Here is a 288,358-nt window from a genome sequence, read left to right as displayed (position 1 = left end):
GGACGAGAACCACTGTGGATACCGGAGAGACTGACACGGGCAACAAAGCCCTCGACTGAAGATCAGACCTGCCCTACTGGAGATCCATCACAGACCAACCAATAAGATGAATAGAAATAGCGGTAGCCCGAAATGGACAAGAAGATCCTCAGGCATATGCATGGCCTGCACAATTGGCCCACGACCGAGTCTAGATATGGCGGGCATCCCTCATTCTCCTCCATAAGGTGACAATACACAGCAGGGTAGGTGAGTCAATGACGGGTAAGAGCGTGCCTCCCCAGCACGACTCGACCTAAGCCAGGCCCTACCCCATCCTGCACGTAAGCCGCTGGACTGTTAGATGCTGCCCAGGTCTAAATTTCTCTCCGAGGGGATTTCTTTACGGAGAGAAAATGAGTGCAAGCTTGTGTGCATCCAGGTTCCGTCCAGTTTGTGCCTGGCCCTAGAAAAAGGACGAGGGCCTCAGGGCCTTGGCAGACCATGGGACGGCCGACCAGGGTCTAAGCCAAGGACCTACGGTGGGCCTACGCATAGGGCATAAGCCTCTGCACCCAGTCCAGGAAGGGCTACGATGAGCACATTCATAAAAAATAAAAAAGGGGGAGATGTTGGGAGCCGCAGCCCCGAGCCCGGTCGCCTCACTTGGCGGACGTGAGGCCTGTAGTAAAGAGTGAGGCCTGAGGTAGATTACCCCTCCCATCGAATATGTTAGTTTCCTGCTTACTGCGTAAACAACCCGCTCAACAATATAGTCTGCCTGGCAACTGATGATGTTAGCCAATCAGCTTGCCTTGCTTACTTTAACATGATTGGACACTGTACCCGTATATATACCGGTGCCACCCCTGGGCGGAAGAAGAAGCCAGATAGAAGCCCGGAAGTAGAAGCCCAAAAGGAGCCGCGGAGAGCGGACCGGTAGAGGCTTTGGGGCAGACTGAAGCACAAAAGGAGCCACGGGGAGCGGACCAGAGGAGGCTTCAGCTGGGAGAACCCAGGGCAGGCTGTACGGAGAAGGAAAATAAAAAGAAAAGGTTGTCCACTACCAGACTTTGTCGTGTGTCCTTCCTGCCGGCCGGGAGCGGACATCGACATTGATCTTTTTTTGTTATAAGATGTGACCATAACCTTGGCAATGGATGAGGAAAAGCTATCGATTTTTGCACCTCTACACTCCTCCTTGACAATTTTCTCCCACTGATTTCTTCAAAAGTCAATTCAAATCCTCCTATTCTATCTTGTTTTTGCTGGATTTCCTTTCACCCTCACGCCTGAATTGCTTATTTAACTTGACTCCTAATTAGATATTGAATAAGTAAAATATAAAACATGCTAGATGGTTATGTAAACTGAAGAGAGAAGTCAAGCAGGAAAGGGTAATATGAATATTCAGAAAGCAGAAATGAAATTTTAAAGGAGTTAGTTTGGGCCAGGGGTTTAGCTCAGCAAAGTGTCTGCCTAGCAAGTGCAAGGTCTTGAGTTCAAACCCTGGTACCAAACATAAAAATAAAAATAAAAATAAAGAAGGTAGCTTGTGAAACACTAAAAATCAGAATTAAGCAAAAAGTGAACCATGAGACTTATTTGAGGGAAGTGACCTTGCAAACAAAAGGCACAGGTAACATAACTGTGAGGTACACCTGTGTCCAGTGTCAGGGGAACAGGAAAAAGATCATCATGGTCCTAACAGAGCAAAAAAAAAGGGGGGCGGAAGCTGGGAAATCGAGTCCGAGAGGTATGGAGCTAGGTTTTGCAGGGCCTGTAGATTTTACCAAGAACTTTGTCTTTTTAGCTCCGAATGGGATGGAAGTGCCACTGAAAAGCTTAAGCTAAAAAGTAAAGGGTGACCTAATTTATTTAGCTCTTCTTAGCCTATTTTTAATAGACTTTTTGCCCTCTGTGCTGGTGACAGACTGTGGGATAGAGGCAATGGTAGTTGCAAAAAGACCATACAGAAGACATAGTAATAATTTAGTCAATACATAATGATGCCTTAGACCCAGTGGTGGCAGTGAGGGTAGGGAAAAGTCATTGAATTTAGAATATATTCAGGAATAAATTAGAATTTGCTGATGGGACAGGTGTGAGACATGAAAGAAAGAATGTCAAGATCAACGCCAGGACAACAAAAAGGACAGAGGTGACATCAGCTGAAACAGGAAAACGAGCTGGTGCAGGATTTGAGACAGCTGTTCGAGCCCAGTTTTATACATGACAAGTTTCAGATGAGCACTAAACATGAGAGGAGATGTTGACTGGCAGCCGAACATAAGAACCTGTGTTTCAGAAGACACATCCAAGGAAAAGTGGAAAGTGGGTATTAAAAGCCATGATAGAGGGTGAAATCAACTATACAGAGAAAATGCAGGTAGAAAAGAGAAAAGATCCAAGGACTGAGTGGCAGTCACTGTTATCTTCATGGTAGTGGAACACTCCAGGAAGATGTGCTGCCCAAGGCTTCATGAGCCTTAACACTGAGACTGGACAGGAAATCTTTTGGTGGAAACTACAAACATTAACTAGCTATTTTTGCCATGAGGGAGAAAACGAAAAAGAAAGAGCTTTGGAGATAAATTAGGATGCCCACTAAACTTTCTCAGAAACCTGTAAGCTGCTCCAGCCTGTCTGTTGGGTAAGTACTTTATTTTCTAAATTTCCTTCAAAGACAAGTGAGAATAATAAGAATATAAAAACAAAACTAGTAGCTGAAGAAGAACCTACATCACAGGGTGTGGGTGTTCTGATGCCGATTCTGAAGCTCCAACAGGAGGTTCTGAAATTCAATTTGACATTGCCAGAGTTAGTAAAATCTCCAGGTGAGGGGCTGGACCTCCACAAGGTTGTCCACATGTCATACACCAGTCAAAAGCGGGGTCACTAGGTTACCTGTACTTCTGAAGAGCCAGTTAAAACCCAAGAGTTCCTATGATATTCTCAGGGCTGATAATTTTCTACAATGATTGACAGAATTCAGCTAAGTGCTATATACATGATCACAAGTTTATCATAAAACATACAGATTAAAAACAGCTCAGTGAACTGATGCCAAGCAAACTTCTAAGAGAAGTGTGACATGGAGCTCCTCTGAGTCTCCTTGTGGAGTCCAGGTATATTACCTTCCCACTGTGTCATGCCTATGCCAACTGGAAAACACCACCAAACCTCAATCACCCCAGTTCTTATTGAGACTTCATTACTGGCGAGAAATTAAATCATTATCATGTAGCTGAATGTGGGGTTACAGGATTATAACCCCAACTACTCAGAAGGTTGAGGTAGGGAGATGGGTTGAGCATAGGAGTTCAAGGCCAAGCTGGGGCATACATCAAGACCTAGTCTCTAAACAAATAAATTGTTGAACTTGAATTTCCTGCCATTCACCGCTCCCTAGAAGTCTCGTTGCTCTGAAGTTTCGAATTCCTAACACGGAACCTTTCTGGCTCCAGCTCCAGTTTTGACACAAAGACCCTTCCAACAGTTGCCTTATCAGTATCATAAAGAAAGAGAAAATTCCCAGGATTTTTGAAGCTGTGTCAGAAGTTAGAGACAGAGACCACAGTGGCAGACTGTGTATCCCCAGATGCCAGGAGTACTACCTCCTATTCTGTGTTCTCTCCTCCCCGCCTTCCCATGGAGGCTGTGTGCCTTATCCCTAAATCTGGGTATGCTGTGATTACAGTGACAATGACAATTGAGGTAGAGTTGTAAAAGGTGATGGGGTTTCTGGCTGATTTCTGTCATTTGTTCTTGAAACCCTGACCCCATGCTGTGATGAAGCCCAGGTCAGGTAGAGAAGCTACACCTGTCCCCCTGCAGTCACAGAGGACAGTGGCATCAATCATAATCATGGAGGTGGGGAGGGTTTCAGGGGACTCTGGGCCCAGCTGCCAATGACTTTGAGCCAGTAAATGTCCACCATGAGGGACAATCACAAAAATACTGATTGCCAGGCCCCATCCCCTGACTCTCAACTGCTGTCCTTTATGACACCAATTCAAGCCAGTCAGTTTTGCATCAATGGGATCATTCACATATAGAGATTTCCCATGATTGCAGTTTTGCCCCCTGGTGCCAGCAGTATGCTATCTTCTCTTCAGAATGGAAGCTGGATGAACTCACATAACAAAACTGATATGTTGGAGACAAACTGCAGGCCTGGACTCTGCTCCCAGCTTTCTCATGAGCTCCCTACAGGCTTGTGAACAAATCCTGCTGTGGTTTTGACCTTTGGTTTATCATCCAGGCAGGCCAGAGCTGTTCTAGGTGGTTGGCAGTTCCTGGAAGTCCAGTCAAGTTTCTTGGCTTTTCCTTTTGTATTTATGAAGCTTCAGTGGCTTATCTCCCTTTTCCACAAAGACAGTATTATGGTTTGGATCTGAAATGACTCCCGAAGGCCCCGTGTATCCAGAGATTTGACTTTTGGAAGGTATTTGAATCATGGGAAAGTTATAGCCGACTTGCTGTCAGGAGGCGGGGACAGGTTGCGGGACGTAGGTCACCAGGAGTGTGGCTTTGCAGGTGCCTCTCCCTCTCCAGCTCCTCCCTCCTCCCTGTCCTCTCTTTGCTGACTGAGCAGCTTTTCTCCACCCAGGCTTTTGTATTGCACTGCCATTTGTGCTTTGGAGCCAGCAGGCCGCAGGCTGAAATGGTAAGCTAAACTCAGCCTCTCCTTCTGAAAGTTGTAGGTGTCAGGTGTTTTGTCCTGGTGACTGAGAAAGATAGTGACTGAGACACATAGCAATGACATATTGGTTCATTTGACATTTCATATTGGAACTAAAGAAAAAAATGATAGCCCACGGGGTGATAAATCTTCATCCATTTTGAAGAAGGAAGAGGACAATTGTCAGCAGTTAAACTACAAGCTAAGATTTGAGCAAATGGATTTAAAATATTCTAACCTGGTGAGGAAGCACCGTTCACTCAGGAAATGTCAACCCTCTCCTAAATTCCTAAATGGTCTGTTTTAGACAATTACCTTTCACAGATGATTTTTCTTCTGCTGCATTTTTTTTTTTTTTGAGGCTGAGGATGATTTAAACCAAGCCCTGCAATTTCTAAGCAGAGGCTTTTAGAATAAGAAACTGAATAAATTCTCACACTTTAACCTCATCAAGCTCCTCCCGTGCTTTCACTCGGACTGATGGTAGCTGATACCTCTGCCTGCTATTCCTCTGGGTAGACTAAGGCAAGAGAAACTGAGAAATAATGCAGACAGGGAGAGGCAGGAGAATTCTGTTTTACTGCCGACAATGATTTATGTTGGCTGTTAATCATAGTGGATATTTCTTTCTTGTAGTTCCCTAAATGATAGGCATTTTACAGCTTTTGCTTAACTTATTGTTGCTGGATGTTTTCAACTGATGTTTTTTTACACTGTGTCTCTTTTTCTTTCTTTCTTTTTTTTTTTTTTTTTTTTAGTCTTTTTCATTTTTATCAGTACCAGGGATCGAACTCACGACCACCTGCTTGCAAGGCAGGTGCTTATGCCGCTGAGCTAAATCCCCCGCCCCTACTGCGTCTCTTTTTCTATGATATGGTGGTTTTTATAATTTTTCTAACCAATGCAACAAAAGGAGGCATTTGCACCAGGAGGGGGATGAAAATTTTTTAATTCATGTATCATTTTGTTCATGAACACCTAGTGCAATGAAAGAAACAATGGGATATAGTCAGGAAGCATGCACTGTGAAATATTTTGAAGTGTGAGATCACAAATGCCTTCCTACCATCCCCTTCTCCACCAAATGCATTCCCATCAATACTGGCTGCACACATCTATGATTACCAGGTCTACAACAAGAGTGGCCGTGCAAGGCAGTAGAAAACAGATGGTATTTTCAATAAGTGGGCCTTGGCCAGCTGATACCATTATTAGATCTGTCTCTCTCTCTCTCTATCTACCTATCTATACCATTATACAAAATCTTACAGAAAAATTGCTTCCTAAAAAATTACAGATAAAAATATGAAAGGAAAAAGTTTAAGAAATAGGGAACAATATTGTCATGACCTCAGATAGGGAAAAGACTTTGGTTGTTGTTGTCACTGTTTTGGCAGTTTTAGAGGGACTCATGCAACATTTTTAAAACCATAACTTAAAAAAAATTTTCACTGTAATGAAAACAATTGATGAGACTATAATTAAAATTACAGGTGTACATTCCCAAAGTATTCAACAAAATACTTTTATCCTAAATATATAAAGAATTTTACAGGTCAATTAGTCAAAATAAAAAGATAAGGCAGTCTGATAGAAAACAGGCAAAAAATTTTGAATAGACAATATCTTGTACAAGAGAGAACGTGGGGCTGACGGTGTGGCTCAGTGGTATATCACTTCTCTAACATGTGCAAGGCCCTAGGTTCAATCACCAGCACTACCAAAAAAAAAAAAAAAAAAAAAAGGCCAATACAAATTTGAGAAGGTATTCAACTTCACTAGTCATGAATGAAATGTAAATTTAAAAGGGCATATTCAAATTAGAGTCTAGTGGTTAAAGACAGAAAAGACCAATGTCAAGCTGGACTTGAGCCCAATGGATTCTCACATGCTGGTAGCTGTAACTTTGGCAATACTAGGTTATGCTGACTGCCAGCAATTCCACTCCTAGTCATGTACTCAACAGAAATATACAATGTATATGTTCACTAAATGACATTAAAAGAATATTTTCAGCAGTGATATTCAAAGTAGCCCCAAACTAGAAACAACCTAAATGTTCAGCAATGCAAACACGGATAGATGCATAATCTTTGGTCTGTTTAGACAGAAAATAGAAAACAGCACAGAGACTAAAACATCTACAGTAGCACAGAGTAGCATGGATGAATCTTACAAGCAGAATGGCGAGTGAAAGAAGCCGACACCAAGAATACTTCCTGACTATCTTTGTACGGTGTAGCAAACATGTTAGAGGTCAGGAGTCTCTTGGGAGAGGATGGTACCTAGAAGGGCAGAAAAGAAAAGGCTGCTCTGCTTCTTCATCTGGGTGCTGTCCATGTGAGTTTGGCTAATGTGTATTTATGTGAACTTTTATATGTAAATTAGAGATTGAGAAAGTACAAAACATACAATAAGAATATGGTTAGCTTTCCCTCACTATGAAACATTTCTGATAATCAATTTTTAGGGAAAAAAAGTTGATTGGGGCTCACAGTTTTATAAGCTTCAGTCTGTAGTTGCTTGGCCCTTCTGCCTTTGGACATGAGGCAAGGCAGCATATCACGGTTAGAGTACATGGCAGACAGAAGCTGTTCACCGCCTAGTAGTCAGGAAGTATGTGTGTGTATGTGTGTGTGTGTGTGTGTGTGTGTGAGGTCCTAATACTCTATTTTTCAAAGACATGTGCCATTAATCTTCCACTAGGACCTGTTTCTAAAGGTTCCACCACTTCCCAGTAGCTCCACAGGTCAGGGATCAAGCCCTCAACATACAGGTGTCTGGTAGCCAGTACAAATTCAAACTCAGCAAACACATTCCAATATTTTGGAAGATTCCAGATAGAACATAATTGTAGTCACTCGTTGCATAAAGATATTTTAGTCAGTGAAAAAGTACATATCCAATGGTGGTCCCATAGGATTTTATGACCTGTGACATCAAACACAACGTAGTTTTTGCAAGCATACTTTATCATGCTTACACAGTGATAAAATTGTTTAACAGTGTATTTCTCAGAACATAGTCCTATCATTAAATGATGCTTGCTGTATGGATATTCCATAACAATGCATTTTTCAAAATGTATCCCCACTGTTAAGTGATATATGATACAAAGATTTTTCTGTCTAATAGATGTGTCCTTGAAAATGATAAGTTTAATCAAATTTGGGTAATTTATTTTAAGTGCTCAAATGGAAGTAGCTCTTAAAGGAAACTTCAGGTAAATCCTTTGATGAAGTGAATAATTATTGTTGATGGCATTTCAGAGTTCAAATGTTCTCAAAGTGATCTGCTTCTAAAATCTCTCACATATTGCTCTCCAATCAATACATGCAAAATAAAGTAAATTAAATTCTGTTCACTTGGAGCCTAACCATATTCAGATCTTTTGAAGGTTTCTCAATCACAATTCTACTTTGCAATGTTTTTTACACCTGCATCAAGCGATGGTACCCAAAAATGTTTTTTTTAATTTTACAAACTATACAAACACTTAAGAGACAGAAGGTGAAATGTATGCTCTGTCAATATTTTCACGTCAAAGATACTATGAAAAGGTGAGAGCATTAATGTAGTAATTGATAATTTAAAGGAAAAAAGGTTTTTCCAGTAATAGGATTTATATAAATGACTAGTGCTTTCTTGGGGTAACAAAATACTTTGCACTTTCCCAGCATGTACAAAAATAGAGGATGTAGTCTAATGAGTCACCAGGTACATGTCACATAGAAGCCATTATGGCTGATCCTGTTTCATCCATACCTCACATATATCCTCTGTTCCCTTGCCAAGTGACTTTAAAGCACATCTCTATAAAGATTTCATTGTATGCATGCTTATGCAAACATGCACACATACACATACAAATACACACACATATACACATGTCTTTTAGACAAAGATTTTAAGAACTTGATATTGTCATTGTTACTAAAATGAGTAAGCAAAAATTCTTTAACACCATCAAATTGGTTCTATAATTTTCTACATTATTTAGTGATTTTTGTCAGTTTTTTTAAAACTCAGAATCCAACAAAAGCCTATAGATTGCATTTGATTCTTGTATTTCTTAAGTCTCTCTGCCTTTCTCCCCTATACCTGGATCCCACTCAGGACCTCACACACACTAAGCAAATTCTCTACCACTGCGGTACATCCCCAGTCCTTTAAGTCTGTTTTGATTTGTATGTCCCCCTTCCCCTCCATTCCTTCCTTCTACACTATTTATTGAAATGGAAAATAAAGTAAAAATTTAACAAGCTGCATTTTGTACTATGATTCTATCAGGGCTTCTATTTACTGTTATTTAAGCATAGTTTCTTTGTAGAAGTGGAAAAAGTAGTGTTTGTATTAAGGATGATGACAATTATATTACAGTTCACTTTGAAATGCAATTATATTTCAATCCCATTAATAGCACTATCAGCAAATGTTTACTGAGTCCTTAATATGTTATACATTGTGTTTAGCATGTCACATGCATCATCTCTCACAATCCTCATACCACTGCCATTGGGTAGCTATTATTATTCCCACTGTAAAGAGAGAGAGGGAAAGGCAGAGACAGAGAAAGACAGAGAGACCTCAGACAGAAAAAGTTAAGAAATCTGTCCAGTGTCACTCACTAGGATTAAGAGAGTTCAGACTAACATAAAATTTAACATCAAATCCATGGTTTTAATGATAATCTTGTCCTGTGAGTTTAAGCTTTTGGAAAATACCCCAGGATTAGAGATCAAAGCCACTATCCAGACTTAACTTCCATTTTTCCACTAATGTTTCTTTATATACTTATTCTTCAAAATGTGGTCCATGGGCCACCAGGAGAAGTACAGGATCTCAGGGTCTCCCTCAGATCTTCTGCATCAGAATCTTTGAAGACCAGGAAACCTGTAATGATTCTCCAGGGGATTCCTCAGCCAGCTAAATTTGAAGACCAGTACATTAGACTTGACCAGCCACACCATCATCTACTACTCTGAGGCCAGTTTAAAAGCATACAAAGGAGAATTACAACGCTGAATTGTGTCTCTGGATTGTTTTTTAATCATGAAAAACAATAAAAATAAATGGTCATTTTTACTTTCCTGAGCCTTTCCTGTTTCATCTTCCTCTGTCAGTTTTTCATATATGCTTCCTTCCTATCACCGTCCCTACTCTGGGCAGCTGCTGTGCTAGTTTGGAACTCCCAGTTACTGAGAAACAGACACCCAAAGTGACAAGTGTAGCAGAAGAATCCCCTCCCCTGCACATTCTGCCTCACAGACAACGAGCTGTTCACCTCCATGGCTAGGCGCAAAGCCATTTCCTGGTGATTCTACCCTGCCTCCCCTATTTCTCAGAAAGTGTTGAAATTTCTTTTCCTTCTTCTTAGTAGCTTGGATTATACATACCCCAAACCGCCACCAAAGCATTCACCACAGGGCTTTGTACTGCCTGGGTCCCCAGCAGGCCAATCACTCTAGTGAAAGCTGTCATTAACTTGTTGGTACTTTTACCATCCAATCCTGATGTCTAGCATACAGTTGGTACTAAACAGTTATTGAATGAAGGTAATGAATGCAAGAAGTCTTTGCTTTAGCATTCATGTCATGAGCTTAACCTCCAAGATACTGTAGTAAGAAGTGTGTATGGGTGGGTATGAGGGAGGGTTTGGCGAGGTGAATAAACCTAGGTCCCTACTTTTGAGGCAGAATAATGGAAGAAACTTCAGCCTCACTTTTTCTATCAAAAGATGCTAACAGCAATGCCTCCATCTTGGACCAGAGTCTAACCTAGGCTGGCGACCCCTTATGGGAAACACCCTGCATTTTGGGACCATAGTTGCAGACCAAAGAGAGCTTATCAGCAGCCAAGGGCACTTTCTGTTCCCCGCCCTCTCTCCCCTCCAGCTCCTTCTTTCCCTCAGCAATTCTTCAGATCCTCCCTTGGACTGCTTAAACCAGCCAACTGCTATAGACCATAAGCCTTAGAATTCAGCCAATGAAGTTAGAGGGTAACTGGCTGTTTTCCTGGTGTTAGGAAAAGCCTCTCTTCCCTGGAGCCCAGCAGATCTGCTGTCTCATGTCTGAGGGCACCCATGCCCTTCTGCAGTAAGTAAATTTTAAACTCTGCCTTATGCAATCATCTTGCTTGCTGTCTGAGTGTATTCTTTCTGGCACTGACAATTTGAGTCTGGGAGCTTATTTCCAACAACAGTCGCAGCAAACTAACCAAATGCAGGTGGACATGGAGGATGAGTATGTGCACCTACAGCTGATCAGAAAATAAAGTGGTACAACCACTTTGGCAGTACCTGGTAAAGACTCTGGAGTTGGTCTGAACACACACAGATATAAATTTCTTAAATAACAAAGCACTCAAATTGTTTTTCAGAAAGTGCCCCAGAATCCATTCAAGGACGAATTGAAACTGGCTTTTCAAGAATGGGCATGCGTAGAAGCCAGCTTCTGTGGTAAATGACCGCTTTATATCAAGAGCCCCAAATACTCCACACACAGCTTGGCAACTACCTCCAAGGTGAAACCTGCCACATGTGTAAAGCCTGATGACTGCCAGGCTTGGCAGAAGAACCAGGAAGAACAATCCTTTCCCAGCAGCCAGTCAACAAATGGCTTCTCCTTCCTCACCTCCTCCATGCGTCTCCCCAACAGACTTACGGGAAGGCAAATCCAAGCTTTATGCTCCTGAGCTCCTTGCTTGTCGACCTCAAATAAGACTTTCTTTTTGCAAAACCTGCTGCCACATTACTGGTTTTGGCAGCAAGGCTTTGCTTGGCATCAGTTCACCCAATGAATTATTCTGTGAGTTCTCTTGTCTGGTAGTCATCTAGGTTTGTTTTGAGAAAATTCCCAAGCTCTACCAAACCAAAATGAACTGAAAGGAAGACTCTGCACTGAGGAGATAAGAAGGCAACATTTAATTCTTACTCCAGTGGACTACTGGGTCTTCACACCAGTGGACTGTTGTGGGATAGCTTTTCAAAGGCAACAGTGCTGAATTTAGGGAGAATTTAGTTTATATAGAATTTAAAAGTGGGAGGTACAAAGCAAGTGATAAAATGTTACATAATTAGTTACATACACTGAGTTATGTATTGACAGGCAAGCTAGTCTTCAAACAAAAAAATATTTATCATAATATTGAAACACTCCCGGAACAAGGGGAGCGGGCCCTTACTGAATGAGCATAGTTAAAGGCATTACCACAGTACTGAAACATTCCAGAGTGGTGTCCCTCTCAGGTACCTTAAGGTACAGACAATTACTCTGACTCAGTGCTCATTAGAGGTGTGCAGCTGGGCTGTAGATAACTCCAAGGTCAGGCGAATTCAGCAGAAACAGCAGAACAGAAACTTGGTCAGGGACTTCTAATTGATCGTGAAATACCTATAAATTTTCTAGCTTATAAATGTGTTTCTGCATTATAATTGTGCTCCAACGGTTTCATCCTGAAAAGAGAGCAAGCAGATGGAAGGTGCTGATCTGAGGAGCACAGATTTCTAGTTCAGAAGTTTCTACCCTTGCAAAGATTTACTCTAGTATACAAAGTTCCGTTGGCTTGAATTAATTTCTAAAAAGAAGCACTCCCAACACTGAGGACTGAACCCAGGTCCTTTGCGTTGGGCTACACACCCAACTCTTTATCATTTTATAAGCAGCAGTATTATGATTGAGACAGGGTCTAGCTAAATTACTAAACTGCCCAAGCTAGCCTTCAAGTGGTGATCCTCCTAATTTAGCATCCCAGAATGTTGGGATTGGGTTTTCCTTTCTCATTATGTAATAGGTGCCCACTGTAATTTTTGAAATACAGAAAACAGATTAATATTTGTTCAGTAACTTTTTCTTTGAGGTTGGGAATAAAACTATATAATGATTTAACCTGAAATATCTATAACCTAAAGTTTTTAGACATCTATTTAAAATACATAAGGTAATTATAGGATTGTTCTATGTTGCATTTAATTTCTAAAATTCTTGGTAACAAAGCTTTATAACTGAAGAAAATGAAAGCTGTAGAGAAAAAAAATCTCAATTTCATAATTTGAAGATTGATAGGCATCTTGGCTAAAAATATCGTAAAGTTACTATTTAATCTAAACATTTTCCTTTTTACAAAGTGTTTCTTTCTAGAAATAAATAATTCATTTTTATCTAGACAATGGGTATGCCAAAGTCATCATAGTTTTATTCATTCGGACATTAAATTCTATAAAATTATGCACTCTCATAGGCAAGTCTGACAGTCCTAGACCAGCTGAATATTTTGAAGATTAATAATGATATTCACCTATCAATCTGATTGACCATACCTGGAATTCAGAGCTGCACAAGGGCTATCTGACATACTTTTAGGCAGATTGTTTTCATAGCAACTGGAAATATAAAAGCAAGATAAAGTCAATAGTTTCCGCTTCACCGAAAAGTAAAGCAATGTTTAAGAGTAGCACTTATTAAACTTTTCTTTGCTCTATTTAGATATCCAGCTGTTATTAACAGGAAGAAAAATATTATCTGAAGCACATTATAGGGTCTTTATTACCAGTGCCCAACTCTCATTTTTACAACGTTTCAGACATACACTTCAATGTGGCTCCATTATTTCTTTCTTAAATTCATTTGATATATTTTGGGATATGAATTTCAAACAGGAAAACAAAAAAAGATTTTTCTTGTTAGGGATGGCCAAGTCCACATTATGTCAATGGTTTTTCCAGATAATCCCATTTGAAAATTAAAAGTTAATGTTTTTGAAATTTTATAATAGAGCCTATAAAATGTATTATTTTATATATTACTCATTTTCTTATAAATTCAAGCATATGGGAATATTACTGACTACATTTCTTGGTTCTATACTTCCCAAAACTGTATTTCTGAGCCAAATCTGTAGAAGTTGGAAAGTCACAAAAGAAAATAAAAAGAAGTTCAAATTGTCCTCTTACTATTCAAATTAACAAATTATACTGGCAGTGCTAGTCAAAGAATCCTCCTCCCTGAAAAGGAAAAGACAAAACTATGATTATTTGCCAAGGATATGGTTGTTTATTTCCAAAGGTCAAGAGATTTAACTGAATTACTAGAATTAGGGAGGGAAACTAACATTTAAAAAATGATGCTTTTTTCCATAGGTCACTTACAACCAATTGGAAAATGTGGCATAAAGATTTCATTAACAAAAAAGAAAAGATTAAGAAAATTAAGAGTAATTTCAATAAAAATATGCAATATAATACATAATAAAACAACTTACTATGAAATGTTAAATAACCCAAGTAGAGAAATATACCATTTTTCAACTTGAAAAGCATGTATTTTGCAAAGGTGTCGACTATATGCACATAAAGCTATTCAAGTTAAAATCTCAGAAGATTTCATGGAACTTGTCAAATTGATTCTAAAATGTGTCTGCATCCCCAGGACCTACAAATAGGAGAGTAAGACGGATATGCATTGATTGAATAAATCAGTAAATGACCTGCTGCAAAACCACGTGTCTGGAAATGACTCATGCACAGGATTATTTAGCCAGATTCATCCTCTGAGCTCCCTGGGCTGTGCATCTTGCTTGTTAATCTCTTCACTTGATTAGCAAGAGAACAATCCAGACTCTTTTGTTCACGATGAAACCCCTGTGGAGTTCCAACAGGCACCAAGCTAAGAAAGCTAAAAACAGGGAGTCATCTCTCCTACCCACTGTCCGTGTGTGGTCATGTAAGTCATCACGACTCCTGTTGAACTATCTCCTGCAGAGTCCTTGAGTCCTTCCATACCCTTTTTCTGCACTGACACAAACACCTATCATAATTTCCTCCTTATCCTGGTGAACAATTCCCTTCCTAGGCTGTCTTTTCCCTGCTGTTCTCCTATGTCCAAGTAAAACAATGTCAGTATTTTCATTGCTCTTGAGAGTAATGCCAAAACGTTCATCATAGTTTATAACATTTGACCTGGCTTCATCCCAGTCTGCATGCAAGAACCACCTTTCACAGTGTTTACCTGCAGTATGTAATCTTCAGCCATAAAGATCTAATTAATTCTTCAAAAATTCTCTCCTGTCACGGGATCTCTGAACATGTCGCTTATGTCTAGAATTGTCTATCTGCCTTATTTGAATTAACTCTTATTCTCCTTAGATAAGATAAGCTTGATTCCCATTATTTGCTGTTATAAAAAGCATATTATTGCTTCATGACTCAGCTGCAAACTTATCTTTATCTGGCTGATTATTAGACTTTACACTCAATCAGAACAGGGACCATGTATTTTAGTACTAACACAGTATTCCCAGTTATTGTGCTCAATGCTGAATGAGTCAATGAAGAAATGAATCTGGACAGGAAATAATTTGTACACAGTGACCTGATATAGCAGCAGGCAATAGGTCTCCAGTGAACACATGAGGAGAAACTAAATCTGTTCCAAGGAAACACGAGTCACGGGCCAAAGCATGGACTGCAAATTGTTCTACATCTAATTTGATATTATAAACATGTTTCCATGGCAGAATGTCAGTACTTACATCAGTGCATTCATTACCATGAAAATAAAATAAGAAAGGATTCAGATATAAGAAAGATGATTATCTGTGAAACAATCAGGAATTTATGGTAGAAAATGGTGGCAGAAGATAATGATGATATTTCTTATAATGCTCAATAAGGGGCAAAAAAAGAATGTTTAAACAAGTTCATCTGTGTTTTAAAGACCTTAGTATCATATATTATAAATATTAAGATAAAATTTCTCACTGTACTTTATCAAGAAAGATTAGCCTAATTTAATAAAATGTTCATGCATAGAAAATTCCTAAGGAAACTAAGAGTCACCAATCATTTCCTTGAGAAATTGACAGAAAGTTTTGTTTAAGTTTTGAAACACTGTTAACTCCTATAGATAACTCAAGAATCTCCATGCTGTTTATATAAGCATAAAATAGATTCAAACTTATTTCATGTATATTTAGGAAATCACAAATAAAAAGGAGTTGTAAAATAAGTTTTGATAATATTTCAAGCATCACTGAGAACAAATGTTAATAATTTGTTGACAAAAATTCAATTCACTTTCTGAAATCCAGGGAATATTAAATTCTTTTGTATGAAGTTACGTACTCAATATTCATAGAGATATCTGAGGCACTAATAAAAATTCAGGTGTAACACATCAATCTTTGTCTTGTAGACCAAAACCACCAGAGAAATTTAATAAAACTGCCTTTCTGTGCAGTTCCTCACATAACTTGAGAGAATGATAAGATCATGCCCAGTTAACTTACTATACCTGCAAGAGAACTTCAGCATTAAGCAGATAATTGAATATCTTTATAATGAGTTCATACGACTTAGAAAGTTGTAGTTTTGCCTTATCTCAGTTAAATATTTAAAGGTTCTTATTTTTTAATTTATAAAAATAAAATGGAACTGTCAGCCTGTTAGAACTTACCAGTAGATTTTGCCTACCTCCTGTTTATTGAGTGCTATTCATGGCAAGACTTCTGTTATTTCAATTATTCTTCCAAACCAGCACAGATCATGAGAGAGCTCACAAAAGTTAAAAATTTATTCAACTATTTAAACCAAACACTACGTTCAGGACACCAGAACTCACAAACATCTAAACTGTACCTCTTTTCACCTAGATGAATTCAACCTCAATCTGTAAGTGTCTGTGAAACACATCATCAACTTTAATAATTTTTTGTGAACAGAAAAACCAAATCATGTACAGTTTGATTTGAAGACACATCCTGATTTTAGAAAATTAAATGTGAGCCAAAGCTACCTCACAGATCTTTAGAAAAATGTATGATTTTATTATCCCCACTAGTGGTGAACAGTATTCACTGTCATTCCAAAATACAGAAATAGTGTTGGGCATTGAGTAGTAGAAAATTATACTGTTTGAAATAGTAACAAAACAATGAGATGTGAATAGTTGGTTCAGTTGGGTGAAACTCAAGAATAGGAGAGATATAACTCCTTCAGAGTTAACAGCTCTGCGATTTGAGTGCCAGAGGCTCTCAGCTCTCCGTGTTGGCCCTCTTTGCTGCTCTCCTGCCTGCTGGAGCTGGCAGCTATGGTAACTCTCTGCAGCTTTGGTAGCTGTCTGCAGCTTTGCAGAGGCTGGGTCAGCGCCTCTTCTTGGTCTCCATCAATGGCCGGCACCACCCACTCTCAGTGTTGTGAGTCCCAGCAAAGGCTGCTGGTGTTTACTGTTACCAGCTCCTAGTAGAAACAGATCAGCTTGCTCTGCTTGTGACAAATAACACGAATAAGCAAAAATACACCACTCAAAAAAGACTTGATTAGGACAGTGGGGCATGCTGTGGGATACAGAGAAACATGTTCTATTAAGGGGATGGGGAGACCTGCTTACACACGGAAAATCAGGCTCATACATGCACAGTGTTGCTGGTTAACAGTAAACCTTCTGAATAGTCATGGGTAGGGGAAGAATGCCTCCAAAACTGGAATGCAGATGGCTAGAGAGGGGTGGAGTCACCCAGGATGCGCCTGTGAACGAAGCTTGCCATGCCAAAGCAAAGGTCCCTCAGAGCATCTGATGTGGCTGCAGTGAGCTGCGAAGTACTTGGGGAAGCCAGCCATGGCTGTCAAACAGAGAAGAAAATAATACTTCCCGTGGAGTGCTGGGGCCTCTGTCCTGTCTCAGAAATACTTATAGTAATATAAAACATGCTAAGACTTGCATAAAAAGAAATTTAAAATTTTACTGAAGACCGTGAAATGAGATCTGAGTGGGGGTTATGGGTAGAGCTCAACAGCATAGCAAATGCTTACTGTGTGCAAGGTTCTGGATTCAATTCTCCAGCATCCTCAAAACAAAACTGGAATGAAAGGAATAATTATCACATTCTGAGTAGAAAAACCTAACAATCAAAAAATATTAAATTTTACACAAATTAATATATAAATCTAAATTGAGTTATATTTCTTTTGGAGGGGGGGATGGGACTTGAACTCAGGACCTCACACTTGCCAAGCAGATGCCATTCCACCTAACTATACTTTTGGCCCTCCAATTATAATTTATGCTAGAATTGCATAAACTAAGTATATATGAAAGAAAAACTCTTACAAATAGCAAAAAGGGACATTAAATAGCAAAACAGTAAAACAGGAGCTTCCTTTACCAGACATAAACATTTTATGAAGCTGTTATAATCAATAGGTATGGTAAAAAAAAAAAATGGGATCAGAAGATGAAAAAAGTCTACAACTAGATCTCCACCTAAATGCAAATTTAATATATGACAAAGGTGGTATTTCAATCCATTGGGAAAATAATAATTTATTTTTAAAATTAATGATGTCACACCACTGGTTCTCTATCTACTAGAAATTAACTTGGACTTCTGCCTCATATTATACATAAAAATAAATTATAAATGGATTAAAAGTTAAATGTAGCCCAGAGAGAGGGGGATTTACATCCTGGCACTTCTTTAACCACTTGTAATAAGTTGAATGATGTCCTCCCCAAAAATATGTCTAAATCCTAACTCCTGGAACCCGTGAATGTGGTCTTATTTGGAACTAAAGTCTGAAAATGTAATTAAATTAAGGATCTAAGAATGACACCATCTCAGATTTAGGATAGGGACTAAATTCAATCACTGTAAGGAGAGAGAGGAACATTTAAGAGTCAGAAGTAGGAGGAAGACATATGAAGGTGGCAGCAAAGATTGTCACTATACACCTGTGAGTGAAGCATTGCCGAGGATGGCCTACAGTTGGTTAGAGACCAGAAAAGGCCAGGACCGTGGCCTGCCAGTTCCTCAATTTTGAACTTCTAGCTTCCAAAACTGTGAGAGAATAAATTTCTATTGTTTTAAGACCCCATGCTTGGGGTATTTTGCTCAGTAGCCCCCAGAAACTAATGCAAGATACCATTTTGCAGGTACTTAAAGAGTTGTAAGGTATATATGAGATGAACCTCAGTGGTAAAACAGTTTCGTAGTACGTGTGAGACCCTGGGTTTCAGCCCCAGCATTGATACTGGAAAAAAAAAAAAGAAAAGATACTCAAAACTTAAGAAGGATAGTGTATTTACTATTTTATATTCATTATACGATGTAGGTGTTTTGCTGCTGCATGCAAGTGAAAAACCAATAGAAAAGTACAAACCACATTATCTTGAATGCACGCAGCAGGTTAGAACATTGAGACCATGGAAACAGGCTATGTATACATTTGCTTTAAAAAAATCTACCTAGTATTTCTATCTTTAATGAAGGACATGAGAAAAGAAATCTAAAAATATAAATGAATATTACTAGAACAGTGAACTTACTGACAATGTAGGCCTGTGTTATGGTTTAGGTCAGCAAAAGTTCACATTTTGAAGGCTTGATCTCCAATGTAGTGTTCAGAGATAAGAGGTGACTGGATCACGAGGTCTCTGACATCATGGATGGATTCATCCTTCGGCTCACTCAGAGTGTAATAGGCTTTTGGAAGGTGGTGAAAACTTTAAGAGGTATGGCCTAATTGGAGGAAGTAGGTTGCCGGGGGCTTGACTTCTAAGTGGATATTCTGCCCCCATCCTTTTAGTCCCTCTCCCTTGCCCTGTCCCTCTCTCCTTGCCCCTCTTCCTCCCTTTCCCTCTCCATCCCTCTGTTTCTCCCTCGCTGTCTCTCCTGGATGTCACAGGTTGAGCAGCTTCCTGCCACATGCTTTTCCTCCATGCTACTTCTGTCTTGGAGCCAGCCAGCTATGGACTGAGCTTTCTGAAACCCTGAGCCAAATAAATCTCTCCTTTTTCAACTTCCAGGTATCAGGTATTTATTTCAACAATGAGATCAATAATGAAGTCTGAAGGACAATTTTAAAACAATGCATTAAAATGAATAAAAATGAAAATACCATATACCAAAATTTATAAATTAAATCTCAAGCCCAGAGGGTACAGGACAGAAACAATAAGGGAGTGAGATAGCCAAAAAAGGGAAGGGGAGAAATATTCATATCTTTTCTCAACATAGGTGGAGATCATCCAGGAACTTGGGTACCATCTTTTTTTAACTTTTACTGGTGTTTCCAGTCATGGGATCTGGAAGGGGAAGGAGAGAAATAAGGCAAGTAACTCAAGGCAACCTCTGTTATAGTCCTGGATAAAACATTTATCAAATGATCAATGTTTATCCTTATCAAATGATCAACATTCATCAAATGATCAAGCTGAGTAGAATCTGACCCCAAAGTTAAGACAGCTCCAGTCACACTATGGACTTATTTAAGTCCCAGTGAAGAGTCAGTGTTTCTGACAAAAGCAGCCTCCAGGTCCCTGAAATGCAGCCAAGGAAACCATTATCATCTGATCCCACACATCAGAGATAGTATCCATAGCAAAACTAATGGAAAACTAATAATATATTGCCCAGTTGTATAGCCTCCAGTATTAGTGATTTGTGTGTGTGTGCATGTGTGCGCACGTGCCTAACACTGGGAATTGAACCCAGGGCTTTGCACATGATAGGTAAGTCTTCTACCACTGAGCTGCACATACAGTCCTTAAATGAGTGACTTTTAAAGCAACTAGAAGCAACTGAAGCTAGTAGAAATTATTTAGCTTTTTTCTTGGTAAAAAGCTCGGAAGGGACTGGGAACAAACCTTTTGACTATTGACTAAAGATTACTCTGAATGGCACCCTCACACCCCAAAAAACTCAATATTTCTCCAAATGAAATCACAGTACTTTAAACAAAAGTTTAGGATAAAATAGGATACTTACTATAAATATTTCCTCAGGTGTGTTTTGATTCTGAGGCAGCACCCTGTTGCTATGTAGATCAGGTAGACTTTGAACTGCCTCTTGGGTGCTGGGATTACAGCTGTGAACAAGGGCCTCAGTATGGATTAATAATGGGAGATTATTTTATTTTTTCCTAAATTTTCTACTACAGATTAGTAGAATAGTCAACTTATCATCTCTCCAATAAAAGACTTGATCTCATTTAGGAATAGTTTGCAGGGATGACATTGTCTTTTATGAGTATTACTGTATTCTTAATAAAAAAATATTAAGTATACTTGAAGATACATGCTAATACTGGAGTCAGAGGCATTATGTTTGAATTTTATAGAAGAGTGACAAAAATTTCTAAGGATTATAGGATACCATCACTACTAAATTTAAACACTTAAATTACATGAAAAAAGATTACAAAGATATCAGATATTCAAAATTGCCTTTTCCTTCAGAGTGTGAGATAGACTTATTTAGACAGCTGAAACAGAATCCTGCAAGATTTGTTAGTCTCCTTGATCCTTCCCCAAAGATTATTAGAAAGGGAATAAGAGCCTGATTTGATTATGTGAATCGCTTTTGTACAGGATGCTGTTAAATAGTCACCTTCAAGATTTATGTGACTGTGGTACTATTTTATTTTAATGTTGTCCAAAGAACTGCTCAGCAATATAAAACTATGGAATATGATCTGGTTGTACCAGCCAGCTTTTTGTAGTTTTGACAAAACACCCAAGTAAAGCAACATAAACAAGGAAAGATTTTTTGGGCTCATGGTTTTCCTCCATGGTTGGCTGATTCCACTGCTTTGGAGCTGATGTGGGACAAAGCATCACACAGAAGAGCACAGCACAGCCAAGCTGCTCACCTTGTGGCTGACAAGAAGCAGAGAAAAGTGGAGACCACGTGCTGATGGGCTTCCTCTTTCTGCTTTTGTTTCACCCATGCCCCACCCTTTAGATGGTGATACCTCGGTTAGTGCGGGTCTTTCTCCTGTAGTTCATTGATTCAAATGACAATCACCCTGGATACACCCTCAAAGACAAACCAACACACATCCAGAATTATGCTTTATAATTTCCTAGGTGTCTCTCAACATTGACAATCAAGATCATATTACACTGGTACAGAAGCACTTAACATTTCTCTTCTATCATGTGAATACCAAGGTAGCTTTTATTTTAGAAACTAATGATACCTTTTACAACAAAAGATAATAACATAACTTAAATATTGTGTGAAAAATATTTTACTCAGTTTAAAATGTCTAATACATAAAGGTTCTCTAATATGATATAAATAGAGGAATTAAGGAGTAGAATATCTCTAAGATCAAATAAATGTTTGGATTTATAAGGCTCTTTTGGTTTTCTTTCGTTTTCCACTTGTTTCCTCACTGTCAAACTCCTAACCTCTTTTGATTAATGAGATGCTAATTCTATTAGACTCCACGGTTCAACAAACTTTAATGCTCCATGCTTGTGACTTCCAAAACTCCTGAGCAGCTGTCACTAACTCCACACTGTATCGCTTTGCCTTTCCCCTTCTATAGCTATCGGGGGGGTTTTTACTGAGGTATCTCAAAGGGCAATATTTAGACTCCAGTCTTAAGTCACAAAACAGTGTCCAGGGCTTTTCCCTCATCATGTATATCTGCCATTAGGAGCTTGTTTAAAAATATTTTCCAAAGTTTCTTTTCATGTTTTAATCATCACCTCCCAGGGGTTTAACCTTTGGGTATAGGTGAGGCCTACTGACCAGCTTCTAATGCAAAGAACATAGCACAAGTGATGAGATGTGATTTTTGGTGCTTTGTCCCAAAATGAAACAATGGACAGATACAGAACAACTGCCATAGACATTCCTATTCACAAAAGAGAGGATGAGAGACCCAAAGATGCTACTAAGTCCAACCTGAAAACAAGGAGACAGAAATCCGAGGGGGCATTTTAGGGGCAGCTCACCTCATGGTCTTTCCAGTTGATTCTAATAAACAAAGGAGTATCACTTTAGGGCACTATTCATTTCAGCCGTAATTCATATACAGCTTTGCTGTGAGTTTGTATTGCAATTTTTTCTTTGGCTCAGAGTAAAAAAAACTGCCAATTACAAGACTACTGGAAGAAATTGCTTAAAATTCTATTTCTTTTTCCCATAAGTATAGATTTGGTCACTAGCTTTTGGATTAACTTTTCAAAGACTTTCAAAATGTTTTCCTAATATTTAATATAACACCTATTGTAGCTACATATTTATTGCTCTAACTATATTCTATATTTTTTCTTTAACTTTATCAATTTACCTGGAATTTGCATAAAATTTAATTACAGTCTTGAAACATCAGATCCTCTACTTTGAATACGGAAGTTAGTCTAGTGTTTTTTTTTTTGTTTTTTTTTTTTTTTAGTTTTTTTTGCAGTCTTGACAGAACTAAAGGAATACTTTTCACTGCCTTTCTCTGCCTTTCTCTCTGCTGCTTCTGAAGTCATGGTGGAAAACTCTACTTTCCTTTCTTTTCTATCAGTTTATACAACTTCTCAACCAAAGATGGTTTTGTTCCCCAGAAGACATTAGGTAGTATTTGGAGATATTTTTGTTTTATAACTTGGATATGCTACTAGCACTCAGTGGGTGGAAGTCTGAGGTGCTGCTAAACCTCCTAAAATAAACAGGAGACTCCTGCACGTACAGAATTAGCTGGCTGAGAATATCAACAGTGCCAAGGCTGAAAACGCTGGTCTGAAAACCAAGCACTAGCCCCAGCTTAAATATGATGACATATTGTTGTTTCAGTTGTTTCAGTCCTAGTTATTATTTAAATTGATTTCTCTGCTAATCCTACCTCTCCTCAAAGTAACAACAATGTGGAACTGATAAAAACTAATAATTGCAAGCAAACCAGGATCTACATCAGTTACTGAACCACTGACTAACGTAGTCTGAGGTAAGTAGCACTGAAAAGGTGAGATTTCATTAACAACATAGCTGTGGCACTTCTTTTGATTGAGCAATGTACACTGGAGACTTGGTGACAATTTGGAATCTAATGTTATACTTTATGTAGTTGGTAATTAGAAAATGTCTCTAATTAGTATATTCAAATGAGAGCATGGATTAGGGGATTTAAAAACTTTCTGTATCTTCTTAGAACGATAACAAATAATAACAAAATTAAGGACAACATAAAGCAGGATCATGGAATCTTTAAGATGATAACAATATATTAAGTAACAATGCTGCAAATTTTTATTATTCTATGACATTCCCATTTAAAGATTTATGTCTTCAGGCTGGGGATTTAGTTCAGCAACATAAGCGCCTGTCTTGCAAGTGTGCAGTCACGAGTTCAATCCTAGGCACAAGAAAAAAAAAAAAAGATTTATGTCTTCATCTAAATAAGTGTGTCCATAATGTTATGAATCATCTGTCTGTATCTGCAGAACAGGCCTTGGGAGAGGAATATACACTATTTTTCTTAAGTCAACTGACTAGTCTATTCATAATATAAACATGCTATTCTTGTATATCAGTTTTTATCTTCAATGACATACGCAAGATCTAATATCAAATTGGCTGTCTCTACAGCCACCTGTAGACCACTGAGCTTAGCAGTCAAACAGTCCACGATCAGGCCACGAGCTGGTTGTTGGTTGATTTCCAGAGCTTCATGTGGAATGCAGGTCTGGGGTGCAAAAGGATGACATGTGTTTCTTAGGACAGACCAGCTGAGTTCTTCCTGGCTGCTGTACACTCCACAGCCACACTGAGAAAGCAAATCTGGCCAGTTAACAACAGAGGGAAGACCTGCCTGCATGGACCAAAAGTGGCCATGCTTCATGTCAGTCAGAATTTCGCCTCCATCATGTTCCAAAGAGCCAGCGAGAGATTCCAGAGCACTGCAAAAAGCTTCAGCAATTAGCTGAAGTTCCGCTTGAGTACATCCTTCACCTTGGAGAATATTTCCTGGCTCCTTGTGAGTCTAAAGAGTAATAAAACCAACACGTAGTGAGTGATTAACACGAAAGTCTCAGAAGAGTAAGGTATTCAATCAGAACCTTATTCAAAAAATTCCTACCCACCTTGATTTACTTTGGGGTTTGGTGACAATGGTCATGGGCTTGTATGGGCCAGGCTGCAAGCCCTAACCTGATTGCTTATAGTAAAATTATGTGTTCCCAGTCCTGCTACCAGAATGACTGAATCAAAGGAAATCATGTTTCAGTGTTTTCCAAGGGACTTCCTGGTCCTCCTGAGCAGATGAGGGCAAGACATGGTACATGTAATGCACATAGGGCAGTTCCTGAACACTAATGCTCCATGGAAGACCACCAAACTGCTCTCTCCGGAGAAACAAAGCCCCTTGCCTCTATGTCTTGCTGACCTCTCTTTCAACTCTGTTCATGGAGATATACAGAGCTGGCTATACTGAAATAGGTGTACCCTTAATTGGCTAAAAGAATGTGATTGAGTCAAGCTGGCTGAGAAGTCAACTTGACCAATGGCAACATGCGGGTGAGAATTTTTCCTCTTGCTGATGGCTGGAATAGGGGCTCAAGTAGGAACTGTGAGATTCCAGGCCTAAGATATGAGACAACAGTTCAGCTGAGGTCATGGGACTCAGAAAGAATTATGCTTTCCTGGCAGTAAAGGTGCCAGCCTTTCATACATCAGACTACTAGTTGCATCGCTACTTGGAGATCCTTTGTGCCTGGTATAAAGTTTATGTTTCTCTTTACAGCCAATGCCTGCAAAGTTTCTTTTCCCTAGCAACTCTGCTGTGCTTCCTATTTACCTCCCTGATTGATACCAATAAAAGTAATGGCTTTTGGACTCATGGCCTTTTCTTCCACAGGGAACATTAGACATCCCAGAGATCCTCATCTGCAGAACTTTCTCTTTGTCTTTATTTTGCATCTGTGTGCTATATTGCCAGATGGGAGACCTAAACCCTCTGCAAGACTTTTAGTAATGCTCCAAATGAAGTAATTATTATTTATATCAGCAAAATATAATTCAGGTTTATTTAAAATGAAAATGCACACGTTACTATGAAGACATAATTGGTGGATGTGTAACATTTCCACACCCATATTTTATGGATAATACACTTTAAATATTTTTGGTTCTAGAAAAAAAAAAGAAACAAAGAAAAAAACTAATATATCAGCAAACTACTGAGTAAAAGTTAAAGAAATTTATATCCTATTTAAAAACAGCAACCATTTATTTTTGTGGTTTGAACCAGATGAGATCTTCTACACTGCATATCTTTTCCCATAACCTCCATGCTGTATTATTTTTTCAAAATCTAATAAAGATATCACCTTCTGTCAAAGCACTTTCTCTAGTTTATTCAGTTTCATTTACAGATTACATCATTGTCCATTCAGACTCATTACATTGGCAGGGATTTTGCTTTTCACTGTGTATATTTTGATAATTTCTCTTGAATGTGTGTTATCTTAAAATAGATTTTAAATTATTTGGTGAAGCAGGGAGGGGCTTGGTTGTAAAAATGTTTATTTTGTCTCTAGTCCTAGTTACTTCCTGAAGCTCTGCAGAGCTCCCCTGTAAGTCTATAGCCTGAGCAAAGGGTACATTGTGAAAATATGGAAAATATGGATGCCTGTTTGTGTCCATTCTCAAATACAATAGACTAGGACTTACATGAAATAATTTATCAGAATTATAACACACTAAAGTTATCTGATAACTATCAGGAATACATGCTCCCTGGACTAGTAAAAAATTCTATCTAGAAGAACTAACATATACCACATATAGATATCAATTTAAAGTTGCAATAGAATTTGCTACTTGGAATGCTAATAATAAATGAAGTTTTTCCTTGACACTCAGAAAGTATTAAAGTACTCTGTAGAGCCTTGGCCCTTTTTTGAACATCAATTATGGTTGAATTTCAGGAGTTGAGATTTCTGGGAATTCTCAATACCAGAATGCTAGTTTTAATAAGCACTGTATGCAGACAGTACTCAAAGAATCGTATCATTTTCTAAATGATTAGATTTGTAGTAACTTAAAATAAAGACCTCATTTTTATAAGAATTATTTTCCTCACATACTTTCAAGTACAATATCTGAGTTATTGACTAATTAAGCATTAAAAGTGCTAGCATATTATAATTTGGTTTATCTCACAAAAAAAAAAAAAAAAAAAAGCTGCTGAGAACTGAGGTCGTCTGCAGAGGCTTCTCCAACTTACCGTGTGTCTAATACATGCAGCCAAGTGAGTTTCAGTGCAGCCACCTCCCAACAAAACCCATGGCTCCTTGACTGTTAATTGCAGGACATGCAGTGCTGTTTGACAAGCGAGCTGAGAAAGAAGTAAGTCAGATCTGAGTGTTCACATCTGGGAGAGCCTACTCTCAAAACAACATAAGCTAGCAGACTCAGAGGACCTGACTTGGGTTTTTTGTTTTGGACTGGGAATTCAACTCAGGGCCTGGCACTAGCCAGGCAGGTGCTGTGCTGCTGAGCTACATCCCCAGCCTTCCAAGAGTCTGATTTATAACAGACATAAACAAATTCTGTTTTGTCAAGTTTATAATATGATCAATATATTTTGAATAATAAAGATTAGAAATCAAAGATATTTTAGCCAAAAGTCTGTTTCATGGGAAATGCGATTAATATTTTCTTTCATATGCATTGTAGCTCTTCAAATTCTGATTCACAAATGTACCATCAACAAGATTTGCTAGTACTTCTAAAAAAATATTTTGATCTAAATATAGTTGTACAAACATTATACAATTTATTTCAAACTTTTTGAAGTAATAGCTAAAATCCTAATCATAGAAAAACATAGATTTTTGATGCAGCAAGGATATATCCTTGAGCATACGTGAAGCTTTAACTTGTTATCAATATCATAGAATATCAGTTCCCTTGTATAAAAGTTGCGTGTGTTACTGTTGGTAGAGAATGATAAACTATACTACGGCGGGTAATGTATACTGATAGAGAACTTGTTTTCTAAGTGAATTATTCATATACACAAGCATTTACAGAGTACACAATTCAAATTAACTTCTTATACAAAGTTCACATCAAGGATCGTATTACATCAAGGCTTCTTCTGAGTGGCATATCTACTGTAGTGTCACAAAGTAGCTTGTGTTTTGCTTCTCACCTTTTCTTGCTTTGGTGTAGGGATTGAACCCAGGACTGCCTCCACTCTGAGCACAAGCTCTAGCACTGAACTACGTCCCGAGCTATTTTTAGATTTTTAAAAATGTATGATCGTAAATTACATTGTCACTAATTTCCCTCAAAATACTCCTCCTTGCTTCAAACACACCTATCCTGTTATTTTCATTTTCTGAAGCAGTTTTGGAAATCCTTTCACGTCTTATGTGATAAAAAGCACAGCAAATGCTGCTGCCAACTACCATCCAACAGAAGGAGGTTTGAAAAATATTACCGTGTGTCCTCACCCACCTTACTCACTGGATCTTACACTGCATGACTTATAGCTCAGAGTCAAAATGATCAGGAAATGTAAAGGTTTTGAACCAATTTGGGACACTGATACAGCTATAATAGCACAACTAAAGATCCTCAGGAAAGAGTTCTTCCAGAAGTGCTTCAGAAAGTAGCAAGAACAATGGGAAACGGGTTCAAAGTAAGAGGGAGGATTTTGAGGGGGGCTAATGACAGGACGTCTTTTATTATAACTTTTTAAAAATTTAACCATCCATTGTTATTTTTCAAAACTGCATATATAGTACCTGTTGAGTGACAATTCCATCCCTGCCTCAGGCCATGGGTGTGGGATTCAAAGTTCCCTCCTTACCTTCAGCTCATCTGCAACAGTGTCGTTTCGGTTGCAGAGAAGCAAGGTGCAGACAGGAGCTTCATTAGGTATAAGATGAAAAAAGTGTTTGCAGCCAAATTGAGCAGAGTGCCAATCTTTCACGCTTCCATAACTACTGGGAGAGACGGGGCCCAGGGATCCGATGGGCTGTGCTCCTATTTTTGTAAAGTACAGAAAACATAAGATGTATGAACAAAGGTGGAGCAAATGACCATTCAGAGTTAGCATTATTTCTAGGTAATATAGAAGTTTCACAAAAGCTTTTGTAAAAAATATGGAATGTAGAATAAAAAAACAAAATTCAGGTGGGCACAGTGGCTACGCTACAGGAGGCTAAGGCAGGAGGATCTCAAATTGCAGCTCCAGCTAAGGTAGCTTATGTATTTAGTAGTAAGGCCCTATCTCAAAATAAAATATAAGAAGATCAAAATTTTAAAAAGGCAAGGATATGCAGTCCAGTGTGAAGCCTCTGAGTTCAATCTCCAATAACACAAACAAATAACAAATCTCCAATAACAAAATCTCCAATAACAAAAAAATAACAAAAACAAAGGCATCTTCTTAAATCTCTTAAGTTAGTATTCAGCTATTAAAATCATTTACAAATAGTAAAGCAGAGGGGTTTTTTTAATCTTTTGTTTGAAGACCTCTTTAAACATGTGTGAGAAGCTATTTTGTACTCTTTCCAGAAAAAGACATGAAATTTTGCATACGCTTTTAGGAAGTTCAGAAACTGTGAATTCCCAGACATAAAAGACCCCAAATGAACAACTTCATTATTCTGGGGTAAACGGATGTGACGTGAAAGCCTCTTTTTTTCCAAGGCATTAGTACTTTGATTTAAAATAAATGAAACGGTCCAAATAGAACCTTTGGGGTTCTATTTAGGAAACACACAGGAATTAACATTTTTGTTTAACAACTGTTTTTGTATAAACAGCTACTTAAGTTATACCTAAACAAACTATGTGGCATACTTATTCATTTTTTCATCCTTTGATCTAGCAAATGTTTTATTTTCTCGCCCTATACAGGTAAAATTGAACCAATCACCGGTTAGTGAAACTACAAATCAACTAGGTTGGCCTAAATTCTTGCAAACATCTGTAAACATGGTGAAAGTTACATAGAAAGGTATGTACAGCTTCCAAAAGAAGTAGTATTAGTGTAGAGTCTGAACATTAAAACTGCAATCCACAGCAATTCATCCCTCTGGTACAAGCTTCTTATGCTTTTAAATAGATGGGTAAAGTACACATTGAGTGAAGTAACTACTGTGGGTTGGTGTAGGAAACCAGTACCCACTTACAGTGTTGTTTCTACGGGAAAATGTTTCATACTTTAAACACCAATTAAATAATCTGGAATATCCAATATTTATTGGCTGAAATTGTGAGATTCATGGATAGAACTTTAAGGATAGAACTCTGACTTAAATTAGCAATGAGCTTCTAAGATTTCTATTTTTTAATAATTTTCACTTTGACATTCATGTACCCTAAAAAAGGTACTGAGAAATATTATGCATTTTTCATCCATACCACTGCTCTTTGATGATTTATAAGACTATATAACAGTGCTCGAATAATCAAAATTGCAGTCAGAACACAACTAAACCCTTATCTTTCTGATAGGTTGCCAATGCATTTGAAGAGGCACTGAGGACCAGCAATTCTAGTTTTCTTTGGCTCTAACTGGTATGAATCTCAGATGTGATTTTAACTGGCCGAGTTTGTGAAATACGGATTTCTTGTCTATTGTGATTCTTCAGGTTACAAAATATATCGTTTTCAACTGAGCAAACATGTTAGACACTGTGTTCCACACCTGTTACAGGTGTGGAAAGTGAACAGCAGCCTTGGTTCTGTAGGAGCTCAGGTGGGAATATTTTTTACATTTAAACAGATCCCTCTCTCCCACTTTAGGAACTACCATTTGAGCAGAAGTACAGCATATCACTGGCATTAGGAAAAAAAGGATGGGTATTCCAGCTATAAAATTACCTTCTGAATATGACATAACTTAGAGGTTTTGCAAACTTGAGTGGAACAGTTGAGTAGGGTGTGAAAGACATAATAGGAATGTTAGGCTTCTCAGTTACCTGGGATTATGATTATAATCTACTAGCATGTTTCAGGGCTGAAAAAGAGGAAATGGCCATAATCACTGCTTTTGTCTTTTTCATTTTTATCGGTATCGGGGATCAAACTCGCGACCGCCTGCTTGCAAGGCAGGTGCTTATGCCGCTGAGCTAAATCCCCAGCCCCAACCACTGCATTCTTAATAAGTGAATAGAGGATCTTTTTAAGAAACCTTTGCTGCCAGACATGATACACATGGTGTGACGTTGGCAAGTTCTAAAATTATCTAAAATTTTAACAGTGACACAAACCAAGTCTCAGCTCCAAAGGAGTTTGATGTATTAACTGTAAGGGGTGAAAGCCTAGTGCTTTACCTGTCGCCTTGCTGAGGGGCTCAATCGGCGTGACTCCCACTCTGTCTATGGCAATAATGTGGTGAGTACGAAGGAAGCGTTTCAAAGATGGGTGCATGACTTTTTGGCATAGAACCAGATCCACATGGTCACTAACAAGTTGCCTTCCTAGGTTAATCAACTGGTCCAGGACTGCATTCTCAAGAGACACTCTGTAGCTGACCACCACACTTCCTTCTCCTGGGTCAGAAAAGTCTCCTGATAAAGATGTAGAGAAGAGCGCCACCTTGAGGGCACTTGATTTTCGGACAGGTAAAGTCTTCATTAACTGAATTTCTGGTATTTCAATGAGTACTCCAGGTAACACAGTAGAATCTGTAACTCTTGGACCCTTTAAAGATATAATTATACTCTTTCCTAAAATTATAGGGTTTTTTGTGCTTTCTGGAATTGTAAACAAAAAAGCTCTAAGAATCAAAGTACTGATATGATCTACTTCCTTCCTGGTGAGCATACAGGCAGGTTTACTTGTTAAAACACTGCGCACCAAACACAGGAGGATCTGGGTACTACTGAAGTCCACTGGGATTCGGCAACCACAGCTCTCTGACCTGAGATAATTGGTGCAGAAATTCAAAAGACGTTTATTAAGTTTAATAGCGGTGGCGGTGGCCAAATTTGTTTTCTGAACATTTTCAATCAGGTTGCAGCAAAGAATGGCTGTGAATAAGCCACAGTCACTGAAGCAGGACACATGGTTTTGCACCGATGCTATCAGGACCTTTAATACGGGGTGGGTGACTGAGAGGTTCCTAAGCAGCACTGCCGACTGAGAGGTCGTGCACACGGAGCCCCCCACCCCATTGTGCAGCTGCTTCAGCCGCCCAAAAGGGCCATAGCAAGAGGTGAGGACCCCTTTCAAGACAGCCAGTGTGGTCCTGACTTTCTCAGCTGTGAGTGGCTCCCTGTGACACAGCGATGGCTTCTTAGCTTCTAAACAAGACATCATACTTTGGGTCTGACTCGTGAAATCGGCTTGTATTTTGTTAACTGTATTTTCCACTTACTACCACGTGTTTTAGTATTTCACAAAATATTCAAGAATGAAGGACTGAACTTAGTGTAGTGGCTGTATAGTTACATGGTTGTTTCTGAAATTAATCAGCAATAATGATTTAATAACATATCAGTAATTCCAAGTATTTATTTCATTTCATTCTTTGATACTCTTCTGTTTGCCTTCCGCCTGAGACTTCACAGACTGTTTGGCAGCCCTCTGTATGACATATGTTCCCAAGTGGACACCTATGAAAGACACCCCAGCAACAAGCAGCCAGTTCTTTCTAATCCAACTGGTTTTCATTTCTTCTTTTAATATAAAGCTCAGTTTCAAAGCTGCTTCTGTCTGGAAGAAATAAAAATAAAACACTTTAGAGGAATAATTTCAAACCAATTTATGTTTATTTTCATGTCCTCTATTTTTACAAAAAGAAACTCCAAATGGCAGAAGCCTCAAGAAAATGAGAAAGGTAAATCAACTTAGATTTAATATTCCTTTATTCTTCAATACAGAAATACACCCCAATACAGAAAAAGTGCTTATATTCCAATGATTTTGGAATATACAATCTAGCTAGAAAGCTATGTACAGCTGTTAGAACACTATCTTCTGGGAGAGGAAACAGTATGTTATAAACTAAAAATCTGGTCTCTTAGTCTCAAATGTTTTTCTTTTTTTTTTTTTTTTTGTGGTACCAGGGATCAAACTCAGGACCTTGCACTTGCCAGGCAGGCGCTTACACCCCTGAGCTAAATCCCCGGCCCTAAATGTTTTTATTCTTATACAGTAAGGTTTAATGTCATGATTTGTTCAATAACTTTGTTTTGCTTAGAAACTAGGCTTGAACAGAAAGGTGCATTTATATCAAATCTTACTCATAATTATGAACAACTGCTAGATTCCTGGAGAAATTCATCAATCACTTAGTTGAATAAATCTAAATAACACATTTGTATCAATACACAAGCTATGTTTTATATACTTGGCTAGTGCCAGAGTTAATCTTCTTTCACTTTAGACTACCGATCAATAACTTTCAATTTTCTTTTTTAAAAATTTTATTTAGAGAAAAAAAATGAAAACAGAAAAAAAGGGTAAATAGTACAAAATTTCAAAAAATTAAACAGTAAGAAATCACTAGTTGATAGATTACATATTGTCATCTTGAAATAGTTGTTCAAGTTACAAAATTAAAGCATACAAAGTGGACGTTCAAATAGTGAAACTGCAAACATTTCTGTTCAACAATCCAACAAAAACTTAGTAATATGGAATAACTTTCAATTTTCAAAGTGCTAACCAACCAACCGCCTCCCCCAAATGTTGGTTAATGACAATAAATACAAAAACCAAGGAATGTGCTAGCTGTCAAAGAAAAAAGCAGAACAGAATCTGATTTGTAATTCCATCTCAGAGTCTAAGTCTCATAAAATAATATAGATCAAGCGGGCAAACATAAATACAATAACAGTTCCCTTAAAAAGGCGGCAGTTAAAAAAAAAAAAAAAAAAAAAAACAGTAAGCCTTGAGACTTAAAATTCCCTGTACTTCTTAAAGTAGACTGTGGGACAGTATAGTGATATAGACCAAAATGGTGACTTGAAGGTATGCAAAGAAGGGGTAAAAAAAAAAGGAGATGTTATGCAAGGTGTTATTTTGGTTACTGCTTCCAATTTAGTAAAAAGGCTGTAACTATGGTAACGAGGCTCAACCAAAGTGAAAGCAACCTGGCCAGCTTTCCCTCTTCAAAGATAAAGCTACAGGAACCTCTGCTTATAGCATGAATGAAAAAACAACTACAACAACAAACAAACATGCAAAAAACCACCTGTTTATCCTACGCCAGAAACAGTCAAGATACTTAAATATTATTTCAATGGTTATTTCAGATTCAGTAAAATCTGAGAAACACTTACATGAAACCCTAGCAAAGTTACTTCCATGTGATAATTTGACATTAGATTTCATACCTAAAATTCACAACACAGAGTATGATTAATAAATGATTTGTCTAGCTTTCCTTGTTCATATCCATTAAAACTCCTTTATAAATTTTAGACAAATATATCACTTGGTCTAAATCTGAAGCTTCTTTTTAAATGAGGAAAATCTTACTGAGTTCTCCTGGAAGGAAGAAAACCTTAAGTGACCTGCTTTTCATAAATTTAGAGCACAGTACTTACATTTATCTCAAGGCCACAAAGGTTTATTAGAACAGACGGCCACAGTTCTTAACCTAGAATCCTTAGGGCCAGATGAGTTTGATACTTCAGAGTTTCTTAGACTTTATAGTATCTAACTTTCATAATCGAAATAAATTAATCTGAATCAGTTATACGCTATTCATAATCAAATACAACATTTCAGCAGTATACTAAATTTTCATAGCAAGTGGAAAAAGTACTTCAAATTGCCTTATATTATTTAAGATCAACTTTTGCTGCAAAAAAGTTATAAAAAACATTTTGGATTTTAGAATTTCTTGGATTGTGGAGTTACAGATGAAGGACTATAGACTCAAGTTATATAGCCATATCTTCTTTATTTCACTGACTCTCAAAAGTAATACTGTTTTGAAGTTAAGATATTAGATTCTAATGCATGAATACAACTAGTTTTATCTCAGAAAACATGAAAAAGGTTGATCATAGTAAAAATAGCAGGTATCTTGTCAGTTTAGGGTTTTTCTTGCCAGAGCTCTGTAAAATCAAATTTCCCCTCATTGGACATTACTCGAAAGCTGACTTAAATGAACTCACCTGAAGATGCAAGCCTGCTATTTTCCTGGGATTTGGCTCTTCGGTGGACTTGCAAGCCCCAGACTATCGGGTTTAGGAATGTTGTCCTTTGGTATTTGAAAAACAGGGCTGCTTTTGATTCTGTGCCACCCTAAGTGTATGAGCCCGATTAAGGGCACCATAACAAGTATAACTTTGTAGTCTCGCCAGAAGCTCTGAAAGCTCATAGTCCTTTGGCATCAGGGGACCTAAGGAAAGATTACAGTGAAAGGAAAAGGTCATATATACAAACTCCCTCAAGTTATTTTCATAACACACTGCACTCCAATAAAAACAGAAGTTAAATATTTTACAGTGTTAATAAATAATAGGAGATATTTTGTAGAAAGTAAGGGACAGTAGGATCTCAGACTGGAGAAACTTACAAAGCAATACTTCACTCTTAGTCACCTACTATAAAGGAAACATTATTATCTGCAGGCAAAGCCACACAAAACCTCTGGAAATATGCATGCACTCTTTATATTTGTTTCTAATGTCTCTCTCCTCTTCCCTCCCACCCTCCTTTCCTTTCTTCCTCTCCTCCTTCCTTTCTCTCCACAGTGGGGATATTAACCTCACAGATAACATTCTACTGGCTACATCCTCAATCCTAATTAATTTATTTATTTATTCTTTTATTTTTATTTTTTGCAGTAAAGAGGACTGAACCCAGGGCCTCCACACCAAGCTACATCCACCATTCATTTTTTATTCTGAGACAAGATCTCAGCAAATTGCTAAGTTGCCTAGATTAGCCTCGAACTTGGGATTCCCCTGCCTCAGTCTCCCAGTGTGAGCTACCATACCAACCTCTTACTTTTATGTTTTATAATTACATTTAATCATAATTTTAACAGGAGAATCAAATGATAATCCGCAAACATACAGCGAGAATTTGGGTTTCCTATTTTGACAAAATGTAAGTGACAGTGTTTTAACTAAGAGACTGGAATAGTAAGTACAGATTCCAACTGTAGCAAAAGACATTGGCACAGGAGCTAGGAATCCGAATGAGTCAGTGGTATTTCCATGCAATGCACTATAGTTTTTGCTCTGGACACCAGCAGTACTACCCAGGCTACTCTCAACCCAAGGTACAGGAAGATACTGGTGCCAAAATAGTGCCTAAAGTGAGAGCTCACTGGTGATGCAGACACATTTTCTGTCTTGTCTTTCATCTGACAAGCATGGCATAGAGTCCAGGAAAGCTGTGCTCAGAGTACCCATTAGGATTGAAAACTTAAGTCTAGAAACAATTTAAAGCCTACTTATACTTTTATATTTAAAAGAAACTCATTAGTGATTAACTGACAGATAGTGATGACTGATATTCCATCATTTATAAAATATACTAAAGGTGTTTCAACTATAGCTATATTTTAGTATCATGAAATCTCCTATTTTGTATAAATGCAATTAGATTGGCAAACAGAATTTCCACCTATCCATTAACATTTAAATCAGCATTAAAACATGGTAGCAATGAGCTAAATAACTTGAACTGTATATAGATCTGATGTGTATTACAAATAAAAGCTGTGGGAATTACGCTTATGTACATATATTATTTCCAGCACTAGAAACCATTTCCCCGCTAGATCTTAAGCCACACATGAAGACTTTTCCACTAAGTTTAAATTACTGGATGGAGAAATCATGACCCACTTTGTCACTGAAAGAATCCTAATGGCCTTTTCTGCTTTCCTATATACTTTGCACCATCTTTCAGATCATACTTTTTTTTTGCCTTCAGCTCACTTCATAGCCCAGGCTGATCTGGAACTCACTATGATCCTCCTCCTGCCCGAGCCTCCCAAATACTGGGATTATAGGCATGAGCCACCTCACCTGGCTCCTTTAAAACATTTTTAAAATGTCATGTAACAAAAAGATATTTGTGTCTAAGTTTCTCTAGTTATTGAGTAGCTTTTAAAAAATAATCTCAACAGTATATAAATACATGCATACACATATCCATAACATATACATTTATGCCTACACAATGAGACAAAGACCTAAAGTTATAATTTTTTAGCTTTTTAAAAATTATATTATTTTCATGATATTTAATAGTCTCAAGCAATATTTATTTATTTATGTGGTACTGGGGATCGAACTCATGACCTGGTGGTTGCCAGGTAGGCACTTAGGGTGCTGAGCAAAATCCCCGGCCCATCAAGCAATACTTAATATTGGAGACAGGATTGTGGTTGTAATGAAGTTGGAAATATATCTTTTAACAGGCAATTGCTTACCTGGTTAAACTGAATTTGAATTTTATGAAGCTTTTATTTTTTGCCTTAACATTCATTTTTTGTGCTGAAATTTACATATAGATGATCACAAATCTGTCTCATTTACTATGAAAATAAACCAGTTTAAAAACAATATTTTCACTAAGTTAAAAAAAAAAAAAGGCAGAACACTGATGTCTTACCCAATCTTATTTTAATGCATTTAAGGACAGCCCTACAAAATCAGAGTGTGCTTTCAGTTATATCGGCCACAGTGTATCACAATAAAATACCCCTTTTAAGTCCCAGGTAACTAAAACTTTATTAGGGAGCTTCAAAATAGCATGAACACTTTCATTTCTGAGCAGTTCATAACACAGCTTTTTAAACACACCTGCAGTTTTTAAAAGCTTTTTAAAAATTTAAAAACTTTTTCCTGGGCCAAGGATAATGCAAGATCCTGAGTTCGATTTCTGGTATTTAAATTAAAAACAAACAAACAAACAAACATTTTTCTTACTGACAAATGGTTCAAGAACTGGGAACTCAGTATTAACTCACAAAGCAGCTTCTAACTTGAAACTCATGTGATTTGTTTAATTTTATTGGTGCACTGCTACAATGTAGAAATGCGTTTATGAGATGGTAAACTTTAATAGATATTTCTAGAGGACTCTGACCAAATTGCTGCTCTGTTGTCTCTGGTAAATTCAGTTGACCTTGACAACCTCACAACAATTGCCTATAGCTTAAGGCACCTTGGGCTGACCTATGTGCATTCAGTAAAAAAAAAAAAAAAAAAGTCCCCTCCCCTGGTTCCTGGAATGTTTCTATTGTTTCAAGACTAGCCTATCTGTCAATATATGATTCAATGTACATAACCAATCACGTAACATTTGGCCCTTGTGATACAGGGGAATGAAACTCCCGACCTACTGTATTTCTGGAAGGAGGTCATAGTTTCTAAAATTGAAGAATCAATTTTAGGAACAATGAAGGTTAAGCGTAGGAATATTTATTGAGAGAAAGAAAGCTTCTGCCCGAGAGAGAGACAAGGAGTCCCGGGTGGGTTGCCCTCAAATTGTACTTTTTATTACATGCTTATGTTCTGTTTTTGGTAGAAATCAATCATAAATGTGGTAACTCGGCTTCTGGTATAAAATCCAAGGAAGCAAGAAATTAAAATTTGGGAAGCAAAGGCTTTATTTCCAGGCCTGGTGACGAGTCTCCGGGAGCCAATTTGGAGACTGCTACCTGACAGCTAAAAGCCAGGTCTTTTATCTTGTAAATCCACAAACAGCTGCTGGTCACACAATGTAAGGAAGGGGATGGAGGTGTGAAGCACTACAAAGCAGAAACAGCAATTGCAAGTTTCCCTGCACACAAGCAAGTTTAGATAAGAAGAAATCTTGTTTTTCTTAGCAAAGAACAGAGAAGTCTAACAGCAATTAACAACCTTAGTTACCTTACTTTAGCACCTTTTACAACTGTTATTTGTAGAGGGCAACAATGTTAAAATATCAATTAGGTAAGATTTTACAATTCTTTACAGAGGAGAACATTGATTAACATATCAATCCTTTACCCAGAGGGAAAAGGAACACACAGGTATTGCTATGATACAAATGAAGCTATTACAATCTAACCTAGTTAGATGTAAAGGGAGAAGGGGAGGGTTAGGGTTAGGGTTAGCAGCAGGTGGGCTTATACAGAACAGACTTGTCACGATAGTTAGGGGGCCTTAGATTATAACAATAAATAACTGCAACATGATTAAATTTCCTGTTCAAATAGCTTTAGAGCTCTAGAGATTTTAGGGTACAGTAACATAAATGGGGAAAATAGTGGACTTTTTCTTGGATGTCGTGAGGTAAACAATGTCCTCTGCTATGAGCTCCCACCATGCTGCCACAGGCAAAAGCAACAGGTCACCAATGGACAGAATCCTCCAAACTATCAGCCAGTGTAAACCTTTCCTCCTTACAAATTGATTTATCTCAGGTATTTTGTCACTGTCATGTTGTCATGCAAAGTTACCCAACAACGCAGATCTTAAAACCACAACCTACACCAGCAAATCTAGGAAAGTGGTGTACTGGCTCTGTATGTAGTTCACAGCACGCAAGGCAGCATGCTCTGAGTCTTGAGAGAGTAAAAATGGGGTCTTAGAACAGCGCTAACTGTATATTTAATGAATTTTCTGAATTGTGGGAGTTAAAGAGAGACCTTCTATTTTATGTAATAACAATCTACTCTTCACTAAGGTAACTTTAAGATCTGTGCATCTTTTCTAGATTTAGTTAAACCTAGATTCATTTTGGCTCAAAACTCATTATTTGCCAAACATCACTGCGGCCCAGTACAGTACTTTCTGGTTAGCGAAATGGACTATTAATTGCTTTAATATTTACTATAGACCTTTATGTTTCAGATTCCTCAGTTTCTCCATATCTCATATATTGATTTGGCAAGTGGAGGCCAGAGAGCAAGTGACTATTTTGTGACAGATTATTCCGTTGTTCTCTGAGGGGCTTGGAAAATGATTAGGATCAGGATGATAGGGCTTTTTATTTTACAAAGTATTTTTTGAGCCTTCCCATTTAATCTCCATAAAAACAGTATCACATTGCACACAAAATAGGCCTTTTCCATGCAGCAGGTGAAGCTTGCACTTTTAAGATGTCATTGGCCTTAACTTTAACCTACTCTGCTTCTATTTAAAAGCTTTCTAGTTGTATGTTCTGTTGCTCACATAGATCAATTGTGCAGGGACAGGCACATTGGACTTTCTAAGTAAGGTTCAATGCTCGGATTTTAAAATTTCCTATTTGACACACTAGACAGGTAATCTATTACTGACTTTGTAGATGCATTCTCGTGGAGCTTTCAAACCTATACAATAAAGCATACTTGGGACATAAAATTTTAATACTTTCTCAATTTTCCTGAGTTTTAAATGGCACAGTAATGAACAGCTGCTATATCTCTACCTCATTAGAAAGGCAATCTTTTTCAATAGCTATAAGCATAAAGGTTAAAGACGGAAAACATGAAGATTCTCTAGATCACAAATTCTTTAAACTTAACTCATGTCTGTGTCTAGGACAACTTACTGACTTCCCAACTTGCATTAGAGATTACTCTCCCCAATCTCCACCATAGTCCTGGGACAGGCTTTCAGGAATTCGTTATATTCCAAGTTAATTGAAGGCTTCTTAGTGGCAGTACTGAGATGGAGATGGGCAAAAAGGCAAATTATGCTTCGAGAAAAGCCCAAACAGCTAAGCACTAGACATCAGGGCTATTCTTTTTTTTTTTTTTTTTTCTTTTTTCCGGTACTGGGGATTGAACTCACGACTGCCTGCTTGCAAGGCAGGTACTTATGCCGCTGAGCTAAATCCCCAGCCCCCTTCCTTTTATATCATACAATGTCATGTAGAATTCATGTAGTTTTATATTCCTTAATACAAAATTAGGCTTACCACCACCAAGATGCAGGCACTATTCCATACATAATTGATCTTGCTTACTGGATGCCATCTGCTAGTTTTTTGGGCAAAATATTTGAATCTGAAAAATTAGTTGTGTTTTTAAAACTTCCACAAAATGTTTGTGAGAGGAGTTTTAAAAATACAGTGAATTTTGGAAGAAAACTATTGCAATGAAAGACATATTACCATTTATTTCCCTCAAAATATCCCACCACCACCCCCATCTCATCCTTCTTGCACTTCCTTGGAGTTCTGGCCGTATTCTTTTGTGTCTTCAGTTGCACTGTCATGGCTGCCCAGATGTCCAGAATCAATTCAAAATATTTACCTATCATTGTCACTTAAGACTTCGGGGAAGAGCCAGAAGCCACCCAGTGCCACATATCTGGTCAATGAGGTGGATGAGCACAGACCATAATTTTAATTGAACAGAAACTGCTGTAAACATTTTGAATCAATTTGGGACATGAAAGCAGCCACAAAAAGACACATATGAAAGTGAATTGCAAGAACTGTTTCAGAAATTAGAACAAGCTGGGGATTTAGCTCAGTGGTGTAAGTGCCTGCTTGGCAAGTATGAGGTCGAGTTTGATACCCAGTATAAAAAAAAATTAGAACAATGATGTAAATGTGTCTGTGTCCGAAGGGAGGGTATATTCAGGAAGATTAACGTGTCTTTAACACTAATACATTTATTTTTATGCATTCACTGTATATTTGATTATGCTGTGCTAATGCAACTATGAAGAATCCTTTATGTGAACTTGATTTTGATTATGATATTTGATAAAGTTTACTGAAATGTTTTTGTTCTTTTTCTTCTTTGATAGCAGGGATCATACCAGGGATTTCATGTTTGCTAGGCAGGTCTTGAGACAGGGTCTCCTTGTATAGTTCAGTTATGTAAACAGCTCAGGCTAGCCTTGAACTTGTGGCAGTCCTTCTGCCTCAGTCTCCTGAGTGCTGGGATTATAGATACGCACCACCATTCCCAGTGTCTACAGAATTTTATAATTCATGTTCTTTTATGATGCAATTTTGGGTTTAGGTTTCTGTGAATCTCTCATTCTGAGTTTCAATCATCTATGTTATAAATAGTTGGTTTTATCTTTGATTTTCAATGCAGACATTCCTCACTTCAACTCAGCTCTGTTCCTGCATCTAAGTCATTAAATGAGGACTTATACATAGTATGTACATTACAATACTCAGAACAAAGAAATGGTCAAAGGCAATTCCAACTTGGTAACTTTGCTTTTATTTGCGTAACTCTTATGTGTAGTACTGTAATGCACAATAGAATATAAAATTATAGTACTGCACTGTACAAAATAATCAGCAAAAATTAAAGTACTGTATAAACAAAGTGTGCTATACAAAAAGACATTGAAGCACTATAAACAGTATGTACAGAACTGCATAAAAAGATAGGTCATAAATCAGAACAGTGCCCCTCAGTCCTAAGTTCATCAGTCACTAACCAGGAATTATAGTTAATAAAACTGTGTCAACTTGAGAAGTTTAACTAAGAGACTCAGCAGGGAGCTAGGATCCTTATTTTGTAAATATCCTCATCCTGGGCAAGAGGAGGGCATAGATTTTATGAGTGTTGACTCTGCCCTAAGGGGCAGGGAGTGGCATGTATAGAATATCAGGGAGGAACAGAGGTTTATTCTCCCCTCTTTTGCTCCTGCTGCTTTTGCTGGTTGCTGCCTTGAAGTGTTGCTCCTGCCTGGGAGCCAGCTGACTATGGACTGAAACCTCCACAAATATCAAGCTAAATAAACCTTTCCTTCCTATTTTGAATGTTGGGTACTTTGTGCCAGAAATGAGAGAAAAGTAACCAAGGTACCAGGTAGGGTTGCCAAACAAGGAATATTTGTGCAATAGTTCATATTTTGGCATTTCTGTGAACATATTAAAAAGGACCTCAAAAAAGGACTTAAAAGTTTTCACCATAATAAAATGATAAATGTTTGAGAAGGGAGATAAGTTTAACACGCTTTAAACATGACATAACGTATATTCACACAAAAACATTACATAATAACCCATTAATGCGTAGTTTTTAGATTTGTTTTCTTAAAAAAATAATCATACTGACTTTGTGATACCCAACAGAGTAGCATGGCACAGAACAGTTTTCCTTATCTTTTTTTTCCTTTTCTGTATGTACCAGCTAAAATAATGGCAGCTTTGCCATATGTTCCAAAATGTCATATGCATACTCTTCATGGAACAATACATCATACCTGAGTTCTACAGCTTTCATGTTGCAAAAAACCTACCTCTGACCATTCATGGTCAGCCTGATCCACGTCTAGCAGCCAGGCTGCCCAGGCTCAGCAGGTCAGGAATGGATCTAGTCAGAATAGTGAAGGTTCAGACACACAGAAGTACTCAATGGATTTCTCTATTCCCCTCATCCTTACTGCAAATTCAGTGTGTTTATAATTAAAAATAAATATTACATGGAAAGAAATGACAACTTTTATTTGGGAGCTTCACTAACTGTAGGCAGTCAAATATATGAAGTGATCTGATTGATTAATGACTACTGAGAAATGACAATCAGACTACTGGCAGGCTGAGCTTACCAGAAAGGCTATAATTTTTTATAGAGTTGTCTCAGAATTCTCATCTCTTTCTACTGATTTTACAACCTGGCTGCCACCTCATGTTGGTGCTGGTCAGGGAGAAGGGAATGGACATCATGCTGATAACCAGACTGTTCCAGATCAAATGTCCAGTTGATTGGGATCTTAATGTTATATGATTTTATGTGCTCCTGATCTACTCTGAATCTCTCTATAAGACCAATTTCTATCTCTCATTTTACATTCTCCACATTCATTTCTGTAGATAACCTATTGGCCAGTCATTACAGCTTATGGGACAGTAACACCTTCAATTTCCCATTCCCATTTGTAAAAAAACAGATTTTCTTAATTCTCCATCTTAAACAACCCACCCAAGCCTGTCTAAGAGGAGGAATTAGCGCTCTTGTTATCTATGCCCCAGTGCCCCAGTCCCATTCATCAGTGTTTTCAGGGTTCTAATGACAGCACCTCCTCTTCTACTGCCTACCCTCCTGCTTTAAAAGATCTTCCTCCTTGCATAACCAGGATCATTTTGTTTATTGAAAAGAACAAAAAATAAATCCCCAAAAGCAACTACCTTTGCCAGCCTCTCTTGCATGTACTAGTGAATCTCATTTGATTTATATAATGTATGTTTTTCAAGAATCACTTCTAATTCCCTCTTCAAACCCAAATAATCTGCTTTCTTTCTGTTTTCTACAAAAACTACTCTGATTACAAAGATCAGTTTCAGTTCATTCTCCATAGCTGGGGCAAAATACCTGTGATAAACGACATCAAAGGATGAATGGTGTTATTTTGGCTCACAATTTCAGTTTATGGTTGACTGACCCCATCCATCTGGGCCTAAAGCAGTCCACCAAGGTGGCAGCATGTGCTCTACCATGTCTGCTCACCTCATGGAGGGCAGGAAGTAGACGAGATGGAGAGGAAGCAGCTCAGGTCCCAATATCCTCTTTGGGGGCACACTTTGGTAAGCAGGCTTCCTTCCACTAGGCCCCATTTCTTAAGAGTTTCCACCACCTCCTAAATATCTGACCAAGTGACAAGCCTGGTGACTATGTCTTGTTGGGTTATTTGAGCTCCAAACTGTTAATAATCCCAGTCCCATTCCCTCACTTAATCTCTCTGAATCATTCTGATATATTTTTGAAACTATTTCTCCTCAGCTGCCTTTAATGACCCTTTGGTTTCCACTCACCTATTCTTTCCTATCGGAGATCTGTCTTTGGTTGACTCCATGGTCTCATTCACATACAGTTTGTAGTAAGCACCCACAAACAGCTTTTGCCATTTCATCTCGTACTTAGATCAAACTGCTACTGCTAACCTTTAACTATCACCAAATAGTCTAAAAGGATCACACATACAACAAACCCTGTTGGCTCCCTAAATGTCTGTTCCACCTGGATTTCCTGTTTTGGTTAATAAATACATAAGTAAAATGTGGATATGTGAATTCAGCCCTTTTCCTCACTCCTTTTTCATAACATTCTGTCACTTGACCTTTGCCATGGCCATACACCAGACCCTTGTGACCCTCAACCTTCCTGCTTAGAAAGTCAGCGCTTTTCCACGTGTAGTTTCCTCAATAATCACGTGAACTGTCATCTAGGAACTTAAGTAAAATCTAGGTTCTCAGGCTGCCCTGACCTACTGAATCAGGAACTCTGAAGTGGTATCATATAATCTGTGTTTTCACAAATTTTCTAGGTACTTCTGCACCCAATGTTTGAGAATCACTGCTCCAGTCTACTGTAATTTATTCTCTAAACTTTGAAAATAGACATCTTGCAAAACAAACATATTTGGTTGTTTCTATTTTGCTCAGAAGCCTTTAGTGACATTTTTGACTTTCTTAATACAGCATAAAATGATTGGGATCCAGTTCCTGCCTGCCAGTTTTCACAAAGTATAATGAAATACATTTTAGTAAAATGGACTGCCATGTACTAAGGGAATGGATCCTATTACCTGGGCTTTGCGTCTCCACCTTATCACTTGACAGCTGAACACAGGGCCCCAATGAACCACTTAATCTCATTATTCCTCAGTTCCATCCTTTGCAAAAGGAGAACAGTAACTTCCATTTAACAAGGTGGTTGAACAATTACAACACTTGGCACTCAGCCAGCGACTAGTGATTGTAATTATCATTATTATCTGAAAAACAAAATAAAAACTCTTACTGGCATCAATTAGCAGGAAAGAGGGCTGGAATAAATGCTCAGATGAAGGGAAGTGGTCCCATAAGAGGCCTGTTTCTTCTGTGCAGTTTCAGTGAGTTAGTTATAAAATACCCAAATTTTCAAGAAAGAGTACGTGTGCTTTTCAGGCTATTTTAATTGGGAGAGGGGGCTGAACCTGTAATCAGAATCTAGGATGTTACAGGGCAGTTGCGAACCAAGCATGAGAGTCAGGTAAGCTAATTATAAAAGAAACGAGAAAACTAAAAGAGCAAAGCAGCAGACAGTGTGTTTAATTAAGCTTATGTTTCTGATAATAAAACTACAGCTATCAAATGATCACACGCTGACAGTCCTCATATGATAGACTTGATCTGCATGTTCAAAGGGGTTACTTAAGAGCAAAGGCTTTATGAAATGACAGGAATTCTTATATCACAATTTAATTATGACTGAACAAATCACTTTTTTCCTGCCTCAATTTAATAATCTGTAATAAAGAACCCCTTTATGAAGACTATCATACCTATCTATATATATATATATATATATATATATATTCATAGTTTTTAGTACAGTGGTGTAAGACCTCAATGTAAATCACATATAAAAACAAGCTTCTTGGGGGATTTAGCTCAGCGGGGTTAGCGTTCACCAGGCAAGCGCAAGATTGTGAGTTCGATCCCAGGTAGCAAAAAAGAAAAAAGAAAAAAGAAAAAAACAAGCTTCTCTAGACTCCTACTTGATCAATTCCATTACAGATTATTATCTAACATTCTCACATTTGGTTATTCTTACAAAACTAGGAATGTCATAAAGGTACGCCCCAATACAATCATGTTTAAAATGGCAATTAACTAAAATTTCTCACTATCTGCGTGGAAAATATTTTCCACTCTTGAGCTATGAATTTTCGGCCAGGGGACATTGTAGCTATGGGACAGTAACACCTTCAAGTTCCTATTGTCATTTGTAAAAACACACATTTTCTAATTAATTTTCCACCGTAAAAACTCCTAGCAAGCTTGTCTTACTAAAGATCCAAAATGTCCTAATAAATCTTCTGCCCACAAATCTCGGGGACGGCCTCCCAGGGAAACCTACCCGGTCACTCTAGGGACCTGTGATGTGTTGACCTACCCCCTAGCCACCAGAAACTTGGTCACGGCCGAGTAGTGTTTCAAGCACCCACTGACGACGTTAATGATTGACAGGGTCGGCGTGGGTCCACAGCGGACGATGCACACGACCTTAGGTCTGTCCGCCTCGGACACGAATGGATTTCCTCGGGACAGTCGGAGGCTCCGAATTCCGAGCCCGCTGCAGGCGAGCGGCAGCCCCCTCATCCCTACCCCGCAGGCGGCCCCGGAACCACCGCGCACCCCATCAACCCCTTGACACGGACAAGGGCCCGGGGCCGGGAGGGAAGGCGGGCCGGGGAGCGCCCGGTTGCCCCGGCTCCTCCTCCCTGCCGCTCCAGGCCGCTCGGCTCCGCCCTGGCCGTCATGGATCCCCGAAGCCAGTGCTCCAGCACACGGGCGACGTCTGCAGGCGTTAGCAACCTACAAGCCCCCCACTTCGGCCGCAAGGTCAGCGTTTCCACTCGAGGCTCCGGCCTCCTCACCTGCCCACAACGCCGCGCCTCCCTGGGACGCTGCCGCAGTCAGCACGCGCCGGGGGCCAACGTGACGCCGCGCCGAAACAGAAGAACCGGCGACTACCGCCGCGCGCGCCGAAATGGCGCATGCGCAGGGGAGCGGCGGGTTCTGGGCCCGCTCCTATCCCTCTTCTCCGGGTTTTTGATTCTACTCAAGCCAGGGTGGGGGTAGCAACTGGAAAGAATGGGGGGATTTACGCAGCGTGAATCTCGGACTGGCGAAACTATAAAATTTAAGTAACATTTGAAATGTAAATAACACATAAAAATGGCACAGAATTGCCTTTTGATGCAAACTTCACAGGTATTTATTTAATGAATAAAAACTAATCAACTGGTCTTGGCGCTACGTGCTCTCTGACTGACCATTCACAAAGCGCTAGAGTCTTCCTCGGCGGCAAACCCCGCCTCTCTAGGCAGCTGCCTGGAAAACAAGGAAACACGTGCAGGACTCTCTCAACCTCCCCGGATCGGGTTGAGGTCGGACATGCGCAGTGAGAGTTGGTTGCCTTGTTGCTGACTTCCGCCCTCAGTCCTTGGAATCGAGGGTTACAGCGAGGTCAGGAGTTATTGAGCCGTGTCCTTCACCAGATTTCCGGGTTATCTACTGTGTTTTCCGAGGCAAAGAAAAAATTTTACTCTCCTGAATCAGTCCAAAGAATAAGATAGGAAGTTATGTTTAAAATGGGTATTTGTAACTAAACTTTCTCTTCTCATTGTCCGTGTGGAAAATATTTTCCTCTCTTGAGCTTTGAATTTTCGGGTATCAAGCCGCAGTGATTCTGCGGGTTTTTTTCCTCTACATTACTATTACATCGCACTGGCATAACCGTAATTCATCACCTACCAATCACGTTCGTTGCTTTCGCAGGCTCCAAACAGCCTGTGCTGCCATTTTTGTGGTGGTCGCGCCTTGGAAGTCATAATGTGGTTAGTGGAGGACATTTTTATTTAGGGCAGAGTGCTCGCTTTTATCCATGCAACGAACTGGTTATTTGCCGCCATCTTAAGTCCTGGCTTCGGCTTCAAGACAAAGCGAAGCTATCGAGGTCGTTTTGTGTTGAGTTGTGGCTGAGCGCCCAGTCGCGTGGGGTACCCTGGGAAAGGGGAAGTGGCCCGAAATACGAATTCTGAGTCTGCGACTTGCCTGGGTAGTTTGCACGCTCTGTGGAGTGAGTGTCCACACCTGGGCACTTCTCCACCAGTGACCTTGGAGACTAACAAAACATACAAAGCCCGAACCCAAACCCCGCCTCCATCATAGGTAAGACGTGGAACTTCTGGCGACCTAAATTAGTCTTCACCGAATCTGAGTGTTTGCCCACTCCCGTTTTTTTGGCTTTGGTTTTTTTTTCAGAATTTTCCGAATCCTCCCTGTGTTTCAGCCTCTCTTCATTATTTTCGAAGAACTGAGACTTTGTTACCTAACAGGATGTGTGAGAGGCCTGGGTTTTAAAAAGAGGAAAATAACAAAAAAGATTTTTTTTTTTGTAAGACAAAATGGAGCCTAATGGATGGACCAGTTACTGGTGTGAAATTGTGGCCGCCCGCGTCCATCTGGCCACACTCAGTCCTCTTCCCAAATAACTTTGGAGCGTGATGTAAATACAGATTACGTTTGTGTATACTTCCCCTTCATTCATCCATTAATGCACTTACTAAATGCTTGCTTTAGACCATTAAAATGTAGCAGTAGACTAATACAACTTAGAGGCCTGGTTCTATCACCCAACATCTCCCAGTATTTGTGACCAGGAGCACAGTTTTTGTAGTTCTTAGCATTATTGGACTATATAAACCAGTATTTTACTTCGCTTTTCCTCTAACCCCTCATTTTTTTCCTTATCTAGGAATGAATTAGGTTGATAGCTACTGTTTGGACCCTCTGCTTGTAGGTCAGTGTTGCAATTAGGATTCAGGTTAGGTCCTTGCTGCTAAAAGTATGGTTCATCTCCCGCCAGGTCAGGCCCCTACTTAGATCTGGGAATCTTCTCCAAAAAGTGCACCTTAAAATTCAAAAACTGCTGATGCAGTACAGGATGTGAGGTAAATGAAATCGCCTGCATTTTTCCCACCTGGGCTGCTTACCCAGATTCAGTGTATTATCAGCTAATTGTTTAAGATAGTTATTTTTGGCATATTTTTCTGATTTTAGGCCAGAGTTTAGGTCATGACACCAATGTAGCCGAATGCCAAAATGTTGACAAGAGTTTTTGTTGGTCCGCTACGCATTGATGTAACTGATAACTTTCAAAATATAGAGCTTTTTCTTGAAGTCTTCGCATCCAGTTTGCCACTAGTATGTTATTAAAAGAGGAAAGCGTTGTGTGTTTCTTGCTTTCTTATCTCCTGTATGGATATTTTAAATTTTAATTTGTTATAAATTAAAAATCTGCAGTTGGACAACTCAGTTCTGATTTGAAAACCTTGGACCAAGGTTTATCAAAGCTTTGTGTGGAACGTTGCTTTTTATTGTCAGCCCGGGGATTTAGTTCAGTGGTAAGCGCCTGCCTTGCAAGTGCGAGGTCATGAGTTCGATCTCCAGTTCCTGGAAGACAAAAAACAAAAACCAGATAGGGTTTACTATCTTACTTACTGAAGCGTCTCCATCAGGTGTACTCAACCTTTTACACATGTGCAGGTCGCCTGGGGAGCTTTTAAAGTGGACTCCGCTCAATTATCAGCAGAAATTGATTCTGCATAGAATTAAGGAGCAGTTTTTCCCTCTACTTGGTGATTTTATTTAAAATAATGCGGTTTGTGAAAGCATGAAAGAGAGCTGTGCTTGGGGCTGGAGATTTAGCTCAGCGGTGTAAGCTCCTGCCATGCAAGCAGGCAGTCGTGAGTTCAATCCCTGGTACTGATTAAAAAAAAAAAACAAAAAACCAAACTGTGCTCCAGATGTGGTGAGCTGGCTTCTTAGTAGCGGGTCAAATTGCCATTTTTTTGTGCCCTAAGCAAGGTGTTCATGCTTTCTGTCCCTTTTCCCTTGTCTATTAATAGGGAAAAGAAGAAAGAAGGTTGCTGTTTTGTTTATACTCCTGTGACTGTTTCGGATCCACAGTGAATGTGTATGTGTGCATTCTGTGAATATGAGAAAGAAGCGTAGTGTACATGGCAGTACGATTGCTTTGGATTTTTACACGCTGAGCGTTCATTCTGTGTTGAGGGTGGCCAGCAGCGCAGGGTATATAAAGAAATGAATTCTGCAGCTAAAAGTCCTGGCTTCAGACCTACCTTTTCTGCTTACGAGCTGCGTGACCTTCTATAGATTACCTAACCCTTTCTTATTTCAGTTCCTTTATTTGTATAGTTGGTGTGATAATTATTTTATGTTTAAATTTTGGGGTTATTAAGATTTTGTTAGTGTATGCATTTTGGTTTTTGTTTTAATTTTTAAAAATATCAAAAACCAGCCTTCTTAAAATACAGTTGTGACACAATAAGATATATGTTTTAAAATACACAACTTGACAGTTTCACTGTACACCCCAGAGAGATCAGCACAATCCAGATAAGGAACGAGTGCACTACCCTCCTTTACAGTCCTCCTGCTGCTCTTTGTGAGGTCACTGGTTGATCACTAGTTGATCACTGTTGCAAAGTTTGCTTTTCTAGGTTTTTATCAACAAGGAGTCTTGTGGCACATGAGGTTTTTGTGGTGTTGAGTCTGGCTCATTTCACGCATCATTACTGTTTTGAGATGTACTTTGTTATACAAACAGCCGTTACGTTTTAATTGTTGAATAGTATTCCATCCTGCTTTGTTTTCCAGTTGGTAGTCACTAAGATTGTTTTCATTTTCAATATTTTTGTTTTCTCTTTGCTTTGTTTTCAAGCTTATTTGAATTAAAGAAGAAAAGGATGACAGTGATAAACCATGTTTGTGTTGGGATTTTGATACTGTGTATTTCATGAATTCATTGCTGATGAATGAGACATTGTGGCTTTTTTATAATATAAAATGTGGAGTGGGGATGTTACTTAGTTGTAGAACATATATACACACAAGGCCTTGGGTTCAATCTCTAGCACTGTTTAAGGAAAAACAAAAAAAAAGGAAGTAATGTATGTATTGGCTTTTTAAGTGGAAATGTACCTGTTTTGCCACACAGCTTTCTGTCCCTGTTCCTACCCTTCTTCTCTCCTTTCTGTCTCTGTCTGTATCTGTGTCTCTGTGTCTCTTGCTCTCTGTCTCTCCCTAGAGTCTTGTTATATTACACTGGCCTCAAATGTGTAATCCTGCAGCCTCAGCTCTGGAGTAGCTGGGATTGTAGGTGTGATCACTGTGCCTGGTAGATGATTATTTCTTGATATATACATGAGTCACTTTAAGCTGTTTTAATTTTTTAACATCAAAGTCTACTATTTATTTATTACATTTTAAAAGTTAAAGACAATAATTTGTGCAACTTGGAAACCTGCTTATTAGGTAGCAAAGTAGGGATTTAGCCAGGCAGAAATGTCATATAACTCCCTTTTGCCAGAAGTTGGGCAACACCACTGATATTTTGAGTCTTTTCCTGCTTTTATTATAGAAAACCAGAATCTCATTTTTTAAAAAATTTTACACTGTTTACATTTTGTGCTTGAATGAATCAGTGCTGATTTAGAATTGAATGTGACAATTATAGACAGTATAGTATAATTAATAAGTTGATTTTAATATAGCTAATTATATGCTATAATATCTTGGTCATAAAATTCATTTGTCCATTTTGCTTTATTCTCTAGTTAGGAAAGATTGGCTTTTTTAACAATTAAAAAGCACTTTTAATTAATACACAGGGAAGTCCCCTCTTGATACAGCCAGCAGGTGAGTTTTGACTAATGCACTGAGATAAATAACCCTCCTGAAATGAGGCTCCAGGACAGCCCCCCTCCATATTCCCTCCTGCTATCCCTAGTTATACCCTTCACTCCTAGCAACCAGTGATTGGTCCTTCATGCTACAGTGTGCTGTTGAAAGATTTGATTTTAAAATGACTGCATTAGTGAAGAGACTTTTTTTTTTTGGTCTGGGAAGGGAGACCAGAACACACACAGCAAAGACCTAAGTGGGTTTGGTTGCACAAGTTAGTGATCCTGCTATCTGCTTGTGTCTCCTGACTTAAAGAATCAGACTGAGTACCCACTGGGTGCCAGGCACTGGACCAGGTAGTTTGTATCTGAGCTCCCATGATGCTCGTGGGTAGGACCCATGAGGTTGCCCCTTTCATGCATAGGAAAGCCAGAGACTTAGGGAATTGGGTAGTGGGAGGTCACATGAAGAGCCCACATGGAGGGATGTGTTTGCCTGGGATCTGAGGCTGTGACTGCACCCCATGCAGGGTGTCTGTGTCTGAGAAGGATCAGATAAAAATTCGGAGTTGCCTGTGCTAAGGCATCCCTGCAGGGCCAGCAGGGTGGGGACCAGCAGGAAGCAAGCCCCAGATGGGGGCCACCTGATGCGCTGAAAGGTAGATCTGGCCATGGAATTAATTTTCCTAGAGAATTTTAACATTTTAACTACATTTGCCAAGCAAAAAAGCCCTAACATTTTGGTGCCTATGACATCTTTTCCCTGTTTTGGATTTTTCCAAGTATACATTGGTGTTCATCATGAACTGCAGTGTATGAACAATAGGAAAAGCTGGGGTTCTTTTTTATGCCGAAAGGTGCCCTTTCAGACTTTATCTTAGTTGTCACCAGTAAGACTTGTGCTCACTTGTATTTTATTTTGGGGTGTTTTTGAAAGTATTTTGTTTGTTTATTGTGACCCTTCCCTTGATACTGGTGTTTTAGGTAAGAGAGTTAATGTGTACATTGGGTGATGGGTTTTCTCCTGAGTCAGCATGGTGCTGGACCTTCAGCCCTGCCTTCTGCCTTCTTCCCACAGACCTAAAAGTGGAACCTTCAGCCTTTCGCGGGTGCCCACACTCCCCCAATCAGCTGTCAATACGTCATTCTGCCCACCCCTTTATTCCACCTCCTGTCAAAACCAAATAAAAGCACCAGTAGTTTTTTTCTGTTTCCCTCAGATGGTGCTTGCATCTCTTCCTCAGCCCACTAGTGCCCACAGTAAAGGCCTCTTTTCTTTCTTTCTCTGTTTTCTGTCCTTTTGTCTCACGAAGAAGGACCAAATAAGGGGCAGCAGCAGTGAAATGATTTTTCATTCTTGACTCATAGCTGCAACTTCAGAATTTCTAGGGTCTTTGTTGTGTGCTGCTTCTGCTCTCATAGCTAATGAAAGTTTTTTTTAAGATGATAAGAGCATTAATATCTTTCTAGATAAAATATGAAGTCTAGAGATTATAAGCCTAAAGTTAATGTTTGGCTTTGTAAACGAGGGGGTTACTTTCGCTTGTGACACAGGCCAGCAACGTTAAAAGAAAGACAAATGGGAATTTCAGAGCACTGTGGACTTTCCCACAGAATAATCTTAGGAGGTCGCTGACTTTCTTTTATTAGAGTTTATCTCTGCTGTGTATTTAAATGACAGGACAATCATGTGATATTGTTTAATCTACTTCCATTCCTTCCTAAAATTAATTTTCCTGAAGATCTTAGGATCTTTTCCTCCTTTCTCTGAACATCTAAGCACACATATTTCTGGTGGGGTCACACATTATCGAAATGTCTCTTGGTGAACGATGCCTGTTTTTGACCCAGAGAAAGTGGGCTGAGGAATGCAGAATAGAGGATGGGCTTATTTGTAAATTGATGATATATTTCAAGACTTCTCATGCTTCTGTAAATTGTATGCTTTTGTGTCCAGAAAATCCATCATTTTGGAGATTGTCTTGAATTTTGTATAAAACAGGCAACAAAATCAGAGTGGCACTGAATTTAGACATTAACCAAGAGCTCTGGTAGCAAAGGCTTTATAGCTTTTATGCCTTAAAGCTTAGGCATGAAGCTTGATGCTGTCTCTGGAAAGCAACTTGAGAGCCAAAGAAAGTAATTGTTTAAGATGCACAGTTACTGTGTGTGTTTGTGTGTATGCGCATGCATCCATTTACCTTTTTTAAGTAATTTTATTAGTACGTGTTTGTGGTACATAATGATTGCATGCAGTGTGGGGAGTCGGCACGTGCAAATAACACATCTTAATTCTTTTTACCTTCCCTTCTCATCAGTAACACAGGTTTAGAAAAGCCATGAGATGTTCGCAGATTTGAAAATTAACTTACAGGCTAATAGTATCTTTTTCCTTCAGGTGAGTGCTACAATATCATTAATATTTTAAAGACAAAAAAATTTATGCACTGAAAACTCATCTTCCTGGCCTAAATTTCACCTGTATCTCTAATCTGTGTCCATTATTTCCTTTGTGGAGCACTAGGGCATTCTGTGTATGAATTTGTTTGTGAAGCTTTTCCAACTGTGGCATGTGATGTAAGAGTCCGGAGAGCACAGACCTACTCATAGGAATGTGCCATTGGAAGTTGGGGACAGTAAAGGTGCAAATACGTAGATAAAAATCTAAAAAGGAAATTAACACTCGAGCTGTGATTTAGTTACATCGAGACCCAAGGCAGCAACCTTCCCATGCAAACCTGTGCCGGGCCCAGGCTAAGGAGGCCAGGAGCAGACGGGTGCTCAGGAAGCTGATTAGAGACTGAGGAATCCGACTGTGAAACTTGAGGGAAGTGCGGCAGTGGCCCAAAGGAAGCTCCCAGGAACAGGTGGTGTCCCAGCTGTTCCCCTGTTCTCCCCATGGGAGATGGGACGCTGCCCAGGGGAGGCCGGCATATGAGGCGGAGACCAGGAGCCGCGTGGTCCAGGACTCAGCCAGCCATAGTTACAGCCATGTGATGTGAGGTGTGGGCAGGGTACCAGCTACTGGGTTGCCTGAGCAGCACCTCCAGTTCAAGAGGTTATTCGGTTTACTCCTACTTTGGTTTTTGTTCATTTTTTTAAATTTGTGAGATGCTACTATAGATGATACTTTAAAATCTACATTTTCTGCCACTTTCAAAGACATTGCTTTTAATAGTTCATTAAGCATGTTTAGTTACATTTTATGCTTTTTAATATTTAGTTATTTTCTAATTTTAAATGTTTTTCTGCCTCTTAAAATAACCATGTGCCCTTTTTTTGTACTTCATTGTTTTAAAATGTTGCTCTTTTTCTAGTTTAAACCCACCTCGTACTCCTGAGAACCTCAATTGATTCTCATTTTTTTATAGGTCGCTATATTCAGAGGACTTCTATTTTTCAGCATTCTTGCTTCTGTGTATGTGTAGAACTGACCGTGATTCTCTTTTCCCAGTTTTACTATCTATTCGTTGTAAAGAGTCAGTGGTTTCCCTCTTACTGTCGTCTTTGGAAGGATTTGTACCGGCATTATGTATTCCTTGAATTACGGTTAGATTTTGGGTGGAGAAGTCTGGAAATAGAAGAGACTTCGGAGACCTGTTTTGCTGAAGCATGAGTTAAATGGGAGGTTCAGATCCAAGGGCCTTGCTCCACCAAACTCTGAGCCAGCGCTTTTGCACTAGTAGACAACCTTATTCTGGGGTAGAGGAAGCACCTAGTTTGTCGTCTGAGATGGGTGTCTCAGTGTCTTCTCACTGGAGTCTGTGCAAATTGCAGTCAGAGAGGCTTGGTGACATCAGATAGTCCCGCCCTCAGTTTCTGGGCCTCTAGCTGAGCTCTGAATGGAGAGGGGGCGCTGAGCAGGCTGTGGGACGCCCATACAGCTAAGCTGCTCAGAGAGTGGGGCCTGCAGGGATTATGGAGGGTAATGTTCACCTGCAGTATCAAAGGAACGGTCGGTGTATGGTATTTTTGTGAACATTTATAAAGATTTAGTATGTTTTTGGAAATTTTCTCTGAAAACAAATTCTGTGAATTTTCCACTTGTGAGAGACAGTTGCACATACCTGGATGGATCCTTCACCCAACAGGACTTCTTGAGCACCATCTCATGTTAAGTTAGGCACTGCTCTGCCAGATGCTCACCGGGGGACGGTGCTGCCGCAGGGTTTGGGGTGATTGGACTGTGTTGGGGACTGAGCACTTCAGTTCTGTTCATTTCAGATTGCAGTTCGCCCGCACGTTCATTCTGAGCACCCGAGCCTGATGCAGTAACGAGCTGAAGGAAAGCTGCTTCCCTTATCTGAAACGATTTTAGCAAATATGCAAGCACAAGGGCTGCGTGTGTAACTCATGTCCAGATGTGTTCCAGGCTTTATCTTCATTTATTTAATCACTTCATTGAAAAAGGTTTTTTTTTTGTTTTGTTTTTTTTTTCCTTTTTTTGGCGATAGAGTTTTGTTATGATGCCCGGGTTGGTCTTGAACTCACAGTCCTGCTTCAGCCTCTCCAGTTGCTGGAATTACAGGTGTCCACCACTATGCCAGACTTATTTATATATTATATATGAAGAAGTGTGCCATGTTACAATGCATAATGATAAATTAAACCACATATAAAAGTGTCGTTTCTTCGCTCTTGCCTTCTTTGATTAGCAGAGCAGAACTATTAGTCATGTAGCTTTATTTAGTGCATTCTCTGCTTCCTGGGCTTATACCTTGGAGCTGAGATGGTGTCTTAAGAATTAACTGCTGTGTTCCACCATATATATTGACATATCCAGTCATATTCCCCATTCTTCTAATACTGCAGACATATATTGATTCAGGTCAAAATTTGGGGCTTGCTTTTATGAGTATAAATACTAGTCATAACTGAGGTATGTTGTGAACTGCTTGATGCCATGGTGGGGGGGCGTTGCACAGACCTTGCTTATCCTGGGATCAGTAATCACCTTATTACTGTTCAGGTGCTTAACTGTCAGCATACTTGACCCAACTCTATCGCCTGTCCTTCAGCCTTACCTGAAATTCACCTGCAGGTATGCAGACCTTGCTGAATGTGTCATGCCTCTGTGCTTGGCAGTCCCCCATGTGCCCACAGCTGTGGTGCAAGGATCTCCCTGGGATCCCAGCCTTTCCTCGTCTTCCTGTTTCCTGCATCTTCCTCTTTCTTGGTTAATTTCCTCATTTTGGAGAAGCACATCTTTAGTAGCTTCCTGAGAAAGGAGACATGAGACTTTTTTTAGAACTTGAGTGTCTAAAAATGTTTCTTTCCTTTATGTTTAAATGCAACTGTAAGTTAGAAACAATTTTCTCAAAATTTTGAAGATTTTTTTGTTGTTTCTTTTTGCTTCCAGAGTTGTTCTGGACCAGGTCTGACACCAGATTCTTTGAAGTCACTACCTCATTCCCCTGCCTGCCTCGAAACTTTTAAAAAGATTCTTTCTGTTCCGTATGCTTAAAATTTCACTATTATACCCTAATATGGGTCTGTTTTCATCCTGATTTTTATGTGGTTCTTTATTTTTTCTTATTTTTCATCTTTCTGGTTTTGCTGAAGTTTGATTTACTCAGCTTTCTCTCCCAACTCTCCTGGTAAATTTTTCATTTCAGCTATCATACTTTTACTTTGTTGTTTTCTAAGTTTCCTTTTTTCAAGGTTTTTTTTTTTTTTTTTTTAGTGTTTCCTTTTGCCTCTCCTGTCTCTGTGTTAGCCAAGCAGTGTTTTCTGTTTGGTTGGTTTTCTTTCATGATAGTCTTTCTTTAGATGTTAGGTGTTTCCTGCTTGTTTACTTTTTTTGAGAATGGAGCATTAAAATGATGACTGGAATTTCTGCATGTGGGTGTGGTCTTCCATCTGTCTAGGCAGTTTCCTTGGGGAACCCCAGCACTGGTATTTTTAGACCCTGCCTTTAGATCAGTCCAGCATTCTGAATGGAGAGGTTTCAGCCTTCTCTTTGAAGAGTCTAGGTGGGGTTCAGAAGCATGTGGACTAGGGAAAGTCTCAGTTGTGGTAATTCCTTAGTCTCTTTTTCCAGTAGAGTAGCCTCCAACTAGCCTGTTGTTTTCCATATGGGCAATCCTCCAACTGAGCATAGCAAAAGGGACCATTAACCTTTTCATTGCCAAACTATTCTACTGTGTAGATAATACGTTTTGTTTATCCACTCATTAGGTGACATTTTTGGTTGCAATGCTGCTATGAACACACCTGTGTAAAGCTGTGTTTATTCTTCATAAGGATATACCTAAAATAGAAATGTCGGGTCATATGATAACTAACTTTTGAAGAACTGCCAAAGTGTTGTCTGGAGCGGCTGCAATGGTTTACATTCCCACCAGCAATGTGTGAGTTCTCTTATCCATGGACCTGCCAATACCTCTTTTTATTTTGATTTAGACACTTAATATAAAGTGATATCTTATTGTGGTTTTTATTTGCATTTTCTTGATAACTATTGATGCTATACATTTTTTCACGTGTTTATTGGCCATTTTTACGTATTTAAAAAAGTGCCTATTCAAATTCTTTGACCACTTTTAAATTAGGTTATTTACCCTTTTATTGAGTTGTAAGAGTTTTTTTATATATCCCAGAAACAAGTTTCTTATAAGATGTATGATTTGCAGATTTTGGGGGTCATGTTTTATGCATTGTCATTCTCCTTTCTTGGCTTGAAGTACAAAGGATTCTTATTTTACTGAAGTCTAATTTACCAACTATTTTTATTTGTCATTTGTGCTTGGGTGTCATCTAAGAAACTACTGCCTAATGTAAGGTTACAAAACGTTACACCTGTGCTTTTTTCTAAGAGTTTTTTTTTACTTTCAGCTCTTATATTTAGGTCTTTTGAGTTAATTTTTTGACATAGTGCAATAGAAAGGGACCAATTTCAGTATTTTCCGTGTGGATATCAGTTGTCCCAGCACTGTTGTTGAAAGGACTACTTCCCCATCAAATTGTCTTGATACCTGTTATGGATTAAAAACTGGTGGTCAATTTAACACCAGCTGAATTAAATCAGTGTGGTGCTGAGTGTAGATGGCCCACCTGAGGAAAGTTGCCAGCATAAAAGGGCAAGAGTGAGGCGTTGTGGGTTCTCCTAAGTGTTGCTGTTGGCTCTCCTGGAGGAGTTTCTCACGCTGGCCGGGACCTCTTTGTTGCTGTGGTACTTTTTAGGGGAGCCCTGATCCCCTAAAAAGTGTCACTTCTTGGCTCCACTGTAGAGCCCTCAATCTACTAGCCTTTATGCTTCAACCCTGCTGGCACAGACTTTTTAGCTTCCACTGATGACCTTTGGGCCTTCCCAGCATAGAATTGTAAGACAAACTTGCATAGGTCCTTGTTGTGGGCTCTAGGCCTGCAGTTGAACTCATGGGAGTCATTGTCATGGGCTCTAGGTTTTCAGCTGGACTCATGTAGGACATTACAGTGGGATACAGGTCCTTGGCTGAATTTTCTAGGTATTCAGTGTTGTGGACAGATTTCCTGCACTTTCTTGTATTTAACTCTGCGTGACCATCATAAAATAGTACTATAAATCCTATGTCCTGTGTGTAATTGTTCTCCCTGTAACCTCTGACTACACCATCACCCTTGCTGAAAATCGTAAATAAGGATCTATTTTTGGATTTCTAGTTTTATTCTATTGCTCATCTGTGATTCCATTCTTATAGTAGTGCCACATTGTTTAGAATTGTTTATCTTTGTATTAAGTTTTTTCATGGGGAAGTGTGAGCTCTCTAGCCTCTTTGTGAACTTTTTTACCCCACAATTGTTTTGACTACTTTAGATCCCTTCCATTTTCAGATACATTGTAGAAGATACTTGTCAGTTTCTATACAGAAGTGAGTTGGGATTGATAATGGGTTGTGTTGAGTCTGTAGATCAGTTCAGGGAGTATTGCTATATTCATAGTTTTAAGTCATTTCATAATTCATAAACCTGGGATATATTCTTATTTACTTAAGGCTTTAATTTCTTCCAGTAATGTTTTATAGCTTTATGTTTTTTGATTTACAGATCTTATACTGCTTCTGCTATATTTATTCGGTTTGTTTTTGCTTCTGTGTTTGTTTCCATTTTTGTTTTTGTGGAGTTGGGTACCGAACCTCTGGCTTGGGCCTCCCACTTGCTAGGCATATGCTCTACCACCTGCCCAGCACTTTTTGTTTTTATTTCAAGACAGGGTCTCATGAAGTTGCCCAGGCTAATCTGTAATTTATGATCCTTTTGCCTCAGCTTCCTGAGTAGCTGGAATTTCAGATAGGAGCCACCATAGCTGACTCTAAATATTTTTTTGCTTGGTGTTATAAATGGGATTGTTTTCATTTTACTTTGATTGTAATTTGTTATATACAAATGCAGTGGATTTTAAAATGTTGATCTTATATCTTATAACCCTCTCCAACTGGTTTAACACTATTAGTTTTTGTGTGTGTTTCGTTAAAGTTTTTTTATATACAAGGACATACTATTTGTGAATGAAATAGTTTTTATTGTTTCTTCCTAATCTATATGGCTTTTCTTTGTTTTTCTTTCCTAACTGCTCGAGTTAGAGTCTAGTACAATGTTTAGCAGACGTCCTTGTCTTTTCCTTATCTTGGGGGAGAAAACATTAAGTCATTGATTATTAAGTACGCAATTTTAGCTGTAGATTTTCATAGATGCCATTAATTAGGTTGTGGGATGCTCTTCTATTTTTGTTATATTAGATTCGTTAATGTCAAATGAGCATTCTGACTTTATTAGGTTTTTTTTAGATGACCATGTACTATTTTTTCTTTTATTCTATGACTATATGATGCATTATATACATTAATTTTCAGATATTAATCCATCATTGCATTCTGGGGAAAAAAATCTAACTTGGTTACAGTACGTAATACTTTAAAACATTGCTAGATTTGGTTTGCTAATGTTTTCTTGAGGATTTTTATGTTTTTATAAGGGATATTGATGTTTAGATCCTGTGATGCTTTGGACTGGTATTGGCATCTTCTTTAAACATTTGGTAGGCTATTTCAGGGAAGTTTCCTAGCTTTTTGCTTTTCTTTGTGAATAGTTGGTCAGTGTTTTGTTTGTTTGGTTGGTTTTGTTTTTTTGCCTCCTTGTGTAGTACAGGGTGATCTTGAACTCACTATGTAGCCCAGGCTAGCCTCAAACTCATGGCAAACTTCCTGCCTCCACCTCCCAAGTGCTAGGATTATAAGCCTGTGCCATCACACCCAATGTCTTTGTGAATAGTTTTTAAGCTACTAATTCAATATAATATTTTGGTTAAGGACAAATACAAGTAAACATTCAGTTCACAAATTCATACTGGAGTTTTATTATTCAGCCAGTTTTTTCCTATATAATGTCCATAAAAAGATTTTGATATACATGTTTGAGATATATAATTATAATTTTACTGTTTTTCTTCTCTTAAAGGCCATACAGTTGCTGTGGAAATCAATAAAAAATGGCATCTAAGAAATTTGCTGTTAAAGTAAGTAATACATAGTTTTCTTTTTAAAAATGATTGATCACTTTCTCTGGTGAGTTCTAATGTGAGTTCTATGTTGATTGAAAATTGAAGTTCTGAACTTTATTCTGTACTTTCTATTTAGTATTGTGAAAGTTTTAAGAAGTCACTTTTCAATTTTTATTTAAAGAAAATATGAAAAGAAAATTAAGTTTATTTAGTTACAAGGAGTTCTTTTCCTAAAAAGACTTGTATAGGATGATTTTGGTTATACCTTGGTCCTCAAGGTTAAAAATTGTCATTCACATTACATGTGTATATCAGGATTACTAACTGACAAGGTAGACAAAAGGTCCAAGTGAAAAAAGCAGGAAAGAAAGAAGCAATGTATCCTATATGCCAGGAGGGACTTCACTGGCCTCACTGCACTCTTTGCTTTTCTTCTTATGAATACTCCTTCTTTGTCCCCCATGGCTGGGGCTAATACAGTCTCAGGGTGTAGAGGAGTGGGAGGAGTCTCTGTGGGGAAGATAAGAAGAAGAATTAGTAAGTAATTAGTATAGGTTCTTGGAGACCTTTCATATATATTGACTAAACTTTAGGTCATTTCTGTGTGTGAATGCTATTTTAAGTGCCAGTTGAAAGCATCAAAGTATAAATTATAGTAGTTGGTTGACCTTATAGGACAGTACTTAATACCATAGTTTTATTTTTAACCAAGTGCTTATTTAGATTTACTAGTAAATTATAAATTTCATTACTTACAGTTACTTCTTGTACCTATATACTCTAGTATTTCTTTCTGTAAGGGTATGTAAGCGGTGAACAATCAACTGTCTAAAAATATATTCTGTTTTTACTTTAGATAAGAATTGTGGTTTGAGCATTATTGTCCCTCAGCATAGAGATATTTTTTCATTGTCTTTTGTATATGTTATTGTTACTGAGAAATATTTTTGTTTATGTTTGGATGTTTTTAAAAACAAACTGCCCTAAAACTTAGTGGCTTAAAACACTAACCATTTTATTACCTCTGATGATTGTACTGGGTGGCTGTCCTCAGTTGAGTGGTGGCCCTTTTGGGGTTGGCTGGACTGCAGTAGTCTAAGGACTGGATTTAGGTGCAGCATCAAAGGTGGCATGCTCTCACAGCTGGCATCTTACCTGGGTTTGGCATTCATCCTTCTCTTCCCATCCAGATGGCTACTCTCTGGTGCTTAGACTTCTCCTTGCCTGGTATTTCAATTTTGAGGCACAAAACTAGACTTGTGAGAACAAATTTTTAATAGTGTTTAGCATAGTTCTTCTGTATTAGGAAATGTTTCATAACTACTTAAAAGATGATGGTTGTCAGATATATATACATACATATATACACATATATATTTACATATACACATGCATAAATTTGTACAGGTGTAGGTTATATCTACACCTGTACAATATAATATATATAATATATATAATATACAATTGTGTTGTATGAATCTATGATGTATTTACAAATGTGTTTTTGTCCACTTGTTTAATCAGTTGAGAAAGGTGTATTAAAGTGTCCAACTATGATTTTAAATGTGTATTTCTCTTTTTACTTTTATTGGTTACAGATTTATAATTTCTATATATTGAATTAAGTCTTTGATTATTATGAAATGTCCCTTTTTGTATTTTTAGTAATAGTTCTTACTCTAAAGTCTGCTTCTGTGTTAATTAGTGTAACCTGTATTTGGGATCCACCCAGCAAATGTGAACTCCTGCTAGATCCCCAAAGCCTGTAAGTCATTGAGATCCACCCACTTTTACAAAGCTTCCAGTGATCATTTCATTGTTTAATTATGAATGGAAAAGGCAGTATCAACACAGATTTAAGGAAAACTTGGAATATAACAAAAGAGGAAAATGAATGAATGAACTCAGAAGGTCAGAGAAATGCTGGGGAAAAGGAGACTTTGTGCTATGGTTTATGTTCTCCAAACAAGGAGATGGTAGTGTGACCATGAAACAAGAAAATTCCTAAGAACAGAAAAGAGGTTTTGTAAGTTTAAAACATGACAGAAATAAAATGTAATAAAATATAGAACAATCATAAAGAAATATTGCCCAGAAAATAGAGCAAATGAAAACAGCCAAAAATAAAAACAAAGAAATCAGAGTTTTAATTTTCATATGGAAAATTGGAGTTCTAGAAAGAAAAGTGAAGAAAATAGTAGAGAACGTTATGAAAGAATCAATACAATAAAAATTATCACAAATGAAGAATTTGGAGTTCATATCTAAAAGAATTATGAGCTTGTACTCAGCCATCATTAACAAAGAGTTGCACTAAAGTATATCACCCTATGATTTCAGTGCAATGAAACTTCAGAGGAGATGAAAAGTAAAACAAGAAAATCACAGAGGACACAGTAGAATAATGCCCTGGAATATGGAGAAGAGTGGTTTCTAACTCAAAATTCCCCTCACAGCCCAGTTCTCAAGCACAGAGTATAGTAGAAAAGAGAAATTTTGGGAGATGCAAAGACTAAGAAAAATTCCCCTTCTAACATACTTATTTTAGGGAGGAGGTAGCCTTCCAAAACAGGGAGTAAACAGAGGAAAAACCAGATAAAGGATCCAGGATTAAGGAATAGAACAGGTGAGGGCCTAACGAATATCATTGTGAGCACTGAGTTTCATGCTAAGAAGTAACTGTTCTGACTGAAGCAAGACACAAGATTCCAGGAAACATGTCTTCAATTAAAATATGTCCTACATTTAATTGTTTTTTTATTTTCCCAGTCCTGTCAGAGAACCTGGGGATGGTTTAGTTATAGGAATAAAGAAAACTTAAAAAGAAAATATGCCACTGTTAAACCCTCTTACATAAACGTGATTGTGCAAAGTAGGAAAGTAAGCATAATACACTACCTGGCTGAGCTTTGAACGAAGGTTATGTTACATAATACTGTGGATTCCAAGTTTTAGAACACTAAAGAAAGTCCTGTGGGAAGATGTTAGTAAGCATTAAGTTTCCATGTTCCATGGGTGATATATAAAACTGAAATAATTAATTGTAGTATAGACAAGGCATTTAGACATACAGCATGATGGTATATACCAGATCAGATACCTAGATTTCCAGTATGATTGCCCCTAATGAGTGCATTGGGGCTAGATGGTATCCATTTTTGATATTTTAATCTGTGTCTTGCATTAATGTATGGAAATTAGGTGAATAAGTAAAATTTTAAAAGAATTTATGCAGATTTTTCATATAGATGTATCTACTTTTGACTATCTGTGTTGAAAAATTCTTAGAGCATGATTTTTAAAGCAATAGAACAACTGATGAATATCAAATAATTTGTCATTTATACCTGGGCAGTTTATTCTGAGACTTTCCCTAGAATGATGATGTTAATTTGCCATGCAAACAACTTATCCTTTTTCAGATGAAAAATGGATCTTCTGACTTTCTTGCAAATAAGTGCGTTCTTTTTTCTTTTTAACTTCTGTGACCTTGGCTTTAAAAACTCTCCTGTAACTGCTCTACAGGAAATCTACAGGCTAGATTTCCAGAGGGAGAGCAGCAGTGTATGAGATGAAGAGTCCTTCGAATCACAGCTTCAGAGTTTCTTGATGTCTGGGTCTGCCGCTGATGGCAGTGAGGTGTGTGCTTCTGCACCTTTGTGATGCATAAGTGAAGAAGTGGGCATGTTTGAACAGAGGAGCAGAGCAATTTTAATCCCCAGCTTTTGCTTTATTTTGTTGCTATGCTGGGATTGGACTTCCTAGGCACATATTTTACCGCCAAGCTATACCCAAACTCAACCCAATATTTAAAAATTTCCCAAACTGTAAAGTCTAGACCAGATAGAGGTCGGCAAATTACAGCCCACATGGCAGTTGCCTGTTTTTGTAAATACAGCTTTATTGGAGAACAGCTTCTCCCTGGTTTGTTTACATATTGTCCCCGCTGCAATGGGCAAGTTGAATAGTTTCAACAAAAGTCTTATTACATACAGAGTCTGAAAGGTAAATATATATATGCTTTGATCTATGTGTAGAATGAGTATATAAATATATCTCTTTGTACAGGTTTTAATTCCTACTAGCTGCATTTCAAATGCTCAGTAGGCACAGGTGGCTAGTGGCAGCTATATTGGACAGCATTTTATTTTATATATATTTTTTGTAGTGCCTGGGATGCACTCCAGGGAAGTGCCGAACCACTGAGCCATACCCCAGCTGGCCTCCATAAGCAGAACAAGGTTAAGCAGTTGCATTTCTCTGTAGTCTCTCCTCCGTGCACTGCTCAGAAGACACTCAGTGTAGTGACTCAGAGTAGAAGTAGTTACAGAAGTCAGGTGGATCAGCAAGACCAAGGCAAGGCCTTTGCTTTGCAACTGTATGTGAGAAATAGACATGGGCACATGAGGCGTTAGTCATGGACATTGAGCCACTAAAATACAAAACTTTAGTTAGAAGGAATTATTAAAAATGTCAAATAATACATAAGGTTCTATTCAGGAAAGCTGAAAGGTCCAGCCCTGGCTTTCAGGATATTTAAAAAGGATTTAATGTTGCCAGCCCTCATTCCCAATAACAATTATATCTTAAGATTTTCAACTTGAGTTTCAGCAATGCAGTACTATGAAAGCTTCCCACTTCATTGTCTGTCTCTGTGGATCATTTCCTCTGCTTCCTGCATCTGTTTTCTTGGATTACTTGGGTATTACACCAAAGTCTAGAATTCTTCTGGCTACAGAGATTGTTTTGCTGTTCACCCCCACCCCCAGCTCACTTTATTGTGAGTGGGAAAATTTTTGTTGGGAGGGCTTGATTAATTAGGAGGGATTCCTGGCTTCCCTAGCAATGGCAGCCTGGGAAGATTACAGAGCCTGGCTTAGTGACAGGGGCCAATCTGTATTAAAGGAAAGACTTGGGCTGGCCAGATTTCCCTGGAATGTGGATCTGGCTTTGTCTTCCACAGGGAATATGCAGTGACCCTCCGCTCCTCCTTCCCACCCATTCCAGAAGGCCAAGAGTTTTTAGTGTTGCAGTTGATAGTTGACCAGTTTTTATTTGGGTCTGGGGAGTGGGGTAGGAAGCCTAAATCATTTTCTGAATCTAAAATAAGAGATCTAAACTTTTACTAATATGTAGGAAAAAAGCAGAGGTTTTACTATACATATATATATATTTTTTTTTTAATTCCTTAACCTCATTTACTATCTGTGTTTTTCTTTCCACTCTTTTTGTAGCAATTATAGTCTTATATTCAGCTCTGAATTTCAGTGAAGAATTTTTGCATTCTTTCAAACACCACAAAAAGAGAAATTTGCCCAAGAATTGACAGTAATTTCCTTATTATAGGGAAAGTAAATGTGAAGAACTGCACTTTAAATTTCCAGAGAAAGAGACAGTTGAATAGCAAGGGATCAGTCTGGAGACTTTTGTCTTGCTGGTTCGCCTTGATGAATCACTTATGTCCTGTGTCCTAGGTTTTTAGTCTACCTAAAGGGAAATGTGGCACTCACTGTGTCACCAGTGCTCATTTGTAAGTTGGTGCATTGATTTTGTGTGTTTCATTGGAAAAGACACTCAGGCAAGAATTTTCATATTGGTTGAATTATAGATACCAATTTTTCTACTAAAATTTAAGAAAAAGCTGCGATGCTTTTATAGAGTATATAAGAAACATTTGAAATGGTTGTATTCTTTAATGAAAATCAGTTTAAATGATGAGAGTGGGACCTGCATTCCTGATAAGATTTTTACAAAGACATTTGTCTTTGTGAAAGTTTTCAACCTCTGTGCTTCTTTTCCTATTTTTACATTCTTCTACTTCCTTTTCCTCCTTAAGCCTGTGTATTCCCTATAAGAGTTTTATGTTTTAAAGACATATAAAGTCACTGAGTTTTTTAGTGGCTGACAACACTCACACTAGGGGAGCTACTATTTTTCCCAATGTATATTTTCTGTTCTCTTGTATTGCCCAAGCCAGAAAATGTTCAATTAAATGTATACCACATGGAACGGAAATAAAATTCCTAAAGGTTCACCAATAGTCACCCAATTAGTTCTGTTTCTCTTTTTGGATGCCTAAAAGGATATTTAAATACAGCTTGGCTTCTCATCCTCTTTTTGTTCTCAACTTTCCACCTGCTTCCAAAGAGTGTCTGCTTAAATTGATTCCTAAAACATCAAAGGATTGAATTTATCATAATCTTGTTTTTAACTGGCTTTTGCTTTGAAAGTTCCTGGTATAACCAGTGATGGCTTCTTGTTCTTCATTAAGAGTTGTCTATTTAATGGATCTTTGCTCTGCAAAGTATCTTAGATTTACTTTCTTATCAATTTGGACCTTTAATATCCTTGTCTCTCTTTTTTTTTCCCCCTACTACTAATCTCTGGACAGTCTCTCCAGCCTTCTTGTCCTGCTATTCCAGTTCACCTAAACAAGTGTCAGGGGAGTGTTTTGTATTATTTCATCCTGCTACTTCCTTAAGTGATCAGAATAATTCCTTTTCTTTAGTCAGATCCAATCTAAACTCTCCAGCCAGACCTAAGACACTCTGATAATTACTCTCCAAGACACTCTGATAACTACTCTCCCTTTCCTCTTTAACTTTGATGAATTTTTTTCTCTTGGAATTTGGGCACATGGCCTACCTATTCTCTGCAACTGATAATTTGCATCTCCCGGAGTCATTAGACCTGTGATTTTCTCTCTTCTTGTTAGCACTCACATTTTTCACTTGATCCATGCACATCATCTTTTCTCCAGGCTTGCCTGTTAATTCATTTGGTTTTTTTACATAAACTTTTCTTAATATTTATAACTCGTATTTTACATTCCTTTGACTGATGTGTGCAGCTTATGTTGTCATGTTTTATGCATATTGTCCAGTTGTTTGTATATTCCTCCCATTTATGTATATTCTTCCCAACCACATTCCCTTAAGAGGACACGGACCTGTGCTTTGTTGCTTTTGCATCTGCATGGGTCTTGGATATTCTAGAGCATGTATGAGGTGCCCACAATCCTTCTTTGTTCCAAAGATAAGTTTCTTTCTTTTTGATGGAGAACAGGGAAGTGAATAGAATTTGGAGTTAAAATTAGCTCACTGATGTTTTTTTTAGTTCTAGTCAGGGAATACTGTAATCTTCAATTTGTGATATATTTCTTTTCTTAAAAACGTTTATCTCAACTTGTTTCTTTTTTACACAACTACAGTTCCCCCTTCAAAATTACTCCTCAAAACAAATCTTTTGAAAATACCAAGATAACATGTAGAATTTGCTTCTATATATAGTATACTGCAAGAACTAACTTCTTAGTATTAATCTTGTTAATTTAATGTTTCCAACACATATGCAAATCATGTGCTTTCAATACTTATTCTGGTGTAAGAAGTAATCCTTACTAGAAAAAGACTCAAGGATCTCTCACCAACTGAGAACTCAGAAAGATTATAGATTCTCTCAGAGGGCTGTAGAGGGCGTCGTTGGTCTATGTTTAGCGGGGTAACTTCCTTGAAGACTGATCCAAAGAATCACAGCAACTAAAGTGTTTTGCAAATCACTGGCTCACTGCTAAATGATCATTAAATGATCATGCTGGGTAGTTATGTACATAGTTATGTCCACAGCTTGACGTGAACATGTCTCTGTAGATTGCTTCTGCCTCAGTTCTTGTCCCTAGGATATACTCCTGTGGAATGTGGCAGTGGAAAAGTGTGCAACCAGTTATCCCAAGGTGGCTTCAGAGAATACATAGACTACCACTTTTATGCTTCTGTTCCAGATTCAGAAACCTGGAAATGATGCGCTAAGAATAAAAATCCCCTTTCTCCTTGGAAAGCTTTGGGAGCCCTGCCCAGCCCTGGTTTTGTACGGCAGTACAGGCTTCAGGGGGTTGACTGAGTCTGAAAAATCCTTGAAATATAGTGTTATTATGTTTACTTTTCTTCCTCACCTTTCCTCATTGTTATTTTTTCCCCTTATTGTTATTTTTAATGTGAACAGGGCCAAGGGGGTACAAGGTAGGGTGGGATTAAATATCTTGCATTCTATGGTTCCTGAGAATTCTGTGGAAATGATTTGGGTGTGCAGTAGTCTAGTCATTAACCAGTAACAGTAATGTGAAGATACATAATATTTACTTACTGTCCTTTAAGATACTTGTCTCATAGTAACCTCTTAGAATACCCATTATTAGGCAATACAGGAAATTAGGCCTCTATATGCATCACTTGGTCACATGTGAGTAGCATGTGATTACAACATTCTCATTTTAAATCTACTAGAATTCTCATATTAAAAGTTGCCCTATACTCAGACACTTCATTCACATGATATATTTTGTGATGTGACATAAGATGAGAAAAGAATGTTAGTCTATTTATTCCATGGAGGTACAGCACCATGCAAATTCTGGTAAGGTGTGAACCAGGTCTAGCATCTTAGTTCTCATTGCTTAAAAAACTATACTGTAGATTATAGAGTGCATAGTGTCTGTACTGTGATTTCTGTGATGCTCTGTAAACCACTCATATTATTCTAGGTGCTTTTCTAGTATTTCTTGAAATTTAGATCATTGGGTTCTGAGAGAAAGAGTCTAAAAGATAAAGCTAGCTCTCAGACTTTACTCAAGATCCCTGAATTACTGTGGTGGTTTCACGTGAGAAGATTGGATGATATTGCAGAAACTGTGTTTCTCTTTCTTCAGTGTCTACTTCTTCAACAATAGGAATGTTTCAGTTCATTTCTTTTGGTGTCAAACTAATAATGAGATACAGTACAGTACAAGTGTTGGGAAAAATATTTTGTGCATATCATGGTCCCTTATTGAACATCTTGCAGTAATGATCTTACGTCCTTTACTTTTTTCTTGGTCTCATAATTCTTTAGAGTGAGGACTAATCTAATTCTTTCCATATGTGAGTCTCACTTAGCAAGTTTTTATTTATTCCTGCCATGCAAGGCCCTGAGTTAGGCACTGCTTACAGGGATAAGGCTGATTGTCTCTGTCTTCAAGGAGCTTCCGAGGAAAAGTGAAGCTGTCATACTGTATAAAGCAGCAGTTAGAGTACCAGGCATCCACTCACTCTGCACTGCTGAGCTGTGACTCACTGAATTCTAAAGGACTATTCTGATCGGTTTCCAACTTGGATATTGTGACAGAGTCTTAGTTTAGTAGTCAGTCTTCTGGGTCCTTGTTTGTCAGTTTACACTATGGGCTGCAGAACAGATGACCAGGATTAGAAGTCAAGGGCTGGATGTCAGTCCTTCATACTGTTTCCACTGAGGCCCAAGTTGGGCAGTATCTTCTGTTTCAGTGAGCTCTGTCTGTATAACAAGTAGCCCCAACTCCTCGCATTACTGTAGGTCAGAACACCCAGCTGGGCAGTTTTTCTGCTTTGCTTTCCACTGCATGGGGTCACTTACTTGGCTGCATTCAGTTCCCCACTGGGGTACAGAGTTCAGGACCATCTCACTGGCCCGCATGTACAGCTCCGCTGCAGAGGAATTCAGGCTCTGGTCATCTAGTTCAGCAGTGTAGCTTGTGTCCCCTTACAGGATGGCAGTGATTTCTCCTGAGAGCATGCAGGTTGCAGGCTGGCAGGCTTCTGGAAGTCGCCCTGGGCACGTGGCCCACTGCTCCTTCCACTGTATTCCAGGGTTGAGCAATCACAAGGCCATGAAGAGAAGGGGTGGACTCCACCTCCTGATGGGAGATGCAGTGTGCGTATCTAGGGTGCATGTCCACAAGAGGGGTCATCTCTGGCTCACCTGAAAGACAAGTTTCTTATTAAATGAGATGTTGAATTAAGGAGTATCTGTAGGCCTAGATTTTAGTGCTACCTTTCCAAGTGTATCCCTTCACATTCAGTAGAGGAACAGATTTAGTATGAATAACATCTGTGTGAAGAGAGCCAGAAGACCCAGTCAGAGGGGGAGGGCCTGGAGCTCACCATGGAGTCCAGTGCGAGTTTGCATCAGAAAGCGACTGGTCTGTGTTGAAAGGCTCAAGAGGTGCCAAAAATCTGCAGGAACTGGGGATGTGTATCCGAAGGGAACGGAGAAGATTGGAGCTCCTTTGAAGAAGAAAAGGAAAGACTTTGTTTTTCTCCTCTTTTTTTAATTCCGTTGAGGCTAAAGCCTGTTGCTTGGTGCCCCCTACATCCGGGGCAGGTCGTCCTTCCTCAGTTCGACCTACATGTCTGCTGCTGACCCACAGAGCTTTACTAATTGGCTGAGTGATTCTTCAGCTGAGTTGACATATTACAATCAACGATCACATCATGTTACTACAAATTTTTATCTGAGGTATTCTTTATGTGCGATATAGTGGAAAGAATTGGACTTTGGAGGCAGAAAGACTTGGGTTTGAATCAGGCCCTAAATACTGACCCTGGAAGTATCTTCAGAATTTTATTCATCTGTTAAAAAATAACAGGTTGATATTAATTCATTTCTAGGATAATTGTTCAGCCTAGCACATAGCACTTAAAAATGGCAGCACTTTTCCCTTTCTTTGTTACTTGAAAGACCTTTTTAAAGACAGTAGCAGTTAAAGACATGAATTAAGGTTTTTTTTCTTGGCTGTTTAATATAAAATTGTTCAGGTGTTTAATCCTGTTTTGTAGGTGATAAATTTTTCTCTGAGCCTAGGAGTTTAAGCAGACAAATTTGTTTCTCTGTCTTGTTTTTACACATTATCCTTACAACATTGTTGCTTTTAAGAAAATGGCTTAAACTACTTTAAGTAGTTTGAAAATGCAGTTTGGTCTTTTCAAGTGGGTTCCAAGGCTTTTCCGGGTGATTTTCACCTGGAGTGGTGGTGGTGAACCCTTGGCGCGTGTGCTGCAGCAGGCTCTTTGCCACATGGGAACCTCTAGGAAGTAGCCAACATTCATTCCAGCTGTTTTGGGCAGCGGTGCTCAGCCCGTGGACCAGGCCTGATGGGTGACCCTGGGCCCGTGCACTTCCATTCCCACCTGCGATGGCTGGAACCACTTCTGTAAGAAAGCTCAGCAAAGGGAGTAGCAGAAAAGAAAGAACAGTCTCTGCAGCCTGATTTCAGTGGGTGTTCTGAACCCCGTGGCATTAGCACCTCCTACAGTAATTGCAAAACTTTACCATCTGTTATTGTGAAGGTTAAATGAAATGATGTGTACCAGGTAACCATTTTCATAAATATTAGATATTATCAATAATACTCATCATCAATAATAAACATTAATCATTCTGATTAATGTTTTCTGCCACAGCATTTCATGAAGCAGCTTAGTTCTCATTTCTTTTTTAAAATCCTGGAGTTAGTCAAGTAAAAGAAGACTTGCTAAGCACCTTCTGCAGAAGTTCACAGTTGTGAGGAAGGTATTCTTTCTCTGTTTCCATTTTTAGAAGATACTCTTTAATGGAAGTGATGGCAGGTGATACACAGTCACGCAGATGTCACAAGCCTGCATGTTTGTGGGAATCACTGTTGCTGTTTAATGACTCCCCCGGCAGCGTCTGAACCCTGAAGAGGCATTCTTTCTCTAGATTGAGATTCTTTCCTTATTTCAGATACCAATTTTCTTTGTTTTAGCCTTTATGTGGAGTTTTTTTCTTTTTCTTTTTATCATGTGTGGTCAAATAAGGGTCATGGTTAACCCCAAAAGGAAGGCCAGCTGGGCCACAAGGGCCTGGGCCTGTTGTCAGAGCTGCCGGGAACCTCTCCACCCCACTGACTGCCTCACTCACTTCCTCTTTAGGCCAAACTCAAAGTGAAAAGCAGTTTACTCCATCTTGGGGCCTGCTGACTCATGCGCTGTGGGCTGCTCGCTTGGCTGACTCTGGTTGGTTGCCAAGCATTGACCATGACTTACCTTGGCCCCTTGCTTGCACCTGTGTCTGGGACCGGAAGGCTTTGCTTTCCTCGAGGGAGCTGTCTGGGTTGAGGCCACAGCCTCTGGAAATAGTTCAGCGTTCCTGAGCTGCTGGCCACAGGACCTGGAGTAGAGTTTCACCCTTCTGTCTCCCATCACCCTCAATGAGCTCATGTGAAACTGTTTTTCGTGTAGGGGACTGTGTACTTGAGCCAAGGGGTGGGGGTGCAGTTGGCAGCTCCTGGGAAGCACTGTGTTCCGTGGAGGGCCCCAGGCAGATGCTGTCCCTGCTGTAGGCGAGTGGCTCAGCTGCCGTCAGTGTGGCGTATTGAGGTCCTGTGGGAGTGTAACTGCAGGAATGTGACTGGGGAAGAGGAGGCTCTCTGCTTCTCCATGCACACTATCTGTTGAGCACAGTGGCTTCTCCTCCCAAATACACATCCTGTAAGAGAATTGTGCTTTCTAAAGCCCTGCTAGCAGACTTCTGGGGTGAGTGTGAGCAGGCGTTGACTTTTGCCACATCAAAAATGGCATAGGTACAGAATCATAGCACAAATATGCCTGCCTATGCCTGGGGCTTGGCAGTTGGCAGAAGAAGGGGCATGGATGTCTCTGGAAGTTATGCAATAGTACTCTACAGCTTTAGAGACCTAACAGTTTCTTCTTGGCAATCCTGTGGACAAGCCTTCTTAGAGAACATGATAATGAATGTTTAAAGGTTATAGAACTTCCTCAGGGGCATCCAAAAGGTAGTTGAATAATCTGACTTGAGAAGGTTCTCTTGGTTACTGGGGGGGGAGAGTGATTGTAACGACTACTTTACTTACTGCAGTTTGCTTTATTATGGGAGTGAATATTGAGGCATTTTAAGGGTTATGACAAGTATGCCAAATTGCTGCAAAAATCAAGAAAGTATCAAAGAGGATGTGATTCTTCTGAAATTTCTAAGTGCCTGTTCTGTAGATGACACTGAGTCAGAAGGGACCCTATCTTTAGCAAGAATCTTGTCTCAGATCTTTTATTTGAAGAGTTGAATGCATTCCGTGAGGTTCCTTAGTCAGCTATGAGTCTGCATTTTTGCTTTTGACTCAGCATCCCTATGTACTCCTCCAATGTGCAACACAACAGAAAATGCATGTAGCTTTAAGGTTTTTTATTGTCCTCAAGGAGTGCTGCTAGGCACTGTGCACATTCTTCTAGCAGCTGATGAAACACTTACTTTTGAAAGGCTGCCCATGGAATCAGATATCGCTGTATCAGTTCCGATGCCTCTTAAATGGCTGTTTCACTTCCCACAATGACCAAGTCTCCATCTGCCATGACAGTGCATTCCTGAGCTGCTGCATCTCACTGAGTTGGTGACTAGCATGTTTATTTTAGGCTGAGTTTGAGTTTAAATTATCCAGAGAAGAATGCCTTCTGTAAAATTTACAGGAATTAGCTTGTACTGCAGAGATTATGGGAGGGTAGGGTTTTGTGTGCATATGTGTAGATTTAAAAGAAAACTATTTGGAATTATGAAAAGAGAGAAATATAATGAACACTGATATTCTCGCCAGTCATTTTCAATACTGTGGACCATTTTAAGATAAGTAATAGTCATTAAGCCAAATGCAGGTTTTAAAAAAAAAAAAAAAACAAATGGTAACAAAACAGTAACACTAATGTGCTTATGCTGGATTTTCCAGATTTCAGTGCTGTCAATACTTTTCCTACAAAACCAAGTCTTACCTCCTTCAGCCTTCAGTTTAAATTCTAAGGAATATTATTAGAAGGTACCAATTTGTGTTTTCCCATGACAAGGGCAGGTGCCCACTGTTAAGTTCAAGTATCTTAGATTCTAAAAATACCAGTGTTGTTTAGATTTCTGACTTTATTGTGAAGTCATGTTGGGGTATTTCACAGCAGTGGGACAGACTGCCCGCTTCTCCTGCCTGCGATTCCTTCTTTCCAGTGTGGGGCAGTGCGTATCAGTCTTCATGGGATTCCAAAGTTCTAGAGCACAGGTATCAGACTGTGCTCCTGGTGGGGAGTAGCTGGGCTGGACTGGATCTGAATGTCTCTCCTGCTGACTCTGCCATTTCCGGTGCCTCATAGAAGGAACAATAGAACAGCTGCAAAATGGGCAGAGGGAACTTTTAATGCCCTAAAACTAGATTATGGTGATAGTTGTACTGCTTTATAAATTTAGTAAAACTAATCCAACTTGGAATCTTAAAATGGATGAACTTAATAATTGCAAATTTATCTAATACAGTTATTTATATGTTGCATTTATTTACTTACTTTTGCGGCACTGGGGATCAAACCCAGTGTCTCAGATATGCAGTGTGCCACTGAATTACACCCCCAGGACAAAGCTGTTTTTTTAAAAAAGCAGCAAATCTGTTTTAAAAAAATAAAAATAAAAACTAGGCTTAAAGGTTCCATTTGACCCAGTTGTTCTTCTGCTTGATATCTTCCTGAAAGAATTAAAAGCGTCATAACCACAGCAATATATGCACGCTCATGTTTATAGTGACAACAGTTTGTAATAGCCAAATCTTAGAAACAGCCCAAATGCCCATCAACTGGTGAGTGAATAAAGAAGGTGTGGGTTTTTTAAACAATGGAGTACTACGCTGCCGTAAAGAAGTGTGAGCTGAAGACATTTCTAGGTAAATGCAGGCCCCTTGAGACCATACTCATAAGTGAAGTAAATTGGACTTACTGTGAGTAAATACTGCATTGTTTCTCTGGTGTGAGAAACTAAAAGTAAATGAGAACCAAAATGTATAATAGGTATTATGAAATAGGAAGAAAATGTTCAAATGGGGAGGAGAACAAGGGAGAAGGAAGGGAGAAAGGAAAAAAGGGAAAAGTAAAAAAAATGAATAAAAGAAAAAATTGAAACAAAGCTCTTATAAATGGGGAAACAAAAGGGGTTTAAAGAAAGGTGGGGCTATGGGAAACAAGTTATATACAGGTACAAATTCTCTATGATGAGTATAATCATTATGTATATCTAAATGTACCAATAAAGTCTGATTGGAAAAACAAAAATATATTCAGTGTGCTTTTTTCCAAATTATGGCAATAATTCATCAGTCCCAACCATTCAGTCTTCATGTTTCTTCATTTATTGATGTGAATAAGTAACATAAAGCAGATACTTTTACAATTAGTATAGGATGAGTTAATTTTTTCTCTTTAGCTTTACTTGTAAACAAAATTCTAATGAAGACTGTTACATGGTGCTGACTGGTTGATATGTAAATGAAAAAGTCCCACTAGAGCCTTGCAAGAATGCAAATTAGATTTTAATTACTTCCTGGCTGTAAAAGGAAACCAGAAGCAAAAAGGAAAACATTTTACAATCATACTTTCCAAGAAAGCAGTAAGTGCTAACAGTGGAGGTCAGAGCATGCCAGCCCAAAGTAGGGCTCCCAGACATCACTCGTGAGGGCAGCAGGAGTGGTCAGGTCACCCTTACCTCCCCTTCCCCTCCCCCAGCAGTGCATAAGCTAGGAAGAAGTTTTTGACCTTTGCCTAAAGCGAGTCATAAAACCCTGATTGAGATGTGCCGTCCCTATACCCAGAGGAAAGAAATGGCCTTATCTCTGAAAACAATGGATCACAAAGAAAAACCTGAACAAACACACCTAGCAATATTTCCTCCTGTTTATTAGCATTAGGTCATACTTTTGTGTCTAGTCATAGTTCTTTAAGACTTTCCACTTTTACATCAAAGCAAGCAAAGAACATACACAGTTTATGTTTGTTCAGGTCTTCATTTCCTTGTGAATACTCCCATATCACATAAAACTTACGTTAAATATATTTGTGCACTTTTCTGTTGTTAATCTATCTCTTGAACCTAGGATAGATAAAGAATTTCACCTGGCCTATGATGAGAAGGTCTTTGATTCATTCAGCTACTAAAATAAAGTCTGATAGAGTCAAATCTTGGTCTTAAGTTTATAAAGGCAGCGTGGCTGAAGGGAGGTTTTGCGGAAAGTAACTAAATGGTTGGAGGCCCTTGACAGGAGACAGTTCTTGCTGTGTGGGGCTGGAGAATTGGTTGTTGTAAAGCGCAGCTCCCCGTCATGGTTTGGTGTTTTTGTTGCTTTCTGCCTTGAGATGATGTGATATGAGGCCCCACAGATTCTTACACTGTGCTCTTGGACTTCAACCTCCAGAACTGAGTCAAAACATACTTTTTTTTCTTTGTAAATTCTCTAGCCTCAGACATCGTTATAGCATGAGAAAACAGATTAAGGCAAAGACTTAAAAGACATACCTATATGAAAATGACATTAACAATCCCAGGTGTTCCTATTGTCCACATAGTACCTACAGAAGAGAACCGTTGATAAAAGGCTGTAAATTCAGTGGTGCCTAAGTGAGTAGGCTTGAATCCCCGGCTGAGGATGGAGGCAACGCATGCATGGACTGCACGGCAGACATGAAGGTGGCGCTGGTGTACACCTTCAGGGCTCCCCTGGGGAACTTCCAACATGGAGGGTTACTCGGTTTGTGGATTTTTCTGACTCTCCTCATAGAACATAGCAGCTCTTAAAACATTTAAAATTGTCCCTTTGAAAAGATCGGAACAAAATAATTCCTCAATCTCTGTATACAAATTTACTTTCTTTTTCAGTAGTCAAAAAAGCGTAGGTGGTGTTTGTCAGTTTGCTTAATCACCTGATTATGATCCATTTCAATGCTTTGGTGCTTAGCATCTTCCTCAGTAAACAAATGTTTGAGGTACAGTAGCTCACATGCCTTCCTAGCTCTAGATGGCTCTGTCTTCTGTGGAAAAATGTTTGCTTAAGCAGTAACTCTTCAAGAGTTAAAAACAACAAAACCAGCATCTAGTCTAATCCTGCTTAGCTCTAATTTATTAACTTTTTGGAACTGTAATAACTTGTTAGATCTTGTACAGTAAAACATTATTCCTAATTTTCCAAGGCCAGCTGTAGATCAGGGTTCTAAAGGCCTTAATGGAAAAGGGTGGGTAATGTGTTTGTCAAGAGGCCACTTAGAGAAATCAGTTCCATGTAATTTTTAATAGTTCTTTGGATAGACTTTTTATGACTCAATATTACAGATGTCATTAATTTATCATGGAAAATAGTGAGACAATATGACAGTTATCTTCAGACGCAAGAATACCTAGGCAGCAGGGCAAGTGATGATTGAATAGTTTGAACAGAGGCTGCTACAAAATGCCACCAAACTGGAGCACTGATGCCACAGCCATGCCATTGGCCTCACTGCCTCTGACCTTGCTTGATGGGTCAGCCAGGCAACAGAAGTAAACTGAGGCCTGCTGGAAATCTGAGACCTCAAGAGTCCTTCCCAGCAGAACAAACTGCACCTGTGCTCCCTTTTTTAGGCAGGGAAGGCAGACGAGAGGGTAGAACGGGATCCTGATTTAATTTGTTCTTCCTACATGTCCTATTTCCACTTATTCTCCTCCTTTGAATGCGAGGCATGTCAGAGAGGAAGCCAAAACTATTGCAGGAATATTTCAAACCTTTTTATAAGGGAAGAAATTAAAATACATTAGTAAACATTTGTAACCAAGTGGGGAATGGCTTCCTCTGCTGGTAGTTGAATGTTTGATTGTCTTTTACAAGATTAGAAATTTTTGATTGTCTTTTGCAAGATTAGAACTCACAGATGGAAGTTGTCTCTGATTTTTTAAGTAGTACCTGTCGTGTGTAGACCCCAGAATGTCCCATGCTAGGAGCAAAGAAATCTATGGATAAGAAAGGCCACCAGCATAAATTGGGAGACTATTCCACTTGGGTCTGGATCAGAGTTCTACTCACAGTCTTGTTACATAGATTGATTCATGTTCTCAAAAAAAGGGATGGTGACATCCCTTTTTTAGTACTTCAGAGCATGACCTTATTTGGAAATAGGATTTGAAAAGCAATGAAGTCATTAATCCAGTATAATTGATGTAGTGATAAAAAGGGGAAATTGGGGCTCAGAGAGAGACACTGCTGAGGGAAGGTGACGTGAAGACACAGAAAATCCACCAGCCAAGGAACATATGTCTCCAGAAGCCATGAGCTCAAGCATGGAGTAGACTTTCCTCACCACCTTCAAGGGAAGCCAGTCCTGCCTACACCTTAATTTCAGACTTCTCTCCTCCAGACTGGAGAAAGGGAATTCTCCTGGGTGAATCCAACCAGTTTTTGCTGCCTCTTTCCAGGGTCCTCAGGAAACTACTCCAGTTCTGGTTCCCCAACTGCCACCAACTGTGAGAAAACCCCTCTGCCTCTTGGACTTCTGCTTCCTTATTTGTAATACAGCAAAGTCTTGGAGTAGATGATGTTGAGACCTTTCCACTCTGACAGTTGATGATTAACATTTCAAAAAAAGTACATGTGGCTTTCAGCAGAGAAATTGTTACACTTCTTATTGTAGCAAAAATACATAGGAATATGCTTTTTTCAGTTCCCTTTTTTTTGTTGTTGTTTTTTTTGTTTTCATTCAGGAGTCATTGATGATACTTCCCCCTTAAGCTAAAATATTGGGCAAGGCTGTCCCTTCCAAGTTGACACATGACAGCATGTCTAGCCTGTGGAGATAATATGTAGTCAAAGATCTTATCACCCAAAAGTATAAGCTCTTTTCTGCTAGTTTTGGGTTAGTATAAGTGGTAACATGTCATGAAGTTTTCCTTCCTAGATTTATAGAATGATTTCTTATGAATTTACATAAGCTTATTACAGTTTTTCCAAAGGAACCAGCAAGACAGATACAGGCCACTCAGGTATTTGCTAGATGCGTTGTCTCCCTGTAAACTCCGCGCGCTGGCTTGTGTGGTTTACAGCAGACTTCACATGAGTCGGTACTCCACATGGGCTCCATCTTCTTTCTTGGCATTGGGATAACTTACAGTACACAGGGAAACAGCCACCTACTTCTCTGGTGGAAATCGGCAGCTGAAACCTACAAGGTACAGTTGAAATAATTGCTTAGTTCTTCTCCACCCATGCATCTTAGGTTAAGGCATAGGGAAGGGCCTAAAACTGTCCTCAGCATTAATATCTAACTCTGAGGCAGCTCTGATGAATCATCTGCATAGTTTATGAAGGACACACCTTGGAAAAACACCATCACGGTTAAAGGCCTCAAGACACTGTCCATAATGTGAACATATTATGCTGTGAAAGAAGATGTGTTTAGGATTTCAAGTAGTAGTCATTTCTGTTTCTTTATTTTCAAGGCTAAAACCTTCTTTTTGTAAGTGTGTAACTTGTTTATGACTATTAATTTCATTGTATTTATGAATAAAATCCATCAGTGAGAATATCCAACTTCTGGATTTGTGCCTGGCACTTTGTTCCTGCTGTTCTAGGCCTCTCCTGGCTGAAGCCCCTTGTGGAACAAAGGGTGTTCAACTTCACTTTGCCTGGGTAGTCATCTTGTAACAATTTTTGTTACAGTGTCAAACAAACAAAATGACCTCTAGTGAGATTAAGATTCCTAGACTTGTGGAATCTTCCAACACTGGGTCATTGAAGATCATTCAGTTTGTGAAATTTTCTGACTTTAATCCCAGACCATTCTTTCAGGAGACCAATTGTGTTGGCATTTTATTTCTTCTTTTGTCCCTTTTCCAGAGGACCCTGAGAGAATGGAAGGACTCAACCCAACACATCCATGTTGCTGTTAGTTATTAAGAGTTGAAAGGATTTGGTAGGTCTGCAGTTTGAAATTATTGGTCAAACAGTGATTTAGGATGTTTTGCATTGTTGTCTGCTGTTCTACTTTAGTGTCTGATCATTTTCCTTCTCCCTGTGAACACGGCTTCTGGTTGGAGCCAGTTTGCATTCATTCTTTGATTTCAATGCCCTAATTCAGTGGCTTTCAACTTGTTTTCTGCTACAACACAGATGGCTTTCACACGCTCACATGCTCATAGGGGTGCATCCAGGGTTATGCAGAATTCTAACCAAGCTACTTGTAATTCCACCCGTTCCTTCCCCATTCAGGGTAGTACCATGGGAGCACATGAGAGACGACGATTTTGTTACCTTGCTGTCAACATTTTTTGGCTCAACATTTTTTGTTGTTGTTTTTGAGGTACTGGGGATTGAATCCAGGAAGCATTGAGCTACATCTCAGCTCTTTTCACTTTTTATTTTGAGACAGGGTCTTGCTGATTTACCCAGGCTAGCCTCGAATCTGGCCCTCTGCCTTCACCTCCTGAGTGGCTGGCCTTGCAGGTGTGCACCAGCACGCCTGGCTGGGCTCCACTTCCAAGAAAAGCAAATTGCCACACACTTTGGTAATGGATTTTTGTCTTACTTATTTGCAGATTTAATTGATTCTTTAATAGTTTATGTTTGAAATATTTAATATAATGGCTAATCACATAAGGAATACCCTTGTGCACTTTTGCCAGTTTAAACAGTTCTTAACCTTTTGCCAAACACAGAACCGTCCCTCAACTCCTCTTCCAGAAAATGAAGAAATTAATGCCTTTAGAGGTTCTCTTGTTGCTCCCTCGGCTTTTCTATTTTACTCCTTATTTTATACAGGTCAAATTGTTAGCCCTTGTACTCATGATATTGTTTGGTCATGGTTTTTTCTCTAAATGCTTTTCATGCTTAACCCTAATCCAGTAATGGCACATGTTTTAGAGAATGAACACCAAACTGCAACCCAGAACCCACTTACTTAACACAAAGTCACAGCACTGTGATTTAACTGAATACTGAACATCGCAGTTCAGAAGGAAAGAGAATATCTGCATTAACATCTTTAGTCTTAAAAAGTAAAAGAGGTGGGAGAGAGGCTTTTAGAAACTTTCTCCCCAGAGGGTTTTTGTTTTGTCCCTTGAGGACATAGGCCTGCCTGTTTCCGCTGTGAGAAGCAGTTTGTGGCTGCTGTGGTTTCAGATCTCACTTCTGTACCTCAGAGCTCATTGTTGCTGGCTTCACAGAGTGTGGCTGGTCTGGAGGGTCCTCTCCGGGTTTCCCTGGAGCCTGTGTCTGTGTGTGAATGACTAGAAAATGCCCAGCTGTACCATCTTCTGAGCAGTTATACTATATCACTTTCCCCAAGATGATGTATTGTTTAGATCAGAAGATTTGTTTCTTTTTCTTTTTTAGAGAAAAAAAGCAAAACAGAAAAAAGGGTAGAAAAAGTACAGAATTAAAAAAAATAACAATAAGAAATCACTAGTTGATTACATGTTGTTATCTTAGAAGTAGTTGTTCAAGTTACAAAATTGAAGCTTAAAAAGTAGACAAAAATGACACTATTCTGCTTGATAAATTAACAAAAACTTAGTGTATGAGAATTTCCTTTGGGAATCCTTGGGAATTGTGAGAATTTTTACCTTTTACTATTCTTACAGATGTGGAATGAAATGTCTTGGTTGTTACTTCTTTTAGTGATAGTTCGCTCCTCTCCTGTACTCACTTTTTGCAGGATTATCTTCATCTTTTGATACAGCCATTATCCTGTGTGGTTATATACATTCTGATGTCATTTATATGTAACCTGATTTGGCCTTTTACTTTATCTATGGATCTGTTGAAAGAAAGTTCTAAGTTTGAACATAGTCTGATTTATCAGTCTTTAAGAATTTGTGCCCTTGGGGCTGGGGATTTAGCTCAGCGGCATAAGCGCCTGCCTTGCAAGCAGGCAGTTGTGAGTTCAATCCCCAGTACCGATAAAAAAGAAAAAAGACAAAAAAAAAAAAAAAAAAAAAAAAAAAAGAATTTGTGCCCTTCCAGACATAATGGTACATCCCCATAATTCCAGCACTCAGGAGGCTAAGGCAGGAAGATCACTGTGAGTTCAAGGCCAGCCCAAACTGCACAGTGAAACCCTATCTCAAAAAACTAAAAAGAATTTGTGCTTAAAATTAATACCTTTCTAAGCAAATTATATCCTGTATATTCCCAAAAATTTTTAGAGTTTTGTTGTTCATAGCTAGATCTTTAATTTACCTGGTACAGTCAAATCCTCCATGTCTTGTGAGTTCCACATCCATGTGTTCAACCAACTGACAGTTGAAAACATTTGAGGGACAAAATTACGTCTGTGCTAAACATGTGCAGACTTTTTTTTGTCTTGTCCTTTTTTCTTAAACAGTGCAGTGTAACAACTATTTATATTGTATTAGAAACTGAAGTAATATAGAGACGATTTAAAATACACAAGCAAAATAATCTACTTTTTATTGTCAGTTTCTAATTTAGATGAGACTTTTTTCCTAACTTGGCAGTTGGTTGGTTTTTATAAGTGTTCAGTATATGATCGCAAAGATTTAACATTCAGTATTTATTAAATGCAGAATTCTATGTAAATATCTGATCAGTTAATTTTATAACTCAATTTACCTGATTTTTTTTTTTTTTTGCCTGTTTCTTTTTGCCTAGTTTGGTAATCTATACTTATTCATTGATAAATACATTTATTGGGAATATTGATGTAATTGGATTTATTTTTACTATGATATATTTTTATTTGACATTTTTTCTTTCTTTCTCCTCCATTTTCTGATTTCACCTAAACTTTGTATTCTTCTATCTTGAAGTCCCTCTTCTGGTTTAAAAGACATATACAGTATATCTATCCTTTTTTGTACTTACTCTTAATTCTTTTTTTTATTATAGTTTTATTTTTTAACTACATATAGCAGAAAACCCGACATAAGAGACACAAAACAATAGGTATGCGTTTTCTCACACAACCCAAAATCTGGAGGTGGCCCCCCCTGAGCAGGCTGCTCTGTGTACATCTTGCCAGCCCTCACTTAGGCTTCTCCCCCTCCTCTTCCCCCTCCTCCTTGCCTTGTGGCTGCTGCACTTGCATCACATCTGCCTACCAGGCAGAAAGAAATGGGAAAGCGCAGATGAGAAGAGAAAACTACACCCACTGAGGTGTCCCCTTGGTCAGCAAAGCAGAGGTAGAGCTGCCTAAGAGACTTCCATCATTGGCCAGAACTGTGTGGTATTCTTCGGTAGCTAGAAGAAAGCTGGGGAGAATTTGAAAATGAGGTTTGGAGTCCAACTATCTACAGTGTCTCCCACACATAAGTTTGTTCCAAAAATTTCCAACCAGCTCTTTTTAACTTACGCAGTATTTTATCTGCTTCACATATATGACCCAGACTTAGCACATTTGGTTTAACCATTAACTTCTACAGTCCTTCTTAACACAAAATGAATTGCTTATTGATCTTTCCCAGGCCCCTGGTTTTCATCCTGCCCCTTATTTCTGGGCTGTTTCTGGCTTGGGAGATGGTCTTCTGAGTGTTAAACCTGATTTTATCTGTCATTATAATGCAGTGGCTTGTGGGCAGGTTCTTTGGCAGTTATAGCTGCTTTTTTCATGGGGGTGGGAGAGCAATTGTCCCTTATACCCTGTTGTGACTGAGTCTGTTGTCCCTTTATTGGTCGTTTCTCTGAAGACTGAGACAGCCACTGTGCCTTCTCCAGGAGACTGCTTCTATAACCCATGCGCGTATGCAGAACAGCAGGATTTCCATTATGCTTCAAAGAAATGCTTCCGTTTCAGTTTGCTTTTTATTTCTTCTCCCTTCTTCCCACAATCTATCGTTTAAAAAAAAAAATGCTAGTAAAGTAGTAAAGGAACTGGAGCTTTTTAAAAAGGAGCTGTTCCCATCCACAAATGCACTCTGCTTTTACTGGGGCTGCCCTGGGCTGTGTGCAGAGGCCAGAGTGCTCAGAGACCCCATGGGGTGCAGAGACCCCCAGGGCCCACGCCGCAGCATCCTTGCCACCCAGAGAAACTGCTCCTGGAAACGCCCAGCCTCCACAGAGCCCCGTTGTTCTCCATGTTCTTGGCTGCTGTCGCCCCACTGGGTTCTTGAGGCTGGTCGGCAGGGCTGCCAAGGACTTTTGTATGGCCATAGAGGCATGGCAGTCATGCCAGATGGCAGGTTTCACTTGCTTTTGCTCACCCAGACAGACTTAAAGAGGGCTGGGGGCAAAATAAGAATTGTTAGCGCCATCCAGCAGTATTTATGCTCTCATGTGTTAATTTCTTCTCATCTTCATGGGAGGCACAGATCACTGCTTTAACATCTAATAATGTTATAGAACCTTTTAGAAAGTGTATTTGAGCTTTTCTGAGCAGGTTAGGAATGCCTATATACATGGAAATGGGCTTGCTCCTTCCAGAACGCCCATGAATAGAGTAGACTGCCCCTTTCACTAACCCTAGATGTGGGTTTTGATTTGCATCTAGTTTTTCACTAAGCAAAGAATGGGCAGACTTCATTGAGTGGAACTGAAATGCAGTTTATGATTTTCTTTTCTAGGATAGGTACACAGAGGGATCTGCCTGCCTGATGTGGCAAAGATTTGTAGTCATCAGTGTGGGACCCCTCTAACTGCTCTGTGGCTGAATGGGTGAGAGTGTGGGGCACTGCTGATGCTGGTGGAGTTCGGGAGACACATACTTTGTATTTCTGTCTTGGGGAGGTTACCTCAGGAGAGCCTCCAACCTGGGCTCGGTGGCCTGCCCCCCACATTGCATCAAGAGCCTGCTGGCCTCTAGTCGAATGGCTATGCTTCTGTGCTCGGCACCAGGTGTGATCCAAGGTGCATGGTACCAGGCGAGGGCCCTCTAGCTGACCGTGCTACGGGTGCACATGAGTGCCCAGTGTACAGCCTCTCCCACCTTCTTGCTGTTCCTTGAAATCTCCAGCCCCTGGCTGTGACCTTTGCTTCTGCCCTCCTGCTGCCACATGCTGTTCCCCAGATGCTTGGAGTACAGGTACACACTCCCTCCCACATGGTCTTTCCTTTGGAGCTTCTCAACTGCCTTTCCAATCTGTTGGTAGTCCCCATCGCCATCATTTCCTGTCTTATTCGCGGTTTTATTCTTTTCCATTGAATTTGAGTCATCATCAGCATGACGCTTATCTGTCTCCATGACAACACAGAATTCATAACGATAGGACTTTTACCTGGTGTTTCACTGCTGTACCCTTGGTATTCCTTAGCTTCTAGGTATGTCACTAAGTAGGTACCTGTCACCACATAGCTGTCTTCCCTCCATTACTGTCTCTCTAATAAAGACACATGCTGTATTTGATTGAGCTCCCTCATAACCTCCCTTTAACTTGATTACACCTGGAAAGACTTTGTTTCCAAACATTATCACATTCATAGGTACTATGAGTTGGACTTACTCTAATATTTTTTAGAGGGATGGAATGCAACCCATAACACTCTGTTTATGAGAGAAAGGTACACATGAAGAAAGCATATGTGGTATGTTAAGGGCAGAGAACAGATTTGATCTTTCCTGGTGGCCTCAAGATTTTCTCAGTATTGTTGTCTGTATTGACTGGCTTGTCCTAGAACTGGGATTTTGATAGTTAGACCTTTGTAGATGGATTCAATAAAATGAATCAAGTGTACTTTTCTTCTTTCTTTCTGAGTCAAGAGCGCTAGAAAAACGTACAGATTGACTGAATGCAGAGTTCCATAAAAAGGCAGACAGAAACAGGAGCAGCTCTGTTTTTTTTGTGGGAACTCTCACTGTTAGTGTGTCTTGCATCCAAAGAGGCCTTTCCCAGTTGTCCTCTGTGGCTCTCCATCCTGTCTTTCCAAGGGTGCCCTTGGGGTCCTCTTTTTAACCAGTGCTCTGTGACATTAATATTTAAGAAACACTGCAGGTATTGGATGGAATTAGTGGAACTCATGCATTTCCGCCCTTGGAGAAATGTAACACTGTCTTACGTTCTTCTCTTGGAAGCTTCACTAGAACTGTGTATAGAACTCCCAGCAGTTAGAGAAGTCCTCTGTGAGGCATAGGGAATTTTCCTAGTCAGAAAGATAGTGGCCATGGTGAAGGGAGGCCACATTAAATGGCCACAGTCCACCACCCTTGGGAAGAATGTGCAGCACATGGCCAGCAGGGCTTAGGTAGCTGGAACTGTGGCAGCTCTCTATACCCCCAAAGTGAATTTAAAGTTAACTTATTTACACTGTTCTCATAGCAACAGGAAAACTCTTCTGACCTATAGCTGCAGAAGACTCTGTAAAAGAAACTGTAGGATGAAAAAGATAATAATGCCAGGAAAAAAAATTTAATGAAGTACCATTCTGTCACCTGAGAATAAAAATATGTGCATTTGGAAGTTGCATGGGAAGTGGCATTTCATGTCGCAACATGAACCTGCTTACATTACTTGATTGATTGATTGAGTGAGTGAGTGAGTTAGACACAGTGTACTGAGAACTTTCTTCAAGTAGAGAGTGATTAAAAATGTGAGAACCAATCGTGCTCACTAACATTTAGGGACTTAGAGGAATAAAAATGCAAACAGCCCAGAATCCAGAAATTGTCTTGAGCATTTAAACTCGACTCTGGGAGTGTGAGCATGTCTTCAGCTAGTCAGGTCCAGATAGTTTTTCTTTCTGTGAGTTCTCTTTTCATTGTATCTCATTTGGACAGGGTGGAGTACCTGTGTAAATTCTGTTTCTGGCTTTAAGAAAGACTGACTTGCTCTGAACCCAAGCCAGTGCTACTTGGAAAATGGAAAGGACCCAGTAGATGGGGCGTGTCTTCTCCTCTGCCAGGCTGGGAGCTTAGAGGCACCCTCTGCAGGGAGCTCCTAAGAGGTCGCCCACAGCCTGTATTAAGCCACTGGAGGAAACCAAAGTAACATCCCTCCTCTTGCTCCTGTGTGTGCTGAAGGTCAGTGTTTGTTAACTGTTTCATAGATCACTTCTCCCACTTAAAACTCTGGGCTTGTAGTTAATGCTGTACTCAGTATTTTTCTGTGTGATTTTGCAAGAAGTTTGTAAGCCAGAGCTCTTGTGAGCTAGTTGTGCCGTTTTCTTTCTGTCCCTCTCTCAGTTTTTCTATATTGTATGTGTGTACATGTAGCCCATTTCTACTAAATTATTCTTTGTCTTCAAAGAGAGACTGAAATTAGTTTTCAAGAAGAACCCTTCCCACCCCTTGTAGCCTGCCTGCTTGGGAGCTCTTGCCTGGTAACATCTTCATTCCCATTTTGGCTGTGGAACTCCATAAACTAGTTTGTTGCCTGCTGCTTCACTTTGTATTCATAGTTATGATATTGAAACTTCAGGACCACACACAGATAGCAAAGTCTCTGGCCACTTAAGCATGTAAACAGTCTGGCTTTTTATAAAGTGGAAAAATATTTCTTGTGCACTATTTTAACATGATCAGCATGTTGAAACTTGGTGTGCAACTGTGTCAACATTTCTTTGGCTCTGAAGAGCAAACCTGGAGAGCCTTGTGGTAACATAAAATGCAAAACTGGTTTGTTTACTACTGGGATTTAGGCTGGGATTAGTCTGAAGTTGACTTCCAAACTTGGAAGACAGAATAAATGAAATAATTATTTTTGCATTGCAATTATGGTAGTTAAAATAATAATTCCCTTTAAGATGGCTAGGATTTTTTGAGGGAACCAGAGGAAAATAGGTTAGATTACCATGAAGCCTCTTTGGGACAGAAGCCCTCAAGGAGTGTAGGCTGAAAGGGTCTGTGTGCTTACCGCACACGTCAGCGTGTCGGGCTCTCTTTTACCTGCTGGACACGGAGGCAGACGTGGCCTGCTGCATTGTGTTGCTGGTTCTCACTCTCTGGTGATCTCGAGGGAAGCAAGCAGTAAATAAGTAGTCAGTTGAACAAGCAAGAAGGTATTTATGATTGGTATGAAATGGGATTCTGCAGTGTCAGTGTTCACTGGTAGCTCTGCTGAGAACTTAGGGTTTTTCAGTGACAGAACAAACTGGACCCCATGTTCTACTACATGAGTCAAGCATTAAGCAGTAACCCAAATAAATACATAATACATAAATAATAGAGTACATGGGTAGGTGGTAAGTACTGTCCAACAAGAAAGAATAGAAAAGGTAAATCAATACCTAGGTGAGTGAGTAGATAGGCTGCAGTTTTATTGTTATTTTTCTAGCTTTTTTGAGGATAGTTAATAGATGTTATATATATTCATTTGCACACACGGTGTGATGTACATTATGAAATGGTGTCACATCAAGTTTAACTAGCACATCTGTCACACGGTTACCACTTTGTGTGTGTGGTGAGATTGTTAAAGATCTGTGGCCTTAGCAAATTCCAAGTGATGTTGTGATTTTCAATAGGTGGCCCAAGGAAGCCATGCTGAGAAGACTTGAAGAGATGAGGGGTTTGACAAGCAAAAAGGCAGGAGTGACCAGAATGGAGAGACTGAGGCAGGAGAGCGGGGGTCTCAGTATGTAGAAGGAAGGGTGTGAAGATGCTGAGTGGTGTAGCCACAAATGGGGGCTGCTGTGTTTTTAGGGTATCAGTGGAGGCTTTGGAGGGCTTGCAAGATTTGAGCTGAAACCCAAAGACTGTAAGAGCCTGATACATGAAGACTGAAGTACAGGTGTCCCAGCAGAGAAGCAGCGAGGACAAAGGGTGTGAGGGAGGGGACGTCAGAAAGGAGGGGCTGCTGTGGCCGGCCGTGGGGGGCGGGAGGGCCTATGGAGGTAGAGAGATGAGTTGGACATGCAGGAAGGGGACCCTCAGTCAGGCCTGGCCAAGGGCTTGGGATTTTACTCTGGAGAATAAGGCAAGATTCACTGCTGCTTGTCCTAAACTCAGGCTGAGGACTGAGAGTGCCAGGGGTGGGGACTCAACCTGCTTGGTTCTCAGCTGTGGTCTCATAATGGGCTGCACCTGGTGAGTGCTGGACACAGACAGGAAACACATGGAAGGATGGCACAGGAGGAGGAGGACAGAACAACAGCTCATGGGGACCTGAGCCAATGGTCTCTTACGTTGGTAGATAGCTGGAAAATATAGTAACAATGGAAAGTTCCTATGTAACACACTCAGAATTTACATCATTAACATTTTGGCATATGTGCTTCCAACCTTTTCAGTTGTCATTTTTTGTGTGTATACTTTAAAAGCACATAAGGAATAGAGGCATACATTCTCCTTTAAACTGTGTGTGTGGGGGGGTATATAAACATTAAAGTTCTTTCAAAAATTATGCTTTCCCCATGTTAACAGCATCTATGGCTTTGACTCTGCCTCTAATCATTTTTGGCAAATTCTGTGTTTCTGGTTTGCATCTGGGAAGAAAGAAAGGCAGAGAAGGAAGCCAACATTTTCTGAGGGCCCCACTGCAGGACTGGGGCTCCGGATCCACCTGGCTGGATTTGGCTGGCTCCTATGCACACAGAGATCACTGCTGGGAGCACCTGTGCGGCTTAGAAAGTACCTACTTTGGGCTTAACAGAGTACTGGGCACAACACCTGCATGGGCAGAGCCAAAAACAGCCCAGCATAGGAAAACTCTTTTGTCCCTGGTCACTTTGCCCTTGTCTTGCTCCTATGATCTCTTCATCAGATGAAGGAAACTCTTCTAAATAACTCAGGCTTATCCCTTTTTCATTTGAAATAGTTTTTTGATGGATCTTATCATAAAATAAATCTCAGATTAGATTTACTTAATGCAGTGTTAGCCTTTGGAAGGGATCTGTCAGGGTCATACAGAGGAACGGTTGAAAGGTAATGGGGAAAATAGCCCTGAGCAGTCCACACCAGAAGTTACAGAGCTTGTGTGTTGGTGTTCCCAGCACCACTACCACTTGCTCCTTCAGCAAATAGCTCCAGGCTGTTTGGCTTCTGAAACTCCTGCCAGCAGCTTTCCCTCTAGGCTGTTGTCACTGCTCTAACTCTCCTTCAGCCCACTTCCCACTCCCCTTTTGAATTTCCATCACTGTTTCTGGAGAAAACAGATAGTCAATGCAAGCAAATTCTGGGCAAAGCCAGAGAAGAGCTCCAGTGGCTGGACCTCAGGCCACGGGGGCCATTAGACTCCCAGCCTGACACTCATCCTGGTCAGCAGACCCATGTGGACTCCAGGTCTCCTCTGAGAATCTTGCGGGTTGGTGAGTATGACTCAGGAAGTATTTCTCAGTTGCTCTGGGATGGATTCCTTTCCACTTTGACTCCAAGTCAGGGCTCCACTTCCCTGACCCTGGACTCTTCCTGTCATGAGTGGCCTGGTGCTCAGGGCACAGAGTTTTATAACTGCTGCACTGGTTCGTGTTAGGTTTAAGTCAGCATCGGAGAAATCAGATTGTAAAATTGTTGAGGAAAACTACTGCTGGGTTTTTTTTTCCTACTAAAGCCAGTTATTCATAAAAGGATGATTAAAGCTTGAAAGTAATCCCATTCAAACCCGTAGCGTTACAGCTGGAGAAGCTAAAGCCCAAACAGAAATGACATGACTAAGGTCATTATACCGATAATTGGTATCAGGGCTGTGTCCCCTCTGCAGAATCCTCTGGCCACTGTGGGCCAAAGCTCTGAGCTAGAGCTGTAATGAATCACAGCTTAGAGGCCAATAGCAGGGCAGCCTGGGCTACAGTATAAAGGAGGTGGTCTCTCTCTCTTCAGGTGTTACTTCCCAGACCTGATGGGGTTTCTGCCCTTTGCATTTGCCCGATTTGAGGACAAGGGTTTATTCCAGAAACCCTTCATGCACCATCATTTACAGTAGAGAAAAATTGGAGACAGCTAGTCCTGTATTGGAATGAATAAATTTTGACACAGCTATGTAGTAGAGTAAAATTAAATTTATTAATTTAATAGAATAGGGCTGGGGATTTAGCTCAGCGGCATAAGTACCTGCCTTGCAAGCAGGCAGTCATGAGTTCGATTCCCGGTACCGATAAAAATGAAAAAAAAAAAAAAAAGACAAAAAAAAAATTTAATAGAATAAAATTATGCATACAGACTTATTAATAACAAGGTCATTGACAAAAAGATGTTGACTGTTTTTGAGCCTAATATAGCACTAAGTCAAACAAAATTAGAAAGGAATACAATAGAATTAAAATAAATATTAAAATTTCTTTTTTAAATAGAAAGTTTTTATTAGTGTGCCTATGCAAGCCTGTGAGCACATGAAGAGTAATCTTTGCTTTTGTAAACTGCATCGCTCTGGCATTTAGTGGCGACTCTGAAAGAGCAGAAGAAAACAAGGATGAAGCAGGGAAGGAGGAGATCATTGTCCTGTAGGGCCGTACTGGGCCAGTGCACATCTCTAGTCATGGGTGAAAAGGAGAAAATCATGTAGTTTGTTCACTTGCTGTTCTGCACTAGCCAGACAGCACCATGTTCTAACACATGCAGTCTCGTTCAGTCTCTGCTGCAAGTGTTTGGGATAAAAATCATCATCCCCACTTTTCAGTGTGTGCAACTTAATTCGGCTTGTACTTGCTGGTATTCAAGTTCATACTCAGGTCTGAGTAGGTCGAAGTCCAGGTCAATCTTCTGCTTCCTCCAGGATCTGGGGGCAGCTCGACCTCCAGGAAGACCAGGAAAGAGCACCAGGCCAAAGATTGCTGCACAGTAGCTGTGCATTGCCAGGAAGCATGGCAGGGCTTGGGAGGCAGCCAGGGGCTGATGTAGGGGCAAAAGTAGATGTAGAACTGGGTTTGGAAAAGCTCTAAGAGTGATTTGACCCCTGATCTTTGCCTCCTGCCTGCTTTATGGAAACTGCTGAGAAGCACCAGGGAAATCCTTGACAAGGGTTAGGGCAGCCCTGCCAAGTGGCAGTAAGGATGCAGGACAGGGGAAAGGAAGCAGGTGCTGCTCCAGAAATATCTACGTTTCTTTTTTGTTTCACCAGATGTTCGTATCTTTCTCTTTCCATCAATCCAAAGGCTGGAGTGAATGTTTCACAACTGCTTTCAATTGAGAATTTTTGGGCTTTGCTTCTACCTGCTGTAGAGTGGGGACATGCATTTTAGATGCCAGATCCAGGAGGAGTATCATCTTCCTCATTCTTTCACTCTCTTCTCATCCCACTTTCAGCCACTTTGCTTCTTCCTTGGGGCTCCTTGCCCTCCTGATTAGTTCTCTGTCCTCTGCTGCTGCTCCTGCCTAGACTCCGTACTCTGTTCCTTAACCTGGCACAGAGGTGCCTTCAATGCAGCCCCCAGGTTACACCTGCCTTGATGCCTTTCCAGGTAGCACTGGGGATGGCTGCTACTGCATTCATCAGTCCTTGGGCTCCCCCTTCGTGTTCACTCTGAGGAGGATGCATGAGCCCAGTAGGGTAGGCATGAGAACAGTATGATATGAGGAAAGAATTCTGGAAAGACATTGATACATCCTGCTCCCTCTTTCACCTTCCTCCTCTCTTGCACAGGTTCTCCAAGGGCATTAAGCTAACCGAATGTAACCTGTTTTCTGCTCTTTCGCTGTGAGGCACTGGCTAAGTCACTGGCTTTTATCTGAGCCTCAGTTTCCTCATCTGCATAAATGCAAGTTGAACCACCACCATGTTTGTCTCCAAAAGGGCTTCTGCTTCATAAACCAACCTACATACTGAGGACTAGTGATCCTCAGTGTCTAAGCGCACTTCTCCATCCTGGGGAGAGGACTTGAGATGAATAGCACCCCAGATTCAGCAGCCTGTTGTGAAAAGCCATTTTGTACTAATAATTCAAGAGGAAAACCTGGACTATGTGTATTCTAGTAGTGGAGTTATATTTACCCATCCCAGACCTCAGTGGTTTATTCTCACTTCAGCTGCAATTTCTACAGCAAGCATATGCTTCCCTCCTCTTCCTCATTATTAAAAAATTCTTGCTTGGACTGGGCATAGTGGCATATGCCTATAATCCCAATACTTGGAAGACTGAGAGGGGGATCACCTTGAATTCAAGGCCAGCCCGAGCTGTAACGAGATCTTGTCTCAGAAAAAAAAAATCTGATTTATATTTAGACTCTGAGCTAATGACCCTCAGGCCCTTAGGAGCAGGACACAGTGTGGGAGCATGAGCAGCACCTTCCATCCTGGATCACAGGGCTGCAGGCCCAGTAAACATCAGCTGTCTTCCTCCTTGCTGTGATCTGCATGGCGCATGGGACCTCTTGTTTGTGTAGCTGCACTAGAGATGAGGAAGGCTGCAGTGAGAAGGGAGCCTGGCCCTAGCCTCAAGCACTGGCATATTTTTAATGGGCCAAATTAGATGGACCTGGCAGGAGTGGGGTACAGCACACCTCTGAAGAATTCTGCCCCAAAACAGCTGGGTCTATTGTTAGATACTAGATACTTCATGGGCTCCCTCATCAGAGCATCCTGGTACTGTAATATGGTTTTGCCTCTCAGTTTACCCTGCTGGCAAAATGGAACCAGTTTTCTCTTTCTGTATAGAGTTGCTAGTGGTCCTTTAAAACTCAAAATGTTCTCAGTATATTGCTGTCATAATCTGCCAAAATCTGCTTAATCTCTGGTGTATCGTATTTTTCTAACAGTAAGATGGGCCCAATGGTGTCTGTTCACATTTCAAGCTTTCTTACTTATAGTCTCAGAGAAGAAACAACCCACTGGGACATTTAGTCAGATGCTTACCCTTCTGTATGTCCATGCCACGGAGTTGTACTGCTTCAGGGGAGATTGCCGGGGGTTTTGAACTCTTATCTTACGAGAACATGTTTTTACCTGCTGACCCAGCAGTCAGTAAGATGATGAGGCTCTTTGTGTTCAGCCGAAATCTGCCCCCTCTAATCTCACTCCAATTGCCTTAATTTTGTCAACAAAATGTGTCCATTAGCTCTTAGCTCTGCCACTACCAATTACTTAAGAGTAGAAGCAGCAGCAGCAGCTGGACCCTTGCCACTGTAATTCTCTGTGCCCTCTGCTTTGCTGTGGGAAGGGACTGTTACTGTTAGTGTTGCAGCTGGGTCTGGGAGCAGGTGAGGACCTTGTTAGGCAGCCAGCTGGGGAGTACACGCTGAGTCACCTCATGTTGCTGACTCACGTTCTTCACAAGACAGCCCTTCCTGTGCGCAGAGACCCCAGGCTTGTCATTTCCAACCCCACATCTGTTATGTTTCCATAGTGAGTAGTTGAGTTCCTCCAGCCATTGCAGTGTGATGTCCTAGACATCATACTCAGCCTGTTTCTTTTTGAATCCCTTATTTGACAGAATCTTCTGGAAATTTAGTGCCTTTAAGGAAGCTGTATTCTGATAAATTTTCATTTCATTTTGAATGTGAGTTTGCCACATAGTTAAATTCCATGCCTATAAGAGCTAATTTTCTGGGCGTTTTGTCTTGTCAGAGAATAGCACACAAGTGTAAGACTACAGGTTTGGAAGACAGTATCTTTAAATTACTTGAGTCTAGAACAGGGCTTGACAGACATTTTTGTCTAACAGTATTTTAGGCTTTGCGATCTGAGTAGTTGGTGCTATCATAGCTCAGCTCTTCATTGTTGCCTGGAAGAAGCAAAGGTAGTATGTAAGCAAATGAACATGGTCACAATGTAGTAAATTTATTCACAGATAGGCAGTGGCTGGGTTTTGACCCTGCGTCATATGTAGATATGACCCATGCGCCATTATACATAATGGGACTGGGATTTGTTGGTTTGTTTGTTTTTGGGTTTGTTGTTGTTGTTGTTTGGTCCTGGGGATTGAACTCACAACCTTGTGCTTGCCAGGCAGGCACTTATGCCACTGAGCTAAATCTCTGGCCCCAATGGGACTGTTCTTAATAGTGAAAGAAACGTTTCTAAGTGAGTACTGAGTAGGACTGTCCTAATGGTTTTGGTACAATTATTAATCACCTGTTTTCAAAGGTGTCTCATTTGGCAACTTAATGTATTATTATGAAGTATTACAATGCTTTAAAATTCTTCAGGAGGTGAAGGTGAAAAAGGAACTCTAGTTTCTGTCTATACTCCAGTCAGTTGCTTTATGTTACAGTAGTCAAGACTGTTCTGTATCAAATGACTTGTGCTTAGGTTTCTCCTACTCTGATGCACACAGAGGGCCTGGCAGTGGAAGAAACTCAGAGACAAAACAGAGCCCTCCCACAGGCTTGTCTGTAGCTCACCTTTGCAGAATGGTGTCTCTGTGCTGGGCACTCGACCAAGGGCTTTAGCTCAGGAAATGTTTGCTGATCCCATGAGTTAAGTATGACTATTAATTCCTATTTTACTCATGAGGAGACTGAAGCACAGAAATATAAGGAAATCTTCCCAGGATCATAGTGCTGGTAGTTCAATTTGGAGTCAGCCCTGGATTCTCTGACCCCAGAATGCAAATTCTGAGGCTGGGACAAGTGTAAAATAATTAAATCTAATGAATCAAATGCAGGCAGATTGGCCCTGGTAGAAAAGATGGCAGGTATTGCTTCCTACCTTCTCCATCACAGCGGCTGGAGGTCCTCTTATCCTTCTGGCTGAAGTAAGCCTGAGGCATTGGAGGGACCTGAGGATGCCAGGGGTGCAAGGGCATCTGCAGGATATGGGACATAAGCAGGTGTTGAAGGGCTGCCTTTTGGCATTGGAGATACCTCTGGGGAGCTCAGGGCTTTGGGCAGCCTGGTGAGGTAGATAGGAGAGTCCCAGCTTTGTTTCTCACTGGGCAAGGGCTGCTCTGCACTGGGGTAAGGAAGTCACTGTGCAGGCAGTATCTGCCTAGCTGTTAAGATGTGCATTGTCTTGGGACAGTGACTTCTGGTGAGGGCCGTGGAGATCGAGCAGCCCACACTAGGCTCAGGACTCTTTTTCCCTCATTCTTTAGCTCAGTGATTTAAAGAGAACACCGAGTTGTATATAATTTTCAATGGGAGTTGCCGTCTTCAGATAAACCTGTGCCAAAAGGAAATCTTTAAAAATTATTTCCATCACTCTTATTATTTCTGGGTGGTATTTTTTTGTACAGTTTCCAAAGCAGTGACCCTAACCACAATGAGGACAGTCATTTGGAACTTTCGCAGATTCCTTGCTAGGAGAAAAGTGCAAAGAAATGTTATGTAGGTTTGGTTACAAACTCTTCCTGGGGGTAGGAACCAGTGGGTAAACCTCTGGCCCAGCTTTTACCGTGTGTCCTTCAAGGGCTATTCTGTTTGGTATATGTTCCCAGAGTTTGAATGTTGCCCCAGGACAACTGTCTTAAGTTCATTTTGGCATCAGGACAAATGAGAGGATGTTTCCTGTTTGCTTGACTCTTGCCCCAACTTCTTTCTATATTCTGTTAAGCTCTTGGCTAAATTCTTTCCTCTTGTATTCCACAATTTAACTGATGTTAGGGCACCAAGTGCAAAAATCTGCAAGCAGTTAGCTTTCATGTTTGAGCATTCTGGTCAGAGCATACTGAAGTTAAAGTTCTCATAGCACAGAAAGATCACCCTCTGTATAATGCATTAAACATTTAGTAACTGTACTAATAATCCCAAACACTTTTAATGGGCCACATGGGAGCCTTAATGTGGTTTTTTAAAAAAATGTATTTCTTTTCTGTTAACTTGCATCAAATTGAGAGAAATTCTTCGAAGCAACTTTGAGGGACTGAAAGTTTATAAGCCTAGAAACCAGTAGCATCTTCTTAGTTTTTATGTAGAAAGAGACAAAACTAGGGTGAGCATTGATCTAGTGTTTTGTGCATTTCTTTGCAGTTTAGTACTGTCGGGTTGAAAAGGAGTATCACCTCACTGCAGGGTATCTGCAGTTTGTCATGCTAAGCAATTTTGAGTAGGTTTGGCAGCAAAACTATCTTCAAAACACGTCTCTCTGGCTTCAAGATCTTGTTCTTTTATTGTAAATATGGTCTGTTTGAATTTGACCTTTTAAAAAATAGTTTAGAAAATAGGATACTTGGTGTTGCAAGAAAAAAAAGCCAAAAGGTCGATGTTTTGTATTAAATTGAATTTGTATTTATTTCTCAGTTTAAGCATTTTTAAAGGAATGGCTAGTAAAGAAGGTGTGTACTCAGAATGATCCAGTTGCTTTGCAATGCTCAGAACAAAATGATTGAAACAAGGACAAAGTCTAATCTAATTACTGGCTTTCCTTTGTTTTGGCTTATTTTGAGTAGTGTTGGCTCCTTACTGCTAGTCAGAATACATTGAGTTATCACATGTGTACATTAAGAACATAGGGGACTGATGTTTCTCAAGTACTTGGGAGGAATGATTTCTTCTGGGTAAAATTCATGACATAGTGTAGCTCATCAGCTCACTAGTTTGAATACTGTATCTGTATGATATAACTTTTAGAAATGTTAAAGCTTTATTTAAAACGTTAAGAAATTTGCATAGACTGTTATGTGTATTTATATAGGTGGTACCTGAGTACTGAGTAGTTCCTGAAAAAGGTGACATCTTATGAGAAATACCAGCTTTATTTTGCTGTGTGGTCACCTGCAAACACATTTCTTGTTTCTTAATGCCATTGTTCTCTGTACCACAGTGCTTCCTTTAGCTTGATTGGGCACACTGTGCCCACACAAGGTAAATATTAGCCTATTCTTATTCCTTGAATAGTACAGATTTTTACTTTAGAGAAAGCAGTAGGCTATGGACTACTGTAGATACCTAGGATCGCAGGTATTACTGAATAAAGATAGTATATGGCTGTAAAATTAGGTTGATCTCCCTGTGAGGCTTAAAAACTGACTCTAAGGGCCTGTTGCAGAAGAGAAATTCCTGATCCTGAGCAGCACTGATGAGTGAGCATTTTGCCTTCAAAGACATGTGTTTGTTTGCAAGTGTTCATTTGGGGTTGCTTTATAACAAAGTAGATTCAGTGCTTTGTGGCTCTTCTTCATCAAAACAATTCTGACAAGGAACAACTCAAAAGCTCCTCCCATCAAAGGCAGCTGTGGTAAGCACCAAGCAGCAGTAAGTATGCTGCCTTGTTTATTAAGAAAGAATGTGCCGGTGTTGGCAAAGAAAATCTCAAAGTGACTTTTATTCATCTTTCCTTTTAACAGAGTAAAGAGTGTCTAGGTAGTTACAGCTTTGTTCTAAAGTGGCCCCTAATTTTGTCTGTGTTTTACATCCTAATGATTCCCAAGTCCAGATATGGTACTACTTCCCAGAGAAATCTGTTCCATGTTAATTTACTTATTTTGAGGTCAAGATTATCTTTGAGTCAACCTGTAACTGAAAATCTGATAGACTAATATGTTTGAATAAGCCTGGAAGGAGCCATATATGTTCATCCTGATCATTTTAAATTGTCAAGTTTTTGCATTTGTGAAAACATTCGTAAAAATGTGTGGAATTATTTCATACCAATTTTCCTCTCAACTCTGTGGCATCATGCGTCACTGGCTGTTTGTTTGCATGTATACCAACCTGAAGTGACTGTGCTTCTGTGGTCCTCACCCTCAGATGCTGTGCTTGTGAGCAACAACCTGGCCAATGCCGGGTGCTTCAGGGCTGACCAGTAGAAATTAGAATAGAATGGGTGCCTTGATGTCCTTAGGTAATTCAGAGTGAAACTGGATGAGGACATACTGTAGTTTTTTATCTGACAAAAATTTCCACATCAGGAGTGATATGTGACACAGGGCATTGTCATAATGGAGGATGAAATGATCTACCATCCCTCAAGCCATTTTCTATGCACATCATTCCTTAAATGCTGTAATAAGCACTTAACATGTTAGAGTTCATTGTTTGTTCTTGGGTAAAAACTCTTACCCACAATTACACAATTACACAATTCTGTTAAGGTTAAAAAAGTATAATCAGTTCAACATTACCATGTTGGATTGTCTTGGTTACATTTCTCTCATTGCAGGGACAAAATACTTAACACCCAAAATGAAGAAAGAAAAGGTTTATTTAACTCACAGTTTGTGGAGGTTTCAGTCCATAATCAGCAGGCTCCAAGGCAGCATGGCGTGGGATAGGGGCAACCATTCATGGGAGTGACAGCAAAAGCAGCAAGAATAAGGGGACAAAAGAGGCAAAAAGGAAGAGCAAGCCTCTTTGCCTCCCTTATATTACATGCAAACTACCCACCCCAGGACAGTGCAGCGCTTACACTGCCAATCCCGGTACTAGACAATGAACAAATCATGAATTACAGATTCAGCTGCCTCCAAAAAGCCCTCCACCATGACTGCATGAGGCTTTGGGGGGACATCCAGTACAAACCATAACATGGATCTTGATCGACAAGCTTCTATACAGGCAAAGCTGGGTGATTTACACTGAGAACTATGAATCTTAATCTCAGGATCATAACTACAAACCCAAGTCTTATTTCCCATGATGACATTTCTTTAAAAACTGAAATTGGTATGGTCACATGACTCCAATAAAATTGACAGAATTTCATATTAATGCCTGTTGGTGATCCATGATTTTGGCACATTTAAAAATACACCTTCTCTCTACCATACCTCACCACTGGCTGACCATACCTAATAAGTTGAAATTTCCACATACTGTTACTAAGGCTCAGTGCTATGCTTCTCTTATTGAAGACCCTTACCTTTCTGTTGGATGGCCTTTGACTACCTAATTCACCGATTTTCTTGATCCCATCTTGTATACTTTATTGAGTATAATTTATATGCCATAATAATCCACTTTTAGTATACAGATGGATAAATTTGATATTGTTTACATTTGTAGGGCTCACTGTCTTATAGACTTTTAAAAGCAGTTTTATTGAGATAGAATTGATATGCATAAGATTCCTCCATAAAATATATAATTCAGTGGCTTTCAGGACATTCACAGAGTTGCACAATCATCACCTCAATGTGATTTTACAACATCATGTTTTTGTTCAGTGCTCAAACTCCCTACCCATTAGCAGTCATTCTCTCACTTTTTGTGTCATTTCTGCCACCTCTCACTTTGCATATCCCCTTCCTAGCAAGAGACAACCGTTAGTCATTCTTTTTTAAAAATAAATTTGTCTATTTCATGTCAATAAAGCTGTGTGATATGTACTCTTTTACTAATGTAGTGTTTTTCAGTTAGTAAGATGTCTTGAAATTTCATCTGTGTTATAGCATATATCAGTACTCTTCCTTTTTATGATCAAGCAATATTCCTTTACAATGGTTATGCCATCCGTTATGTTTTATATTCGTTCATCAGATGTCAGACATTTTTCCCCCATTTTTGGACTCTTATGACTAATGCTTCTGTGAACATTTTGCAAAAGTTTTTGCATATACTTATCTATTCATTTCTTTTGGATATATACTTAGAGATAAAAGTATTAAGTTATATTGTGACTAGGTTTAATTTTAGAGGAACTGAATTGTGAAGCTGTTTCTGCAGTGGCAATACCACTTTATGTTCTTACTAGCAGTGACTATCTAGTCAGTAGTCACTCACTAGCAGTGACTATGTGAACTAGTCACATCCTTGCCAAAACTTATTTTTGTCTGTCTTCTTGTTTACAGCCATCTTACTGAAGGGAAGTGGGATTCTGTGGTTTAAATTGCATTTCCTTGGTGGTAGATGATATTGAACAACTTCATGTATTTATTTACTATTTGTCTACTCTTTAGAAAAATGTTTATCAAAAGCTTGTGTTCAATTTTTAAATTGGGTTGTCTTTTTATTGTGAAGTTATGTGTCCTTTATTCTGATCAGATAGAGGGTTTGTAATTGTTTTTATGCCAATTTGTGGGGTTTTTTTTTACACTTTTAAGATTAACTCTGGTAAAATATAAAAGTTTTATGTATTAGTGGGGTACCATGTGATGCCTCAATAGTTTGTATAATTTTTAAATCACATTAAACATTTCTATCTCAAATATTTATCATTTCTTTATGGTGGAAACAGACAAACTCCTTTTCTTTAGCTTTCTGGAATGTGCAGTACATTGTTCTACTCCATTGTTACCTTACTGTGTACCTTATTGTGCAGTAATACATAGGGACATCTTGCTTCTATCTATGACTGAGTCCTCATTGGTCAGCCTTTCTCATCCCACTTTCCCTCCCTCCTACTCTTTCTGGGCTGTCTAAACCACCATTTTACCTTCAACTTCTATAAGATTCCTTTTAAAAAAAATTTTTTTTATTAGTACCAGTCTGTGACATGTAATCATTACATTCACGTGAGGAGCGCTACGTGCACATGACACACCTTAATCCTTATGTCCCCCTTCCGCCATCTCACTCCCATCTCTTCATCCCATTCCCGTTTGCAAAAGATCTATTTCCCACTTTCTCTATCTTTTAATTTATTTACACTTGGAATTTCTCATGTAAGAGAAACCATGATATTTAACCTCATGTGTCTGATAATATTTCACTTAACATTATGGTTTCAAGCTGCAGTCATTTTCCTACAAATAACTCATTTATCCTTCTTTATGGCAAATGCGTGCCCCACATTTTCTTTTCTTCATCTACTGATGGATATATAGGCTGCTTCCAAGATTTAACTGTTATGAATTGTGCTACAATAAACATGGGTATGTGTGTATCACACTGTAACATGTCTTTAACTCTAGAGATATTTTTTAGATTTCACATGTAAAACTGCAATATTTATTGATGTCTTCACTTTCTTGATGGTATGCTTTGAGATACAACGTTTTTAATAGTTTAATTCATCTGTTTTTTCTATCACTTTGCTTTTCATATTGTGTATAAGAAGTTACTGCTACTGGGCACAGTAATCTCAGGACCTGAGGCTGAGGCAAGTTCGAGGCCAGCCTGAACTACATAGCAAGACCCTGTCTCAGAAAAATAAAAAAAGAAAGAAGGAAATCACTGCATGACTAAGGTGGTGGATGTTTTATCCTATGTTTTCCTCTAACAGTTTCATAGATTTGTGCTTTCATTTAAGTTCTTGGTCAATTTTGAGTTAATTTGTGTGTGTGGTTTGGGGAATGGGTCCAGCCTCTTTCGTTTGCAGGTGGTTATCCAGTTCTCCTTCTGTATGACATTTTTTTTTTCCTTTTTAAATATTTTTTGCCCTCTATTTCTCAGGGTCACATTAGGGACTCTGAAAGACAAAACAATAGTTCCATCAGCTGTCCTTCTCTGTCCTCTATTCCTATTCCCCAGAAATTACCCTTTTAAACTTATTTAGCTATTGCTTCTGAAATTTCCCCACCATATTTCTAAATAGCATACTTATTTGGCAATTTCTTGAGTATTATTTGGAATTCAGTATATTTAATGTTGACATATTTTTATATATTTCCCTATTATGTTTTCATTATTATGATAGTATTTACTGTTGAGCTAAACAGTATACTCTTGATTACATTTTTTTTTTTCCTTTGAGTTAGTCCCTGCCTCCTGACAGTCTTTCTATTCTCTTTCCTTTTTGTCTTTTCGTGTTTTGTTCTGAGTCGCCCCTCCTGGATTCTCTCTCCTGCCCTTGTTTCTAGGCTGGTTGCCCTCTGTAACTGTGACTGCTGACTTCTCAAGGTTTCCTGCTGCTCCTCTTTCCTGGCTCCCTGCACCCCACCCCTGTCCTTTGGCTCCCCTGCTTGCTAGCATAGCATGACTTCTGTCAGACATCCATTATGGGCACTTGAAGAACCTGATCTCAAACTAATGAAGCCTGCCCCTTGCCACAGATCCTTCAGCTAATTAGTATTTTGTCTTCCCACTCAAAAACAAAGTGCCGAGTCCAGAGCGGCTCACTTCCTCATAGTGGCAGCCTGTTTATCAGGGCTCGAACTCTGGGAACCCAAGAAGAGCCAGAAGGGTTCTTCATCCCCAAATACAGTCGCAGTTGCCAGCCTTCAGAGGCTGCTTCTCTTTTGCAATGTAATTAAGAAAAAAAAAAAAGATTGACAGCAGTTTATTAGTTACAATTACCTGTAGTCAGTGGGAGAAAGTACATAAACCATGTTGTCCACAAAGCAATTATTCTTAGCAGAAGAGAGAACCAGTGGGGTTGGGGATTGGTATAAGGTGAGGTGTTCCTTGGTTCCCATAGGAGGCTGTGATTGATTTATGTGAATAATTATGCGGGCTGGTGGGAACGAAAGACTACAGACTGGTGGAACTGTATTATAATACTAAAGTGCTGTTTTAGACCATGTACTTTAATGTTAATTGCTTATCTTATGACGTATGACATAAACTAGTTATACTTTATGGATAAACCTATACTATATGTTATATATCTAATATGTATGTATACATATACACACTGTATACCCAGTAATGCTATACTGTAATACATGAAGCTGTATAAATTTGGAACCTCAATAAAAAACTAGAAAACTGTGGGCTGGGGATGTAATTCAGTGAAAGAGTGCTCCATAGTCCGTGTGTAGGTTCAGTCTCAAGCACCACCAGAAAAAAATTTGTATGTGAAATATATATGAAAATTAAATTTATTATTATATAAAGTGACTTATACTACATATATTTCTAAAGGACTTGACTGTTTGACTTTCTAGGGCACAGCAGATAATCTGAAAAAATATAAAGCTTAGAAATAGAATACGAGACAGGCACACCATAGGCACTACGAAGTGGAAGTTAGCTAAGGGAGCGTGTGCTTGATTTATAAATTAAACTTTATCAAAGGTATGCATATATAGGGGGAAAACTCATTATGCAGAGAGTTGGTACCACATGTGGTTTCAGGCATGTCCTGTGTGGTCTTGGAGCATCTTTCCTGTGGGGAGGGAGGCTTCCATGTTTATATATGAGCTTCAGTGCTAAAAGTTTTGCCGGATGCTCTTTATGAACAAAGTGCCTAAAGGAAAGGAAATTTTAATTATATATAAAGTAATGTTATTTAAAATAATCCTTTTGTAACCATCACAGATAAAAGCAGTATTACCTTATGTCCTGTGAGGATGGAATAACTCCTGGGATAAAACTAGAACTAGCATATGCTCTCGCAGTCCCACAGCTGCATATGGGTCCAAGGAGAATGAAATCAATGTATCACAGAGACATCTGCACTCCTGTGTGTCATTGTAGCACTGTTCATGATAGCCAAGGTGTGGAATCAACTGAAGTGTCCATTGGTGGAGAAATGTGTAAAGCAAATGTAGCACATATCCACAATAGAGTATTATTCAGCCTTAAAAAGAACGAAATCCTGTCCTTTGCAACAATAGGAAATAAAGGTCACTGTGTTATCTTAACATAATGAGGCCAAACCCAGACATGTACCACTGATCTCATTGATCCACACCATATAAAGAAGTTTATCTCATAGAAATTGAGAGTAAAATATAGTTACCAGTAGCTGGGGAGAGCAGAGGGAAAAGAGGGGTAGTGAAAGTGATGCCTGGGTACTAAGTTGCAGTTAGGAGCAAGAAGTCCTGGTGTGCTGCTGGAGAGTAGGCGACTGTAGATAGCAGTACTGCTTTATTGCAGGGGTTGCTTTGTAAGTCAAGGTCATAGAGACACATTGGCAAAAAACATGGAGATATCTGAGAATATTTTGTGATATTAGAAAATACGTATTTCAGAAAGCTGAAAGAGGATTTTGTATGTTTTTACCTTAAATGATAAACTTTTGAAGAGAAAGGCATATTTAATGTGATTTAAACATTATGGGGTGTAAATATCTTTAATAATCACATGGTATTCCATTAATATGTATACTTTTTACATTTTTATAAGTTACCTAAAAGGATTAATTAAAATAAGACCACTGGGAACTAGATTTTATAATTTAACCCTATCTTCTATTCTTAAAAACACATTATTATGACTCATACATGGCATTTATATCTAAAACTATGTTCAATAAAGAGTAAACCATTGTGTGTGTGTGTGTGTGTGTGTGTGTGTGTGTGTGTGTGTGTGTGATATCAGTGTTTTGTGTGTGTAGTTTTTGTTTTTTGTTTTCTTTTTCTTTTTGAGACAGGGTTTTGCTATGCAGTTCAGGCTGGTCTTGAACTCACAGGGATTCTTCTGCCTCAGTCTTCTGAGTACTAGGATTGTAGATGTGCCACCATGCCCAACCTATCTGTGGCCTTTTTTTTTTTTAATTGTTTGATTTTTCTCCTTGTTTGGTTGTTATAACACTTCGTTAATCAGGGAACCTATTATTAGAGTATGTAAAGTTTCTAAACAAGAAAATTTTGTGTAACATGTTAAGTAAAAATATACAGAAAGTACTACCTTTAATCTTGATGACTGCTTTAGAACAAAAAACCTGGGAAGTGGTCTCAGAATGATTGGGTCTGATCCCTGCTCATTTTCTACAGGAAACTGAGGTTCAGATTTTTTTCAGCAGATCACAGGACTGAAGTGGGACCAGAATTCAGCCTGTTGTGCTATGTCTCTCTGACTGTAAGAGACAGTTTCCTTCTTTGGGCTGATGAAGTCTTTTCACAGTAAACAGAACTAATTAGGACTTCCTTTAGCCACAATGAAGAAGTGACTGCAGCAGGTGACACAGCTGAGATAAACTGTGGCAGCTGGAGGCAGGGAGAAGTGGGCCAGTAGTACCGAGATGCTGAGTAGGGGGTTGGTCACATGTGCTGTAACATGCAAGCATTAGAGATCATTACTAGAGAAACAGCAGCAGGAAAGTGTCTGTTTTGATCTCCTGCTGTCAGTAGAAAATGTAGGTTGTATTGCAGTTAATGTGATGGGATTATTAGTTCTCCCTTTAGCGTTGTCTTTTTCTTGAAATCTTAGATCTTTTTATTAGCTTTTTTAAAACCCTCACAACAATCTCAGTGGCATAAATCACTCTTTTAGACCTGTTCTCTTCTCCCCTTTTAATGCTATGCAATCTGAAAAGTAAAGAAAAAACAGTACATACAAACCCATAGAGTAGGGGTGTTGCTTCAGGTCCTATTTTCAAGATCCTTCACGCACCCCAGGGCTGCTCACTCCAGGCTGCTAACCAGGGAGCAGAGAGAGGGAGGAAGGTGCTGGAACATGGCCTGGCCCCTGGGCTGTGGGCACCAGTGAGAGTCCATGAAGAGAAAGCCCAGATTCTGCTGACCTGTCCTATTCTTACCGCCTGCTTCCCCTCCATTAAAATGACCTTCCCTACCCAGATCTGGATATTTCTTGGGAACCAGGGGCTGTGTCATCCTGTTCACTTATCAGCCCAGGTGGCTGTAACTGGTCCTTGTCCTCACAGAGCTCCCTCTTTGTGCTTCCCAGCACTAAAGCTCTTAGTCCATCCCGTCAGGACAGCCCAGCTGCCAGGCAGTCAGGGGAGCATCTCTATTATCCCTTTGGTAAGATGAGAGTCCTACCACAGGGTTACTAGAGCCTTCAGTGCATGCACAGATTGATGGGACAGCATGTCACAGCCATCTCACCAGACACACAACCCCCTCCTTCACTGCCCTGAGCTCCCACTGAACCCTGACCACCCCACCATTTTTCTTCCCCTTAGCCTTAGAGTCATCTGGCCTGCTGTCCATCCCTGCATCTGCTAGATCTGCCTGTATGTGCCTGAACTCTCAATCCAAGCAGAAGTCAGATCTTTCCTCCCCATATACCTCTGCTGCTGGGGTGGGCACCATATAGACCAGTGAGTGCAAGTCTGTGGAGACAGTGGCTGTGACTTACTCCTTGACTAGACAATTGTAACTGAAACCCAGTTCCACCAGGAGGAAGCACTTCACCATAAGGTACTGTGAGAGTCATGAAGAGTTAAAAATGGCTGATAGCTTTCTCTACCTGGTAGAAATTTATATTAAAATTGTTATTAAAATTCTTTCTGATGGCAAAGGTGCACGTAAGCCAGAAGGGAGAGGGAGTTGAATGCATTTAAATCACATTTAATGGGTTTTTTATAATTGTTAGATAGACTAAAAATATACCCCTTTCAGTCCCATTTTGACACATTCAAACGTTTCTGTATTTTTCTATGCCTAGAGACATGATAATATGAGCAGATTAGTTAATTGTAGGATAAATAACATAATTGCTCCTTTGTCTTTTGGAGTGTACATTAGACTCTACTATGAAGCTGTATGTACTATAGAAGACAGGGACCTTGTTTGCTTGTTCATATGGTCCACTCCAGCACCTGGCACCAAGCACACAGTGCTGAGTGAGTGAGTGAATGATTTATTGCAGGAGATGATGTACTTGAGTTGCCTTCTAGAGGATGTAGATGTAAGATGAGAAGCTCAGTTTTTTTTGTTTTTTTTTAAAGGTATTTTCATTGGATACATATTAGGTAGCATATTAAGACCAAAAGTCCCACTCTTAGAACATAAGACAATAAATAAAAATACAAATGGAATGAACATAAAACTAAGTATTTACATTCATATTTCACATATAGTTATTAAACTAATCTTTTAGTCTTTACTTCTTTGAAACTGTAGTTGATACACCATGTAAGTATTAGTTCAAACCTTATAAAATAATTTTCCTGGTGGTATTTATTTGTGGGAAGAAGAAAACTTCAATATATGTCTAGGTGGACATGATTTAACAGTGACATATTTATATTATAAAGACTATTGCTTACAGTGCTAAACTACAGTGACATTAAATATATAGATCCTACCCAGACTCTTATTAGTTTATAAACTATCAAATGAAGATACAAAATTCAAGTTTAACACTGTCAATCAAGCTGCAAAAAAACAAAAGGAAAAAACTCAGATTAAAGTTTTGAGTATCCACTAACTTTGGCATCATTTTTTTCTTACACTTCAAGAAATATCTCAGAGTCCAACAGTCTGACTAATATGAGTATGGGGAAAAGCAAGCTAAACCCAGTAAAATACTTAAGGGAGGAACTCTACACAGCACAATTTTTTATTTTCTTTTGTTTGATGTTAAGCATTGAATGCAGGATTTCAAGTATACTAAGCATGCACTCTTTTTGAGCTTTATTCCCTGTCCCAAGTTCTAGTTTTTTTGTTTTGTTTTGTTCTGTTTTTGATACAGGGTCTCACTAAGTAGTTTTGGTTAGCCTTGAACTCTTGATCTTCCTGCCTCACCTGTATGAGTGTTAGGATTACAGGCATGCTCCATCATGCCTAGCTCTCAGTCCTCTATTTTGACTTTCACATTAATCAAGGCAAAAAAAGAATTGTCGGAATTCTGTTTAAAAGCAGGGAAGTATACTAAAATTTTTTATGTCCATGTGATATAAGTTTTACCTAAGTTCAAGGGAACTGTGAACCTCACAAACACCCCAGGAATAGTAAGAACCTTCCTTTCTCTGGAACTTCATTTCTCCTCTGAAGTATCAGTCTCAGAGTACATAGGGCACAGAGCTACATTTGGGCGACATACAAAAGCATCAGTTTCACCTCCTAACTCTGACAACTGTTCCAGTGAAGACACACAAGGGTAATGGTCTTTTAACATGTCTGGCAATTTAGAAGTCTTCTCTTGAAGGCGTCGAGAACGTCTCACTGGTGTTAGAAACTTTAGCTCTTTAAGTGCAGGATTTGTTTCATCAAATTGCATCTTCTTTTTTATGCTCTGCAAGTATGGTGTAGTAGATATGTTATATTTAACTAAGCAACCTGATCTATTTTCTGCATCAGGGCTTTTAAAATTGTCACTTGGATTTTTTGTGTCATCTTGCTGTTGTTCACAACCTTCAAACACCACATTTCTACTATGTTTATTCTCCATTTCTTGTTTTCCTGGCTCTAGATTAACACCTGTATCCTCAGTGTTGACTTCCTGGATTGGTTCCTTGGTTTTACAAGCATCTTCAATATTTTTTCCACAATTACTTTTTTCTTGGTTCTTCATTGTTACAATATCCACAATTGTCTGTCGCATCTCTTCAATTGGCTGAGCTCCTGCAAGAACGGCCTTCTCATAGATTGAGATAATATTTTCAACAGGACTTGTGATTGTTTCAATACGTATAAGACATATCCAATATTTAACAAGTTTTTTAGCATTTGCAATATTTTTAATCACGTCATTCAGTGTGGTCATTATTTCTTCTTTTGGGTATCCCTCATGAATGAGGTTCAGGCATTCAGAAAATATCTTGTTCACTTTGTCAGTAAATAATCTTTGCTCATCCTCTTCTGCCATCGTAGTCCAGAATGATCCAACAGGGTTTGCATTTTGTCCCTCGGGCTTGGGCTGGGCAGAGACTGGGTTCAGAGGCCTCTTCAGCACTCTTCCTTTGCCAGCTCTGCACTCATTCAGATGAGCTTTTCTTTCTTCTTTGAGTTGAGCTGATCCATCCACAGTGGCTTTTGCTAATGTATGTCTTCGGTGGTCAACAGTTTTTGACTTTTCTGTCAGTTTGATATTAGTAAATGAAATAGGCCTGACTATATTTTCAGATGTGTAATGTCTTCTTTTTACGTTCTGAGAAGAGGTTTTGACCACAGGTAGAACTGTTTTTGATTGTAAGGCCTTATTTTTTGTGCCCTGAGAACTGGATTTGACACTACCTAGAACTGTTTCTGATTGTAATTGTTCTTTTTCAGTGGGATTCTTTGGGACTGTAACATTGGCAGAGGTTCTGCTAATGTCTTGTTTGGCCTTATGCTGGGTGTTACTGTGGTGATTTCTATTGGGAGGCCGCACAAGCTGTGTGTTCTGAAATGTAAGGTTCTCAAGTGTAGTGGTGGCAGTCATATTTGAGGCTTTGTAACTTTTTGTTGCATTGCTTGTCTTTACAGAGTTAGGCTTTGTGCCTTTAGAAACAGAAGCACAAAGTTTCTTTGTTGTTGCAAAACTCTCATCTTTGACTTGTAGAAGTTTTCTGAATGAATTAACCTTAGACTGAACGATTTGGCCATGATAATATCCTAGCACAGGTTTCTTGAACACGCTTTGGTTTTTCTGCAATCATTTGCTTTTTTTTATGATTTTTTTTAAAGGTGAAATGCCTGGTTTAGTGTCATAGTTTGATTTTGAGAATCATTGTTAAGTGGTAACAACTGTAAAGTTTGATCATCAGCCTCAAGATTATGTGTTTCAATTGCTGGAGAATTGGTTAATTCATTAGAAGCTTTTAAGGGAATATAATTCTTTTCCATTGTTGTATTAATGTTTTCTGTATGTCTTCTGATATTTTCTTTATCAGCCATTTTTGTTTCAAGTTTCAGAGGTTCTGTCCTTTCTTGGACCTGGTCCTCAGATGTCATCATTCTATTACTGGAAATCTGAATTTCTCCTTCTATGTCAAAAGTGAGTTTTTGTTCCAACAGATATTCCTTGAATATTTGTCTTCTTTGATCTTCGGAGGTGGCTGGACATAAAGCTGGTCCTTGGGTCGAGGGTCCTGAGCGCTGGACCCACTCCCAGCGGCTTTACTTCAGATCAGCCGCTTATCAGCTCGCGCAGCTTCTTCCACTGCTTTCACCTTTGAACGAAGACTGGGCTCTCTGAATCGGGGGCAACCGCAGACCCCAGGGCATGGCCGGGGATACTGGAGAGGTTCGGAGTGCCTCAGACCGCCACTACAACTCTCGAGAAGCTCATGTTAAGCTTTAAAGTCATGAGCACATTAAGAAATATTTTTTTAGCATTACCTTTCATATAAACAAAATGTCCACATTATCATTTAGCTACAACTGAATTCTTTTTTTTTTTTTTTCAAAAAAATTTTTTTATTGTTTTGAAAGTAGTAAAATACAACAGAACAAGACGGAGCAAAGCCAATTGAGACCTTGCAGTGAAATTGGTACAGAACTTCACAGCAGGTTACTGGGATAACAGTAATAGGTACCATAGTATATCTTGTTATCTTCACAGTAGTTGTTCTTTCAATCAGGTATAGCAAAATCAAACGAAATACAAAACATTATAGAACTTATCAAAACAATATTGAATAGAGTAATACCATTAATCAGAACAAAGCAAAACAGTGATAAAAATATTTGCCTTCAGAGATGGTAGAAGGAAATCACCCTTATTCGCTATATTGCATATGATCAACCTCCCAAGAGATGCTCAAATCTCTGGCTCCCATTTGCTAACGAGATGGCGGTGGGGGTGGAATGTTTCATTCTCAGCTAAGTAGGCTGACAGCAGCATGCCAGAAAAGTGAGCTGGTTCCTTGGTTTCCCAATGCCCCAAGTTCCAACATGGCGAGAATCTTGGGAGATGCTAGTAGTTCTCCCCCTGGGGTGGCTGCAGCTTGCCTGAGCCACAGCCGCTTACCAGGGAGGTGAGCTGGTTGCTTGGTTTCCCAGCGCCCCAAGTTCCAACCTGTTGTGGATCTCAGGAGACGCTGGTGGTTGAATTCTTATTTGAATCTATTAAATCCATTTTGTTTTAAAGGATATGAGACAGTAAGTAAAGGGTCCTTTTTAAAAAACTGAGTGAGCAGAGGCATTGATACTCATTGCATTTTTGTTACCTTGTTTGTTTTTTTCCTGCACGCCGTGGGTATGGCAGGTCTGTGCTGGCTGATCTAACATCAAGCCTGCCTAGCCTGAGCCTGAGCCCTGAAGACTGTGGGTTGGGAGATGTGGGGGAAGCAGCTGGTGTGGGGCATCAGACCCAAGCAAAGCCCACGGCTGGGGCTGGGCCTGGGAGCAAGCTGTCAGCCTTCTGGGGATGCTGAAGTGGTCTGGCTGTGCCCTTTGTGAATTTATTACAGCTAAGGGGCTCCTCTTGGACTGGGGACCTTGTGCAGCATTTCTCATGTCTGCTTTTGACCCTCCTACTTCAACACCTAGGATGCTAGGGTTACAGCATGCATCATGATGTCCACCTTTGTTGACTTTTGTACATGGAAATTTAGCACTCTTATGCCACTCTTTGTCCACCTAGAAACTTCCTCTTGGTAACTTCCTAAGTTGTATCACAATACTTGGTTAAATCTATGTTAAAACTATATAATTATCCTCACTGGTGAGCCAAAGGACTATGAATACATTTTCTTACTGTTTTAATGGTTTGTGTTTTACATTGTTTTCTTTATTTCTGTAACTGTTTTCCTCCAAAAAAAACCCAAGTGAACCATAAGTCCTTCCAATGAATATTTTGCCATGGTCAGACTCACTGGTAATGAATCACGAGTACATTTCTTTGTCTCTTTCTAAGGATATCATCAAACTGACCTGATGTTTCAGACACGGTCCTCTAATTGGTTTAACCTTCTATCTTTTCTTTTTGTACATTATGTCTTCCACATTCTAGTTTATTCTTTCCTTTGGTGAAACACACTTGTAATTTCCTTAGAAAGGAAAGTGGGTGGAAGGGACAGTTCGCTGACGTCCACTTCCTGCTGCCTTTGTCCTGCTAGCTTTTCTCTATTCTTGTCCCCTTCCCCACCATACCCTCCCTCTAGTTCATTGTCATGCACTTTCACACCTTTGCATGTATTTATTCTATCCCTCAGACTGAAAGCATTTCCCAAATTTACCTGGTTAAGGGTTAGTTATCAAACCAAACACCTATTTAGGTCATAAAATTAAAATTAAAAAAGTACAAGATTTCCACATTTTTTTAGCAGTGACTCAGTTCCGTCAGGTATGTTGGAATTATTGGGTTAGGTTTGTCAACTGTGATGATCCTTTTTGGAATCTGCTAGGGTATAATTCATTAATAAATAAAAATTAGTGGTGTTTCTACACAGAATACAGTTTTCAGTGTAGCAGGTGACTTCAGAATGGTGAGCCAGCTGACAGAGCTGACTGACTAAAATGCATCTTGAGAGTTTCTACTCAGAGCTTGTTTCTATCCACTTACTCTGCAATCTGCTGAACTGACTTCAGTAGGCTTCTGCATTTGTTTCCCAGGGCTGCCATGACAAATTACCACAAACTAAGTGGTTTTGGACAATAGGAACCAATCCTTGCACATCTGGAGGCCGGGAGTCGGAAGTCCAGGTGCCAGCTGGACTGCACCCTGGAGGCTCTGGGGAAGCATCTCTTCTTTGCCTCTTCCAGCCTTTGGCAGTTGCCAGCTTCCTTGTCTTGGGGCCACATTCTCTCCACTTCGTTTTGGCTTCGTCTTTCATTTGTGTGTTTATCTTCTGTGTCTTTTTTTATTTGAGGCCCAGCCACAAAATCCAGGATGCTCTCTTCATTTTAAGACTTTAACTAACTTACATCTATAAAGAACCTTTTCTCCAAATAAGGTAACAGTCATAAATTCTAGGAGCTAGGCTATGGGTAGTGGGGGCCAACATTCAACCCCTCTGCAGCATGGGACCCACTGAAATACAGGCTCTCTGCTGATAACTGAAAGGTATATTGTCATCTGGTCATGGCAGTCACCTGTCAATTGACATTTTGCTGCTTTGTTTGATCATTTAACAGGTAAACATAACATAAACCAGGCCCTGTGCTATGCTTCTTAACAGAAGCCAATAAAAATAAAGTCCTGCTGTTCAAAGAGACTGCAGTGTTGCCAGCAAGGACAGCTTTGCCACGAGGGTCCTGACCTATAATCTGAACATGTTCTTAAATAGTAATAGTGATAGAGTTAAAAACACAAGGAGAAACTCTGGAGAGAATATTAGACATATGTGGACATGGGGGTGGGGGGCAGGCCAAAGACTAGCCTTGTCATTCCCAGGCAGAGGTGTTTTGAGCTGACTTTCAGTGCACAAAATGGCCTTATGATACCAACATGAACCAGCTAGGCTTCAGGCTCTCTACATACTCTCCTCAGTGCCTTCAGTATGAGCCCTTTTACCTCTGGTCCTAAAACTGTACTCTGTCCTGTCTCCAAGGAAATTGTTCTTCTAAGGTGCAAGGCAAATAGAAGGTACTGTTTCTCCTTTGGAAATGCTTTTATTCCTTTATTTGTTTAAGGTACTTGATTACACTCAGAATTAACTTCTCTAGGGAATTCTGATTGGGTTCTCTTGGACTCAATAAGAAAATAACCCCTCCCAAATTATCATCTCTTAAAGGTTCTAAGCTAAGGCTTCTTTGACTTCAGTGTGTTTTAGGTAAGCTATTACCACTAATAAAGTGTTGAATTTTTTACAGTTTCTTTAACAAAACAAAAACAAAACCAGGGAAACAAAACAGAAAAAAGTGACACATTAGAATTATCCATTTATGTAATTAATTCTTTTCATTTGTATTCTGTCATGCTTTTTCATTTGTAAAGGAAAGAATAGAGAGACAGCTGGTGCTTCTGTAATTGCACATAACTCCCAAGCCTATCTTATTTGTGTACTCCTGGGATTGGGTCATAAATGTCATCCTCTGTCTTGCCTGTTCCAATTTAAAAATAAAAAAATTGACATACCTGGTGGTTCTGCTTTTCCAGGTAATTGATCATTATGGATTTCCTACAGTCGTTTATTAGCTAGCAGTAGAATTTATTTCTATTTTTAACTTTTGGCATTAATTTAAAAATAGCTTTTAAGTTCTGAGAAGGTATTTCAAAATATCTTAAGATTTCCACCTTTGTACTATTCTCTCAATTTTCTAGATTGAAATTATATCAAAACAAAAAGTATCAGCTGTGAAGGAGAGGAAAGGAGGGGATAGGGCAACCTCAGCACCTTTATACTTAACCTGGGTCTTTCAGTAGTTTGATAACCACCTTTTTTTCCTCAATTTTTTTTATTAGTATATGTCTGTGATGCATAGTAAATGCATTTATCTTGCGGGAATGGGTACATCGCATAATGTATCTTTTTTTCCTTTTTACTTCTTCTTTCACTCCTCTCTTCTATCTCCCCTCATCCCCAAATACCCTGCCCATTTTTTCCAAAGAACCAACTCTTGATTCACTGATCCTTTATATTGTTTTGTAGCCTCAATTTGATTAATTTCCACTCTGTGCTTTATAATTCTTTCCTTCTAGTAGCTTCAGGTTTGAATTGTTCTTGTCTTTCTAGGACCTTGAGATGCATCATTAGGTTGACTGGGATCACTCTTTTCTTTTTATGTGTGCATATTCAGCTGTAACCTTCCCCCTTAGAACTGCTTTCATTGTGTCCCATAGATTTTGGTAGGTTGTGCTTCCATTGTCATTTGATTCTAGGAACTTTCTTTTCCCCTGATTTCTTCTGTGATCTTTTGATTAGTTAATAATGTATTATTTAATCTCCATGTGTTTGCACAGTTTGGATGACTTCTTTTGCTGTTCATTTCCATTTTCATTCTGCTACAATCCTGTAGTATGCAGATGATTCTTTCAGTTCTTTTGTACTTAAACATGTGTTATAGCCTAATATATGGTTCATTTTGGAGAAATTCTGTGTGCTGTTGAGAAAAAAGTGTATTCTGTTACTGGGTAAAACACTTTGTAGGTTATCTTTTAAGTCTTTGTGTTCAGTGGTGTGGTTTAATTTAAGTTTCTTTGCTGACTTTTTTGTTTTTTGAAAGGGGTTTGTGTTGACCTAATAATGATATAAGATATTGAAATCCTTCACTATGATTAACCTGTCTGACCTTTTGAACTCAGTAGTTTTTGTTCTTTGAAGTTGAATGTACAGATCCTTAAAATTGTTATTTCTTCCTCTTCAATTGTTTCCTTTACCAATATGTAGTGATTACCTTTGTCTGTTGTGATCAGTTTTGCCTTTAATCTGCTGAAGGCTACTGCTTGTTTTGAGTCCAGTAAATAGAATATCATTTTATATGCTTTTACTTTCAATCCATATACAGTATTTTGGATGAGCTCTGTCTCCTGTAGGCAATGTATGGATGCATATTTTTAATCCATTATGCTAGGCCATGTCTTTTGATTGGGAAGTTGGGACCTTTGACAGTGAGAATTATTGTAAGGCATTTATTGAGTCCTGTCATTGTATTATTTTAATGTGCTGATCCCCCCCCTTTTTTTTTTTCCTTTTAATTACTCTCTCAATTAGATGTATACTTTCCTTTGGGCTCTTTGATGCTGGTGATGGCCTCCCTTTCTCTGTCTACGATTTCCTTAAGTATGTTCTGCTATACAGGTTTAGTGGTCATGTAATTAGGATTTCCTTGTCATTACTTCTCTGTCAATTTTGAAGGCTAATTTTGCAGGATATAAAAGTCTGAGTTGACAGTTGTTCTCCTTGAGGGCTTGAAAAACTTCATGTCAAGCTCCCCAGGCTTTTAAGGTTATGTTGAAATCTGTAGTTATTCTGATGGGCTTGCCTTTATAGTTATTTGCTACAGCTTTTAATGCTCACTCCCTTTGTTGAAATTGTGGAATTTGGATTGTGATGTGTTGTGGAGAGGATCTATTATGGTCATGTCTATTTGTGGTTTTGTATGCCTCTTATAGCTGAATATTCTTTCCTTAGATTTTGAAAATCTTTATGCCATGATCTCATTGAATAATTTTGGTATGCTTTTGAGTTGTCTTCAAATTTCTCATTTGTTGCTGTAAGTCTGAGTTTGGCTTTTTTTGTTTTGTTTTTTGAGTCATCTACTGGTTGTTGGATTCAGCTTGCATGGTAATGTCATCTTCTGGATATCACTTAGTTTAAGATCTAGCACATCCATCTATCTTGTATTTATTACAGTCTGCCCTCATACTGGTCATTGATTAGGTCTGCTATTGATTCTTTCTACTGAAATTTTTATATCATCTATATTTGCTTGCTTGCCTTTCATACTTTATAATTCTTTACGAAGTGTTCTTGTTTCTTCTTTTATCTTTTCAAACATTTGGACCAATTAAATTCTTTGTCTATAATTCCTTCTATTTCGTGTCCATGAGATCCACTTTTGGGGAGTTAGGTGTTTGGAAGGTATCTTGTTGCCTTGATTTCTCATGTTTCTACTGTTTGTATTGTTGGAGAACAGTTAGAGATACTTGGTCACTTTCTTTAATTCAATTCTGTCTTCCTATGATCTGTCCCTATGTTTGGCTATATTTTGGTGTCTGTAACCCTCTTCAATCTATTTAACATATTTGAGGATTTTCTTAGTGTCCTACCTTCTTCTGGGAGCTTGATCCTGAACACCACTCATAGAGGAGAAAATGAGTCTCGGTAATGTTGATGATACAGAGAAAAACCAGAGAATTGCATATATTTAAAAACCAATTAAAAGCAACCATTAACAAAAAGATATGAGCAATATGCGACAAACTGATTATTAACATGAGAACAAATGAGGTCTACAACTATATTATTTTTAATAAAATGAGATGTGCAGATGTGTTAGACACAAAGATGACCCAAGTATTGACAGCAGTAAATAGCAACTAAAAGTAACAACTGCCATTAACTATAGAAAGGAATTCAGCAATAAAAGCATTAGAATCAACTAAATAACAAAAAATTAATAAAGATTAATAATGCTAATAGTAATAAAAATGGAAGAGATGAGGGAAGGGGAAAATGAAAGAAGTAATGTTTGGGAAAAAGAAAAGGAAATTGAGTAGGAAATGAGCTAAAAATCCAATTCAAAACTGGAAAAGATAATAAAATTAGGTTAAATAGAAAAAGAGAAACAAAAAATAAGCAAAAAGGAATAAAAACAAAAAGCAAAAGATAAGGAAAAAAACTCCACAATATAAAAAGAGAAATGAGTCCAAAAATCCTCCTACATATTCTGGTGAATGTTTTCTTTCTAGGGCCTATAATAACAAAGTGGAGCAGATTGGTGGGGTCACGATTCTTGGAGCCAGTTTTGTTTCCAGGCCCACTTTTCACTGTGTGAATGCCGAGGCCCATACAGCCCTCTCTCCTCAGGCGTGGTCAAGCAGCAGTGGTGCCTGTGTGGTATCCACCTCAGGGGCTCAGGGTGTCTGTCCTCTTCTCTGCACTGTAAGTCTCTGAGGTCTCCAGCCAGCCTCGTGGCCCAAGGGCTCCCTCCCACCATCATTTTTGAAATGTTATTACTTTTTATAATGAGATTGAATCATTCAAGTGGAATTTGCCACTTTTACACTCCTCTCATTTATATGATACTCATGAGTAATAACAAAAACTACAACTAAAGTTTATGGAATAGAAAATAATTATACTTAGGAGTTCAAAAGACTTGTGGAAGTTAAGGTTCATTGGCCTTGTTGTATTCTTGGAAATTTCTTTTGTTTCTCTCCTGTCCTCCTACCCACCCTCCCTGGGATTTGTTGTCATGGCAGGCTAACTCTATAGAATAAGCTCAGGACCTGCCTCCATAGGTCCCAGGACATAGGAGAGCCTAGTTTTCTGCCTGGTGTGAGGACCCAGAAGAGAATGACCTTGCTATCCACATCCCACGAGAGTAGCTGGCTGATATTCACACCTAGCCATGTTTCCCTGGGCTTAGCATGTTTGACTGATCATTTGCTGTTTGGGATTTTCCTTCTAAGTGTAGGTGCTAACATCTCAGATATCATCTCAATATGTAATCAAATACAGCCCAGCTTGAAGCTGAGCCTGGAGAACACTTGAAGCTTTCCTTTATTTACATGACTTACATGACTTAAAAACATGGCAGTATACATTTACTATTTCATTTTGATCTATGCAAGAAAAGAAATGTGTTGATATATTTGTGAGTTGTTTGGATGGGCTTCTGTTTGCTTTCTGTGTCCTATTTTTTATAATAATAAGTTTAGCATGATGTCTAAAGACTGAAAAATAGGTTCAGGTTTTGATTCCTGCTTTTACCTTATTAAAATCCACTTTTGAGAGGATTTGGTAGATACAGTTTTCCTGTCAGGCTAATAAGAGTTTAATTTATAACTTAATTTTTTGTTTTGTGCTTCAGCCTTGTAGGAGATGAAGTAAATGGTTTGTTAAAAAATGATCCCAATCACTTACTTTTTTTTCCTTTCTAATCTTAGTTTTGTTTGAATTCCATGTCTCTTAAGAAAAGAACACTAAAATTCTTGAAAATTCAAGTGCTGTCTCCTGTAATTGCTATCATATAAGATGTTTTTTTCAGTTCTAGTCAGTCCATTTGGACATAAACCAACTTATACCAAAATTAGCAATAGTCTCAGTCCCTGGAGAATTTCATGAGTTAAGAAAGGCTTTAAGTGTGCCCTCTAGTTGGCAGCTGTTTCATTTCTCTGCTCATGAAGAAGTCCAAGACCATGCACAGTCTCCAGAGAATCCACCTGCAGAGGGAGAGCGGGAGCCGGCCGGCAGAGTGGGTAGCATGAAGAGCCAAGCCCTTACCCTCCCTGCAGCAATTCCCTCTGCCTGGCCAGAACTCACACCCAGAATCTGGTGCTTAGGAAAACTTTTGGGAACCCATGTTGTGAACAGGCTGATACCTTATCTGCAGTATACTTATTAAGGAAATTTATTTTGCAAAGACAAAAATAGTTACAAAACTTTTCAGGGAACAAAGACTTTTTAGAATCAAAAATAGTGTAAAAAAGGCTTACTTACATTGCCTGCTACAGGGTAGACAAAGCAGTCCCAGAGATGTGGCTTTGAAGATTTGGAACACAGCAATGCCCTGCTTGTACTTTTATTTATTGGTTCATCTTTATGTTTCTGGTATGAGTTTGTATGTTTACATAATTCAGAGAATCTTTGAGCTTTTTTCCTTGTGATGTCTATTTACACATTTCGAAGTATCCTTAACACTGTACCATTGGCATTTTGTGGTTTTTAGCTTTTGATGTCCTTCTGAAGCTATCACCATGCCATTAACTTTGATGAAGTTAAGAGCATCAGAGTGTAGAAGAAAATGATTTCCAGTGGTTAATAACGTCCTGATATTTTAGGGGTTTAGGAAACATGCCCATTTCCATGAAGGAATCTGAGGGCTTACATGGTGAGAAGCTCCCTGGCCACATGTAAACTGAGAAATAGATTTCAAAATCAGTTCTGATTAAATTGGAAATTTGAGCCTGCCACTGAGAGGCCACTGTGTTACTATAAATTATTTATGGCATGACTATAAGGGCATGGTGTAGAAACTGTAAGCTTTTTTTCATCTTGCTTTAAAAACTGATTTGATTATAAAGAGAAAATAACTAATTTTGCTATTGAATAAATCACTTAAAGGGGTTTTTTTTAGATGCCTAAATTGACTCCAAATTGGAAAATAAAGAACAATTACCAATACTTTTAAAAGAAGTAACAGCGTAGCTGGGTTCTGCATATAAGCATAAATGGCAGAGCCCTGAATAACAGTTTATCCTCATAGATGGCTGAGTATATTAGAAGATGAAGGAGCATACTGTGGAGTCCTCAGCTCTCGCACACATTCAAGATTACCCTGTGCTGACAAGATTGTGTCTTAGCTCTCTGTATATCTACTGGAGGGGCCCAGTAAACACCTGGCTGCTCAACTTGTGGTGGTGTCAGACCCCCAGCCTCTGACTGCTGTGCCCTACCACAGAATCAGGCCCTCACCTTCCCCTCCTGCCTCCAAAGCCTTGACAGAGAGTTCAGATTCATTAGAAAAAAAAGGGTTTTAGTCTAATGGGTATAGAGGCTGGAATGTTTGGAAAGATGGTACATTATCTACTTTTAACAGGTAGAGTTGGAGATAATGCCTTGGCAGATCCGCTTTGTGTTATCGTGTGTCCTCTGCAGTCTTGTTTCTGCTCCCTGTGGATTCAGTTTTGTAGTACTCTTGTGTTTCTCTTGTTTTTTTTTTTTTTTTTTTCTTTCCTAGAACTTGTATCTATTTAATAAATGTTTGTTTTTTGTTTTCTTTTGTGCAAAGAATGGTTCTCAGAATGGGGGCACAGTTTTGAATAAGACTGACAAAATGCTTGAAGGGGAAATTTTTAAGACTGTGTACAAGAGAAGGAATAAAATAATTTTAGATACAGATTGAGCTTCTGTAGTCAAAAATCTGAAACCTCAAATACTTAAAACATTTTTAGTATCAACATAAAATACTCCATGAGTTTTGGATTTTGAATTTTTGTATTAGGAACACTTAACTGATAAATGAGAGTCTGTGCAAATATTGCAAAATCTGCGATTCTTTATAATCTGAAACACTTCCGTTCCCAAGATTAGGTATATTTACCCTGAGAAGTATAATGAAGAAAATAAAGGATAGCTGGGAATTTAGCTCAGCGGCATAAGCGCCTGCCTTGCAAGCAGGCAGTCGTGAGTTCGATCCCTGGTACCGATAAAAATTAAATAAATAAATAAAAATTGATGAAAATAAAGGATGGTAGTTAGCTATCTAGAGGCTGGAAGTGGCTCTAGTCCAGATAGATTGATCAGAGACCTTGCCAAGAAAGGAACACTGGAGTGGAACTCCAGCTGGAAGAGGGGAGCCCCCTCCAAAGGCATCTGGAGACATGGTTCTAGCAGGGAGAAAGCCTTTGAGACAAGCAAGTAGGTGTTTCAGGGGAGTGGGTTTTGCATTGTTTTTTCTATCTGCATTTGTATACTGTTTGATACTTTGAACTCTTAATTTCTTTGTAACTTTTATCCTCTGTCATTATAAATGCCTTGCTTTTCACTTGATTCTTGTTGCTGCACTTTTAAGTTTCTGACATTGAACCCCTATTTTGTTTGCATTTTCTGGAAGGACCTTATTTTTTGTATGCATGGTATCATCAGGGCTAGCCAGACATCATTTCTGTAGTTGACTGACTTCAGTGTGTGTGTTTGGGGTAAGTGTCAGTGGGGGTCCGAGTGAATTTAAATCATCCACTGCAGTGTGGGAAAACTGTATTAAAACTTTGATCTGTACTTATTTAATAAAAAGAAGTAAGGAAGCCAGGCTGGAGTGTGGGTCAGTGGTAGAAACTTGCTAGCATGCAAGAGGCTCTGGGTTGATCACCCCCACCCTTAGAAAACAACACAAACTAATCAAAATGTTGGAAGTCACCACCAAAAAAAGTTACATGAACAGATGAATATGTTAATGAGCTTGATGTAATCATTTCACAGTATACACATACAACATCACATTATGCCCCTCAAACAAATGTTTATTACATGACAGTTTAATGAAAGTTTATTTCACCACCCTCACTTGGGTGCAAAGGAGAGTCCTCAGTCTGGAAAAGCAACTTGAGGGAGGGAGGGGTCCCCTGTGGATGCAGGGGTGCTACCAATGTCCTCCTCCTGGCTCACCCTCGGTTCAGACGTGGCACAGCCACATGCTGCAAGATGTTGGCAGTGTGGCTATTTCAAAAAATGCACCTGTGCCTGGTCCTCACCTCGCCACACTCCCTTGGTGGCGTGCTTTGGTAAAAATTAATGTCATGAATAGGGCTTTTAGTGCCATAGCCCAGGTAGACACAGGTATCCCAGCTGAGATTATAATCCCATAGTAGGTAGAAGCTGAAGAAAAAGTGGACTTCTGTAAGCTATGGACAACATTTTTTTCTGTCCAGGAAGAGAAACTTCAGTATTTCAAAACCTCTTTGGGAAAGTGGCTCAGATGAGTCTGTATTTATGCATGTAAACCAGAGATCCACTTTGAAGTTTGAGATAAATCACTGTGGTGAAGTTTTGTGACTTGATTTCTCTGAATAGTTTGATTCTTTTTGTGAAGCGTCTCTTAGCTTGTTAAAATAAGTTCCACCTTTGAATCTGTTTTGTCCTTCGTTCACATCCTCTCCGTTTCCTTTAGTTACAGGTACCCGAGTGGGTCTCCTGCAGCCCCATTTGGGAGTGGGAATGTGCTTGGAGACGAGTACACAGTTGAGGAGGAGTGGGAATGATGAAAAGGATGGGTGACTTCTGCTCCCTGCTGTGCCTGGAGGGGTAATAAGCACCATGGGAGCGGTGGCCCTATTGGGGAGTGGATATGCAGACCCTGCCTTTTCCCATTCTTCTTGCAGTAGCTTATTGAGTATCATCTGTGAGCTAGTCCTTGCTAAGCACTGGTGCATCAGTAACAAAAATAGATTTGGACATTATCATCTCTTGGAACAAACTCAGACCAAACATCCAAAGTGGGAAAAATTGTGATCCTGAACCATTGTTTCAAGTAGAGGGGCATGATCCCACTAGCTAGGTAAGGAGAGGCTTGACCTCACCCAGAGCCCTGACAGTTCCCATGTAGGAAGCACAAGCCTACGCCACGTGAAGCCCTGTTGTGAGTGAGCCAACAGGAAATTGAGTGGAGCCAAAATGGGGAGCACCTTCCGGTGGAGCCAGGGTCTTGGCTGTTTTGTTCTCCTCTGTCTTCAGCTCCTGGAGCAGGACTAGCATCTTACATGAGCCGAGTAAAAAACAAATGTGTGTACAAACAAAGTCTGGCAAAGTTGGAATGAGCCCAGGGGATAGTGGGTTGACACAAGGCTGGAGAGAATGGCAAGGTTGAGCTCTCAGAAGCTCATAGGCAGTGAGGCATGTAAGCTGTCGTGAAATTGAAATAAATTGTAAACCAAAGTAAGTACTAGTGATAACTGTGCCTGAATGGTAGGCATAAGTAAAATGCAACTGGCTTAGGTAAACTGAGACATAGAGTCAGCCTCTTAGAGACCACTGCAGGTCTTCAGTCTTTTTTCTAAGAGTAGTTTGAGCTTAGAAGTGGCGACAGGGCAAGGCTTGATCACGATAGCAGACTGATAACAGATTGGAAGTGGGTTGAGGCTGCAGACCACAGAAGACTGTTGTGGGCCAGGAAGAACCAGATAGTATCCTGGAGTAGAGGTGAGGATGTGGGGAAGAAGTGCAGGTCACAGTGTTGGGTTGCTTGTATCTCCTAAAGCCGGAAGGTGTCAAGGCACCTAAATTAGTTCTAGGTGCCACTGACAGCACTGGGCAGAGGTTGGAGAGAGGCATAGGTTTGGCAGGGGAATTATGAAGTTTCGAGTAGGTTTATATAGATCAGGGTATGAATTTAAGAGGTTTCACCCTTCCTTTTATGAATTCCCAGCCAGGAGACAATACTGTAACCCTGCCCATGTTGTATGAACTTCATGCTCTGCCCAGCACCTCCACTAACCTTTTTGATAGTCATGCCTGAAATGTTAACTGAAAATGAATCCTTTTCTTCATTAGAGATAAGTGTTTTTTAAAGCCCATGTTGCATAAACATGCACAGGAGAACAGATAGTTTATCCAGCTAGAGAGATTAGAGATTGCTTTGCTTAGAGAAAACCTGGAGTCCCTGAGCTGCAAATGCTGTCTGGGAAGGTAAACTTGGAATCATGAGTAAGAAGAGAAGGAAGCAGGCAGATGACTTCATTAGAGAGATCTTTAAAAAGCCAGGATATTGAGGTGAATTTGTGTCTGAATTTATAATGGCTCATTTACTATCTATAATTTGCATAGATCCTCGAAGGGCCTTCTTACTTTGGGACATGTGATGAAGTTTATGCAGCTAGTGAGTCCAGGGTAATTTTAAAATAGTGGTGGGTGGGTTGCAATGAGCAGGGCTTCAGTATCCAATGGAAAGTGTAGGGAATGGTTTAATCTGTTCTTTCATCCAATAGACAGGAAAGGCAAAGAACTATGTCTCTTCCCGCATGGAGAGAAGCCTCTCCCCTGTCAGGTGCTACCTGGCACACACAGGAAACTTTGTGCCTTGTAATGGCAACCTGGCCACCATTGCCCTCTTCTGGTAAGGGGCTGAGGCTACAGATGCACTGAGTTTTACAAGGAAGGAAAACCCAAGCTTGTTTTTCACTTTGGTCAATTAGGCCGTGCCAGCTGGCATGAGTCCCTATAATGAAATGAATGTTTGGTTTGAAATATTGTAATGTATACTCAGACGATGGAGCTATGTGAAAGTCTAACCTTATTTACAGTGTTGGCTTGTGGAGACTACCTTGGTATCCATATCATTTTCCACAGTTGGCCACTTTCTCTTTGGCAAAAAGATTTCTTCTAGCCTTTTCTCTGCTTATGAAACCCTGTCTGGCTGCTTCATTAGCTAACACATGTGTGAGTTTGCATCATTGATAATGGCAGCAAATGCAAGGAATATGGTTTTAATCAACTTTTAGTATCTAATATCTCTGAAGCATTAGGGCACAGAATATTATAGTCTTGGGATAAACAATTCATACTTGATGGGGCATTTTAGCATTTCTTGGTGACATATTTACACAATTTATAGAGATGAGTTTATGTTACATAACAAAACTTCAGAATATATTGAAATAACTAATTCTCTTGGGAAAGAGCAATAAGAATATGGACTTACTGTGGTGATTTATGTGATAAGGACTTTGAGGATAGTCTCTTTTCTTATTCTGTTCTTACCAGTCTTTGGTTAGAATTTTCTTCCTCCCCAAAAAGTAAGCAAAGTGAACTTCACTATTTAAGTGAATACTTACAAAGGAAATACTATTTTGTCATTTAAGCACTTCCTTAGTGTTATCCTTTTTAAAGTATAGATTTTTAGCTAATATATTAACTAGCTATTTGGCACTTAAAAATTGAAGATTATTATAAATAAAACTTGGGCACCATGCTCATTTTGATTATTAAAGGATCTAAAGACAAAATGTTGATCACTTTAAGCCTGATCAATATAGTTTTTCTAGGAAGTTAATAGCAACAAGAAGTATATCTGGTATCATGACCTCATTACAATATTAGTGATACATAAGGTAAATTCTTAAGTATATTAAATTTACCCCATGCAAAGATTTCTAGGCAAATTAGCCAAAGTGAAAATGGTTAGGTGACAAAGCCCCTCAAAAGAAAGGGCACTGCTATCATTTAGACTTTTACAAAAGAAATGATAAAGTCTATTTTTACAGTGTTATCTGTTACTGTCCTTGCATTAAAAAACTTTCCCTTCCTCATTTCCTCCTTCCCTCCCTCCCTCGTCTCCACCCTTCCTTCCTCCATTGGTTTACGATGTGTTGAAAATGAACAGTGATATTTTAGAGCAGGGATAGCCTGTCAGTTGGCTAAATGAAGAATCACAAAATGGTACTGTTTTTTCTACCAAATTAAACTGCAACCCCTTGACAAAAGCCTTGACAATTTGTGGCAAGGCAAGAGCTAGAGAACCCTCTTTGTTCCGGGAATTTGGAAAGAATGTGCAGTAGCCCAGTCTCTTTGCCTGGGGTTTTGTGTACTTGTTTGACCATCTGGAGGGGCAAGAATCTATCTTCTGGACCATTTGCCCCTCTTCTTTCTTCACCTAGTCTTAGATCCCTATGAATTCTTCAATGCTGGCTACAAGAAGTAGCTGCTAGGCAGAGTTTCTCAGTATTGGCACTAAAGATAGCATGGGCCTCATGTTTCTTGGGATGGGGAGTGGCCTTTGCAGTTTCGAGTATTCAGCAGCATTCCTGAAATCTACTCACTAGATGCTATTTGTGACAACCCTAAATGTTTCCAGACATTTTACCTGCGAAGGGTCAAATTGGCTTCATTTACAATTTAAGCCATAGTGTTAAAATCTGAGTGATATATAGTCATTCTTCTGTAGTCTTAATATTTATAGGTAAATTACACTGCCATACTTTCCTATTGGGTGCTAGTTTATGGCACACTGTGTCTTCAAGCCCGAAGATTCTTGAGAACAAGTTTCATGTTAAGGGCCAGTGCCCAAAGCTGAGTTAATCAGGAGGTACATACCAAAAATAATTTAGCTTCTTTTTTTCCCCACCTAGAGAAAATACTTAGTTTCTGGTTAAATTAAGAATAGACACCACTGAACTTTTATTTCATAAGAATAATTAATTATAAATTCTCTACTGGTCATATTAAGAAAGAGTGAATACAGGAAGGATCAAATCAGGTGAATAAGAGATGAATAGAGATGAAGAAATTAGACTCCACTGTAGAAAAAAGGAAGAGGAATTTGTGAAGGGTAGAAAACAGATTGAAGGAAGAAAACCATAAATGTTGAGTGTATTAGAAATCACTACCTGTTTGTTCAACTTACTAAATTCCCAGTTCAGAATTCATTACTTACTACCTATCCTGTTTTAAAGGAATTAGCAGATTCTTCAGTGCTATTGGATCTTCGGTTGCTCTAATGGGTAAGCCTACAGAAACTCCTGTCTAAGAGACATTGGAATTATATAGGGCGATATTTGCTGGTGTAAGGACACTCACTGTGTTATGGTTTATAAAAAAATAAAAAATAAAAAAAATGACCGATAATTTCCACAATTAAATAGTTAAAAATGATCTCAACCAGGGATCTTATCCCAACCAACATTGGAATCAAGTAGGGAGCTTTTAAAATATCAGGATGCTCAGTCAGCCCTCATCCCTTAAGACAATAGTTTAACTGACTGAGAATCTGGACACAGTTCTTCTTTAAAAGCTCCCTGAGTAATTCTTATGTGCTGCCAGGGTTCCAAACCAGTGCCCTAGGCCATTGGTGCTCCAAGTGTGATACTCACACCTGCGGCCTCACCATCATAGGAACCATGTTAGAAATGCAGGTCCTCCACGCTCATGGGCTACAGTTTCTACCAGCCCTCTTGGCGAGTCTGCTCCAGAGCGAGAAACACTGTGTCAGGCACTGGCTAGTGGTGCTCAGAAGACACCCAGTTCTTGGGAATGAAGGGTATAATATGGTGGATTTTATAAACACCACCCTAGAGTCAGTGCTGTAGTCTTCAGGATTTGGTCACCTCAGGAGAGACTCTTCACTTACTGAGAGGAGTGGATGCCTGGGAGACTAAGTTTCCACTGAGAGCCTTTATAAGGCTTAATTACCAGTGTGTAGGTGGCAGCTGATACTGAGTTGTCTCTCCCACTCCTTTCAGCTAAGCTTTCAACTTCACTCTCAATATCCTTAATTAATGATCCTCAGCTTCTGAAGCCATTTCATCAGGGGTCTCTTGTCCCAGCACGCTTCCCCTTTGAGCATTCCTTGAAGAGAGTGTTATTCCCAGCAGTCAATTAGAAAAGGAAAGTAGAGGTGACTCTCAGCAAGTCCTGTGACCAATTAACTACCCCCTTTATTCTTCTTTGTAGTTCTCTAAAAATGGATCAGAGGAGGAAAAACTCACCTCTCACAAGCAGACCTGGCTTGTGTTTGCCTGACACACTTTTGTTCCGTTTGGTATTTCAGTTTCTTGCCTTAGGCTGAATTGATTGAAAATTCCCTTTGAATTCTTGCCCCTATTTAGGAACTTTCTTCTCAGTGATGAAAGTAGTTATAGGATTATTTCCTCAGCTGGGAGAAGCAGAACAGAGTTGGGAGGGAAATTTGGCATCAAATTTTAAGGGTCACTGTCAGCAAAGCCAAGGGATTATTATAATGTATGATGACTGTAATAATAATTTGCAAATTCTACCTGAGTTTTCTTTTCCAATTTGGTGAAGCAAGATCCAACTGAAAAATGAAAGGGAACTTAAGTTTCTTAATCCTCTGTTTGTCAGAAATAGTTTTTATTGCCTCATCTTCTATTTATAAGGAAAACACCTTTAAATAAAAATTTGATTGGCTCCACACCTTCCTTAGTAAAGTTCATAGAAATTTCTGAGGGTAGTCCCTTCTGGAATTCCCTGCGGGATGGGAATCCCCTTGCATCACTGGGCACTTCCTAGTTATTTCGGGGTTCCCGATGTTTGTTCTTTGTGGTTTTTATCTCTTGCTAAAATAATAAAGCCAGGAGTCATTTTAGGGAAGTATCTGTCCAGTACAGTAGCCACTAACAACATGTAGTTTGTGAAGTTAATAAATAATTGCTAACCAATTTAAATGGAATTAAATAAAATTTGAACTATCCTCATTTGAGATGCTCAGGATCCCCATGTAGCTCCAGGCCAAGGTACTTAGCGTTAAAGATGAATGAATATCACTATCATCACAGAAAGTTACTGGGAAAAAAATTGAAAAGAAAAAGTTATCAGATAGCATTGGTCAGTTTTGTCACCCTTTGGTTGAGATGCTAAAACTACAAATGATATCACTTACTTGTTTCACTTATTTATTCTTGAAGTTTATAGTTAAGTACTACTCTATTTGTTAGCACTGCACTCTATTTTTTGTTTGAATTTGTTATGATATCTCTGCAAGAGCAACGATTGAAATTACTGGGTGGGCTTGTTAAATATGGGATATTGGAGCCCATGCCAGTAATTTCTGATTGGGTAGGTCTGCCTGAGATCCTAGATTTGCCTAACAAACCAGCTACAAGAGACAGTCATAGTGCTGGTACTCTGAGATCTGGTGTTCAAGACTCCAGCTGTAGTATTAAATGTCCTTAAGGTTGTGCACAGAGTTTTCAAAGAACCAAGATGAAAAATGCGGCAAGTTAGTCCTGCCTCCAGCACTGTAGCCCTCAGTGCCTCACATGCTCTGGGATGTGCCATCGAAGGGGCCTGCAGATTTCATCTGAAAGAATCATTTTCTGAAAATCATTAGGGGAAAGACCTGAAAAAAATGAAGCCAGTTCTCATCTTTCAAAGGGAGGTACTGAGAGCCTGTTCTTAACTGTACTGCCTTATAGTGATGGGTATTTTAGAGTCTGTGATTTGGCTTAGAATTCACCCCAAAGGGCCCAGGGCGTATGTTGACATTAAGTGAGCCTTTTTCCAACACCACTCTGGTTGACTGTTGCTTTATTCCTGGCAGCATATCACTTTCCACAGACAGTGCAGACTCCCGGTACCACAGGCAGCTGAACTCTTACAGGAAACCAGAGACAGCTTACTGAGGGACATCAGCCTCTCTCCTTCTGTTTCTTCCTCCTTTTAGAAGCTTTCATCAAACCCATTTGTTCTAGTTTTCCCTCCTCTCTTTCTTATTTCTTGATGATTTTCTCTTAGAAGACTCTGACCCCAACCCTGGTAGTAAATCTGTTATAAAAATGAGTTGAAAGGCACACATCTCTGACTTGTAGTCAGATGTCTCATGATAAACGACAAGTAGGAGAGAAACACTGTCTCTCCTCCCAGTTCCTTTCCGTCCCAGACAGGTCACACCCTCCCCTGCATCCCTTTCAACCAGAAAAACTTGAGCTCAGAGAAATGCTCATCATCCACTTGCAATCAAGGAAGTTCCCTCTGATGGGCCAGGATTCACACCTTCCAGCAGGGTCCAGTCCCTGCGTCTGATTCCACCGTACAGGTTGGAAGGTGGGGAAATACTTGGCTGGAGCATTGGGCCTCGGTCCCCATTTCTGCACATAGGGGAAACAACTTTAGTCATGAACCATGAGTTTGATTCTGTAGTCTTATTCTGAAATTAGGGTGACAGAGAAAGAGCTAATCCCTACTAGAGAGAGACGAAGGAAGCTACTTGATTTTCATCACTATAATTTTCATTCACTTAACAAAAAACACTTTATGAATATTTATGTGCTGTATTCAGTGCCAGATAATGACAACCTAAAGGTGATGTAAGGCAGCTCCTTGCTGCTGGCTGCCCAGTAGAGAGGGATCAGTGCAGTCACCTGTCTACAGCCCGTGTAGTTTCCACAACAGAAACATGAGCAAAGGGCTATGGTAGCTCAGCTCTGCTGGCGGGCCTCAGGTAGGGTTTCAGGGAAGAGCTCACTGTTCAGGAAGATTTTGCCTCAGCCAACTTCATGAACTGTCTCCATTTCCTGTGGTTCATACCATGACTTCTAGCCATGTGACTGGCATTTTCTGGCATTGGTTGCCAAGACTAAACTGTGCCCACGGAGGTCAGCACAGCAGGAACTGTGAGCTGCAATACTGTGCTTCCGTGGCCATGGTGAATGGGTGGATGACAGGACAGAGTGCCAGAATCTATGGCTGTGTCATGACATTTACAGGACAGACATGCACGCAGGTAGGATCTAAACAGGTAGACAGTGGCTGTTGTAGTCAGGGGTTGTACACAGAGAACAATTCAGATCAGGACATGGAGTTTATAATATTTTTATAATGGTCACCAGGAGTTAACACCGGAAAATGCAGGAAATTTATCCACAACACCACAGACATAGATTATTTAGTCAAGGGTCTAAACCCCATAGCACATGTCCCACATGAGTCCAGATACAAATTCAGAGCTCAGGACAATGCCTCCCACGAGTCCAACTGGAGTTCCAGAGCCCACAAGAAGGACTCACGTTAGTCTCTTTTATGGATCCGTGCCAGGAAGACCCAAGGGTCAGTGGTGGAAGCCAGAAAGTCTATGCCAGCAGGATGAAGGAGCTGTGCTAGTGGGATGAGGGTTCTACGCTGGAGCTGAGAAGTCACACTCACAACAAAGAGCAGGGCTATCCTGAAAGGCACCACAGCTGTCCTCAGCGACACAGAGGCCCCGAGCTCCTCCGAAGACAAACATAGTCGGGTACGTGCCAGGAAGCAGCGTGACAAGTTCATCCTGGAGACCAGGCAGCACATGTCTTCCCCTCCGGAGCCAGGAAGCAATGCTCGATGTGAAGACCAAAGCTTCTCCAGGAGAACAAACAGCTCAGACAGCAACTCTAGGAGAATCCACAATGCCTCCTTAATGCCTCAATCCCTCTCAACACCTCCCTTCTTCTTCACCTATTTATCCTGGCAACTCTCCTCAGGTGGAGCATCTTCTCTCAATGCATGCTGATGTAATCCAGCTGGTGTTAAGTTGACCACCAGTTCTCAAACCATAACAGTAACAAACCAGAAATCTCAGGAGATGGGGTCGTGAAGCAAAGGCTCCTGAAGGAGGCCTGCTGGGCCCACTTATTTCACACATACAGAAACAGTTCCTTTCCATCCTAGACAGGTCACACCCTCCCCTGTGTCCCTTTCAACCAGGGCCATCATCAGGAGGGAGACACACGCTTTGGATTTTCTCTGTAGGCACTTCCTGCTCCCTGTGCTGTAAGCTCATATTCAGACTGTGTGGAGCTTGTTGCTATGGGCCTGGTGTATTCCTTGTACCTGGCCTGATGAGTATTGCCAGGTTGGCAAGGCACCACACCAAACAAAACCCAGCCACAATCACCAGGGATCTTCTGAAAAAGAAAGAGTGCTCTTAAGTTTCTCAGTGTTTCCAGAACACCGAGCTAGGTAATAGTTTCTGCCTCTCTGGGTTGTCATGAGAATTAAATGCAATAATGTTCAAAAGGGGCTTGGCAAAGCATCTGGCACACAATTAATGCACCATGAATCTTAACTACTGTTAGTGCCAGTTTGTATATATTCCCCCTAAATGACTCTTCTCCCACCTCCTGACAATACTGTTCACCATATATACCATCCAGGGGTATACTCATTTTAATGATTTCTTTTCCTTTTTTCCCTCCCTTCATTTTGATATTGTGATTGAACCTGGGGCCTCTAGCTGAGCTACATGCCCAGTTCTTTTTAAATGTTTTTTTCACTTTGAGACAGAGTCTCACTAAGTTGCCCAGGCTGGCATGAAACTTGGAATCTTCCTTTCTCAGCCCTCTTACAATCTGCCCCAAGTCTCTGGGTTTACAGGCATGAACCACTCACTATACCTGGCTAGTTTCTTTTCTTGAATGTCAATACCAGGCTTAGATTTCTGGAGCTAATATTTTACATGAGGAACAGATCAACTGGCTTGTTTACATATTGCACTGCCTTCTGTAGCTTTTTGCCCTTTGCTAAGGATTCTTAATGTCAGGAGGCTTCTCTTCCCACTCTAACGACTCCATCCTAATTTCTACAGGATTTCTTGCTGTCTTCTGCTGCATTCTCTTCTTTCCTTCTCCCTAATAAGCCCTTTCCCACCAGTCTCCCGGCCGACAGGCTCTTACTGCCTCACTGCACATTTGTCCCAGCCACACAGTGGCCTTGTCCTTGCCTAAGCTCTTAATGCCTTTGTTCAAGCATGGAGTCGGGGCTGGGAATTGATTGAGTCCTGTTCAGAATCCTTGGCCCTATTCAGAGACCCCGTGGGTTAGGTGAGATTTTATAGAGCAGACACAGTGACCATCGCTCACTCCTCAGGGTGACAGGCAATTTTTCAGCAAAGTGGGAGAGGGAATCAGGCTTACCTGTACACACACCTGCATGGGGTCTGGAAGTGTGTCCTGAGTAGCCTTCCTCGGGGGGAGGTCTTTCAAAGTGCTGTGTGATGGGAGACTGAGGTATCACAGATTTGGCTTTGATTCCTGGGTCTGTCACCCACTTCTCTATATAATCTTGAGTTAGCTGTTACCTTCTGTAATTCCACTTCCTATCTGTAAAGTGAGATGAATAGTTAATTGTCTCAACAGACCAGGAAAAAATTAAATCAAATGCTGTGGGTAAAGCTTAACGTAATGCCTAGAAACAGGTGCTCTGTAAGTGATAACAAAAAAAAACAAAAACAAAAAAAAAAAAAAACTGGTTTTTCTTTAAAAAGAAAAAAAAAACATGATGTTTAAATTTCATGCTATAAGGTATACATTAAATATTTCTATATGTCATAAGGTGAAAATATTTCATATCTCTCCTGAAACCTTCTGGCAGGTTATAGCAGTTCAGGCTATAGGAGGAGAGTGCCGTGCTCCACAGGGGAGCTTGAGGAGTGAGCTGGGACTGACCTAGGCAGCCTCTCACTGGCACCTTCTGGCCTCTGGGACTCCAGGTGGCCTTTCAGTTTTCATATTGGCAATTTGGAAACTCAGAGCCACATGCTGCGAAAACTCAGGATCTTCATGGGGCTTTTGCACAGAACTGTCATTAGCTTCATTTTATACTTTTACTTTTGTTTTTCTTATTTATTTTTCCCACTTTGAATCTTAACCTTGCTACTTGAAGCTGCCTTCAGTCCTTAATTCACTTGGGTAGGAGATGCCTGCGGCAGTTTGTGTTCCATCGCATAGCAGACCTATGTATGCAGGCCCCTTGGTTCCTGGCGACCTTGGACTGCATCCTTGGGCCACCTCCACCCCCACCATTCCTCTGGCAACCGTCTTTAGCTCCTGACACTGCTCCTTCCTTCTCCCCTCAGGATCACTTCCCTTTGTCTCTTGTGTGGGTTCTTGGGGTGGCTTGGACCTTGTCTATCTACCTGGCCCTGGTGAGTCCTGCTGCCCACCCGTGCCCCAGTCTGTCCAACCCCAGTCTCAGCCCTGACCTGGCCTCAGCCCTTCTGCCCTGTGGGCCACATCTGCTGCTGTCGCCCTGTGTTTCTACATTGTAGGAGGTTTTTCTGTCCTCTATGGAAGCTCTTGCTGTGGAAGATGATGGTCACTCTACTTTCTCCTCCTCTTGCTTTGTGCCTCAGTCCTCCACTAAGATTTCCCTGCTTCTTCTTAGCCCCTGTCAGGCAGGGCTGTCACTTGGCTGCCTGTTTCCCTGATGTGGGCTGTGTCATACTGCAGCGGTGCCTGGTGGCTATCCCTCCTTCCCAGGGCCTGCCCTAGTGCCCCCTGAAACTCAGCAAGTGTGTAATGAATGAATTAATGAGGGAGCAAGAGAATGTGGGAGCCTTCCCCATGGCTTGGCTCTGACCCTGCTATGGAGACACCTTCCTGTATTGCCACTTTTATGTTACACGTAGTATAAAATCAGAAGTCCAACCCGCTTTCCTCTGAAGACTTGGGCATAAGACAAATGATAGCACAGCTCTGGAGTTTTTAGGAGAAGAGACAGAAAAAATAACCAACATATGCCATATGGCAGTGAGTTTATAGCCCTTGTATTCCTGTTTTTTTCATGCTTTGGCAAATGACTGTCATTGGTCCAATCACAGTTGTTCCGCTCTGTAGTAAGAGGAGAGGAAGCTGACCCGTGGTGCATCGGTGCAGAGGCCTGGGAAGAAAGACTTTGTCCTCAGACCCTCACTGTGCACATAAAAGGAGGTGATTTGCCTGCAATGCATGGCCAGTTGTGTAATTTATTCATTCATCCTGTCATCTGGTCATTAGATTCAAAGGCGCTCTGTGTGCTCATCACTGGGATACCTGAGTAGACAGAGGTGTAGGCTCTGTCTCCCCAGAGCTCACACAGCCCAGCACATGGGACCTTCCACGGACCAGTCATTGAGTATAGAAGTCCATAAACACTAGACAAGTGTGTCCAGCCCCAAGGAAGATGAGGCAGACTGTTCAGGGAAGCTCCTGGAGCCAGCCAACCTCCTGTTAGGCTTCAGGAATGCATAGGAGTTCGCCAAGGCTGGGAGTAGTGAGGTGGGTTCTTAATTAAGCAGAGGTGAAAAAGTCAGGCATGAGCTGCAGAGCCCTGGGGGATGATGGAGGGGTCGTCACCAGAGCCTGTGAGGTGGGGCTTGGAGCTGCAGTAGGAGTACATTTGTACATCATAGGTTGCCCTGGTAATGGCATTGCGAGTTCATGCAGATGCCATGAGAAGTGGCTCTGATGGTCCATGTGGGAGATGGTGGGACAGCAGCAAGAGAGATGTTTGAGACCACTTTAAACAAATGAAGTGGACAAGGTGTGTTGATCAGTTCAAGAAGGCCAGGGCTAGGGAAGCTTGGGGTAACCCCAGGCTTGTGGCTGACAGCTCCAAGTCCAGGAGAAGGTGGGCCAGATCCTGTCCAGTCCACACAGGCCCAGAGCTGTATCTCTTGTCCGTGGCACTGTCCATGAGGTGGCTTGGTCTTTGTACCGTGACCCGCTCCAGCCCAGGTGATAGTTACCATGTTGCTCCTTTCCAAAGAGCTGCGGAATTTTATCTCATGTGAGTAGAAAGAGCCTCCTCTCAATTAAGAAGGATGGGAAAAGAAAGTTGTGATGCCTGCTGTGGTGAGAGCACTTTTTTAGCTTCTATTTACTCACGGAAGAAAAGCAGCAAAGCTTTGTGAGCAGGCACCTTTAGAAAGGCACAATGGCCCTGATTAGTATGGGGGTTTGAGCAGTGGTGGCTGCCAAGGTGGAGGCGGCCAGGGTGGAAGAGGAGGTGCTTGCCCAGCAGCAGAGGTCCAGAAACCCAGGAAGGTTTGATCACCAGAATAAGATCGCATGATTCATTTTAAATAAAAAGGAAAGATTCTAATCAGTCTATTTATAACTAAACTTAGATTGTGTTATTTGTGATCAAAGTCACGAAGTGGTGAGAAAAATACCAAATGGGACCTTAGTGTTTAATTCTTTAGAAAGTCCTGGTGACTGTCAGGCCATGTTATTCAGAAATCACTCTTTTTTAAAAAAAAATTTTTTTTGAGAATTATTTTTGCTAATTAAGTGTAGTGAGAACTTGGTTTAGTTGAGTGCCTGTGAGAAACTCCAGTAGAATGCATGTGAGGCACATGTAACCGCTTTAGAAGGACATCTGTTCCCAATTCCAAAACCTCAGTGAGCCTGTGATAAAATTCAGTTTCAGTAAACTTGGATTGAAAAGAATATTTAATATTTTCATTATCATAATGAATGTAGGTTTTCTTTATGTTGTTACGAAGATTCAGACTACGGTAATACTGGCAATACTTGCCACCATTAGAAACTGCAGCTCTTCATGCTGTAGCTGTTGCAGAAATCTGAAAAGGTCATTTATGCTCTTCACTACTTTGTGGATGTGGTAGCTGCTAGATCCACTGTGGCGAAAGCCAGCACCTTCATAACCGTGCGCATACAGTACCATATCACAAATTTGTATTTTTAAAAATTTCAATAACTGTATTTTGGTGTAGTTCAGTTTTCTTGTGAATTCTGTGTGCTATATATTTTAAAACATTCTGAGCAAGTTTATTGGCTTCACAGCTGGCTAAAGAAGTCCATAGCATATAGAAGAAGGTTAAGGTCCCTTGGGCAGGATCATGTAGTCCTGACATGGGACCTCCACCTGGTGGCAGCACACACCTTAAAGGTTAAATCTGTAATCAACAGTCAAAAAAACTTTAAATCATGTACTTGAGTATGATTTTCAAACATTTTTAGCACAACCCACCGTAAGAATTAGGCTTGCCACCATGTCAGTGCACCCATGCTTATTTTTCCCAATACACTCCTCAGCCTTACCACATGACACAGTGATATTCTTTATTTCATTCTAATATTCTCTTGATTCTCTTTCATTACAATGAAACAGTAGTTGCTGCACACTGAGATGTACTTTAGTGGGCTGCAGTACACTGTTCGACACCTTAGGAGTCCATAGTTCTACACATTTCAGACATAGTTCCTATATTTTAAGTAACTGCCAACAAATATGAATACGTTTTGTTTAAAATTAATTATTAGTGAGCTATAATTCATTTAAGTGAAAAGAACTGATACTAACATAATGTTCGGAGATAAACTCATTCTGACCATATCAGTAATTTGATGAGAAGCACTCCATTGTACAGATATAACACCTTTTGTGTATTCTTCTGTTGCTAGGCTGTAAAGCCATCATTGGCTTAGATTATTATGAAAAAACTTTCATGAATCTCTGCATGCATGTCTTTGTGTGCATATAAGCTTTTTTTTCCCCGTAGATTCGTGGGGTCCATTGTTGGTTCAGTCAGTAAACAAATATAGGTTTATCTGTAGAAAAATGACAAACCATTTGCCAAGTGGTTGAAACATTTCTCTTTTCTACCAGTGGGCTTTGTGAGCACCTGAGGTACTCAGGTTCCTCGCCCACACTCAGTGTTGCGTCTTTTTCATTTCACTAAGCTTGATAAATAGCTATATCTCTTGGTGGTTGTCACTTGCATTTGTCTGATGACTAATGATGTTAAACACATTTTTCATGTACTTATTGGCTGTTCAAAAAAGTGTCTTTAGCCAAGTTGTTTGTTTTTTCAGCATAAGGTATAGGGCTGTTTAACTCGAATACCAGTATTTTATGTCAGATGCATGTTTTTATTAATTTATTGTTCCAGTCCAAGCCATTCATATTCATTTTACTAGTGATATATTTTTAGATGTACACAAGTTTTTAACTTCTGCGGTGTTCATTTTAACAAGTTTTCTGGATCCTGTCTAACAAATCTTTTACTGGCCTAAATGTTAAAAAAAAGAAGAAAAAAAAAAGTTTTGACCAGGCATGATGCCACGTGCCTGTACACCAAGCACTCAAGAGACTGAGACAGGAGGATCGCCATGCATTCAAGCCCAGCCTGGACTACATAGCAAGACCCCGTCTCTAAAAGAAGGAAAGAATAAAAATTTAAAAAGAAGAAGGAAAGGAGGGAGAGAAGAAAGGGAGAGAGGGAGCAAGCAAACTAGCTTGGTTTTGGCTTTTATGTTAAATTCTTAATTCTTCTAAAATTAAGTTTCATATATTATAAGATGCCAGTGCCAAGTTTCATTTTCTTTCTATATTTATATCTGTTGATCCAACACTTTTTATTGAAATGACTTTACTTTCACCATTGAATTGAGCACAGAAGTTGGGGAAAAAACATCACCAAAGAGATATAAATTGACTTTTCGTGTAACCTGTAAACTGAGCCACTGTCTCTGACATTTCCCACCAGATTAATTTGTTCACACTTACACATCTCAGATATTATTTAGCAAGTGTGAGGATTGTACGGCCATAATTCTCCATGGGATCTGTCACTGTGCTGTCCAGTACAGAGCCATTAGCCCTATGTGACTGTTTAACACTGGGCTTTACAGTCATGGTTCCCCCATTCTGAGTGCCCTCCTGTGGCTCCTGACCATCCTGCTATTGAACAGGGTAAGGGTCCCCAAGTGCTGGATGGTGTGAGCCATGAGAACAAGAGCAGAGGCTGGCTGCTCACGGTTTGTAGTGACTTTAATGAAAAGGCTTATATGTGTTCATTCTTATTTGGAAGATTTGCCCCAGCTGTGCACAGAACCAGTCTTTTCTGAAACATACCTAGTGCTGACCTGTTTGACTTCTCTAGATATTCGGTAGTCTGGGCATCCCTTTTCCACGTTCAATTTCTTCTGTTTCTTCTTAGCATTGCCACTATAAGTGCTAAAGTTATAAAACAAAAGATTATGACCTGTAACCCTGTCCCAGATTGAGATTTCCATCCAGTAGTGAACTCTGCTTCCATTTCATCATGAGCAGCCACAAAGGGATTTGTGAGATGTTTCTCTCATTGTTTACTCAGCGTGAGCCACATGGACACTGACTCTGACATTGCTGTCTTTCAGTGCAGGGATTTTGCTGTCCTGGTGGATCTTCATGTATCACCACAAGGGTCAAAGAAAGATACCAGCTGGTTCTCTGAACAGAAGAAAGAGGTACAGTGAAGCTTTTTACTATTTAAATGCAAATAGTTGCAGCTCCTAGAAGTATTAGCTCTTTCCAGTTTTCATTTTCTTTACTGGGAAAAAGGTTTGACTTGTAGTTAACCCTTGAAAACTATTTGTTGTATTTCCAGTGACAAACACACATATAGCCACTTGATTTCCTTCAGAAACTGATACATCCATGTGCCTCATACATACTCTTTGATCAGCTGATTGATCTTGGTGCTGGGGATGGAACCCAGGGCCTTCCACATGCCAGGTGCTTTACCACTGAGCTATGTCCTCACCCCCGACTCTGTTGTTTCAGCTCAAAACTCCTCACTCCTTTGTTTTTAAGAAGGGGTCTGTATATTAAAAAGGAAGAAGTTAAACTATTCCAGCAAGCAAGAATTGTGACATGATTTGTTGGGAAGGGTGACTCGGTATCTAAAGTAGGCATAAAGGTTAACCTGTCTGTCTTAAATCTGCTCTTTTTATAGTCTGCCATCCCACATAGTCATGAGTAAGAGACAGGTGAGGAGATAGCTGCCTGTTCTCTCTTTCATATTGGTCAGCCGGTAAGATAGATAGTTGGGTATGTATATAAATTTGACCCTTGAACAAGATAGGTTTGGGTTGCACGGATCCATTTATACACAGAATCTATTTTTGGAGATTTGTAATACTTTGAAAACTCATAAATCTTACATCCTAGAAACACTGGAAGAATTAAAAAGTGGGACATGTCAGAAGTGCATAAAATATATAAAGATATTAGTCTATTTTATCATTTCCTACTGTAAAATATATACAGATCTTTTGAAAAAGTTAGTTTGTCCTAAGTTATGTACACAAACACAGTGTGCATGGCACAATATGTACTTGCGATAGATATGAACAAATGTAAAGATGCAATTTTGAATTATAACTGCGTGAGATTACCTGTAGAATATACAGTAGTATGTAATGATTTTATAAATCAACATTACTACTGCGGTAAACTTGGTGTTGCAAATATCTGAGTAAACTGCCATGTGAAAGTCATCTTCACGTGAGCAGTTTCTTTCCAGTGAATTGCACAACAATATAGAATGTTCTCAGCTGGATGTGGTATCACGTGCCTATAGTGCCACCTGTTGTATAGGCAGAGGCAGGAGGATCACAGGTTTAAGGCCATCCTGGGCAACTTAGCATGACCAAAATGAATTTTTAAAAGGGTTGTGGCTATTGTTCAGTGATTGGAGTTGTTGTCATGTGTGAGTCCCTGGATTGAATCTCTAGGACCTACCCCCATGATCTCTTGCAGTTCTGTAGTATTTTTCACTATATATAGTACATATATGAAATATGTGCTAATTGACTGTCATTGATAAAACTTCCAGTGATTTGTAGGCTGTTAGTAGTTAAGTTTCAGAGGTGTCAAAAATTATACTAGGATTTCTGAGTACACAGGGGGGCAGGTCCCCCTTTACTCCTGTGTTGTTCAGGGGTCAACTATATGATCTTTGACCTTGCTGAGCTTCAGAGCTTCACTTTCTTACCCGCAAATGCAGGGGTTTGGCCAGGTACTACCCGTGTCCCTTCTTGGTCCTAAGTTTCTGTGTTTTCACTGCTCTGCTTGCGGCATAGCAAGTATATTTGATTGTCAAGCACTTTGCTTCCCTTTCCAGATCTCTGCTTGCCAAAGGATGAGGGGATATGGCTTTTATATAACTTTCAGAATACTGTTGTGCTTCATTCCCTCCAAGAGAGTCATTTGTGCAGTTACTTTTTAGAGCAAGAAATAAAATTGTTTTATTAAAAGGTAATTTCATATGGAAAAGCTAGTGATAGTAGCCAAAAAAATATTTCCTGTGATAACAGTTTTCAGTCAACTTTTTGAGTTCACTATAACCTCTCCACCCTTCTCCCCTCAAAATTACAGAATAATATGTTTTTAGTTGAAAGGGGATATCATCAAGACTTTGCTGTCATTAGTTTGTGAAGGAGTCCTGATGACCTGAAGCTGGGAAAAGAAGGGACAAGGTTCCGTGTCATAGAATTTATCATTGTGGTAATGTACTGTAGATTCTGCTCTGCTGGTCTTAGTATTTTGCAGGCCAACATCTCCTACTGCTCCTCATCTTCATAGAATTCCAAGCATTTGCTCACTGACACATCTGTGTGATTCAAATCAGTTCATTCATTTCACCAGGGTGACTAATAGTTCACCCAGGGGAAATCTTACCAAAAAACTTCAGATGCAATTTACTTTAAAAGCATTCCAGAATCCATTATTCCAGGCTCAGATCTTCCTGCATTCTCCCTTTGCTTTACTGTGTTGTCTTTAGACCCATTGTGTTGACATTTAGCTAGATTTCCCCAGGAGTCGGTCGATGTAGCTTGTTTTAGGTACACAGGTACATGAATCACCTCCTAGGCAAAGCATGAGGCTGAAGTCTTTTAGCATGCCATATGCAACCACATTGCTCCACCTAATACCCACTTAGGGCATTGCTCCAATGAGAACGCACTTCAGGGCATCTAGACGTGACTTACTACGGATATATCATGCACGACCAGACCTGCAGCGGCAGCTGCAAGAACGCAGCTTTTGCCAGCTAGCTCAGCTTTCCTCTCAAAGTAGGTGGTTTGCTGCCTTAACTTTAAGTGGTTCCTTTAAAATGTATGTTCACTGACACTGAAATTACCCTGGGATAATTTGTGCGTGTGTTTAAGAAAGGAGAAGAGCCAGTTGAAGACAGGTTATGACTTTAGCCTATGTTCAGTGTCTCAACACTTTTGAGTGTGCCTCATTTTTATCTTTAGATCATCTCATGATTGGGATTCCATGAGCAGCCAGTTTGATTGCATTTTAACAGTCACTTTATATAGTGAAAGCCTAAGAATATCCTGTTCCTCATAGAAAAAGGAGCTAATTACATGTATTAAACATATGTTTATTTTGAGTGCAGCACAAGTAGTCTTTGTACCCAAACAGTCAAATTCAAACTGTTCCACTTGGATTCTCTAGGAAGCAAGTATGAGCCCGTTAGGCTTATGAGATGCCGTCTCTGTCTCTTTCTCGATCTTCTCAGCTGCCCCTCCTGGCACCTTGCAGGTGGTTCTCCTTCTCATATCTGTCCTGGCTCTGAAGAGACTGCTGCACCAAGTGTGGCATGATCAGTTACTGGGTGCCTTGGGCACCTTGCACCCCACCTGCTTTTTATTTGTGACACCTACCCCACAGAAGGAGAGCTTCATAACTATAGGGGGAAGCCTTCTGCTATAAGCCTGTGCCCTATTTTTGTCATACTATTTTTAGTTCAAGCCTTATAGGGTATTTATGGTCAAATTTTAGCAATCCTTGTTTCTATATATGTCTTTCACATACTTTCTAGCTCACTCATACCCGAGTCCTGCATGTGAAGCAAAATTCTTTAATTGCTAAAACAACAGTACTAGTCAAGGCTGCCTTTCTGTTGTGTGAACAATGCCAAAACACTCAGCTGTAAACAGAATCTGTATTCTACAAAGCCCTGACTGCATCTTTGGACTGCAAAATGAAAATCAGGAAAGCAGAGTCTAGTGTTTGTATTTTACCAAGAAATTTCTTGTGAGTTAAATCAAGGATTTCATATACTGTGTGAGGGATACAGGTATTTACAATAAAGGAGGTTTTGCTGTGGTTGCTTTTCAGAGCAGCTTAAAACTTTGTTCATGTTTTAATGTATGAAGAGTCTTAAGAGATCAACCTGAGATGACATTGCAAGAAACCAGCAAAACAGGTTTGAAGTGACCCGTGCAGCTCTAAGCCTGCTGCAGCCTTTCCAAATTGGATTTATCAGTCCTTGGGTATCAGTTTTGTATGTAGTGTCCCCTGCTTCCTACAGCAGATTGTGTTTTCCTGGCAGTGCAGGAAACACCACACAGTATATCTTTCCAATGTGTGGTTGGGCTTTTGAGGTTTTTGTTTATCTTCTTATAAATATCACAAATATGTGAGCCAATTGGCATGTCTAGTTAACGATACAGCATGCTAAAATTAAATAAAAACCTGTTTCTATTACCTAATAAATACTAATCTACTTAAGAGTAATGAGAGAAGTTGAATTATTTTCATCATTAACAGACATATAACACAAGCTCAACAAAAGCCAGTGGGCATACACAGTCATCAGCAAGAGTGGGGAAAAATCAGATTGCCTGTTTCCAGTTCTCTGTTTCACTGATTGCTCAATTTTCTTCATCCTTCAGTAGATGTGAAAACCTGAGGCCAGAAACTGATGAATGATGGTGTATACATTCAAAAATTTTTAAACCAAATTTGAAAATTGGGAAATTTTTACATAAACATCACTGTTGCTGACTGCTCTTGAACAGATTAAAAGATCTGGCAACACCAGGCCTCTAAACAGAAGGTTGCTGCACAGCCATGGGGCTTGCCCCTGCGGTCTGGGTCCCTGTTCCGCGCCGTCTGCGCCCCACAGGATGAGAACTTGTTCTTCCTCCTGGCTCCTGCTCTCGGCAGTGCCCTGCCTGGCCACCAGGGGTGTTCCCTGGGCCTTGCTCCCAGCTCCTGGCTCCCTTCTGCTTGTCTCTTTATTCACAATGTAACCACCGTTTGATATTTATAGAAAATGTTCTTTGGTAATTTTTTTTTCTTTTTTTTTTATGGGTACCGGGGATCGAACTCACGACTGCCTGCTTGCAAGGCAGGCACTTATGCCGCTGAGCTAAATCCCCAGCCCCAGAAAATGTTCTTTACCTCACCTATTTTATGGCCATATCATCCAGAGTTTTATAGTGAATTAAGCTTTCTTATTTTTGGCATTGTGAAAAACATGACATGAATTTCCAAGCTCATGCAGTGAAATAACATCATGGTTTTGAACAAACTTCTGTAGCATATTTAAATTTGGGTGTTTTATTTATGTAACATTCCTTTCAGCATTCATAGTTAAATTAAAAAGCAAATGAAATGTCTAGCATTGACTTTTTAATGTTTAAGATGTTAACTGTTTTGCATTGCATTAAATTAGAAAGTTATACCCAATTTTTTATTTACTTTAGGAAATCTGTTTGCTATTAAAAGAAACCATTGACTCAAGAGTTAAGGAGTACTTGGAAGTCCGTAAACAGCACAAGCCATCAAATACAGAATTCACAAGATCCAGTCCCTTGTCCTTAAAAGGTAAGCACAAAGTACTTTGATTTTGGACAAAGAAAATAGAATTTTTGCTTTGTGGAGATGGCAGTTATATTTGACTCTGTCATGTTAGTGTAGTGATACATTTAAAAAGTATGTTGTAATGAAGATACTTTGTTTGGGTAAAGAAAATTAACCAAAAAGCGCTGAAGGGCTTTTAATGGTAGGCAAAATATATAAAAATAGCAAATAAAACATTCCTAAGGAAACTGTAAATTTTTTAAAGGTTTTTTTTTTGACAAATAGTCTTATAAATTGTTTTACATTAATACTGACTTAAATTGACTTAGGCTTTTATACTTTTAAAAAATGTTTTCAAATATGCCATCCTATTTCAAAGGTTCTCAAATGGGCAGTTTTATCCCCAGGGGATACTTGGTAATGTCTACAGACAGTTTTGGTTGTCATTGCTGGCAAGGGGTGGGGTGCTAGTGACATGTAGTGTGTAGGGGCCAGGGATGACACTATGTACCTACAGCCTTTCACCCCCAAACAAAGAATTACCAACCCCCAAACCTGAAGTGTACCAAGGTTGAGGTATCCATTCTGTTTTCTAATAACACAGTGGCATGATAGTATCACTGAGTTCTGAGTGAAGAAGTGAGACTCTGCAAGATTAAGTGGCCTTCCAAGTAAAAGATCATCTCGTTGAAGACAAAGACTGTCACTTATTTAGGATCACCTCCTCTCATTCTCTCTCTGCCCCCAGCACTTAACCAGTGCCTGATACTCATGTGTCATTTCAATGTTACTTATATTGAAAGAGTGGTGGAGAGAACCCAGACCACAGTTCTGACTTCCACTTCTGCCTCAGTGTTCTTCCTAGTCAGTGTTGTGTTTTTAATGTTTTTGGGGTCAGGATTCATAGCACTCTGAAATACAGTGACTGGACTGTTTTGAAATACAACTTGTGTTAATTCTCAGAGAACAGTGACTAGACCGCTCTGTGCCCTCATTATGCTTTTAATGTAACCCTTCTCTACTGTGTCAGGAATCCTTTGAAGGCTTCCTCGATCCGAAGTAATCCTGGTGTAGATGGTGTGGAGGTGGGCAAATGAGTGTTATCCAAGCTGAATGGACTATTCAGTCCGAGCAGCACTGTGTCAGTGGTGCTTTCCTATTTGTCACTCAGTAGTACTATAAATCTTGAGGAAAATAGTAACAGTTTGCATCCAGTGTACCCCCCATTGGATCTGACTGGCGTCGCTTTCTGACTGGTGCCAAAGCAAAGGATCAGCGCAACTTTCCAAGGCCTCCATCTCTGGGGTGATTCATTCTGTTGCTGGCTTGGTCAGTATCGATTCCCAGCCAGCCCTTCCCTAGCCTCCCTTGACTGCCGCATGCTTATGCTTATGCTTATGCTTCCAGCCTGCCTCCTAGTGTAGGGACCGGAGTTCCCACCTCATGGTGACAAGCAAAGCGTTTCTTAAGCTTTTTCTGGGAATATATTTTTTTTTAAATGGAACAGTGTTCTGCCTATACAATTTTGTAGACTTTTTCCCACCTAATATACAGTAAAAGTCTTTCACATCACACACATGACAATTTTTAAAACCTTTTTGTTGTGGTAAAATATATATAACCTATAATTTATCATTTTAACCATTCTCAATTGTGTATGTTAGCATAAAATACACTTACATTTTATTTTATTTTATTTTTGTCTTTTTGAGACAAGGTCTCACTACACAGTTCAGGCTGGCCTTGAACTCCCTTTATAGACCAGCCTGGCCTGGAACTCAAAGCAATCCTCCTGCCTCAGCCTCCTAAATGCTGGGATTACAGGCATGCGTGGCTATGCCCAGCCCTCTTGCATTGTTGTGTAACCATCACTGTTACTACCTATCTCTAGAACTTTTTTAGTCATCCTAAGCTGAATCATTGTACCCATTAGATAGTAATTCCCCATTTTCCCTTTCCCAGACTCTGGTAGCAACCATTCTATTTTATGGCTCTGTGAGTTTGAATTTTGAATTTTTTAGGTACCTCACATAATTATAATTACACAATATTTGTCCTTTCTTATCTGGCTCATTTCCTTGTAGCATAATGTTTTCAAAGTTCCTGATGTAGTGTTTATCAGAATTCCGTTTCTTTTAAGGCCAAATGATCGCACCTGGTAATATTCCAGTGAGTACTGTACCATATTTCTTATTCAGCCATCTCTCAGTGAGCATTTAGGTTTCCACTTTGGCCATTGTGAATAAAGCTGCTATAAACATTAGAGGGTAAATAATCCATTGAAGTCTCTGCTTTCAATTCTTTAGGCTATGGACCTATAAGTAGAAATGCTAATTTTTTTTTTATCGGTACCGGGGATCAAACTCACGACCACCTGCTCGCAAGGCAGGTGCTTATGCCACAGAGCTAAATCCCCAGCCTGAAATGCTAAATTATTGATATACTGCATATTGTTTCCCATAGTGATTGTATCATTTTAATTCCCTCCAGCGGTATATGAAGGTATTGTTTCTTATACATCCTTGCCAGTAACTTCTTTTCTGTTATTTTGATGGTAGCCATTCTTATATATGTGAGGCAGTGTCTCATGGTGGTTCTGATTCATATTTCCCTAGTGAGTTGTGATGTTGACATCTTGTCCTGAGCTTATCAACCATTAGCATATCTCCCTTGGAGAAATGTCTATTTATGGTCTTTGTTCATTTTTTAATTAGATTGTTTCATATGGTTGCGAGATATAAAAGTTCTTTATATATTCTGAATATTCCTTATTGAATTTATGATTGGCAAATATTTTCTTCCATTCTGTGGTTTTTATTTTCATTTTCTTACAATGGACTGACACAAAAAAGCTGTTAACTAAGGTACTGCAACCATGTTGTCTATTTCTTCTGTTGCCTTGCTAACTACAGCATGTCTAAGAAATCATTGCTAAATCCAGTGCCATCAATTTTTCTTTATTTTTCTTTCAAAAGTAGAAAAAAATTCTACAGAATTGGCTTTTATACTCAGTATTGCATCTGTTTTGAGTTAATTTTGGTATGTGATTGAAGGTAAAAGCCCAGCTTCATTCTTTTGCTGATGGTTTCTCAGTTTTGTTAACTTTGCTTGTTGAAAAGACTGTCCTTTCTTCAAGGAGCAGTCTTAGAATTCTCGCTGGAGATCATTAGACATGTACGATAGTTTAGTCCTGAGTTTTCTGCTCTTTCCCAGTGGTCTGTGTATCTGTCCATATGCACTGTGAACCTGGCTATTTAATCAGTTTCGAACCCAGCAAGTGTGAATCTTCTAATTTTGTCGTTCCTTTTCAAGACTGTCTTGACTATTCCAGGTGTGTATAGCCATTTTAATACATGCACAGTATTCAATTACTCTTAATTTATTGGTGGGATATATTTAGATTATGTCTGTTACTTTTACTGTATTAAATAGTGAAATGAACATACTAATAATATACATATTCATCTGAAATACATTTCTAATTGAATGTTCATATCTTTGTTGATTTGTGAGGGCTCCTTAATTACATTACTTTTGTGCCATCTAAGTTGCCAATGACTCTTCACTGTCATTTGCCTCTGAGTTTATTTAACTGGATAACTGCAAACAAGGAAAAGCTCTGTTTGCCTCATGCAGCCTCCAGGGACACTAGTGGGATGGATGCTGGGTTTCCATTTGAGACAGACGTGAGTCGATAAAAAGGCAAATAAAATTACCCTGTGTTGTCGAGTCTTTAGAAAAAAGGCTGGACTACTTATATGCTGTTTTTAAAGTAAAGTTTGTGTGAAGCACCATCTTCCCTCTCCTTCCTCCTCTGACAACAGTTCATCTTTAGCTGGGCAAGTCTTCAAGGTTCACATCTTGACTGGCCAGTCCCTCTCCTGCCTCTACTGGACAACTGCAGCAGGTACTTGGCTGGCTCCTTTCTGTGGCAGTCAGGGCACCATCTCCTGTGAACACTTCAGCTAGGTGATCCCTTAAAATGACACGTCAGTCTTGAGCAGCTCCACCTAGAACCTTTCAGGACTCCCCCCGGCTCTTGGGATGAGGACTGCACCCCTGGGGAGCTGCCTCTCCAGCCATGTCTTAAACATTTTCCATCTCTCTTGCTCTTGCTGCATCTCACTTGATTCCTTTCTTTCAGATCTCTGTCCCTGTGCTTCTCCCAGGACCCTTACCTATACTGGAGCCTCATCTACCCCTGTGGCATCCCCCCATGTCCGATCAAAGTCCATCCCGCAGGGAAGTGAGACCTTCCACAGGATCACTGGCAGGCTGGACTTTCTTTCACACCACTGAATTAACATCTCCTTCTCCACAAATGTGTAAGCCCCTCAAAGACAGCTTCTGCTCCTTTCATTACTCTGTTGTTCTTCTGGTGTGGCGCAGTTTGTGACTTGCAGTAGGCACTTAAATGGTGAGCCCTGGGAATGTTTATCTGTCCTTCTTCTGGTAAAGTTGAGAATTGCTGTTATTTATCCTGTCATATTTCCTAAAAATCTATATCCTTGTTACCTGTGTGCCTTTACTTTAAGTTTATCCATTGGCAAACTCTGTTTAACTCTTAAGACTCAACATAAAAATATTACTTCTCCACAGTCTTTAGTCTTTCTCAGTTTTCCAGCTTCTCTGCTAATAAATTACTTGACACTTTACACTTTTACAACTTCTGTCATGTTGTATTATAATTGTGTTGTAGTTTGTTGACTTGTCTTTCCAGCTCCTCTGGAAGAAAGACTGAATCTTTGTCACCTTTTAAACTCTCTCTGTTCTCCAGATTACCTTGCTGCTTAACTCAGGAGCACAGACAAATAACTCTTCTCCTGGGTTTAAGCGCAGAACTGTCAGTTTCTGAAAGTACAAGCATCATTCACGCAGCTCTACCACAAGAGTCTACTTCACAGACCACTGAGGTTTGGGGCATTCTAGGCCGTGCAGACTTCAACACCCATGGGGCTACACAGTAGCTGTGCCGCTGTTACATTGTTTGTGTAAACAGCATCCCTGTGGAAACTGAATACATGCTTTACCTTTTCCTCAGTACCAGATGCATCATTCTGGACCCTGGTCTAACTGGCTGTCCTCAGCTGCTCCCATACTCTTCCTTAACACCTTTTCAAAACCAATTTCAAAGCCACTTTACCATAAGACCGGTGCTGTTTCCTCTTCCATATTCAGTTCCATGGCTAGTAAATGCAGAGTTGCTGTTACTATAATTGTAGTTTGGTTGAATGTGTGCGGTTTATACTTTATGTCTTCTCATTTGCTTGAGCTTATTTCCTGATCTACATATGCATGTCTTTGCATGGCATATATACTTAGCTGAAGTCTAGGCCAGTGAACATAACTTTGCTCATTGCTCTTTGTTTTTGTTCTGGTACTTGTGCTGGAGATCAAATCTCAGACCTTTGCACTGAGCTATATCCCAGCCCCTTTTTGTTGTCATCGATGTTGTCAACGTTATTGTTTTGTATTTTGGTAACTAGTCCATCATTGTGTTAGGCCAGCTACAGTGAGCCTTGCTCCAATTACTTGGTAAGACCATTGAATTTTATGAGCCCACTGCCTTACTTTGTTCCTGTTAAAGTAAGTTTTTCAGATGTACTGGGCTGATAGTGGTGAAGGAGGCCTTTGTGAAGTCTGTGTGGTGTGGCAGGCATCTAGCAAACATAGGAGGCACATCCAGATTCAAAATAAGGGTCCATCTCAGGGTCCATGAAGACAAGTCCTTGCCTCCCCCATGATGAAGGAGGTCTGATACAACCTATCTGCCAGCTTGCCCCAGCTGCCGGTGATACGAGAGTTGGCCAGAAGGCTCAGAATGAGATATCACGGCATATTAAGCAGTTGGCAAAGCTTGGCCTTGTGAGTTTAAGTCCATGTCTCTGAACCCAAGGAGAACATGCATTCTTGCTGCTGTGGCCACATTGCTTACGATTCCTTTGGCACCTAGGGAAAGAAACTAACCAGCACCCATGGGTCAGTCTCTTTGTCTAGCTCTTTACAAGGACTTCTAAGTGAACATCCAGGAAGACAAGAAGAAGTACACAGTACTTAGGTGGGAGCAAGTGGCAAAATGACCATTCCTTTAAGATACAAATACTCAATAGCTCTGCTTACCTTTTCCCTAGATGTCCTTGCTACAAGTCCTTCTGAGTCCCTGACCATCTGGTGAAACTGTTAACCACCCCAGTGAATTAGTGTAGGTTTCCCTCTCAGGCCATTTTTCTTTGGAGGCCAAGTAGACCCAAAATACATGTTTTAGCGTTGTGCTTGCTGGACAGATTTTCCTTTTTCGCCTCAAGTAGTTACTAAATTGCTTTTACTCACTACTGGCTGGTACCACTCTATTGGACAGAGCTATCAGTTAATTAAGCACAAATTTTTATCTGCTGTTTACTCAGACTTTCATCCTTTCATGTCATTTACGGAGATCAGGGAAGCCTGAAGATATAGTCACTAAAGTTTGTGTTTATTTTTTAGTAGTAAGGGTACAAAATGTATGAAAAGCTTTGCCTTTCTTTTGGTGAGGTTTTTCATATGCACCAGACCACTGGACACTCAGAAACTGTACTTTGAAAGTTTTGTGTCACCTTCTGACTTGCCTACATTCTAGCCTAACATTAAAACTTGCCACTTGCTCCCACCTAAGTACTGTGTTAAATGCCTTCAGTGTAGTAGGTCAGCCCAGTGTTCCATAAGATACCAAGGTCCTGAAGGCCACTGAATAGTAGTCCAGGAGCAGTGAGCTCTGACTATTTCTGCCAATAGACAGAAATGTGCTTCTATTTGGGGGTTCAGAGAGGCAGGTCTTTGATAATTTGTTTTTGAAACAGGATCTCACTGTATATATAGTTCAGGCTCACCTTGAACACACTGTAGTCCTCCCGCCTCAGCCTCCTGAGAGCTAAGATTTTGGCATGTACCACTATACCCACCTCATAAATGTATTTCTGTAATTACTGTTTCTCGGGCTACAAGAGAAACAGATCTTGCCAGTTCTGTAGTACTTGTGCTAAGTGCTACAGTGTTCCACTAGAGAGAGGACTTCTGGAAGAACGCCTGCCTAACCAAACTTGCATTCATCTACCATCACTCTGCAAAACTACAAGACTATCTTTTACCTAAAGTAAAGAGGCACATTGAATGAAGCTATATGAAAGATGAATTATGGACCCTTCAGACTTTTCCTATCCCTAGGGATTAATACTCCTTTTGGTTTACAGTTTTGGTGAGGAGTATGAAGGGAGAGATTGCTAGAGTTCCCCCCCCCCGTCCCTCATTACCGTAATAACTGTCACTCCATGAGACACAGTGTCCAGTGTAGATTCTGTCAGTTGTAGAGTTGATATCTGCCACTTTTACCCTAAGCTACTGAAAAAGCCACTCTAGGTCTGGGCCCTCATTAGATGAATTTAAGCCAAATGTCTCATCCTCCAGTAGGTGACAGCAACAGTGACCCCAAATATAGCATTAACACAGAGACAGTGTGTAGTCATTCTTCAGAGTTCTGGGCATTTGTTCTTTCTCAGAACAAAAAGAAGACTGAAAAAAACCAGAAAAAGACTGGGTGTCTCAAGAGAAAGACCTATAGGATGTTCCCCCCCCCCCATATGTGTCCATGTCTTTTTATAAGAAAGCCCAATCATATCAAATTGGAGCTTACATTAATGACCTAATTTTAACTTAACTACTTCTTTAAGTATCCCATGTCTAAAAACAGTCATATTCCGCTGTACCAAGAGTTAGGACTTCAAAATATGAATGAGGCAGGGGGCAAGTCAGCCTTTAAAATACAGTTTTAGTAGGGCCTGAGTATGTTCTCCGTTTATATAAAGTCATGGATAATCAAATACTAGAGATCTACATGGGTCAAGCCACTCTGACTAGATTCCTAGTAAGGCTGTCACTGGGTTATGACTTGCCAGTCGACCAAGTGACTTACCTAGTTATGGATTTTGAGTACGACCTTTGGCCACCTAGTCACTTATTCTTGGGTTTTGGTGGTCTACAGACACCTTGTCAGTTCTGGTCATTAATTCTCTAGCAGCTGGCTCTCTTTAGGGCATCCCTCATGCCCAATGTGGCTACACGCAAGAGTCTTCCCCGTGCTGGGCTGCACACCATTTTGCAGAGAGCTTTGGAAAACATAATGCACACACGCAGCTCAGCATGCTTACAAGTGGCCTATGCGCCTAGTAACCTGAAGAAAGTTGTGTGCTCAGTGACCCTTGTAGCTATGTTCCAGTGAAGGAACTTTACTCAGTTCTTCCTCCCCTGATGATGACAGTGACCTGCTGGGGCTGAGGGTGGCCAGCATGCAAGCCACTGAGCAGCATGACAGTTCAGGAGAATGCTGGACAAACTGGCTGCCCAGTACCTGGAGCCTTGGGTAGCCCTCCCACTTGAGCTTTGGGGCACTGTGTTCAGGATGAGCCCCTGTCCCCCGGGGCAGCGGCAGGGAGGGAGTCCAGTGTTCATCCATAGCTTTCTCCCTCCACCCTCACTAACCCAGTTTTCAGATTGTGGTGCTGTTGCCTCTGGGCCCCCTGCACATACTGCTTCCACTCTTCTTGGTAAGCTTACCATCCTTCAAGCTTTTGCCAGATGTCACTTTCTCTGAGAAGCCTCATCTAAGTCTCTTGTCCTCTTTCTCAGTATTATGGCTTGTGTCTAAATGTCCTCCGAAAGCCTCATGTAGCCATGGTGGGCCTTTTTCAGAGGTGGCAAAATCCACAGTGTATGACTGACTTATGATGTGAGGCTGGATTAAGGGTGTGTGGTTACCAGTCCACTGACTGGTTTAATACCGCCCTAAGCCCAGGAGCCTGGACACACTAAAAGGACAAAAAGAGACTTGTCCCTTGCTTGCTTGTTTTTGCTGTCCTCTGCCTGCGGTGAACTGTTTCTCCTCTATGATGCCCTTCTGCCTTCCACTCTGCCTTTCAGCCTGCAAACCTCTGTGGACTACAAGCCAAACAAGCCTTTCTTCCATTTTGTCCAGCAACAAGAAGAGTAACTGAAACACTCAGGCAGCTTCCTGTCCCTGCCCTATGTACCTGCTGTCCCTTTACAGTAGTGGTAATCATCATTCCGTTTCCCTGTGTCCCGGATAGAGTCTGTCTTTTAAGAGCAGGGATCTTGTCTTGTGCTGTACCAACTGTGGAGCCAGACCACAGTAAATGAATTGTCGCTGTACACCAGTCACATGTTTCTTGGCCAAAGCTTTGCACTCTGCCTCCATTGCAGTATCTCTTGCCACTTGGGCACAGGGAGAAGTGGAAGTGGTCTATAGTAGCTCTAATAATGCCAGCCTTCCTTTAATATTATTACTTCAGCCAGCCCCTACTGCTGAGTGCCAGCCTGGCAGGTGCCCTCCCTGGGTTGGGGCTCCCCTTCTCACGGGCGGGCCGTACGACAGCCGTTTCTAGCCACCTGTCCCTGACCACTATTCTTTTCTTTTCCTTTCCTTTATCTCTTTTTCTTTCTCTTCTTCTTCTCTTCCTTCTCTTTTTCTTTTTCTCCTCTTTCTTCTCTTTCTTCTCTCCTCCTTTCTTCCTTCTCTTCCTTTTCCTCCCTCTCACTTTCCCTCCTCTCTTTTCCTCCTCCTCTTTTGCAGCACTAGAGATGGAACCCAGAGCCTTGTGTATGACAGGCAAGCAGTCTGTCCCTGAGCTACACCCGAGGCCCCATAGCCACCATTCTCAACCCTATCCTAAAGATGAGAACCAGACTTGGTTCACGTAACCTGTCTAGAGGTCACATGGCTAATCAGTGTCAGAAGCAGTGTGAAACTGCAGCCGCCTGATGTCTGGTTTGTCCATAATGCTGTGTGTCCCTATTAAGGAGAATGTCATGTGTGTTTTCTTTTAATAAAATTTCCTTTTGTCACAAAAACACAACTGTCTTTAAATTAAGCAGGAGCAATGTTCTGTTTGAACTACCTTGTGTCTTTGTTTTAAATTTTCTATCCCCTACGTTCTAATCTTGAGATGAAAAAGCAGAGCTCATCCTCCTGCTCCAAGCACTGCCCTCAGTACCTTGTGTGAGCATTTTTTGTGTCTGGAGCAGTAAGAGTCAATTTTGTTTCACTGCCTATTATTCTATTCAGTGTAACCTTTTCTTGTAGCTAAGATCTGAGAAACCCAAGCCTTTGGAAAATGCCATAAAATAAATTAAATTTTCCTGGGTACTGTGGTTTCTGTCTGCAGAGCCTTTGTTTTTGGCTATTGTACTAAGCTGAATGTTCCTCTAAAATCTTAGCTTAAACCTCCGACCCAAGTGAGCAGTTGTCCCTGAGTCCTTCTGTGGCATTCCAGGTGTGGTGTATGGATGTTCTGGGCTTCCTCTCTTCATCACCACCCACCCCCCTGCAGCATTCTGCGGCAGGGCGCGCCGCCACCATGCTATGAAATCAGTGGGTGTTCACTTAACAGGAGAAAGAAAAAGACACAGTCGCCAAAACAAGCAAGTTCTTCCTATTCTTCCTTGTCTGAGAAACGTTCCACACCTCTCCCCAATGCCTGATGTGATGCAGTCCCTGCCAAAGAAAGCTTCCTTGCTCTAGATGCAGGCTCACTTGTGAGCCCTCTCCCTGGCAGCATGCCTGGGAGTGCAAATTTGTGTATGTGGCATTCTGATTTCTATTTATTTTCCCAGCCCATTGAAAATGGGGGCTTTTCCTCTTTAAAATAAATTTTGGAAGTGAAACACTTTTTCCCTTTTGTGCCCAGCCCTTCCTCGGTAGACACCGTCAGGCATTTTCAGAAATGGCTATACAGACTTACCCCAGACCACCACCCATCCCCTTCCCTTCAGCCAGCCTTTCTCTTCCGTGTTAACAGCTGTAAAAAATACTTTATGTCCAGCAGCTGTGAAACCCAAGTAAACACAGGCCTTCACAAAGAGTGCTGCTTTTGTTACCACTTTCCATGTGAGTCAGCTCTCACAAGGCAGGCCGGGTCTCCTGCCTGGCCCTGGCAGAAGGATAGAGCTGGGCCACAGGCACCAGGAGGGAAGTTGAGGCTGAGTTCTAACTCCACAGTCAGACGTGGAGGACTAAACAAGGAAGAAATGGCTGCTCGTGTGGTTTCATAAACTGTAAAACAGCACATTCCTAGTTATCTGCTATTCTGTAAATGTTCTTAATAGTTTTTTCTATTCACAGCCTTTACAAAGACAAGCGGGTGTCCCTACATCTGTCATGGAGCATGGTGGAAACATATGTTTTCTTTTTACACATGTGTTTAAATAGCTTGGGTTATTATTTACATTTCTCCCCATAATATACTCAATCAAAACATTTTATAGCCTTTTATCCACACATGAAAAGCTTAAAAGGACAGTAATGAAAGCAAGTGCCTAGAAGTCTTTTGGTGAATGTGCCACAGTTTCACCAAAGATTATTTTTCCAGCAATGGGCAATTTGTAGCACTTGAAGTTTTATACTTTTTACTAAAAGTGTGCTGAAGCAGCGGTGACAACATAAGATGCTTTGCTTTCTCAAAAACCAAGGAGACTATCCTAACCATTCATCTCAATAAATAGCAGTAAAATAAATAAATAAACTTTTGGAAGTAATGTTTCCACTTGTTATAGTCACCTGTTGTGGCTCTTGCCAGAACTGTGATGCTGGATCCTTTGTCCACTTTTTACAAGAAACTAAAATATGAAAAAGTCTGATGCATAAGACTTCAAAAAAAGTTTAGAAGTCTTTTCATCACATGAAGTGGTGACACTTTGACTTGACCCACCCATAAATCCTTCTCGATGTTTGCATAGACCTTTTGAGGTAACCCCCAGCCCCTTCCCGCAGACCCACTCCTCCAAACTTCAGAGCAATGACAGGTTTTGTTCGTAAACCAAGTCTGTGTTGCCTTTGTGTAGTTTGAAGTTGCAGTATCAGGTCTGTTGCAAATTTTATAATGATGCAAGTCCACTGTTATTTTTGCATTACATAGGTTTGCTCCTGTTTGTAGCTGGAGTTTTTGCTGCCAAGTTTCTGCATCCCATCCACCCTCCAGTGGTGGGGATTGAACGCAGGGACTCATGCATGATAGGCAAGCCCTCTACCATTAGTTCTACAAACCCAAACCCTTCTGTATATTTGAAACAAGAATGTTCACAGCTACTCTGCCAAATGCCCTAGGACTCTTGGATTCTGGGAAGATCTTTGTCATCGCATACTGATTTGCAAGACTCATAGCAGATACCCAGCAAGTAGTGCCAGTTGTCTGAAAGTCCTGCCCTGTAATTCCATGAGAAGTGACAATTCATTGTTAGATATTTCAAAGACATATATCTTCTGCCAGTCAGGTAGAACTGGTTGGCACTCCTTTCTACTAAAAGTGGAAAAATGGGAAAGAAAATCACTGCTTTTTCATTTTTTGTCTTTTGGTGGGGGTCACAGTATTTTTGATGATGATAGTCCCATAGAAGGCTTTCAGTTCTCCAGTTTCACCCAGCTCTCTTTCTGACTTCCTTATTGGTATTAATGTTAGTGATTAAAGGAGAGTAATGAAAATTGTACTTTTACCTCCACATTAGGAACATAGTGGCACTTCGTATTGTTCCAAGTGATGTAACTGCCACATAGCAGATGTACATGTGCCTGCTGTGGAGTGGAGTGGGGTGAGGGACTCAAGGAGACAGGGAGACCCTTAGCACATAGCGCTTTGACACCTCCTGATTGAAGTCTTGGAAGGAACTACTTTTCCTGTGTTTGATATGTACGAATAAGTAGAGCTTTCCCTCATAAAACAGTGGCCTTTCATCAAACAGGTAACATACAATTCTTTTTTAGTGTGTGAAATGTCGAGTATACTGACAACCCTTTACCTTGTCCTGTTTGTTTCTTGGGAGTTCATATCTGTCAACACTACAGTAGCAGCCTTCTCATATCTAGCGTTGCCTATGGTATTTACCAGTTTGCTATTACCTTTACCCCCTGCTCCTGGCAAGAACCTCTATCAAAATGCCAAGATTTTTTATACCCTTAAGGAATCTTGAAAGAGAAAATACTGTAGCGATCTGACAGATTAAATATAAGTAAGAATCCTCTGACTTTGAAGAGAATAAAGGACATAAAAGGCTGCAATGTGGAATAATGCACAATAGCTTAATGCTTTGGGACTGAGATTTGGTAACTAAATATCTTGGGGATTTTGGAGACTAAAACCCAAATGATGATTAAAAACTGGAGAGCTTTCACTTTCAGATTCCATAATATGGTAGCCTAACTATTCTAATTGTTTAGAATAGAAGTAGAGAATCTACATTTAAGACTTTTTATACTTGCTAGATATTTTCAGTTAACTACATCAACTGTTTATAATCACAACAATGTTATATTCAGTTCAATAACTTCTCCATGCTGAACAAGAATATCTACTTCCTCTGATACTCTACACACCCTGTCTCAAAATGAAATTGCTATAGATTTTTGAGTGAGATTGTTATTCATGAAGCATTAAGAACCACTAGGTTATTCCTAAGGAGTTGAGTGGAGGCATATGTAATAACACTGAATACCTTAGTTACATAGCATGTTTATATTTGTTGTTCTGCCAGAGTACTGTTATTAGAGTCTAAATTCCAACCCAATTAAAATTTCTTTTAACTGTTTGATCATAAGCCATGCAACTTAGTAGAAAACTTGGCCAAATATGTTTTGTGAAATATCATGAGAAAATTGTCCATGTCTACATTAACCAAGAACAAAACTAATTCCAAGATTAAAAAAAAATTAATGCCCTGAAAAGATTCTAATTTTATGTTTTGGGCTAAGGTCAAGTTGCATTTCTAGAGTCATAGATCCATGTATATATCCAAGTAAACGTATGTTTATTGGTGAATGTATAGATAGGTATATGTCCACAAATATATGAGTTGCTGCTAAAGAAAATTAAAATTACAAGATTAGAAAAAGAGACACCAAAAATACGATTTCCTTACAAATATTTGCAAGAATTTTACTTAATTGCAACCAGAAGTCTGACCTGGAAGTGCAGTGTTTTGACCCCCTAGCTGTCTGGTTTCCTATTTGTGATGTTTTGGTCTCTTCCAACTGTGAGAAAATGGATTTTACTTGATTTTAACCCTGTGTATTCTTAGAAACAGCGAGGTAGAAAGTATTCCCTTGGGGGGAAAGAAATTTCTCATTACTCACAAAAATGACTTGAAAAAGTTTCTCTTAAATAGAAAACATTTTTGAAACACTTAGCAAATCTTTCTTTATAAGAAGTACTTGAAAATAAAACAACCTCCGGTTTTCCCTTCTAGGTAATTTGGAAGACTAAGATTTTTGCATTTGTTTTTATTTCAGTAAAGTGTTTTCTAATAACAGTATAAAATTTAGAAATAATCTTATGAGGAAGATTATCTTCATCCCCCCTCATTTTTAGCTCATTAAATGTTTGTCTCTAACCTTTTAGAAAATAAAAATTAGGGTAAGTAAGCTTGAGTGACTATACGAGCATATAATATTTAATGACTGTGAAGACCAGTGAAATTCAGTTAGGGTAGTTGTTTAGGCGAGGAAGTCTGCTGCTGGAAAGTCACAGCATCCTTGCATGAAATGTGCATGGACACATTGCTGTATCCAGTTAAGTGAGAGAGAACATTGTTCCAGGTAGCCTCCTGTAACTTAACAGTGAAATCAGTTGATCTTATCCCATTTCTGAAGGATTAGGCTGATAAAGAAAATTATCATTCTTCAATATTTGTTTCAGAGGTTTAAGAATAAAGATCATTAAACATTCCCATTTAGCTGTAAAACATTTTCTTCAATTCTTTTCTTCTAAATGAAAGCCTTATATATAATCACATACCCATTTAAAGTATATAATTCAGTGCTTTTTGTATATTCACAGAGTTGTACATCACTAAAACATAGTTTAGTATATTTTCAGCACTCCAAAAAGAAACTTTATACCCATAGCAATTATTACCTGTTTTCCACTAATATGCACTTCACTCCTAGCCTTAGGCTACCAATAGTTTAGTCTCTGTCTCTACAGATTTGCCTGTTTTAGACACTTATATAAGTGGACTCATACATTGTGTGGTTCTTTGTAACTGGTTTCTTTCACTAGGTGTGATGTTTTTAAGGTTTATTCACATCATGTATATCAGTAGTGTTTTATTTCTTTTTATTGCCAAATAACATTCTCTGGTATTGATGTACCACATTTTGTTTATCCATTTATCAGTTGATTGACATTTAAATTAGCACTTTTAGGCTATTACACTTTACTTCTTTTTTTTTCTTACACCTAATTAGGCATCTAGCTCAGGTCTTGCACATGCTGAGCAAAGCACTGTACCATTGAGCTGAACCCTCAGCCCTGGGATGTCATGAATGATGCTACTGTGGGCATTTGTGTACAAGTTTTCGAGTGTATATATGTTTTCATTTCTCATAAATCTATACCTGGGAATGGAATTTTGGGGTTATTTTATACCTCTTGTTTAATATATTGAGGAACTTCTAGACTATTTTCCAGTTGGCTGCAACACCTTATATTGCATATATGTATATAGTTTACGAGTTGTTTTTTCCTCCAAATCTTCATCAGCATCTGTTATTCTTTGTCATTTTGATTATATCCATTCTAGTGGATATGAAATGGTATCTCATCATTTTGCTTTCCATTTCCCTGATGGATAATGGTGTTCACCATATATTTGAGGTATTTATTGGTCATTTTTATCTTCTTTAAAGAAATAATCTGTTCAAATCCTTTGCCATTTTTTAAAGATCTTTGGCTGTTTTTTAATTGAGTATTTGTCTTTTATTATTGAATTTTGTTTTATTTTGTTTTGTTTTGGAGACAAGGTCTTATAATGTAGTTCAAGTTGATCTTGAACTCAATATGTAGCCCAGGTCAACCCTGAACTTGAAGTGATCCTTCTGCCTCCACCTCTGGAGTAGTGGGATTACAGCCCTATGCCATCATGCCCTGCCCTATTATTGAATTGTAAAAGTTCTTTATATATTCTATGTGCATTCTCTGATTACATATATAAAGGATGATAGCAAAATACAGTGAATATTTAAATTTTTAAGAAACGTATTACAGGGGCTGGGGATTTAGCTCAGCGGCATAAGCGCCTGCCTTGCAAGCAGGCAGTCGTGAGTTCGATCCCCAGTACCGATAAAAAGGAAAAAGACCAAAAAAAAAAAAAAAAAAAAAAACATATTATAGTTTAAGACATTGCTGAGAATGATGTGTGTTGAAGTCTATGTGTGGGCAGGAGTAAGTATTTTAAATGGCACTGCATCTGTTACAGTAAATTTAAATTTAAATATTCACTTTTTTTTCATTATGCCATATATATTTTGCAGGACTTTGTCCTTGTTTCTTCACTCTTTACATAGTGTTCTTTGAAATAGAAGTTTTCAATGTTGATGATGTCCAGTTTATCTATTTTTTCTTTTATTCTTTCTGAGAAACAGTTGCCTAATTCGAGATCGTAAAGATGTCCACCTGTTTGCTTTTCTTCTAGGAATTTATAGGTTTAACTCTTACATCTAGGTCTTCAACCTAGAACATTTTGAAATGACTATATGTGGCATGAGGCAGGGGTCAGCTTCATTCTTTTGCATGTGGACTTGCAGTTGTCTCACTGTCATATGTTGAAAAACTAGTCTGTTCCCATGTAATTTTCTTGACCTCCTTATTCAAAACCAATTGAGAAATGTGAGTATTGATTTGTAAAATATCAATTCTAATTTCTTTATGCCAGTACTATACCATCTTGATAATCGTATCTTTGTAGAATAAATTTGAAATCACTTTCCAGTTCTTATATTAGATATTTTTATTCTTTCTAGTAGAATTTTTGCTGCCTAAGTCAGTGTCTGTTTTAACCTATTTAGTGCAAATATAATTTTAAACTGGCATAAACACTCGATTTTAATGAATAAATAAAATGCTATTGATTTTACCAAATTTTCTTCTTAGAGCTTTAGATTTAAGTTAAACTCTTTCACAAATTTGTTGACTCTCATTATTTCATTGTAACCAAATTAGCGAAGAGAAAAAAGGAGTCTTGCATATACAGAAATAACTACAATAAGTTATTCTTATTTGTAAAATGTGACTGGAGACTCTTGGGTATAGATAGCTGTTATGTAAAATTAAATGAGTTAAAGAAGCCCAAGATGAAGTTACTGTTCTCATTCTACAATAGCACATTTGCTTGAGGCTTCACAAAGATGAAAACCTTATAGTCACTCCGCAGACCATTTTTGTTTAACTTTCTTTGAACTGTTGTTATCTACTGAGGAAAACTATTTTAAAGATTATAGTTACAGCTCACAATATAATAAAGGATACTTTTGCATTCCTTATAAAATGTTATTTTCAGAGGTAGTGTATTACATATAAAAGCAAGCTTTAATCATGACTTACATTCTGAGACTTCGAGACAGTATTAACACAAATATTTAGAAGAAAAATGTATCATCTTTAAGAGTTTTGAATATTTTCATCAAATGAGGGTGTTTATTTTTAAAAAACTAAATCTTCAAAAGAATCTTCCCTTCTGTTTTTTAAACTTATCAGAAATTTTAAATACATGCAAAAATAGAAATGTATAAAAAATTCTCACCCACATCAGTTTTTTAACTTATGGCTTATATTATTTCATTTATACCTAATTTTCCCTCCCTCTCTTGAGATTACTTTAAAACTAAAAATTATATATAAATCATTCAATAGAAATAAAGGATAGGATTTTTTTTTTTATCTTTTTTTGAGAGGGGGGTCTCGCTATGCAGTTCAAGCTGGCCTTGAGCTCACTTTTATAGCCCAGGCTGGTCTCGAACTTACAAGGACTCTCCCATCTCAGCCTCCTGAGTGCTGGGATTACAGGCGTGAGCCACCACACCCGGCAAGGATAGGATTTTTAAATGATTAAAATGCCTTTAAAGCAAAAAAATTCTTACTGTCAACACATATCTCATCCAACTTTAGGTTTTTCTGAATGTCTGAATTCCTTTATAAGTTGGATTGTTCAAGATCCAACAGGGTTGATCCAAACATTCATTACATTTGGCTGATTCTCTTTACCATAGATGCGTATCAATTTTAACCTACTCTAACTCCCACTGAATATTTTCTTTTTGTACTTAATTTATAAGGAAACCAGGAAAAGTGCCCTCTGGAATTTCCCATATTTGGGTTTGGCTGGCTCTTATCTGCGAGATGATATTAACATGTTAATCAGCCCCTGCATGTTCTGTAAATGGATAGTGAAAGCTTGAGGCTTAATAAGATTCAGGTGTTTCCTTGGTGATGACTTTTGTTGTTGTTGTTGTTGCTGTTGTTGTTTTTCTCTCCCTCAAGAATTCCAGGTGACAGGTAGGACATGCATGTTGGATTTCATCTGGTACTATGTGATTAATGGTTGTATCTTTACTAATTTCATTTTAGCAGTATGTATAAATGAAGTTTTTATTCTATGCTTTTTTAACTCAGTAGTTTAGATTTATTTGAATCTGTATTACTGTTAAATGCTATTTAAACAAAACAAAGTTGTATGTCCCTTTACATATTCTTCTGTTAAACTAATTCAGTCAATTAACGTAAGAATAAAAGGTATGATTTAGAAATGAAATCTGAACATTAGCATACAGTTAGTTCCTTTTCTAACCCGAGTCCGTGTAATCTGACTTAGCATCTGAGTTATAATTGGAATTCATCGCATACCTATAATTTTAAGTTCTTTAAATATTGCAATAACAGGGCTGGGGATTTAGCTCAGCGGCATAAGCACCTGCCTTGCAAGCAGGCAGTCGTGAGTTCGATCCCTGGTACCGATAGAAAGGAAAAAGACCAAAAAAAAAAAATTGCAATAACATGTTTTTATGTGAACTTGTAGAAGATAAAAATTATGTAATGTTTTTTAAAATTCTGTAAAAAGTAGATCAGCAGTCATTTACAAAGGAAGAAAACAAAGAAGGCATGAGATCTGTTCTTTGAAATCCTCTAGAGTATGATAATAATTGAGCTAATATGCATTGGCTTCTCATAAATTGCCTTGGTAGTTTGAGTCTCGAGTGCCCTAGAAATTACCTTTCTCCCCATGCCTCTTTGTTGTTGCTATAGTGCTCCTGCTAACGGCCTATTTGTTTGTCTTTAAAGAACTAGAGTAATTGATCTCTTATATTCACAGTCAGAATTTACATTTTGTGTTTTTCTTCCAAGAACTCTGTAAAGCACTACCCTAACTCTAACAGTAGTCTTACTGCTCAGAATGACACAGCTCAGTAAATTAGCAAAACAGTACTTAGAACTAAGTGACTTTCAAACCTGACTGTGCATCAGAATTCCCTGGAGTTCTTTACAATGAATACAGCTTCCTGGTACCCGTTTCATATCTACCTAACATTCCTAGGGCCTGAGGGATTCCGATTCCCTGAGTGATTTAGGTATATGGGTTAGAGACTCATGATTGAGAATTGGAAAGACCCTAGAGTAGTAGCTGCTTATTTGAACTTTATAGTGGTTTTTTTAGCAACTGGAGGAACAAGTAGAAGAGATGATAAACTTTGGGAATATTCAGTGTTTCTTCCATAACTTGAGTGGCAGTGTCAAAATTGGGGAAGAGACCAAGCAGCTTGTATAGTGGGATAGATATTCCAAATCACTCTGACAAAATTAAGAGGCATGTTTATTATAACCATATGCTGAACAGCAAGTGTAGAACAGAAACAGATTACCTGAACATCAGAAGAGGAAGCAGAAAGCAAGCAAGCTTGGGACGAGGAAATCAAAACAGGAATGTGGCATGAAAGAAACACACAGTGCTCTTCCTTTAGTCTGCCAGTTTGCCTAGGAAACTCCTGTTTTCTGTGTCTCATCTTTACAAAATTCCTGGAACAAAGGTTTGCCTTTTTGTGTCCACTTTTTTTTTTTTATTGTTCTTTTACCTGAAGCTACCTCAGAAATGATGCCAGTCAACTCCTGATTATAACTCAGTGTTTCAGTATTTTGTTCTATTTCTACTAGTAAGGCTTGCTGGTGTTTGATCTTTTAAATTCTTTTCAAAGACTACTGCCTTGGTTATCCTCCGGTCTAGCTACTCCTTGTGGACTCCTTTTTCCACTGACCCTCATGCATTGGCTTTGCTTTGTCATTGCTCACTGGACTTGCCCCTGTGGAGCCTTTTTGCCTTTTGAGCAGAGCTGCCTGAGTGCATACCCAGCCTTGATCTCTCCCCTTGTACTCTACACTTTATTTCCATTTGATTTCTAGACGACTTTACCCAGATTTCATTGATTCTTCTTCCTGAAGCATAGCTTTAGCATCTTATCAGCTTCCCCCAACCCCATGTTCTGTAGCAAGCTTCCATTCACCTAAAATGTACCTGCAAGCCAGAAAAATCTTCATCATAATTTGTCCCCTCCTGCACATATTTAATTGACAACTGAGCCAGTACCGACTCTATCACTGTGTCCCTTTCTCATTAGTCCTCTGCCTGCTGATGAGTCTTACTTTCTCCCACTTGACTTTATTAAAAGAAAAATGAGACAAAATAAACTTAATAGAGTTCATTTGAGCAAAGAATAAAGCATCAGTCAGCTAGCATTCTAAATCACATGAGGTTTAGAAAGCTCTACTCTAGTAGTGTAGGCAACAGGCTGAACATGGAACCACAGTACAGGGATTACTTGATAGGCTACAGATATTTATTGAATATGGTTGGATAGGAAGCCCTTAGTTATATAATAAATAAGCTAGTTGAGTCTGATTGACCAATGCTGAATTAAGAATTAATCAGCTGAATGCCTCAAAGGTTTTGTTTGTTTACAGAAACAACCTTGGGCTAATGGTCTCCTGCTTATTTTGCTTTAGCAGATTGTAGTAGCTTCTGCCAGTTTCAACCACTCTGTGCCTTGAGAGAATGCAGGCATATGTGCTCCTGGTCTAATTTTTTTCAAGAGAAACTGAAAATCTGTATCTTTCACAATTCTTGAAATGTTTGTAACTTGTTTGGAAAATTTTAAGAGATCTTTTAAAATGGAAAATGAAGCAACATGAATGATATACTGTACACTAACAACAAAATCACTGAGAGAGAAATAAGAGAAGCCACACTCTTCACACTAGCATCCCCCAAAATGAAACACTTAGGGATTAATCTCACGAAAGAAGTAAAAGATGTATACAGGGAAAATTATAACACCCTGAAAAAAGAAATCGAAGAGGATCTCAGAAATGGGAAAGACATGGCCTTGTTCATGGATAGGAAGAATAAATATTGTGAAAATAGCCATTCTCCCAAAACTGTTACACAGATTCAATATACCCAATAAAAATACCATTAACATACCTCATAGATCTAGAGAAATCACTCCTAAAATTCATCTGGAACCAGAAGAGACCTAGAATAGCAAAGGCAATTCTAAGCCACAAAGGCAAGGCAGGAAGCATCACAATCCCTGAAGTGAAGTTATACTACAAAGCTACTGTAATAAAATCAACATGGTACTGGAATAAAAATAGATCTTAAGATCAATGGAATACATTAGAAGATACAACCACAACTACAAACAAACTCAACCACCTTATCTTTGATTAAAAATGTGCCAAACATGTTCACTGGAAGAAAGACAGTCTAATAAATGGTACTGGAAAAACTGGCTCTCCATAAGCCAAAAACTAAAACTAGGCCCATGCCTATCATCATGTACTAAATTAAAATCTAAATGGATCAAAGACCTGAATATTAAGCCAGAAACGCTAAATCTGTTGGGAAACAAATTAGGTAAAAATCTTGAAGACATGGGGGTAGGTAGAGAATTCATGAACATGAATCAAACCGCATGGAAAATACTTCCCAGAATCAATAACTGGAATCATGTCATATTAAAAAGTTTCTGCATGTCAAAAGAAATCTCCAGTATGGTGAAAAGAAAACCCACAAACTTGGAAAAAATCTTAGTGAACTGTCCCTCAGACAAAGGAGTTTTGTCTAAAACATATAAAGAATTTAAAAAAATCAGACCCCCAAAATTCAAAGACCCAATCCAAAAATGGGCATCTGAAATAAATACACAGTTCTCAGATGAAGAAATACACATGGCAAATAAATACAGGAAAAAATGTTTGTCATCATTAGTCATTAGAGAAATGCAAATTAAATCAACACTGAGATTCCATCTTACTCCAGAAAAAATTGCCAGGATCAAGAAAATTACCAACAACAAATGTTGGAGAGACTGTGGGGAAAAAGGAACTCACCTGCACTGTTGGTGGGAGTGTAGACTGGTGCAACCAATATGGCGGTCAGTCTGGAGATTCCTCAAAAAGCTGGGATTGGAAGTTCCATTTGACCCAGCTCTTCCACTTCTAGACATATTCCCAGGAAAACTGAAAATATCATACTACAGTGATATATGTGCACCCATGTTTATAGCAGCACAATTTGTAATATCCAGATCTTGGAAACAAACTAAGTGTCCATAAAAAAAGTTGTTGTATTTTTACGCAATGAAGTACTATTCAGCTATAAAGAATGATCACATCGAGATATTTATAAATAATTGGATGCAACTTGAAACCATACTCATAAGTGAAATAAATCTAACTCACATGTATAAATACTATGTAGTCTCCCTAGTGTAAGAAATGGTAAGAGTACATACAATTTTATGGTAATCATGATTCCCCATTACACTGCTTTGAAGCCTTATAATGTTTTCATTCGTTAGTTGGAATGGTTTTATTCTGTTTCACTTGATTTTATTATGTGTGATGGTATGAACAGCTATTTTGAAGAAAACAAGACATTATGGCCGCCATTGCTGATTTAATATCATCTTGCTTTGAAGTCCTACCATGCTTTTGTTCTTCTGTTTCCATTGGTTCTATCATGTTGTGTCTTGCTGGAGTTTAATATGTGTGATAGTATAAACAAATTTTTCATGGAAAATGAGATCATATGGTAGCCATTGTTTATTTTCTGTTACCTGGTTCTGAATGCCCTGTAATACTTTTACTCTCTTGAATGGTTTTATACTATTTTGTTATGTTTGATACTATTGTATATGAAGGTATGCTTAACTATTTCAAAGAAAGAGACATTATGGTAGCTACTGTTAATATCTGGTTTTTTGTGGTGAATTGCTGTGTTGCTTACATTGTTCTGTTCTGATCTGCTTTGTTCTGTCTCTTTTGTCTTAATCTCTTTAAAATAAAATTTTAAAAAAGAGAGATATACTGTAAATTAATTTGAACTAATTGATAATTGCAAGCAAATATTATAAAATTAGATTTCTAAAATTTTTATTCATAGGCTATTTATGAGATATTCCTAAAACATAACATCTCAATAAATTCAACAGTAAATAGAAGGAAAAGAGTATACTAAATAAATATTACTGAAAAATAAGCTGTAACAGATATTAGTATCAAATAAAATAACTGTTAAGACAGAACATTACTAAAGATAAAGAATATCACTGAGTATTAATTCAGTTCATTAAATATATAATTCTAAAGCTATATGCATGTAATATAGTCTCTGAAGATATCAGTCAAATAGAACAAAATTAAAGATAAATTGATAAATCTGCTCACAGAGGGAGAGTTTAATATACTGTCCTTAATTTGCTCAATGAAATAAAATTGATGTAGCTTTGATGATGTAAGGTTAAAATCTTGGACCAATAGATGTTTTTCGAGTGCTGAACTCAATAGTTAGAGAATACCCATTTTTATCAAACATATAGAGAATGTTTATGAAAATAGACCACACTAGGTTAAACAGGCCTCAAAACTTTCAAACATTATGATCACCTTCCTTAACCACAGTAAGATTAATTATAAATTAATAAAAATAGAAGTATTTATTAAAGTATTTAATACTTCTATTAGAAGTACTAAATAGAAGTATTAGTAAATACTTCTATTCAAAGTAACTAATTAAGTAAAAAGTATATTTGTACAAATTATTATAGGCCAAAAAGAAAATATTAACTGAAACTAGGAAATATTTAAAACTGAAGTAAAATTAGAAGACTACCTTCCACAACTTGTAGGGAATAACTACATGGAACAATTTGTAATCTTAAAATGTTCCTATTTAAATTTTATGTTTTAAAATTTTGCGAAGAAAATGATAAACCCAAAGAACAGAGGAAAGTAATTATTTTGAAAACATACAGAAGAGTCATTTCTTGAAATTCAAACTTTAGGTGGGTTTTTTTTTTCTTTTTCTTTTTTTTTTTTTTGTGAACTAGGAATTGAACTCCCTACCTCACGCTTGCCAGGTAGGTAGTTATGCTGCTGAGCTAAATCCCTGACAGACTTTTGGTGTTTGAAATAAATTATCCAAAAGAAAATTGATCAAGAATGATCAAGGGCAAAGGATAAAGAGAAATATTTCGATAGATATATTAGGAATAAAGACATACGTAGATACCAGCAGAAATTAAAGTGAGTATTATATGCAACTTTTTGCCATCAAATTTAAATACTTAAATAGAATAGTTTATAGAGAAGTATAAATTATAAAACTTAAGAATAAATATAAAATTTTAAAGACTTAAAGAACTTCAACCACTAATTTTTTAAAAAGCACTAATCTTAAGGGCTAGGGATTTAGCTCAGCGGCATAAGCACCTGCCTTACAAGCAGGCGGTCGTGAGTTCGATCCCCAGTACCAATAAAAAAAAATAAATAAATAAAAAAATCTACATATTTTACTAAGTTACTTATTCCAATTATTTAAGAACTAGGCAATTCTAGTCTTAAATACATAATTAAGAATTATCATTTTCAGCTCATTTTATAAAGCTTGAACAATTTGACATAAAACAAAGACAATAAAAGGGAAGAAAATTACAAGTCAGTCTCAAATGTAAAACTAGAAGTCTTAAACTGAAGTTTAGTCAGATTTGGCAGTGTAGAAAACAATCATCTATTGATAGTGTTAATAATCAAAAACAATTCATATGGCAATTTCAGTAGGTACAGAGAAACAACTACCATTAATAACAAAATAATTTTAGAAGATTAGAATTATGTCCCCAAAAAAGTGAACAAGAAATATTGTTCTAATAAAACATTAAATTGTTCCTTTGATCCTCAGGAGCACCAGATAGATACCTACAAACAATATTCAGTGCTGTACTGGAAGTCCCAGCCTACACAGGAAGATAGAAGTGGGTAAAAAACACAGTGGAAAAAAATTGGAATTATACAAAAAGTTTTTTTCATATGTGGTATATGTAGAAAACATAAATGTAATATACATACTGTTAGAATTAATAATAACCAGGGGCTGGGGATTTAGCTCAGAGGCATAAGCACCTGCCTTGCAAGCAGGCAGTTGTGGGTTCAATCCCTGGTACCGATAAAAACGAAAAAGACAAAAAAAAAAAAAAAGAATTAATAATAACCATTAATCAAAACTGTAGAGTGCTGGCATAAAAGCAGGTTCATAGACCAATAAAACAAAAGAGAGACCCAGAATAAACCCAGGCCTTTGTGCAAGTAATCTTTGACTGGCCACCAAAAATACACAATGGAGAAAGCATGGTCTTCTCATTAAATGTTGGAGAAGTTGGAGATTCACCTGCAAAAGAATGAAGTTGGACCCTTATTGTATGCCATACACAAAAATTAACCCAAAATGGGTTATAAGACTTATATGTAAGACCTGAAATTATAAAACTTTTAGCAGAAAACAGGAGGAGCTTGCTAACATTGACCCAGTTTTGTTTTGTTTTGTGGATAAGCATCCAGAAAGACATAAAAGCAAACATAGAGAAGTAGGTCTATATCAAACTAAAAAGCCTCTAGCAACAAGATAAAAAAGGTAACCTATGGAATGAGAGAAAATAGCTGTAAATCATATTTACAATACAGGGCCATATTAGTCTACTTTCTGCTGCTATAACAAAATACTCAAAACTGGGTTCTTTATAGAGAAAGAATTTACAGTTGTGGAAATTCAAGAATGTATCACCTGCGTGGCAGAAGATACCACACTGGCTGGAGCATGTGCCAGAGATCACTTGGTAAGACAAGAAGCAGGAAAGATGCAGGGCAGGTGCTTGCCTACAAGCCTCCCTCAGGAGACTTCTTGAGAGAGAAGAACGCATTCCCAGAAGCAGAGCATTCGTCTCTGCTTATGTACCATGATTTCCTCCCAATAGGCCTCGCCTCTTAAAGGCTCTCCCACTGCTCAGCATGGCCCTCTTGGAGACCAAGCTTGAGTACATGGTCCTCTGTGGGCCATGCCCTTTCCAAATCACAGCAGGGGGTAATAGCCAAATACATGTGACTCCTACAGCCCAATAGCAAAACATACCCAGTTAAAAAATGAGCAGTAGGGGCTGGAGATTTAGCTCAGCGGCATAAGCACTTGCCTTGCAAGCAGGCAGTCGTGAGTTTGATCCCTGGTACCGATAAAAACGAAAAAGACAAAAAAAGAGCAGTGGCCCCAGATACTCATAAACATTTCTGTAAAGAAAACATGCACATGATAATATGAAAATGTGTTTGGCATCACTAATTATCAGGAAAGTGTGGAGCAAAAAGACTTAACATCTCTTAGGTTGGTGTTCTCAAAACAACAAAGGTCAACAAATGTTGGTGCAAGTATGAAAAAAAGTCCCTGTGCATTATTGATGGGAATGTAAATTAGTACATCCATTATGGAAAACAATATGAAAGTTCTTCAGAAATTAAATATAGAACTACAATTTGACCCAGCAGTCCCACTTCTGGGTATGTACCCAAAGGAAATGAAATAAATATTTTGCATAGATAGCTCTACTGTTGTGTTTATGAAAACACTGTTTACAACAGCCAAGATATGTAAACAGCCTAAGTATCTACAACATGATGAGTAGAGAAAATGTGGAATATTTGTGGACTTCATAATAATCGAATATTATTTGGCCACAAAAAGAATATGCTGCCATTTGCAATAACATACTGGAGGACATTATGCTAAGTAGAATAAACCAGACCCAGGAAGAAAAATATTTTATCATGTTACTTACATATGAAATCTGCAAAGGCTAAATTCTTTGAAACATAGAGTAGAATGGTACTTGCCAAGGAAGAAATGGGGATGCAGGCCAGCCATGGCATACGGAAAGGACAGCAGGAAATAGAAAGGAAGAGATGTAGACTTTTCAGCTAGAAGATGAGTAAGTCTTAGGGATCTAAAGCACAGCACAGTGATAGACATTAGGTGTTTTTTGACTTGTGCTACCATCCTGATAGCTATCATCCTAGAGTATATCCTGATTAACTCGTCATACATTGGAAATACCCTTAGTTCAAAAATCCATTTTACACACCTAACCTAAACTGGACATCCCAGCTTAGCAACATAGTACACTGTCGAGTGTTGGTTATTTATCTTTGTGATTATATCTGACAGAGCTGCCACTGTCCTGCGTCAAAAGAGATTGTACTGCATCTCTTTAGCCCAGGAAAAGATCACAAAGATTTGCTGTATAGTTTCTACTAGTGCATATGGCTTTCACATCATCCTAGAGTTGAAAAATCCTAAGTGCAAACATCATAATTTGGGGAACTTCTGCAACTAATAATAGTGTATTATACACTAGAAGTTTGTGAAGAGTAGATTTTTGTATTCACACTGCATTTTAAAATTTACTACATGAGCAGCACCTGCATAGCAGACACGAGGCCCTGAGTTCGATAACTGGTATGAAAAAAGAACATTACTACATAAGGTGAAGGATGTGTTAATTAACTTGACTGTAGTAATCATTTCACAATTTATATATACATCAAAGAGTGTTGCACACATTGAGTGTGTGCATTTTTGTCAGTTAAACCTCAATAAAGTTGGAAAACAATGAGAAAATACACATGCAAATACACAAATAATTTTACTGTCATATGGACTGGAGTTGTCTGATTAATAGGCACTTGGTACATGATTGTTAATAATTAATGGAAGTTTTCTGATTTTTAAATACAGATCCCATGTATTTATACAACAAATAATTTCTAAAAGTAGCTAAACTCTTAAGTGTCAGGACTTTGAAAGAATAAGAAGAAAGAATAAGAATTAGACCTAGAAAAACATGCCCTGGGTAGTGAGGTTAAGGACCTGGGTTTATTCAGCTTAGAGTAAAAGGCTGAATTGAAACTGAATGCCTGTCTTCAAGCACTGGAAGTGGCCAATTTTCCTTCAGCTCTGCAAAAGACATGCACAAACTAAATCTCAACTGATGGTGAGGAGTGTGGATTAGAGGTTGCAGACTTGCAGAACAGGGCTGCTTTGGCATTCCGAACAGTATTTTGCAAACTTGAAATCTGGGGAAACTCCACATAAAATGTGGATTTTCAGTTTTTCTGGGGCCCTGTTCCTTAGATTCTGATGGCAGCTGATGACTGAGTCACTGCCTTTGCCTATAAAATAACAGGATACGCTTTTCACCTTTCTAGTCAGAGCCCAGCCCTTTTCCTGTTACCTGTCTTGCCCCTTAGGCACCAGGTTTGCCACCTGAATTCAGTTGATAAGAATTGTGTTGCACTTGGGTAGGTGTGGCATCTTTTCATCTGGGATTTCTGTATTGTTTTTAAAATGTACAATCCTGGCTGACAAGCAAGAAGTGGACTAGATGATGACTTCTCCAGAGTGTTTTTTGCCTTGTGCTTTTTCAGTGCTGTTGGAATAGCCCTTTACTTCATGAGCTCCTCTCTTTGCACATGGCTGCAAAGAATTTGAGTCGAAGTGGACCCTCGTGACAGGAATGTGCTTTATCTGCATTCTGCCTTAGTCACAATAAATTTAAAAGCAGTTGCTAAAAGACTTGCTTAAACAGTTAGCAGTTCAGAAAACCAGCCACCTCATTTACAAGGGTTATTAAAAGTCTGTTTATGAATAGTTCTTTGAAGGTGAGTGTGGAGTAATGTAGAGAAGGTTGAGTTTTAGAAGTATGCAGTATTATATCATTCTCATCATTAGGCATAGTCTGGCAGGGTTATGATTGTGGGAAACATAGTTTTGAATATCATTTCATCTGTACTTGCATATTATCTAAACATGGTTTTCATATTTAATGTGAAGGGCATATTTTTATAAACAAAAAGTACAAAAACAGTGTCAAGAACAAATCTGAAATGATCCCTTCTTAATTTGTTGTATTCTAATTTTTGTCTACGCTGACGTTTTCCTATTCAGTTTTAACAATTGCTGCTGGATCACATAAGTAATGAAACTAATAGTACATATGACCTGTGATATTACCTATAAAGTCAACAGGTAACAGGTAAACCATTTTGCTTTTCCGCTTCATTTAGCCTCAGATAACTATTCAGTTTTTTTGAAAAGCATTTTTATGAAACTAACCAGTTTGCCCCATTTGTTTTGGCATCGAATAGACATAATTTCATTGTGACTCAGAAAGTCTAGTATTGTCCTTATTTAAGAACATGAAATGTTATCTCAAGGGAATCTTTTTGGAGTCTTTAAATGTCTTGGATAATAAATGAAATTTTTAGCCTAGGACCAAGTATTCTACTTACCCACCCAAATTGTTTCCCAATTGTGGTCTTAGATAGGATCCTGTGTGTGTGTTCTTAAACTTATGACAGGATCACTGGTTTTTAGTTCTCACAAAACAGCTCCACCCATTGCCAGCAAAAATAGAGGCCTATAACATGTAGGCCTATAACACATTTCAAAAGGCTCTCTAGAGTCTTTTCCCAAGGCCTTATCTTAGTCCTAGTGTGTCTTCTATGTTGTGACAATATCAATCTCATGATTTCTCTACCCTGTCTATCCTTGGCCTTCCAGTAAAAACAAGAATAACTTTCTAGATTGATACAGTTTTGAAAACAGTGAGTGTATAACCTCACTTGTTTCTGTATAAAACAGTTACAACTCACAAATATTCTCTGTTTTTAATGTATTATGTTTCTGGTCTAATCCAGTACCCAAGACATTATCAGTGTTTGGTAGATAGCATCCTCTTTCTTCCTGTTTTCTTAAATTGTAACCACATCTTCAGATGGAGAATGAGAAGTGACTCACAGCTTCATCCTGGGAATGACCATGTGTCAGAACTGGCATGTGCTACATGCAAAGCTACGTCTGTGTTAGCACATAGGAAGTAGTGTGGTTTTAGCCTGGTGCCCATTTTTAAAACAAATAGACTGCTAGCTGACCTCCTTGGGTAAGTTTACCTTTGCCAGAATTTTAACTACCTATAAATTTAAGATTGGACTTCTTTGAAATTGTCTGTAGAACTGAATCTCCAAGTCATCTGTGTTCCAAAATTTGAACTGTAATTATAACTTTATTTTGAGCCTGGAGTTAAAAGAGAAGTCAAATTGTTAAATGACTGACATTCTAAAAGAGCATGCAGATTGAAAATTTATATTTAGGTAATTGAGGTTTTTTTGAAGTTCAAATCAATAATTGAGGTCATTCTATTGGATGACTTAGCCTAATCAATTTAAAAATTCAGAGTTATGTAAAAAAGGGAAGGGGAATTATTTCAGATTAAAAGAGATATAAGCATACAGCCATTAAAATGCGTGATTTTTGTCTAACTCCTACTTTGAGGAAAAATAAGTGAGAAATACTTTTTGAGATAGTTGGAGAAATCTAAATGTGGACTCGTTATCTGAGCAATAATGTCATGCTTAGATGCAGTAATACAGGTTGAATATTTCTTTTCTGAAATGCTTCAAGTCAGAAGCGTTTTAGATTTCAGAGTTTTTTGGGTTTTGGAATATGTACTTAGACTTTACTGGTTAGGCATCCCGAATTTTAAGAAAATCTTAAATGTTCCATGAAACTTTTGAACATCCTCTCAAGGCTCAAAAAATTTCAGACTTCAGGGCAATTTAGGTTTTCAAATTGGGGATGTTCACCCAGGAGCATTTGATAATGTAGGAGAAACTCATTGCTTGGGAGTCTACACACACATATTACAGGAATAACGTTTCACGTTTTTTGATTTTTTGACATAGATTAGCAAATATGTGTATGAAATATGTCAAGGATTAGCCACTATTGAATCTAAACAATGAGTTTTTTATATGTAAGTTCTTGATAATCATGCAAGTGATGATGCTTATAAAGAGGTCATCTCCATGAGAAAGTGCTAGGGAACACAAAAGGGCCTCTTCAGCTGGCCTTGCAGCTTGGGAGAAGGCATTGCTGGAGGTGAGCCACATAGGTGGTACCTCCATGCTGGGCTGTCTTGAAACCTCAGTGGGCCACATGCAGGTGTTTCCTCAGGCTCGCTGTGACGGTGGGAGAGGGGCTTCATCGTTAGGCACCATGCCACCTACTCTTCTTGGTACCATGGGGAAGTTCGGTTCACTTTAGCTATAAGTCTACTGGAATACAAGGGAGGCTAGATGGATTTGCGCTGAAAACTCCCTCTTGAATATTTGCTGTTCCTTGAGACTGCGAACTATCAACAACTCAAATAAATGAGCAGTCCTTTAAAATACATTACACATAGGAGCATGTCTATTCTATAAACCTTGCTAATCCAAGGTGGGCTCTTCATAGCTCATTATGGTTTTGGATTGTTGTAATTATTGCTTTGCTGTTAATGAAATCTAAATTTCTATTCTTCTTTTTTTTTCTTTTTATTGGTACCGGGGATCGAACTCACGACTGCCTGCTTGCAAGGCAGGTGCTTATGCCACTGAGCTAGCCCCAATAAAGCCATTTTGGAGAGTAGTTTATTTTAGGTGAAATAGGAAATAACATAGTAGCTGAACTATTTTGGTTGCCCTTTCTTGCTTTCATAAACATTAATGATCTTAATGATCACCTTCTCCTTGTTTTTCCTTGTGAGCCAGAAGAAAGTTAATGTAACAAAGCATCATTTCATTCTTCAGTATTGGGTTTGAAGATTATGTGGAAGGAGAGAGAAGTGTAACAGCTCTTTGCAGAGTACAGAATACAGGAAGTGGCTCAGAAACTGGAGACTTTGGGGACTGTTTAGGATGGCTTTGCTGGTACTGGACCACCTGAAATTTAGCAATTTAGAATTGTACATTATTTCTAGAAATACGCATAGTCAAAGAATCCTTGTGGAAAAATGCTTCCATTACCAAGCCATCCTTTTTCTAACCCAGTCTCTTTCTTCTGCTGCAGATTGTTTCTCAGATTGAGAAGGTCCTCAGTAGTCAGCAGGAAAACAGGCTTACTTCTGTGTGATTTGCCAATGCCTCCTAATTCCAGAATACTGTTGTCAGATAGCTTTCAAATAAGAGGGTTGTCACTTTATGATTTCCTTTTGCTTATTTTCCCCTAGTCTCAAACAGATTGAGCTTTTCTGCATTTAGAACACAGCAGTAGAAAGAGGGAGTTGGTGCATAAGTAGAGAAAGCAGAAGGCTTCCTGGATCCTTTGCCAGATTGCTGTTTAGCTTCAGGAGCAGTAGAACTTTGCTTTAGCACTGGCTGTACACAAAAATCTCAGTGGCCTGTTCAACTCTAAAGTCTGTTTCATTAACAGCAGAGGTAAGAATCCTTCTTTATTACTACTGGTTATCTATGGATAAATGAACTACCTCTCAGTGTAAGGCATTTCAGTTCTGTATGTTTCAGCAGCAATAATTGTCTGTATATCAAATTTAGTTTTTCATAAGAGCTGGCAAAGTACCCTGGTGTTTAATCTCTCTTCAAGCTCCTCTTTAAATCAACTAAGCAAGTGTAAATCTCTTTTAATATGTTAAACTTGCCCTTTTGCTTATAGGTGCCATTAGGCCAAGTTTTTCACAGAAACCTCTAATAACAAGATGCCAGTTTAGGTAGTAGTCCTTTAACATAATGTTATCTTGTAGAAGATACACGTGTAAGGGGCCAGGTTTTCATAAACTCAGTTCTCCTAGTAATTTCAGCCAGAAATCATTTGGAATCTGCCTTATACAGCTGTCTTTCTATAGAAAACATCATTTTGGGACTTTATTTTTCATTGGATGATTGCACTTTTTCATTCCATGTTTTGGAAGACTCAAAATTACATGGAAAAATAACTTAAATGTTGCTGTATCTGTGAGTTCCAAATTACTAAGGATTCTTCTCTTATAAACTACTCTCCACCCAACAGTAAAACAGACAGATATAGAAGGGACTTCACTGTCTCAGTGACCTAACGAATGAAATATTTGTTGGAAAGCACTCAGAGTAATACCAGTATGTATAGTTTGCTTAACACGTTGAGCAGAAAGAAACCACATGACTGAAATGCAATCTGTTTTCGAGTGTACTGAGAAAAAATATATTTCATCTGAGTAAATCTGCAGATTATCCTTTTGTAGATGTCACTGTTATTTCATAATCTGCGTGACTAAAGCAGTTGTGCTGTCGTGGTCTCTGCTTGTTTAGATAGAACATGGAGTGTGTGCTCCTTGGTGTCCTAGGCCTCTGCAGGGTGTCAAAAAGATGCTGAAAGTACAAGTAAAAGCTTTAGTTGTATTTTAAGGATGCAAATTTGGAACAGTCATTGTCACAGACTTTGCAGGGGAGGAGGAATTGGGTTTCCCTAGAGATGATCTAGAAGTTGTCAAGGTCACCTCTCCTAACTCTTAGCCTTTTCAGTTTCATGGGTAAAATAATGTCTCAGAGGCTTAGCAACTTCCTGACATCTCAGACCTAGGGACCCTTGTCCTTTCTACTGAGGCTTTTACTTCTGGTTCTTCTACCTGGTACTTGAATATGTTAACTAAAAACAATTTTATTTGATCTCCCTGGGGTGTGAGACACTGGAAAAGAGGAAAGGTTGGTACTGTGAATTATTTGAAGTTCTCTTGCTACACTTACGATAAGTAGCATTGTCTCTTTTCACAAGAGAGATTTACTCCTTTGGAGAGGCCTCTTTAATTTAACATTATGTTTGTGTGGCATGTTTCATTACTACCTGTAGTTATAGCTCATTTGTATTTTAAGGCCAGTATAATATTTCACTGTGTGTATACCCCCATTTTGAAAAATTCTACAGTTGGTAAATCTTTACATCAATTATAGTTTCTGTATATTGTGAAGAATGCTGTTATGAACAGCTTCATAGGTCAGGTTGGTTTTTAAATTTGTACTGGTATCCGGGCTGGGGATTTAGCTCAGCGGCATAAGCGCCTGCCTTGCAAGCAGGCAGTCGTGAGTTCGATCCCTGGTACCAATAAAAACGAAAAAGACAAAAAAAAAAAAAAAAATTGTACTGGTATCACTAGCACCGGGGATTCCAGCTGTCTCATGTACTTGCTGATGATTAATTCTTCATTCTGGTGAATTGGGGACTTTTTTTTTTCTTTATACACTACTGTGTTTCTTTTCATTTTGTTTAAAGACTGGCTATACTTGAATTAGGGAATTAGGAAGTAACTTATTTACTACCGAAATATTCTCATTTGTGCTAATGAATAATGAATATCAGAAGGTAACCAAGTTCTGTGCATTCATTTACACTCAGTTGATTGTCCCATCTGAGAGCTCCAACATCCAGATATGTTAGGTCCCCCCCCCCATTTTTCCAACTTTGCTGATGATATGACTGAACCCTTTTAGGGACTAAAGACTGGCAAGTATCATGGCCATATACATGGAAGAGCCAGATTATAATGTTCTTCTTTTCCTCTCAGGTGAAGCTCTCTGGTGATTCTTTTATTCTTTCCCTTGTTAAATAGTTACTGTTAAATACTTATTGAATACACATTTGAGGGCAGGCTCCGAGCCGGGCCTCTTGGACTCAGTGGCAGACAAGTTTATAATACAATAATGTTCCTTTTGCTTTACAGGTTATGGCTATCAGATCACTGCGTACTTCCTCAAGAGAGGGATTCACCTTCGCTGCATTGGGAGCTCACAGAACACGAGTAAGAATCTGTTTCTTGGGCCATCCAACCTTTCACACAATCCACTGACCCTAGAGAAGGGATAAATGAAGGAGTAGAAATTCCTATTTGTCCATTGTATTCCTGTCACTGAGTATTTCCAAATGTTTGTGATTTTTTTTCCTCCCAATTATTCTGTGATTACTGCCTGAGGACAGTGAACTGAGCACACTGATCCCTGAATCACTCTGTCATTGTTAGTGCACACCAAGGCCTGGGACATAGCACAGGTATGCACAGAAGAAAGCACTTTCCCAGCCTGGGGCCACCAGAGCCTTCCATAGGTGTGACAAGGCCAGTTCATACCCCTCATTTCTCCCAGTCAGGATGCCAGCTGAGAAATGATGTCAGACTTGTGTAGCCAGTAACAGCAGTCAGAAGCTAAGCACTGTCCTCCAACTAGATCTGAGAACTGGAAGGAAAACAGCTCAGTGTCCTTGGACAGGGTCAGTATGCGTATAAGACATGAGACAGGAAATTAAAAATTAAAAATTAACTGTATCGAGATTTGCTTGTGAACTTTCCATGATTGTGCTCCTTTAAGCCAAAATGCTGCTTACATATGTTACCCTCTTAGGGACCTTCCACTTTGCCCACTTCTAATAGTAAGATAAGCCTGCTGTCCTTTTACCTGTTACAGTACCTTTTTTAAAAAAATTATTTATGTATGTATATATAGATGGATGGATGGATTTATTTTGGTACTGGGAACTGACCACCTCACACTTGCCAGGCAGGCATTGTGCTACTGACCTATATCCCCAGGCCTTAAAATAACTTTTAGCTACCCTTTGTGGTAGAGACTGCTATTGACTAATTCTTTATGTAAATATTGCAATAATGAGCCCTTAATTATGACCTAAATAGCTTTCTTTTTTTTTCCAAATAGCTTTCTATTAATATAATACCTGACATCAAAATGTGCAAAATACTTATTTTTCAGAAAAAAAATAGAAATACAAAAGGGAGGCATTATTTGATAAAACCGGTAATTTTGAATTCTAACAGTTTAATGAACTGTCTATATTTCAGTCTCCTGATTGTGGGGTGAAGATGATGAATTCTGTGGCTGTTTCACTTTCCATAAAGTAGGACAAAGAGCACTTACTATGTATCTTAATAATATATTTTAGGAATTTATGCATAATACAAATTGCTTTGATCATTTTATTCTGGCTTTTCAAGGCCCATCTGTAGTCACTGAGCCATATGTAACATCCATGAGGTGAGGGTCAGAGTTTAGAACCGGGCCCCTACCTGAAAATGAGATCTTGAATAAGATGGATCAATCTGGAGTAAGGTCAGACCAGTAGATTGGGCCCTCTTCACAGAGGCTAGGGAGACCAGCTGTGAACAGGATGAGGGCAGCTATGTTTTAAGACCCTCAAGCTGTGTGCTGAGTAGGAGAATTAGAATACAGTGACCCTTGAGGTGACGGCAGTATATCCAGGGATCTAGAGAGAGCTGCTACTGGAGCATCAGCTCTTTGGGCCTTTTGATATAATTTAATATAGATGAATGGTGAAGGAGTTAACTATGTTTAAATCATCTGCATAACCCCCACCTTGTGCTTGGCTTCCCAGTGAACCAAAGTGAGGCACATTGTCAGCTTGGGGCCCTGGCATGCAGGGTCTGTAAAAAGATTGATTTACCTGATTCATAATATCCATGTCTTTAAAAAACTGATCATATGTAAAGGGAAGTTTTCTCTTTAAAAAAAAACATTTTGCGTATGTGTTACAAAGATATTCAGCTAATGCACTAAGTATTAAGAAAGGAGGAGGGCAGGCCCCCCTCACCCACCCCAAACAGATACGTTAGTGCCCACTGCACAGCACTGCATGGAGCCACCAGGTGACCGATGAGGGGAAAGATGCACTGGGATCCAAAGGAGACCCAGATGGCACTGCTGCAGTTCCTATACCCTGTGTTGGCTATTGAGTCCTGTTCTGCGATGCATGGACCCTTTCCCATCCAGAAGCCAGTGGCTCTGGTTTTAAGGTGCTGCAATAAAAGATCATTACTGACTATTGTGTAGCTTTAAATGTTGTTTTATTTACCCATTCCTTTAGTAGTCTGATCACTAATTCCTAAGAGAAATTGTTATTTTCAAAACCAATCACAGCTCAGGAGTTCACCATCTAGAGTAGGGGACCACACTAAGACCAGCTGTCCAGGGAGATGATAATAAACCGACTAGAGAAAAGTTGGTGGTCACATTTTCATATTTTTATCTAACACGCTTCCTTTTTATAAGTCTGTGCTCATTGGAAAACAATGCTTCTAAAGGGAAAACCACAAACTGACACAGCAAATTGCAGAGGCCCTCCCCAGGTTCCATGTGCTGCAATGGTTCAAAGATGTAGGTAGACCTGTTTGCAGCCTCCTGGCTCTCCCTGGGCCATGTGCTTATGCTGCCTATTGATTGTAAACACTGGAAGGAGGAAAGGAGGAGAGGGAGAAGAGACACATGTCTTACATTTGTGTGCATCTTGCACAGTGTAAAATGAATACAGAAATCTGGAAACAAACATTTCTGTGTTCATAGTTCTTTTGATACCTTCCCAGTAACGGACTTTCCTCATTTTGTACAGAACTCCGTGTATTCCCTGACCAATTTGTGGTCTGCGTTCGTCAGCTTGCAGTCAGTCCTGGTATCTTGGCAAATCAGAAGGAAGAACTGGTATGTATGGAGAAATTCTGTAAACAAACCAATGAGCTTAAGTGCTAGGTTACTGTTAAAAAAAACAGGGAAAAAACTGTCTGCTGCTGTGACTCAGCTGTTGAGCACTCAATGCGTATTAAAGGACCAAGATGTCCTACCTGTTTTATGTGCTCATATTGATTAATTGATGCATTCTAGTTATTTCTTTTTTCCCCCAAATACCGCTTGAATATTTAGTTTGATCAGCAGTATCTTTTTTACTACCAGTATTAATGAGAAAGCAACACATTACAAAGACCATGATGCTACTTCTGGTCATATTAAAATGAAGTAAAGCAAAGTCCACATGTTTCCACTGGAAGTTTTCATCGGGGTCAGTGACTTTAGGATTTTATTCCATGGTGGTGAATCACAAAAACTTTCATGAGAACCAGTACTTCTCCCTAGTGTATTGTTTCATAGCTGCTAGGGTTCATATTCACACACACACACACACACACACACATGCAAACGCACACACACACACACACACACACACCCATGCTGAGCTGCATTAAGACCTGTTTCTTTGTCACTGGAATTCTTGGATAAAAGCAAAAATCATATTCACTTGTATGAGCGATAGAGCTCACTTGTTAAACTTCGGTGGTGTGCTTAGGGTGCATATGTGTATCTTTCTGCAGTCTGTAGTCCAAAGTGCTTCCTCTATCCAGACTTTTTAATGTTTTTGAGCATACTATTTAAAACTTTCACAAATAGCAAAAAAAAAAAAAAAAAAAAAAAATAGCGAATATTCACCCAGCCATGAAGTATGACATGATTATTGTTGTTGTAAAATAATTTATGGGAATATTAGATCATCTCTAATGTTTATTTTTTTAATTCACTTGAAATTTGGCCCACATAATCTAAAAGCAGCTTTTTATCTCATCTTAAATAAATATATAAGAAAATGGTGTTTCAAAGACTATGGTAAGAGGGAATAAGGACCCAGGAAAAATTAACAGCAAAAAACTGATATTTACTTTGGGATTAGTTCATTTTGAGCAGAGAACCCCTTTAGAAAAGCCATTGTGATCCATATATTTCATCTTCTCTACCCATTAAAAATGCTACCTATGCACACTGAATGAAAAAAATGTAGTAAATTTAGCAAAAAGTATTAAAAGTTTATCGTTTGAAATAGTTCCAGGATGCTGAATTATCCTTCCTATTAAGTCATTAAATGCTGAAGCAGTAATGCTGTTGGCATACAACTTTAACTTAGTATCATTTAACTAATTTTAGAGCAAAGCAATAGATCCGTGGTTTAAGAAAACAATAATTAACTGTACCAGAAAGTAATGCTGCTTTCAGATGAAATACAGAAGAAATTAGATCTCTTATCTGATGTGTAATATTAATACTTACTATCTTAAATATTAAGGGAGAGTTAAAACATCTCAATACAAATGAAATGTTATCCTCCTTAGGGGCTGTGGTATTTATACAGATATAAGTTTTCTATAGCTGCTGTTACATAAATCCCACGATTTGGAGAACTTCCTAAAAGTTGAGAATTGTCATTTTGCAAAGTTGAACAGTCTGAGTCTTTTACATGGGAGAATTCAGAATCCTTATCTTGAAAATATTCTGATTTTTAACAATAACATGATCAGAGTTAACCCTATTAGCTTGTAAGGACAGTGCCATTTACATCATGAGATTTGTTGTGAGCGGTTCTTTTTGGCTATGGTTATTCTGTGTCTACCGGTGCTCATTTTGCCGAAGTCTGGCTTTCCCTCCACCTACACACTTTCCCAGTGTCACACCATCCAGAGAACAGTCCACACTGCTGGTCAGCCCTTCACCAGAGGAAAGGTCCCTACCCCCACCTCAGCTACTCACGTGACCCCTCCTCACCCACCACTTCCTCAAGCTCCTCATCCCAGAAGCATAAAATACCCAGGTTAAGTAAGGGCTCTTTCCACAAATTGCCCGTCAAACCAGCTCCACCGTCCTCCCACCAAAAGTGTTTTAGAGCTTAGTCCTCACTGATACTCGACCTTTGCAGAGCCTGCCTGGCTTGGTTATTTAAGGATCAATAAACAATCCTTTCTCCCAGAACTGCCTTCTGCCCAGAGAAGGCATTCCTATTCCTCCTGATGTACTTCAAATGCCCAGAGCTGTGACCTCAGGCTCCCCTGAGTATTCTTTGAACTTCCTTCAAGTCTTGAATTCTTTTGTCAGTTTACATTGATATTCCACAGAGGGCAGGATCCATCTCACTCTCTTGGTAGTAATTCTCAGGGAACTTCTGAGTGGGCAAGGCCTGGGAACTTGGCTCCCCAAGTAGCTCTATTGGTAGTGAACTTTCATTATTTCCCTGTAATTGTTCACTGCACTCACTTTTGTATGCCCACAGAAGTGAGCTAGCACCTGAGCTACAAGCCAGATGCCTTACTTTTGCCATAGCTCTGAGGGGGCAGATTCCTTTTCTGTCATCCTTTCCCTGTCATTTGGGTCATCAGTGTCTTAAGTGACAATTTGTTAGAATATCTGGGAGCATCTCTTCAAAACTGCACTGCTAAGAGATTTTTTTCAGCCTGTAGACAGGGAAGCAGCTGTACATCCTGTTCGTAAAAGCAGATGCACATAAGGGGCTGGGGAGTTAGCTCAGCAGCATAAGCACCTGCCTGGCAAGCACAAAGTTGTGAGTTCGATCCCCAATACCAAAAAAAAAAAAAAAAAAAAAAACAGTACACAAGGAACCACTGTCCCAAGTCAGGCCATACAGAGGAAAGTCCCCCTCCCTGCCAGGGCAAAGCAGATGCAGCCACACTGTCCCCATTCCGGGCCACACCACAAGGTCTGTTTCCGGCCGTCCACAGTCCTCTCTCCACTGGGGGTTCTGGGTGCAGGGAGATCCTCCATGCTGCAATAGCTCTGCCCCAAGTGCCCATGTGCTCGGGATGTGGGAATTGCAATGTGTACTTTGGGAAGAAAGGGCATTATTATGAAATGACTCATTGTATTTTTCTTACTAGAGTTTCTCATAAGAAATCTCAAAACTCTTGTAGCCTCAGCTTTTGACCTATTGCTTGATTGGAGCTAGGGAGCCTTTTTAAGAGTTTTTACCTTCAGTTTTTTCTTTGTTGATCTTCACTTTTTTCCCCTTAAAAAAGTAAGAACACGAAGTTTTTACTGTGCTCAGTTATATTCCATTCCAACAGTATTTTCCTTTTTTATGAACTGAAGTCTATCTAAGACTTCTTTCTCAGACATATAGGTCTGCAGCTTTCAGAAAATATAAAATTAGTTTATTTTTATTCTTTATTAAAGTTGTAAAAACAGCCTCAGAATTGTCATATATCTATAGGCCACTTTAGGGCCAATGCAGAGCTCCATCTCACTGTATATTGATTCCAGCCATCCCTATTCTGTGGAGATCGCCTTTCCCATCTCCTGTGCCATCACATTTAACATAATTTGCTGAGTGCTGCTCCATGCCAGGAACCTCCACCAGACCTTAAAAAAGAGTAAAGAGCTATGAAAAAGTGCTTTTGCCCTCAGAGAGCTTATAGTCTGACAGACTAAAAGGTTTCCTAGTGACCTAAAAATATAGCTCAACTGAAATGTTTATTTTTCCTAATGGGGTCTCCTTCCTACACCCATATCCTTACCGTTCAGTCAGATCTGTTCTGCTGTTCCCAAAGAAAGACTAAAATTCTAGACCTGCCTTTTTTCTTTTGTAAAAGGCAGTGATCTTTCTGGAAATAAAATACAACATGTAGCACAAGTGCTGCCTACAAAGAGATGTATCCGTTAAGATATTTGGGTGCTCTGCTTGTGCTGCATTTGAGTTGTGGCCAAGCTGTAGTTGTGCAGACCTAACCAATCATGCAGGGCTCAGTTCTTGGTGTAGCATCCACTAAGTAGGATGATTACCGGGAGACTTTCTAACAAGGGCCAACATTCAAACCCTAAATTGACCACTTCTTAAAGTCAGACTACTACTTAACATTTTAAAATCTCCTATTTAATAAGAGTGAAGTGAAAATTAGTCTCAAGCAGTAAACTACCTGGGTTATTTTTAGCTCAGCTGTTGTATTCCTCAACTATGTATAATCCAACCTCTGTAGACTTTAGTCTTCCTTAATCAAGGGGGAAAGATTAAATCATCTCAAAAACCCTTTCTCACACAGAATTTCTATCAGGAAGCAGATGAAAACGTAGCTAAATATGAACTATAAAATAATTTGTACAGATAAGAGCTTTATTGTTACATTTAAAAATTGTGATAAAAATATTTAGGATAGAGTTTTACATAAGGAAAGTAAGAAGTTAAAAGGAAAGTTTTAGGCCTTAATATTTTTAGAACAGAAGAAATAAGCTACTTAACAGTTTGTGCACTGACTTCCATACCTTGATGACAATCTTTAATGTTCGTAAGTGAACTGTTACTTAAGTGTAAATGAACTCATTCAAAAAATCCTTCACTGTCATACTAAAACATTTAAAGAAGTACTGGGTGAATGTTCTGAGGTTTTCATGATATATTACAGACTTTAAAAATCTATACTCCTTTCTTACTGCATTTCTTAAACAGTGCTAGTGGTGAATTACACGAAAGCCATTAAGAAGAGACTCCTGCGGCACCAGGAAAAGCTCTGAGTGGGGAAAGGCTATTTCTGTATTTTCCATGACGTTCTGAAGTTAGTTCTTAATAACTGATTGCCAAAATTGTACATGTCCATTGTACAAAAAATTTAAATTCAGATATACACAGAGGAAAAAATGGTCTGCCACCCCCAGCCCAGAGATAACCTCTGTTACTGATCTAATCATATCTCTCCATACTTCATGCTTAATAACTGAGATCAGTGTGTATTTTTTAAACTAGGACCCTATTCATTTGTGAATTATGAATTGTTGTCCGTTTTTCTATTGACATTTTTGTATTGTACAAATTCCTTACTGTACAAAACCTCCTTATATAGTAAGGAAAGTAACTCAGTGAGTTTATTGTTTATGTTTTAGTCACAGCTCATTGCTACATGGTCGTGGGCTGGGTCCTCAGATTTGTGTTTTCCATGATGATTTCTGCTTTGGATAATCTCACTATTAATATTTTTCAAAATCAGACAAATATTTATATTTCCTTCTTATATTTTTACCAGAAGAATCTCATTTTGGGACAGGAGGTACTGTTTATTCTGTGGGTTAATGGTAATCTCTAGGTATAAGGGACACCCAAGCTCTTGCTGCCTCTGTTCATGACAGTGAGGCGTCTCTAGAGCCTAGGCCTCCTTCTGCCCATTCCCAGAGGATTTCCCTGGGATACGAGGGTTCTCTGCCTCCAGCTGCATCTGCGCCATGGCCACGCCATGAGGAAGGCTGACACAGCCTAACTGTACAGGGCCGGGGCCATGCTATAGCATCATTTAAATAAGATTACTAGAACTTCGTGACAAGAGACACTATTTAAGCAACGCACTGAGCAGTTACGTCAGACTGTAATGTAATGTTAAAGAATTCTTATGTCTGCCACCTCTCAAGGCTGCCTACCCTCTTGGCAGCTGTGGCCAAATCTAGGGTAGAACATGGTCAGCAGCAGATGGTTCAGGAACAGATTGCAGGGCACTGGTGGCTGGGCCATTGCTGGGGTGTTCTCCTCGACAGGGTGATGGGGATAGTAGTAGTAGCCCTCCCCCGCCCTCAGAGCTGGCAGGTGGATGAGCCTAAGAAAAATGTGGTGGTGGTGGTGATGGTTATGTTTCCTAGACTGTAACCCAGAAGACAGGAAAAAGAGTTTCGTGGTGAGATCACTTTTTAAGAATAAAAGGCCTTTCACACATTTGTTACAGTAAGCTGAGGTTTTGTTTTCCTTTCCTAATAGTGAAACGGTCCTAGCCATCAGTATTTGGGAATGAGATATTTCAAGTTCTGTCTTCCCCAATGAAACTATCCCTTTACAGAATTAGAATAGGATACAATAAATAAATGAGACTGCATAGGGTAAGTTAGAATGAGATATAGGTTGGGCCTCTAATCCTTTGTGCTTTTTGCTCATACTGTGCCTTTCTGTGTTGAAAGACCTATAATCACTCCTTGATGTCTAATTACATCAGAGATTTAATTAAGAGGAACATGATGAGAAATAAAACAATAGAAAAACCTGGCTTTGACCATTGCCTCTCCTGTGCCTCAGGTGGGGACCTCAGCAATTGTTTGACTTCTCAGAGCATCAGTGCCATCACATATTAAGCAGAGATAAAAGTGCTGGCTGCCATGCAAGCCTTTCTGAGTTTTCTCAATGATCAAGTGAAATAACTTTAAAATGACTTTTGAGTACTAATTATGACTTTCCTTATTCCTGAGAGTTAACTTAATCTCTTATTAGCTAGGGGCTGGGGATTTAGCTCAGCGGCATAAGCGCCTGCCTTGCAAGCAGGCAGTCGTGAGTTCGATCCCTGGTACCAATAAAAAAAAAAAAAAAAGACAAAAAAAAATCTCTTATTAGCAGATTAATGTACATTTCCCTCCATACTTAATATGAGAAGAGTACCTGATAGTATCTGTGCCTGCATGTACTATTTTTCCAAGAAGCTCAGTACCCTCACTTTTGTTTATCTCTACTTGACAACTCAGCTTTCTTTTGCAACTGAAATACCAAAAGGTTATGTGAGAAACCCCCATGAAGCTTGCCTGTTAGTGATGGGAACCTTGTTAACCAGTATCCAGAGAAGGAGGTGGAGGAAGTGTAGACCACCCAGCTCAACACCTTGCATTTTCAGGGGCTGTCAGTGGACTCATGTTGAGATAGGGCTTTGGAGGAAAGACTTCGTCATTTCTCTAAGGTAATAGGAGTTGGGAGACAGCAGCCTTCTCAGGCCCGAGTTCCTGAAAGCATTCGCTTCTCAGAACACCCACAATGATAGCACAGGCAGAGTTCAGCGTGTGAGTGGATTATGTTTGGAAAGTTCATTAGCAAACAGATGATTTAGAATTCAGTACTCATTTTCCCAAGGAAACGATGTCATGTTAGGGATGAGGTTCCCAGACTACTCCACAAAAGCTTTTACTATCATGAGATGTGAGTTTTGGAAAGAGGGGCCTGGCTGTCAATATTCAAGGAAAATAGCAAGAGTGATTCCTTCCATGGCCCTGGGCAGTGGGCCAGTTCTGAGCAGAATGTTGAAATGAGACAGTCATCTGCAATGTCTTCTCTCTAGCTGTCCGCCACTTTCTCATCCTTGTGCTGGGCCACTATGCACTCCCTTCTCTGTGGCCCCACTCGCTACCTACATTCCTGGGCTGTGTCTACTGCCCTTTCCTCTCTCCTTCCTGTCTAGGCCACATTTGCAGCCATGTGAGATATTAGGAGAGAGGTCAGCAGACCACAGGGCCAGCTGTCTTGCTGCTGGTGCTGGCCTGTCGCAGCCTTAGGTCTCTGTTATTAGACCATTCTCTGAAGGCAGTGTAACTCCTCCTGGAATAAGTGCCTGTTTCTCATAGTTGTTTCCTTTCTGCTTTTAAAATAGGAGTTATTAACCTATGATTCATGAATTTCCTGAAATTTTTAAAAATATGTATTTTTACACTTTTCTGGGGCTGTCAGTGGACTCGTGTTGAGATAGGGCTTTTTCAGCCCTATCTGAGCCCTATTTCAGCGTTAAATAGCTTTCATTGAGCCCTCAGAGTGGTTGATGGGTTTTCCAATTCTAAGTGCTGGTCAAAGCCTATAAATTCTTCAGCATGTCAAGGGTTTGTCACACTTGTCTAGCACCAAAAATTCACAGTGGGAGATAAGGTTGGTCAAGATTTACTTTTAGGTTCTCAAGAATAGGTGATGAATGTAAACTCCCTGTGAAACAACTACTTCCTGCAGAATAACTTCCCAGATTTTTTTTCACAATTTCATTTTTAGGGTTAACATTCTTTCCAACTACTTATTGGGGCTTTCCTGGATCTGCTTACAGCAGTTTCAGAGTCATCAATTCAGAAGAAAAAACCTTTAAAAAATTATTTTGAAGCTAAAAACTAGAGAAGTCCCAGCTAACCTGTCTGGCAGCATTATCAGCAAACCTGGCTGCAGTTTCCCTAGAGACCCGCCTATTCATGGAAAGGTGGAGAGACTGGGGGTCAGATGTGCGGAGCCACAGTCCTGCTTCACTATGGGAGCCAGATGGATGACTTGGCCTCATAGAGTATCTGTTTCCTCCTCTGTGAAATGAAGGGCACATCTGCTGCATGGGCAGAGGGAGGCCGCTTACCAGATGCTGGTCCCATACCAAGTACTTTGCCTAGGCCAGTGGTGGTGAATTTAAAGTACACATGTTATTGTGTTTTTCTTTTAAGACAAAAGATAATTCACATATGAGTTGTTGTTTCTAAACTAATACCTCAGTGTTCAGGTTTAATTATAATGTTGGCACTTTGCAATAAATATGTGAGTTTTGGGTTACAATTTGGGCGCTCTGCAAGGTTTACCATTACTGGCCCATGGCATCTTCATAACATGTGTCCAGCATCACCATCATTGTGTATTTAACTTCAGTCCATTGGGGTTGCTTCAGTTTCTTTGAGTCTGTACACATATATTTGAAATACCGCTCTCGTTTTCTTTGTCTTTTGCTACTCTTTCCATCATTTTGTTCTTTTCTTTAACTTACTATCAAATAATTAAAGGAGTGATTAGAGGTGAAATTTGGAAAAGACCAACTTCTTCATTTTTAAGACAGTTCTGCAGTATGGTCCTGTTACGTTGTGGTCATTCTCCATTCAGGTTTTCTTTAGCTGCTTCTCTATAGCTCAGCCTTCACTTTATGTCATGTTTCACAACACCAGAGCTCCTACAAAGCTTTGGGCATCACAGTTTCTTCTTTCCTTGTAATAATTGGGTCATAAGGAATTGAAAGTTTTTCCAAAATTATGCTATAACATTCTTTGCTCCCCAAGTAACCTGACATATTACATTTTAACTTTGTTTTTTTTTGTTTGCAAAAGACTTTGTTTGTAGAGTACTATGACAGACAATAAGTATTCAGTGCAACAAACCTGAGAAGAGATTGTATCAGTCTTGAACCTTTTCATATCCAAGAGGCAGGAAGGCCAGCTTAGAATGGGGCAGGCGGCTTTGGCTCATGTCCCCAGACAGGAGGTACAACTTGATCAGCAGCACAAAAAATATCTTAAGACCCATTTTCTCACCACTGCTGACTCTGCCTTCCGTGGCATTGACTTTATTCTTAGCCAGTATGTGGTGGTTGGTCCTGATAGCTGTAGGTGTTTTCTTTCCTAAACTGAGTCACATATGAAGACAAGGCCTTCTGAAATGCATGGATACTGGATGGGAGCTCAGGATGTCATTCTCAGAATAAAGTCTGAGTACTATTTCCAGGAAATGAATCACTATCCACTATACGGATATTATTTTCACCCCTTCCCCCCTCCCTTTTTTTTTATAGTCTAGGAAACATACTCAGAAGATAAATCAGTTTCCCAAATCTCTCAACCAGATAGAGATCAAGCAGGGGCCGGAACCCAGGACTTCTGACCATGATAGCAGAGGATGTGTGGCTCTTGGGCAAAGAGTAGAGACTCATGAACACACGGCAGCCTCCTGGATCTCATGCTGCCCTGAGCTAAATGTGTGGCCTTAGACACAACTTACTCTATAGATTTCACTATTCTCATTTGTCCAACAGTAGCCATACTATCCCTGTTGAATACTCATTGAGGCCCAGCTGAGGCATTGGGGAAAGGACCTTGAGAACCATGCAAGTTCTCTAGGACAGCAAGGCATCTTTTTCTCTTTACCAACTCCACATGGTTTATAAAGGCATCAGATTTTCTTTTTGAGTCAAAAAATTTGTTCAACACGGGGCTGGGGATTTAGCTCAGCAGCATAAGCGCCTGCCTTGAAAGCAGGCAGTCGTGAGTTCGATCCCTGGTACCGATAAAAATGAGAAAGACAAAAAAAAAAAAAAAATTTGTTCAACACTTTCCAGTTTCCAAAATGCACTTTCTGTACCTTATTGCATTTCAGTTTCCCAAACACTAGTGAAATATAATGAGAAACCAAGACTCAGGGAGTTAAGAAACTACCCCAGCACAAGCCAGGAGTGAGTGGGAGACCTTAGATTTTACTCCCTGCAACACGTGCTCTGCATCACCCTGATGCCATCGGCTCTGCGTATGTCATTCCCGTCAGATGTGATCCTGAGGAATTGAGAAGCAACAAAATTTTGAGTGTGTTCTAAGAACAAATGAAGGTGTGAATGCTCTGAATTGCCTACTTTTAAAGTCTTGTGGTTGGGTTATTTTCATTTGGGGATATATAAAACAGAATCAGAAGAAACACATGTATATAGCCAGGAGAGAACAGAGTCGACTCTCAAAAAATAAAGACTGAGAGCACCGTGATACTGTATTAAACGCTACGTAAAAAAGAACTGTTAGCACCAAAGAGCTTCTTGCCCTCCCTTACTGCCTTTATATGATATTTTACAATTCTGAAACAACAGTTTGCTACTGTAGTTCCTGTCATAGATTTTCACTCATGGTCAGGAGTACTAGAAGGACTATAAGCAAGAGTAAGCAGTGTAGTCACAGCTGAGATTACCTAGTACACCCACAGGACTGTTGGAGGGATCAATGGCCTGATATCATGGCCCCAAGGAGTCTCCCATCCCCAATTCCAGCCTCAACAAATATTGATGTCCCAGGGCCTCTAGAAAGGTGCTGGAGAGCCAGCTACGTGATTTTCCCAGTGAAGGGCACATTGTGTCAGATAGGCTGCGGCATGCTGTTTGTCCATGCTGAGTCAAGTCCTCCCCAACAGTATCCGGCCCTGGGCTGTGGTAACAGTAACGATAGCTGCCTCGCCAAGCTGTATTGAGAGTGGCACTGGTGAATACTCACAGTTCTCTGTAAATTTCTTCCAGTGTGTAATGTAGACTTCCACTAGCAAAAGCTATAGCCACTGACCACATTTAGCTAATGAGAACTGAAAATGTGGTGAGTCAGAAAGGATGTAGTATCAGTATGAAATATACTGGGAGTACATGAAATATCTCAATACTTTTATATTGATTACATGTACAGCAAGATTTTTATATAGTGTTAAATAATGCGTATTATTGAAATTTAATTTTACCAGTTTTACCTTTTTAATGGAGCTATAAAAATTCAGGTTACTTGCACATCTCACATTATATTTCTACTGGAGACTTCTGCTCTCCATTATGTCTCCACTTTCCTGTTGACCTTGTCTCAGGCGGCTTGGGTCCCAGCACTTCAAAATCAGCTCATGTCAAGCTCATTTACCTTCCAGTGGTCAGTTTTCACTAATAACTGGCCAACAGCATTCCACATCATTAGCACTTTTTTTTTTTTTTTTTTTTTTTTAATACTGGGGACAAACTCATAACCTTGTGCTTGCCAGGCAGGCCGCCGCTGAGCTAAACCTCCAGCCCCAACCATTAGCACTTTTTAACTGTCATTTCATTTTTCACTTTTATTCTTCTCTTGCCTGTAAGAGTGAGTTTTTCTGTTTTCCTTTTCCTCTCCTGTTGTTCCCTGAAGTCTTCTGGAATCTGCCTCACCTTCTCAACTTCTTTTCTCATCCAGACTTACCGCCTGGTAGGGTTCATGCCACAGCATGCTGTTTGTCCATGCTGAGTCAAGTCCTAGCCAACAGTATCCTGCCCTAGGCCTGCTTAATGTACCACACTTACGAAGGCATAAAAGGTTAACCTCCCTTACTGACAGTATACAGTGATCTTTTACCTACTCTTTCACTAATTAGAGAAGGTTCTTCAAGAACATGCCCTCGGTGATTTCCACTAGTCCCTGCCTCCCCTTAAGCCATGAATGGATCAATAGAGTAATCCATTGAGTAAGAGCTCTCAGGAAAAGAGCCCCACCTCTGATCACAGCTGCATGATGGCAAACCAAGCCTTTCAGTTCTAAACCATAACATGCTTTGATAGTTCCAACTTTAGTATGTTCAACTGGTCTCAGCAGCATGCCCAGAGATAGAGAAAGGCTGATGTCCTGTTGTGGAGTTTGCCTGAGTGATAGGGAAGCTGGCTCCCTAGATCAGAGTTCTTAGATGAAAGGTCTTGACCTAAATTGGTTTGGGAATTCTTTGTAAATAAAAAAGTTTTAAATATAAATCCTCAGTTATTCTCAATAATTTAAATAAGGGGTACAGTGAGGACTAACAAGTAGCCAAGAGTACAGTATGGCAGGAAATTATATTTACAGATTTTATTCCTTTGCCTAGGCTAAGAGCTAGCTGTCAATCATTTATGAAGGCCCCAAATAGATCCTCTGATTAAATACTTGAGCCTCCCATGGGCTATCCACTGTGGACTTTGCATGGCAGGCTGGCAGCATCTTTGTGTTGGGTTTGTCTGTATTTCTTGCAGAAGATCATAGGATCATTCTTATCCTCCTTGGAAGCCCTGAATGTGTGTCCAACCTTCTGACCATTCACTGTACGTTTGCACCTTGAAGTTTTGCCTCAGGATAAGCCACAGGTTTCATCTTGATGTCAAATGTGAGGCTCACTAGTGATCAGGACAAAGTCTTTTGAGAAATCCTTTCCTGGATGATAGCTGCTTCCCTAGGAATACTTGAGGAAGTGGGCCCACGGCCTGTGATTGGGGCAGGGGAAACCCTAGAAATGTAAGAAAAGATTTCTAATGAGACCTGACAGTTTAGGGCCTGAAGAAGCCTAATCTTTTTTTTTTTTTTTTCCTGCCCACCCAGTTTTCATACAAATGTAAATATGCCTCCCTCCCTCAACAAATTGCCAAATGTGGTTTTAATTTGTAAGCAAGAAACCCCGCCGTGTCCTTTCTTTCTCCACCCTTCCTTTTTTTTTTTTTTTTTTTTCTTGAAAACGAAGTCAAAAGTTTTGTACTTTTTGAGCTGGACATTTCCTCCTGTCACTGTGTCACTTCTCTGTTGTCCCTTTTCTTTAGATCCTTTCCCCCACTATAGTCAGAAGAATTTAGGATGAGAGCTATTTCGTAAAGAACTTTTTGAAGTTCCCAGAGGAAATGCACAATGCTCTTCAAACCGGATTTTAAAAATAAGTAAAGGCAGTGATTAAATCCAATCTGAGATTTGAAGAGAGTGTCGCTGTTGCAGCATCATACTTCACGTGGTGTAGGCCGAATCCATTGTTGTTATTTATGACCCTGTCTGCCTTCCATTGTAGACTTCTTCCAGCCTTGGGGAATTTACATCATTCCTAATAGCAAAAGGCTTTCTGGTTCCCACAGAGTTGTTCAAAGCCTGACTCATGCTTCTTATGTTAATTGTTCAGCTCTGAAAATGCAGCACTTACAGGGTGTGGCTGAAAGGGGAAAATCTACTGTACTTACAGGGCATGTTTAGAAGTGTTTCACACATAAATCTCCATTGCTCTCTCTGTCTTTCCTCTCTCTGTCTCTCTTTGTCTCTGTCTGTCTGTCTGTCTTTCTCTTTCTCTCTCTCTCCTCTCTCCTTCTCTCTGTCTATCTCTCTCTGAACTTTTAAATCATCACTCTGTTTTGATCAGCATGTAAATTTGTAGGAAACAGAAAGCCAAAAAGAGAGATGCATCAGAATGCAGTGTAATCCAATAAAGCCTGTAATAATGTGCTCACTAACCATTAAGACTAACTTGGGTTATAACTGGATATTGAGTGATACCCACTGGGCCCAAAGCCAGGGGCACTGTTAATGCTGAAGGCTCCTCACGTCTCAGTGGCATGGACCGTGATGGGTGAAGCACATCCCGTCCGCGTGAGGGAGAGCCAGACATGATGTCGATGGCTACTTCTTTGCAGGGTCACCAGAGCTGCTACTGTTAATTCCCAGGGATCTGCTGACAACATCCCAATGCTGTTCTTTGTGCAAAAACATTTTATTATGGAGTAAGGCCCCAGCTGATAAAGGAGTTCTATTGCAAGAGAATTGTTCAGATTTGTTCATAAGCCACCAAAGTGAGTCTTATACAGTACATCTGTGAAAGTTTACAACTCGAATATTCTTAAGTCAAAGACTTACTGTAATTTGATGGAGAAAAATACTTAGTGTCTTGGAAAATAAGAGAAGATAAATCATTGTCTACCTGCTGAACACAAGTAAAAGATTCTAAAAGCATCCATGTGCCAATGTTGGCAAAAATTGAGACTTATACGTTATAATTACATCCTTTTGACACTTTCATTGGCATGTAAAAATGTAGATAAACAGATAATTTATGAATTACCATGATAGTGTTAATGTAAGAAGAAAACAGTTTTTCAGTAGCAAGAATGACAAATACCTATTTTGAAGATAGCAGTATTAAAAAGTTTAACTCTTGATATTGTCTTGAGAGGTACAAATGGTCATATTTCTGTTTTTATAAGTAGGGAGAATATGGGAAATGCTTAGGATAACCAAGATGTGCTGCCCACTGTGCTCCCAAGTCTTCTTGCACGCACGCTGTGAGCTGGCTCAGTGACTGGACTTTTTAGGCCACAGAGATACCAGATACTGGCTGGAGGGATCACTTACATTACAAGTCTTGTATAGTCATGGTGCACAGTAATGTACGAAATGTGTAGACTGGCAGTCAGAAAGAAGTTGTAACTTACCTAAAAATCCTAGATAATAAAGTTAAAATAGCCTGTAACCCTAAGCAATTTCATTTAGTTTTTATAAAAATAAATCTGTGAGCATTCAAAGTGTAACTGTTTTCTCTCACGTTCAGCTAATAGATTTCTGGTTGAACCTTTGTTATCTTTTGGAATAGACAGAAAGAGCTCTCCATGGAGTGTCTGATTATTTTGCTGAGTGTGCGGAGAGTCCACTTCCTCCCAGTGCAAAGCTCAAGAAAAATGCTTTGAAAGAAATGTAGGTCCTGCATGTTTACTTTTTTGATTTTTGACTGCTTGTATGGGTAAATGGAGTCTAGAACTGAATGGAAGTGCATAGAACCTAATCACAAAAGCCCCGTTGGTACTGATCCTGCCCTCGGTTACATGCTTGCCCTTCCCACCCTCTGACTATTTCTCGTACTCTCTAGGTAGTGGGTATGGAGTCCTTGCTTCATAGGTATGTTGCAAGGTGTAATTAATTAGAAGCTCTTTGAAGATAAAAAGCCCTACTGCTAATGTCTTTCATACAATTTTCAGGGAGACTCCAAACAGATCTAGAGAAGCACATTTCTAAAATACTCATTCCTACTTTAATGTAATTATGATAACTCTTGTGCTACTGGTAGTAACAGTTTTTATACTAAATGCATATTGCAGTTTCAATGTTCTGAGTTTGGTGGTTAAAGGATTTTGTTGCTTTTCACAAATTTCTGGCCATTAACTTCTTTCTGAAGGTAAGATGATTTTCCTTGTGCAGTTATTTTACAATCAGAGAAAAAATTTCCCTGACTGTTGTATGCTTGTAGAAAAGGGGTTGAGATAGATACATGCATGGATGGATGGATAGATAGACAGACACACAGACATATTGGCACTGTGTTGTTTGCCATAATTGTGCTTTCTTCCATGCTGTCTGAAATTTTCAGAAGAGCACTTCAAACTTTGTTAACTTGAGTCCAACTCCTCCAGTTATAACACCAGGTAAAGTGTGGTTATATTTGAAAAATATCCTGAAATAGGCTGAGAGGAACTCCAGAGGATTATTCTCTGCTCACAAATAGCAATTGTAAACAGACACACTCTCACATATATATGACTGAGCTTTGGATATAAGTATGTACACATAGGGAAAAACCATGTGCAAGCTCTGGCAGTTTTGGCCCTAATAGCTGAAACAAGTGCCTATTTGTCCTAAAGAGTGAACCCCATTACAACTCTGTTGATGATCCTAGTGACCAAAAAGCAGAATATGTCCTAGTAAAAGGGAATTATGTACAAGTTATTCTTTAACTCTGTCTGTGTGTAAACTGCATATGGGATTTTTCTAGCTATGCTGGGAAGGCAAAGAGAAGGCAGCTAGCCCATGCTTCCTGCTCAGCCATAGGAAATGTGGTAGTGGGGGCTGAAGGCAGCCATGTCATTTTTATGCAACATAAAATCTTTACTTATTCTTCTTAGTGTGAAAAGAACTGAAACAAAAAGTGTCTCAAGCAAATCACAGATCCCCAGGGCCACTGTGGGAACATCTAGTGACTCAGAGATTGCAGTGGTGGCTAGGAGGAGCAGTGATTGTCAGACCTCATCCAGCACCCCCATCAAAAGCCGTGGGACAAGTCAAGGATTACATAAAGGCAGTGGAGAGCCACCAGAGGCTTCCTGTTCAAAAACTGGAAAATGTTAATCAGACTCCACCAGAAGACTCTAGCAGCCAGCAAAAACCTCATCCTGGGGAGCGGTTAAAGGCAAGGATCCTGAGCAGGAGTGCTGTCTATAGCTGTGAGTCAGCATCACCAGGTCCAAAGCAAAGTCCACAGGCAGCCAAAACACAACAGAAACGCAGGAACTGTGGCTCTGCAGAAGACTTCGACCACCACAAGAGAGTTTCTCTTGGAAGTGATCAATTAGTCTCGGGAGAAATAATAGTGGAAAAAAGTGCAGCTGTCAGTGTTTTGCCAACTGTGGAGCTGTCAGATCTGGGATTACCTTTGAAACAAGATTTGGCAAAAACCATATCTAAGGAAGAGTTGCATGTTTTGGAAAATCTCTCCTCCAAATAACTTGCAAAAAATAACCTAGTACAGGCACAGCACATCAGCTCAGCCACAAACACAGTGAGATTATCCATAACTCAGGGCAACCTGACCAAAAGAAGACAGAAATCACAAAGAATTGCAAAGTCATAGTTGAGGATATAGTGACCAAATCTGTGAAAAGAGAGCCACATGTTTAGATGCTGAACTATAAAAGGAATAAATAAGAATGATTATCATAAATAAAAAGTATGCATCATGTTAGGGTCCACTTCCAAGCAGTTGCCTCCAGGAGACTATGGTTATTATAATAATGTTGCTGCTTTCTTGTCATATTTAGTAACTGTCTTCAAAAATTAATGACGGGTTTGGGGGCTTAGCTCAGTGGCATAAGCACCTACCTTGCAAGCGCGTGGTAATGAGTTTGATCCCTGTTACCAGTAAAAGAAAAAAAAATAATAATAATAATGACAAAGAGGCATCCACCTTGCCAAAGAGGATACCATTTGTGCAAAGACTGCATAGAGAACAAATCATATGTCCTTTCTTGACACATTACTGTGCAGACCTTGTGTTGGGGCACATACGGACAGTGCCATAATGCTGCAGTTCTGTGGTGGGGGCACAGTTGATCATCTTCTGCCCAGTGAAAGAATAAACAGTTCTCAGCCTGTGGTTCCAGCACCAGCGTCATGGTAACAAATTAAAAGTGTGGGTATTAGGTTCCACCAAGACCTGCTGAATGAGAAACGGGGTATTTCTGAAATGTGCTCAAGTCCAAGAAACACTGGACTGATAGGAGGCTCCCTAGTATGAATTCGCCCAGCCTGGCTACCATGGCCTCCAGCTCATCAGCTGGGACCACGTGTGGACATGTATACCCTCCGATTCCTTCAAACTCATAAAATACCAGGGCTCAATGAATGAGTCAGTCTGTTCCCAGGTTCTATAGTAGGACAGCCAAAGCACCTTGGGAGCCCTGGGGAGCTGATACACTCATAATTGCTGGAAGTTTGTGGGTAACTCATCCTTGCATTATGGGAAGACATGGGAGAGGCTTGCTCTTGCTTGCAGCTCAGGCATGCCTCTGTCCATGCCCTTGCACCTCCAGCATTTTGGGGAGATTCAGGACAGACCAGAACCCAGTGGAACTTAGGAGCCAGAATTTCCATTTTTTTTTTTTTTTTTTTTTTTTTTTTTTTTTGTTTAGAAGGCTTCACAGGTGGTTTGAATTCCCTGTGCTTGCACAGCCCATCCTCGTGGTATTACAGGTACCGCAAGTGCCACAAGTAGCCCAAGAAGGCAACCAGGAAGGTTCATTCAGGGTCTGTTTTGATTGTGGGAATTTTGAAGTTTTTTCTGAAGATTAAAGTCAGTGAAAAACAGAAATTCAGCAGTGTTGTTCACTTTGGACATTTCAAAAATAAAATCACAGTTTCTGAGATATAATTCTCTGAAAGGTATTTGAAAATGCATTACTAGGAAGTACCTTACGACAAATCTTAATGATTGGCTTCTTAAGGCTGCATCTGACAGCCATATGTATGAACTTTATTACTTTCAGTCACCCTGGAGATGAGCAGAATCCAAGGACTATAGGGAAAGCCACTCCTTATGGGGCTTTGGTTGCTAATTCTTAGAAAACGAAGCATTCACTCAGTTTCATTCTAAAGAAATAACCATATTCAAAGGCTATCCATCCAATATATTTGTTTTTCTGCTTACCATCAGGTGACTCTTTAGCATCTCCCCCTAAGCAAAAGAAAATCATATGTAGTCCCCAAAATCTTTACATTAACAGAAAAAAATATCAACAAAGTAAAAGAATACAGAAACAGGCACAAGGTAGATTCATGCTTGAGATGAATGTGTGATTTTTCCTATCTCACTTTGCTCTTCCCCCATCTCCTTTCTCCGAATGTATTGTGTAAGATGAGGTCCATCAGTAGGCCACCATCTTTCATGGCACTGTTTTGTGTCATGAGGTCCAACTGTGGTCACAAAGCCTGGCCTCTTGTGTATTATTATTTTGGAATCCCTGCCTAGAAACTTGTCCCATTCCTGCAGTTCCAGCCTCACTACCTCCTCTAGAAGCATACCATGGTCCGGCCCCTGCGGAGGCTTTCTTCCCTCTCCCAGCTGACTCCAGTCAAAGAGCTCAGTAGGCAAAAATTGAGCCCAACAAAATGGTACCTCCGCAGAGCTGATTCTCCTTGTACAGTAGTGGGTATACTGTTCAGAAACGTCCTGAGAAATGCAGAACATTGATGGCTGTGACCCATCACAAGCCCTCTCTGTTAGAATGGTCAATATATATACTGTTTACAGTGTGTCATTGAATCATCTTAAACTGAAAAAGAATTGTTAGATCAGTTTATAAACAGGGAGGACACAAGTAATCTCACTGGTAGATTAAAAAAAAAAAACAAAAAAAAAAACAACTGCTCTCTAGAAGAGAGTAGAATAAAAACAGTGGCCCTGCCAGAAGCTATTGCCTGCTCTAGAAAAGGAGATACTGAAAATGAGGTCAGCAGAGGAGATTTTATTGAGAAGTTTTTATTCATTAGCTAACCTAGTCTTTATGGTTAAGACCAATATGTGCATGATCTTCTTTCAAGGGGAGTCTTGACTCTAGAGTTTGTTGTATTTAGAAAGATAATAATTCTTTGCACCCGTGGGTTGTAGATAGATGTGGTCTTTCACACAGACTTTATGTACAATGCTTTTTAACAGGATTAGCAGGGCAGAGGTGGCTTTCAGCTCCCATACTGTGGCATATGTTTCAGGAATTTTGCCTTTAAGCACTTTCCTTCCACATGTCTGAAACACCACCCCTGGGTCTCTTGTTACTTGAGTGATTGTGTGATTCTTTGGATATGTGGGAATACAAAGGGGAAAATAGATGCTAGGAGTTTTTTTTGTTACTTATTAGGTGGGATATGAAGGGTTCTCTACTGCTCTGAATGGTATGTATTTTGATGCTCTTAATAATTTAGTAATTTTATCTGAAAGCCTGAGACTTTGTCAATATCTATAGTCAAAAAGAACAAATTATACAGCCACTCACTACTCCAAATTAAATCTTTATTCAGATCCCTGTGACTCGGAGGCTTGGAGGAGATGTTGAGCAGATCCAGCTAATGTAATAATTTTGAACTCTTCTTCTAACTTTTTAACTCGCTCAATGTCTTAGTTTCTAAGCCACTTCTGTGTTTTCAAATGACATTTTAATAGGTAGACATTAGTTTTATTTTAATAAATGTCCATAAACAAAAAGTGTCTAGGAAACATCTGTGTGATTTTTCTTATACTTTTTTTTTTGGTCACTGGAGTTTTAACTGTCATCTGGCTATACAAGATTCTTTAAATGCAAAGGAACAAACATGGGGAGAAGAGGGAAAGTTGCAGTAGTTTTGTTGTTGTTCCCTCATTTTAGTACTAAAAGAGAAGGGGAATTGATGTCACTTTTTTAAAAAGCAAGACTGGGGTATTGTTCACTGTCAAGTGAGTGCTGAGCATGCACAGGTCCATGGGTTTGCCCCAACCCCTCTGTACACATACGCAAATCCTCCATCCAATTTATGGAGAATGTAACTATCTCTGAATGAAATATCTCAGGATATATCGTGGTGACAACAGTGGGATCACAGTGTAATTGTTTCTTGTTGGTGTCATGTTTGGATTTTTGCATGGATTATTGTGTGTATCAGTGTCCTTTGATTTCAAAAAGTTTAGTGAGGGCAGAGACACATAAGCGAAGGAACATGTGCCCAAGACAGAGGCCTCAATTCAGTGTGGCCATTCCAGGGTTCCTAGCACTTTTCAGCAGGCCCTACAGTAATATTTCCACAAGATGAGTGAGTGGCCCTCCTCTGAGATAAAGCGCGGCCTTCCTATGAGCCAACAGTTTTCTGTTAAGCATGCTGTGACTTGAATATGGAAATCATCGTAATTTCTTTTCTCTTATGAGGAAATTTCCATGAATGGTTTGTCAAGACAAGAGAATTCATTCCTTGGTATTGAAACATTACCAAAATAAAACACGTTGGAGCAAGTTTTAAAAAAATCAAAATTAAGCTGGTTCCTCTTAAACTGTTTAAAGCCTTCCTTAGTGTAAAATAAATTAAGCATTGTAAAGTGAAGTTAATTCAGGTAATTAGTACAGCAGTTTTAGGGTATAAATAAGCTCAGAAATCTGCAAAACTCCCTTTAATTTGGTTTCTATATTTATTTAACAAGACAGGAAATAGTATATGTCAATAGAGCCCACAAGGAAGGAATCTGAATGAATGAGTTTATCTTTAATTACCTAGAATTACTACTAACTTGAATTTGAAGACATTGAAATAAGTTTCATTTTGCAGCATAATTATTAACATAGACCATAATACCTTATAGTTGCCATTATAGATCCATATCACAAATTTTGACACCTAATTTACTTCAGCAAAAATAAATAAAATAATGCTTTTGCCCCAGAAGCCTCTGCTGAGGCAGGGATGAGTTTGATAGAACCCCCCCCCATCACATTCTTCATTTAAGTTAGGAGCTAAACACTACCATAAACACCAGGAGACCTCTTTTTTCCTATTGATCTTATCTTCTTATTTATTTCAAACTTTTAAAATAAATAATTATATGTCAAAGTGGTGAAGTTATATAATAAAAATATACCTGTTTTATGAAGAAAAGATGTTTTAAAAAGGTAGTGTTACTTTTATCCTTAGCCCCAGAATGCACATCCAAAATGCCCTTTTCTAAACATTATTTTAAATCATTTTCTTTGTAAGAAACATTGTCTTCCTAGAAGCAATTGGTAGATTTTGAATATTTTATTAAGATAATCAAAAGAGCCATTGAAATCATTGCCCCCTAAAGATTTCAGTATACAAAACCCAGTGTAAAATATTGGAATTAAATTTTCCCCTTAAAAGTTTTGGGGTGCCTCTTACATGTGAGTTTGTTTCCATTTCTGCTCCCAGCTGTGAGCTAAGACAAACCTCTCATGAGGGATTAAAATACATAATCTTGACTTCTTTCCAGGGGATCTTGACATCCCCCAAGTGATTGTGCTCCCATTTTCTGTGTGTATCTAATCCTTGTTCAGGACTGATAAAACCCTGGGTCAGCTCTTTCTCCACATCCTTTATTTCAGTATCATGGGCCTCTCTGGTCACTTGTAATTAAATTTCCCCCATGGCTCGTCCATGACTCCGTAAGTTTTTCAGTATACATTGAGAGCACTATGCATGAAGCACAGAGAGTGACTACAAATGATAACGTATAACCTATCCTTCATATTCCTCGTCCCAGGGGCTATTGTGTGGCCCTCCACTGGACATGGGGTCTGGGCTGGGGAACTGCATAACAGCAGGGTGCTACAAGCTAGAAAGTGGGTCCAAGTTGCCGTTTTTCCACTCAATGGGAAAACCTAACCTTATAGGCCTCAATTTCTTCATATGTCAAATAAAATTAATATTTTAAGTGCCACCCATATCACTCAGAGTAATCAGGTAAAAAATACCACTGCCATGTATTCATTTCTCCATGTATTTAAAAATGGTTCTCTACACTGGCCACACACTGGAGTCACCTGGATAGGTTTTAGTTCCTAAGGTTTGGCCTGAACATTGTTTTAAATCCCATCAGTAATGCTATGTGATGCTTAGTTAAAAACTAGTCTTTAAATTGTGTGTTTGTAAATTTAAAAAGTGTGTGTGTGTATGTGTGTGTGTGTGTGTGTGTGTGTGTATGTGTGTAGTAGGTGCTAAAAGAGGCAGGGTGCGTGAAGACCTTAGTCTCCCATAGGAGAAGAGCTTCCTGCAAATCCAAAGTGCCTATTTCCAAACAAGTAGGAAAGGCTGTGGAGACAGTGTAGTCTGCTGTCACAAGTTTAAGTCACAGAGATGGGTTTTCTTTTCCCCTAAGGCTCCTCTGCGTTTGTCTTGCTGCTTTAGGCTGCACATGTGAACACAGCACTTGGTCTTTGCGGACATTGGGAAATTGTTACCCTCCTTTGTAAGAAGAGTTTTTAAAGCACCTAAATAATTGTCTGAAATTCTTACATAAACCTCTTGAGTTTGCCTTTGATCCATGATCATTAATATCATTAATAGGCTCTCTGAAAGTGCGTGTGAATCTCAAGTTAGCATTTGGCAGGGCAGTGGAAGAATGAACGCTTTTAAAATAGTTTGGCTCAGGAAGCGCATCTGAAATAACCCTGTGGGAAAATCAGGAGAACTTCTTCTCCAAAGGATTACCTAGGATGAGATACTGACCTTGTATTTTAAGTTCAGTTACATTTCTTAAAACCTCATTCATTACTCTGCCTGATTTATTTTAGAGGGTGAAGTAGGCTGTGGGAGGGGACTTTATGATGATATACAATTCTTAGGGTTGCTTTCTGGTTTTTGCACTGTTCCCAGAAGATTTTTTTCCATCATAATGTACATATGTTTTAAAGACCACCAGCTTCATGACATTTTCCACAGTTTTTCTGTCAGAAGGCAGAGCTGGGGACTGCTCTCCCGTGCGAGCCGAAGTCAGCCAAGCCCCAGAAGGCCGAGTGTGTGCAGGGCAGCGGGTTGCTGACCTCTGCGGGGGAGAGGTCAGTTCAGCACAGAAGACTCAAAAGGGAGGAAGAGAAAGCAACTCCTCAGCAGGGAGTTTGACTCGCTTTAGGGCAGAAGAGCTTTTATAAATGAGTTCCCAGTCTCCCACGCCCTCTTGCCTGCTCTTCTATTGCTAGTCCTGTCTCTGTGTTTGGATGGGGACACACACACACACACACACACACACACACACACACACACACACACAGAGCTCTTATTTCCATCACTGTCTCACATCCGTCTGTCTCTCCACCTGCCCCTGGAATGGTGGACAGATTGGCAGAGAGGCAATGGATTGACTGGGAATTTTTCTGGGCCCAGTGGCTCCCTGGGCCTTTTCAAACTCTCCTTCACACACTTGACTGGTGAGAAGAATGCAGAGGGCTCTTTCCCAAACCCGTTGCAAGAGCCCAGGAGAGTTAGGACCATTCCTATTGTCAGAGGGAGAAGGTGAAAAGATAAATCCAAATGACCTCCAGCCAGGATGTGAGAGCCTGGACCAGGTGTCCCAGATGTGTCCCAGGTGGAAAATCCTCAAAAACCTTCCTGAGGACACCAGAGGATTGTGAAACAATGGCATGGCTTTATCTGTATGTTCTTAAAATGCCTTCCTAGGGAGCCATTTTCCAGTTTCCCAAAGCATTCTGCTCAGCTCAGTGACCATCTAGAGTGGGGGGCCTCAAGCATCCGGAAAGCCTTCTCAGGCATCTGGCCAGTGAAAAGTGTCCATCAATCTAAAAGTAATTCCGAGAGCAAGAGCCCTCCGCAGAAACACAAGGATCTTGTTTTGATGCCAAGAATCTCCAGTTGGAAGAATGTTCTAGATCTCACCTGAAATCTGCAGATTAAAAGACAAGCAGACTTCATCCGTCTGTAAATTTGCTACAGCAAACTGGTTACGCTCACTCTTGAATTTGTAGTTCTTGGAACCGGTTTATCAAACTGCCTATTTAGGGGCCCAGATTGTAGAAATGACTTTGGCTCTTGTAGTGTATATCTGTCAAATCCAATGCCAGATCCCAATAATATTTTAGGAAAGCTTACTAAATTTAAGAGGAACCTTAACTTTGTACCAGCAACTATGCAGTCTACCAAGGCCAGTTGCCCACCACATGAGAGCAGTCCTGGGAGGAGGTAAGTGGAAGAGAAAATTGGACTTGATACTTTGCCCCTTCCCAATCCAGAAGAAATGGCTCCAGTAGATTGATGATAGCCAAGGAGGGAAGCCCCTTGTAGGAAAGGGATGCTGTGGGAAGAGGGGGCTATTGCAAAGTATTTTTGAAATGCTCATCCTACTGAAAATCTTATCGCAAAAACCAGAATCAAATAGCATCATATCATTTCATAAAGATAGGAAACTAGCTGTAGACCTTAAGTCCTAAGGCTCACCAAAGCCAGGCATCTGAGCTCACCTCAGTTGGCACCAATTTTTTAAAACTGGTGGGAGTGGGAGGGACAGAGGAAAGAACCATTTTGTAATTCTCATTATTCACAGGCTTAAGTCAGCTATCTAAACTTACAGATCACACACTTGTGGAATTTAATTGGTCACCCAAGGTCCCCCCCTCCCCCTTTCTGGTTCTGTGGTTCATTCTCTTGAATGAGCTTTTCTTTCTGCTACACTGGTAGCAGGCACTGAATTGATCAAGGAAAAAGCCGACAATTTGTATAGTTACAAGCAAATACAGCATCTACATGTGACATGGCTGGTATGTTTCCCTTTGTAAGAAGCTTGCCTTAGTTTTCTAAAGCTGTGGAAAAAATTACCATAAACTTAGTGGGCTAAGATAAATGTACTGCCTCACAGTCTGTGACAACTTTTAGCTAAGTCTTCTGCTCAGCGTTTCATGAGGCTGAATTCAGCACCAACCAGGCTATGTGTTCATCTGGTGGTGCAGCTAGGGAAAGCTCCTTTGCGTTGTTAGTAGCAATGAGCACCTTGTAGCATTAGGGCTCCCTTTGTCCTGGCTGTTGGCCAGGGGTTTCCTAGAAGGTGTCCTCAGGTCCTTGCCATGTGGTCCCCTTCGTTTCATTAATAAAGAAGCCTCCATTGCCTTGAATATCTTTCACACTTTGAAACTTCTGACTTTTCCTTTGTAACCAAAGGAAGCTGATTTTAAAAAGTTCCTTTGACTAAGTCAGCCTCACCTGGATAATTTATATTTTAAGGCTGATTTCAGACTTTCTGTCTGCAAAATTCCTTCACTGTAGTACCTAGGTTGCTGCTTGATTGAATAAGTAGGGACCAGGAATCATTGCGGCCCATTGTAGAGTTCTGACCATCACGGGTCCTGTGGGGACAAACCTGTACTGTGCATATTGTTTTTCTTTTAAGACAAAAGGTGTTCATGTATGAATTTTTTCTAAACTAAAACTGAGCATTCAGGTTTAGTTGTAGTGGCACTTTGCGATAAATCAGTGAGTTTGGGGTTACAGTTGGGGCACTCATCTCTAAAAAGTTGGCCACTATGGGCCTTGCCCTTCTCTGACAAGACCAGTTTAATGGTGAGAAAGGCAGCAGGTGTTGGAATCTAGTCCCTTAATCTTTCCATGGACTTAGCATAGCACAGGTTGCTTGGAGAAAACATGGAGAGTGGTGGTCTTCCTACCTTTTCATGCATGCTACAGGGAACATGCGCATCGTCACCCTGACAGATGAAGAAACTGAAGCAGAGTTTTTGGAAACTTTCTCCAGTTAGTAAGTGGCAGGGCCTTCAGAATCTGTCCAGCTCCAAAACCCAGAAGCAGTAGTTAGGCCACAAAGGAAAAATTGCAACCAGGAACTGGGAAGGAAGAGCTTTGACTGGAGTCCAGGAAGTCTGGCTCCAGAGTGCACACCCCTAGCAAGCCAGCGTACAGCCTGACTTTGCATACCAAGAAGCTGACAGTCACAGTCAGGCGACAGATCAGGCTATGTGAAGGCAGGTTATTGTGGAGGAAATGTGCAAGAGTGCTTCGACAGCACCATACGGCCAGCACTGTTCAACTGAGAGCCACAGGCTGCTGGGAAGCACTAGAGCACAAATGTGGAAAAGCCTGGGGGCGAGGTCTCACCCTATCCCCTCCTGGCCCTTTCCTTCATTCAGAGGCACTTTGCCTTCCTCTGAGCACAGCTGTATACTCTTTCACATTTGTGCTCTTTTCTGCTTTCTGTCTTGAATTTCCAGCAAACTACTTGAAAAACATCACTGCTGAGCCAGTGGAAGCCCCTGTAGAGGCCGAGGGTTCATGTCTTAGACTTGGAAAGTTTCTGACTTAAGGTTTTTCCAAGTTAATCTGGGTGGGTGCCTCTGTGAAGGGAAAACTTCTGCACAATCCTGGCATACAGTGACACAGCAGACAGATTAGAAATGACCTCTGGAGGGGTTTCTAATCTGTCAGCACTGTGTGGGGAGAGAACAGGGCAGCAAGCTTTTGGGGGTGTCACCAGAGAAAGCAGAGCTACCTATAGGCAGTTGTAAGAACTCCCCAGAGTGTGTATGCTGGCCCAGCTGCACACCAGACCCACTGAGCTTTGTCATAGTTGACCATTTGGATTTTAGGATTTTCAAACACTCAGATGATTTCCCAGATAACCTGTTAGGGACCTGCCAGGGGAGGCGGAGCATTGCAGAGACCCTACAGTGAGGCCTAATTGTCAGTGCAATCACCTGATCCCACCCAGGACCCTGGCAGTTGAGTCCCAGGCACAGGGAATAGCAGTAAAGTCCTGCACAGCAGGAAAATGCACATGCATGGGTACACATGTGTGGACATGTATGCACACATGCCAAGTGAGGTCTGATGGGAGTGGGTGTGTGTTTCCTTTCCGAATCCCTTTCCTGCAGTTTATTTCCTAATCCTATGAAGTGGAATCTAAAAAGGAAATCTGAAACTTCCCAAGAACAAAGGAATAACCTACAAAAGAACAGGGCTTAATCTGCCTTTGATTCAGAAAATACCCATCCCCAATTTGTAAGGGTGCCACTTTGTAATCAGAGCTACCTCATGCCAGTGACACTGCCATTGCTCCCTGCCACTTCCCTAGAACCCTTGCATCTTTTGTTAGTGCAGTTCTCCCAGCACTTTACCCTTGCAAATCATGCCCAAGGCAAGATCTTGGTATAACCTAGGATATTCCTGGAGGAGGCACAAAACACAGCAGCCCAGGATTCAGAAACCTCAAGTCCTAACCCTCGCTGTCACTAATTGTATGAGAAATCCCAGGACCTCTCTAGACCTGTTTCCCCTTCTGGGAAAGTAGCAGGAGTTGGATGCTTTACTGGATCCTTTAGTGGATTGCATTAACAATCACTGAGTCTAAAATGCTTTTTAACTGCACCTAGCAAGTATTAGACAAAGCAACATTTCACCCTTTGGTTGTAAAATAGAGTGAACCAATGGGTTTGGTTGCCTGAGTAGTCATTAGGAAGCCAGCTGCAAACCTGTGTCTCCCTCTGGAATCACCAGTGAACCCCACTGGCCCTGTCAGGAGAGCTTCTGTTTAAAACAAAGCTGTTACTTTCATGTTGCTGGCATCTGACTTGTTCTGTGAATAATACAACCATCGGGTGCCCTGGTATGGATATTTGCAGGGGGTGGAGAGGCAGTGGGCAGACTTCCATTCAAAGCTCTTAATGGATTTAAGAGCCTTTACTCTCCAAGTTAATTTTCCTGACTTGCATATCACAGGTTAATACTGGACCCATGCATTAATGACACATAATTTGAGACTTGTGAAGCTGCTTTGGACTTGAAAGAAACATATTCTATGCCAGGAAGGTTGTGCTCGGCATGCAAGAGCAAGTAATACAGATAGAATGTATGTCCAAGGCAAGGGAGCCTCACCCTTTCAACAGGCTCTCAGAGGATGCCAGGCAGGTGTTCAGGCCCCTCAGCCAGGCAGCACCACAGACATCACTGCATACACCTACACACAGGCGCGTACACACACACACACACACACACACACACTTTGTTATTTTTAATATGCCCAGAGATATCTCAAGGATTTGAAGTGATGCAATAAGATTGCTCTAATAGTTTGTGAACTGTGTTAAGACTTCTGGGGTCACAACCCTAAAGAACTGCCTAGGAGCACCCTTCGCCTCACACTCTCAAGCGGTTAGCATTGTTGGAGACTGACATAGTCTGAGCAGGGATGTTTAACTGCTTGTGGAGTGGAAAAAAAATGTTAAGAAAAATAACTGTTGTTTTTGCAAACTGTCTATTTAAAAACAGAACCTCAGGAAGCAGATTTCTGTTCCAATGCTTGGATGAATCAGAGCTTACACAGTATAAATACACATTAGCAGGAGGAGGTTCCCATAACCCATGTGTTTGTGTCTTCCCAGACCGAGAACCTCTGAACTCCTGTTTCTCATTCCCAGTGAAGGCAAGAGACTCACAGTCTGAACGGAAGTGGTGGACTATTGCTCAGCCCAACTTCAAACCCCTATAGGCTTGTAGGACTTTTTTTTCTTTAAAGGTAACTGGTTTTTAGTTGCACACTTGTTAACTATTTGACAAACAGGTGTAAGCCATTTAGAAAGGTAGGAAACCTATATGTTCATTCCTCTGGCTCTTTGGTACATAAGAAATATTAATAGAAACTTGAGCTTTGACTCACTGACCCCTCAAATGAGCGAGTAAGGACGAAGCATTTAGACCACAACTTGCTCAAGGGGCTGTGTAATTATTTTACTTAAAAATGATGTCAGGTGGCAATTTTACAGCAAACTGGCTTCCAGGTTATTTAATTCAGTTTAATGAGGAGGAAAAACATTGTAATTAATGAAGAGCTTATACTTTAGAACTTTAATATGATTATTCTCCAGTTTTACCAGACATACACTACAGAAGAGGAACAGGGCTGTTTGTTAAAAATGTAGATTTTTAGCCTAAATTTAGTGAGTCTGAGCAGCTTATCAGCCAGACCTGACCTGAATATCTGCAATTGAGAGAGACTCACTTGCCGAGTCACTCTTCTGATCATTTTTCTTTTCTATTCCAGTGTAAGTCTGTACCTCTGGACTGTGTAAGTCTTGAGTCTCAGGACAGTTTTCCTTCCTAAAGCACCCAGCTCTGAGTTCATTCTTTCTTGGAATTTCACAGTATAACAGTAGAATCTTGTAGTTAGCCATGTTTCTGGGTAGAAGATTCTCTTCCAGGCTCCTTTAGTGAGTGCTGAAAATGTTCACAGGAAGTGGTAAAGGAGAATCCCTTTTCTACACCCCTAATCCCTGGATAACCAGGACTTTGCTGCCTGCTTCCGTCTCTCTCCACAGTTTGGATCCTGACTTTTCGCCTTGCCGAGGAGTCTGATCTGTAACCTCCTACCAGAGTGTCTGGGATGGAAGGCTCGTTAAGACAACACCTCAAATCTCAAGATCACTTCCCTCCTGGAATGAAGAATTGCAAAAGCTCATTAATTTTTTTTTTTTCTTGGCACAAAATCATTTGGCAGCTTCCCAAGGAATTCTGGGGTCTTGCAGAATCCAAGTTTACAAACCACCAGAACAAGGTATTGCTTCAGGATGGTGTTTGAAGTCAGTGCTGCTAAACCAGACTGTCTCCCAGCTTACGGGTCTGTATCGCTCCTTCCCTCAACCCTGCAGAAACCAGCTGCCTACTGGCAAGGATTAATGACAAAGGGTTGCTACACACCAGGGCAGAATGCCACCGTGGGAATGTAGCCTTATCCATGCTGAGTCTGTTGCAGGGCCTCTCAGTGAGCTGCCATAGAGTATGGGCCACCAAGGGCCATCAGATTCTCAGTCCTTCTAGTGTCTCCTTATGCACAGGGACCAAGGGCACAAAACTCATCTGTCATCCATGATTGAACAAGTTGCCCATCTGAGAACAAGTTCTATTCCATTAGTAAAAAGAAATCTAAGAAAAGCATCCCAGTCACCATTTCCCACAGAAGTTCATTGTGCCAGTTGGAGTTTCACTGTGAGGACTCCAGACAGGATCCAGGCCTGAATGCTGAAGCTCTGGGGCAACAGTTCAAGAACAGTAAGCTTTGGCTTCCTAAGCAAAAGCCAAGAACCCCAGTGACTCCACACAGCTGCTGGATGCTGTCCACTTCTGACGCCGCAGCTCCTTGCAGCACACACGTGGGAGGCAGAGCTTCCCCACCCCACAGTTCGGCGGCAGGAAGGCTCTCTACCAGTGTGGCTCCTGGGGGCTGGAAGCCAACAGCAAACAGCAACACTTCTTTGAGGCGTTGGAACCTTGAAACCCTGGAACCTCACGGAAGACCAAGCAGACAACACCCCAAGGCTGCATGGTGAGGCCAGCCCATGGGGCCCTAACACCAAGAACTTCCAACTACTACCCACTGTGCAGGGGCTACAAAACTAACCACCTACAGGGTACAAAGCACCAGAAGCTGTAAGGGCGTGGTCTGTGATGGCTGGGAGGGGAGTGTCGGTCTCCCTCGTCACCCCCAGTACCAATTTCAAAGTGTTTAAAACCCCTCTAGTGCAGTGAGCATTTCCTATGAATGCTCCCAAACGATTCACCTCCACCCTGGGCACCATTAATCCAGTGCTGTTTATTCCAGCAGTATTCACACTTGCCACTGAAAAACAAGGGATCGGCTCCCACAGCTCCAGCTTCACCTTCAGAGGCCCTAAGGTTTCTTGACCACTCTAGCAAGTTTTGTGGTTGAAAAGCCTTTCAGTTCTTCACCCCTGTCCTGGTCGGCACAATGACCAGCACGTATCAGTCAGGGTAGCAAAGGCCTCCAGCAAACCCAGGCAGGACTGCATCAGCTCAGAAGAGGCCACACTGTTGCGTGTTTTCATACAAAAAATTTAATAAATATTACTTTTCAAAATTTATTGCCAGGAACAACACATCAAAGATGCATTTTTATGTTCATATAACACTAATAGGACAATACAAAGTATCTTCACGGTCTCAAAGGTGAACCCACAAGATTACTCTGTTTTATAAGCCTTTTTGATTTTAAACTTTGTAATAGCACTTTTGATTTCCTCACTTAAGGCAGGCAGTGTACTCTATGGTAAATCTAAACAGTGATCTTACTGGACATTTTATGCTTCAAGTATTCAACTAGCTTATTAGAATACTCCCTAAATGCAGTAGATATCAAAAAAGTATCCAATTTACAAGTGGTTTGGTATTACATACGAATGGTGAAAATAAATCAGAATTTACAAAATAAGATTGGTATGCTTCCAACTTCACACAATTAATTGGCTATTTTTAATGATATTCAACCACTCACATTTTGGCTACGTTAAGTCATAGTTTAACTTGTTCCCTTAAACTGCTCGGTAGCAGATCACCTGCCTGTCTCTTCAAGTCTAAAGCAGAGGAAAAAACAAAACAAAAAAACCTGTTCTAGACTAATTCTCAAACTGCCTCAGTCAGTCCTTAAAACGTGTCTTAAAGTGATGCTATATAGAAGGTGTTTTAACATCTGACATCGTACAAACAAAATTCGATCAGTATCCCAGGCACAGAAGCCCATCCTAACGTTTTAAGATAAAACTATTTTCAAACACCTTAATTTTGGCTTATAGGCAACAAGTAGTAAGAAAAGTCCCCCCCAAAAAAAATTTTTAAAAAAAAGCCATATGCTTACAATGCTATCAAAAACCTTCAGTTCTAAACGTACATATAAATAAAAAGGAATGATGTTTTAAGGCTCTTGATTATTAAGTTAATAAATCAAATATACACAGTGATTAATAAAAAAGAATTATTTACATAACTATACAAAAATTCTACTTTTGACACATTTCCTCTTTAAATTCTTCATTTTACCAGCAACAGCTGACATCAGGGTCCCCCCTCCCCCAACAAAAAAATACAATAAAAAAAATAAATAATAAACTCATTTGTGATAGTTGCTGTGGTTCTGAGCTGCAAAGGCACTTTCAAATACAGAACTACTTGTACGTCATCATAAAACCAATATACAAAAACAACTCAAGAGTCAATAAATATAAATAAAACTATGATCCTAAGACTGCCTCACCATCAGCACATCTGGCAGAAGTGGAAGCTCAAGGCCTGGGGGGCTGGGCAGTGTCCTGGGAGCCTCATGGCCATGTGCCGGCAGCAGAGGGCGTGACACACACCCAGGGCACTCGCCACTGGTTTTTGCATAGCTGTGAGATGCAGTGCCCGATTTCCCAGCCAACCACAGAAACTACCATTGCCAGTGTAAGCCAGCTTGTCAAAACTTAAATTAACACAAGGATTCTAGGTCAACAACAGCCTCGGAGCGTGACACATGACAGTTTAAAGAACTACAAGCCCCAAGTGCCCTCCGATTCTACCTAGAGGTGGCAGTGCCCAAGGTCTGCTATACGATGTACTCCATCCGGTTTAGGCTTTGGGCACTCTCCAAGTCCCTGTTGTCCTGTTTATTTGTCCAATTGGGGTGCTTAGTCGGCGTGCCATTGGGGGGCTTCTCCTCTCTGTCTACTAGTGTGTACACTGGCTGCTTGGCAAACCGGGCTTTCTGCTGGTGTTTATCCATGTCATCCTCTTCAACTTCCGAGTTGTGTGTCCTTATCTTAGACATTTTGGAGTTTTTGTTCTCATAATCCTTTATGGGGACCGTGTTGGCTCCATGTTTCTCTATGGGGTTTTTGATCTGGTTCAGCTGTTCACGCACGTTGTTGGTGGTGTTGTCCTCTGAGGCTGAGAGTGTGTGGCTGCTTGGCTTCCGCCGCTTCCGCACACACCAGTAAAAGGCCGTCACCAGGCAACAGATCCAAGCCACCGTCAAGACTGAGCTCAGCAGAGGAACCAGGAAATCTGTAGGGCAAGCACAGAACCAATTAACTCTCAAAAGAAAAAAAAAAAAAAAACATCACACTATGGGAACAAAAGAATACCAACAGGATTCTCCTGTCCTCGATCCCCGAAGAGGGCAGTGTGGGGGCAAGTCCCTTTTCACAATTGCATATTGTCACATCACAGCTTGGTAAGCAAGAGCTGGGAGGCATCAGGGCCCTTGGAGACCCTGACACTTGTTCCCAGAGGGACCAGGCAGGGCGGCAGCTCTTGCAGTCTCTGACACCACATGGGAGAACAGGTGTGGGAGTCTAGGGGAATTTGGCTACTCGGCTAGCTCATGACTGAAGCAGGTTTTCAGAATTACCAAAACCCTGCTCCAAACATGGGCAATTAAATGTCCCGTGGCTATGTGCCCTTTTTTGGCCTAGCAAGAATGCTAGTGCTTGAGGCCTTAAAAGGGGAGGCCAAGTGTCAGGCGGAGAGGGCCATCAAGGAGGCATCCAACCAGTGCCTCCCAGGACTCAGGGTAGCTCTGCACCAGGGCTCTGTGGTAAACCTAGACAACACCTCTCAGGTGGGAGCCCGTCAGCAAGAACACATAGCTGTTGGCAGGGGAAAAAGTCAGGTGGACCTGTGCCCCCAACACCCTGTGACCTTGATCAAGTTGGCTGACTTCAGCTGTCTCATCAGGAGGCTCTGGGAGATGGGAGGGAGCACTGTCAGATAATTCCCTAACCTTGCAGGCTTTGCTGCACGGTGTAATGAGATGGGTTTGACAGGCATCACAAAAAAGGGCCTGCCCCACTTGACACTCACCCGTCCTGTTCTTCAGAGGCCGCCTCTGAACTCTCACTTCTGCAACAGCAGCAATAAGTGAGCTGTTTCCATCACGTTTACTAACAAGATCGATTATTTTGTCCGTGATTTCCTTGATAGGGTTTCCATCATCTCGTATGTCTTCAGCAGACTGGAAAAAGAATTGTCAAACTTGACTTGGGGGATACTTAATGGAAGCCTTTATTTAAAACTATAGGACAACATATGTTTTCAATGTAACTGCTCCATTTGATACTGGCTAACTGAAGTTTAACTCCCGGGCAATCAACACACGTAAACGGGTCTTCTACTCACAATGGCCACATGTATCTCATTGTTTGCTGAAGGGGAGGGCTCGCAAGCTATGTAGATGGAATACTCAGCAGACACATTCTTCAGAATATTCAGATTTCTTAGTTCACTGCAAATGTGCTCCGTGGTAAGACCCTAGAACGATTTTTTAAAAATTTATACATGTAAGATATTGGAAGGAAAAGAAAAAAGGGGGCTGATGTTCTTGTTAAACACTGGCTAAAATCCTCACTGCTGAGGACAAGAATTTAGGCTAAAGAGAAGTAGATCCTAGCCTGTGATGCTCTTTAAAAGGAGCACACACACACACCATTCCCAGCAATGGTTGTTACCTACCGGCGACATCATCTCCTTGTTAAAGGTGAAGGTGATGTTTGCACAGTTGTTCTGGTAGTAGGAGTCGGAGGTGCACTTGGTCTTCACTGGCTGCAGACTGGAGGAGTGACACTCGCCCACACCAGTGCAGGGGCGCACGAAGCACTGGTCATCCAGGATGGGAATGCAGCTCTGCCCACTGGGGCACTCACTGTGCCCTCTATGGACCAGACAAGGTCGAGGGCCGCACCAGACCTACAGAAAGGAAATCAGAAGCCCGAAGCTTAGCCAGAAGTCCACCCCTGACTGTGTGGCCTGTGGGAAATTCTGCCACCCTCCTCATGCCTTACCTTGGAGCAGGCAATCCGACCATTCAGGCACTGGCAGGCATTACAGTCGTCATCCCACTTGGCTCCATCGGGTATCATGCTCCCCATGGTGATGCAAGGTTTTCCTGAAACTGAGAGGTGGAGGTGTGTGAGGAGTTTTTTCTTCCGCAGACCAGACCATGGGTTCTTAATACTCTATACGCTCCCTGTTATGAAACAGTTACACCCATACCCTGGGTCATGTGATGAGTTCCTCCTACATTGGGTATGCATGCTCCCTTCCCTCACTGACACCTTCACCCAGCCATGTGACTTGTTTGGAGGTGTGACCTGAGACACCCTTTAACCGGGCTCTCACCACCAAGCGTGGTGACTCTCATGTACCTGCTAAGAAGACAGCATGCCCACAGAGGGCCACTGGCTGGTCAACCTGGACTCCACCCACAGCATACCCACTCTGTCCACCACCAACAAAAATCAGTGCTTACTGCCTCCTGCCAGGTTTTCAAATGGCTTGTTACATGGTATCATTACACAAAGAGCTGACCGAACTCAACAGCTGCCCGATGGGCTCCCCTCCCTGCAGCCTCCGCTGCGCGCCTCTCCCTGAGCATGACATCCACTCAGATGTAGTCAAACTGCTCATGCCAGAAGGCACTAGGGTGGCAGCGGGGACCTGGTACACATACCTTCTTGGCACTTGGCACCAGTATGGCCTGGAGGGCAGACACACCGGTAGCCATTGATCTCATCCACACAGGTTGCTCCGAAAGCACAAGGTGAAGACTGGCACTCATTGATGTCTAGAAAAAACGGTTCAAGCTTAGGCTCTATGGCACTGGCAGAGCTTTTTATAGACACAGAAAAGCATTCGAGTCATACAGGCTTGGTGAATTTTCACTTGTGTAACCAGTGCCCAAGTAAAAAAATGAATCATTCATCTCCCAAAAAGGCGCTACCAGGGACGCACCCCCCCCCCAGTGTCATCATTCCGACTTCTAACAGCTGAGAGGCAGCAACTTTAACTTAAGTTTCTCATTTTCTGACAGTACAGTTTAGAGCAGGGCCAGCAAACTTTCCTCAAAAGGTCAGTAAATATTTTAGGCTTTGCAGACCACAGAGTCTTTGTGTAAACCACTCAGTTCTGTTGTGGTGTCATCAAAGTAGCCACAGACAGCAGGTAAACCAGGAAATGTGGCTGTGTTCCAGTAGAACTTTAAGCCGGGTACATGCTCCCAGCATCCTGGGAGGATGACGCAGGAGGACTGAGCCCAGCCTGAGCAACACAGCAAGACTGTCTCAAAAAAGGTGAGGGTTGAGAGTGTAGCTCAGTGCAAAAGCCCTGTGTGTAATCCCTAGTACTAAAAAAAAAAAAAAAAAAAACATATATATATATTTTGTTGTTGTTGTTGAAAACTATTTTTAGTAACAGGCAACAGGCCCAATATGGCCCAATGTGGGCCTGTTGTCACTTCTCATTATAGGAACATCTAACTGTTCCAAACTGTCCCCACCTAGTGCTAAAGTCCCGATCTAGAGGTTTCAAGCACCAGCAAAATTTCAAACAATCTGAGGACAAAAACTAAGAAACACTAACACAACTATTCAATTACCATTTCTTGGTAAAAGAAACAGCATGTAGAATGTAGGTCAAAAGCTCACAACAAAAAATAAACTTCCAGCTCTCTGAGAAACTACATTGTTTGTCTCCCACTTATCTGCTTTCATCACTTCTCCAGAACCCAAGGTGGCCCAGTCCCTGAAGCCACAGGCCAGGCCCCTCCTTCTGTGTTAGAGTCGCTGCAGTTAGGATCTGCTTGTCCACAGTTTCAAGTTAGTCGCAAGCAAAAGCTTAATTGTCAGACTCTGTGGCTAGCACTCGCCTGAGGAACAAAGAGGCTGTGCCACAGGGGACCATGCATGATATCTGGGAGGACCAAACCAGGTACCCTCACCCTGGCTGGAGGCAGGTTACCTGCTTTGTCAGGGTTGCTTAAAGAGAACCATGGCCTTAGCTGTTTTTAAAGATGCAAAAAATCTAATGTGAGGGAGGGAAGCAGGGAGGAAAGCAATTAAGAAGAGCAGATGGGGTACTCCTTACTTATTCTGCAGTCTGGCCCAGCAAAACCCGGTGCACATTCACACCGGTACCAGTTGTCCCCATCCACACAGGTGCCACTGTTATAACTAAGAAGAAAACAGAGACCACAGCTCAGTTAGCAGCTTCCCGGCCCATGTCGCCTTCTGTCACACACAGCCATCCATGCCAGCTACAGTCCTTATCTCCACCACTGGCAGTGCTCGACCCCTACCCAGGGAGCTTTACGAACACTGACACCTCGGCCCCATCCCGGAGAATCTCATTTCCTAGGTCTCGGGAGCTTTTGAAAGCTCCCTGGGCGATTCCTATGTGCAGCCAAGGTTGAGAATTGCTGCACTAAATGAAAACACAACCTGGCTAATTACAGTGTGGTCCATGAAGCAGCAGGATGGGGGTCACCTGGGAGCTTGTTAGAAAAGCAAAGCCCCACCCCAGACCTCCTGAATCAGAACCCGAACTTTAAACAGGATCCCCAGGAGATCCCTTGCATGCTACAGCCACCAAGTGCCAGCCTCAAAGTTATCACACTTACCAAGGGTGAGGGCTGCAGTCATTGGTATCTGCAAAGGAAAGGCGACAGTAAGGACTTCAGCTGGGAAAGGGGTCTTAGCCCTATGTGAAAACATCATTTATTTCTACAATGCCCAAATGATAAAGTCTCGGTTAACACCAGCCAAATATGCTTAAAACCTCTGCTGAATTGGAACCAGGCCTGCAGGACACTAGTTTCATTTGCTGTGGGACATATGTACACAGGAAGAGGCCCAGGGAGGGGACTGTGGAGTGTGTGAGAATGGAAGACAGCAGGCTGCTGGTCAGCCCCAGAGCTGGGAACCGAGACGCCATCTGTCTCCACTTATCTCATCGGCCACTTTCTCATGCCCAGGTCAGGGCTGTAGCCCATCAAGTCATTAATACAGACCCAGGTGATACAGATGCAGACATCAAACACCACTGCTTCTGGTTTCGATTGCAAGTCCCCAAGGGTGTCAGGATATGCTCCAGACCCTGGGAGAGTACAAGGGGCAGGACACTCACTCTGGGTACAGATGGGCCCCTCCCAGCCTTCTTTGCAGACGCATGTGAAGGACTCGCCATTGACCACGCAGGTGCCCCCATTATGGCAGGGGCTGGGCAGACAGCTACTGTTTCTGGCTGCAAGACAGGGACAAGACCACCCACAGTGAGGACCCAGAAACTGTCTGGAAGGGCAGGACCCAGACCCAGCAGCTCGCCAACAGACACTTGGCAGGGAAAAAGTTACCTATGTTGCAGGTCGTTCCTTCCCAGCCCCCAGGACACATGCACTTAAACGCATCCCCTTCATCATAGCAGGTGCCACCATTGTTGCATGTGGCCTCATCACACTGGCTGTCACCTGGAGGAAGAACATACCTGTGTGAGCCCCTGCTAGTGCCTCCCAAAGAGTACAAAGCCAGGCAGGACTCAAGCTGGCGAATACTTACGTGAGTGGCAGGTCTTTCCTTTCCACCCATTTTTACAGTCACAGTAAAAATCGTTGACCAGGTCTCGACATGTGCCCCCATTGTGGCAGGGGTTCTGGCTGCAGTCATTAATATCTAGAACCAAAGAGCAGACATGAACTGAAGATGACCCCAGGACCATTCACTCTCCAACAGCCTCCCCTAACCCATGCTTTCCACAGCTGTCCCTTTTCATGAGATAAAGCAACTCCCAACTCTGAATACCACAAGTTAGACAAGAAAAGACATAGCCTTCTAAAATTCCTATGAAAATTAAAATCAATATGGAAAGAAGTTAAACAAAAGTGCCTTTCCTTGCAAGCAGGGATATGTGCTATCTTTGTTTTTAGTTTAATTCTAGAGCTCCCCAGCAAAGGTCTGTCAGCAATAAAAATTAAGCTTTGAAGTCCCACTGCAGAAATTGTTGGGGACTGATCTTCAGAAATTTCCACTGCAAGGAAAGCATCCCAGATTAAAGGGGTCTCCCCCACCCCAAAGTCCCAAAGAACTTGAGACTCACTGGTTTCACAGTAGGCTCCCTCCCAACCATCGCTACAGATACACTTGTAGGAGTTGACACCATCGATACAAGTGCCACCGTTTCGACAGGGGTTGCTTTCGCAGTCATTAATATCTGTGAAAGGAAGAAAACAACAAACGTGAGGAACTGAAGGGCAAAGAACACCCCGACCAAACCCTGACTTGTGGTTTTCATGAGAAAATGCACCCAGTGCCTCTATTCTAACCTACTCTCTCCAGTGAGACAGAAGCTTCCAGATGGTGCCTCCCCCATTTTAATGTGACACCCTCACTTGCAGTTACTTGGTGGCCTAGGCAGAAACTTCTACGGAGAAGAGGGACCGCTCAAATTAGTAAGATTCCAGAACACTCCAGAATAGATATGGAGACTCGGAGGCACTAGAATGATCTAGTCAACCAAATCCAACCTCAGTCTCAGACTTTAACCATCATGGTAAATGTAAAGGTCACTTCAACCTTCATCTCTGACTGAGGTAACGGAACTCAAATGCTCCCACTCCCCAGCAAAGGGTCTTACTTTCATGGCAGTATGTTCCCGTGAAGCCTTTGTTACAGTCACAGGTGAATTTGCCTCCCGATTGGCTCTTGCACTTCCCGTGGGGACCACACACGTTAGAGGAGATATACCGCACCCCTTCAGGTGTGTCGTTGGAAGCCATCGCCACGGTGCAGCTATCAATCACTAGAAGACAGGCTCGGGATCAGATCGAAGCCACAGCATTCCTAAGCAAAGGACTGAAGCCACGCCTCCGTTCAGGAGCTGGGCACCCTCTGGCTAATGAGGGTAAGAAGTCAAGAGGCACCGCAGGGACCAGGACTCCAACTGCCTTCTTGCGCTATGATGAGCAAAGCTGAGATGCCAGGTGAACTCTTTAAAGCATTCTGTCACCATTAGTCAAGAAGGATACCCGCCTATGGGCCCCCTCACCCCACCTCTGCCATCTGCCCATTTTGGAAAGAGATCACCTCTGCTTCCTTCCTTAATCTAACTTAAGCAAGGCTGGAGGATAAACTTAGAGAGGCTCTAATTAAGCTTGTGCCGCCTAATATAGCAGCCATGGGCTACATGTGGCTATCTAGATCTAAATGAGCTAAAATTAAATAGTGTCCTAGCTGCCCCAGTCATGGTCCACATGTTCAGTGGCCACATATGGCCCCTAGCTCTCATGACACTGCAGTTAGGCTTAACTGAGAAGAGGAACATCCCTACAGCTGCACAGAGCCCCGACAGTGCTGCTCTGGCTCTGGGGGCTCTGCCTTGGGGCTGCAAATCAGCCCACCCAGGACCAGAATGACAAACGGCTTTCATGCGCTCTCCCCTGGGCTCCACATAACACATGGGTCCTCCACCAGAGGCCAGAATGGATTGCTCCCACATGTTCTGGCTTCCCTAAGTGATCAGAGAAGATTCCTCACCTCCACGCTATCTCTGAGATCATTAAGGGGGAGAGGCATGTGGCTGACAGAAGGGGTATGGAGGGAGACAGCTGGGTGCTGGCAAGGGCGGTACCTTCACAAGGGGTCGTGCGGCAGTGGTCTTTCAGGTGCGAGCAGTTCTTGCCCTCATAGTCCTGGGGGCACTTGCAGAAATAGTCACTGGCCCGATTGTAGCACTGGGCCCCATTCTGGCAGGGGTTGGGCTCACAGTAATCTATGTCCAGCTGCAAGTGTCAGGAGCAGGACAAAAGTATCATTATTTAGGACACTGGGAACTGATCCCTCCCCTCCCTCCATCCATTCACCTGTACGCAGGGACACTGTGTGTGTCTGTGCTCCAGGCACCAAAAAGCCAGGGAAGCACTCAGAGGGCAGGGTGGGAGACAGTGGCAAGTGAGAAATAAAATCAAGCACAGAGCCAAGCAGATGGGTCATAGACACTAAAAAAGAAATATGTCCTTCCGCCAGCATTCAGCTGGCAGAGACCTCCTAGTGTAGGATGTTAACAGATGTCCCAAGATCCTGGACACAAAAGCCAGGAGGAGGGGAAAGAGGGAGAAGGGCCATCTAAGGTTCTCTTCTCCACTCACCTGACAGAGGTTTCCAGAGAAACCAGTGGGACACAGACACTGGAATCTGTTGATTTCATTCTGACAGTGGCCCCCGTTCAAACACGGGTTGCTGGCACATTCGTCGATGTCTCTCTCACAGTGATCGCCTGCATAGCCAGGTGGACAGATACAGCGATAACCATTAACCAAGTCCTGGAAGAGGAGAAGGGGGAGAAACATGCTTTTGGCTAGGTATTCCACAAACACGACACTTCAGCAGTTTAGCACGACTGCTGTGTTTCAGCCAATTCACCAAAACAGCCAAATGTCAAACCAAACATCCTGGGTTATGGGGTTTCTTTACAGGGACCTGGGGTTACCAAGAGGCCTCAGAAAACATCCAGACACCTGCCCCTCACCTGCACTTTCAAATCCTCCCGACATCACATCAATCTTTTAGGATTTCTTGTCAATTGTCAAGATTTTCACTTAAGATTTAACGTACCTGACAGGAAGCATCATTCTGACATTGACCAAGGCAGTCGTTTATATCTGAAAAATAAATAAGTGATCCTATTAAAAAAGGCATAAGACGTAGAAACTGGGCATAATTGAAAAGCCTTCTGAGGACAGATAAAAGTTTCAAATCAGATTTCCTGTGTGCTTCCCATGAGATAAGGTTATTATATTGGGTGGGGACCCTCAGGCTCCCAGACTGAGGGAGTGAAACTTCACATCATTGTTTTAGCTACTTTATCAGAGTATGAGCAGTTGTAGCTGCTAATGAGCCTGATAAACTGTATGTTTTCCTTTTTGCCACAGCCACTCCCTCTCCAAAAACATTTCTAGCACTGGGTGACAGAACACTTTCCTGGCATCTGTGAGGCCCTCGGTTCAATTCCCAGCACCACCAAATGGGAAGAAGGAGACCTAAACTGAAGCCCAAAGCCCAGGGACGGCAGACAAGTAAGTGTCTTTGTCACTCAAATTTCATGAAAATTCAGAAGGTAAACAGTCACTCACTTATGTCACAATTCTGACCCATCCAGCCGGGAAGACAATCACAGTAGTAGCTTGCAATCAGATTCTTACAGGATTTGGCATTTACACAAGGTTTGGCCTCACATTCATTTGCATCTGAAAGAAGTAAAGAGGAACAATCAGCAATGGCTTTCTACCTCCTTCCCCCCACCAGAGATGCACCACACCAAGGGGAGCCACCAGCAAGCCAGCTCAGTAAGACAGACTAAAAGACAGACTAGGTCGCCTGTGTTTTGCACATCTGAGCTCTGCTCCTAACCCGCATCCAGTAAGTGACACTAACTGATAACTTTCTGGCTGCTGGTTAAACACTGGTCCCCAGCAGAACAGCAGAAAGCCACTAGGCATTTCTGTGCAGGACCCAGCACAGCCTAGTTGCTGGGATTTAAATGTGGCAAAAAGAATGCAGACAGCTCATTCCTCATGAGATCATCCCTGCTTGGAATCCAGCTGCACACTCCTTGGACAGAGGATTGACATGGTTCAAGGAATCTCACTACTTTCCCACAGGGCCAAAAGAGCAAGTCCAGCTGTATTCAAGTTATTTCTCCCAGGCCTAGAAACTTCCGATAATAAATTACTCCTTAGCACGATGGAGTGCGAACTCACACCCTGGTCATGCATCCGTCTCTCTCCACAGCTTTGATTAGCAAAGCCAGCTAACCTGGGTTCAGGGATCCCTGGCACTGGAAGGTCCTTACCTAACTGGCACGTCTTGCCAGTCCACTGTGGGGGGCACACGCACTTAAATCCGTTAACCATATCCTGGCAGGTGCCTCCATGGGAACAGTTATTTGGGGAACAATCATCAATGTCTGTTCAATGAGAAAGGAGGAGACAGTTTGATTCCAACCCCTTTTGGCAATTAAATAATGCAACGTACCAACTCTCATATAAGCAGCCTTCACCTTACAGCCAGACACCTACAGCAAGTAAAGCTAGAGCAGGGCAAGTGGCATGATGCTGATAAGGCCCAAGCTTGTGGCTTTAAATCCCCCGCTGCCCTAGTTCGTTTAATCTCCCCCTAAGCAGGGGGAGAAAGACAGCTGGATCCCTGCAGAGCATCAACCCAGAGGGAACACAGGATACCCATAGCTGCCTTTTCTTTATTAAAAGGAAGTGAAAGGTTGCAAAGAGCTATTTAAAAAAAAAAAAAAACATTTAACAGGTATAAACCTTATTTCTTTGATTTGTTTACCATTGACCTCAAATTAATGCAGTGGGTGCCGTGCTCCACAATTCAGCCCCAATTTATTTCTGACCTGTGCTCTCTACAAATTCAATCAGTCTTCACTAGCACTTAGAGATGAGAACTGCTACTGTCCCACTTAAAGAGGGCATAGGGTTACAAGGCCTGCCAGGGTGCCACAAGCCCTGAGCGGGAACCCCATGGCACATCCAGGCTGGTGACCCCAGAGCCCACATTCCTTAGCCATTCTACATGTTGCTACCAATGAATGGTCTTCAGACCTGGCTGGATGCTACTTCATAATTCCAGGAGCTCCTGAAAGGATACAGACTGTCTAATCCTGGAGGGATCCATGACACCCAGAGATCCATGCTGTACAATAGTTCTGACAGAACAGTGTCAGAACAGAAGGTTCTGACATTTGACCCAGTCGAATAGCCAAAGTAACTACTACTGTGACAAAATTCAGTAGTAGCAACCTGCCCTAAAGGCAGCCTCTCTGTGACTGCAATAGAATAGCCAGGAGTCAGGAACCAGAGCTCCCAGAAGCCCATGTAAAAGAATGAGCTATCCCAGGAGGGAATTCCTACCAACTGACATGGGTGCTCCCCAGCAGGCAGGATGGAGTGCCGGGGCCTCGGAGTGCGCTCAGCCCTCTCCCACTGAAACTGACTTGTCACCAAGCCCATAGCACTGGACAAACCCAGGTCTCTCCTGCCAACCCACGTCTTGACAGTGACCCTCCAGAATGGACACTCACTTGTGGAGCATGTGGGCCCAGTCCAGCCCGGAGAACACTCACACTCGAACCCCAGGGAGGTCTCCTTGCAGCTGCCTCCATTGTGACACGGATCAGAGAGACAGGCGTGCTCAGCTACAGAACCAAGACAGCAGTCAGCAAGGGACCTGCTTTCCATTACATCCTCCCCCACCTCCTCCACCAGTTCCAAAAAAAAATAGAAGCAAGAAACATGTGATGTAACCCTGCTGTGCCCAGGGAAGAAAGGAAGTCATCAGGAAGCAGTCTCCAGCCACATTCCAGCCCATCTTGGAAACCTGGCATTCCTCCTACGTAAATCAGCATCACCCAAAAAACTTTAAGGACTCAGAGGTTTCATGAACCCACAGAAGAGCTGAGATAACAAGCTTAACTTTGTAGGCTGTTTTCATCTTTCCTTAGGGGTGTCTGTGTGTATGCTTGAGTGTAGAGAAAAAGCAAGCCAGGAATCTCACCCAGCTTGGACCACTTACCAATTTCACAGTTAGGTCCTGAATATCCCTCAGGGCAGGAACACTGATATTTGTCAGGACCTGTATTGCTACAAGTACCCCCATTGAGACAGGGCTGATGAGTTCCGCAGTAATTGAGATCTGCCAAAAAAGAAGACCCCAAAGTCATAAAGAGACAGAAGTAAAGACTCCTAACCCAACACAGTTCTCTTTCAAAATCCAAACCAAAATAAAGCAAAATTACTCCTACATCACTAAACGCAAAGTCAAGCAAATTCAGAGCAAAAACCTCTGAAAAGCGATAAATAAGGGACCAGAGTGTAGCTCAGTGGCAGAGTGCTTGCCTAGCATGCTTGAGGGCCTGGGTCCAACCCCAACACAACCCCGACAGAGTAAAAGCAAAACCCAAATCAATACCATCCACCACCACAGGTCTACTTCTGACATGGGCCTCCTCCTGGAAGGCCTACCTTTGTCACACAGCTGGCCACCCCAGTTGGTCTCACAGAGGCACTGCCAGGGCTCGATGCAGGTGCCATGCACACATCCTGGGTGTGGGATACACTTGTCGCAGTACAGGCCTTGCCAGCCATACTGGCACCTGCAGACAGACAGACAGCACACCCCATTCAGCCTTCCCCACATCACAGGAGCCTGCAAGGCTACAACAGAAGACCACAAGGCCAGGCTGCTTATTTTGTTGTAGGGGACAGAAGGGGAGAATGTGGTAGGGCGGGCGGGGCCGGGGGATTGGGGGCTGAGGGGGAGGCTGCTTCTTATAAACAAACATTTTCACAGTTGGGCCAAGGTCCCCTCCTAGCTGACTTCCAACAAAAGGAGGGCTGTCTGGGGTGGGCCGGTGTGGGGTGCTCTCCACAAAGCCACTCTCTTCGCAGACTCCTGGGTGAGCCAAGGGTGGGGGCGCGGAATAAATCAACCCCAGGACCCAGTCGGGACAGACCATAGAAGGAAAGGGCTATCCAGGGACAATAGCTGCATGAATGTCTCCCCCAGCACTGCACTTGCAGCTCTGCAGGGCTTTGTCTCAGCAGCAAGGCACGACCCCAGTGCACAGAAACCAACAAGACACAGCGATGCTTAATAAAGCAGACAAATGGTGGGCAAAGGCTGGAGCAGCATCACTAAGTTCATTTCTGCAGTGGAAGGGAGGGGAGAGAAGCAGCAGCACTGGGAACTAAGTCCACAGATAATTTACAACCTATTACCATGGCTCTTCATGCTAATTTATAATTTTTTGCAAAAAAAAAAAAAAAAAAAGCCATCATAGTTTATCTAGTTTTTGGGGAGTTGAGTTTCTTTTATAAGGACGCTGTTCATCAGACTCTTTTGAGGCCAAATGGTGCCTTTGATCCCCAAACAAAAACACAAACATAAACCTTCACCTGGCGGGGAGAAAGGGCAAGGTCTCAAGCCACTCTCCCCTCAAGTTTCAAGCCCTCCGAAACTTTAACTGCCTTCTCAAATGTCAAGCTTTAACGAAAGGGATGGCAGAAAGACAAGCAATGCCACCAACTCGCATGTAAATGTGGGTCGTGCACAATCATCTCAGGGCAGGACCTGGGAAAAGCCATGATTAGAACCAACCACACGGTAAGCTGCTCAGCTGTAACCCTGGAAAACAAACATCCCCTTAACCCCCTCGAAGGAAAGCTTTACAGTTGCAGAGAGCTGGAGGCAAGCTAGCAAATCCTTGTCATGGGAAAATTATAGGGATCTAGCTAATAGCTAATCACCGTCGGCTGAGAGTCAACTTAACCCCTGAGAATATTGACTAAACACTTCCTAACTTCTAAAAACAAGCCATCCACACCCAAGCACAAAGAACCACTAGAATGTGTGGTTTAATATTAATCAGACACAAGATTCTGGTTTATATGAAATAGACCTTCAGCCTAAATGACAAGTGACTATTTCAAGGACTAAAATAAAAACAAGTCCTTTGACACAATTTTCCTTAAAAAAGGGAAACACCCAAGTTAGTGGAAGGTAGAGGGATGGAAAGCCATTCTGTCTGGCTGATAGTTTTAGCCTGAAAGGTAACACAAGAAAAACCAACAGTTGCTGTCTTCCCTAACTCTTCCAAATTAAGGATGGCTCTACCTCCTTTTATTAGGCAAATTGAAGAGAGACAGCTGAGGACCCAACCTAACCTCTTAATTAAGAAGAGCTCAATCCCCAAGCATGAAAAAGCAACCACCAGAGGCCACAGATGACTTCAAAAGAAAACAAATAAAAATACTGACCCCAAAAAAGAGGCATCCACCAAGTTAGCCCAGTTTAATAATATATGATTAAGATTCTCATGAGAAATTGAAGTGCCTTCCCTCATACGATGATTCATAATTAAGTTTGATGTTATTGGCAGGCCTGCAATAGAGGAGGCATGTGCACCCAGAGAGAGGGGCCTCCGTTTGCTTGGAAACAACACAAATCAGTGAAGTGGTCTTCTCCAGAGGGAGAAGACAAAAACCAGTGCAGTGCATAATCCAAAAGACAACTTACTGGTAACTTGCCATGCAACTATTTCTGGAGCAGGATACAACCTGAACTTCCTTAGCTGGAAGGTTCTGTTTTGATTTTCTTTCAAGGCAGGGCAAAGGAACTGGGCTGGGAGACTATGCAAATGCTGCGTGGGAAAGTTGCACCTTAAGTAAATAAGGGCACTAGTGCATGTCTGGGCAGGGAGTGGGAGGTGAGACTTCGAAAGAGAAAGGGCTAAATTCTGGAAACAAAGCCTGTTGTTCTGGCTGGGAGGGCCCCCTCCCCTGTGCAGCAGTGTTTATTCTGATGACAGTAGCACAAATCAGGTTGGCCTCACTGATACTCATCTGAGCCGGAAGCAGGCTCCGAGGCAGAGTGGCACTGCCGTTTTTTACTTTCTCCAGAGCACACTTCATTAGGGAGAGGCGTTGTAGGTGGATTTCTGCTTGGCATTTGACAGCAACACTACTGAACACCGCAGTCAGTTGCCACCCGTGGGTGAATCCCCTCAAGTCTTGCAGAAAATAAAATTTCCGGAAATGTAGGATGAGCCCATTTCAGTGCAACCTGCTCTTAATTTTATTTCCAGCTGCCTTGACTCCCACACTTCTGTCTAAGTTCAGTGTTTCTGCTGCATGGGAGGAAAATCGGACAGGAAGCTGGTCCAACGCAGGTTCCTGGGCTAACCCATGGCACTGGGCTTTAGTCAGAATGGGTGGAGGCCAAGAATCAGTACTTCTAACAGTTCCCTCATTAATCCTGGGAATCACACTTTGGCACTGAAGTATGGGAAAATGACTCCCCAAATAGGGTCCTATAAGCAGCAGCACTGCAACCCCCAGGCACTTGCTGGAAATAATGTGGAACCTTGAGCCTGGCTCCATCCAGAGTACAGAATCTGCATTTTAATCAGAGCTCCAGGTACCACCTTCAAGGTGTACTGGTTTGAACTGTTTCACAAGCTTCCTTTGGCTCAAGTCACAGCGGCTTTGAGGACAAAGGTGACAAGCCCAAAGAATCTACTTAGTGTCACATTAAATCTGCTAATCTTTATAATTTGGGAGGAGGAAGAGTAAAGCGCAAGATGCTGTCAAAATGCCCCAGACTCCAACAGTATTTCTGGGAACAATACTCTCTCAAATTGGCATCATATACATTTCAAGAAGTCTCCCAAGCTATAGTCCTTAAGCACTCAGGGTAGTTTCTGCATTGTTCCTGGACTATAAAAGAACAGACTTCAAAGGCCAGCAGCAAAAGTCTACATTCATCAGGCTCAACTGACAAGATTCCAGTGCAGCCATTAACCTCTCAGCACTGGCCCAACTCCCGCTGCAGAGGGGCAGGAGATTGTGCTAATCCCATTCTAAAGAATGCTGGACTTTTGCCTATTGATGGGAAAAGTGGGGGAGGGCAGGGAGAGGAGCCTGGTGATGGGGAGGAGGGGGGCTAGAAGGAAGGAGAGGAGGGAGAGGAGGAAGGGGAGGAGGGAGGGGAGGGAGGACAATCCCAAGGAAACAAAGCCTCCGCCCCTCCAACCAGTCCATTAGCACTTTAAGGGAAGATTACAAAAATGTGTTATCAATTTACAGAACAGTTAATACAAGAATCGCTGGCTATGCTCCTAAGTCCTTTTTTTTTTTTCCTAGAGAAGTGGTGTGCACATTCCACCAGACAGCTGGTATAATTCAATAAGCTTCGGATGTGCCTATCAGGATTTTTTCGAAAGCTTTCTCATCCTTCCAGTGAAAAAGGCATATTCACAATCAACTCACTCCCTCTGCTACATTAAAAGAAACATCTTTTTAAAAACAAAGGAAATCACAAAAGACCAGGTTAGTCATGTACCTGCAGTTACCGGGAATTTTGCAAGATCCATGCTTGGGACTGCAGCCCTGTCGGCAAATAGCTGTAAAAGAGCAGAGGAGACTGTTAGCACGCTGCCTGAGTCTGACATTGCCAGTGTCATGAGAATGGCCTAGAACACTAAGCCTACAAAATCCATGATTTTAAGAGATCTCATATCAAGCCCATTGTAGGGAGGGCAAACTGGGAGGGGCCCAAGTAACAAATCCAGTTTTAAACTTCAAGACCATGTTAGCAGATCCTCAAAACATGATACTGTTTGGCGACAAAATGCAGTCACATGATGGAGAAAGGGAGTCCTTACCCGGCCCTCAAAAACAGCTTTCCTGCTCCTTGTGCCTGCCTGGTCCACACCCACCCCGCCCAAAGCTGCCTTCCCTCACCAGAAGAAAGGTGGGGCTGATGATTCTCTTCCTCATCCCTCCCACTTCACCCACCCCACCAGGGCACCCTCAGTGGAGCCCCAGCCCCTACCAAAAATAAAAATCTCCCAGCTGGTTTCAAAAATCTCCGGGAATAACCAAGCCAACCAAGCTGGTTTTGTTTTTTTTGTTGTTGTTGTTGTTTTTGGGTTTTTTGTCTGTTTTTTTGGTACCCAAGATCAAATTCATGACCTTGCGCTTGCCAGGCAGGTGCTTATGCCACTGAGCTAAATCCCTGGATCCCCAGCCCCTCTCTCTCCTTTTAAAAAACTATCATTATGGATTTTAGGTAATTGTTATTGATGTTTCAAACACAACTATTAAAAATCCATTCATCAATTCCTTCTTTCATTAGAATTCCAGAAATGCCATCCTGTTTAAACCACTACTCTCTAGTTATTGAAGAAAACAGCATGTCCTAGGAGCACTGGACTGCCCCCCCCCCATACTCTATCCATCGGTCACAGCTCAAAATTCATTTTTTTTTAAAATTTGGGTTTATCATGAAAGAATTTACTTAATTATTATGTAAGATATGCAGAGTCTATTATTACTCATGAGGGAATGGTATAAGGTTAACTAGAATTACCCTCCAAATTGCTGAGAATTAGAATTACTGAATTCAAGTAACACAGGCAGGACAGGAGATAGCAAAGAACTGAGTGCGGCTCCTCCTCTGGGTGAGCACAATCCTGAGTAGCAAAGCTGGGCTGACTGCTCCCCCTTCCTCCTCTCAACACTGCGGCCCCACAGATGCCCGAACTTAGCATCTGTTCCTGTGTCAGCTGGATCATCAGCTCCTCAGAGGCGGCGCCAGGAGGGCCTGGCGTCCAGGACAAAGGCAGATGGGGCTGGAAAGAAGCTGAGCTGGGATGTGGCCTCCTCCCATGTAGTCCAGGGAAAGCCCTGGAGTGTGAATGTCCCCTTTGCAGCACAAGGCAAAGGGGCTGCCTGTGTCTCTCTCGCCTGTCAGTCACTCCCTAAACTGTGAGCCCAAGGGACATCACAGAGTGGCTCTGCAGCAGGACAACTCCCCAGAGGAGCAGCAGCTGGGAGCTGTTAGCAGCCAACACCCACAGCAGCTGGGGGACGGGGACACCAGCTGGTAGAGGGGCTCCACAAGGCGCATGACAGCATCTCCATGCTTCAGTCCTGGGTTACAGGTAAACACCTGCCCTGCCACCTGACTGCTGCTGGTCCTAGCCCAACACTCAAGGCACCAGGCCAGTGGGGCTGGGTAACTCACCCAGTGCACACCTGTACACACACACACACACACACACACACACACACACACACACACTCACACACCTTTGTTACACTCAGGGCCCATCCAGCCTTCCATGCACGTTTTGTTGCCATTCTGGTCACAGGCGTAGTGTCCAAAGAAGTCATCTCTGGGCCGGCAAAACTTATTGCAGCCAAAGCCATAGTAGTAGTCATCACAGGTCACACGGATCTGGTACTCGAAATGGGCCACACCTGTGTTCTGCTTCAGTGTCTGCCACTGCCGGCTGGGGTTAATCATGCCCGAGTGAGACGCCTTTTCAATGATGCTGTCAGGTTCTAGAGGCCAAAAAAAAAAAAAGATGAATCACAATGAGATTATCAGAGCCTGACCATTTTGACTAAGTTTTGAAAAGTAAAAATGTACATGTGGCACAAAATTTAAATAGCTGTACAAAAGGGCAGAAAATAAAAGTTCACCCCTTCCACTGAGACCACCATCACCATGCTGCACCCTTTCAGTAAACGCGACAGGCAGCTCATGGTCTCAGAACACTATCTCCTTAGTCTCTGACCCGTGGGTGCACAAGTTTAAGCTTCTACTATTCAAGCCACCACATGCATGTTGAACGCATCCATCCACGAAAGTGGGTGGCAGTGCTGAGCCGGACTATATGCACAGTTGGTCTGCTCTGTCCATAGACAACCTTAACCCATTCATGCAAGTTTAGTCCTTCTTTCTCCACCAGCAAAGGAAGTCTTGGTTCCCAGAGCCAGCTTCAAAACCAGATACTATTAAGCTTGCTAATCTTTGCCTAATAAGAAAAGAACATCTCTTGCTTGAACTGGGATTTTATTGAGTGATGGTAAGCACTCTTACAGCTATTTATAAAACCATTTGCATTTGTTCCTGCAACCTGTGACCTGTTCTCTCCTACCAACTATCCCCAAGAACTCCATCTTCTCAATATTGGCACTGAACCTAGGAAGCCCTGAGCTCCCAGCCCTTTTAAAACTTGAGACAGGGTGTTGCTAAAAGTTGTAAGTTGAGGCTGGTCTCAAACTTGCAGTCCTCCTGCCTCAGTCTCTTAAGTACTTGGGACTACAGGCATGCACCAATTACACTCAGCCCTTTGCCAACTTTTTAGCACACTGTTGGCCACAACAATTTTAAAGAACCTCTTAGGGCTGTCCCTTGTGGAATACTGCTTGAGTAAATTAATCTTTCTACTCCACATAAAGGTTGGCAATCTTTCTGCTTCTGGTTGTAGGGTTTTGTATCTTGCTGAGAAAAGCTTTGCCCATTTCAAAACTCTTCACCAAAAGGCAAAGAGTGGACTGGCTTGCCTTTTCTCCTGTTTTAAAAGTCCTAAGCACACCACCATTGATACATTTCACCTTTCTGCTCTGCTCAGAAGTAGCTAGGAGAAGAACTCGCCCTGGTTTACAGACAGGTGGTTAAAGGGGTCAGTGTGTTTTAGCCATGCTCCTTCATCAGAGCTACTGCAAATAAAGGCCTGGAGTCTAAGCAGCTCTGAGAAGTGCAGAGTGGCCTTTCCCCGAGGTCATTTATAGTCTAGGCCGAGACAAGGAACAGCCGAAAACACAGCTCCACACGCCAGTGCCAGGAGTAAGGCAGGGGAGGGTGTGTAAGGCAACAAGGCCCCAAGTCAGCACCTGTCTGCTGCTGTGTGTGTTTTCTTACACCTGCCAGCGCCAACTCTTCACCACCTTGTCAAATTCAAGGCCACCTTGGTAAGACGGTAGTATCAGGCCTACCTGCAGCATCTTTGTGATTTTTTACACACCCACACTGTTTTTCTGGGCCAGGAGCCTATCCTCCATGACAAAGCATGTAAGCTCTGTAGGTGACTAGGGAAGGAACTCCTGGGTGGCTTCATCCACGTGCTCCACTAGCAACACAGCCCAGTATTCACCCTCTGGGCTCCCCAAGTGTCATGTGGGCAAGACAAGCCCTGGACAAGCCCGCACACCTGCAAACTCACCCCAGCGCACACTTGCAGGTAACCTTTCACTCAGTTGCTTTTGCAAATAAACACAGACCAAAGGATGACAAAAACACCTCTTCATCAACCGTGTGTCTGTTCTATAGGTTCAGCTAAACTGTGTAGTAGGCTCTTAACATACAGCTACAAGAGTTTAATAAATGACTGAAACACACTAGCCATGGCCTAAAGCATCTAGCTTCTCTCTGGCTATAACAACAAACATTTCAGATAAGAGCCTAGCATAGTCCTAAGGGTACAGAACGACACGATTCTCAGTACTTCAGCATGCTTTCTACCCACTTTCAGGAAATACTATGTGGAGGATCGCTGCAGAATCCTCCAATGGAGCTGCAGAAGTAACCTCCCACCTTCTGGGACAGGGAGCTACATATCTGTGACAAGCTTTCCCAGGCCTGGGATTCACAGTGCAGGTCCCCTGCCTGCTTCCTCAGTGAGGCCACATGAGCTGCACTTTCTATCTGCCAGGCTGCTGATGTGGACTGGGGACAGCTAATTTGGTGGTTCAGCTTTGCCACTTTTTAGGATGCCATCACCTCTCCCGGGAACCTTCACCCACATGGATGCATGGAGAAGAACCCTCAGCAACCTCACAGGCCAAGGAGGGGAGCATAAGCGCCTAGTGTGAATGAATCCCAGGACCACATGGCCCAGAAACCTAGAAAGGAGCTCAACTGGGAAAGTTAACCTACAAGAAAGACTGGTCTCAAATGCACCTGTTTAAGTTTACACATCAATTAAGCATTTGGTAAACGGAAATCGTTTGCTCTGGTGGAGGAAAAAAAAAAAAAACTTGGACTTTTATTTACTACAGTCCTAAAATATAATGGAAAGGACTTTCAAGGACTGGTGGCAAGAGAGTCAGCCTCAGCAAATCCTTTCTAGCACATCAATAGCACCTGGACTTCACTAAAGAGTGGATGGATGTGGAGAGAAACTGTCGCCAAACTCAGGAGCTGTCTGATTCACAACCAAAGCTAGGATGTTTTTCCACTGAGCTCCTGAATCTCCGCAGCTCTGCCCTCATGGAACACATCCCATTGGGAGGGACAGAGAGTAAAGAGAACGAAGCACAAAACATTCCAGACAGAGGAAACAGGGTTTGCAAAAGCCCAAGGCCAGTGGAAAATAGCATGCATTTTAGGGTAAAGAAGACGGTAAATGGCTAGGCTACAGGTCCAACAAATGAGAACAGAAGAGACAAGGCCGGGATGCACAGGACTTTGAGACAGCAAGATCCTTCCCAAGGGCAACAGGAAACCTGAGTGGCTGGGTTTTAGGAATAAGGAGAATGACCAAATACTATGCCTGAAAAGTCAAAAACTGCATTAGAATGAAAAATGTGCTATAAGGGAACCAGAGCAGATGGAGTGGGCTGGTTAGTTGGCAGCTACTATACTAGTTCAGGCATGATCAGTGACATAGGGACAGAGTGTGAGCACCTCGAGCTGAGAAGAAATGGAGATGAGGTACCTTGGACATGATATACATATAGACATCAAAGAGAAAGGGTACACAAGGTACTCTCCAGATTTCTGGCTTCCTTCACTGGATGCTGTCACATAGAAAAAGACTCTTGTCTTGATGAGACTGTTCTTAGAGAGAGAAGGTCTCAAGTTTGGTTTTGACCATGCTGGATCTGAGATTCCTCAAGACACATCACAAAAGAGAAATAAAGTGCAGGGGAAAGTAGATAAACCACCCTCACCAAACCCACTGGTGTCTTCACCACGGCTCACCTAGAACTTCAGTGAGCCACAACAAGCAACCCGGGACTACAGCAACCCCAAGACCCAGAAGTTGAGGTCTGAAAGCGCTTTGTCCTTCCCTCATTCCTCCTTGTCCTCTTGCAGGGACTGGTTACCCCTCAGCAAGAGATAAGATAATTCCAGAACCCCAAAATGGGACTATCTAGAAAACAGACAGCCATGGGCAGCAGTGGCTGGGCTCTCAGACCCCAGGAACGCAAGTCCTAGCTGGGGAGCAATGGAAGACCCCTGAAAAGCCCTGCAGGTGTGTTACACAAGGCTGTTCCCTCATGTGTCCCTACCACCTGTCCTGATGACATGGCTCTGATCACAGGCCAGGATCAACCTCAAGAACATGTACTCCACTAGATGGCTTTAATATCCTGCCTGCACCGGAATATCTGAACAGCCTGTTTCTCCCCCTCCCTACCCGCTCTGCTCTGGCTTTTCCTGTAAGCAGGTCACAGTGACATGACGTGCACACTCTTGAACACTCATGGGAGGAGAGGACAGACATATCTATGACCCTGACTGGCATCAGCCACAACTAAGGCCGGCAAAGCTCCTCTGCCACCACTCCCAACACACAAACACCCTCTGCTGTGGGACAGCAGTGCCCTGGGGAAGGGCACCTCTGAGCCTGGATTCACACGTGCTTCCCCTAGGCAGGGACGATGTCCACAGGGCTGGGCTGTGGGTGTCGCTGCTGCAGGGCAGCCCTATGGCCAGGTAGCTCTGGCTCTCCAGGGCTTGGCGAGGATGCCACAGCCTCAAGGGGCCTAGCAAGCCAGCCACACTGACAGTTGCCCTGCCCGCATAGTGTCCACACAACAAAGCGAAGGGAGGGATTGTCAGCAGCAAACACACAAGAAAGGGTGAATGTGTCAGAGAAGAGGCAGGAGACATTTCAAGGATGGAAGGCAAACACAAGAGGCTGCATCAACTCTTCCTCCTACGTGAACCCAGAGACTCCAGCGTGAATCAGGTTTTCCAAAGACAACAAGCCAGACTCTGCAGGCAAAAAGGGAACTCACTGCTTTGGCTTGCGAGGGCAAACATGAGGGCTGGTTAGAAGTAAGGAGCAAGACACCCGTATCAAGCTATAAGGCCATGCATGCCCTCGATGGCCTCACCACCCAAACCCTCCCCTTTGCCATCCTGAAAAGCACCCTGCACTGAACACAGAGCCATCTTTCAGAAGGGGACGAGGCAGGTCACCGCTGTGGGGCTCTGAAATTCCACTTCAATGAAAGGCCTGTAGAGCACAGTGTGGGAAACTCAGAGGGGCTCGAAGCTCACCTGCCCACCCAGTGAAATTCAAGGTCGGTCTTTAGAGCCCAGCCACCTTTGTGGCTTTATCTTTCCGATGAGAGATTAAATGCTCACTTAAAGTTTAAATGGACTTTTAAAAAGTCACTACTTTGATCCTTTAGTAGTCTACAAGATTTTAAAGTTGTAGAACCATTAAGATCTCTATCCAGAGATAATCTGGGTCCTTATTCAGGAACTGAGTTAACTGAGCGTCTGTTCTGCCTACTTAATATTCCCAGCCTCAGTTCTAAGGGAAGTTAAGGCACCAACTCCACAGGTCCAAGGGCTGGGCTAAGGCAGACCAGGGAGGGAGATCAGGAGACAGATACCAGATCCGGCCTACAGGGCCTCCACTGCCACATGCATTGAGAGGGGAGTGTGCTGCTGGGATACTTACGCACAGTGTCGTTACTGGAATCCCACGCCTCCACCAGCAAAGTATAGGACCTCTGCAATACAGATAAGCAACCATTAGTGTATTAGAAAGAGGGGTCAGCTGTCTGATGCCCTGCTGTCTCGGTCTCCCTGCACGCCCTGCCAAACCAAGCCAGAGACAAAATGAAAACTTTATCATAGGGTATACTGAGGCCTTTGGTGTTTAAATCCAGATCAACTTCCCTCCCATCCTCAGCACTTTCCTCAGGCTGACAAGTGACTACTTTCACCTGGCAAGTGTCCACGGGGGTTACCAGGCCTTGTAGGCAGCTCAAAGTCCTGCTCAGGAAATGCCACCTCTCTCTATGGGAGCACTTAACGTAGAGTTTTCCGAAACTTTCCAAACCTCAACCTTAGTGCATGAGAAAAAAAGCCAGACAAAGAATTTATTCTAAGCTAACCTATGAAGGTATTTGTACTGAGGGGTATTGCTAAGGTTACACTTTGGGCCCTCGTGGGGCAGTCCCCAGGGAGGCCCCTTTTTCCTTTTCAGAACCCCTTTGAAAGCCCTGTCTGTATGAGACCATCCCAGCTCCCACAAGTATCAGGTAACCCCAGGAAACAGGAGGGGGTAGGTGCAAGGAGACTGTGGAAGACAAAGGCGACCTTACTTGGGTGGTGTGGTTTGGGGGCAGACGGGAAGAAAGTACAAAGGGAGAAATCCTCGCACTCCTGTGGATTGTATTTATTGATGAACTTATCTGTCAATAAGATCCAACATTCCAGAAATAATCAGAGACCACTAACTAAACAAATTCCCTGGATGCTGGCAAGATGCCAGCCAGCTATTATATTGAAGGCACTTTTTATCTTCCAGGCTTATCTCAGAATTCTACCTCCCCCTAAACCCAAGCTATTAGCAAATTCCCACTTTTGCTTAAATCTTCATTTGAAATTTACCATGAGGTCAATCTGACAAAAGGCTAGGATTTCAATAAACCTATCTCAGGCAGGAAAAATACATCCCAAGCAGGTGGAAAGAAAAAGAACAGGAACCCACTTAGGCACCTCTGTGCTGCCAGTGGGGAACACTGCACTGGAAATAGTGACCTAGGTTGGTTAACACTAGGCCACCAGAAGCACCCTGCTGCAAAAGATGGAAAGGTACCAATGACGTGAAGGTGAAAAGGCAAAGAGGAAAAAGTTTCATTCATAACTCAAGGCCAGCAGACTGCTCTCACAGTGACACAGCAGGTCCTCTCTGAATATAAAAATATCTTCTGATAGACCATGCCTTGGAATTCAGCCGAAATATGCTTCATACTCAAAGCAGAGTAGGATTTCATTTCGTTCACTGATAACTGTGGGAAAATGCTCACAAAAGCAAAGCAAAACCGGGCAAGCCAGGGCACATACCCAGTCCTCTCCTGTTAGTGGCCAGAGGTCCAAACATATTGTTGTCGTTGTTAATATTTTATTAGTGAAAGTCACACCTTATTTACAACCTCTTTAAGTTTCTTAGGACTTCCTACAAATTATAGGACTCTTCTAAAAGAGCAGCAAGAAATTATATTTCTCTCCTGATTGGAGGCAAGGGCCAAGTCGAAATGAGGCCAGATATGTGGCCGATTCTATGTAATTAAGCCTTTCACTTGCCGGTCACGTTGAAGCTCACATCCTTCACTTCAACAATAATGCTGTAATTAATCCTCTGATTAAATGCACTGATACCAAGAGTTTTGACAGACTTGCACAAGCACCTAACACCACTGCAAGAGAAGGCATCTGGGACTGAGCTGGCATGGCAGCACTAGTGCTGACTACCAAAGGTGCAAGGCATCCTTGGGTCTTACACAAGGACTTGGACAACCAAGCAGTCTACCAGGATTACCCTCACTTCAGAGGCTGCTGACCAACACCACCCAACCTGGAGGGGAAAAAATGGTACCCACAGATCTAGAAACCCGGTGTCATGAGTTTCTACCATCTACGATCTTTCTTACAAGAGGCAGAGGTGGGTTTGAGGCAAGGGGCTGCAGTGACAGCCACCAAGCCTGAACCTTTGGTTCAGAGAAGGGGTTAGCCTCTGAGGCAGGTCTCTCAGGGCATAGGTGCCCAGCCTTTAGAAAAAAAGGGTTCCCTCCAAGGCTCCTATTAGGAGGCATTCTTACCTCCCACTCCATCCCCACATATAGATCAACAATCAAGATAATTTAGCAATGATTATTACTTGCTAGGGAACTTTTAATTTTTCCCAGGCCCACGCCTGACCTTTGTACATCCCTGACTATGCATCCAGACTCCGAGATCCCAGATCATGGGCATGGCATGATATAGCATGGTACCTCAAGTCATCGAAGAGAGCACCAGAAGCAGCAATCTCACAAAGACTGAGTCCTATCCAACTGACCACTGCAAATCTGGTCCCCAGCAGAGGCCAAGTGCTAGGGGCTTTTAAGGGGCATGGAAAAGCCAAGTGTTCAGTCTTAAATTCATACCAAAAAATTAGATAAGAGAAAAGCATACACCTGGGTTTTAGTTTCAAACTATAAAACCAAGACTTTTTGAGAAGAGTCACCTGGATTTCTTCTTTTTTCTCTGTCAAGTTTCCCCAGAACAGTATCATGGAAGTAAATGCAGTACAGATTGGGAATTTATAGATCTTTAGTGTGGACTTGCAAACTGACTCATTTCTGCTCCTACCCAGCTCCAGGCCCAAGGACATCCGGTAACACAACAGCAGGCCCCGATACTGGAGGGGACTGGGCAGCTTTCAAAACAGCTTTTGGGGAAATTCCTGTGCAAGTCCACCTGGAGGAGAGTCCTGGCATCAAAGCTTCCAAGGCATGCCAGGGCCACTGGGTCTCTCCAACCCCAAGAGCTGGGCCACCAGCATCTCCTCCCACCTGCCTGCCACACTTGGGCTGCTGCTCGAGGGCTGCACTGCGTCCTGCCCCACTCCACCGTGGTTACCTTGGCACTGGGCAGAGCGGTAAGCACTTAATTGCCACATTAAGAAAGGGGGATGTAAGAAACAAAGGTAATTGTGTTGGCAGCTGGGAGCTTCCTTTTCCTGGCAACGGTGGCAGCCAAACCAAGCCCTGAGAAGCGGCTGCCTCCTCTCCTGCCAAGCTGACGGACACAAACAAACCGACATCCGAACGGCACGCGTGCGGCATCCAAAAGCCCAGGCCTCTGCGACAGGCGGGCGGGCCGGAGGTGCACACATCCTGGGGACACCCGGCGTGCCAGTACAGCCATTGTGTGTGCCAGTCGGCCCCGGGTCTGTCGGGCCCTTTACTCTGCTGACTCAACTGTTGCTTCCTGTCACTTGTCCTGTATTAGCAGTATTTTTGGAGAGGCCCCATTCTTCTCTATAATCCTCCTTTCAGTCAGTTCGGCCAACTCTATTGTCCTGCCTGAGTCTGGGTGGCCAGAGTATAAAATACTCATTGCAGAAACATATTACACACACACACACACACACACACACACACACACACGCACGCACACACACCCTCACTCAAAGGTTTTGGAGTCCATGTGTGAGCACACATACACATTCTCACACAATTTACCTATCTCGACACTCTGGTGAGGTTAGAGATGGAGAAAGGATCTCTACTCTCTTGCCTGCAAGCTAAGGCTCCAGTCCTAGAAAGCAATCAAGTCTGCTGGGCTTGACATGTCAATAGAGTCCGATCTGGTTACAAAAAGTGATTTTCTCATCAAAGCCCACCTCAAAGGCTTTCCAAGCCGTACCAGAGCTCACATCCAGATTTGACTCAAAGAGAGGCCCCTACGCTTTTCCCATCATTACCCTTACCTGTTTGAAAGGCATCCCACTGATAATTAAATGCACCAGTTACAAAAGGGTGGTGAGGTTAATAGATAGAATACCGAGAAGCCAGCCAAGCACAACGGTCCAGTTCACACAGAGCAAGCCCGAACAAGAAGCCTTTCTACTTATTTACCAAAAGTGCATAAAAACTGGGCTGAACTGGTCCAAGACTGGATGTTTGAATATTTACCTACCCCTTTTAACCGCTGGGAACCACTTGCAGAATTTCTTTCCTGCACATGCACTGTGTCACAACAGATGTCAACGACACCATAAAAATCAGGGCACGGACTGCAGTGTCCAGGGAAGGATCAGAAACCAGCAAAAATTTACAGCCCAGACACTTAGCAAAAATAGGACACTTCTGAAACCAGGACTCCCTACCATGTCCATCACCATTCTAGAATCTTCACTTTCCACATTTCCTCAAGTACATTCCAACAACTGATAAAGGTTAATTGTTTGCTTCTAGTTTAAAAAAAAAAAAATTAAAAACTGTAACCAAGCAGGGTATCTCCCAGCAGCCTGGATCCTAACTTTGGGGGGATGCCTCTAGAAGCTTACCCAGGGAGAATTCTCAGGCATATTTGCTTTTATGGATTACAAAGCTAATTGTATGCATATCCAGAGATTATGTAGTCTTACGCTGTCACTAATCTTGAAAGCCTGACATTGGCTTTCATTGACAAGGGACCAATTCTGGCCCTTTTACAGTACAGCCAATGGCTGCAGATCAAGAACACGAGAACTCCAAGTTGCATTAGCTCTGCCTTTTTCTTATGCTAGAGTTCCCATGTGTGCCTCCTTCCTAAAGCTCCCTGAAGGCACCACTATTTGGCATAAGATTCAAGGCAGCATTCAGATTGCTGGTTTTCTGAAGGGTTGCAGCCTGTAAATTGTTGCTGCCTCTCTCCCTTACTCACCAGCCCCAATAGTCTGTTCCAAAGCATCACCACTTTCTACAAACATTTTAAGTCTCTCCAGAATTATGGGTGTGGAGCTGGTGGGCTGCAAACTCAAGTAAGTCCTGGAGGTTTGAATAAGTTGCTAAGAAACAAAACAACAAGGAAGAAGAAAACACAGAAAGTTACACCTGCAAGAGAAGTATTAGAAAACCCAAGTACCTGGAACAGCAATCTCATCTGGGAAGCAAATATTCTATAGCTATTTAGCAGAGCCTGTTCAAAGCTAGCACAGTTCCACTGTTCCTCCAAGCCCATTCTGCAATGCACATCATCCCATCACTTTAGTTTGAGGTAGATGTCTTAGCATGTCTTGTGGTGTTTTCTCCACACACAAATCCCTTGTTCTGAGCACATACACACATGCTATTTGTATATAATGCACATGTAGACCACACAGGCACCTTGTAAAAACCTGCTGTAGAAAGGAACTAGCTCACCTGGAAACCCCTCTTCTCTGCCCTCTGTGTATCTACACCTCATGTACAAAGGCTTGAGGACTAAAAACAGCAGGAAGCATAAAGGCAAGGACTTGTCAATTATATTGCAATTAACATGGTGGTAGCTGATTTACCCAAACTTTTGTCAAGGACTCACTCAGGCTTTAAATATGAAAGGTTCCAAAGCTGATCTTTCTCTAATACGCAAAAATCACATTTCACTGTGTTTTCCTAAAGAAGTTAAATTGACCTTAGCAACCTCAGTGGGATAAGTAGAATTTAAATATGCAGCTTAGTCCTCAGATAGTCCAATTAATCCCTCCCCCCAAGTTTCTGAAGATCCATTTCACTCTAGGGCCACCCATGCAATCATACACCTAACTAGGATTCTAGGGTTCCCAAAAAGGAGTGGTAATTACACTAATGCATTTTTAATAAGTAGGCACTGAGATTTAGCACTCATTTTGGGAGGTGCAAATTAACCATTTCAGCAATTTATAAATGGTTATTCCCAAATCACTTCTTGTTAAACCCAATTACCCCACATAATGATATTCTTATCACTCAGGCTGCCAACATGAGGATCATAATCCAGTGAGTTGCTTCAAGTCTAGCCCCTCATAGCAGAGACAGTAGGGCCATTAGAAGCCGCTGGTGAAAATCTCCAGGACAGAACAGTGGACAAAAGTACGCTGTAATTGGATCGGACACGGCAGGCAAGGCTGTCACCTCTGCAGTGCTGCTCACATGCATGCTGGAATGTGGATTGTATTTCATATCTAACCAAATCATTTCCTCCTCTTCCTCTCCAGAACATGAACAGTTAGGACTGGGGTCATAATTCCAAACAGAAGACAAGAATTACATGACCTTTTCTACTGACCTGCCTCACTCCCCAACCACAGCTCTTCCAGGTTCAGTGAAATGAGGATTCATTCACACAAATGCCAACTGTGCTCCCCCAGTTCACATCCTAGAAGTTGGCAGCTTAGATGCCTAGGAGTACAAAGTGGTCCAGTTTGTTTTTAAACCATACATCTGCCTGCCCCTTGCATTTTGTACCTTGTTCAACTATGACCTAGCCAAGGAATTTTTTTTTGAGCTCACAAGTGCACATGGCAGGCTAGGCCTTTGCCACAGAGCTACACTCCCAGTGTTAGTAATCCGTTTAAAAAGAAACATGAATTGCCAAACTAGACCAAGCTGTGCAGTCTACTTCACTTGCTCAGGGAAGAACTCACAGTTAAGTTTACACTCAATCCCCAGTCATTCTTGAGAAGTACATACCACAGTGCTTCTCAAACCACGTTCAAGAACTAAAACAATACACCTAAACTCCAATTTCTCTGGGGAAGAAAAGTTTATGTTTCACAGGAGGCCTTTTTAGGGCAGCAGGGTGGAGACTTGTTTATGAGTGATACACACATTTGGCCCAGCTTCAAAAGAACCACACTTGGAGTGTCGCCCTGGCCCTGGAGAGCCCCCCCTCCCCCCAATTCTAGGAAAGCCCAGGGCCCATTTCATAGTTGGTGACTCTGGGGGCCTGAAGGCACTGCACCAGGAGCAGATCAATCACTGGCCCTGCGCTCTCCCACCACTTCCGCACCTTCTCCATTAAGGACTCCCTGCCAGGTATCAGCAGCAGACCATTCTAGGTCCTTTCCCCCAGCCGGCAGAGGAGCAAGACTCCCCTCTTTTCCTCCAAGCCCTCCTCTGACCCTGCTCTCCAAAAAAGAGCCTCCGCCAGGCCTGCTGCTTTTCCACACCACTAATAAGATTCCTTTTATGGTCTTGTGAAAAGCCAGGGGCTGGAGACTGATCCTTCCCGGGAGGGTGAAACCACCTGCAGGCCCCCTCCCCTGAAAACTCCAGAGGCACAGTTCAAGGGCAGGCACGACTCCCTGGCAGCCCAGGCACCGCCAGGTTTAAAGGTGGCCAACCTCCTCAGCTTAAAGTTCTCCCTAATAGGGGATTAACAAACAAGACAAACGCTCTTTGTAAGGATAAAATCCCACAACAGACACAGTCCTCAAATCTCAAGAGAGCTTCACAGCGGACAGTTAAAACAAATTAAACTTTTCACGTCATATGCTGTTTTACCTTACTCAGGGAACAAGGTACTTTATTCATGCCAGTCCCTGCAAACATGGACCCAAAGAGCCACCCTGAGCTTCCCGCAGAGACCCTGCTAGACACTCTCCCTCCCCGAGCTGGGAAACGCAACCCGGGCCTGCGGGTAGGAGGCAGCAGAGCGCCCCATCCGAGCACGTGGCGGAAAGCAAGCTTCGGGCGCGAACTCCCCCTCCACCACCCACCCTCACTCAGCACAGGCCCGGCCAAGCCCCAGTCCTGGCAGTCACGCCTCCCGGACGGCGGGCGCACCCCCAACATTTCCCTTTCCTCCCCTTCTGCAATCGCACCCATCTTCCTACCACCCATTTTGGGATGTTGCAAGGGCCTTGCCTCTGGGGCTGCCAACCGAGCGCGCAGGCCTGGAACTGCTCCGGAGGCGGCAGAGGTGAGAAAAGGGTCCGTGCACTTGCACACAAAAACTTCACCTTCTGCGGGCCCCAGCTTCCGTGCCCTGGCACGGCCCCGGGAGGGATCGCGGGGGCCGCGCGCCCGCCGGACAAGAGCATGCGCCAGCCCTTCCCCGGGAAGTTTGCAAACACAGCTGTTCCGGAGCCCGGGAACCGCTGGAAGCAAGGCCACAAGGACTGCATCGCACGGGGGCGGGGGGCAGGAAAAGGCCGGCAGGGGGCGGGGGTTCCCGGGCTTACGACCCTGGAGCGACCCGGGAGACTAAGCCTGGCAGGGTTAGAACCAGCCCAGCACGCACCAAAATCTCTCGGGGAGCAGCGGGAAGCCGACTCCCCCAACCCACCCTTCAGGAAGGACACGCCCGCCCTCCAGGCCGCTCACAGGAAAGGGGAGGGTACCAATTTGGACCGAATTTGCAGGCCAGAACTGGGACAAGTTGCCTTCCGCGACGCACCAGGTTTAATTGGTTAAGCAAAAAGATCACCTACAATGACCTCCTGGCGGGGCGGCAGGAGTGGGGAACTTAAGTCAAGGCCTCGCGTTTCAAGTTTAAGCCAGCCTGCCTGGAAGCTTTTCAACCCCAAAGACTTAAGGGGTCACCACTTTTGTGCGCCACAGCAAACAACAAGGAAGAATGGGACCCAGCCTGACAAGCTATGTACAGGTCTAACATACAGTCTTCGTCTCTGACCCACTACCCAAAAACCCTCCCAGTTTAGTGCCGCGTTTCAAACCCAGGCTCTTTAACCCCCTTGTAAGAGAAAGTGGAGTCTGGCGGGCGCTGGCTCGAGGCTCTACCAGCTCCCTCCAGGGAGGCCACTCACCGGCCAGGCGAAACTGAAAGGCAGGACGATGCGATTGCGGTCGTTGCCGCGGCTGGCCTTGAGGTTGAAGCTGTTGCCTCCAATGACAGGCGTGGACCCCGAGCCGAAGCTGCATGGCCCCCCGGCCGTGACTCGGGACTGATACTCCTTGAGGCACACTTTGAAGTACGTGTCACACTCATCGCGGGTGCACTTGCGGTCCCCGGGGTTCCGGGCGCCGCCGCAGCAGTTACCGTTCTGCAGCTCCCCGTTCGCGTTCTGCATGGACAGGATCTCCAATTCGAACTGACCCGAGGCTCCGCACACCTGCGGGCGAAAAAGGCAGGAAGGTCAGCACGGGAGAAAGTTGCTGGCCCCAAGGGTGAAGGTGACGACTGCCCTCCCCGCCCGCCCCGACAAGCCCTCGGCGGGCGCCAAGGAAAAACAATTTTTGCAAAACTAGATTCAAGGAACTCCACAGGATTGAGGGGTAGAAAATTCACGAACGCGGGAAAAACTGGACTATTGCAAAGATTGGGAAGGAGGCAGGCATCAGGGGAGCAAAGACGCTCAGCCTGTCCAGGAGGGGTCACCCTTCGGAGGCCCGGAGCTCTTCTAGGGGACCTGGCGCCCCAGCGCCCCAGGTGCAGCCTCTGGGGCGCAGGGCCGAGCAACCGGGTGTCTGAGCGCCCGCATCTCGGGTGCCGCGAGGGAAAGAAGGGAGAGGACGGCCGGGAGAGAGGCCTGAGGAGAGGCTCCTACCTTAGTTCGCAGGGCGCAGAGCAGGGCGAGGAGGAGGCTCAGGGGGCGCCCGGGCCGGCCGCGCGCCCGTGAGGACCGCATCGCTGCGCCGCGCGCCGCGGGTACTCGGGACGCCGCCGCCGCTGCTCGCGCTGAAGCTCCCGCCCGTGCCACTGTCGCCGCTGCCCCTGCGGCCGCCGCGTCCCGGCTCTAATATACTCCGCCGATTGGAGCATGCACGACTGGAAAACAACACCACTTTTCAAAAGCCCTTTCAAGAGCTGCCCGTTCCAGAAGGCAAAGAGCCCGGCCTCCTTTTATTATTCTGATCGCTTCTTTGAGACGCTCCCCCTCCTCTTCACCTCCCGGCTTTCTTTCCTTCTCTCGCGCTCCCCTTCTTTTATTATTATGATTATGCGCAGCCTTTTATTCCCTTTCAGATCAGCTGCATGGAAAGGGGGGAGGGAGGGTAGGAAAAAAAAATCCGAGCGAGCTTGCGAGCCGGCTGCAGATAACACAATGACGCGTGCCCGCCCGGCTCTCGGAGAGGGACCCGGAGAGCCCGTCTGGGAGCTGCGGTCCGGGCTGGCCACCTCTACCCAGCACGCCCGCCAAGGCGCATGCGCGTTTATTAATATTCATGAGGGGCGTGCCCGACTAGGGCACGCCTCCTCTCCTCGATTGACGGGGAGGGGAGTGCGGGAAAGAACTTGGATGGGACCGGGGCTCCGGAACGCGCAGGGTGGCAGAGCCTACATACTATGGCCGCAAGCGGACCCCGCCCTGGGGAGTTCAGGCGGGCGCGTGGGGAGAGCGCGGGTCGCTCCCTCGGGGCCGACAGTAGGAGCCCCAGGTGTAGGAGCCGGGGCGCTGTCGGAGCGGGCTGCTTCCGCCTTCCAGACCGCCGGCGTCAGCTGCGGCTCTCGCCCCCGGAGGAGGTCCCGCCCGCGGGAGCCCGGCCCGCTTCCCGGGGCGAGCGAGCGGCTGCGCGGAGCGCTGTTTTGGCGGCGGCGAGGCGGGCGCACTTGCCGCCGTCTGCTCGCCCGGCGGAGGCGAGCTGGGCAGAAGTTGCTGGGACCTTTGCACAACTTTCCCGGAGCCAGGCTGGCCGCAGATCCGAGGGAAAGCCTCGGCCGCGCGCCACGCCTTCCGAATCCAAGTCTGCGGAGCCTCGGCAGGCTCCCAGCTTCCTCTCCAAACCAGGCGGGGTCGAGGGCGGCGGGCACGCCGAGGCCCCACCAGGCTTGCGAAGGGCTGGCAGCAAGGTCGGGGGGCTTGGGCACCCCGGGCCGCAGTGCCAGGATTGCACCTGTAGGCGGCCTCCTAGCCCCTCTCTGGGTGGCAAGACGTGGGCCTGGGAAGGACCATCTCACCACGCCTCCGACTGCCGAGTTCGACTTCTCTGGGGTGGCGGTGGAAACTGATGCCATTTTCCACCTTGAGGCTGGCCTTGCAATTAGTAGCGACACCCCTGGTTATAATCAAGGTCAAAAGAAACCCGCGGGCCGGCTGAAGCCTCTGCCAGCCTGTTTCCTAGCAGGTTTGCTTCTGGTTTAAGGGGTGCTGTTTAACAAAAGAGACCTGAGAGGTGGACAGAGGTTTAACCCTCATACTGAGTATGTCCTGCAGAAAAGCATGACCATTCAGAAGTCAGTATGGGGCTCCAGCCCTCTTGGGCTGTTAGGCTATGAATTATTTCCCTGGGTCAAGGGAAAATAGGTTCCAACGTGCTGAGTTAGGAGAGCATAAAAAGGCAGGTGTGTGTAGTAATCCACTTACTGCATTTGAAGAGAAGCTAAACTATGAGCAGTCTTTTCAGGGCCAGATATTCTGGAGTACAAAAAGCAGCTGACTGATTTAAGATTCGGTGCAAAGCTTCCAAGGGTAGTTTAGGATTCGTGACAGCTGAACAAATCAACGCACCTGAGAAAGATACTTTCTTAAAGGAAATAGGCACCATCTCGAGCATTCGTGAGCAAATTAATCCACATTTGGGGAAGGACATAGCCAAGACAAAACAGGTTTACAACTGGTCCTGTTAGCTGGTTGAGGCAGCAGCCACCTGGGCGTTTTCTCTTGCTGCAGTCTGGTGCCCCCTCCCCAGACTGCCCAACATGCAAGGCGTCCAGTAATCAGGAACCCTGCTGACTTTGCTGGCCAAAGTTTGTGTAAACACCAGCCCCCCACAAACTTTCTACTCAGTCTCCCATTTGGGGTGCCTCTGGGTGGGAGCCAGGGTCAGCTGCAGTCCTCTGGCAGATGGAGCCCAGATGATGAACAGGAAAGAGAATAGATTTCTGACAGGTTTAATCAGGGGCTCTGACCCATTAACAAAACACAAAATCATCATGTTCTCATAGCAGAGTCCCTCACCCTTTCTGAGCCTGGGAACCCCATTTAGGGAAGATGATTGTGGGCTATAGGGAATTCTTTTAAAAATTTCAGTTGGGGCTCTTCCAGAGTCGGGACTCCCCCAAAAAGCCAGTCGCATTAGAGTAGCAGGTATGGAATGGAAGCTGCATCCACCACTTCCTCAGCGCGGCCCTGGGGAATGGGGAACTGGGGCTGAGAGCTGAAACATGAAGATACCCACCCACCCCACCTCACCACTCCCCGCCTCGCCTTAGCTGCCTTTGAACCTTACTTTCCAACTATAAGCAAATGTCCCAGAAAAATGTTCTGTGAAGAATGCCTTAGACATCACAGGCACACACCTGAGAGAAAAGGAGGAGGGCACTTCCTGGACTGTTACTGTTTGGTCCATCTCACATGATCAAATCACAGCCATCCTTGGATAACTTTCAGGAAAGAAAAAAAAAAGCCTTCATTCTCTATTCACAAAGCTTACTCTACTTTTACTAAGTCATCAACATACAGCAGCCTTGAGGCCCCCCCCCCAGGAATTAAGAGCCATTCAACTTTACTGTATTTAAAAATCACTGAATCAGCTGAAGTCTCTGGTTAATCAAGACTGTGATAAAATCAGCTAATCAATAGTGGTTGAGAATTACTGTTGCATGTGGCAACACAGGTAATTTTTTTTAAAAATCGTGATGTGAAATGTCAGGTGTAAAGACTGTAACCTATATGGATTGACTTATGTGAAGCTTTGCAGCAGGGAAAACCAATCTATGGCAATTTTTTTAAAAAGTCACACAAAAATGATTTTGGAGGGAGGCAGAGATTGTTAGGGATTTCTCAAGGTTCTTCTAAGAGTGAGGTAATGTCAATCTTGATGGGGGTTTGGGTTGCATGCATTTGTCAAAATTCATTAACTAGTATATTTAAGATTGATGTATTTCATTGTATGTTCAAAAGAGAAAATGATTGTAAATGAATATTGCCTCAAAGTCACCTATGTGAACATAGAAGCATTTATGGTAACAAGTGATGCCTGCAACTTCATGCATAAAAATGACCAACTAGAAAGCATGGTAAGGTGGATAAACTGTGTGCTAAAACAATAGGAAAGGGTTAAGGGGCATCTAGGCAGCATACTGGTGCTCGCTGAAAAATTATTTCAAATTTCTCTAAATCCTAAAATGCTCATAAAAGGTTGAGGGAAATATTTACATGCTAGGGACTGTGGCCAGGTGCCAAGAATACGGTGACGGTACACGTCGTAGGTGAGCACCCCGAAGAGTTTATTTGAAAGGACTGCGGACTGATGACAGCCTGAGTTATACTCATGAAGAAAAAGAATATGGGCTTTTTCTGCACTATTTTTTTACTAATTCTTTTTCCTTGTTTGAGCACTGCAGAAAATGCAAGCTCATGTGTCTACTCCACAGGGAGGATGCCTTTCTGCACAGCCTCCTCACCAGAACCAAAGGGTACCTGTGCCCTGCAACTGGACCTCTCGAGCCCTATTACCACCCCAGTGACTGGGTCAGGCCTCCCATGGTAAACATAGTGTCTGAATGTGCAACCATCACTATGGTTCTTCTCATTCTTCCCTATTTCAAGAAATTCTGCATAAAAAAATAATCTATGGACCACAAATTAGACATTAAAAGTCAAATTCAGATGACAGCCCCCACAGCCACCCCAGCCACCCCACGAATTTATTCAAGAATAAATTGAGTAGACCCAGCCATAGTTTTTTCAAAGCTTTGTTTTACATACACAAAAATATCTGAATTAATGTTTTGAAACCAAAACCATGAATTTCTTGTTTTATCAAGAGTAGTTTTCTGTGGGATCATTTTAAACGTAGTTCTGGTTTTGCCTTGAGATCAAATATTTATAATTTTGCCCACCCTACCCCAATTCTATATCATGGTCATTGTCAGGGTAATTTGTCTACATCTTCTTTAACAAACCAATCACAGAAGTCACCAAAAACCCAAGATGCAAAATCCAGGAGCCATGGGATTAATACCCACATTTTACTTTTTTGAGTTAAGAACAAATGTTTGTGATTTTTTACAGTTCTATTGACGCCGCAAAGTAGGGACATGGTCCCACTTATAAAACATACTCTTTTCATATATTTGAATGTTTTTTGAAAAAAGGAAAACCCTAGGTGTAAGTTGCTGTTAAATTGGTTTCCTCAAAATGACTGGAAGTGACTCACCTGCCCTCCTTTTCACCATGCCACAGTCTGCTTTGTGAGTGACACCTGAGTGACTCAACTCGTGGACATTCTGGGATAGCTGTTCTTCCTTTTAAAAAAAAAAAAAAAAACTAAATTAGTTCATTTGTAATAGCTGACCGATTCAAATGCAGTCAAAAATTTTCTATGATTGTAAAATGTGATTGAGTCCTTACAAGCCTCTGTATCTCCTAAAAGGAAATGCAAATTACACTTCCTGAAACAGGTAGTCTTTGGAAAGTACAATCCAATGAACTATACAAGCACCTTTTCATCTCACTTGCACCTGATTTTTCCAAACAAATGTGAAATCAAACCTGCCTCCAGATTAAAAAAAAGTAGTGGTTTGTTGGAACTTAAGACAAGGAGAGTTAAATATATTTGTCTAAGAGAATTTCAGAACATGTTAACGTGAGAATCAAAGACAAGTGATTCCACCTGCTAAGGCCAGGAAACCAACAAGACTTCAAATCACAGTATTTCATGCTGGGGTTAATGGTCCTCAATAAATTACACGGCCGTGTCTGTGTTTGACACTTGTGTTCTCAAGCCGGTGGTTTCTTTCCTAGTGGCTTTCTCCAAGTTAGAAGTTATAAGGAACGCAGAAAATTAATGTTTACATTTTCATTTGAAACAATAAAATAGTTAATTTTATTGTTTTATGTTGAGCTTTTAAAGAAAGATAAAGGAATGTTAGTTTCAGCACAGAATTATCAGCATGATATAAATTTCCAGATCTTTAGATATTAATCCTAATTTGGTTTACTGACACCCAGATTTTTATCAGTGTCAGTCAGAAAGGATTTCAGAGCACCAGCAAAAATTCTCTTTATTTTGGAGGTACATAAAGGTAAGGCACAGGAAAACTTAGAATGACTATAAGGCTGAAAGGTTAATCTCTGAAAGGTGATTTCTTTATGCGTTGAAAAGCCAGATAAAAACTAGAAAAGTCAGCTACACTATTTCAGCATGGCTTGGCTGAAATTCATGTGAGGAGGGGCTGAGTCTTTACGAGACCTCACATGTAATATGCTTTAATAATGCTGTTTGGCTGTTAAGAAGGATAGGGCTCAGTCTGAGACTGTATTTCAAGAAATGTAGGAGCTTGGCAATCAGAGAAAAACCATACTCCCTTTGTATCTTGCACTAGCCTTCACACAGCTGGAGGGCTCTGTTCAGGCCTGGGAACTACTTTTTAAAATTGTGATAAAAGACACAAACCATAAAATTTTCCTTACCGTTTTTCAGTTTAGTAGTATTCAGTACATAGGCTTTGTTATGCAAGAATCTCTAGAACTTTTCATCTTGCAAAACTGAAACTAAGCCTATTAAATAGCAATTCCCTTTTTTCCTCTCCTTCCTCCTGGCACCTGGCAGCCAATGTTCTATTTTGTCTCTGAATCTGACTACTTCAGGTACCTCATGTATGTGGTCTTGTACTGTCTTTTTTGTGATTACTTCATTTCATCTAGCATAGTGACTACCAGATTCATCCATGTCGTAGCATGTGTCAAAAGTTCCCTTGCCTTTTGAGTTGAGTTCCATTACATAGTTAGGTCACTTTTTGTTTATTCACTTGTTAGACTCTTGAGTTAACCTTTTGGCTGCTGTGAATAATGGTACTATTAATGTAACTGTGCAATTATCTCTTTGAGACCCTGCTTTTAATTCTTTGGGTATTTATGGGAACCACATTTAAGAGTAATATTGACCAACTGGGTCATCTCCAGAAAAGGGCAGGGAAAGGTCTAAATACTAGACCTTTTAGCAGAGCAATTAAAGGATTTGGAGGATCTATTTGGAGAAGTTCTATAGAGGTATAGCTGCTGTCTGCAGCATTGGAAAGGCTGACCAGAAATGCTGCAAATGGCAGATAAGGCTCAATGCCTGGAGTTACAGGGGATTTTATTCAATCAAAAGACAAATTATGTTCCCTTAACAAAACAGGAGAATATGAGACCCCTTTGGGGAAGGTAGTTAAACAGAGACCACTCAAGACCATTCGCAGCAAAGGAGAGAGAGAGAGGTCCTGTCCAAGATACATCGAGCCAGGTGATTTTGATTCTAAATGATACAGAGGTGGTCATCATGGCTTGGTCTTGTTACACTCTGACCCTTGCTCTTCTAAGTGCAGTCTGAGGAGCAATGACTTTGGCATCACCTGGAGGCTTGATAGACATTGAAAATCTCAAGCCCTTATCCCAGAAAGCCTGAATTAGGATCCCCAGGTGATTTACATGTACATTAAGGTCTGACAAGCCCTGGTTTAAATTCATCAAATACTGGGTTGCTCTATTCTTAGGTAGGAGTTATCAAATGACCTTACACTGAATAGTCTTAGCCCAGATAATCCATGACCAGTCATCCTCTAGTTGACCTAATAGCTGACCACAGGACATAGACGAATGAACACGTCCAGCTGAAATCAGCCTGATAGGATTGGATCAGCAGAATCTTCCAGCCAGTCCACAGACTTGTAAAAAAATAATACTTGATTCTTTTAAGTCAAATTTGGGGCTGGTTCATTGTGCAGCACTATTGTAACAATAGCTAATGATACAGCCTCTGGGAGGGGGGAGGATTTTAAAAATATAAACAGGGCCACTACATGTTAGCTTGCAGCCATTCAGTAAATGGTAATTACAACTAGTAAACTGCTGTGGGCTACATGGAGCCTAGGATAACCAAACTAACAGCCTCCACTTGAGAAGAAAGCTGAAATGTGAGTTAAAGTGTTTTTATAGAATAATCTTACATCTGCTCCAAACTATCTTAAATAAGTTATCTGCAGGATCCTCTAAATCCTGATAGAGTCTCTGGCAGCTTCTTCTATTTTACCTACTGACTAGATTGACCACCACTCCCCCTTCTTTAATATATACTAAGAGCATCTGGCAACCAGTAGACTAAATTACCATGAACTTGTGCAATTCTGTTCCATGGAGGGTGGAACGTTACACTTTCCAATAGTCAGTTGGGTGGGTTCTCAAACCTGTAGATGCCAGTTGTACTTGTTATTGTAATTACATCATTTAAGGCTATATTACAGAAACCGATGAAATACGAGTGCTAAAAGATGTTGCTTCTGTGGAAACTAAGTTGAGCATAACTTGATGAAAATGAGTAGCTAATATTAAATTCTTTCAGAATGAATGTGCACAAGACAACTTTAAAGAATATGCAAGTGTCTGAGAAACGGGATTCTGCATTCAGATTGCTTTCTAAGTAGTCCAAGTTAAGGATTGAGAAGTATTAAATGATGTGTTATAGAGGTGATAGGATGCAATTTTGGTAACTTACAAAGCTTTTGTTTTAGATCAAAAGATGGACAAAAAATATCCTTTCACAGATTTTATGTTAAGCTAAAACCATTTTGCATCATTTTATATTTCTATTTTTAGTCACTGTTTTTTTTTTTGATTAACCCATTACCAGTGATGATTGCAACTAATAGAACAAAACTTGAAAAGGTTTATTCTCTTAATGGAACCTGGATCAGTGCCTTACATATACCTGGAACACTATTTCTACTTGCTGTATATATTTGTTGAATGAATCACTTGTAAATTTCTGGCAATATATACGATAACCAAACTAGACATGTTTGCACACATCAGTGTGTTTTCATATTAACTTTAAAAACAAGTAACTTAGAACCAAAGGAACAGCTTAGCTTAGTAGTAAGCCTCTTTAAATATTGCTTCTTTATGCCCGACCTTTACCAAAGGCTAAAATTACAGGGTTTGACATTATTGATGTATCAGAATCACAAGGAGGGCTTATTAAACTATAGGCTGTGAGGTTTCCATCACCAGTATTTCATTTAGTAAATTTGAGGTAGGACCCTAGAATTTATATTTCTAATAAGTTTCCAGGTGATGCTATTCCAAGGAGCAAATTTTGAGTCTCTGACCACATATATCCTGAAAATAGGCAGTTACTACGGTCATCTGCTTCTGGTAATATGGTCAGCTGTTCACAAACTATAAGAGCATGACCTTTTGGTTAGTACCAAAAAAGAAAATAGAAAAGCAGAATTACTGTGAAAGCAGCTAGAATGACTAGGAATTCTACAAATCCTTTTTCATAGCTTTCGTAGCACACTGGATTTATCTTCTTTGTAAGAACTTGAAATTCACTGTATGAGGTATACTGTTTTACGGGCCTTAACAAAGATATACTATAATCACCACCAAATCCTAATATGCTACACCATGTAATGCCACCCTTCCCTGTGTGCCCTATAATTGCCCTTTCTAGAAAGTTACAGAAGGAGAACCAAACAGCAGTCTTTTGAGTCTGGCTTCCTTCACTTAGAATAATACATTTACCACTCATCAATGTCCTATCAATAGTTTGATCCTTGTTTTGTTTGAGTGGTGTTACAACACAGGATGCACCACGGTTCATGCATTTCCCTATTGAGAGACGTTTGGGTCATTTCATTTCTTACTGGTTATGAATAGAGCTGCCAGAAGTACGTGTATACAAGTTCTTGCACAAACATAATGAAGTGGGACTTCTGGGTCATAAGGGAAGTGATGTTTAACTATAGGAAACTGTTAAACTGTTTTCCAGAGTTCCTGCACCATTTTGCATTCTTCCTGGGAGTGTGCAAAGGATGAGTAATTCTTTCCAAGCAGCATGAGCCACACACTCTCCCTAGGTCCTCAGCAGGCACATACACTGTCAGCTGAGATACCTTTCACTTCAGGGACCTCACTGAGAATCTGCCTCAGCAGAAGCCACTTGGGAAAAGGCCGAGGTCAAAGGTCTGGGAAATCCAGAGAGGCTGAGCTCCCCTCCTTGGCCCCGCCCAGCCTTTAGATTCATCTGCTCAGATCTGTGTGCCTCCAAATTGTTTAAAGCCCACCTCTCTACCCAGCAAGTGTGCAGTCTGCAAACACCACCCTCCCTCCTGGTTTAGGCTTTGTTGTCAGATAATGACTTTCAAAAGAAGCCCTTGCCCAAAACAGAGGCTGAGAAAACGCTCTCAGATCAATCCTCAGCAGATACTGGCAGTCACAAAGCTCCTGCAAATCCTTTATTCATTCCTCCAAACAGATGCTGGGGAAGCTCCTGCCCCCACTCTGTCCCCAGTGGAAACCTGAAAGCTATTCATATCATTTAATCCTGCAGAAGATCTCTCTCTCTCTCTCTCTCTCTCTCTCTCTCTCTCTCTCTCTCTCTCTCTAAGAGGCAAGTAGAGATGGTTTAGGAGGGTTAAGTCAACCTTCCATCTATATATCATTTCCCTTAAGGATCGATGAGATTTTTTTACATTTTGTCTTAAACATGCTGGAAGAAAACTCTGACTAGTTAACACTACTGCCAATCACAGCAGCATACTTTAGACCTCTCTTCTGTGAGATGTGGTTGTTTTAAGTTCAAGAAAACACCATAAGATCCCATGGACATTAAATCTACTCTTCAGAAATTTTTGATGTGCAGCATTAGTAAATGCTGTAGACTGTCTTAAGTCTTTCCAAGCTGGGTGAAGACTCCCAGCAAGAATTTCATAGTCCCTGCAGTTCCAGAAAAACATGAGAAATTTCATCCATACTTCAAAGAATAAATTCCTTCTAGCTTGTTTCAGGACCCAAGGAGTATTCAGAGAATAAGTGAACCCAGGTGGCTAATTAAGGGTGATTTCTTTATAAGGAAAATTATTATAAGAACCTCACAAAAATCTCAATCCCCTGGTAGGCAGTATTTATTGAACTTCTACTAAATGTAGGCTGGTCCAAGAGAAACACAAACGTAAAGTATCCTGGTAGGTTTTGTAGTCATAAGGCAAATGAAAAAAAATCTGTAGTTGGAATATTAAATGTGTAATCAATGTGTGCAATCTTAGTTGCACATTGGAGTCACCTGGGGAACTTTGGAAATTATTGATGCCTGAGCCCCAGCCCAAGAGAGGCAGATTTAATTGGCCCAGGCTGCATCTTGGGCACCAAGACTATTTAAATCTTCCAACATGTAGTTGAGGTTGAAATCCATGGTTTTGTTTGAACACATCATGTGTCAAACCAGTGAATACATAGAAGCTTTTCTTCCACAGAAGACCCAACTGACAGAGCCCTGGTCTAGGAATGCCAGCTGAGATAGAATCTAGAGTTGTGTTGCGAGAGAGACTGAAGATAATGCCACATTGCCCCTTACAAGTGGAGACTAATGGACCTGAATAATGGAAGAAACAGAAAAAGTGGGAGAGTCTATGGAACAATATGAGAGCTTGTTTGTTTGTTCCATTGGTTTTTAGTACTAGAAACTGAACTCAGGCAGGTGCTGTGCTGCTGAGCTATGTCCCCTGCCCAAAAATATGTTTCTTAGGAGCAGTATTTTGTAAGTTAAAGATACTTTCATATTTATTTTTTTTCTTATAATTATAGAGGGACTAAAGATTAAAAATCAGAGAGACCTGGGTGAAAATTCCAGCTCAGCTATTGATTAGCTCCGCAATCTAGTGCAAGTGACTTTGCTTTTCAAAGCCTGTTTCTTCATCTATAGAGTGGAAAAAATAACAATACCTTCCTTATTGAGTGGTTGGGAAAATTAAATAATGTATATAAGGCACTTAGCTTGATGAACATGCTAAGCTCTCCATATGGTTTCACTTGCCATAATATTATCCTTATTGTCGCTGTGATTGTTGGCAGGGTGTGGAGACCTAACCTCAGTCAAGGGCTATCTAAGACGGAAAAGTGAGTGAAGTGTATTTTGGATGAACAAAATAGAAAATAATTTTTTTTAAAATCCAGAAACCAGAGCCAAAGGAACTCTTATGAAAAAATAATAATTTGTCCACTTGAACTCTAAGTAGTTTCATTTAAGAAGTTAATTTATACAGAGATACATATCAATTAAAACGTGTCGGGTTGATTCTGAGTTGGGGTGGAAGCATCTATAATAGCAGTAACAGATTCTTGAACATGGCATGAGTCGGGGTGGAGGGGAGGCTAAGGTCAGGGCTTGAGTGAGTTATACCTGGGAGAGAGTAGCCAGGTGAGGGAGGAGAACCAGGATCCCTGGTACAGGCTGTGCATTTAAGACATCACATGTGACAGTCACCAGTAATAACGGGAGGCCAAGGGCAGTGAAATCCACATAGTCTCAAAGTGAGGAGGCTGGCGAAGAGCTTGATCTTCTCTCAGACTCCTCTTGAGTTTTCTGGCTCTGAAACCTACTCTTCCTTTCCAGCTGCCACGAGAAGCATGAGGAGAAGCATGAGAAGGCTGGAATCATCCAGAGTTCCTCCAAAGATCAAAGGTAACATGTCCTGTTGGTTTTATGACCTCACACAAGGCACAGGTGATTCGCACCCTCCTCATTGTGAGCAAGGTCCCGGGCATTCATCCACTGCGCTCTGGGAGTGTCCTTCCTGCAATTTACAAAGTCCTTCCGGGCTGGCCTCCCCCAGAGAGGCTAGGAGGTTTCCTGAGGTCTTTCTTGCTTTACACTTGTCATATTAAGTATGCATACAAATCACCTTGAGGAGTTGTACAGATTGGTGCCCTTCCCCAGTGTGATTCAGCAATTTTGGGGGGAAGTGGGAAAATTTGCTGGGTAACAAGTTTCCAAGTGCAGCTGCTGGCTTAGATCCATACATTATGCAGACCTGACCTAGTCTCTGCTACTCCCCAAGCTCTGGATCCTTGAGTGTGGGCTTTGCTTATCTCCTAGGGAACAGAGTGAGCATTTGTGAATTCTCTAGGGGATGCTAGTTCAGAGTCTTGCCTCGGATGCAGCTTCTCAGCAGAACTTCATCAGCAGGACTCAATGGCTGGTTGTTCTGGAGGTGATTTTGTGGGAAACAGCAGGTGTGAGTTAACCGCCTGTGCCCACTCTAGCCCATCTAAGCACGGGAGATAGGATTTGTAAGATAGGAGCCAGGTGTATCAGAATTTTAAGTTTAAAGAGTGAATGTCATTTTATTTTTCAGAACTGGAGACTGAATCCAGGGCCTTTGCACTAAGCTACATCCCCCACCCTTTTTAAAATTAAAAAAAAAAAAATTTTTTTTTTTTTTTGAAACAGAGACTCTCTAAATCACTAAATTGCCCAGGCTGGGTTCAAACTTGCATACCTCCTGCCTCATCCTTCCAAAGCTCTGGGATTACATGTTTTTGATTTTGCCACCTGGGGGATTTTTGAGGCGGTAGACAATCTCCTCCTAACAATATTTTTTTGACAATCTTGTCCACAATGCGAAGTTTCCTTTGATGTTTGCATCTCAAAACCAAAACTTTCCACAAGGGTTCCTTTTGTTTCTCAATCTGCCAGGATGATATTTTCAGTTTGCTTTGACCCTAAGTCACTTTTTCTGGACTTCATAAATAACACTTATAAAGAATATAGATGTCTTTTTAAAAGAGCAACATGTAATCTGAATGTTTGGCCAAAACAAAGCCAGGTTAACAATAGTCCTTTTTTCTTTCTTTTTTTTTTTTAATGCATGTGGATTTTTGGAGTCTGGTTACCAACACAAGTATAAAGTTGTGTTAGTTCTTGTAGACTCAAAGGTTTCCTGATGAATGGCTGAGCTGAAAAATCAGCAGCCCAGAGTTTGGTATAAACAAGTCCATCTTAACTCCTGTTTGGGGTCTGTAATTGCTCTGCTAGCTGAGAAACCTCAGGATAGAGTAGCCTCACCTAACCAGTCTCCTTCTGGGACCCACCACTGTCCCCAGCTTGAGTCCAAGGAGGCCTGGTGTCCTCACAAAAAAGGGTGCTTCTCCAGCAACAACTGGAGTTAAATTTGATCTCTAGCTTTTGAAGCCAGAAACTGTTCATGTGTGACTTTAAAGAAAACTGTAATTTTTTTTTTTTTCCTAGAGCAAAGCTGAAACTTGAAGGCAGGATTCTATTAAAAACAGACAAATAATTCCCATTCCTTCCTGGTCCTGCCTATTGTTTTCCTAAGTTTGTTTGCATTCCCAGGTTGAATCCTTCGCCCTCTAGAGAGAAGGGCCTGGCCACTGCTGTCCCTGAAGGTTGACTGTCTCTTAAGGTCCTTGGGGAACACATCCTGTTTCTCTCTCTGAGAGGCATAGGGAGGATGTGGGAGAAGGTCTCCTTTTTTCCTCGTTTAGAGAGCCCTTTTATTTCCTCCCTATGTTTTGTCTATAGACAGCTTCAGTCCTTTTAAGAACTGTTCTAGGAAGAAATGTTGGTCCAGAGCCAATGTTGCTTATAAACAATAAGTGGTAGACTATGGGCTTGGTGTAAGGGACCCAAGACCACGTTCAACAAGTAATTCACTGCATCCCTTAGACATCCATATCAAGTGCATTTAAGTGACACTGGTAATGTGCCTTTCAATGCCGACCGTGGGTGATGCCCTGTGTGCTATGCACATACCAATGAAGGCCTCTGTAATCACCTGGCCCTGGCACCTCTTCCCCAAGGACCCTTGATCTGCTCAGCATTCTTGTTCTGCCATTCTATTAATTAGACTTGGGAAGCTAGAGGCATCACAGCAAGCATCCCCAACTCAAGAGCTGACTTTTCTTAGCCAGGCATCCTGATGCACAGTTTTAATCCCAGCATTCTGGAAGGCTGAAGCAGGAGGATTGTGAATTTGACTCTAGGTAGCCTGGGGCAATTTAGTAGCTTAGCAAGATGTTATGTTAAAGTACAAAGTATAGCTCAGTGTGAGGTCCCTGGGTTCGATCCCCAGTAACACATACAGAGACCCATACATGTTGACTTTCTTTTAAAATTAAAATATTCTGGAAACAGAGACATGAAGATGTCACCTTCACATGATTAGACTTTTTCTGAGGGCCACATACCCATGGCCTGGACAGAGAGAGCAGTCCATTTTGTTTACAGCCCTCTCTCTGTGGAAGGTATAGATTCTTGCCAGTAAATACAGAGGCTGTTGATTCTGCACACAAGTAACTTTGTGCCTGCTGAGAAACTTCCTAACTGAGAATTAACAAGAGAGGAAACAATTTTTTCTCAGTCCAAACATGAAAGCGCCACTACTGATTAGACATATCTAGGCAAGAATCCCTTCTCTTAAGCTTTACACTCAAACCCCTAAAACCCTTTTCCCAGCACAGTCCAAAGACAAACGGGCAAGTTGTGTTATTTCCAAGTTGCCTTTTCCTTAGGGAAAACTGGTGATGTCCAAGGCTCACAGACACAGAGCGCTGTGCATCCTGATAAAGATAGGAACTTTAGGCTAGCAAAAAAAAAAAAAAAATCCAAATAAACAGATTTTCAAACAAACCAGCTTTCCTTTTGGTAGCTGAAAAGGAAACCCCACATCCAGGAGGAATGCAGATCAAAGCAAAGTCTTCAAATGATGCAGAAACACATAAAATAACAAACAAGCCTGGTGGGAAGAGGGAACTTTTTGTAAAAGAAGAGGCCTCTTCATATTACACTGAAATTGAGTGCAAGATTTCAGGCAAAGATACATGAATTGGGAATACAAAGCTATAGTTTCTTTTCCCTTTTCTGGGGCCAAGAGTATACCTTTAATAGGTCACACTGGAAGCCACTAAAAGCAACAGACAAAAGATCGGCCCTATTTTGGAAACCTTGCCTAGTTTACCTTTTCCAGTTGCCTTTGCCTCTCTTCTTTGCTAGAAAATGGAAAGAATAATTAATCCATTTTGGCTGTAAAAGTGGAACCTGAATTACCCTCGTCTCTGAGCATTCTGTGTCAAAGCTGAGCCTTTTGTTGTTGTTGTTGTTCTTGAAAACTCAGTTCTATTTATAAGTGTTCTCAACAGCGTTTAAATTGCAGACACGATGGTATTTTAATTCAGAGGCCATCATTTCCTGCTTGTTAAAATTTGTTTGGGCTAACGTCTCAGATAGATCATAGTTAGCAAGGTACAGAGCCAGTCTTAGGATATTTTTTCCTTGGGAATTAAGCCCATTTCTATCATATCTCTGTTGATAGGTGTTGAGTGGCTACTGAAGACAGAGAACAGGGTTGGATGCCGTTGCTCCCTGTTTAAAATGCAAGTTCAGGGTCATTGTTAAGTTTCTTATACTTTTTAAGAACTACTGGAATGCGTGCTTAGGGGTGATAGAGTGCTCTGTAAAGACCTTGAGGTGTTAAGTGGGCATTTCACTGCCCTTTCAGCCTGGCTGTTTCCTTCATTTGGAAAGGGGCCCTGATTGTCAGCTTTGGGTAATTTTCAGTAATGTGCCTCTCAGAACTGCATTAGCATTGCTTTGGAGAGTTACCTGAGGTCTGTTTAGAGGAGAATTTTGGTTCTGCTGCATACGTTTATCTTCATATACATTGGCTATTGCCGGATTGTTCTCCCTCTTTACATTGCTACCGTGGTGGAACCATTGTGTGTCCGCTTGTTTCATAGTCTTGCTAATGCGATTAGCATACTTTCACATTTTAAAAACCATGATTACCTGTGAACTTGGCTGTCTGTACAGAAGTTATTTGCGGGATATTTGGATTTCCTCTTCAATGACTCACATCTTTTACTCATTTTCCCCCCTTATACATTGTTTGTCTGTTTCCTTAAAGATTTGTAGGAATGATTTAAATATTCTGGTCAGATATTCTTTATCATTCCCAGGATCGGAAGTATCCTCTTCCCATTGGTACTTTGACTTTTTCATTTTCTGTTTTTTGTCTTTTTTTCTTTTCTTTTGTTTGTTTGTTTTGTTTTGTTTTTCTTTTAAGGTGGGTCTCAGTATGGTGCCCAAGCGAGGACATAGCTTGTGGTCCTCCTCCCTCTACCTCCTGCACAGCTGGTATTACCTGTGCACTACCACACCAGACTGTGCTTGGTCAGCTTTTAACGGTAGCTTTTGAGAGATAGTAACATTAAATTTCATTTAGTTTAACTGATTGATCTTTTATTGATAACTTAGGTTTTATGGTGTTCATTAGGAAAATCTACCTTACCTTCAAATCATAAGCAGATTCTTTTCTCTTGCTCTTATTCTATATTAGGCTCTTGGACTGCCTGGAATAGATTCTTGTATATGACATAGGGCAGGGACAGCGGCTAATAAGCTTATTGATATATAGTCCACTGTTTTCTCAGCAATCTATGCTATCTCTTCTGCTATGTGTCACATTTTCTTGTATCAATGGAATCGTTTCAAGAATATCGGTTCCACTAATCTTTGCTTATCCCTCTGCCAACACAACACCGTATTATTCACCATCATTATGTACAAAACTACTTGGTAGAATGAGTTCTCCATTCATCCTTGCTCTTTCCTTTTAAAATTGGCTCAGCTATCCTTGGGCCTTTGCTTCTGCATATAGATTTTATAACCTGATTAGCAAAATCCATTAAAAACTGGGTAGCTACTTCACAGGAATTATATTTAAATTGCATTTTAATTTGCAGAGTGATGATTTCATAATTTTAAATCTTCCTGTATAGGATGTGAACATGGTAGTTTATTTTATTTATTAGTTATTTGTTAAAACCCTTTATTAAAAGGTTGGTCGATAAAATATTTGCCTGTGTTTTATTATACTTTTTGTGGCTATCAGTTTTTGTTTGCAGTTAAGAAACTTCATGTATGTATTTATATCTATTTCCTAATTTGTATCTAGGAGTCTGTGTTTGTTAGCTTTTTGTCACTGTATTGGTTTGGTTTTCTAGGAAAAGATAACTGATAGAATATCAGTTATGCAAGAAATTTTGGCTTACAGGGTAAGAAGTGGGAGAGTTCACAATGACTACCTATGAGCTGGAAAGTCCAATAGCTGCTCAGTCCAAGAATCTGCAGAGTGAGAAGAATCAAGGATACAGCAATAGTCCAAGTCAAAGACCTGGAACTTCCTCCCAAAAGCCTCGTTGGTGTGAATCTGGATTGTAAGGCTGATGAAACTAGAGGCTAATGTCTGCAGACAATGGCAGTGAAAGATGTACCAGCACAAGCCAAACGGAGCTTTTCAAATGCGTGCCCACTCCTCCTTTCCCTTTCCTTCCAATCAGGCTGGAAGCCTCCAGCCGAGGTGAGTGTTACTGCTCCAGTTGGCTGACCTGCATGCCAGTCATCTCTGGAGATGCCCCAAAGACATGGAACACACAGAACTCAACCGGTCCTTCTAACTCAAGCCAAGTTGATATATCAGGAGCAGCAATCGCAATCACCATGTCAAAATACCTGAGAAAAGCAATTTAAAGGAGGAAAGGAAAGGTTTATTCTGGCTCATGGTTGCAGATGTTTCAGTCCATGGGCAGCTGGCTCCGTTGCCTTTAGACTTGTGTTGAGGCAGAATTGTTATGGTGGGAGCAGGTGGCGGGCAGAGCTGCTCACGTTATGGTTGCCGTGAAGCAGAGGGAGGAAAGCCTGGGATAGTGGGTTTCCCTCTTCCTTTTCAATGTTTTAAGATTGTTTTACTCTCTCAGCTGGTGCTGCCCACATTCAGGGTGGGCTTCCCACCTCAATTTGCTGCCCCACAGGCCGATTGTCTCTGGAGACATCATCCCAGACACACCTACACAGGTGTTTTACTAATTTCCTAGGTGTTTCTGAATCCAGTGCAGTTGATAATTAAGATTCACCATCACAGGGGCTGTGTGAAATACAGTCTTGTTTCTGCATCTCACACTCTTTCTGTGTGAGACAGATGGAACATTGGGAATACACAGGCATCCTATGGAGATGTGCCTGTTATTGCCAGAGTTAGTTGATGCTGATAGTGCAGAGGCCAAAAGAGGTACCAAGCAGATGGGGCCAGTCAGAGAAGCTCTCACGCAGGAGGCAAGATGGAAAGATGAGCAGCATTTTGGTCAAGAGATGAAAAATAAGTTGAAGAAAGCTTATAAATATAAATTCATTCAAGTCTAGGTGACACAGGGTTGAGGACAGTGAGAGTGAAGTTTGTGGCAGCTGACAATGGCTTTGAGTATCAGGATGAAGTTTTGTACTTTCTGTTCTCTAAGAAGCCTTTCAAAGCTGGAACACAATTTGGACCTTAGTAGTTTGGCGATTCTCTTTCTACAAAAAGGCAAAGTTAGGCAGGAAAAGTAAGCCTACCTCGTGACACATCTTCTAAACTCATTTTGACTCAGAGATGGGTATGAGCTGAGATGAAGCAGTTTTTCTGCATAAGATCTAATTCAGGATTCAGGACAAGTTTTTAGCATTAGAATTTAGAGAAGGCATCAATCTCAAATATTAAGAAAAAAGGAAGTTCAAGGGATTGGCAAAAACAGATGGTCCAAGGGCTGTTCCACAATATGTCCTCTTTTTACCTTTATTTTATTTCTGTTAAAAGTTATATATATATATATATATATATATATATATATATATATATGTGTGTGTGTGTGTGTGTGTGTGTATGTGTTTTATTTTTTAATGGTTGCATAAAAACATAAAAGTTGTAAATATTAGTGTGTACCATGTAATGTTTTGACACAGGTATACCTTCAGTAATATATAAATTGTGTTAAAATACACCTCAAACACTATGTGGTGAAAATTTTAAAAATACTTTCTTTTTGCTTTGTGAACTATACAATACATAGTTGCTATTTATGATAATCCTGCTGTGCAATAGTACGCCTGAATTTCTTATTTTTATCTAACTATAAAATTGTACCCATTAATCAACCTTTCCTCAGCTCCAAAGTAACTTATTACCTGGAGTTTTCAATGTTTTTGTGGGGGAGTGGGAGTTCTGAGGTCACATGGCAGTGGTACCAGTTAGGGTTGATGGAGAAATATGAAGGTATCTCTGATCATGTTAGCTTTCTATTGTTGTAACAAAATACCTGAGGGTAACAACTTAAAGGAGGATAGGTTCATCTTGGCTCACTCTATTGCTATGGGCCCATGGTGAGGCAGTCTATCTTGGCAGAAGAGTAGAGGAATGGTAGATGAAAGCTGCTCACCTCATGATGGCCAGAAACCTGACAGAAGGTTCAGCATAAGGTCAAATTTTCCAAAGTCACATCTGCATAATGCTTTCCTTCCAATTCATTCCTACCTCCTAAGTTTCTATCACATCCCCTTAATGCCATCAAATTATGGATTCATCAACAGACTAACCCATTGGTGAAATTAAAACTCCATGATCCAGCAGCTTCCAAAAGCCCTCCCCTCTGAGTACATGAGCCTTTGAAAGGACAGTTTAGATTCAAACTGTAACAGTGACCATCATGAAGAAGTCAGATTATTATTCTCCATGGTCTGACAAGTGATTTATTTTTGAGCTCCTCAACATTTCTTTGCAAGTTGTATACATTCTTCTTTCTACTGAGTATCAATCATTTTGTGTTCCAGAAGAGTCAGAAAAAAGAGACCTATCTCAGACCCTTTGTGGCTGTGCCTTGATGGTGATGGGGCGATGACAAGGCCTGGAGCAGAGATGAACATCATGAACTAGAGGTGTTGCTGCCAGCTGACAGAGGAGGCCTCAAGTAAGTGTGACTTTCTCTTTTAAAACTTAGGAGATAACTCTGAAATATCTTGGGACCTATCCTAGCTCTACAGAGATCCAAGTAGTTATCACTTCTTGGGAATGTAGATGCCCCAGAGAGATAGGGACGGACAACTTTGCTGTATTGTTTTCTCTTAGAACTCAAGATTCTGGGATATTCACAGCCTTCATTCCTGCCCATCACCATGAAGCCCTACTCATTCCCCTGTCTTGTTTTCTTCTTGTTTAGCTTTTATCCTGTGCAGTGGGGAAATGAGTCCAGCTGTTTTGCCAAGAGAAAAAGATACTACGAGAGTACTCTGTTAACTGAAAGACCCCCTCACTGGGAGTGAGCCAATGCAAACCATTCACTGCACTCGGAATGTTAGATGTATCCCCAAAAGGGATGTGTGTTCTGAGGCCACATAAGATGTATAATAGCCCCAAATAATCTCATCAGTGTTCAGCCACTGTCTCTGAACCCTATTTTCCCTCTTGTGTTTTGCTCTGTGATGCCGGGGTTGAGCCTATTACTCTCATTTAAGCTTTGCCATCTTCTGCCATTAGGAGTACCAGACAGACTCTAAGGTAATTTCCTGGGTGATGCTGACTTCGGGTGGTCCAAGAACCATGTATTTGGAACTACTGCACTGGACAAAGTGCCCCATCTCCAGTGAACTAGTTGTACTGTGACTATCATAAGGATCACTGGAAATAGTCCCAAATTAACTCAGTTGACAAATGAGTTAATAATGTTTTAAAAATAAGGTAGGGCAAGGTCCTGTCCAGGGCATTATCAATTTATCACTCGTCAGTATAGTAAGAAAGGAAGTGAAGTGTGTTTCTCCATATTTCCTTCAGTCTGAGCATGTTGTGTGCTCCTGTTATGATTTATATCTGAATGTGCCCCCCAAAGCCTTATGTGATCATGGATCAGGCTGTGTGTGTGTGTGTGTGTGTGTGTGTGTGTGTGTGTGTGTGTGACAGTGACATACTCATCAGTGGATGAGTCCAGTGATGAGTTCATGGCTAAATGTGATGCTAAGAGCTGAAACCTGCTTGAAGGAGATGGGTCACTGCAGACATGACCTGGAAGGTCTGTCTCCCTCTCCGGCCTTGATTCCTCTCTCTGCTTCCTGCTGCCATGCCATGAGCAAGTCCCCCTTTCCCAGGCCCCTCTGCTATGCCACCCTGCCATGGGGCCAGTCAACCAAGGGCTGAAACCTCTGAAAACTGTGACACAAAATAAACCTTTCCTCCCTTAACTTGTGGATGTTTGGTATTATATCTCAGCAAGGAGAAAGTGACAGCTGCTGAATGGCAGGCTAGACGTGCTCCTGGCATGTGATAGACCCACACATGTTGGACAGGGACAATGAAATACTTACACTTCAGTGGCATTTGAAAGTATCTTTCCATTTGGAATGGCTGATCTTGGGAGGGATGGGTCAAATTTGCTCTTGTGTGTTTTGTCATGCCAACAAATGAAAATAAAAACTCCAAAGCCTCCACCTGACCAATTTGAGCAGCACTGTAATTTTTCATACTTTTCATAATATACTTTTTTCCATTTTCTGACAGTGAAATGATCCTAACTTGTTCTTAACAAAATAAAAACATAATGAACAAGAGACTTGCTTGCCGCGTGTCCCTAGGGTTCATACTCAGCTTGGGGAGTCATGATGTGAGAGGACCCAAAGAGATCGCAGAACACTAGGGTCCAAAGTCCTGAGGCGATAACCTTAATGAAGGACAAGAAAACAGAAACACTAAAGTTTATTGAAATGCTGCTACAATGGAAGAACAAATTCTCACCATTGAGTGGCTAAAGCCAGTAACAAGGACACATTTGTTTTGCTGCGGCTGAAACCTTCTTACCTCACACACGTGTATGGTGGGTGATCCTGGCTGTCCCCTGGAACTGGGATGGTTGGGAGGAACACTGATATGTGACCCTTTTGCAGAGCATGTGTTTCTGCACTGTATGGTAGTTGGGTTCCTAAGGCTGAGGAATGAGAGAGAAATAGAGGACAAAAAGAACACTGCACAGAAACATTTTTAATGACTTGGAAGTCACCTAGCACCACAACTGTCATGTTCTACTGGTTCATTAGAGCTGTCCAAAATCCAGCCCAGATTTAAGAGGAGCGAGCACAGACTTCATCTCTCAGAGCAAAGAGTAGTAAGGTTCAGAAGAGTGTGAGGAACCAGAAATACTGTTGTAGGTATATTTTTCTGCGGAAAAATTATCTACCATATCTAATCTGCACCGTTGCTAAGTTCCAGATGGCATTTTTCCATGGAACAATTTTATTCCCACTTGGTCTCCATTGACTGGATCAGAGTCATAACCTTGGACATGAGACCTGGATCAGTCAGGTTCTGACCTGATCAATAATTTTATCAAACTAGAAAAGTGCGCTGGGGATTTAGCTCAGCGGCATAAGCGCCTGCCTTGCAAGCAGGCAGGCCTGAGTTTGATCCCTGGTACACATAAAAACGAAAAAGACAAAAAAAACAAAAAAAACCAGAAAAGTGAGATGCTGTGTTTCTGGATCTACATCTTTTTTGAGGATCAAACTCATGACCGCCAGCTTGCAAGGCAGGTGCTTATGCCGCTGAGCTAAATCCCTAGCCCCTGGATCTACATCTTAAGCCAGTATGCTTTGTTGGCTTCACGACTGGAATATAGCAGCACAATTTGTAATAGCTAAGTCTTGGAAACAACCCAAATGCCCATAAACTATAGAATGAGTAAAAAAGATGTGGTATTGTTATACAATGGAGTACTACCCAGATATAAAGATGGATAAACTTGAGCTTTTATAGATAAATGGATGTAATTTGAGATCATATTCAAAAGTGAAAAAAATCAGACTTGCATGTGTAAACATCATATTGTCTCCCTAATATAAAAAAATGAAAGAGTAAACAAGATCCAAAATGAGCAGCAGATATTGTGAAAGTGGAAAAAACTGCTCAAAAGGAAAGAACAACTGGGATGGAGAAAAGAAAGGAAAAGTGTGTGTGTGTGTGTGTGTGTGCATGTGTAGTAGATAATTATACTACTAATCTCTATTAGTTCATCAAAAACGGTTTGTACTTTCATTGTTCGATCATTTTCATACCTGTATCTTGTAATCTGAGCCTAATTTGAAAATAACAATATGCAATATATTAACCATTGTTAACCTCCTATTTTGTTTTGAAATTCCATGTCATTATCTTTATTTTAAAATAAAAAAACTGAACTAGATACTTCTGTATATATGCACAGGAGAGAATAAAGACAATAGGTTGGAGAAAAAGGAATGAAAAAGGGAAAGAGATACACCACGTTTGTTCCTGACAGTTTTTCAGCTTCCTTGTGACGTCCACTGGACTTCATAGTTTTGAGCTATGGGGCACAGCGTTGTATAAAACCACCCTCTTTCCCATACACAAGTGTATGCGCATTTCTGTAGAAATCTGAGTAGACTGTAGGGCAGGAGACAAGAGGTCTTTGAGAGAGGGGTTCTCCTTGTACTCACTGGCAGGCAGGCCTCCCCGGTGTTCCTGTGCATCTGTCCTATGATTTCTGCCCTTTGGTTTTGTGCTACTTATCAAGGGTGACCCCACCCTCCCCACCCAGTTCTCCTCACTGATATGATACTCATGGAAGCACATATCTCATGGAAATGGGCCAGAGCAAATAAATGAGCATTTATTCTAAACCAGCTAGATTTTCAAGTTTTCTTCCCATACAGGGAATGGGAGAGATGTTTTGTGAACACATTCTGTGAAACTATAATAAAGTATTCTGCTGTGGTTTCCACTGGGGCTGTTCCTACATGTTCTGAGACCCCTTTGACTGGTTCTGGGTGCCATTGCCTCCATTCTTGGTGCTTTGATTTGAGCAGTGTGGACGTTTACCTTCTTCAGAGGACGGCCATGGGCTTCTGGAGCTGCTCTGCCTGTATAGCAAGCAGATGTCCAGAAGCATGTGGCAATGTCCAGCTGCCACAGCCTGCAGTCCACGGATCACTATGGTGGCTGTGGAAACCTTGCTACCTTGTCTCCAGTGGGTGGGGAGGTGAGAGCCTTTGGCTTGTTCATGCTCCCAAATGTTTGGAGAGATGGGTTGAGACGGATGCTCTGCGTCAGCCGCCTTGCTCCCTGTCCTGTTCCTCCATTCCTTCACCCCCTCTCTTTGGAAGCTCTGCCTTGGGCAATCACACACATGAATCCTTGTCTTAGGCTCTTCGTCTGAAGAACTCACCCTAGTAGGACAATCTGTCATAGAAAAAGAACATTCTTTAAAATGATCACACTCATGTTCAAATTCCTGCTTAACTAACAGATTTATTATAGAACCATGGACCATATTCTCTTTTCTAATTCTGTTTCCTTGTCTAAAAAAATGGAGGTAGTAATTACTACCTTATAGCTTTTTTGAGAACAAATACAAATTTCATCTCTATAAATCTTTAACTACAGCCTAACAGAGACTGAAAGATTTAGACTTACTCTCCAACAGAATTTTCCTTGATACAATATTCTTCACACTATCTTATATAACAGCCACTAGTAATATATAGTTATTGAGTGCTTTAAATATGGCTAGTGTAACCAAGGAATTGAATGCCTAATTTTAAATACAGTCACATGTAGCCTGTGTCAACCATATAGGACAGCCTAAGATACACTAGATAATAGTGTTATAACGCTGATTCCCTGATTTTTAATAGTGGTACTGTGGTTGAGTAAGGCTTGGTTTTGGAAATATACACAGAAAATTAGGAGTAAAGGAGAGTCATGTCTATAATACATTCTCAAATGGTTTCAAGAAAAAATACCACAACTGCTGTTGTGGTAAAATGCTAACATTTAAGAAATTTGAGTAGAAGGCATACAGGAATTTTTTAATAGGGCAAAAGGAAAAAAACCTAAATTTTAAAACATTACAATGTACTGAAAGACAATGATTAAAATTAAGAGGTAGCCGCATACAAATAACATTTAGAATTACAGAGGAAAAATACTAGAAAAAAATTAAATTAATTAAATATATTAAATTAAATGTCCCATTTTGCATGCCCCTTTTAGTATAATTTAAGATAGTCTATTTGCATGAATATTCTCTTTCATTTTTTGCAACCAGAGTTGAGAATGTGACTTGCTTTGGCCAGAGGAATAATAGTAATGTGACAAAAGCAATGAATTGAAAACGAGCTGAATTTCCATACTTGCTCTTCTTCATGGTCTCAGTGACCTCCATGGGAAAAGGCTTTGGCTAGGGAAAACCCATGTGAAGAGAGGCCACCTCGGGCAGTCATCCTTCTCCTCTCCAGGCTGATAAAAGATCTGAGGGCAGCTAGCCCAAAAGAAGATGTGTTACGATCCTGCTAGTTGCTATAATGAACAACCCAAAATGCATAAAGACTTTGATTTCTTTGCTACACAAAGCGCAAGGCCAGGGGCATCTTAGTGGGTAGTTCTGCCTAACCAGGATCCTTCACGGTGGCTCTGCCATGTTCAACACCAGACTTTATTACACCAAGTGATAGAAAATGAGCAAAGGATCACTTAGAGAGATTTTGTGGCACTTAGCATAAAGTGGCACATGCCACCTCCACACACACTCTGCCGATCAAACTCAGTTGTATGACCCCACTTAACTGCATGGGAAGATAGCAGATATAGTATTTGTTTTTCTTCAGGTTTTTTTTTAACCAGTAAAATAAGTACAATATAAAGTTTACCAATGTAACCATCTTAAGTGTGTGTTTGTATTGAAAGTACTTACAATGTGTAGTCATCACTATCTGTTTTCATAATTATTTTCATCTTATAAAACTGAAACTGTGTACCCATTAAGCAATAATTTCCCACTTCCCTTCCTCTTAGCCCTTGGCAGTCTCCGTTCTATTTTCCATTTCTATGCTTTATATATTCTAAATATCTCATTTACACAGAATCATGCAATCGTCTTTTGTTTTCTAGCTTATTTCTTTTAGCATCAGGTTCTCAGGGTTCATCCATGTTGTAGCATGTGTCAGAATTTCCTGCCTTTTAAAAGCTGTATAATACTCTTCTGCACATATATGTCACTTTGTGTATTCATTCATCCACCAGTGGACACTGCTTGTTTCCATGTCTTAGTTACTATTATTATTAAGACAAGCATGGTCTGTCTTAACTACTATGAGTAATGTTGCTGTGAACACAAGTGTAGGATAAGATGTAGTCTTGTTGTGTGTTTAGGAAAAGGAGGACTTTGTCTTGTGAGCTGCTGTGTGGTCTTTGCCATGCCAGAAGCACACGAGGTTAGACATGAGCACAAGAGCCCAATAGTGCGGGCTGATGCAGTGCAGTGTTGCTTCCATGCCTACCAGGCAGCCATTCCTCCCTTTCAGCAGACTGGTGCCAGGTAGGGGTAGGAACATCAACTAGGGATGACCAGGCCCTTCCGATGTCCAAAGAGAGTGTAGTCGTCTGAAGTGATGTATAAAATCTTTTGATTGAAAAATGGTGACAATGAATTCATAACACACACACACACACACACAATATAAAGAACACTTATAATTCATTTGCAGACCCACTTGAGGCCTGTGTGTTTTAGGTTTCCCATTTATAGTCTCTGAGTTGGACTCTTATGCTGAATGGGAAAGGCCTAGAAAAACACATCATCTGTAGACAGAAAAGCCTTGGAATGCTCTAGGTTTCAGGGTCAGGAGTGGACATCAGCCTGGGCTCCTAATCAGCCTTTGCCCCATGGTCAAAGCTGGACCTTCAAGGAGCAGGTGAAAGCCCCTCATGGTCAGAGATTTCCAGATCTTTGCAGAGAAAGAATGGCTTTCCACTGGCACACAGGGCCCGGTGGCCAGGCTGAGAAGGTGGGTGAGAAAGGAGTGGGTGTGAAATGACTACAAGGTAGGGACGCCCGTCTACCTGACTTAAAATATGTTACACCTGCCCACATCATGCCAGGGGCCACCGGCAGAGAAGACGGAGCATGGCCTCAGCAAAGAAGTGATTTTACCACTAATCACAGACACTGTAGGTGTTTTCCATTCCACAGCAGGGGCCTCATGTATGTCTGTGTGACCACACACTTCCTTGAACCCCATAAATGACTGTCTGGCTTGAGGTTTGCACTAGTCACACATAGGTCATTTAGAAAAATGCAAACATTGGCGGTAAAAGCTTCTTATTTTCTTGGTCAGTTGCTGATGTGATGACCTTGAAGGCAGGGTGTACATGTATCTTTATCCTGTAGGTGTACTCACCGAATTCTGCCTCATGTTTTCATGTCCATCTTAGTCAGTGTCGCGGTTATGCAAGGACATTCTGTGCTGGACCCTGCAAGGCATGGCTGGATTAGAGGCTGCACCGGCTCTCTCCTTGGGGACTTTGTGACCAGAGGAAGAAGGGAAGACATACATAGTCTTGGACAAAGCAATACCTCTGGTCCAGTTCATGCAGGGTGTGATAAGAGGGAAAAGGATGCTGGGAACAGAAGGAGCCAGAGGCCGGGAGGGCAGAGGAGAGGCTGTGCCCACCGGCTCACTGGGGTGGAATCACTTCCTGTAGGTAAAGCTCACTTTCCTCCTTTGGCAGCCATTGTGCTTAGAGATAGAACTTAGCTTGATTCTCTGACAAACGGGTTACTGTGAGTTCAGTCCCTTTTAGGAAACAAAAGCGTTTAGAACAGGTACTTGGGGTGTTTAGTTGAATGTGGAATCTATTTTAGAAGAGTGTCTTTGGTCTTTTGGAACATAAAGGTTATTATAGGTTGGCTGTGGTCTAGGGCTGGGAGGAAAAGGAACCCTTGCTGCCCAGTAAAGGAGTCATCTGCTGGGAGACTGGAGCACCCTTCTTCTGAGAAATTCTCCTCAGGGAAATCAGCAAAGCCCCTAGAAGCTTTTGCTTAAGATAGTCTGAATGAAAACCCTCTAAGTTGCTGCTCACAACTTATGTTAAAATGAAAAAATGTGATCTTTCCTTACAATTAGAAGCATTTCAACCTTTTCCGTGGTTGTGGTTCTCAGCACTTGGGATATAGTCTCCATTTGGCAGTAGAATAAGTTGAGAAAGGAAAATCATGCCAACTTTGGACAACATATGATTGTGTATCTTCAGCTGTGATCCAAAGTCACAATTTGGACCATGAGGCTGGTTCAAGCTGTTCGCCAAGTCGGGTAAGGAATCTTGGCCGAAAGATGCCCTTTAAACATGGAGAGTGTTGGGCTGGGTATCAGGATGTTTGTGTTTGGGCTCCTCTGGTACCACTGTTTCAAACAGCAAAGGGTACCCTGGCCTTGCTATTTCTTTCCATTTTAATATAGATTGAATGATTCCCAACTCCTCCAATAGAAGGTTGTATGGCTAAATCAGAACTTCATTTATAAATACTGAAAATCTTCTCTCCAAGTTGGCATGTCTAAAATAATTATTGTTTAATAATCTACTGCTACTATTATTATTGCTGCTATATTATTATGATTTTGGCCAAGATTATTATACCAATGTCTCTGTTTATTATAAAATGAGATACTGTACTCACTTGCTGACTAATATACTTTCCAGACCAAAACTTCTCTAAAGAAGTTAAGTTTGAAAATAATTTATGTCACCCTGCTGAAGAAACTAGATACCCAGTGGTCAAGAAATAACTGTGTTACAGCTTCTAGGAAACTATTAACTAAGAATGTTGCTTCAGACTCACTGAGGATAGACATTTTAGCTGTTTTTCGCCCTGGGATAAGCTTTATATGTCAACATTTGATTTATAGGAACTATTTAGATTGACCTGAAACTATAAATGCATACTTTGATTTATATTACACTCAGCCTGGTTAGGTCTACCTGAAGTTACATATGCGAACAGGATTTTGAAATTGCAGCTGCATTTTAATGAATGAGAGGTCTTTTGTGTCACACAATTTGAGACAAATGTAAGATCATTTTAGCTCAGATATTATACTCAGCCTGGTTAGGCCTACCTAAAGTTACATATGCAAATAGGATTTTGAAATTGCAGCTACATTTTAATGAATGAGAGGTCTTTCATGTCACATAATTTGAGACAAATATAAGATCATTTTAGCCCAGATAGCTTTTATACTGACTACTTTAAAAATGTAACTGACACATAGTAATCGTACATATTCATGAGTACAGTGTGATATTTTGACACATGTATACACTGCAATGATTGAATAAGGGTAATTAGCACATCAGTCATCTCAAATCATATTATACTATTTCAGTACCTCTCTATTCTTAGGCTCTCTTGATGGATAGACAAATAAAAATTTTTAAAAATGTCTAGGGTATCCAAACAAACTGGGTGAACTAAGGGCATATCAGCCAAGCAGCCGTGCAGAGTGACTGCAGGTGGCAAAAGAGAACCAGAATGAGCAACTGTGGATGCCACCTTGGGCAGGGCGCAGGCGGCCAGTGCAGTAATGTGATTATGGTAATGATTCAACAGGTCATCGTCTACTGCTTTGTTCCCCATAATTAACTTTTTGGAATTGTGCAGACGCTGTCTCTGAGCTCATCAGTGGGCCCAGCTCTTCTGTCCCTAGTCTGTCATTTCTCCCATGGCTCAGGAGCCTCTAAGTGCATTGCTAAATGAATTCATTGCTGGAACAAAGATTTGGTGGTCGGATAGAGATGGCTATCTTTTGTTGTCAGACATTCAATCCCATATAGCAATCCAATTACTTGAGCTGTTTCTATCAGTCTTATGAGGACTGGCCATTCAGGCCGGCTAGAATGCCGATAGCCGTGTCTTGGAAGAATGTGGTGGAACAGATTAGCGCTTTAATGAGAGGCTTTCTGAAGGCCAGATCTTTTCCATTGTATGTATATCGAGATCTAGGAATCATTTTTAGGCGAGGGCCCAGAGTCGCTGTTACAAAGACTGATCAAAGGATGGCTGGAAATCTGTACAATTGCTTGAAGAAACTTTATGGGTTATAAAATATTGGCATGGGTTCTGTTTGTTATGAGCTATCTGCTGAAAATCTCTGGTAGGCTGGGAAAAGGAAATTGCTTATTGGCATTTATTCTGTGGGATGGATATCTTTGGAGTTTGCATTTGAACTCTTTCTTCATTGTGTTACAGGTCAAATTCTGTACTCAGTACTAACATTCCAGGAATGTGGGCTGCACAAAATCAACATAAGCCTTGCTCCATATTCTGCTACCCAGAAAAACTTATTGTAAGAGAGTGCACGGGACAAGGGGGAATGCAGGATTGCTAAGAAAAGATAGCAGGCGTGGAATAAAACTGTAGCAGTTAAAGTAAATGTGAGGACTTTGGAACTTGAAGTTAACATGAGAATAGATGTCAGAGAAGGAGCTCAGGCACTCTGCTCTGGCCAGCAAGGAGAGAGGTAACTGGTCTCAGTGCTCAAAGAAAAAAATATCTGCTTTGTACACGTCTTGCCAGTTTTTCTGGAAATGCATGTGAAATATCAGATGCAAAAGAGTTCAGTAATTAATCATAGCCTTGCAGCTATGCCTTCTAACCTTCCTAGAAAAAAAATCTCTAATTTCATGTGTTGCTTTGGTACTTTAAAAAAGAAGAACTCTTTAGGAAACTGCAATCCTTGACACCATATTATGCTTAAGATATTAAAAATATTTCTTTAACATATACGCTTATTCATCTCATGCAATTTCTCGTGAGCAAAACTTGTAAAAATAATTGATCTATTTTTGGATGCATTTTTGGTATGGGCTATTTTAGGGAATTTGAGATTATAAATGTCTTGTTCCCAGGAGGTTGTTTGTTATCCCCTGCTATATAGATTTATTCTAGATTCTATACTTATATGAAAATTAGAATAAGGATATGCTTGCACAGAAAACATTAAAAATAAACTTTAGTTAAAAAATCTGTTTTGTGTATAGAAGTTTTTAAGTTAGCCTCTGTGAGACAGCTGGATACCCTGGAGATGAGGAAGCATGCATAACTTGTACTTGAGCTCAATTCTTTTGACCTCAGCATAGTATTTTTTTTATTAACCCTTGATTTTTGTTCTTTCTCAATGTGTATGTGTGTGTGTATAATCTCTCTCTCTCTCTCTCTCTCTCTCTCTCTCTCTCTATATATATATATATATATATATATATATATATATCCTGGCATGGTGGTGGTACATATCTGTAATCCTAGCTACTCTGGAAACTGAGTTAAATATATGATGAATTCAAGACCAAATATATGATATATGATGAATTCTGGGCCACAGAATGAGGCCCTGTCTCATAACAAAATAAAAAGATCTGGGAATGTGGCTCAATATTCCCTGGTTGAATCCCAGTACTATAAAAATATTATTGGATTTAGAATTAGTCTGAGATTCAAATTCAGCAAAATTTGGTGATGGGTTCTATAACAAAGGCTTGAGATATAGAGGATCATGGTTTTAAATACATTCACCCCTTTTCCTGAAAGGCAAGGAGGAAAATGGTTAAGCTAATCCTTATATAAGCTTGTCTCTTATCATCAGAGTCTGTGTGGATAAGGCTGAAGGAAAGCAACAGGAAGGACCTTGCTGCAGACATAAGTACTCTGCCTGTGTGTGTATGTGTGTGTGTGTGTGTGTGTGTGTGTGTGTGTGTGTGTATGCACACATCCCCATGGCATCTCTGTGTATATAAGTAGGACTTTGTACATGTGTGTCTCTTGATGCCTGCATATACGTGCATGTGTATTTGCATGTATTGGTGAGTATAGGAGTGTGTGTTTCTTGAGTGTCTATACAAAAACTAAAAACTGCCAAGTCTCCCTTGGGTTGCCTCAATATTCTCTTCATTTCTTTACAGGCCGAAAACCACAAGAACTAACAAACACAGAATTCTACTTTTTTACTGAGAAATGAAAAGGCACTGGTGCCTACTTTCTTTTGTTTAAAAAAATAAAAGAGCTGGAAAGGTCATCCAAGATAGGAATAAATGGAGGCAGTGGCGAATCAATGTTTAACTTGGAAATATTTTTTGGTTAATCATCTCTGACTGCTCACACTAAGAGGGCACTGTGAGAGCGTTGGCAAACCTGAACTGGAAGCCACGAACCTTCTGTTGTAAGAGCCAAATGTCAGGATTTGTACAACCAGAAACCTTGATGTGCTGTAGGTTTTACCCAAAAAGGGTGGGAACCTTTGTCTGCAGATATCCACCCAGGGATATTTTGACTTATAGACTTTGCTTCCAAGTATGAGGTTTCTGAAACCTTCTAACCTTTTTGTTGCAGGGGTGATGGGTTGTTTTAGCATTAGTTACCATAAAATCTTAGGATATGTACCTATAAGAAATTTGTTGAGAGGTATGGAAAATCATTTTGGAATCTATGAAATGGGTTTCTTTTTTTGCTTTCACTTCTGGTGCCTATAATCTTATAAATACTATATAATATAATTCCTTATCTTGTATCTTTTGGGATGGCAGTTTTGGTTATTTTATTATGAGGGATCCATCTTTAAGAAAGTTTTGAAAACTTTATCCAGGGGCACCAATATTTGTTCTAATGGGCAGAAGTACTGTTAAGAATCTTGTCTTCCTGGTGAAGAGATTTTTTTTTACTGTTATCTCCATTTTTGTGCATTTATAGATGGTCAATGATAAGGAAATTCTATGATTTTGATAGGCTTTGTTTCTTCTGTGAAATAATTAGCAAACAAAAGAAGTAACTCTTTAGGCCTAGCAATATCATATGTCTGTGTTGGTTATTTGTCTCTCTTTGCTAAAACAAAATAGCCCAAAATTAAGGAACAAAAGTTTTATTTATCTCACAGTTTGTGGAGGTTTAAATTCATAATCTGCTGGGTCTAAGGTAGGGTGGCTCATGGCAGAGGATTACAGTTTATGCTGGTGGAAGACACAAAAAGCAACAAGAGCAAGAAAGAAGGAACATGCAGAGAAGACTTTTTCTGTCCTGTACATTGTGTATAGGCTACCCACCCTAGGGTAGGTGTAGCACTCACACCAATAATCCCAGCTTTGGACAATGAATCAATCACAAATTCTAAAAGCTTGCTATGAATGCATGAGGCTTTGTGGGGACATCCAGATACAAACCATAACAGTGTCCACTACACTAATGTAAAGCTGATTTTGTGTAGAGACTATTAGTCAAAGTACCTCCCTGACTTGCAGTCATCAAAACTGTGCCCTGCTGAGCATATGGTGTGCTATTCTGTGAACCACTCCCTAGGAGTGTGTGATGCCACAGGCATTGCTTTACAAGCAGTTAACAAGGCCACTGGTGCCAAAGCTATGAATATTCTAGGAACCTAGAGGTGTTTCTCTTCTGCAACGTGGTCTCTCCGACATCCTGATTCTAGATATACAAGGAAGCTTCTAAGAATTCAACAACAGTGACATTCAACAAAGAGACACTTAGATTGTTTGGAAAGCATATATTTTGCTTTTGCATGTGGGGAGCTTTAAAAGACCTGATTTGAGGGACTTTTGAGGAATTTGCATGGAACTGAAGGACTTTATAGGGAATATGGTAAAAAAAAAAAAAAAAACCTTCTTCTGTGTTTTTCATGTTGAAGGAACAAGAACCTGAAGAAACTCTGAACTGTAAAATCTTGAACAATAGTAAATAAAAATCTGTTGAGTTTGGACTTGGGTTTTTATGATTTTTTTTTTTTATTTAAGAGGAAAAAGAGAAAAACACAAAACAAACCAAAGCGGCGTAAGGGTACACGCAATACAGAACTACAAAACAAAACAAAACAAAACAAAACAAAACAAAACAAAAAAACATAACAGTAAGAAATTACCTGCTAGTAGATTACACACTATCTTCTTGAAAATAGTTCCTCAAATCGCAGTATCAAAGAACACAAGGTGGACATTCAAACAGGAAGACTGCAAACAGCTGTGTTCAATGTTCCAAAAACATTGATAAAGTCAGCTATTTAACACCCCCAAACACACTTGCTGTTATATCCGTTAGAGCTCTTTTTCTTTTTTCTTTTTTTCTCTCTCTTTTTTACAACAAAATTTACACATCTTGGATTTTATTACTCCTTAGTGCTTATTACTTTCTTTGGGGGGGGAAGAATACAGTCAAATATGGCAAAACAAAGCTGTCAGTCAATACCAAGGATAGACATAGCACATGGTATAGAACATAGTACAAGTTTATCAACAATGGTTATCAACGTTGTCCCTTGTTTCCTTAAAAAGAATTGTCTATCTTATTAGATATTATAAAGTTGGACAAAACAGTAGAGAACAAGACCAATAAAACTTAGGCATTGTAAACATTACAGGACTTCCAAAGAAGACAATAGTCAAACCAGAATGGGTATCTTAGTGAATCTTATTGTCTTCAAAGTAGTTGCCTATGTCTTCAAACTTGATACTATCATATAGAATGGAACAGAGTCTAATCAGTCAAAACAAGATCGTGGGAGTACTACAGGACTTCAAAACAAGTTAATAGGAAATCGAAAAGAGTTACTATTTATATATCCTAATTTTTTTGAATTTTTTCTTTAATTAAGACAAACATAAGAAATGACTAAATAATTTTTTTTGAAACAATAAGGGGGAGATTGAGATAAAACAGGACATAACAATATAACAATAGAGGTCACAGCATGACTGTTTCAACAACCTAGTACTTCACCACCTTATAACCTGACTTAATAGTAGTTACCATAGTGTCTTTTTCCTTGAAATATTTGGATAAGACTTCATATACTCTAGCTTCAAATATTTTCATATCAAGAAGCCCAGAATAAAGCCTTTCTAATTAATGAGTGAAAACTTTATAAGGCTTCAAGGCCACCTAATGGGGAATCATGATTACCACATATTTTTATATATTTGAATCATTATTTACATTAGGGAAACTATTCGGTATTCACACATGCGAGATTGATTTATTTCACTAATGAGTATGGTCTCAAGCTGCGCCCATTTATTGATAAATATCTCAATGTGATCCTTCTTTATAGTTGAATAATACTCCATTGTATAGAAATACCACAACTTTTTTAACCATTCCTCAGTTGATGGGCACTTGGGTTGTTTCCAAGATCTGGCGATTACAAATTGTGCTGCTATAAACATAGGTGCACATATATCACTGTGGTATGATGCTTTCAGTTCTTCTGGGAATATGCCTAGAAGTGGAATAGCTGGAATAAATGGGATTTCCAGTCCCAACTTTTTGAGAAATCTCCAGACAGATCTCCACAAAGGCTGTACCAGTCTACACTCCCACCAGCAGTGCAGGAGAGTTCCTTTTTCCCCACAGCCTCTCCAGCATTTGTTGTCGGTTTTCTTGATCCTGGCCATTCTTTCAGGAGTGAGATGGTATCTCAGTGTGGTTTTAATTTGCATTTCTCTAATGACCAATGATGATGAGCATTTTTTCATGTATTTATTTGCCATTTGCATTTCTTCATCTGAGAATTGCATATTCATCTCAGATGCCCATTTTTGGATTGGATCTTTGAATTTCGGAGGTCTGAGTTTCTTTAATTCTTTATATGTTTTAGACAAGAGGCCCTTGTCTGAGAGAGAGTTCACTAAAATCTTTTCCCAGCTTGGGTTTTTAACCATTGGATTTTAGCCAAAGACACTTTATATTTTTATTGCTAACTATTACACTGTAACAGTTAGGTCCTCATCTTAACTCTTTCCTTGGCCATCATGTTGGTCTATCAGGTTTGGGAGTGTATGGGGTCATGATAAAACCCAGTGAAATCCAATGGTAAATATCAGGCATATGTTTATTTGCCAAAATAACAGGTAGTTTTCTTCTCTCCAGGAAATTGCTGTCTATTTAGATTCTCCTGAACACAGGACAAATGGAAAGGACTTTGCCTTGTGTATCAGCTATCATTGCTGTATAAGAAACTACCCCAAATTCTATGATCTAATATAGTATGATTCACTGCCGTTGGGTCAGAGAGACAGCTCTTTTGATCTTAGGCTCACCATGAATCTCAGGACCAGACAGGAACTGCTGCTTATATAGACTGGGCTCCTCCAATTGTTTGGATGGTGCCCAATTATAGGCTGTTCCATGATTTGAATAGAATGGCTGAGATCTCTTCCATGTGGTCTCTCAACCTCTAGCAGGTCTCTCTAGGCTTGTTCACCTGGCAGTGATGAAGATCTGAGTGAGAGAAGGATGCAGGACTTCCTGAGGCCCATTCTTGGTTGGAGTTGACGCACTAACATTTTCACTGGTAAGGTACAAGCACACCTTAAGACCAGCTTAGGTTCATGAAGAAGGGAAGCAGAATCTTCTGTTTAATCACAGGAGCTACAGAATCACACTGTAGAATACAGACACAGAGAGACCGCTACTCAGCACCATCAGTACAACCAATCTGTTATATCCTTGCTGGGAAATTATCATCAGTAAAGCTATGGTTTTCTTCCTCAGGTGAAAAGTCCATGATCAATGACCAATTGCTTAAGCCATATTTCTCAAAGAGTGATCTACACGTGATTGTTGCATTTTATTTGCTTGGGGGACCTGAGGTGTTCAAGATCTGCTGAATGGGAATCTTTAGGGCTTAGCCTCAGAAATCTTCATATTTAAGGCCTTCCCCCTTCCACCCTATAACTCAGATTTGAGAATCTCTGCATTAAATTTTTGTACTCAACACAATCATTGCAACATATAGATTCAAAGAAAAGAACTTGTTTTTATATGGAAAACTGGCTCTGAAATCAGTTACAATAATATAGGTGAACTGACTATTCCAGGGAATTGTCTCAAATAAATCCTCATCTTCTCCTCTGTTATGGTCAATATATCTCATTGCTATATCAGATTAACTAATGAACTTATCTTGGTAAAATCAGTTTGGTTGGCTACTTGTTCCCTTTTGACTTTGTACCTATAAAGGGCTCTTAAAGATTGATGCTTCTTAAAGTTGGGCCACTTCTTCTTCCTTGATAATAAATAATGTCCACGTCAACATTCTTATGGTTTTTTGACTAGGATGAAAAACTTGTCACTGTCTCACACTCTCCAGAATCCTGTCATGTAATAAGGGTGAAAAATTAATAAATTTTTAAGAGACAAGAAGAGACACAGATATAGTTATAGGTTGTGTTTGGTGTTTCCCAGCAGGCAGGTAGGAAAAGAAAAAAGATTTCTGAATACCTTTAAAATGCTTTTGTTTTAAGCATCCCCTGAAAATGTTGCACATGTATACATCTTGGCGAGAAAGGGAAAAAGACTGGGAGGTGGGGGATTCTGTCATTTCACTTGAAGCTTTCTTGGGGCCATTGGCTAAAAATTCTAAACATTCCAGAAGAGTTTTGGCATCAAGAATATTTTAAGGAGAACTAGGAAATAAGCCTGGAGGAAGCAGTGGTGATTTATTAAAGGTGAGCATGCAACTAAACAAGCCTCCGTAGTGCTGCCCTTTCCTGCTATGATGGAGCCCTCAGGCAGGACCCGGTTATCTTCAACAGTGCAGGGGGCTCACTCTCCCGGCTTGGCTTGAAATCACTTAATGATGCTGAGTTCCTCCTCAGAGCTGCAAGTTCAAGTGCATCAGGGGCCAAAAAACAACACTAAGTGGGTAAAGCTGAATGGTTGTGATGTAAGAGGTGATCCGTGGTCAACTGAAAAATGCATGTCTCATGGAGAAACACTCAAATTTACCTTTTTAGAAGAAAAATCAGATCTTGCCAACAGATCCATTTGTGGCTAGACTCAGCTTTTGACTGCCTGTGTACCTCTGGGCTGACTCAAGTCCAGACTTTGATTTTTATCCACTTAAGATTCTTTGTGACCTAACATAGTGACCTGAACAGAGTAGGATCCTCACATTTATTCTTAATGCAACCAGAAACGGGGGGCGTTATTAAGGTTGGGAGTCTTGGGATTGAATTCTGATACTACCACTCACTGTGGAAGCACAACAGTGCTCAGAGCATTGTCTCGAGAGCCATGTTTATTATTCTTGTGTACAATGTGGGCAGTAATGCCTGTCCTGCCTAGTTCTTCCATTTCTTAGGAAAGTGAAATGATACCATTCAGAGCTGGTACCACCAGCCCCAGGAGCCAGCACAACTGAGAGACCATATCATTTAATCATATTCAATTTTAAAGAAAAAACTCCTTGATTCAGTTCTTTGAAAACATTCAAGAATATTTCATGCAACTTGAAGTTTGGCAATCTTTTTAAAGTGTAGACTTTTATGATTCAAAATGTAGGTCACATATTTCTGATGAAAATTTGCCATCTGAGTTGGGATGTCAACAATGTAAACTGGATTTTGAAGAGTTGGTATAAAAAGAACATAAGGCATATCTATAACTTTGTATTGACTATATAATTATTTTTATGTGACTATTTTGGGCATATTTGGTTAGATTAAGTATATTGCTAATTTTTCCTATTTCTCTTTATGTTTTTAGGAAGCTTGTCTACTGGACATATTAAAATCACATATGTGACTCATAATACCTTTCTATTGGACGTTAATAATCTGTGTAAAAGATTTTAATAAACTACGATATTTTGAGTAATTAATCTATGATTATGTTGCCATATTTGTGAGGGTACAGATTATATTTGTAGCCGTTCTTCATTATCTATGGGGAGATTTGCCTCAAGATTCCCTTTGGATACCTCTGGGGGTGCTAAATCCTATATAGGAAGTGGCATAGCATTTGCATATAAGATGAACACATTATCTCATATACTTTAAATTATCTTTAGGTTGTTTATAATACCTAACACAATGTACATGCTTTGTATCTACTTGGTATATAGTTTATTATTTTGGGAGTAATGATAAGAAAAAACTCTGTGTTCAGTACAGATGCAGAAAAAATATTTTTAGATCTTCACTTGGTCAAATTTACAGATGCAGAATCAGCAGATACTGGAGACCAGCTGTCCTTTATGTTCCAGCATGTGTCCAGAACCTAGCTCAGTGCTTTATGCAAAGTAGAGGCTTGGTAAATATACTTTGAATACATTTATTTTTTGGGTGAATATGTTTTAACCCTCTATCTTTGTTGCATTGTGCATAAAATCAGGACATTGCAAAATGGTATCTAAATTGCTTCCAGTTCTAAAATACAGTAAGACCTGTCATGGCAGGACTCAGTAAAATGTGATGCAGTGATAATCTCCCATGCCTGTAGATGCGTCCTCCTGTTCACATGCTTACATTACTGGGAACCCGATACAGTATTTTCACACAACACACCAATGCAAGCGAGATAAGCAAATGTCCCTTAGGTGACAAAGTCCAACCCACGTTGCCAAATTTCTGATTAGTTACAAGGGAAACATGACTGGCCATATCAGCACATTGTTCCTGTAATTTTTATGTTCTATCAAACTCTGCTTCTGTTAGAATAATCCTTACTTCAGTAGACACTTGTGTCTACAGATCAGAGCTTTTATGCATGTAGGTATTCCACACCTTGAAGTGAGAATTTGCCTCTTGGAAAGTAGCATTTTTTGTGGAGAATGAATTGTCACCTCACATTTTCCATCTGTCCTTCAGGAAATATGTTTATTTTTGGTGAACATGATAAACCCAGAGGGGAGAAGTGATAGATTCCTTTAACCAGTAGGTTCTACTTTCTCTCATTTCATGTGAAACGAGTACAGTACTCTCTTGATAATTAACAGATCAGCTTTCCCAGTCCTTGGAGCTCCTCCTATAAGGAAAAATGTAAATTAATACAAAATATGCCTATGTGTTTCTCTTTCTATGGGAAATGTTACAATATGGTTCTTATGGCAAATGTAAAATTTAACGTTTTATAAAACTAACTTTTGCAAAGGTGAGAGACCACACTGCAGAGTATAATTTCTTTGGAAATGAATGGCAACTTGTCGTTTTCCTCTGCTTCTTGCTATGGAAATTGTAAGAATTCCAATGTTTTCCCCTGGGAGATTATCTTCTGTTGGCTGCCATCCTAAATTTTGAGATGTTTATTCTAGAAGCAATTTAAACAAAAGGGAGAAAATGCCCTGGACTAGAGGCTACATGCAGTCATAATGAAAAATGCTTGTTATTGAATCAAAGGAGTAGAAGATGGTGTTGTGATATCAGATTTTGACTCTCACCTCGGGGGTTGGGACTCTTTTGGAAAAACTAGGATGAAAGAAAAGCATTTGTGGCAAATTGGGCCTATTTGTAGTGTCTATATTTTCCTTTTCCCTCTCTTTATGATATGGTCATCCTGTGAATGCTGAAGTCTAGACATTGCTAAGACAATTGGTCCTGTGGTGGTGGTCAGTAAACTTAGGTTCTACAGTGTAATTAAACATACACACACACACGCACACACACACACCCATTAGAGTAGAAGTTAATTTCAGTTAGAATCAATAAATGCTAAATCTAAGATGTGCAGATTCAATGAGAAACAGGATACTTATATTATCTCAAGGTATCAGAAGGCAAAAAAGAAAATATTTTTTCATGGGTGAAGAAATGGGACAAAATCTTAATCAAATGATAAATGTTAGCATCACTAAAAAGAGACAAATCTGTATTGTGGGAACAACACATTATGATGGAGCATTCTTATCCCAAATGGGACACATGGGTCTAATTCCAGAGGGAATAGCAGAGAAATTCAAATTGAAGGACAGTCTAAAAAACAGTGGAAAGGCTGAGGGGCTGCCCCCAGGTGAAAGGAGACTGCAGAGAGTGGTGAAAACTAAAAAGAACACACAAGCCTTAACTGAATCCTTTACTGAACAAATACTTGTTATAACAGTAGTTGTGGGGGGTACATGATGAAATTTGATATGGTCTGTGGGTTGGATAAATCTGTTACAGCAGTGTTAAATGTCTTGCCTTAGATTGTTGCAGTGTGATCGCACAAGGAAGTGTCTTTCTTCACGGTAGGTGTATACTGAGGCATTATAGAGTGAGGACCTGAGACATGATTTATTCTACTTACAACTACGCAGTTCGGAAATAACTCTGTCTACAGCCTGCACATACATAGTTATATGCACAGACAGAAACAGAGGAGGTTATTAAATAAAATGTGACCAGAAACTTAAAAATCAATGAGTCTGGGGGCTGGGGATGTGGCTCAGTAAGAGTGCTAGTGTAGAATACACAAGGCCCTGGATTCTCTGCTCACCACTGAGAAAAATGGTGGCTCAAATCTGGCTGCAGGATGTTCAGAATGTCTGTGTAATATTTATACAACTTGTTTGTAGATTTGAAATAATTTCAAAATAAAAAATCTTGAAAAATAAAGCCAGTAACCTCTCCCCCATACACGTGTGTATTTATTAACGGGAAAGTCTTGTGAAAGAAGAATTTAG

General features: G+C 40.8%; 7 protein-coding genes across 15 annotated transcripts; 2 read left to right on the top strand and 5 right to left on the bottom strand.

Annotated features, from left to right (window-relative positions):
- Nucleotides 1–21,494: 21,494 nt before the first annotated feature.
- On the bottom strand, nucleotides 21,495–31,740 carry Mkks (MKKS centrosomal shuttling protein). Of its 2 annotated transcripts, XM_063248691.1 has the most exons (5): nucleotides 30,730–31,740; nucleotides 28,254–28,429; nucleotides 26,661–26,771; nucleotides 24,246–24,416; nucleotides 21,495–23,789 (listed from the first exon to the last, which is right to left on the bottom strand). In XM_063248691.1, the coding sequence occupies exons 1-5, from the start codon at nucleotides 31,715–31,717 to the stop codon at nucleotides 23,784–23,786; spliced, it is 1,452 nt and encodes a 483-aa protein (XP_063104761.1). In that variant the 5' UTR covers nucleotides 31,718–31,740; the 3' UTR covers nucleotides 21,495–23,783. The 2 variants fall into 2 exon arrangements, with proteins under 2 accessions (XP_063104761.1, XP_005006647.1); XM_005006590.4 differs by having other exon boundaries at nucleotides 21,495–24,416.
- A 154-nt stretch (nucleotides 31,741–31,894) lies between these two features.
- On the bottom strand, nucleotides 31,895–32,071 carry LOC134476054 (uncharacterized). Its single transcript, XM_063248701.1, has one exon. It carries the CDS (start codon nucleotides 32,069–32,071, stop codon nucleotides 31,922–31,924), a length of 150 nt encoding a protein of 49 aa, XP_063104771.1. The 3' UTR covers nucleotides 31,895–31,921.
- On the bottom strand, nucleotides 31,895–34,733 carry LOC134476053 (uncharacterized). 2 transcript variants are annotated; one of them, XM_063248699.1, is made up of 2 exons: nucleotides 34,528–34,733; nucleotides 31,895–32,113 (listed from the first exon to the last, which is right to left on the bottom strand). In XM_063248699.1, exon 1 carries the CDS (start codon nucleotides 34,731–34,733, stop codon nucleotides 34,545–34,547), a length of 189 nt encoding a protein of 62 aa, XP_063104769.1. In that variant the 3' UTR covers nucleotides 31,895–32,113; nucleotides 34,528–34,544. The 2 variants fall into 2 exon arrangements, with proteins under 2 accessions (XP_063104769.1, XP_063104770.1); XM_063248700.1 differs by having other exon boundaries at nucleotides 32,061–33,738.
- Nucleotides 34,734–58,522: 23,789 nt separating this feature from the next.
- Nucleotides 58,523–201,835, top strand: Slx4ip (SLX4 interacting protein). Its single transcript, XM_063248698.1, is given in 9 exon segments — nucleotides 58,523–58,838; nucleotides 60,952–61,009; nucleotides 139,150–139,239; nucleotides 144,280–144,400; nucleotides 179,145–179,222; nucleotides 181,835–181,923; nucleotides 196,685–196,785; nucleotides 197,988–198,117; nucleotides 198,119–201,835. Coding segments are annotated over 8 exon segments (1,230 nt in total). The 5' UTR covers nucleotides 58,523–58,838; nucleotides 60,952–60,982; the 3' UTR covers nucleotides 198,713–201,835.
- On the bottom strand, nucleotides 108,676–136,672 carry LOC106029044 (cytoskeleton-associated protein 2-like). The gene is given in 5 exon segments (XM_063247953.1): nucleotides 108,676–110,326; nucleotides 110,328–110,377; nucleotides 110,379–110,740; nucleotides 110,867–110,932; nucleotides 136,519–136,672. Coding segments are annotated over 5 exon segments (2,208 nt in total). The 3' UTR covers nucleotides 108,676–108,750.
- An 11,116-nt stretch (nucleotides 201,836–212,951) lies between the features above and the next one.
- Nucleotides 212,952–247,234, bottom strand: Jag1 (jagged canonical Notch ligand 1). Its single transcript, XM_003476557.5, has 26 exons — nucleotides 247,102–247,234; nucleotides 246,361–246,666; nucleotides 237,775–237,826; nucleotides 232,376–232,630; nucleotides 230,625–230,685; nucleotides 226,748–226,878; nucleotides 226,299–226,418; nucleotides 225,808–225,921; nucleotides 224,560–224,673; nucleotides 223,841–223,954; nucleotides 223,323–223,369; nucleotides 222,857–223,030; nucleotides 222,340–222,490; nucleotides 221,347–221,511; nucleotides 220,810–220,923; nucleotides 220,272–220,385; nucleotides 220,070–220,183; nucleotides 219,844–219,960; nucleotides 219,338–219,365; nucleotides 218,806–218,891; nucleotides 217,394–217,507; nucleotides 216,726–216,835; nucleotides 216,397–216,630; nucleotides 216,064–216,195; nucleotides 215,749–215,899; nucleotides 212,952–214,950 (listed from the first exon to the last, which is right to left on the bottom strand). Exons 1-26 carry the CDS (start codon nucleotides 247,180–247,182, stop codon nucleotides 214,493–214,495), a joined length of 3,657 nt encoding a protein of 1,218 aa, XP_003476605.1. The 5' UTR covers nucleotides 247,183–247,234; the 3' UTR covers nucleotides 212,952–214,492.
- LOC111753432 (uncharacterized) lies at nucleotides 221,510–270,682 on the top strand. 7 transcript variants are annotated; one of them, XR_010047494.1, is made up of 6 exons: nucleotides 221,510–221,692; nucleotides 223,640–223,783; nucleotides 258,875–258,943; nucleotides 264,333–264,638; nucleotides 266,918–267,054; nucleotides 267,304–270,682. XR_010047494.1 is itself a non-coding variant. In XM_063248694.1 (5 exons), exon 1 carries the CDS (start codon nucleotides 247,315–247,317, stop codon nucleotides 248,635–248,637), a length of 1,323 nt encoding a protein of 440 aa, XP_063104764.1. In that variant the 3' UTR covers nucleotides 248,638–250,300; nucleotides 258,875–258,943; nucleotides 264,333–264,638; nucleotides 266,918–267,054; nucleotides 267,304–270,682. The 7 variants fall into 7 exon arrangements, 6 of the variants coding, with proteins under 6 accessions (XP_063104764.1, XP_063104765.1, XP_063104762.1 ...); XM_063248694.1 differs by lacking the exons at nucleotides 221,510–221,692; nucleotides 223,640–223,783 and adding an exon at nucleotides 247,315–250,300; XM_063248695.1 differs by lacking the exons at nucleotides 221,510–221,692; nucleotides 223,640–223,783 and adding an exon at nucleotides 247,315–250,300 and having other exon boundaries at nucleotides 264,283–264,638.
- The last annotated feature ends 17,676 nt before the right edge of the window (nucleotides 270,683–288,358 follow it).

The sequence above is a fragment of the Cavia porcellus genome, unplaced genomic scaffold (assembly GCF_034190915.1).
Source record: "Cavia porcellus strain 051 isolate PalLab524CR breed Dunkin Hartley unplaced genomic scaffold, mCavPor4.1 scaffold_5, whole genome shotgun sequence".
Classification (NCBI taxonomy): domain Eukaryota; kingdom Metazoa; phylum Chordata; class Mammalia; order Rodentia; family Caviidae; genus Cavia; species Cavia porcellus.
Note: the sequence above shows the minus strand (reverse complement) of the source record. Positions and strands in the feature narration are given on the sequence as shown.

Excerpts from the sequence above, each read along its gene's own strand:
- Mkks (XM_005006590.4), bottom strand. The coding sequence starts at position 31,717 with ATGATGTCTTGTTTAGAAGCTAAGAAGCCATCGCTGTGTCACAGGGAG. Across the intron at positions 28,430-30,729 it reads GCCCCTCAGCAAGGCGACAG|GAGCACAGCCCATCGGATCC; the intron begins GTAAAGCACTAG and ends TTACAAAAATAG. Across the intron at positions 26,772-28,253 it reads CTGTTGCAGATGAGCTGAAG|CTCGCTTGTCAAACAGCACT; the intron begins GTAAGGAGGGAA and ends CTTCTTTCTCAG.
- LOC134476054 (XM_063248701.1), bottom strand. The coding sequence starts at position 32,071 with ATGAAAACCAGTTGGATTAGAAAGAACTGGCTGCTTGTTGCTGGGGTG.
- LOC134476053 (XM_063248699.1), bottom strand. The coding sequence starts at position 34,733 with ATGAGCTTTCAGAGCTTCTGGCGAGACTACAAAGTTATACTTGTTATG.
- Jag1 (XM_003476557.5), bottom strand. The coding sequence starts at position 247,182 with ATGCGGTCCTCACGGGCGCGCGGCCGGCCCGGGCGCCCCCTGAGCCTC. Across the intron at positions 237,827-246,360 it reads CTTTCAGTTTCGCCTGGCCG|AGGTCCTATACTTTGCTGGT; the intron begins GTGAGTGGCCTC and ends TCTGTATTGCAG. Across the intron at positions 221,512-222,339 it reads CCGCACGACCCCTTGTGAAG|TGATTGATAGCTGCACCGTG; the intron begins GTACCGCCCTTG and ends CCTGTCTTCTAG.
- LOC111753432 (XM_063248697.1), top strand. The coding sequence starts at position 247,315 with ATGCACGACTGGAAAACAACACCACTTTTCAAAAGCCCTTTCAAGAGC.